Source organism: Carassius carassius, chromosome 34 (assembly GCF_963082965.1).
Source record: "Carassius carassius chromosome 34, fCarCar2.1, whole genome shotgun sequence".
In the NCBI taxonomy this organism is placed as follows: Eukaryota; Metazoa; Chordata; class Actinopteri; order Cypriniformes; family Cyprinidae; genus Carassius; species Carassius carassius.
Window position 1 is genome coordinate 18,571,214 of NC_081788.1, and position 243,531 is coordinate 18,814,744.

Genomic DNA, 243,531 nt, shown 5'->3' on the forward strand with positions numbered 1-243,531 from the left:
ACAAGAGCAAATGACAAGTTTGTTTTGATGAGAATTCTTATTTTTGTGGTTGGCAAATGTCCCATATGACATGTTCTGACATCTGATAAACCGCATTCTGATTTCCTCTGAAAGTCTGTCACTCAAAATCAACAGTCACATGATTTTATGTCATTTAAAATTTGTACAGATAAAGACTTCCACTGGAACGAGTGACAAACACTCTTTCTAATTATGGAAAGGAACTCTCACTTATCACAAATAAATCTCTTTCGAACCAGTGAGCAAATTCCATACATTTATAATTATATCAGTATATATATATAATTATATCAGTAATTAAAGACTATTCTATTATTTGCACTAGGCCTTGCATTGAACAGATGAACTGCATTATGGGTAAGGGATGGATGCTGATGAACACAAAGTGGAGGTTATTTAATTCTAAAGCTTTTAAATAATTTCTATAGACTATAAAACACATATAAATAAACAGTTTCAAGCCCGAACCGGCCTTTGATGTAGAACTCAGGGTGAAGAAATTGATAAGCACTGGAAAGTAAATATTAAGCATTCATTTGTGTTACAACCCGAATTCCGGAAAAGTTGGGACGTTTTTTAAATTTTAATAAAATGAAAACTAAAAGACTTTCAAATCACATGAGCCAATATTTTATTCACAATAGAACATAGATAACATAGCAAATGTTTAAACTGAGAAAGTTTACAATTTTATGCACAAAATGAGCTCATTTCAATTTTGATTTCTGCTACAGGTCTCAAAATAGTTGGTACGGGGCATGTTTACCATGGTGTAGCATCTCCTTTTCTTTTCAAAACAGTTTGAAGACGTCTGGGCATTGAGGCTATGAGTTTCTGGAGTTTTGCTGTTGGAATTTGGTCCCATTCTTGTCTTATATAGATTTCCAGCTGCTGAAGAGTTCGTGGTCGTCTTTGACGTATTTTTCGTTTAATGATGCGGCAAATGTTCTCTATAGGTGAAAGATCTGGACTGCAGGCAGGCCAGGTTAGCACCCGGACTCTTCTACGACGAAGCCATGCTGTTGTTATAGCTGCAGTATGTGGTTTTGCATTGTCCTGCTGAAATAAACAAGGCCTTCCCTGAAATAGACGTTGTTTGGAGGGAAGCATATGTTGCTCTAAAACCTTTATATACCTTTCAGCATTCACAGAACCTTCCAAAACATGCAAGCTGCCCAAACCGTATGCACTTATGCACCCCCATACCATCAGAGATGCTGGCTTTTGAACTGAACGCTGATAACATGCTGGAAGGTCTCCCTCCTCTTTAGCCTGGAGGACACGGCGTCCGTGTTTTCCAACGAGAATGTCAAATTTGGACTCGTCTGACCATAAAACACTATTCCACTTTGAAATAGTCCATTTTAAATGAGCCTTGGCCCACAGGACACGACGGCGCTTCTGGACCATGTTCACATATGGCTTCCTTTTTGCATGATAGAGCTTTAGTTGGCATCTGCTGATGGCACGGCGGATTGTGTTTACCGACAGTGGTTTCTGAAAGTATTCCTGGGCCCATTTAGTAATGTCATTGACACAATCATGCCGATGAGTGATGCAGTGTCGTCTGAGAGCCCGAAGACCACGGGCATCCAATAAAGGTCTCCGGCCTTGTCCCTTACGCACAGAGATTTCTCCAGTTTCTCTGAACCTTTTGATGATGTTATGCACTGTAGATGATGAGATTTGCAAAGCCTTTGCAATTTGACGTTGAGGAACATTGTTTTTAAAGTTTTCCACAATTTTTTTACGCAGTCTTTCACAGATTGGAGAGCCTCTGCCCATCTTTACTTCTGAGAGACTCTGCTTCTCTAAGACAAAGCTTTTATAGCTAATCATGTTACAGACCTGATATCAATTAACTTAATTAATCACTAGATGTTCTCCCAGCTGAATCTTTTCAAAACTGCTTGCTTTTTTAGCCATTTGTTGCCCCCGTGCCAACTTTTTTGAGACCTGTAGCAGGCATTAAATTTTAAATGAGCTAATTAAGTGGATAAAAGTGTAAAATTTCTCAGTTTAAACATTTGCTACGTTATCTATGTTCTATTGTGAATAAAATATTGGCTCATGTGATTTGAAATTCCTTTAGTTTTCATTTTATTAAAATTTAAAAAACGTCCCAACTTTTCCGGAATTCGGGTTGTAACAGACAGGAGAGGATTCAGGCATTGTGCTATTATAAAAACAATAATAAATAAATAAATAAATAAATAAATATTATAAAGGTTTATTGAATTCAGAAGTATGTCATGTGACAATATTATATATTATAAAATGAATGATATGTGGTCAATTTTTTATAGAAATTGATATTGTAGAAAAAAGTATTCTTATTATTATAGTATTATTTTAAATGTATTTCTATGTTTGTTATATTAGGCCATATTATTTTAAAAAAACACAAAACATTTATTGTATAAGTTTTATTTATTTATTCAGCCATAATTTTTTATACTTTGAGTTACGGTGATAAGACCACTACAGAAGACAAACTAAGTACAGTAGCGAGCTATCGTTCTGCCCACAAGAGGACGCTATTGCACACATATTGTCCTTATTCATTTAAAGTAATTGAGCTTTTTCTACTTGAGGTTAATGCTAAGTGATTTAAGCTACTGTAGTCCTAAGACTATTAATAAATATATATATATAACATTATTTTAAAAATCATAATAAAAGATGATGATGATCACATACTACCAGATTATATGGCAATGTAAAGGGTAGCCTATATTTAGCCTTATTCTGTGAGGTAATATGTTATACTATGTCCAATATATAATTTTAAAATATATTTATATTAATATTATAAAAATAGTACCAAATACGCTTTTTGTACTTTTATTCCTTTCAGGTGACTGATTATGTGTCCATAGGTCGGTTTTCCCTTTGTAGGGTAGGCCATCTGTTCCTGCGGCTTCCAGTGGTTCAGGCAGCTGTTTGGCCAGGCATGAGGGCATGCAGTGGATCACTGTGTCACGCAGAGACAAAACACCTTTTTTCCAGGAAGTTACATATAGATTAAACACTCGCACACCAAGGGCCTACTGAGTGAGCTGGCTTACAAGATTCCTCACTTCAATCAAAAATGTGCCAAAGACCCAGAAGCCATGCAGGAGAAATGGGAATGTTGTAATCACAAACCCTAAGAAAGCCTACAAAAGCCCTTAAATTATAGCCTACATATTGGTACATTAAACATTAGCTATAAGCACTTTAAAAGTATAGACTGTAAAGCACAACCAATTTATTATTATTATTATTATTATTAAAATAAAAAAATAACAATTACGGAATAGGTAGTCTATTTTTTGGACTTTTAATGAAATGTAGGCTACTTATTGTTGGGCTATGCCCATATCCCATCCTCTTTCAAAAAGGTAAACAAACATGAAAATTTAATTGAAAATTATAAAATGACAGACCTACTAACATCTCTATAGAGGCCTATGCCTTTATTATTATTATTATTATTATTATATATTTTTAATGCTAATTTTATGTTTTTGAAAACACTGGCCATTTAAACGTTGTGGTTATCTGTGTGTCTTCAGTGCACCACTTTGGCTATGTTGGAGAGAACAGCATCAACGAGGTTGCCGAAAAATCCCGAGACTTTTCCGAAGGGATCCGATCCTGAGAAAACCAAGGTAGAGCGCAGAGACGGGAGCCGCTGTTTCCAATTCACCATCGCAGAAGAACCCATTTCATTTCGTTTGTTTTTTTCGTTACCATTCTTAATTTCCGCAATGGCACCGGGATACTGACATTAATGGCGAATTCCCGAGCAAAGAATCCGGTCACTGCCATGTGTGATACATCTTTTTTGCGCCTTACATCAGAGACCTTACCAGGCTTGTGCATTTGAAATATATAGGGCGCTTACATGTACTGTGTACATGTCTTCTCATAGAATGACTACAGTAGACAACGCTGATGCCAATGGATATACAGAGCGATGATGCGTGATAAAGCGGATTTATTCCCGTCGAAGATAAGATGTGTAACGTTATCGGTGTGACGTGGGAGAAAATGTCTATGGCTCCAGCCAGAAAATGAAGATGGGAAGAAGCGCCTTGTCCTGTAGCCCAGTAGCGAGAGCCAGTCGTTATTTACACATCTAAATCAGCGCAGAAGATAATGATACTGACGCTGTATCTCAGGATTAAACGGTACCACAAAACACATCAGAAATAGAGTAATTGTGCTATTAAACTCTGCTTGATTTAGTCACCGTGTGATGGGAATATACCGCTAAGGCTTGGCCTAGCTTTATGGAAAACCCGAAGACATGACATGCACACGAAAAAAGAGGAAACGATATTTTTTGTTTTTTAAAACCCGTATGTGTGTAATATTTCAGCTTCTGGCATAATATTGTTTAAACCGTTCAGCAAAATACTTCCCAGTGAAACAGATTTTCTTTCTGTTTTTCAGACTTGACCATCCCCTGTATTAATTAATTAATCAATTGTTATTATTATACTTTTTTTTAATTCTCTGTTTTTCATAAAGGACGTCGAGGTTCATCTTGGATTACAATTTGGATTCATGTGCGATTCCTTGAACGCGGTGTGTCGGGTCGAAAAAAAACGTATTTGCACATTTTTGTGTATGTTTTTGTTTTTTATTTATTTTTATTTTTTTATATATTTACAACAAGCTCCCGTTAAGGCCTACCACCGAGACAAGATCCATTGTCTGGATGAAGATCGAGAATTATAGGTAAGAGCTCCATCACATTATGACTCCTATTTGATGTTTATCATATTATTATCAGGCTACCTATAAAATGGGGGACACGAGTGCTCGAGTATTTAAATAATAATTAATAATATATTAATAAAAAAACAATGACTCTGGTCATGACGCATACTATGTATGCTACTGAAGTGAAATGCAGGCCTGTTTTATGCATTTATTTGTCTATTTATTTACAATGCATTTACACTGTCCCTCATGCAAATGCGCGCGCGCGGAACAAGACACACACAGAGAGAGAAAGAGTGAGAGGAAGATACGCTGTAGTTCTTCATGATATACAATGATAACCATGCAGGTCACAATGCTCAGCACTTCCAAGAAGACGTGTCTTGGGACTGTAGGCTATATGAGCGCTGACAGTGTCCTTACGGGTCATTTGCGTTTTTGCGTATTGGCTGTGCGGATCACGTCATTAGTTCTAGGTAATTCATTATTTTTATGTTCTTTCATATGTTTGAAGGAAAACAATCGACAACGCACGCGCTGTAAAAGAGGCTCCAGTTCAATAAACGATTCATGTATATTATAGCGTATCGCCAAGCGCACCGATAGCCCACATGAAGATGATGGAGATACGGAGAAAACGTATTTATAAGAGTTAACCATGAACGACGGGATCTTTCTTTGTCGTATTAAAACGATATGTGGGAGAGTCGAAATGATTCCGGCTCGTTTGGTTGGTGAATTCCGCGTCGCCTCCTCCCACCGAGACCCCGGTAACGATATTCACTGCTGTTGCTATCCAGCCTTCTACCTCCAACCAACTCCCTTTACATCTGACTCCTCCCAACGACATCGAAGGCCTTCTCACTATTAATGCGAGATAAGAGCACACCAAATCTCTGGAGGGAAATATCATAGACTCAGAATAAATAATAGAACATAATGATAACCCAAGGGTTGACAACCGTAATAAATGTAGTAGAGCTAAAGGCTTTCCCTAAGGAAAATGTTCCTAAGTGTGTGAAAAATATTTCTTTTTATTGAATATTTGTCTGACAAAAAGTCTATTTGGATTTTAAATCTTGTATTTATAAAATATTACTCAACCATTATGTAAAACGCCCTTAGGAGGACTGTACACATGGGGCAAAATGTATCACAATTGAATCAATTTCAGCATGTCATTAGCCCTACCTCTTTTTTTACTCTTATGATTTTGTTTTTATACAGTGACAGGTATCTTACAATATTAGTACAGGTAGGCCTACAATAATTTGAGAAGTAATATGCCTGAAAATATATGTGACAATAGCAATAAATATGTAACATTCATTAAAAAAAAAAACTTACTTTTTGGCATTGCACATAATAAACTTATGGGCTAAAGTAATGGCAATAAATGGGTGTTAAAGCAAGTACTGTGTTGCTAGATAGTGAGAAAACAAAATTAAAAGGGCCTTAATTTTAGTAGTACCATTCCACACATTTAAATTCATTAGATTATATAATGGCCAGCAGACCAGTTATCAAAATATATAGCTTACATTCCACACTCAATATCTGAGAGACTGTTTATCAAAGGACCTATCAAAGAATTGAGGAGAATAGGAGGGTAAATTCTCTTTCAATGAGCAAATTAAACTTTCAGCTTCCCTCTTTGGAATGTGAACATGTCTATTTTCTCTAGAACTGAGAAAATAGAGCTAGGTGAACATTCACTTATGTAGGCAACAGCTAACAGTACCAGCTCTGACACATCCAAATAAGCCACATTCTTGTTTAGCCCTTTACTTCACAGAACAAAACACGAGTGCATTAGCATTTACTGTGGGAAATGCAAATCGTCATCTTTGGACCATAAAGATGTAAACACTCCCCCCAGGTCACTTAACCATCTTTTATTTCAAGTGAAAAATATGACATTAAGCACTTGCGAAACAGTTGTTCAGGTATCATATTCCTTTTTCTTTGCATAAAGCTAAGGTTCAGTGACACGCATGTAATATGTTATATGGCTTAATATTAATCATATTTAAAATTACATTGTCGTCATTAGACTGTTTCTACCTAAATGATGCTACAATTGAAAACATCTTCTGAACAATAACAATGCTTAGACTACCTTTCTGAATCTGAATCACAGTGAAACTGCCAGGTCAATTAACGCCTGTAACTGACGTAAAGTGGTGCAATTTGTAAACTGGTTACAACAGGTTGTCATGATAAGGTTGTAACATTTTATCTTCTCTGTGACAGAAACATTCACTTCAGTCTCTGTTCTGGCTGATTATTCCTAATGAGTGACACTTTCCTTCTCAGCTCACCTCAATGCATACAATTCTGAGTTGCATTCAGGCTTACAAAGACACATACACAGCACAAGGCAGAAGGACCCTGTAGCCTAGCAACAAGCAGCTGTAATTGCTGTGACACAAATGAATTAGTGTTTCTGCTCTAAAACAATGGGTCGGCGCAGTTCTATCTCCTGTTGGACTAAGGTACTCAGTGGTTTTGTCATCAGCTGGCATCTACGTTTAGCTTTCTCTCTACCAGAGGCTGTTAGTTGGTGGGAGTTAGCACAAATGGCTCTTTAAATGCTGCCAATAGCACCACAGCAGGTGGAGGTATACACCTGAATTCATGGATCAATGCTCTTTCACACTGAGAGAGGGGGATAATGCTAGCTTGGCTGTTCTACGCCCCAGCAGGGGATGTATTTGTTTGGCAGGGGTATATGCCCTCATCTAAATACCATCAACCGGGCCGGAGTCTGCTCTTTCGGCATGTGGGTGCAAATGAGAAAGTCTGGGTTAGGTGGAACTTCCAGAAACATTTGGGCAAAGTGGGCCCAAATTATTCATTCTGTATCTATATAGTTAGATCTAGATTTCACTGTCACTATATATATGCTAAAGCTTTGTCTTGAAGCTCCGTTGCCGCCTGCAAATGCAGATTAACAAAGATTTCCAGTCCCCCTAACACATTTTTATAGCCCCCAGCTCCCCACACCCTTTGCCTCCGCATCCCCGGTCCACATGCCTATACTCAACGCATAAAAAGTGATCTGCTGTAGCCTAGCAACAAGGAGGTAATTACCATGAAAGACTAGTTGCTGGCATGCCATGTAGCATGTGGTGGAAACATCTGATCTGCTCGGCACTAAGGGGGAAGCAGAAGATGTTCCTCAGCATGTTACAGCAGATGCTTACCGGAGCCCTGATTATCACATTCAGCAAACTATTGATTGATCAGTTTACTGATGGCGGAAACAAAATACCTTCTTTGGTGTAAAGTGCTCTTTTTTCCATTCTTTCTGTAGCTCTTTTCTAGTATTTTACATTTGGTGTAAGCAGTCATGATTAGGAAGAAGATGATATTTATTGTTTAAAGAATTGTTTTGTGTGCATTACTTTAGAGATAACTTTTTAATTGATGTGACATACTCCGTTTGATGTATTATTATTTAAGAATGGAAACATGAAAATTAGCTTTCTTTGATTTTCATTTATCATTGATATTTAATATTATATAAAAAAAATGAATGCATGTGCAATTAGTTAGAGATGTAAATTAATTAACATAATAGAATGATTATTTATTAAACATAAACTGTAGCTATTGCCTAACAGTTATTACAACAAGTGTCTTAAGAAATCACATCTGTTTCTGTATGTTTACATGGAAAGTTAAGAATCACGCTGCAGCAGATTTTTGCATATCTGAGGCGCATTCTTTATCATTTTGACACAATGTGAAACCAAATCAGTATGCAAACGCTCTTTAGTAGCATACGCAGATTGTGCACACCGCTGTGCAACACAACCACATTATCTATGTCAAATTTGGACTTTCCGCTGAATCAAAGCTTTTTTTCTTTGTTTTAAACATGGGCTACATATTAGTCTAGTGACTGTTGCACTATGTCTTGCTTCGGTTTCAGCGTCTCAGGCAAGTGCGTGATGTTGTGTTGAAATTTTAAAATATGTTTAATATGTTATGTTACAAATTTCTCCACTCTGCGTTATTTTCCATTCCGCTTTTTGTGTTCACAACCCATTATTATTTATTTTTGACTGGAATGCAGGCCTTTAAAGTGCTTGTAAACATACTGACAGTCCTGTGAACAGCAATAAATCAGCTATTTATTAATAAATTGCTATTTGTCTCATCTTTTACTTTGGGGATAATAAACTAGCATTAGTGTAGTTTGAAATCTAAACATTTCTGGTACAAATAACATAACTTTAACGTGATTAATAGGTTTTCCTGGATTTTTTTATTTTCCAGTATTTTTCCTATACATTTGACCAATAGTGTGTTTCCACACATTGTAAATAAACCCAGATTATCCTTATTGACTGTTATGCTTTTTAAAGTCTTATTTGCAGTTTTTGCCTAATTAGAGTAGATTAGATTCAACTTTATTGTCATTGCACATGTAAGGTACAAGGCAATGAATTGCCATAGTAGTTCGAGAAAAATCTCTCTCTTTCCAGCATCAATATTACTTTATGCTATTTCACTTTTCTTGACCTAAAAATCTTTCTCTCAGGAAATACCAAAATGCTATACTTTTGCCAAAAGTCCGTAGAGTCTGTGGCCTTTAAAGACAAGCAATTGTTTGTGTGTGAAAACAAGAGTTACAAATGTTTTGTTTTCTATCCATAGGTGTGGAGGCCAGAAGAGGTGGCACATTTGAAGGGAGGCTCCAAAGAGAACTGGACAAAAATGGGGCAATGCAGATCAAGTTTCTCTCCTTCCATTTGAGACACCAACGAAAGGCAACCACGAGGACGGACGACAGCTCAGCCGGAGGAGGCGGAGGTGGAGGAGGGAGTGGAGGAAGCGGGTGTAAAGGGGGCGTTGAAGGAGGAGGTGTGCGATTTGAGCAGAAAAAGGTATGGCCAACGGAAATGCAAGCAGCGATGGGCTTGGGAACCCCCTGGCGGCCGTGGTGTCCACTACAGGTGGCGTGATGGGTGGAGCATCTTCTTCGGCCGTGTCTACCTATGTGAAACTTGTCCTTCTGGGGTTGATCATCTGCATCAGCCTGGTGGGCAACTTAGTGGTATCCCTGCTGGTGTTAAGGGACAGAGCCCTACATAAGGCACCCTACTACTTTCTTCTGGACCTCTGTCTTGCTGACACCATCCGCTCTGCAGTCTGCTTTCCCTTTGTCCTGGTGTCTATCAAGAACGGCTCGGCCTGGACTTACAATGTGCTCAGCTGCAAGGTGGTGGCCTTCATGGCCGTCCTTTTTTGCTTCCATGCTGCCTTCATGCTGTTCTGCATTAGTGTCACACGCTACATGGCCATCGCCCACCACCGCTTCTACTCCAAGCGAATGACCTTCTGGACCTGTGTGGCAGTGGTATGTATGGTCTGGACGCTGTCAGTCGCCATGGCGTTCCCACCCGTCTTTGACGTTGGCACCTACAAGTTTATCCGTGAGGAGGACCAGTGCATCTTTGAACATCGCTACTTCAAGGCTAATGACACTCTAGGCTTCATGCTGATGCTGGCCGTGCTAATACTGGCTACACACGTGGTCTACATGAAGCTCCTGCTGTTTGAATACAAGCACCGAAAGATGAAGCCGGTCCAGATGGTTCCAGCCATCAGCCAAAACTGGACATTTCATGGACCTGGAGCCACAGGACAGGCGGCCGCAAACTGGATAGCAGGGTTCGGCCGTGGCCCAATGCCTCCTACTTTATTGGGCATTAGGCAGAACTTGCACAACCAGAACAGACGCCTGTTAGGCATGGAGGAGTTTAAGGCAGAGAAGCAGCTTGGCAGGATGTTCTATGTCATCACCTTGTTTTTTCTGGTGCTCTGGTCCCCGTACATTGTGGCCTGTTACTGGCGGGTCTTTGTGAAGGCGTGCACCATCCCACACCGGTATCTTTCCACCACCGTGTGGATGAGTTTCGCCCAAGCGGGCGTGAACCCCATCATCTGCTTTTTCCTCAACAAGGACCTGAAAAAGGGCCTTCTGGCCCACCTGCCTCCCTGCTGTAGAACTCCACCTCAACTACCCCGTGAGCCTTACTGTGTCATGTGAAGATGAGTGTTTATTCATAATGTTTTTTTGCTCTTTCTCTCTTCTGGATGGTCAGAGAGTTGACAGCCAGGGGGAGGGAAAAAGAAGTCTTTAAAGATGGAGACGTGGATGAACTTTAAGAGCTGTTGTGGCCTTTGATTCAGTATTAAGATGCTTTAAAAGGGTGGATGTCATGGAATAAGCATCTACTGTCACTTTAATGATTTTAAGGGGGAGATAGGCTCTACTCTAATACGTGGTTTGGTAAATAAATTCTGAACAGGTTTGAGGAACCGTATGTTTTGCTTTAGGGTGGTACAAATCAACCAAACTGGTCTATTTTATGGTGAATGTATGAAGGCTATATCAAATGGCTTCTCATGATCGATCTCAACAAACATTACCATTTGATTTGGCTCAAAATCTGTATCCCTTTACCAGGATCCTGAGGGCCTTGAATTAAAGATTTACAAAAATATTGTTCATGCCTTGTGAACAGCTGCGCTCCTGGCAGAATAATTTATATTATTTGAACTACTGATTCATAAATACTCCACGTGCATGTGTTTTACCTTAACTTTAAGGCAAAAAACTTGAGATTAAACTACTTTTAAGAACGAGTGCCAAGCATAAGCCTCTAGGACTGAATGAGGCTGACAAAAAAAAAGGAAAAAAGGGAGGGAGTTTCTAAAATTTATGCTAATTTGTTGGGCTGAATCCTTCCCGTGTCTCCATCAGGCAGGAATTAAGATGCTCATAAAACAGTGTGTATACAAAAGCAACTTCCAGAACAAATAATGTTTTTCCTCCCAAGTTGATTCAAAGGGATTGTATATGAAAGGAGCTGAATGAAAATATGAATCTTTGTGAAATATGGCCTATTCAGGTTTGTAGGTGCTCTTTCCCTGAGTAACATTTTCAATGAAATGTATTGTTTTTTATTTTTCTCTTTATCTCTTTCAATTCTGTTTACTCATTAATTTTTAAAATATTTTCTAGCATTGCACAAAATAACTCGTGCCCTTATCATTTCCATAATAGATCTGAACATATGACTAGTCTTACAATATTCAGACCAAGAAAAAGTGAAGTATTTTACTGAAAGTGGTCTCACTTTGTGAAGAGACAGTTCAGGATTGAGAGAAAATACTGATCTGTTAATAGTGTATTACGGTTAAACCAACTGATCATTCATTCTTCCAAACGAGTGCACAGAAGGTGCTGTAGAGGAGAAGTTACTTAGTCTTTTGCGTCTTGAATTACTTATATGAAAGTTTACTAGCTTATTGGATCTAGACAAAATCTAAATGTTTTTAATATGGATTTTCATACATGTATCTTGGACGTTAATTAATTTAGCCTTTACATTTTCAATCATACGTCAGTGAAAGTTGGTTGCATTAGAGGTGTTTTAGTCTAAACATATTGTTGGATTCCTGAAAAGAAGAAGTTGGTCAGGTAGTAAGGAGGAACCTTAAGTTGAAAGTTTGTGCTGGACTGAAGTCAGACGACAGTGTGATTCGGCCTCATGTTTAGCCGAATTTTTTTTTTTAAATCTAATTTTAATCTTGCAATAAAAATATGAATGTGTTTGAGATAAGAAAAAAAATATGTAAGCTGGTAATGGAATGTTAAGATTTATTCTTTCAAGTATTCCATTTCATTAGGAGCTAACAAGTGGGTGAACTAAATTCCGGAATCCGTTTGATGTCGAATTAATTTCCATTAATATTTTGCACACAACTCAAGAAATCATTGATCAGCCATATGATTTCTCTGGAATATTTTGACTTGAATCAGAATGCTGACCAATGCAGACAGGACAGATTGTAATATTTCTTTGAATGTTCAATGAGATCTCTCTGTAGGGTAGGCATGGAATTGGTCGGCGTGATCAGACTTTCTTTTTCTAAAACCTGTCTTTGCTAGAACACAGAAAAACAGCAGAAGAACATCTATGATGAACAGAAGAAGAGGAATAATTCTTTCTGTTATCTGCATTTTATGCCTTACTCCATTACCAAGGTTTAATGTTACCAATGCAAGAATGATCTGAAAGCTGTATGCATATATAGACAACAATAAATCTTACAAAAACATATGCTGGGGAAAACACAACACTGTGTATTTGTGGATTATCAGAGGACACATCTTGCTGCCCATCACAAACCTACGGGTTGTGGGTAAGAAGACAGCTGCTTCGGCTGTGTTATTGAATTTGTGAACTGAGACACGCGGGAGTGTACAATTTTGCTCAGTTCTCTGGAGAGACTTGAATTTGCAAAAAAATAAAAAAATCACAAAGAGACGCTGATTTTCCGTGGAATTAAAAGGAACTTCTTGGATTCTTAAGGATTTCTTTGAGACTTTTTTTCTTCTTCTTGTCTTTGGGTGGGATCGGGGTGGGGGACAGTATGTGAATGACCGTTTGGGCTATTGTTGTATTCACCTGTGAATAGGAAATTGCTTGGGTCGGTGTTGGGTGAAAAGGATGTGATTTTGTAACGAGCAAAAATGCCTGGTAGAACATTTTTAGTTGCTTCAGGCATCTTATCTTTTGTAAAATAACTGTGAACCTCTGTGTAATTTCATGTGTATTATATGGACAACGCACTAACTTCAAGTGGGGGGTGGAGAGAAGGGTGGGGTTATGGCCCTTGGTCATCATCATTTTACCACGCATGAGTATGAGTGTGTGGACGGAACTGGGTACTCATGAGGAACAAAGCAAAGGCGAAAGGTCAGACATACAGCGTCTGATATCAACCACTCCTGTAGCTGATCCACTAAAACTTCACATTTTCAATGTGACAACACAACTGTAAAGATTACGAAGAGCTGAGCCTTAAATAAGACATTATGTTGATTCAAATCAACAGGGAATATGGATCATAACCAACACTCAAAAAGGAATACTTTTTTTTTTTTTTACCACATTTTGACACCTACATTAAAACAGACATCAGTCATTGTTTGGCTGTTACAGTGATTGTTAAATATAAATGAATCAATTTTGTAAAAAAAAAAAATGAATTAGAAATAAGTGGCTAATGAATGTTGATATTCAAGTTGCTCCTTTGATTTTAAACACCAATCGTCTAATTTAGTGTTAACAATTTAGTTAATCTGTAATTATTTGTATCTGCAATTCTATAACACTACAGCAAAACTTTTGTGCACAAAGAATTGCATACTTTTAGTTAAACAAATAACATTGCATAAAGAAAGAACCCCAAATGTATTAAGGTAAATCCATGACATCCATTTTGAAAAGCTGTACAAAAATGAGTTTGAGTTTAATTATTCAAAACAATGCACCTAATTTAGCAGGAAAAAACATATCCTTTTTTTCAGTGTATGGAAAGATGTATTAATACCTGTGTCTTAATTTTTTGCCTTTTATAGTAAATATCAATAGTGCCTGATTTGATCATAAAGTCATATGTCTGTTTAATCTCTAGTAATTGCCCAATTATAATATATGAACATGAATGAGTGTGTGATTTTATCCTATCATCTCACTGAAATGCTGAAAGAATGGAAAAAAACCCCTATAAAACAGCTTCAGGATATAAAAAGCCACTCATTCAGCTAACTATTACAAGAGCAATAGACTGCAACTATCCATCATGGAATGAAATTCATGGGAGTGAAATTTTAGTTGAGCAACTCGGGAGTCGTTTATTTGTGAATGCATGATGAATGAAGGGGCTAAAGGAAAAACTGCGGGAGGGGGGACGTGAGTCAGCTTTCAGATATCTTGATCTGTAAATCAACAGGTTTTTTTTTCTCAAAATGATAATAAAAGTTTACTTTTGTTGCATTTTTGACTAATGTTGTGTGACCTTTACTCAGTGCAGTAAGAAACTATCCTGCCCTTTCACTGACACCTCAGGTTCACACGCTTGGATTATGAGTTGACCTTTGACCTTAATCTGCCTGATATTTATGGTTCATGGTCCACACTGCAGACGGACCAGAGTGAGTCAGTAAAATGTGCCAGAGTAAAACTAAACTAAATGGACATTTCCCCTTGATAGGCCAACAATTTAGATAAACTTCACATCAGACCTTCAAGTGAAAACAAATATGTTCATTCAGATCCTCACACTGTTCCTCTGATATTTCCAATTACAGAATATTTGCATGAGCATCTAATAACATCATATTGTAGCAGGCTGGTCGATGTCTCAGTAATATTGTAATCTAAAGTTGACAGAGAGGTTCCACGGGAGTTCAACTGTGCAGTGATGAGCAGCATGCGGTGGATGAACATTGGTCCACTCGGCGTAAGATTGGCCACGGTTAGATGCTCAGACCATATGTGTGAGGTCAACTGATTAATGTTTGCCAGTCTGCACTTATTGAGGTTTGATCCACAGCAAATCCAATAAAGGCAACCACTCGATCGCAGACTCATGGTAGACTGAAAGAAGAGAATATCATAGTTTATTTAGGTTCTACAGAGGAGAAGATAGCTGTGAAAAGAGGTATGAATATATACGTGAACAGAATGATAGCAGGAAGGAAGACTTAAACAACAGAAAGAGAGGCGGGGACAAGAAAAAGTGCTGGCCTGGAGGAATCTCACCTCCTCATGGGAGGTTAAAACTGAGCTGACTGTCTCTCTCTGGCCCAAGCTGGGGATTCGGGCCCCAGATCACGCAAGGCCAGATGACTCTATCTGTAAGGTTCTACTGCAGCCTTTCTCATATTCACTAGAACTTTAAAAGAAATTGAAGTACAATCTGTTTTGACCCATATTTCTAATAAAAACATTAAAAAACAAAAAATTTCTAATTTTCACAACCTTTAGACCTGATGATTTTTATTGTGTGTAACTCCCTTGTTGCCATTTCATCTGTAAAAATTTGGTTTACGGTAAACCAAAGGCGTTATGAATACAATAGCACCATCTGGTGGCAAATATAGACATTTGCCGGTAAACAACATTCGTGAAAAAAGACATATTACTCCACAGTCCATACACTATCAAATGTAAAATTGTATTTGCTTAAAGGGTTACTCCACCCCAAATTTAAAATTTTGTCAGTAATCACTTACACCCATGTCGTTCCAAACCCGTAAAAGCGTTGTTAGTCTTCGAAACACAATTTAAGGTATTTTGGATGAAAACTGGGAGGTTTGTGACTGTCCAATAGATTGTCCCAAAGCATAAATACACGTTGAAAACCTATCCTTGTGTGTGTTATTGTAATAGACATTGTGCATTTAATAAGTCCACAACCATTAATCAATCCACTAATATGACAAAAAAATTGCCTGTAGTGTTCCTAATTTTTAAAATACTTTGAAAAAAGCTTGTGCTAAATGAATAAATGTACATATTTTGTGATTTAATTTTAGGTAAACCCCTCTCTACATAGAATCTCAGAACAGCTGTGGTAATAACAGGAGCCCCATTTGATGAGACTCTCCTGATGGTGAGGAGCTACTTGCTGATGAACCTACCGACATGAGTTCACCTTACTATGAGTGCCTATATTCTGTTCAACATAACATAGAAAAGCAAGTAATGGTATACTAAAGTGCACTGTTTATATCTGTTGGTCATTCAGGAGATCATGGACCATTTTCACAATGTTTTTCGGTGATCATCAGCATCATAAATCCTTGCAATTTTTGTATATTTTGATTTAAAAAAATATACATTTATAACACAATACTATTTATTATATCAGATTTGTATCCAATTACAAAAGACTTAACGCTAACACGAGGGTAAATTTGACATTGTTCTCTCTTCTGACTGCTGTTATCGGTCTCTGTCAATTTTTTTCCATGGATGGTATAGTGATTATTTATTTGAAACTATGGATATTGTTATTGTTTATCAATAAACAGTGTTTTATAGGCATTTGTTTTAGTTTTTCAGTTGTTTTTTTTAATGATTAAAAATGGCAATAGCAGAGGCTCTACAAAGGGCTCTGCCGATGTGGGAAAGTGAAGAACCCCAAAAGGTGCCTCCAGGAACCTTTAGGGTTTTTACAGTGTAGAGTACTCAAAAGGATATCTGAGGCACCTTTAGTTTTTACAGTGTTTTGATCAAATAATGCAACCTTGGTGAACATAAGAGACTCATATCCCCATAGTTGTATTGTTCATCAGTCCAGAGGACAAGAGCGAGGAAGAACCGAATTGTTCTGACCACAGAGAACTGAAGAACAGCCACCATTATCCAGCCCACACTGCTCCTAAAGGAAGACAAAAGTTAAGATTTCTCTGTTAAAATGAAACAGACCAAAGAAGAAGAATGTTTTAGCAATCTAAAGAACCTATTTCCATTACAATGAAACATTTAGTACAATGGAAATGTTTACAGATGTTCTCAAACAGACATCATTTCCCATCCTCGTACCCATTCATGCATCTGAAGGTAAGTTTAGCCAAGGGTCACACTTTTGGGGTAATAAGAAACAAGTGAAAATGGTAAAAAGTAAATGTTTGGAAACAATATAACTGACTCAAATAGCTCTGTGGATATTGTTTACTGATGAGCAGTTTCATCTGCGATGTCTTTTACACTGCATATACAAATTGTACAGCATTTAATCATCCATGTTTTACATTACAATGTACTGTCATTATCCAGGAAAAATTATTTTCAGCATTGTATCACAGGCTCCATAAGCAGCTAACAGTAGGCATCGTTTGGTTGATTTCTGCACCTTTCATCACAGTGTGTTAAATTTTTTACCTTTAAAGAACTCCGATGACAGAGGGATCTCACCTCCCATGAACATGCAGTTGTCTGCCTTCCCCATTGTCCAGTGAAGTCAGAAAGACAAACGAAAACACAATCAGTTTTTATTAAGACCCCTATGTCAGGATCAAAAGAAGTTAATACCCACTTATCTGTTGTCAGTTTAGGTGCAATCACCGTTGCTTAGATAGGCAACTGTATATAAATAGTTATGCCAAATCTATACCAATGTGGATTCCTATTGCCTAAATGATGAATTTCTGAGCTCACTTTTTAATAATTGACTTAAACATAGGGTGACAGGTAATCTGTACTATCTCAGACAACCTCATCTTTTATGCTCGCAAATACATGGGAAATGTGTAAACATTTCTAATACAGTTCTTTAAAAAACTGTTTGAAGAACTGATAAAATATGTAGATAGCAAACCGTTATCTGCCTATAAAAATTTATTTTACAATTTACCAGTTAGCATATTGTTTGATGTTGCATACTTGACTGGTAACAAATTAGCCTACTACATTTCTTTAGGAATTATACTAGAAATTAAATATGAATTCAATATGACGCATATTTAAAGGCTGATACAGTTGGAGTCATCCTTTAGATTTTAAGCCAGACAAGGAATCTGACAAAAAGTGCATGAAGCTATAAGTGCATTGAACTTTAGTAGTAATATTTAAAATATGTGTGTGCAAAGTACAAAAAATGTGTATATAATAATAAATTTTTGCAGTAAATTATTTTAATACATTGTAAATGTAACAAAAAAAAAACTGTCTCATTTTTAACATCAACAACTACCTGACGGTGGTGGTATTTGCAGCTCAACAACTTTTGCCAGTTAAGACAAAGTGTCATGACTATCAAGTGGTTCCTCATGGTCTTGTGTGCTTGTAAAAGGGAAATGCAAAAGGTTGACACACATCCTGCTTCAGAGCTTATTAGAGGAAGTGAACTTCACTCACAATGGTTCAGTTAGCAGTCAAAGGTATAGATCAGAAACTAAATAACAGCAAAAGGATACCTGATGGCTGTATTGTTTTTTGTTTGTTACAGAATGAATGGATCAGAATGGCTTGCTCAGGTTTGAATACAATACCTTGGGTTTGTTAAGTCATTGGCAAGTCAGACCTCATTGGACTGCTTTATACAAACAGCCTTTGATAAGTACTTTATTTTCCATTCACAAAAATAATTTTTGATGGTCAGTAAAAAAAAAAAAAAAAACAGCTGAAAATTCAAGGTATAGAACTTCCCTGAATAAAAAGACATTCAAAAGTCAAAGTCCAAAATGATGGACCAAAAGCAAGTTCAGCAGAACAGCAGGAATCAGCCATCAGTATGTACATTTGTGTGCATCCAGCAGGGTACTTTTCTTTTTTTTTTTTTAAAACGGTCACCCCTGTATTGGTCAAAACTCTTCTGGTTCGCCCACCTCATCCTCGGGGATTACAAAACCATCCTGTTTAAAGACAGAAAACCACAGAACTCAGCGGGCTGAAGACAGTTTAGCATGAGACTTTCTTTAAAAACACTGATTTACACTTACATCTGTGGCGTACAGAATATCCACAATCTTTTGCAGTGAAGGATCACCCTCACCCTCTTTCTCTTGGCAGATGAGCTCAATGTTTCGCAGTTTGCCAAAGTAGAAATCCCGTTCCTTTTCCATGTCAGCAATAGTAGCCTTCAGGTCATTTATCTGCTCAGATGAGCGCAAGCAAAGAATTACATACATTTTTATTTAACAACAATAAACTATTATGATTATAATCATTAATAAAATAATATCTATAAAAATATTTTGTAAAAATATTTTTTAAAAGATTTTAAATAAGAACAATTAAAAAAAACTATAATTAATTACAAATAATTTAAAACTACATACAATTAAAAAAAAGAATTTACCCTTCATTTACCCACATTTCTTGTAAAGTCTTACCATCTGAGTAAGTGCTCCTTTCTCTTCATCGCCACTGCCTGATCCTGCGCCTCGCGGTGCAGCTGGAGCTGCCTTTGGTGCAGATTTAGGTGCTGTGGCTGAACGCTGTGGAGCTGAACATCAAGACCACATCCATCATCTTGCTATACATGCTTATCAACCTGCCTTAAGAATAAGGATCTATTCTAGCTTCAAACTGACTAATTGAATAAATTAAATGGTTTCATTTCATATATATTGAAGCTGAAATAAAAAAAGAAACTTAAAAATAACACCAGCAAATGCCATAGACCCAAAATTGAACTCCATGACTGTTCTTTTAAAAATGTGCAGCACTTAGAAATGTAGGAATCACCATAATGTGAGAAAAATGCCCAGAGGTGAAGCAACATTGTAGACAATGTGCTTGAACTAAAACTCACAGTTCTCAATTTCTTACCAACAGGGGCCATTGGCTTGACTGCAGGTGTGATGCCAGTGTCTGAAGCGAAGAGAAAAATCCATGCACAGGCAACGTAAGGCTCCAGTTATTCTCACACTTGTGGTGTGTGACTGGGTCACACCCACATATTTTGGGGTCATAATCCATAACAGCTGCAGCTGTCATGCACCTGTTAGCATTAGGACAGCTAGCTTCCGACAATAACGCAAGTCTCCATATAAACTATATAACTTTATAAACCCAAAAATACTGATATGTTGATAATTATTTATTAAAATTATTAACCATTATATAAACATTAGTAGTAGATTTATATGGTTTTTTTTCTATTAGGATAAACCTTAGAAAGGCTGCAATGATACTGAGAACTTCCTGTTGGTTTTTTCTCTTTACCTGAGCTGGGTTTCTTTGGCTTGCTAGCTGTAGCTGTTGCTGGACTCTGACTGGAGGGCATTTCATGTCCCTGCCGAGCTGCCACTGGATCATATTCCTTTCCATCATAATTTGCATCAAAGAACTTCTTAAACCATTGCACAAACTCAAAGTTATCCTGGAACTTGCCCTTCACAAGCTTGTCAACAGGAATAATCTGCACGGAGACATAGAATGTTTTAAAATAGCAAGTAAAAAAAGTAGTTGCACTTCACATTATAATTATAAATATATTTTGTCTATCAAAATGGATGATTGTGATTTGTGTGCTAATGAATTTAACAGGTTGACATACTTTGCTAACACCCATCTTCTTGAAGCTGCCTTGAAGGAGTTTGAAGTTATGGATGTATTCGTGCTCAAGTTTGGCCTGGAATTTGACTTTCTTCATCGGAATACATGACGGGAACAGCATGTCCATGAATTGACAGTAAGCAGCACCTTAAAACACATTAATAAAGAGACAATAAAATAAAATAACATAAAATAAGTAGTAGAAAAAAAAAGTCACGCTGGTCCCAACCTACACAAAAACAGTTTTCACTCATCTTTTTCTATTCTCTCACTTAATTGTGATAACCGCTGACCCAGATATTATTGAAAAATTCAGCATGCAAATGGAAGTCATTATACAAGCCACTATTATTATATATAATCTTTATGGTCAAAATTCAAATTAAGCTTTATGTTTATCTTTTAAAACCCTGTCAGCAATTTAATGGTGCTCAAGTTGGCAGTGTGAAGTGAAGAGGACAGACAGCTGGTCACTGACCTGAGCACAGTTGCTCGATCTTGGCATGGCTCATCTGTAAAGACTCGTTTATCCATGTGAGCATGTCATGGCGGCTGAGGTTTTCACTTGTCACCGATGTGGAGAACACGTTCACAGCCATGGCTGGGACAAAAACGATGATTTAAAGACTACGATACTATTCCTCTGAAGCTGCTTGAGAAAGAAAAAAAAAAAAAGGATCTTAGTTAAAGCCTCATTTCCTTAAAAACATTTACACCCTTCAGTCCATCTACATCATCTTTACTTCCTACTTAATTTCAAATTTAATGTGTGGCTGTATATTTATATCCATCTAAGAGTTTAAGCTCTAAATCTATTACATTAATTTACTTACGGGATAAAAATATATTTATTTAAATAAAATAAAAAAAGTTCGGTTTCCGATTGAACGTTTCCTCTTTAACGTCAGTTAAAGTTTTCAACTAAGTTAATCTTTAAGAATTTGTAATAGTACTTAATGTTCTAGTTATGTTTTATCCGTTGTGTTTTTAAATGTAGAACATTTAAATGATAACATTAGATATATAGGTATAGTTCGAAACTAAATGTAATAATAAATTATTGTTTTTCTTTACAGTAAAGTGTTTGTGTTGTGCGTGTCACAGATCAAATCAACGCCTTTATCTTACATTTTGTTCTGAAAGTCCAAACTATGATGGTTTGCAAGGGAACCGGGCAGCAGATTCACCGGCGTGCCGCTCGTAGATTGCCGCTTCTGCAGCAGGCTGGAAAATGGGCTGTAAGCCTGCAACCACAGCAGCTTACAAACTATTCACAGATGTCAAAATAAAAGTCACCATTCGCATGTGAAATAATAAATAACTACTTCAATCGGTCAAAATAAAAGTAATAAACAACAAAATAAAAGTCACGATTAAACGCATAAAACAAAAATGTAAGTTTAAAGAAATCAAGTTTTGGTAAACGTTTTAAAATAAAAAAATATGCAAATTCTAAACATTACATTTATGTTATGTATATTTTTTCTAATCTAACTTAATCTACTTTGCGTGTGTGATACTCTGAAAGTCACTTTAAACTATTAAAAAAATATTTCTAATTCCCAGGACTCTTCTAAGTCTGAGCATCACAGTTTAAAAGGGTTTCCACTGCAGTTATTTTCCATTTTCTATTACGGTTATGTTTCTGTAAACATCTAGTGAGATACTTATTCTATAACCTTATCTCATCTATTAAATATTATTTTTTATTAAGATACATTTTAAAGCATTTGTGTAATTCATCTCTCGCTTCTTAGCACAGTATTAAACCAGCAATCTATTAGAAAATATTAAGTCAAAGCAAAGAGAACTTTCACACATTAGTCTGAAGGACAGAAAGTTTAGTTTTGTGGGTTGAGAAAATAAACTAAAAGACATTAAAAAAAAAGGTTGGTGCAATTTATTTTTCATCACTGATATTAGTACAAGCATGGAATATTAAAGCTAGGTAAACAGACCATGTAAAATAACATGTAAAAGATATTAAAATAAAACCTGTCTTGAAATCATCGGTTCAGGAAAACATTCTACAGCTAAATACATCATTAGCTTTTTTTATTTAGCACCAAAAGACATCAGGGTTTTTTAAAACCCTTTCAACAGGAGAATAAAAAGAGGTATTAAGGGCAATTTCAAGGGTACAAATATATAGTATATTCTATTCACAAAGAATTGAATAAAAATAATCAAGTGTGACCTTATAGATCAGGGTCCTATGAGGTCTGCTGGTGTTGAGAAGACCTGAGGGAGTTATTTCTTATGACACAATACTGCACCTTTGAATTACAAATGGCCCATCATTTTACATCAATTACATGTAACACAGCACCAACACAGGTCTTACTTGGAATTTCTAAAGCTTTGCTACAAGACATACACATCCAAAAGGCATCAAGACTTAGGTGATCCAGTTATCGACCTTTTACCAAAGCACACACACCTCAAGCTGGCCCATGCCTAACTAAAATGTAAAAAAAAAGCTTAGTTTAAGTCTCTTGGTGTCATGTGAAAATCAGCTTTAACTAGGGTGACTGTATTTCAATAAGCATGTCCTGGCCGGGATTTCTAAATTGCCTTAAATGTCCAAACAAAGCCAAACCTCGGACAATTTAGGCAATTTAGAAACCCAGCGAGAATATGTCCAGGAATAGAAAGAGGATGTATGGTCACCCTAGATTTGACCTGTGACAAAGTCAGAACCACAAATCACCATGATATGCATAATGCTGAAAACACACATGCTAAACAACTACAATGAAAACAGTATTTATACACACATTATGAAGCACCTAATTTTACACTGACAGTGGAACACAATTGATAACGAAATGTATTCGGAGACATTTCAAAAGTAAGATAAAATTTGGCCACTTGCACTAGACAAATGCAAAGTAGCCAAAATTCTTCCCTTTAAAAGGTCATGCCAGTCACAATCAGTTCAACTATTTTTTTTTCTTCTACATAACAATATAGCCTATCAATGTGTAGGCACTTATTCCGTTTAAGCCCTTGATCACATTGCACCATGTTGTACAAAAAGGCTTCAAAGTTAACACAGTGACTTCGATATTGTGGTATGCTAAATCCTCACCAAAAAAAAAAAGCACAAATCAATGCTGCAGTGACCAGGTTGAACCAACAGTTTCAAATCAGAAGTGCGTACAGGTTAGAAATGGGGCAAAATGTGATTAAATCATTAATCCCACAAGTTGATGACTTGTCTGTTGTCAAATTATTACAGTATGGTATAAAATGCTAGCTCAAGGCAAAAAAGTAGTCTTAAAATGGCAACGCCGCTCTATAAATTGATCAAAAATAATCAAGATTACTTTTTCTTTTTAAGGGTAAAGCTTTAGAAGGTTACTGTCAGCTCACATCTATCAATTATTAAAATATAATGGCACAGACAACATTTGTGCTTCTAAATACATAGAGCACTACAAGATTGCATGTATTCCTACAAAATGCTGTTTAAAACCCAAGTCATCTCCAGTGTGTATTAACACACTTCCATTAAAAAAATGTTGCTAAATAAGAAAATATTTAAGTGTTGGCTTAGTACAGTTATCATGATGGTCAACAATTCTGCATTACAAAACAGCACCGTGGGATGACAACAATACCAATCATCATTTTAAAAATGATGAAACTATGTAATATTTAACAACAGGACATGTTTATTCCTAAACAGGGAAACGATCTAGTGTAAAAATGTGATATAAAAAGCTGACAAAAGGTTAAAACTGATAAACTAAACCAAACTAACTTTAACTTATTCATTAAATTATAAATAGGCATAAAGCGGCATTCCTCCAGACAATGAACCAATCACAGAATGGCACTGAGGTAGTGGATTGAGTATTGTGTGGCTCTCTCCAGCATAAAATCACTTTAAAAGTAAACAAGTTAAAAACGACAGTACTTAAGATGTTCAAAATCCAATCCAAAAGTGTCTGTGCATTCCAAGGATAAATCGTCAGGAAAACATGCTTACTGAACGTTTAGAACAAATGTAAGATTAAAATTGGAAGATATTCTGTGAGGTCAGAATCTGCAGAAAAAAAAAAATATCATCAATTTCATATATCTGAGAGACTCGATTTGGACCACCAGTGCCAGTGCTGTCTGGACCAGACACTGGTTTTACTCGCAAGCGAAGTAATCTTTCAGAGGGGCAAAGAGGTGTCGGATCACGGGAACACTCCAGGACCGCCCAAGCAACTTCTGCCTCTGTCCCCGCCCCATATTATTCACATCTGTGTAATGCTTTGGGAACCCAAATATTCTGAGTGCAGGAAAAAAAAGGAAAGAAAAAAAATCAGTCATTTTGTTAAGATCCACATGTATGCCGCTTTTTAAACAAACCCTCTGAAACTTTGAGTAAAATTCAATTAATATAAACATATCTGACCTCTCCATTTCAGTGCACCAAAGATAGTCCTCTTTTCCGTTCATGGTGACTGGCAGAGGTCCCATCTTCCCTTGTTTGATGGAATTGGACTTGGTGGTGATAGTGCGAACTTTGTTGAACTGAGGATACAGTAATGATACAGTTGTGGAGTAAATTGTTTTTTTAAAATAAGACGTGATTGGTTTTGACCTGCTAATATCTAACTTAGTTGAGCCTAGACTCCTGGCACTAATATGTATACTTTGTAGGACTAATGCATACTAAAACTACAAATGAAAATTTGTATTTGTGGATTTCTTTGATTTGATGCAAAAAATTTCAAAATTTTTCAGTTAGAAGACATAATAAAAGTGTTTACCATTGCAGTTCGTCCAACCTCCAGGCAGTCCTGCAGATCTGCTTTATCAGCGAGTGAAGTAGCAAGTGGTCTACAAACACAAAATCAAGTTTTCAGTCACATTCATTTGTGAATGCAACCATCTATTACTGAACATGCATACATTTCCATAAAGGTGCGCTTTATTTTTAAAGATAAAGTGTGTGTGTGCCTGCATTTATACCGGTTCATTCCAGGTAAATTTCCCCAGAAGTAACGGGCTCTGTGGGCTGGGCTTACTTTCACAGCATCAATCATCACAGGATTACACTGGAAACAGATAAATGCATGATAATTCATAACCATCTTTAACAACGACAACAATAACATGCTCATGAGAGTAAGATAGAATGTCTAAAGGTGCGTTCACATTTAGTGTTGTTTGGCCATTCATTGCTGACAAAGTCCAGCTTTTTTAATAAGAATCCAAGCAAAATGGAATATCTTGTGAGGGCAATAGATTTTTCCATGCAAATTTTGCATCAGGTTCAAGTTCAACCAGAGTTTTGATTGGTTTGAACGTGACTTCTGCTGTGCTTCATACATCACTACAGTGGACATTTTTGCCCATTAATATCTGCAAAATTTCACTTATGGTGACCACATTTCTAGCTGGCCTGATGGAAAAAAAGGAAAAAGTCTTTTTTACCTCCAGGAAACGACAGATATCAGCCTTGTCATGGGCACTCATGGCTACTACATTCTCAAAGAGCCAGAAAAAGGGGCGATCATCATCCTCTCTAGGCCTCATCATGGTTAACATGCGGTAATATTCAAAGAACAGTCGACCTGTACCTTCTGAAAGGAGATGACAAATTGATCCTTTTTAAAAATGGTTATATAAATAACTTCTAATACTAAAGACTATGCTCAGAAGTTTCACATCAGCATAAAATAGAAGAAGAAAAAATATCTTACCAAAAAGACCTTTTCTGGCTGGATTCACCATGGACAGGTCATTACAAGGACTTCCACCAATCAGGAGGTCAAATGGCCCCCACTCAGCCAGCTACAAAATGGTACGACAAAAGAGATCTTTTAGACTTCCCCTCATTCTTATGGATATGAGGAAGACCATATAAAAATAGCAATGTTTAGCTATTAAATCTGGTTAGCTGTTAAAATCCTTATGCTACTTGAAGAATGTGAGTGATGCTATTCTATAAAAACATTTTTTCTGCTATAATGCTCTATACGTACATGTTTCCTTGTGATGGTGCGCACATCTTTTACATATTCAACCTGGCCCTCATGTTTGATCATCCCAACAGCGATGGAGTCTTCACAGATCTCAGACGCAATGTAGCGTCCCAATTTAAAACCCAGGTCTTTTAAAACCAGATAGCCTGGAGAGACAAGTATATAAAAACGGAATTATTGGTATAATATACATTTAATTGTTTTGGTCTTCAACTCCCATAATTCATTGCTACTGCACAAACTTTAAGGTAAACAAAGACAAAAATAGTTATTGCCAAAACTGTTTCAGTATTTCTTTTGATTCAAACAGATTTAAATGTAATAGTTCAGCCAAAATCTCCTTGTCATCTTATTCCATATCTGTTTGACTTACTTTCTTTTGCAGAACACAAAAATGAAATGTTGAAGGCTATCCTTACATCATGAAACAATTTTTTTGGTGGAAATATTATTTTAATATTAAAGCAAAACAAGCAAGCAGACCTGTTGCAATCCCATCAAACAGGGAGAGGACTCTGATTGGACGACGCTTATGAGCTGGAATTGAAGGATACACTCGATGTGGCTCCTAAAATAAGGACAAAAAAACAGGGTTCTTCATATTAAAACATCATTCTGGTTTTTCCAGTTTTCCTTAATCAGCATATAATGATTTTTGAAAGATCATGGGACACTGATAAGTAAACTAATGGCTGATTAAAATACAGATTTTGTCATAAAAGGAATTACATTTTAAAATATATTCAAATAGAAAAGTTATTTTGAACTACAATAGCATTATTTCACAATATTATTGTTTTTACTGTATTTTTGATTCAATAAATGCATCCTGAGACTCTAATTTTTAAAAAGTCCTAGAAAGGCCAAACTTTTGAATACCAATGTATATTAAAATGCTGATGCAAATAGCAAAATATGAATATGGCTAGTTGGATACTTAAAACAAGGAGGATAAGAATGACACTCACAAATTCAAAGGCACTGTTATTGGCGAAATACTCCTGGACACGAACACTCCAGTCAGGCCTGAGCTTGAGCACGCCGTAGCACTTAGAGGGCTGGCAAATGTAACAGCTCCATGGGTCAACCTCCTTTAGCTTATCGAATGTCTCTGGTCCCACCAACACATTCAAACAGTCTTTACAGAAACACCTGAACAGAGTGAAAAAAGAGAAAGATGGTCACACAATCTGTTTGGTTAACATGCCATTAAGGTTTAAGTTCACGTAAGTTTGAGTTTAAACCTGCAGCAGCTGGCGTTTCCACAAAGTATGACTTCTAGTCCAGCACAGCAGATGGTGCAGTACGACTGATAGCCATCCTCATCATACCTGTACAGCGTCTCTGTAAAGTTCTCCTACACAAACACAGAAAATGGAAAAAAATAAATAAAATGACACTTCGGCCAGCAAATAGTAAGTAGCTTGTTAATTTTATGATTCCGCACTAAAAAAGACACTAGAATCGATTCATACCTTGCACTTTAAACAAAGGCTTCCCTTAAAAAGAGGATGGAAAATTTCAACGTTGTCATTTCCACAGGCCAGGCAGAAATCTGGAGAAAGAACAATGAAAACAGACATTCAGTTAAAATACATGATAATGTATTGGTGAAATACAAGCAATACGAGTATAATAAGAATGTCCTAAAGGCAAAAATAAGCTGTTAAAAATAAAATGATAAAATAAAAGCTATGAAAATGCTGACAGTCCAAGTATAAATTTAATCTGAAGTGTTTCCACATCTTTTTGACCAATGAATCTGCACACCCTTACCAAATTTTTTATATTTTAATTTTATGAAGAAAATTACATTTTATTTAAATATTTTAGAGCTGAGTATAACTTTATTTCCACAATTTTACTACAGCCTTTAATTAAGTTGTATTAATGTCCATATTTTTTTCATACAGGGATTTCAGGCCATAATTATACAATTTCTTAATTTCACCAAGTTTTCTGGTGAATGTAAATTATAGTTGAGCCCTAGAATAGCTTCATTAATAAAATCAAATTATGAACTTGAGAAATTTCAGGGTGATTTACCTTCAATGTTTCTGCCTTTAACGGTTACCTCCTTGACCATTTGATCTGAGAAGAAAACAAAACATAGGTATGTTTTCTCACCAAAATTATGTACATGCCTAAAAACACACTAATAATCTGCAGTTCATTGTTTTATGAAATAAAAACATGATTTGTTCTCTTTATGGCAAAGTTCTGGCCTATACACAGATTGGTCTATAATTCACCTCTGTTGTAATCCTGAGTTGACTGTCTGTTCTTGGTGACATACTTCCTCTTGGCTGGAGGCTGACAATCAGACACAGAGGAATCCGACTCCGTTTTATTACTGGTAGAGCTGTCTGTGAAATGGAAAAAGCAGAAGTGACTGTTGTTGATCAACCTAGATCAAGATTTTGCTTATTAGATCACTTTCATGCAATTCAATCACACAACTGTGTTGTCACTCTTGTAGTCTTTGTAATTTTTAGCTTTCAATACTAATGTCATTCACCAACTGTTTTTGCAATAACACATTCTTTGTTGTTTTTTTACATACCCACAAGAGGCAAAAAGCCATCAGGACCTGTGGGCTGGAAGCCTCCAAATGCCCAATCCAGCATAGCCTTCACCTCTTCCCCTTTCTTCTCAGAAGGGGGGAAAGTCTTCCCACAGCGCACCGCTGCCAACTACACAAGAACACAACAATATAACGCAACACTAGAATAAGAATAAACATAAGAACTGGTTCTCAATCCCCAATCCTAGTTTTTAAAAGAATGGCTAATAATTATCTTTCCACTGTACCTCTAGGATTTGATAGATGGCATTCTTGTAGGTAGGCAGACCTTCATAGGATTTACTATAAAAGCACTTTGTAAATTCAGCGAAAGACAGCAGTCCCTCTGTATGAATCTAAGATCAACAAGAGAAACATGCTTCAACATGAAAGGGATACTTTAAGGAGTAAGAGGAAGTATCTATCAGATGAGAATCAGGAAAAGGCAGGCAAACAAACACTCCTAACCTCTGAAAACATGCCATCTCCAAACCACTCTACACGCCTCATAGACACAGGAAGCACCCTGCCCTTCCACGCCACCACCAGTCCAGGCCACCAGGAGAAGCCCTTTACTTTTCCCCACACAAGCTCTCCAATGGCATATCCTTTTCCATCCTGCACAGAGAGAAACAGAAAGTCAATACTACATGTTACATTCATAACATGGTTGTCTTATTCGATCAACAGCGGAGTGACTATAAGCAAGGTGATTATAACTTTTTTAATCTAAGAGCAATCTAAAGTAAACCAAAATAATATCACTCAAATGTATAATATTCATAATATTCACCCCAAAATGAAAACATGCTGAAAATGTACACACCCTCAGGCCAAGGGAGTACATTTTTTTTAGCAGTTTTTCATTTTGGGGTCAAATATTACTTCAAGTCTTCACATTACAGAAATACTTCAGAGCATGTTCAGCATGCTGTATGCAATGACATGCAATTGAGATAATAATGTCTGCTAAATTAATCAATGCAAATCATATAAAACACAACTGAAGTTTACTTGGCATGGGTACTAGACTAAAGTAACAGTCATGTTTGCAGTGAGATTAAAGAGATATTTAGAAACCTTCATGACTTACATTGTACGTTTGTTCTCTCTTTCCAGGTCTGGGGCTCAGGGACGAACTTGTTGAGGATGAACGAGCATTGTTCTTAACCTTCAATTAGTAGATCAGATACATCAGTGAGAAATCTACATGTATTAAATCCACACACATAAGTAAACACTGAGCAGCATAATAAAAAAAACATAATGGAGAAGATGATGTTATAAATGTTAGCAAGGCAATTACAGAGGAAAAACAGACACAAACACATAGCTACAGGAGGCACGTGAGATGAAAATGAAGACGAAGACTCCAGAGACTAATCTACCATCCGGAAAGAAAACCAGCAGACTCATTCATAAAGCAGCATCCACCGCTTATGAAAACAGCTCAATGTAATAAAGAGAGCCTAAATGGAAAAAAAATGAAGCGGACCCCCTATACACTGAATCTTAACCTGGGCAGGTACATACCACCTCTGGTTTGGTGTTCTTGTCAGGGTTCACCGGTTTGCTCCAGGTGCCTGTACCAGCCTGAAAGACTGTACGTTCCTGTGGTTTCTGCCGTAAGCTGCTGTCCCAACCGTATATTCCCCTAACTGAGCCCTATAGACCCATACATATGCACACAAATTACACACATGTACGCTGTCAATCAGGTCACATGACTACCATTATGAAGTACTTAGTATCTGGGTGCTAAAGTACAGATATGTAGAAAAGGAAAGAAAGATGTTAAATCGAGATGTTGGTGTGGTGATACAGTTGGTTTGTGTGTGTGTTCCGGTGATTTTTTTCCTGTCATAATCCGTCTTAGTCTACTTCATCTCTATACAATGTGAAATAGAATTCAGCAAAAGTATTCACTGCCAGACGCATGACAATTAGACTGCTATAATAAGTGATAGACTGATATGTTGAAAAGGCCAAATTATCAGTATTGCCAATAACCATTTGTTACTTTTATTCAAATGGATCAAAAGTGTAATATGTTAAAAAAACATTTCAATTTACAATAATGATTTTATTTTAAGGTTTCTATCAAAGAGTCCGAAAAGAAGAAAAAAATTATTGGGCAGCACAACCGTTTACCTATTAGGAAAGAAGAAGGAGAGGAAGAAGAAATGTTTCTTGAGCACCAAATCAGCATATTAGAATGATTTCTGGAGGATCGTGTGACATTGAAGAATAAAATTCATTTTTGCCAACACAGAAATAAAAGACATTTTAAAAGTTATAAAAATAGAAAAACAGTTGAAAGTTATTTCTCAGCCACAGCTGTTCTCCAGTTATAATACCTCATGTAATGTGCTACTAGTCCAGTTACCATCATTGGCTCCATCTTTCCTTAAGTCCATTTCTGCGGGGAAATAACATATTTTAAACAGTTAAATTGAACAGTCAAGTATAAATGTATATATTTTGAGGTGGATAAACAAAGCAACAATTAACATTACTTTGAGCACAGACAGACAGAGCATTTACATTTGCAATTTCAATGCAATGGATCAACTTTCTTGAGCATTTAGGGTGGAAGCAATGGAAGAAAGTTTAGACCAACAGAAGTTTGCCACCAGAAGCATTTGAGATCGTAAAGCATTATTCTGTAGCTGCTCTAGAACCTCTTAAACATTTCATTCACACCTCTCTGACTGGTGATCTTCTCCAGTTGCACCACACACGGCTTCACTGTGTTTGAGTGTTGAACCATGTCTGGAAAACAGCACATTGTTTACATCAATCTAACCAGCCTCTGCTGGATCTGACTGAATAGAACTTTAACTGCACTATACAGCTATACAAAAAAATTCATATAATTACAATTTGATAGTTCCTATTATGTAAATTACATGATAACACTAAATTAATCCATGACAATTCACTGGGAAAGTAACATTGTAATATGAGAAGAACCATTTTTTAGAGCCTGTGTTAATAACATGCAAGCCAGAAGATGTTTCAACATCTTCATACTTTAATCAAGATATTAGTCTTGCAGAGCTAGACATCTGGCTGGCGGCATAAGGCTGGCTTCACTTTATAGCCTTTTCTGGCTAAGAACCACCCACTTAGCCGTAAGTTTAGTTATAAATCATTAATACACCCAGAATTTTTTATTATATTGGAGCCGCTAATGATCTTGGCAGTGTCCAATGACTGCTTCCCACAATAAAAGAAAAAGCCATTGTCAGCCTGCTCTGACATAATCTGATCTGATCCAAACTTTTTCCTTAGCAACGCAACTTTTAATTTCTTTCAAAATGAATGCCATGAACCTCACAAAGGCCAATGATTAGTCCAATGATTAGAACGTTTTTAATTCTTCCTCACCAGTGCTCATCATAGTAGCACATACTTACCTTGAAAGCACAATGTAGCATTCAGATGAATTAATAAAAAACCTGTACGCCCTAAATTCCAGAACTTATATATTTATTAAAGGGTCTGTGAGCATTTTATTTTTTTGCTTTGAAGGCAGATTTTTTTTCAGGTTTCTCAAATATTGCTGGAGACTGAGGATACATTTCATTGAGTACGTTTACACGGACATCAGGAATCAAATTATTTACCTTATTCTGTATAAGACAATATTATGATTAAGGTGTTTACATGCTTAACATTGCTTTTAGAATATTCCTTTCATGTTCCCGTTTTACATGTATCAACATTAAGTTAAGTCTTCAGTGCTATACAGTTTTGGGTGTTTTATTTTTAATTTTACGAAAGCTTCAAGTGAAGTTAATTATATGTCATGGTATACGTGTAACAGCCAACAATGGATCAAAATGTGCCTTCTTGCTTGAAGCCATGCTCTTTTGTTTGCCGTCAAATGGCTGACCACTGTTGTGTGTGTATCCTGTCGCAAAATGCTGCAAAAAGTCCTACATGATGGTAATAGTGTGACTAAGGTGTGTATATGTCTATATTGCCCCTCAATAAGGCGATCAAGAATACTCCGCATATCTTAATTCGATTTGTGTTTACTTCGAGTACAACTTTAGCCGGACTAAGCTAATCAAAAATCTCTGTGTACATGGTAGATTCTTAATCAGAGTATTGTCTTAATCGTGTTAATATTGGAATATTGTTGTTATTGTAAACCTACTCATTGTCAATGTAAATTGTTTTTGGTGCATTTCTTTTTTTTTTTACCAGTGATTGTTGCTGCCTTGCTTAATAAAAAAAGGAAGGTGTTTAGGACAAATTACCTGATGTGCTGCTTCTTTTTTTTTCTATTCTCCCATTTCTGGTAGGAGAAATCTTGCCTTCAGTGTGCTCTAAAGAAGAGTCATCATTGGAATCCAGATCTTTCGCCATTTCTGAGTCACTTTCACTTGAACTATCATCCCAATTAGCAGCATCCCCATTTTCAACAGCCTGTGTGTAAGTAAACCTGTTTTAAACACATTACAAAATTGAGATACATAGATAAAATGGTAGAATGACAGATAGATACCTGTGCAAAGATCTTTTCTGCTTCAAGAGATGGACAGGGCAAAACCAAAAAAGAGTGGACAAGTCTCTTGAAGATAGATTCTGGTGGTAAAGACTTGAGCACATGACACCAGTATCGTTCCAGAGTAATGGTTGAAGATGTGTCTTCTTCATCCTCTACAAGCTGGTATTCCAAGAACTCATCTTTGAGCTTAGCAGAATCCTCAGGTTTGGAGCAGATGCCAAATTGTACTGCAAGGTCAACTATACTATTTCCTGTGACCTTTAATCTTCCTGCCGGGCTGAGGAGTTGTGAAATGCCCCTCAGGACACTATCGCTCAGAGGTAGACTGTTAGCAATGGAGGTTGTAAGAGTTTTGTAGAAAGCTAAACACTCATCATGAAACACGTTCAGGTAATCTGCTAGTTCTTCTTCTCTGGTGGAGATGAAGTCTTCCACCGCACCACCTAGACTGAGCTCAGTAGCAGGAAGGCAGAATGTTGAGTTCTCCAGGAGGGCTGGGTCTCGTTCCTTCAGGTAGCGTATAACCGCTTGAGGGCGAAGAAAACTACAAGCATAAGAACGTAGGAGCACACTTGCTTCTCGAAGGATCTGGACAAGATCAGCACGGACAGAGCCTTTGCTTTGTTGCAGGTGCTGGTCGAAGGCACGGAGTGGTCTAAGAGCATGATCCAGAAACATCAAGGTGATCCTAATTTTAGGATTCTCCAACTGCGAACAAATCTGCTTAACTTTATCATTATTTTCATCACAGGAACTAAAGTATGATACCAAATCACTCCACATTCCAAGCATCCTTTGAACAAGCACACAAAACTCCTCACAACTGTCTGAGAGAGGAGTGCTGGTGTCTTTTAGTTCATCAATGCCCGCAAACAGCATCTTGAAGTTGTCGTTGCTGGTGGAGCAAGTTGAGAAGTGCTCATATATGTCTGCAATAAGTTCCTGAACCTGACTGTAGTGCGCCTTTAGGCCAGCACGGCAGGCAGATTCAGGTACGTGGTAAAGTCCACCAAGATCAATCACCTGTGGGTTGAGCTCCTGAATCTGCGACACAACACTTCTTGAGGTCTGTTCTTGGTCATTAACATAGAGAGCTACCATGTTGTTAGCAGGAAGCTCAAACTTCCGAAGGACATTGAGTAAACATCCAGATACAGAGCTACCATCTTCAGCCTGAAAGACATCAAGCAGACGGATACAATATTTTGATAGCTTTTCCTCAAAAAAGCCGACTAGAACTGCATGGCAGGAGCTCCTTTCTATGTTCTCTGCGTCAAGTGGCACCTGTCCGTATATGTAGATACAGTATGAATTGATCTTACAAGCAGAAACAATATCATTTGGATAATTTAGGCCGAGGATGTAGCTTGCAGTACGTTGGGAGACCTTGTTGATCTTTGAGGGTAAATTGGAAAGGCAATGGTTTTGAATAAAAAGCAGCATGGTTTTACTATAGGAAATAGAGTTTTCAATCAACTTTCTACCAGATGAATTTAATCCTCCCATCTCATGCTTCATATGCTTCCGAGTCTGCTGGTGTCGTTTAAGATCAAAAGGTCGCCTCCTTCCATTCAATTCCATGTCTTTGTCAGATTCGTCTCTTACTCTGCCTGTATAAAATGGAAAACAAGTTACATCAGTGTTGTGATGGAATAGTATATTGATTGATTTTGATTTCCCAGTCCTATTGATGTTTCTATAGATATTGGGGCATATTTTAACATTTTCCATGATTGTGGGAAAACTGAATCAAATACAAGTCATAATCTCCATACTAAAAAAGATAATAATATATAAAAATATAAAAATAAATAATAAAATTAAAACTGAACTGGAGGCTCACCAGATTCACGTTGGTTTTTCCAGGATTTTGGAGACTTAACAGGGTCATCTACTTGTACAATATCCAGACCATTACGAGCTTCAACTGGGTTGTACTCTCTCCCTTGCCTCTCATTGGCAAAGAAAAATTTCTTGAACCATTTCAGAAAAGTGAAATTGGGTCTAAACTTTCCTGTGAGAAGCGGTTTCACAGGGACTGGCTGAAAGAGGCATCCAAAAAAATGGAGAAAGTCAACATTCTGAAAAGAGTTTGGAAGATAACCTACTCCGCAAAAATTATACAAGATTCATATTTAAATATCCAGCGTGTAGTTTCTGTACCATTTACGGGACTAAACAGAATAACAACAATATAACAAATACAACCAAATTTACACATATCAACTTAAACATTCACAATTTTATATGCAGGATGATTACTGGGAGTAAAAGAATAGATTAAGGTTAATCTGACCTCTTTTACACCTGATTTTTGGAAAGCTGTCTGCAGAAGACAGTAGTTCTGTATAAAATCAGACCTCTTTTGGGATTCAAACTTTACTTTACTCATGTCGATGGATCCTGGAAAGAGCAAGTCCATAAGCTGGCAAAAACACGCACCTATTAAAAAAAAAAAAGAATAACAACCCATGGCAAAGAAAAATAAAGAATGACGTTTAGTTTAAAGGTGTTGGCAATGTGTAGATATTAACTAAATATAATGTAAACAGTACCTGAACGACATTGCTCCACTTGAGTAAAATTAATCTGTAATGTTTTGTTGATCCAGGACAAAACTTCATTGCGACTGCACTTGTCATCAGGGTTATTGGGGTCCAGACTTACATTCGTAGCCATCTTATGCTTTCATAAGAAAAAAAAAAATATGCATGTGAGACAGCAATTAGCAACAATAAATCATAACCACAGGTAATTAAATTGCACATTTGAAATCATAGCAGCGTTTGTGGTTTCAAGATTACATTTAAGGTATGACACTAAACGAGCAACCAGGTAACTTTGAACACCTATATATAATATTGTGAAAAAAAGAAATTGCTTCAAATATAATGCTGGGCGAAGATTATGCATATGGGTAATTGACGTTACTCTTCTTAGATTCATATAAAATGTGTAATGTGAATCTAATCTCAGAAGCATATCAATTATATCATGTAAAGTTGCATGTGAGATACATGTTTTGAGGTTAATCTAAAAGGCATGATGACTAATAAATGTTTTGTATAGTGATGTTACGTTCAACACAGAAGCTTTGAAGCTTGTAGAAAAAAAAAACACATTTCACACTGAAGCATTGAGCACGTTTACATGCACTTCAGTAACCTGCCAAAGCAAGTAAACTGTTCCTGTCACGTATCACACATGCACACTTCGATAAGCCGACAGAAAGCGGGTTATTGCGTTTACATGCCGCGCAAAAATCGGAGTAAGAGGCAAAAAACTACTATGCTTACGCCGTTTATAACCTTACTCCAATAAAAGAAAACGGGTTGCCGCGTTTACATGACCAAGTGCGTTCTCTCGGCTTATTAATCATAATCGGTTTAAGAACTTTCATGTAAACCATGATGTAAACGCGCTCACTGTATCGGAGCTTGATTCGTTTTGAGAAAGGCATGTGATCTATGACGTCAATTTTCATTCACCTGAAAACCACGTGACAGCTTCAGAATCCGATTCAATAGGTGTGTTCGACACATTAGGTGTTTCTCAATGTCAAGGAAGGATCCTCGGAAGCCAGTATTTCGAGGATGCTACATCATCGAAATCCGTCGAAGGACTGTTCCAATGTCAAGGATCCTCGGAATTTCAACCAAGGACTGAGTCCTTCGTTCGAAGAATATCCCATACACAGGAAAGGATGCATATGTGTATCCTTCGCGCTCTCAAATCACCCACAATCCTATGCGCGCAGCTTTGCTATCTTGTTCAAAAATTCAAAAATGTCGAACGTTAGCGGAGTCTGAGCGTTAACGGTTTTTATTTACGTTACCAAACATTTGTTATAACTGTAGTAAATATAAGTAAAGTTTAACGTTTAAATGCCAGTACAAATTACTACCATATTGATATTGTAAATTATACAAATACAAATGGTTAACTGAACCTGACCTGTCATTTAACAATTGGTTGCGTCATCTGCATTTCTTTTATAAATAACTAGTTAAGTTGTCCAAAGTAATTTAACGATACAGCGTTATTCAAACGGACCTTTTCACTGATGTAATGACGCAATTACGTGTATTTGCTAGCCTGTTCCATTTACGTGTTCTCCGAATGCTTAAGAGGAGTCTCGCCTAGCCTCTGAAGGAAGTGACTTGGAAGGACACGTCCTGCCAAGGAAGGATCCTTGACATTGAGAAACACCTATTGACTGTATAAAAATATGGACGTAGTGTCCGTGACGTCACCCGTAGACTACTGAAGAGAGTTTTTGAAGCCTAAAGTGTGTAGAGCGGGCCGTCGCCATCTTGGCAGCGCGTCACCGCGCGACTCCTCCGGACAATCAAAAATGGGCAAAAAGGCGGGAGCTAGTTGCTGTAGCCACGCCCACCTAGCGCGACGGTCAGTCAGCAGCGGCAATCTCCCTGTCACTCAAGTGGCCACGCCCTTAATTATGCAGAACTTTAAGTCTTAATATAATTTAAACGCAGAGGTGGGTAGAGTACCCAAAAACTGTACTCAAGTAAAAGTAAAAGTAATTCTAGAAATATTTACTCAAGTAAAAGTAAAAGTGCTAGTCTTGAATAGTTACTAGAGTAAGAGTAAAAGAGTATCGGATAAAAAATCTACTCAAGTAGTTAGTTACTAGTTACTTTGGGTCATATATACTGAGCCTATTTTTATTTAGATATATAGATAAAATGTATGTAATGTATGTGTGTGAGTATAAATGTATATATTTCATCAGCCTTTACTCCAATTTATGTAATTTATTATAAAACCCTGTCTGTTTAAGTAACAGATATAGGTTTCATGCCATAACATATTTTTAATACGACCGACTTTATATTAAATGTGAATTTAACATTGAAAGTTAATGTGATATAAATATTGCTACTAATCTTTCATTGTTCAGAAAGAGAACAAATAACATTTACATTATTAAAGATCATTTTCACTGACAAGTCCAGATTTCAATCACTCTCAGAAACTCCCATTAAAATCACTGAAACTGTTAACACTGTGAAATCAATATCTTAATTAAAGATTCGTACACACATCTGCACTTTGTTGTTTCTGACGAGAGAATTCGCCAGAAAGAGGTATTCAGTCAGCGAGCGAGTGAAGGAGGAACTGGCATTTCAGCGATGACTCATCTGAACACCTCTGATTGGCCAATGCTTTAATAAGCTCAAAAGAATCATGTTTGATTGGTTATAATGCGCAGTGCTGTAAAACACATCTATCTCTGGCTCAGCGCCAGCAAGCAATCACAGAACTGAATTTAGCAGCTGATGATATGTCTTGCTGAACGTAGCCTACTTGCACCAGTGTGATTGTATTAAAATTAATTAATAAAAACTTAATCGGCTATTTTTTGTCTTTTGGAAGCTGCATTCAACTTGACGGGAAGTCTTATAAGCCACACACGAACAACAAATTCACAGTGGTATAGTGTAGCTACTCTAATCGAATGTAGCCCAAGTTATTACCTGTTAAACAGTAGACAGCACACGCGGTGTTCATCTAATAAGGATCTCCATCGCTAGCAAATAATAGCCTTTGCAGATTTGCTTTCAATTCAGTGCAGTTCCATAGCCACGTTTTCAATGCTGCTGATGTTAAACGTTACAACTCTCAGTGAACCGCTTCAGATGCTCAGCGCGTGCGGCAGGGAACTGAACGACTCATTCAAACTGATTCATGAACCAATTCACTCGTTTGCCAATTGGTTTGATCAAGCCTTTGAACAGGATTGACTCAAAAGAATAAATCATTTGCGAATGGGCATCGCTCATTGTCCAGAGAAAAGTAGACGGCGCGTTTGGAATAAACTGAAGCATTTATAACACTTATTGCATTAAGATAAAGTAACGAGAGGAGCGTCGCCCACAGTAACGAAGTAAAAGTACAGATTTCCCCCCCAAAATTTACTCAAGTAAGAGTATAAAGTACCCATCTTTAAATATACTCCGAAAAGTATTAGTTACCCCAAAAAATTACTCAAGTAAATGTAACGAAGTAAATGTTTAAACGGATGAGTTATAAAAAAATCCACCCCCCTCGCAGTTGTCATGGAGAGCAAAATGAGCTATTTAGACCAAAATCATTTTTGAACCAGGCTGTAAACATGTTTTTTCCTGCTGTAAAGTTGGCCATTTTAACATGGGGAGTCTATGGGACTGACTCCCTTTTGCAGCCAGCCTCAAGCGGCCAGTCGATGAATTGCAGTTTTAGTCACTTCCTTATTGGCCTCACGAGAGAGAGCGGGAGGTTGGCGCTCGGTTCGACATCGGCTGCGGCTGGATGCAACCGATCGGCGAGAATAGCCGCGTGCAGGTGGGGAGGAGTTGCAAACGGAGATATGAAGCCGGACACGTTGTGGATCCCGTAGTTTGCTGCAGTTACGTCAGTCATGGCAGATCACGTGGCGTTTGCTTACTTGATCGCGTTTAAGATGTGTGTATAAGTGTTGTTTTGGAAGGGTGTCTTCCAAAACAAGATAACATATTGGATATATACTTTAGCAGTATGACATGGGTGTTTCTGCTAATACAAAATGATAAAAGTAACCTATAAAAAAATTCCCTGGTGGGTATGTGTTTTTTAAGAAGGTTTCAGCAACAAGATTTACAGTACCCTCCTGCTGAGCTCTTTTTAACATCTTAAACATAACACCACTGCTTTTCATATACAGAAAAGCACAATTCTGTTTGGATTTATATTGTGATTTAGACCAACTATTTGAAAGTGGACAGAATGTTGTCAAGTTGTTAAGTTGAAGTTACAGCAAGTTGTTAGCAGTTTGCTAACCACATGCAGGTGAAACACAGCAAAATAAACTAGACAATATGAAGAAACCAAACAAATGGAGGAACATAATGTATTATATATCATTTGTATAGGAGCATACATTTATGACCACATTAGATTGTATGTTTTTAAGATTAACATTTTAGTTATTAAAAATGCTCATTTGAATAGGTTATGCTGCTGAATACTGTAAAAGGTCTGTATAAAAAAAGAAAGTCATGCAAAATAAACATACACAAACTTTATATTAACAATAAAGTAAATACAGTAAAACAATATTTAATAAATATGATTTATAAGATGAAGACGACATAAAAACGTATTGAACTGTTTTAAAAGTCCATATGAGAATTTCTGAAACTGAAGTCGACTCGCAATAAACTTGAAACGCTGAATCGGTGTCATCAGTGAATCCAGCCAATCGTGGATCAGTTGTGTCGTCATCAGAACCTGTGCAGCCGCTCTTCAGAAGCTGCGCTGGCTGAGTTCTCCGGCTACTCTCGAATCGCTCTCGCGGTACTTTGACGGCACACGTCACAGTCACGTGGCGTCAGCGCTGTATCAAGTCGGACAAAATTTCTAACCGGCATGCACTGCTTCACGTCAGCCGACGATCGGTCTGCGCAGAGCTGCATGAAGTCGAACAAGCCTAAAGAGAAGCACTCGGCTGCAGCCTGCAGATCGAGGCGGGGATGCACCTAGGGCGAGGTTGCACGTGCAGCACTGCCCCATACCTACTCTGATTGGTTCAATCGTCTTTCATAGACTTACATGATAGGAAATGTGTGCATTACTTGGTGTAGGACGGAGAATGCTGTTTAAAAAGCTAAAAACGCTGTACAGTTTTATAAAGCCTTCATAATGCACAAAAGAAGAAGAAAAAAACATTAGCCTGTAACTCGCAATGTCCCTGAAATGATTGTTTTGTTAAATTAAGCTGATCTTTAGGCTAACATACGAATATAGTAAATTAATTGGGTTGATTATCCACAGTAAGACGATCAGGTCTTCAGATAGAAGAATGATTTATGAATTAAATAATTTTAGAAAATGTGATTATTTCATATCATCAGAGTATGAGAAAGGAAAATGAAAGGGGTGTATCATTACTGTTTTAATTTATATAGCATGACAAGACAATTATTGTTACATATAATTATCCATCATGCAGTTGATAAATGACACTGCAATAGTCTAATATGTCTGCAAATTCAATTTTTATGAAACTTTTAATTTTCTTTACTACAATGCAAAACATAGACTTTTTCTCCCCTTTATTTCAGGAAAATATGCTGCTCCTTTTTATTTGAAAGTGAAGAAATCGATAAACTTTTATTTCTATCGGCCAGTGATGATTCTGAAAGGACATACCTGTAAACCGTTGCTATAGTAACGAACACAATTTCATGATAATTGTGCTCTTATGTTAGTGCAGTCTCACAGCCACTGTCAAATATTGAGATAAACTTTATAAAGTATCATCTATTTATTTTAATAAGTATCTTCTCCGATATCCATTTTGTGACCATTGAGCCGATTCTTTTCAATCAGCTGGAATGATTCGGGACATTCTACGTTTAATGTGGCTTAATGCATTAAAACAGTGTTTTTAAAAGACCAAAGTCAGTAAACAAATTAATAATAAAGCATTCTATTCACTGACAGGCAGATGAGTCCAGAAAAAGAATGCAATGTGTTTAATTACGTGTTAAGCGTTTTCCTCCCATAGAAAACCATTAGACTAAAAGGAAAATGCGTAACGTGGCGTAATGCATTAAAACGTGTTTTAAAAAGACCAAACTCAGTAAACATTTTTAATAGCACATTTTATTTACAGACAAGCAGGTTATGGGTGGAAATTAAACGCTTTATGTTCGTATTCTGTGCTCATATCTGCTTGTCTGTGAATAGAATATTTTATTTATTTGTTTACTGAGTTTGGTCTTTTTAAAACACTGTTTTAATGCATAAAGCCACGTACTTTCACGTTAAGCGTGCTTTTAGAATGTCCCAATTATTCATTTGTGAATTAATCTGGTCAAGAAGAGTAAACTTGCAGCAGCTAACATATCTTGATTCAATAAATCAGACAAAGTGAGTCAAGTTAACAATAAAAAACTGCAATATAGTAAAGTCTTTGTAAAACTGTACAGCGTTTTTAGCTTTTTAAACAGCATTCTCCATCCTACACCAACTACGCACACATTTCCTATCATGTGTCTTTGAAAGACGATCCAACCAATCAGAGTAGGTGTGGGGCGGGGCTGCATGTGCAACCCCGCCCCAGGTGCAGCCCCGCTTCGATCTGCAGGCTGCAGCCGGGTTTACTTGGATTCAAACGAAACGAACCTCAACGCCGTTTCATTTACATTATAATGCTTTAGGATTGCTTTTTCATCGTAATTTATATATTCAGCTTAAATTAACTTTGGCAATAAAATATCAGTCTAAGGGCTGAAGTTAAAATAAACAGATCATAGATTTAATGTATGAATTAATGTTTTATTTTACTTATTTTAGTGCCAGTACACATACACAAATGAATGACTCTGACAATAAACATTATTTATATAAAATATAATAAAACCAAAAAATGAGTTGTACAACCAGATGTGAACCACTGGTTGTAAGGAACATAACACTTTGGAATGTGTTATTTATTTGTATGACCACTAGATGGCCACGGCATAAACAGTTTTAAAAAAGCATGAACCTTTTTCCGATACAATTGTGAAAGCTTCATTCACTTCGCTATCACTAGTTCTCTATTCTAAAGTCTAGTGAGCCTAGGATCTGGCTCATGTTGGACTTCCTCAAAACTAAAAAGCCTACCGCTTCTCTTGCGTAAATGTGTCGAGTATTGAGTAAAGGAACTCCTCCTCGGTTCTCGCGGGGTAATTTTTGCCCGCGAATGCTGCACACTTAAAAAGTAGCTTTCACTTTTACAGGTTTAACCGGTGACAACAACATCGTGAATCGCAAACAACGAGCGCACGGAATCTAATCATAGTAATGAAATAAACACGCGATATAATAACAACCCGGTAGACTGCATTTAGATATTTACCGGTTGATTTACTGGTGGGATGACATGATCGAATTGTAGTGCTTTAAAGCTTTCGAATCTTTTATAATCCTGTCAGTGACCCTTACTGTATTTTTTAACCATTTCAAAACAATTGGATTAATGCTAACGAAGCTGAAATGCATTTTCATTTGTGTGATTTTAACTTTAAAAGTTGCTTTAACCCAGACGTAAACTGCTAACATGCAGCGCGTTACATGTTTGCAAAGAACGACAATCTAGGAAACGCTTTTATGTTTATAGACCATAACCGTGTTCTCATTGTATTGAGGCCGTTTGCCTTTGTGTGTCTTTGTGTTGCTGTAATGGTCGCTCAGATACAGCGAAACTGTATGGGATCGTGAACCATAAGAATGGTTTCTGTTTCAGTAGCACAGACACAAAATCTGACAAAACGTTATTTAAAAAAAACATCAAATATGTCCTACCTTATTTGTACCTTAGTTCCGGAGACCTCACTACTCCCCAGTCCAGAAGATTATCGCCAATCTACCCAGTGCCTTCCCCCAGCATATGCATTGTGCTTCCAAGGATTGGCCTGTAGAAACTAAAGTAGGAGGTCCTATTCTGGATTAGCTAGCTATCTAAGATTTCCAAGCGTCTACGTCTGCAGACTGCAAGACGGGGCGTAACTTGAAGTGGGCGTAACTTGAAGTAGGAGGCGTAACTTGAAGTTGTCCAAATCACACATAACCACGCGAGATCTCAAAACGATAAGTTGTTGGCAATATGGTGGCTTTAATTAGGGCACAGAGTAGAATATTTATTACGTTTTAAGGGATGCAGGGGTTTTAGGCAGGATTTGATGAATGATGTGTGTGTAGATATTAATGTTAGGGGACAATTTGAGAGATGTGTAGGTTTTAGTAGGAAAACCTATCATCTGATCTGCACTCCGGAACAGAAGAGGGCGTTAATGCACCAATAAACTGGATGCCAACCGCCGTTAAACTGGAAAGACGACGAATTTGACAGCTTGCTGTGAGAGACAATGGTGAGAATATTTTTTTCCCGAACTAATTATTTACATTGAAGTGTATAAGTTTTTTTTCATACAGTGGTATTTTTTTGGAGTTAATAATTTATTAAAACTAAGGCGTAAAGTAAGCAACATATAAGCAAAAGTTCTAAAGACGCTATCCCCAGGTTTCACAGGCTTAATCTAAAACCCTGTCTGTGACCTACATAATATAGCATATTTGTGATTTTGCTGTAAACATGTTTTATAATGCATAACTAACAGGGGAGCTTCATTAAGTACACGACTCAATAGTGGATTTACATAAACCATATATACTTCTTGACGATTATTGCTAAAATGTCTATTTATCATCTGACTGGATAATGTTTGATAAATTATTGTAGATGAGCACATCTAACAGACATGAAACAGGTGTCTAAGTGATGTGTGTGTGATATTGTGTAGAATTCACTTTTGTCAACACCGCTTTAGATGAGTGTAAGTCATGTAAACAAACAAATGTACGTAAAGTAACTAAACATAAGTTATCTATTTTATTTGTCCATTTGCAATATTGATAATTTAAGGAACATTTGTGTTGGATAAAAAGTGAGTTACATCAGTTTTTAGCTCAACATGTAAATGCAGCATATCACATATGAATGACAGAGGAGACTCTTGTCTGGATGTTACAGGGACAGATGAGACACACGTGTGTTTATCTGCTGCAGAGACACTGATGAAGGAATGCTGCCATCAAAGGATTTGTGTAAGTACACTACAAAAATAAATGAAACATTTTAAATCTTAAGTTGTATTTTATTTTAATGTAATTTTAAACAACTATTACACCTCTTTTCTTTTCTTGATTTCTGTGCATTTGCTGCAGATCTTTTGTGGTGGAGCAGGACCTGCTAGGAAAGGTGAAAAAAAAGGGAAAACCTGAAACAAAATAATAATGTAATGACTTTTTGTATTGTGTATGTGTATTTTTGTAGGACATGAAAATGTCTGTAGACTGGTGTGTGCACTGAGGATGGAAAAGACCAAAGCATCATCCTGGAAATGATCGAGAGTCACAGATGAGACGCTCCCTCACTCCACCTGCCCTTTACTGTCTCATCAGGACCAGATGCTGCTGTGGTGTCTTCATCCTCAGTTCGAATACCAGGGAACACATGTTAGGTAAAAACTGTTAGTCTGAATGCACTGTAAGTGGCTTTGGAAAAATTTATATAATTTATTTATAAATTTGAACCACTTCAGTGGTTTAGACCACTACAAAAGTAATAAATCAATGCATGTACTTGTAAACTCTGTGTAAATGTTTTTCAGGTAGTCGTGCTCATGGGGTGCAGGCACACGATTGTTTGGAGCAGACACAGCAGTCAGATTGTCCTGCACGTGTTCTTCTGCTCTAGCTTCAAGCTTGTGTGGTTCAGAGAGCTGTCATCAAGGTCTTCCTCATCCTGTTGCTCAACGACATCCCCGTTGAGAAGAGTGAGATTGCAGCAGCAGAACTGTGTCAGCTGTGTTCAGATGGCAGGAGGATGTTGGGTTCACCATCTGCTAACATTTATACATTATTTTAATCATTTAGACATGTTTTTTGCTGTCAGTAAATAAAATATAAATATTTTATCTATTCATGTATTAATTGCTTGACTGAAAATTGATGTATTCACATCGACTGCATTCATTTCACTAGTATATAGTCATGTATAGCTATGTCACAAAAAAAATTTAATGTCTGGAACACGTCACGGAACTGCCAAAAAATGGCGTCAGGTGCTTGCGGAGCACTGGCTGCAATTTTAGTTTTTATGTTGTTATGTTGTCTCTTAATGTTGTAGGTTTTAGATTTGAACAGATCTACAAGCATAATGGAAATAACGCATATATACGGGAGCCCGTTTATAAAGTCTGTGGATTCTCTGTGAACGCAGATAACAAACTTTTTGGATATGGCAGTTCTGCTTTGATCACCACGCAGACCCATTTTGCTGTCAGGAACAGAGCTCGTGGAAGGCAGCAGGCTGACGCTTTTGGCACAATATTATCTATCTGTCTGCTGCTCGCCGGAGATATTCACCAGTGTCCGGGGCCAAACGGCTTGCAAATGAAACACCGGCCAAAGACGAGTTGCAACAGTGACTGTCCTAACTGCGGTAAGGCTGTGAGGATTAACGCTAAAGCGGTCGCTTGTGACTTTTGCGATGCTTTTGTTCACATAAAGTGTGGAAATATTGCACCTAAAATCTATGATCTGGCCGTAAGGAGTAATTCTGACATTCCGTTAGCATGTAACAGGTGTTGCATGAATGAAATGTGTCACGTGAACGTCATTGATTGCTTGGAGGAGTTGGATATGCAGTGTTCTGATGATATTTTGGTTGATGCAAGGAATGACTGTGAGGCTGTCTTTAATCGGAAAGGGCTTCACTTTATTCATGTTAATGCAAGGAGCTTGCTGTCTAAACTTGAGGAGATCAGTCAACTTGCAAGAACCTCTAAGGCTGCTGTGATTGCCGTGTCAGAAACCTGGCTTGATGGATCAATACAGGATGTTGAAGTCGAGCTTGTGGATTACTCCATTTACAGGCACGATCGGAACAGAAACGGAGGAGGAGTGTGCCTATTTATAAGGAATGATTTGTCATATAACCCGCGGGCTGATCTACAGGTGGAAGGTTTGGAGACTGCATGGATTGAGCTATTGCTTCCTAAAACTAAACCCATTATCATTTGTGTTTGTTATAGACCCCCTAAGCAAACAGATTTTTATGAACTTCTCGAAATGGTCTGTTATAAGAGTAATGTATGTATGGAGAACGAATGTATTCTTATGGGGGATTTTAACACAAATGTATTGCAGCCTAGTAAGAGCAGCCTGAAAGAATCTCTTCTAACTTTTTGCAAGGTGTCGGGCCTAAAACAGTTAATCGCTGAACCTACTAGAGTGTCTGCTAACAGTCAGTCCCTATTAGACTTAATATTAGTTTCAGAACATAAAAATATTTCACAATCAGGCATCCTTGATATTGCTTTGAGTGATCATAGTGTCACCTATTGTACTCGTAAAATATCTAAATCACTATTGAAGACTGGCAGCCATAGTTCAATTAGATATAGATGTACAAAACATTATACAGCTGAGGAATTTAAAGAAATGCTTTCTAGAAGGAATTGGTCAGATGTTTTCGGAAGCAATGATGTTGATGGGGCCTGGTCTTTGTTTAAACAGCACTTTTTAGAAACTCTTGATAATGTTGCACCAATGAAGGAAACCAGAATTAAACAGAGAAGTGCAATTTGGATGACTTCTGACATTCTGGATCTTATTAGACAACGGGATAAATGGTTCAGAAAGTTTAAGAGGTCAACTTTGTCTTGTGACTATGATAAATATATATATTTTCGTAATCAGGCTAGTTACAAGGTACAGAAAACAAAGTCTGAATTTTATGTTGATGCTATTACGTCAAATTTACATCAGCCTAAAAAGCTGTGGAAAGTTTTTACTGATATGGCTGTTAAAGGAAAATCAAAATCTAAGTCTGGCAATATTGGGTTAGTTATTGAGGATAAAATGATTTCTGACAAACAGCAGGTTGCTTGCGTTTTTAATACTTTTTTTACAACTGTTGCTGCCAGTCTGGTCGATAAGCTGCCGAAGGTGTCAGGTAGATATGGCCCATCATTTGTAAACTCCTTTTATAAAACCAAACATGTCACTTCTGATGTTTTTGAAATTGATCCTGTCTCAGAGGAAAGGGTGAGATTGTGTCTATCCACTTTGTCAATTAACAAAGCTACTGGACATGACCTTATTCCGTCCAGATTTTTGCGCGATAGTGCCAATGTAATTTCTAGGGTGCTCACCCATATAATAAATTTGTCTTTAAGTCAGGGTATTTTTCCATGTGATATGAAAAGGGCCCGGGTAGTCCCCCTTTTTAAGAAAAATAGTAGATTAGATGTTGGTAATTATAGGCCTGTATCAATTCTGACAGCAATATCAAAGGTGTTTGAGCGTCTTGTGTATGAGCAGGTGGAAGAGTACCTTGTTAAACATAATCTGCTATATGAACTGCAGTCTGGATTTAGAGCAGCATATTCGACTGAAACCTGTCTTATTCATTTATGTGATTATATTCGACAAAACTTTGATGAAGGAAAGTATGTGGGTATGATTCTTCTTGATTTACAAAAAGCCTTTGATACTGTAAATCATGCAATTTTATTATCAAAGCTGCAAAGTATAGGCTTCAGAAATTCTGCGGTGAAATGGTTCACCTCTTACCTCACTGGAAGAACTCAATTTTGTGATGTTGCGGGGGCCATATCAGATTCTCGAGATATTACTTGTGGGGTGCCTCAAGGTTCAATCCTTGGCCCCCTTTTATTTTTAGTTTATATTAATGATATGCCAGCTGCTGTGAAATGTAAGCTGCTTTTATATGCTGATGATTCTGCATTGTTGGTCTCTGGGGATGACATCAGCGAGATTGAGAAGACTCTGGGTAACGAATTAAATAGTGTCAGAAAGTGGCTTATAGACAACAGGCTTTCAATACATCTGGGAAAAACTGAGTCCATTTTATTTGGAACAAAAAAAAAGTTGTCTAAAATAAAATTGCTTAAGATCAAATGTAATGGCACTGAAATAGTGTCTCAGAAAAGTGTTACATACTTGGGGTTAACATTAGACCAGTCATTAACCTGTTCATCTATTGCTGACAAAATACTATCCAAGTGTGCAGGTAAATTGAAATTTTTGTATCGCAGAACAAGGCTTTTAGATTTTTCTATCAAGAAATTACTGGTTGTATCGTTGATTCAATGTCATTTCGATTATGCATGCTCAGCTTGGTACTGTGGATTATCAGTTAAACTTAAAAACAGACTGCAAGTGATGCAAAATAATGTTATCCGCTACCTGTTAAATGCACCCCCTAGGACTCATATTGGCAGAGATGCTTTTAAAAGAGTAGGTCTGTTGCCAGTACAGGTTAGAGTGGAGCAGTTAAAGCTGAATCATATGTATAATGTTATAAATGGTTCTGCTCCCAAATATTTACTGTCCAATATAAAAATGGTTCATACACAGCATTACCATAATACTAGGGCCAGTATCCGTTCTTGTAAAGTGCCCAGAGTCAACAATGCAGCTGGAAGTTCTTTTTTTTATACAGGTATCATGTTGTGGAATAATTTGCCAATTTCCCTCAAAATGGTAAATACCAGAGGGACTTTTAGATACCAGGTTAAGGCCCTTTTATGGAATAGAGTAGCTGATCTTTTTAACTAGCACTGAGTGATTTATGATTGCCTGTTTTTAGGATGTTGTTGAAATCCGGATGATTTGTGTAAATGTTTTTGTCTTTGACTTATAATAGGTCTTTGTTTGTGTGAATTGTTTTACCACCAAGGACCATGTTGGAAATAAGTGTTTACACTTTTACATGTTATCCTTTGGATTATGTATGTCTTTCAATCCATAAATAAAAAAAAAAAAAAAAAAAAAATGTAATTTTAAGAAATTATTTTTTATAGAATTATTGGTTGCCATTTATTGTTATTATTGCATGGTAAGTGTTGGGGTGGGCAAACGATGCAATTCATTATGGGGTAATGTTAATTTTCGAGTAGTAAAACTTACATTTTTAGAGTATAAAATCAACAATCTTCTCCAAAGGTGAGATCTTCGAGCAGCTGATCGAAGTAACCTTTGTGCACATATTGCAGAGTCGCTGTGAGGTGTTTGTGCACCTGACCCTCTTTTTTATTATTATTGCCAAATAATTACATAAAAGATCATGGTAAGAGGTTGTATCTAACAATAAACAATCATATTGCCATAAAACAGTAAATAAAAAATGTATGTGTTCATCATAGTATGAGATACTATACAAGAAAAACATTTTTCACGTAAAATTATAAAAAAAATATTCAAGAGATAACGATTTTGGGTTTTCTAATAATAATAAAAAATGCTTTAAGGATAACACTTGATCACATTAGTCGAGTTAAAAATGTAAATCAACAGTAGCCTGCTGGCTATACTACAATCACAAAATAAAAAGGCAGCCGTTTCTGCAACAAGCCCACAACATTATCAGGCAATGTTCTTCATTATCAAGATACTTACAAATACATTAATTAAACCTGTCACTTATATCTTTTAAGTTTTTGTGCTTGTTTTAACTTTGAAGGTTACATGATCAACATAGCGGATGATGATATACAAATTGCACACATACTTCATACATAAGCATTTAGGCTGTAGAGTATATGTACTCTTTTAGCGCTCGTTAAGTTAGTACTTATTGTAATCAAGTGCCTAATTAAAGGGTATGCGGTTTCGAACGCATCCCGACAAAATCTCGTTTTGACATCTCGCGTGGTTCTGTGTGATTTGAACAACTTCAAGTTACGCCTCCTACTTCAAGTTACGCCCCTGTCTTGCAGTCTGCAGACAGACCCTTCTCAAGATTTCTCACGTACGAAAGAGCGTGGTTATTTTCGGTGACAACAGTATTTTCACGTTAGATACAGATGTGAAATAAATTTTAAATAGCCTACTTAAGGTGTGTCCAGCTGTTTAATTCGTAACTTAACCATTATAGCGACGCTCTGAGGCCAATGAGCTCTCGGCGGTTTTTATCGCCCAGTTTGAAAACATCCCTATCGGTTATAATACATTTGTTAGTGTTTAAACCCATAAAAACCTATTTTGAATATTTCTATAAAATTATATTGGTGAAATAATGAAAATGTAAAAAAAACTGGAACTTGCAAAGTTATACATATCGACCATGCTCGTCTGGACATTGTTTTAAGCAGAACATAATGATTCACGTTTTAGGCTACTTAATCTTTTAAAATGAACTGTCAATCATATCTGATACATTAAATGATACAGTGATGCATATTTGAGCAGGCTACACGCGAAAGCCACGTGACGGGCACGCGCAAAAATGTTTGAGCTCAGTAGTAAATAAATGGATTTACATTCGTAAATTTTCAATACCATCGGTGATCAAACATACATTTGAGCAATTGTTGTTGTTTTTATTGTCAAAGGCAAATAAAGCTTGCGGTTAAAGTCTTTAAATGCCGTCGCATATGGCTCCAATATATTCTACACGGTAGCTAAACAAGGAAAGGTTAGTGACGCTGAAATGGCGGGCGACGATCCGTGAGTTGAACACGAGTTGATATGGCGCTAGAGAAAGCCTCGGGAAAAAGGTCTTTCTTTTTCACCGCCTAAAATGGCGGGCCGGTTTGTATTGGGTCTTCTACAGCCTATCACTAATATGACTGGATTTGTATAGCCTACTTTAAGACCGCAATTTGGTTCCACATTTACTATACAAAAGCAAGACGACTGTCTAAGTTTGTAAATCCAATTCTGACAACTGTTTACATTCAGCCAGACATCAACACGTTTTCCATTCTACTCTGGAAGACAGTTCAGACGATTTTGGGCAAACTCGTTTTTTTATCATAAAACTTATGTAATGAAAGTATAGCTTCAAAAGAAATAAATGTTGCAGAAGTGATAAAAGCACAAACCCCTTTGTTTAACACAACGTGACAAAGACATTAGCATGTTATTACTTAAAATATGTAAATTTAAAAAAGAAAGAAAAAGTGAGAGAGAAAAAAAGTTTTGTCAGAATTGGAAGTTAGGTTTGGAGGAAGTTAGGTTTGGAGGAAGTCCCTTTCAATCTACAAATGCACATTTGTTTTAACATTGGTAATTTGTTTAAAGGCAAAGCAGATGGACAAACAGGACTGGTGACAAGCCAACCGTGAATTGTTTTTATTTAATTTTTCTCTCCCACTCTCTCTTTCTTTCACTCACTCATCATCCTTTTTAATTTATTTATTAATTAATGTATTTCTTTTTTTACTTTTGATTTCATGTATAAATATTTGAAGCCATTTTGTGTAATTGTGTTTCCCTTATCCCTTCTGCTGATACAGCTATAGGAAAGACATGTTTGGATAATTTCCAAGTGATGCTTCTTGGAAATATCAAACTATTACTCTGAGCATTAGAGTCAACCTAAAAGAATTATATTGACACAGTCAACACTTTGAGTTTAACTAATGGTGTTGGGAAACCTGTTTGAAAACAACTATTTTTGCAGTTCTGTTTGGTGATTATAGCTGAGGTGTGAATTAACTCACGAGATAGGAATTCAGATAGGAATTGCAATGATTGGAGGAAATTGTCAGAGGGTTAAGAAAATGGCTAAGTTTTACAGACCAGTTCTTTCTAAATAGCCTGAAGAGAATCTGCAGCTATAACCCACACACTCTCGGAAAGAAAAGGTACCAAACTTTTGTACCTTTTACGAAATAATGTGTACACTTTAGGTACTAATATGGACTGTTTAGGTACAAAGTTGTGCCTTTTGAAAAGAAACCGCCCAAGTGCCAGCTTTCGTACCTTTTTTTCTGAGAGTGCAGGGTAAAACAACGGATTGGAAATGGGAGCAAATTTCAAAGAAATTCAAAAAGAGAGAACAGGACGTATAGGTCCAAGAGTAGGCTATGTGTTTTAATGTTTATGTTGAATTATTGATGCTGACTGTCCAGTGGAATACGGAAACTTAAACTGAAGTGAGTTCCTTATCAGAAGTGAAAGAGGTAGTCAGCGATCCCTATCACTCTCGCTGCTTGACAAAACAACAGTGGTCTTTATCTTCTCACCTTCCTGTCCCCTCCAGATGTGTGCCGTTTGAAACTGAAAATAACAGTTTCACTACGGTGTACCTTAAACCCACACATAAATCTTTCAAATGCATATTTCACAATGTCTCTTTTTGCACTCCAGAGAAAGTCACGATTTAACTTATGTTTGAGGCACACTGTTTCACTTGTAATTATATGTAGCTGTTTGCAGTTTGTCAGCAACAACTTTTCTAAGAATTGAAAACACTTGGGATACCTGGGTCTTTCACAAGCTAAAGCAATAGTGAAATGAAAGTTGTCATTTACTCAACCTCAGTGCAGATGTCAAAACTTTAAGTGAACATCAAGTGCATATCAAATGAATGGTTAAGGTTAAGAGTTTTATTTTTATTTTTTTTCAAGTGTTTTATATTTATATTTTTATTTTTTTTCAAGTACTTTATATTTAGTACTTAATTTAAATAGTGGAATCACAAGTGTATTTTTTTAAGGTGGTACAACTGTTTCATAGTCTCTCTGTTAAAATTAGCTTATGTTTTTTTGTGGTTTTTTTAGTCATTTTAGAAGGAGCATCTCACACTACACAATACAGATTCACTTAAAAAATAGCAGCAAACCCAAAAGTGCTTTCTGACAGGAATGCTCCACTCTCCCCTTCAGCCATAAATGAACCTAACATCTCAGACAGCTCATCACATCACTGATCTCGCTGTTGACATGGCAAATCCTATCTTACTCAGTGCTAGTCAAGCCTGGTCTAGACCACAGCCGGGTCACAGGGGTCAAGGTAGGCATTGTGTTATCAAGAAGCAACGCCCTGTGAGTGACAGGAAAGAGAGATTGTGGTTCTAACCTACTTCAGGAAAGAGAAGTTTTGCTTGAAAAATATAGCTACAACAATCAATGAATTTAAGAGAAAATAAATATGACTGAGGTTTGTTGATTTTGGTCACGTTAGTGAAATTCCACAGGCAAAAGTCAGCTGTTTATTGTCAATAGTGTAGAGATCTATGAAGCACAGATACACCAAAGTCACTTTCAAACCAAACAACTGTCTCTTGGTCAATGCGGTAAATGCAAGTGACAAACTTGAACCCTCACACTCAAAATTCCCCACATTGATTTCAAACATGAAAATTTGAACAACGGTAATATGACATCTTGCATCTTGCAAAAGTCTTAAACATTCTGGCATGGAGCGTGAACACAAGTCAGGATGGGGGTATTTTCATAAGAGATTTATTTTTTAGGGCAGAGAGCTATTTGGGTTGCTTGAAGCTGCATTAGCAGTTAACTAATGAGTCTGTCATCTTGTAGGTTGTACTTTGCTGAGCATTATTTGGTACTGAAGCTTTCGTGTCAGTTAAGAAAGTGTATGTTCTTTAGGGAAATGTGCTTGTTTTTAAAGGGAAACATTAGGATAAAAATCCCTACAAGAAAGACCAAGGACGGTGAATGAGAATGGTAAGCAGTGGCGTAGCCACGGGTGTGCCAGGTACCCACAGTGGCAGCTGGCACACCTAAAAATAGATGCAGAATTATTTTTTATAGTCTCAATAAAAAATGTTTACTAAACTTGGGCTATTGTTGTTTATTTAGAAAATATATATATTTTTAAATCAACCCTTTAACGCGTAAGTTACAAATATTTTAACTGACCCCTTGTTTCCATGGCGACGCGTCGTGATTGTCACGTGACACACCGCAGCCACTAACAGATGTATCGGTATTCGTTTTATTTAGTTTTTCATTTTTTATTAAAAAATATACACAAACTTGCTTATCATGTCAACTATCTGATATTCCGATTCTTCGTTTAAAAACCTTTATAAATTATCTTGATCTATAACGAGATGAGCGCTGCAGTTCAGAGTCAGCCCGATTTTACGTACAGCATTCGAATTCCCCAGTTTCTCCCGAAATACATGAAAGTAAGTGGCTGTTGAACTGGACGAAGAATAGAGTAAACTTTATTGTTCTGCTATGTGTGTCTGATATATGAATAAAACACTTTGGCAAATTACATTTGATTAGATCGTTTTTGCTGCTGAACATTCTAAATCATACTCTCAGGGGCACAGAAATAAGAATCCAATATATGGTGCAATAATGCTAAAAATGTTAAAATGTAATTTACTTTTATAATTATTTTTGTTAAAATATATCTGCCGACATTCGGACTGCCAACCAATCAGCAAACAGCAGCAGATTTTCATATGCACACCCAGTCTCTTTTCTGGCTACACTACTGATGGTAAGCAATTGAGACGGGGAAAAGACAGAAAACAATACTAGAGGTCAGGTCCTGACAGGTGCGATCAAACTCATCACAAGCTCCCAGGATGAGGGAACTCACAGCCAACACAGGGGGTCATGCTGCACTTGTCACAGCCAATCAAACACATCCACAGCATGAGCGCTGCCTGTGTTTGTGTCTCCTCACTGTGAGACTTTTCTATCCAATCATCTTGATTGATTTTGGGTTTGACTGACAGGGATGAAGGAAGAAATTGCAAAGCATGTAATAAAGGTCAGTGGAGCTAGAAGTGTTGTAAATGGTGTAAAATTTAAAAGCTAAACACTCATATATGTGAGGGTGCTGTGTCAGAAATGATCCAGGATTAAGGGCAAAAATGCCACGAAAGGAACAAAAATGCCCCAGGTAGCCTATTTAAATGCAGGAAAAGTGCAATAAATGTCCATATAGTGAATTCCACTTAATTTCAGAGGGCAAATATTGCCACTTAATAAAGTTAATTTCTAACATTGTGAGTGTTTGTGTGTGTGTGTGTGTGTGTGTGTGTGTGTGTGTGTGTGTGTGTGTGTGTGTGTGTGTGTGTGTGTGTGTGTGTGTTTTCAGTACTAGTGCAGCTTCTAGTTAAAGCAGACATGAATATTGTTAATGTGTGACTGAGTTGGTTCATGTGTGAGGGCTTAATTAAGCTGGGGCCAAGAGGGTCATAAACACATTGGCTTTGGAGTCATTGTATTATTCTTCCATGGGGTCACCACAAGGTTTTGGGCATTGCTCACAGTAACACATAGAGTCTCTTTAGAGATACAGACTATACTGTCTACATTTCAGAGGTGTTGTCTCTTTCTTACTGTTCATTTTAGACCATGTGCTGTTTTATTATTATATTATTTGAAATAAAGGCATACATTTATTTTTCTCTAAAACCATGTGGCAAACAAATGGCCATTGTGTAGCCAGATACTTCCCCTCACAGAACTACTCCACCTGCTTAAAAAATGTGCTCCAAAAGCACAATGTACTGTATAGAATTCCTGGATAAAATATAAACAGAGCGACCTCTATGGGACATGTAATGCCATTACAACATCTGTTATTAGAGTCTACTTCACATGCAGCCACGTTTCCTAAATGACATGTGCTGTTGACTTTTATACGCTCTTAAAAATAAAGGTTCTTTGTTTTCTTTGATAGTTCCATTAAGAATCTTTAACATTCACGGAACCTTTCCATTGCACAAAAGGTTACTCATGGAAAAAGGGTCTTAATGATCGAATTAATAATAATAATTGTTATATATGGCAATTGTCATTAACAATGATAATAACAATAATTTGCATTATTATAATTGCTGTCGTTGTCTATAAATCATTACAAATCGAAACTGTCAGCAGTAATTTAGAACATTTCTTCTGCAGGATCCCTCTTGAGCTCCGGCCACCATACTCTGCTGTACCCCCAGCCAGGAATCAAACACATGCACACATACACACATCGTCAAGGCACTGACCTTGAGTTGCCATGGCAACCTCTCTGCTCCACTTGAAACTTTACTTAAGTAAACACAGCGCTGAATCCTGTGTGTTAAATACACTTTACACGTGCTATAAGTCTGTGTATGCATGCCTGTTTGGGCGTAGGAACTCCAATTATAGTAATCCTATGGCACAAAGAGAATAATATTATATTTATGGAAGGTAGAAAACTGTGAATTTTTGTGAATAGATGGGATATTTGAAGTGACCCTTTAACTGATCATTTCAAAGGCACACAGGATTATTGATACACGCATACATCAATAATTCTGCTGCATCACAAAGCTTTGTAAGCTGATGAGTGATGTGATGCTGCTATTCATGAAGAAATGAAACATGTTACAGTCTGTTGGATTTCATTCATTTATTGTATTCATTTATTGTATTATCTGGTATGGGGAAATTGTGAGACAGAGGACCTTGTTAGTCCTGCAGAGGAAGTCCTTTTTGTTCTATTTCTGTCCTAATAAACAAACATCTTTGTAAACTATGATTCATGTATTGCTAAGCGAATGGTTGTTCAGAACTATATTTGCATCTAAAACCCATTTGAGCATGTTGTAAAGATGACAATGTTATCTATCTATCTATCTATCTATCTATCTATCTATCTATCTATCTATCTATCTATCTATCTATCTATCTATCTATCTATCTATCTATCTATCTATCTATCTATCTATTCTTATTGCCTGTGGAATTTACACCTTTCTCTGTTTTTCATAGTTGTCACAGTTGGTTATAATGGTGTCAGGAACTGTAGGTGCTGTAGTCCATAGACTGTCAGTCATCCAGTCATCACATATGGTGCTCCCCACACACTTACACACACGCAGGTCGAAGCTGCTGTGGCTTTAGGATGCACACAGATTTGTAAACATACATATTTACCAAAGTACAAACATGTTGCTTTGTCAATTAACATCATTGTCCAACAAGAGTTCAAGCCTGTCCCATTAGCAAAAACCTCCCTTCTTCTTGATCTTCTGTCTCTGCTTCTCCCCCTTTCACTGCTCATTTCCTGTTACTTGGTTACCGGCTGCCTCGAACTGCTTGGGCCAATTGCGTTACCATGGTGACCATGCCCATTGTGTCATATCCCAAGAGCCTCTTGGCTCTCTTGTCCTGATATTCCCCACTGCCCCCCAGCCTGCGCGCCAAGGCCCTGGCCCACCCTGCGCTGATGTCCCATGAGGCTGTCTGTGTGTGTTTGCTTGCGTGCATTCATGTGCTCACTCCCTCCCCCTCAGTTCTTCCTCAAACAGACCGATCACCTCCCAGTACAAGCAATTTAACACCTGCTGAAGAATTCATGGCTTATCTGCATAGAAAGACAGAGGCAGAGAGACAAAGACTGAATAAGATACATAACTGGAAACAGCTATTCATAGTCATTTAGAACAGTTTATCCCAATTATGATCCTGGAGGCCCCCAAACACTGAACAAAATATCCTAGATGTGCCATTTTGGGGGTTATCCGCGACCCCTAACTGAATAAATCACTGATTTAAAATCATGTTATGGTACTGAGTTTGATTTTGTTGTTGGTGATGTTGTAAACTATTCAAAATAGAGCACAGGAGAGTCATTCTGTGTTTTTCTGATGGACTAAAAAAACACAGAATTTTCTGCACATTTTAATAAAAAAAATAAAAAAATAAAAAATGTGTCAGCTTGGTCATTATTCTGAAATCGTTGCCACTGGAAGTACATTTATAGTATAAACTCTTTGTTTCTCTCTAGTTCAGCAGCTTTTAGACAAAAAACACACCGCATTATGTGTGAAGTTCCATGGCTGTACGTTAGGTGGCAGCAGCGAATAGCTCATCAGTCAACTCCTCATCGGTGATAAAGTAAGAAATATTAATGTTCGTCGTCAGCATTTAAACTTCATCTGATTCAGCACTTCCCATTCTTTCTCAACCTCTCTCCTTTCATTTCTTAATCTTTCATTCTTGTAGATCCCCTTAGACTGGTAAAATGCCCTTTTTTTGTTTTTGCGAAAGAACCATATCAGACCAGGCATATGATGAATGGAACAAGGACTTCAAGTTATATTAAAGGCATCGTTCACCCAAAATTTAAAATTCTATCATGTTGTTCCAAACTTTCTTTCTTCTGTGGAGCACAAATAAATATGTTCTAAGGAATTATTCAGCTGTGATTGTCCATACAGTCAAAGTCAGTGGGGTCCAACACAACCATCATCTTCCCACAGGTAGCCTATGTTCGGACTGGAACATCCGGCTGAGTAAATGATGACAGAAGTCTTTAAGGCTTCCCTTTAATTTAAACACAAAGTCAAAATGCATCCAGCTAAACATCTCAAAACCAGGATGAGACTACATCTCCTGCTTGATACTAATCACCACAGTTAGAGAACAAGGCTGAGATGAGTCGTGTGACCCTTTAAGGGACCTGAAAGGAGGAGTGATTGCTTCTCCCCAGCCTCCTTCCCTCCTCCAGTTCTAAATGACAGGGTAATGGAGACGATTGCTGAAAATTCATCATTGTCCTCCTGTGAAGGGGGAAGGGGAGAGTATTAAGGGGAGTTTAATTATGAAGCAAGGGGCTTTTTAACAATGTATAATGATAAACCCCCTCCCTACGCAAATACACACACTCCCTCCCCCTTTTCATCCCACCAGCTGATCCTGATGTAATTCAGGCTGCAGGGTGTTCCGGCACCAATCTAAAGGGGCAAAGGTCAAAGAAGTCAAAAGGTCTTAAAAAGGACAGAAGATTTTGGGCTGCTCACGTGCAGTCATAATTATAACCACATGACACATAAGTCATGTATCCCTTGTTAATATCTTCTTGCTGTTTCTATAGCTTTTTAATTTATTATGTGCAGAAGGATGTTGTGGAAATAAAGAGAGAAAATTGAAGCAATCAACAGCAAGGAAGAGAAAGATGTGAAGGAGGGCAAATAGATAGAAATAGAGAGAAATAAAGGGAGAGATAAAAAGAAAAAAATTCTAAGCTAATATGCAGCTTTAGTTACATCCACCCTGAGCCGGCAAATATAAGCAGCAGAGTGTACACACATATCCATACAAAACCGCTGCCTCCTCTGCACTGGCACCGTAATCCTTTCTCTCCCATTCACTTCTGCACACACACACACGCTCTCAATGGGAGTGAGATACACCCTTTGTTGCTGTAACAGAAACCTGGCATGCTGAAACCAAAAGCTGGTGGTACGAAGAGAGAAACATAGAAAAGGAATGACACAGGAACATAAACAAATAGAAACACATGCAAAATGACAAAAATAAGAGTGTTCATTTTAGTGCCAGTATACATTTAATCATAGCCAGAATGCATGATGCAAAAAATATTAGGATAAGCTCTGCTTTTAACCACCCTGCCTCTCAGCGATTACTTATTTGAACTGATCTTCAAACTCAGAAAGAATAATCAGGCCCAAAACAGACCAATCATGGGCCGGACCTGGAGTTTGCAAATCTCTGTCTAGAGTTTGGTCAAAATGATGTAACTAAGAGAAATTTTACACCTTAATTTTGTCTTATTATAAAATAATCTGAATCATCATCAACTTTACATTTTTAATTGTCTTATAATAAAAATGTAATAAAATGAAAAAGTATATGTTCGACATTGACTTCATTCTTAAGCTCAAACTTTCCAATAATGCTTTAGGAAAGCCTGTAAATAAATTTAATGGAACTTAAGTCCACATACCTGTGGAATAACTATATGTATATCCCTAAAGTCAGATATTTTTGGCCAAGATGATCAGAAAATCTTTTGGTTGTCCCTCATTCCTTCAGTTTTACCTGCAAAAAGTTTACCTAAATATTTTCTTTCTAGGTTTATAATATTTCCATAAAAAGCCATGCCCTATGATCATTAAATAATAATGGTAATTGATATTATTTTAGAAAAAATGTATTATGTAAAATTCCTTCCCTATTATTTACTAATGATTATAATACACATTATCAGATAAAAATGCTTGAATACATTTTTGCAAATAAGCACCTAATTTCAAAGGCCACTGGCCACTCTAACTAGCTATCTTGTTCATTGATATAGTTACTAATTAACTAACTTTAAATAATGTCTTTTTTATGGCACTTGAATGTGTTTGAAAGATCAAGTATTAGTTTAAAACGTGCCCACACATTCCTATATTCCAACACTGTTCCTTTTACACAGGTTAACGCAATAATGTTGCAAAACCAATGAAAAAAAAATCTCAAAAACCTCTGCAAAAATTTCTCTTTATTATCAAGCCATTTAAAGCATCAAAAAATTATGTATTTTGATAACACTAAGATAGTATGATTAGTCTCACTAAGATAACAAAATAAAAAATAAAAAGTTTGATTTCAATATATTTTCCACAAAAATCTATTTCATCTAAATATAGCCTTGCCTTGTGGTGTTAACTGGTTTGTTAATATCTTTTCTTATAAAGGGGTGAACATCTGGGACAGATATGCAAGGCTGTGCCAATCAAAAAGAGGATTTAGTGCTGTCAGTCAAACATTTTATTGGAACTGACTAGTCAGTACTAGCTGTTGGGCAAAATGAACATGGTATTTAAACAAGGTGCAATACCCCTTTAAGAATTGGAGAACATCAAAGGGACACATTCCTGACAGCTTCATCCATCAAATCCCACACCTTTCGACAGAATTCCAGAGCTCAGGGAGCATTGTAATATGCTGCAAGTGATTCCATACCCAGGGAAACCTTTTTTAACTCTAAACAGGTACCAGGACTGAGAGAAGATTCTGGAGTGAGACAATGCAGTCCGGATGGGGCAGATACAGGCGGCCTGTTCTGCTTCTTCAGCTGCTGGAGCTGAGCTGCTGTCATAGCAACAGCAGCCGACATCACCAGCAGTCCCAGCATGGTCCTCGACACAGCCCCGGAGCACTCACACTACACAGAGAAAGAGAGGATGCTCACATACCAGCACTCGCAAATGGGGACACACACTAACACAATGCAACTTATAAGTGCACATACGTGACCAAACATGAGCACACTATATGGTGTATTAGAAATTAACAGACCAAATACACACACAAAACCTGACATTAGAAGACACTTTAAACACACTGGACCACACACACATCACAAGCAGTCAAAAACAACATAATAACCTAAACAATGCCAAGAATGACATATTAGCTAACTTTACAAACATACCCACAAACATATGCGTATATATATATATATATATATATATATATGTGTGTGTGATCATCTATAATAATTCTGAAAATGACAAACTTGGTTGTTAACAGTGATTATTTTCATTAATTTTATTGTTATCACAAATCAATACATATAATAATCTATAATAATAATTCTGAAAATGACAAACTTGGTTATTAACAGTAATTATTTTCATTAATTTTATTTCTTATCACAAATCAATACACATTCAAATTTACGGGTGGACAAAGTACTGCTGGGTGTCTGAGCTAATCACAATGTTACTGAGTGTTCTATAACAACAACAGAGAACAGCTCAATTTACCTGAACCCTTAAGAGTTGGATCAGCAGAATCCCTCTGCATGTAAGTTAATAAATCATCAAATAAATAAGTAAACAAATTGTTTTAAACAGTTTACTCAACACATTTTTAAACAGAAAACAAATCCTTTGTAATGGACAGTCTATAGTTTTCCGTACTGGTAATGTTTCACTGTACATTCCCTGCATTTATCAAGTGCATGATTATAAATGGGGAAAAAATATTGGATTTTATTTAAATATTGCTAAATGGGTTTTATTTGAACGTTTTGTATATTATTGTAAAATTGTTATATTGAGAAGAATAGGCTACTTTAATGTTAAAAATACCGCCAGATCGCCATAGTGGTCAAAGATAACCAGAGAAGTTAATTCCCATTTATAATCATTGCTATTGATGTTTTGTAATGTTATTTTACAAGAGAACAGAAACATCTGAACCATATTGGTGTATGCGGTTTTTTAAGCTCAGTTTCCATAAATAGTGTACGCAATAGGGATATTTTCGCTAGTCTTTATTAGAAACATAAAGTCATTTTCCCCTTTTGTCTGAATCGGAATTTTCTCTTTATTGCGACACCAGACACTGCCTACCAGATTTGAAACCACTGCGTCCACGCGCTGCACAGGCTACTTCCTGAAAGAAAGGAAAAAGACTAAGATATAAAGAAAACATAGTATAGGCTTCTTTGTCACGGCTGCTTTTTGTTTCATTGTACGCCACGGAAGACGTTTTTGTCACAGAACTACCAGTAGCTATTAAATATCGAGGATTCTAAATGAGAAATGTCAATTTGGGACGGTCTCTAGCGTGGCGGCAGCAGTGCACGCGCAGGTCCGATTCAAACAGGTGGAAAGAGTAGGACAGTAGCTTACTATCGCGTGTCGGCGGCTTGCGAAGGAGGTCTATCTTAATCCGCATAGCGTTTTTATTTTAAACATCAATATTAAAATAATTCGAATCGTTTTTGCTAAACATTATCGCGCCCGTATGACATCAACTTGCTTGTGCCACACATCCCATAATAGAACGCTGTCTCGAGCCGGTCGTTTGAAAAGTGGGCCGTTAAAGTCTGTTACGCTGAGCTCTTTTTTTACCCCTTTCTGGAGCAAGGAAGGTTTGTGCGTGTGTGTGGTTTTTTACATTTTTGGTATTGACCCTCGCGGCTTTTCCCCACTTGCCTCGAGCCGTTTACGCACAGGTGGGAGATACCGAGATACCCGCTTGGTAGGACGGCCCCCTCTCTCAGTTCCTCAGCGGATGATGTGTGCAAGTGACATTTGTCGTTGCGGTTTGGGACAGTAGGCGAGGCTGCTCTGCAAACAGGTGTGTGACTGCCCGAAACCTTGTTTAGCGGAGGTGGACCTCCAGCAACGGTGTCGAAGCGATTATCCTCGTAGCGGGACAGGGAGAGGAGGGGGAGTCAGCTATCATTTTCAGGCTTTGTAGTTGCATTTGATCGTTTCGAAAGGTGCTCTCGGCTCACAAAGAGGAAGGGATGGCAACTAAGAAACCATGCGCGGATTTAACAAAAAGGAGCCGAAGTCCCGTCGTGCTGGAGGCAGAGATGTTCAGCGAATTTCAGGACTGGTGTCTCCGGACTTACGGAGACTCTGGTAAAACAAAGACCGTCACGCGCCGAAAATACAACAAAATCATGCAGACCCTGCTACAGAACGAGGAGTCAGACGGTGTCTATGTCGACAACAGCCACATCAACGCCAAATTCAAATTCTGGGTGAAGTCCAAAGGCTTTCAGGTCGGCAGCATCATCTTGGGCGAGCACAATAAGAAAGAGCCATCGGGGAAGCCCGTCCTGTACGTCCCTGTCAAGTCTACGGTAAAGAGCTTTTTTCCAGTTGACTAGATATGAGTAAATTCTGTCTGTGTGTTTGTGATTGTGATACTTCAACTCTTAATATGGTTCTGCTGATGCTGTAGCCCTTTCTCGATATGCTTCGGGACAGCGCTCGTTAGATTCCACCTACGCGCAACCCACATTGCTGTGCGCAACTTTTCAATCTTACACCTCGGGTTGACAGAGCATATTCAACCCTCACTCCAAACGGGCGGAACAGTCTTACTCTGAGAGCTGGCTACCATAGCAACGTGATGGTAATGGTATCTGACGAATTGGCATGACGTTGTCCTGCAGACGGGATTGGGATGTCACAGAAAATCACAACGTGGCCCGTTTTTTTATCCCAGCAAATCATGATAATGTTGATTGAGAGAACGTTATTAGCGCGCGTGTGGTGAGCTCGTGTACCCAGTTGTTGGGCATGCCGGAGCGCAATGGGGCGCGCGCCGATAGTTTCGCTTAGGGGCTAATCATTTATGGTGGACGTTAAAGTACATCTATATTGCTCTAAATGAATCAGTATATTTTGAGAAATTAGTGTTTGAGAGACTTCAGATGCTCTCGTGGGCCACTTGAGGGTCTCGCGCACCATCCTCCTCCTCCTGTGGTAATCTCAGGCACGGACCCTTGCGCGCTCGGCGATCAATGTATCATTTAGGGCGACATTTAATATGGAATAAAACAGCGTTTGAGCAAGTGTAATGCGAAATTCTCTACTATTTCAACATCGTGCCTCGTACGTTTTTATTCGGGAGAGGGAAAGCAAGCTCTTGCATTGTTCTGTACCGGATGAGGGCGAAGCGGACGGTTGGCACCCGTTGCTCTGTTAACCTACCTGTTCTGCTTTACAATGCTCGGGTTTTTTTTCACACATCCCAGGACTGTGACTGAATCAATCATTAGAAAGACACCCAAAGCAAGGGTTAATTTAGAATCAGTTTGATGACCAAGGAATGGACAAAAATTCTACACCCCGTGGGTGCGCGATGTTTAATTAGTTCGATGCATAAAGGCATTTGGTCACGAAGCTTATTTAAAGACACGGTCTGGCCAGTAATAGTTTGAATAATAGTTTAATAGACACACATATGTATCAATATCTATTATTACAGTTGGGGTTTATCCTTTAAATATAAAGAAAAATAAAATGTCCAAATTGAATGTACTGTAAAGACATGTATACGATGTATATATAGAGAGATGTATACGATATGTATGACTGTTTTCTTGAACACTAGGAGGTCCTCGACTACCACTGGTGCATTATGCCATTCAGGGCGTCATGAACAGACACCATTTTGAGTATTGCCCTCAAGGGGTCCCACCAACAGACCTTTGTCTGGCATCCAGGAGGGACCGACTCCCCTGAGACTGGCACACCTCAGCCTGAGAAAAATAAGCACTTAAATTAGAAACAAGACTGGTGACAAGACTGTTTTTTTTTAAATTAGTATTTTAATGGCTGTTCATATTTGTTTCACTGTTCACATGAAATCCCAGGGGTTTGACTATGCATTTAAAAAAAATACAACAAAGATCAGTAATCATGCCAAATGAGAGCCACCAAGTGAGCACTTTCTACAGAAAAAAAAGTATCATTTCACTTTTTTTTAAATAACCAAAGCTAAATTAGTGTAGATTAATCCTCGTTAGCAAGATAATTGCTATTCAACCATTTGACAGCTCCTAACAGGCAGTTCCCAGTGTGCTTTTCATTTATAAGACTGCAGAAGAAATGAGGCAGAACTCTGAACATTGTAACATCTTCTGCCACAGTTAACCCTTCATACTGATGTGTCGGTTTAACTATCCAAAAGACGTCCAGTGAGCCTGTGGCAATTACAGATTCTCTATCCATAAATTGCTCCTGTAATGGAATTAATGTATTACATGTTGAGAAATACGTCCCTCCCCCACCAGCATACACGCACATTTCTCCACCCACTGCTTTCTCTCTCTGAGGACATGTGGCTGATCTGTGGTCTGTGTACGGTGTACGCTGGCATTCACTATCATTATTTAACAGCTCCCTAATGTTTTGTTTGTTTTACCCTTCATCAGTCATTCTGTCCCTCTGTGGAGACTCCGTGCATCCCAATACAGCCTCCTGTCACTGCATGACACAAACACATACACTACATCTCACAAACAATCTGTCAGTCACACAGATGACCAGTTCTGTCATATGGAAGAGGTTATCTGATCTATGGCCATATGGAAGAGCATAGAAAATCACTGAATGGCCCATCATTGCTCAGTCACTTTTTAGCATTTTTGTCAAAATTTTATTTAATCAGTATTTTAAACACTCCGCCATCTACAATTGGTTGTGACTAAAAAGTATCCCCACCAGACATGTCATGGTTTGAGGCATTTATTGGTTTATTATTTAATAAATTAATTAAACTGTTAATGAAATTAAATTCCATGTAATAATTCAGTTATTAAATCATAAATTATTCATTTTAATATGTATATTTTTTACATTTGTTGTATATATATATATATATATATATATATATATATATATATGTGTGTGTGTGTGTATTTTACACTATGGCCTCACAAGTTACAGTAACCAAAATATAAAACATGATAGTTTTCCCGTGCAGGGTAATGAATTCAAGTAGCTGAGGTCACTTCCTTTCATACCCACCCTGCCATGATCTAAACCAACCAGCATGCCACAAAGAACAAGAACAAGGAAGCGCAACCATCCACATGCTTACACACTAAGCGAGTTAGAAGTTCACATCAGCATTATTATCTCATTAAGGACTGAAACAGTAGGGGATCCTTTTCAAATTGTTCTATGTACGCAAATTAGACAACAAACAAAGAAAGAAGAACAAACAAAACAGAGCCGAATAAGAAGAGGAACAGAATCAACCGGGGACCTTTTTGCAGTGATTGGATACAGAGAAAGTGTGGCATAATATCTTTGTGCTTCCACATTCCACAATACATGTAGCTAACGGTTTTCATAATGTAAAAGTTAGTTTCATGTTGGGTTTGTGTAGGTACACTTCTTTTACATGTTTAATTTCTGGTTCTACTTATACTTCCTGCTTCTATTTTTGAGTCAAGACAAGAGACAGTTAGTGTATGCTGTCGATTATAAGTCATCACTCTCTCCCAGGCTTTTCTCTTTATCATGCGCAATAAACTCAAAATTGACTTCACCCAGGGTGCGCCCTGCCAGCTTCCATCTGAACCCCCACCCCCCCATGTGAGCAGTGTCATCCCTTTCACCTTCCCCTGGGTGGCAGGGCTGCAGGGTGCCATGGAGTGGGGTTGGAGCCCCAGTGCAGTGTGGTATGCAGAAGAGTGGCAGAGGGCCTCTCTGATGCAGGTGCACCTTGGGTGTGCCATGTTTCAGTGTGTGGGGGCGAGAAGGAGGAGGATCTGATAGTGCAGGGGCTCTTTATCCTGTGTGGTTTTAAAAGAGCTACACTGTCACCATGGACGAAAAAGAGAGAAAGAGAAGCAAAAAAGCCACTAAAAGCATATGAGTCAAGCAGCCCATGCTATTCTGTCAGTGCTGACTGGGCCCACAGTGCACATATCATTAATAAAGCTATTAAATATGTATCTGTTGTGTCACAGGCCCACTGTAGACTTTGTTTCATGAGAGTGATGCTCGATTCAGCTGCAGGGCATCACAAGCTCACTCTGCTCTCTGTCTGTCATGTCTTTCTCTATACCGCTTTAATATTCTTTCTCTCCCTCTCTTTTGATCTACTTCTGCTCTTTCTCTTTGTTGCTCTCTTTCTAGTGAGGGGGAGTAACTTCATTTATCACCTGTTATGTCCTGTGGCTAACACTGGGAGCAAAAACACCGTCGCACGCAGTCAAACACGTCATATTTAGTTGTGACCACAAGTTCACAGGTGTTTAAAATTAAATATTTTTCTGCTGCCTCAAATCCGGTCAGTCATTCAGGGTTTTACTTGCCCTGCCAACAGTTTCACTGGCCCAATCTAAAAAATTTATACATTTTTTTATAAGTAACATATTTTATACCCTACCATTTGAAAGTTTAGGGTCAGTAAGATTGTTTTTTAAAAGAAATTAATACTTCAGCAAGAATACTGTAAGGATATTTGTTGTTACAAATAAGTTATATTTCAAATAAATGCTGTTGTTTTGAACTTTTTATTCATAAAAGAATCCTGAAAAAATATTAGCAAAATATTATTTAAAATATTAAAAAAGTCTTTTTAATATTGATAATAAGAAAATATCTGAGCAACATATCAGCATATCTGAATGAATTTGAAAGGATCACGTGACACTGAATTTCAGCTGTGCCATCACAGGATTTTTTTTTTTTTTAATATATGTAAATAGAAAACAGCTGTTTTTAATTAGAATAATATTTCACAATATTTATTTATTTACTTTGATCAAATAAATTCAACCTTGGTGAGAATGAAAGACTTAAAAACATATAAAAAATCTGACCAACCCCAAACAGTATGCTTATGCTCACCAAGTTTTTTTATTTTTTATTAATGCATTTTTATTTAAATATATGTTTAGCCAATCACTGATTTTTATATAAAAATACAATTCAAATAATTCATTACTACAATTTTTTTTATTTATATCAATAGTCAGCCTAAAACCTAATACATAATCAGGGGGAAAATGTAACATATAGTTATATAAAATATTTAACATTTTATATTATAGAGATTATAAATTATACTAAATATAAACTATACTAAATTCAACCTATAAATACAAATCATACATGCTTTTGACATCAATTTCATAATATACAAAACATTACTGATTTATTTGATGGTTCATGTTCATTCTTGTAATTTTAAAGCTTCATATAGTCACCAACTGATTAATGGCCCATCAACAGTTTAAAAACTATCTCACACTAGCCCTAGTTTATTAGTAAGCGATTATTGTAAAAAAAAAAAGAAAATAAATAAATAAAAATAAATAAATAAACATGTGCCACAGTCTACTGCATTTGCACCAAATGCTGACCATGACATATATACTACAGCTTACTGTAAAACTTCACACTGCTTTCCTAACACTCGCACACTCTCGTTTTCCCTCTCATCTATGTCTCTGCTGATTTTCAAAAACTGATGAAGAGTCCAGGGAGAAGGAGAATTTTTAAAGATTTATCTTATTAAGGGGGCAAAGGAGAAGAAAGGATGTTGCAAGATTTTAAGTGAGGGAAATGATTGCTTTCTGTTGCTATGACAACAGAAACAGAAATATCCTCATTGCTGTGTATGTGTGTGTGGCAGAGGGAAGGTTTAGTCAGTGTTCTGCAGTATGGGCCTATGGCAAGACAACCGTGAGCATATACTGACTCTCTGAGCTGGGGGAAATCTCCTGGTCAAATGTTTGAGACTCGCTTATTCCCTCATATCTACTGAAGGATGATAGAGGTTCTACAAAAGCAGGTGTTTCAAACACATACAGGTGTTTCAGAAAATCATCATGTTTGTAACTTACATAATGTGATTTATCTGTTGAGTGAATTTTAGGACAAGTTTAAATAGAAAGAAAAAGAGAAATTTTGCCCTTTCAAGATGAAATGTTTGAAGTAAATGATTTTGCACCCATTGTAATATGAAAATGAGGTACTAATTTAAAAAAAGCAAGGCAGTAGATACATTATAGATATGTTGTAAAAACTAGCTGTTACAACCTGTAAATACGCTCTAAAGCTTTTCTCAAATAATATTTTTGCATCAGAGAGACTGAGGGGGAAAAAGCTTAAGAACTGACAGCTTGTCCAATGCAACTTTGTGGTCAACTGTTTTCATCACAGTGTGTGTGTTTGTGTGTGTTTTTAAGTGTCTACCCTCTCTTGCTCAGAATTCCAGGTCAGCAAAAGGCTGATCTGTGCAGAGAAACACTCTCAAAAGACGCTGTTGTCCAGCCTGCAGGGATCAGGAGACACTGTCCTCTGTCCTGGAGGAGTTGCTTCTCTTGGCGACTGAGCTCAAAAATGCACGCATATCCACCCAAATTGCTGTTGACAACAGGACACGTGTCCACCCTCAAACGCTTGAAGAAGAGACAGACTTGTAGCAACTGTAGCAAACTGCTTTTCGATTTCATTATTAGCATATCACTGAGGACAAAAATCATGAAAAATCTCATTATGATAAGTGATTAATTAGTGAGCATATCTGCAGAGAGCCTTGGAGAGAAAGGATCTAAACAAACCTTCCCTCAGCTCCCCTCCCCACCCCTTCAAACCCAAAGACACTCTCTGCCTCAACAGTGTCCTTTTATCTACCAGTCATTTGCATGAATGCTAACAGTTTTGCATGATGCATTTGCAATAGCAGGTTACGACATGAAAAGCCCACAGAGCACACTGTGCTGTCCACACGCAACATACAAGACAGCCGTAATATACACTGACACAAAGACTCTCTTTATCTCATATACTTCATTGCACTGTCCTAAAAGTCCTTAAATCAGTTATTTACTTTAAAGTCTAGCATGCAAAAACTGAATAACTCAAAAAAACGTTTTTATTAAACTTAAAAGTCTCATGCTAACTGCATTTATTAACCAAGAATAATAGCCCCTATAAAACAGTAATGTTGTGATTTATTATTACAATTTAAAATAACTTTTTTCTATTTGTAATATATTTTAAAATGTAATTTATTCCTGTGATGGCAAATCTGAATGTTTAAGAAAAATAAGAAGAAAAGAAAAATAAGAAAAAAGAAGCTCAAGAAACATTTCTTATTGTTATCAATTTTGAAAATAGTTGTGCTGCTTATTTATTTTTATTTTTTGTGGAATCCATGGTTTTTCATGATTATTCGATGTATAGAAAGCTCAAAAGAACAGCATTTATTTGAAACAATTTTTTTAACATTATCAATTTAATGCATACTTGCTGAGTAAAATTTAAGAAAAAATAAACTTACATGGTATTAAAAGTTGCTTAATCAAACCTGCTTAATGAAGCCCATCTGCTGCATTTAAATAAACCAGTGTCACCTCTTTTTTGTTTGATTTAACTAAAAGTTTTAATTGTTAGCTGCAAGCTATCATATCAGATTACAAAAAATACAAATAACACTTTTTAACTGAACAGAGATGACATCACTAAATTCAATGATGAACTGCCTTTAACTATCATTTTGCATTATTGACACACTGTCTTCCTAATGAATGTTGTTCAGTTGCTTTGACGCAATGTATTTTGTTTAAAGCACTATATAAATAAAGGTGACTTGACTTGACTTGACAAAAATGGTACCATGTTACTGTCTAGATTTACTAAGAACTGTTCTGATTGTGCTAGCACACACACATTAACACACCACTTGACTGACCCACTTCAATCTATGTCTTAGAAGTGAGAAGCCTTCTACTTAAAAAGGAATGTTGGTGATTCAAAAGTAGGTGATCTGATCCAGTATCCTCTTTCCCATCTTTTACACTGTTGCCTTTTTGTGCTTTTGGGATTCACATAACCCTTTCCATCTGAAACTATAGGAATGTAGGAGTAATGTATAAATGCAATATGCAAAGTTATGTACATTTATATGTAGATGTACATTGTCATTGTGTGCATGTGATGAGAGAGGGTCGCGGATGGTGCTACTCTGGTGTTCCTCCCCTCGGCTCCTTCTCTCTGTTGCCATGGAGAGACTGTTCTCCTCTCCCATAGGAGAAGAAATTAACACCATTTTTAACTGGCTCCAGGGCCTCCCCCCTACCAGAGAGAGAAAGAGAGAGAGCTCCTACAAACACACACTCACACACCTACACAGATAACACTACACAGACACAGTCCTGGTATACGGTGCCACCCTGAGCAGATCAGGGAGGATGTGTGCATCTGTGTGCTTGGGAATAAAGGCTTTCTCCATCTCTGTTCTGGAAGAATGCAGCTTTGGGACAAAAGAGTGTCTCACTCCATCTCCCTCTCCTCATATTCACCCTTCCTATCCTCTGTGGCACTCTCTCGCTCGCTCTCTCTCCTTTGTAATTAACTGTGGCAGTCTCTCATTAGCATTGTGATCCTGTCCAGTTGTCTCACTGTCTGCACCCCCTTCCCCACCACACAATTATACCATGACACCTGGGTCATGTGACATGACCCAGCAGACACCTCAGAGCATGAACAGAACCCATTTATACCCACATGCAAACAAGTGTTTTATTTCTTGTGGTTTGGGCTTATGCAGGGCCCTAACCTCTGTAATACTTGAGGTCTTCCGATTTGTGGTCAGTCGATATGGATTTTGAAATTACCTATTTATCTTTTCTTTATTTTTTAAAAGGTTTAAATTTGGCATTCGTGGCTATAGTACAGTGAGCAGACAGGAAGGAAAGTGTGAGAGGGGGGGACCGGATTGGAAAGGACCACGAGCCAGGACTCAAACTCCCCAGAAATGCAACCATGCTATGTGTCAGAGTGCTGCCCACAGGCTATCGGATATGATGGTGCCCACCAGTCTTGAATTATTGCTAAGATCTCTGAAGATTAAAAATTTTGTCCAATGCTGAACAGGACACAATGGGCCAAAAACGATACTGAAAATAATAATTTTAAAATAGACCCTTTGGAATAAACAAAACATGTTTTAAATATTATAATACTTTTGTATTTATTAGTATTTATTAGTATTTATTATTTATTATTATTATTTATTAGTATTTATTTGTATTCATATTTGTATATTATATTTTCTGTGATATTATTTCTTCATGTGGTATTGCTACTATAACATCCTTGCTACAACATTTTTTTTTAATATTGCTTAATTTTTCTAATAAATGTAAATATACTGGATAGCTTTTCTAGCTTTTCATATCAGATCTTTAGTCAACTTGAATTACAGCTCATAAACCCATTTTACTTTGTAATGTAACTTATCTTGGAGTAAAATTTTATGTTAAATGAGAAAAAGAGATGTGAATCGATTGGATTGGATTGTGAAGAGTGACTATTACAGAATGGAGCAAGAATGAATGCAAGCGGTAAAATAGTGCATAATACTGTAGCTTATTATGATCCAATAGCAGAAAAGGAAACTCCTTTTAGATAAAGTTTAAAGATTAAGAAGACATATTTTCTTCTGAAATAATGAGCACTGGAAATGTGCATTAAGATAATACATTGGGTTCATTTTTGATTGAATGTTGACTTTAGCTGTTACACAAAGATGTTCAATATCCTGCTTTACTACCACACTTACAAAAATGCACATTAGACATGCAAAAATACTTTTAGGGGAGCAGATTGAGGCCAGAGCTTTATAGTGAAAGACTAATGCAGATGATCAGTTTTGTCTGGGTAATGTAGGTGCAGGGAGTCAGATAGAGCTCAGGGAAGAACTGCGCCCATATGAGGATCTGAAAGCGTCCGTCACACCATGTCAGAGAGAGAGGAGGGGAGGAAAAAACGAGCGGCTGAATGAGAGGGAGGGATAGGAATGAGGAAAGAGTGAAGGGAGGGAGAGAGAAAAATGTAATATGGATTTAATGGAAGAGCATCGTGAACTTACAGTGGCAGGAAGGAAGGTGGAGAGAGAGGGTCTGAACAGAGGAGAAGAGAGTAGTGGAAAGGGTCGGAGGCAGTGGCGGACTGGGACAGTAAATCAGGCCGGGAATTTGAACATATATCATTATATACATTTTTAATATATATATATATAATTTTTTTTAAAATAGATTTTATCTATTGTAAGTCGCTTTGAATGAAAGCGTCTGTCTGCCAAATGATTATGTAAATATTAGGGTGGAACAGTTCAACTTTTTCACAGTTCGGTTTGTTTCACGGTTTTAGAGTCACGGTTTCGGTACCGTTGTATGTGCTATGTTTATGGAAAAACTATACTTTCAACTATACTTTTATATATATATTATTAAGAATATTCTAACTACAAGAAAAGCACAAATAAATACAATAGAGTAAAGATACAAATAAAATAAACTGACTTTCAGGTTTTTTATGTAGGTCTTGCATTTTTATTTACAGAAATTGAATAAAGTAATCAAATGTAAAACAGCATTGCATTTTGGACTATAAACGAAATATTATTCTTTATTAAAGTTACAAAAGCTTTTCAATCAAGAACAGTGAGTGATTTCTTTGTTGTTGCTGTTCGATTAATATAAAGACTGTCCCTTTAAAAGAATGCACTGATCCAGTGTTCGTATTTCGTTTTTAAAATTTTTTTTTTTTTATCGCTGTTGTTGTAATGTCTGGGAATCCAGAATACGCATGCATCAACAGAAACATATATTTTCTGAACCCTGTTTGTTTTACGTGTTATTTATTTAAACCATATTACAGATGCTTTGTCAAATTTAAGTTGAACAGTGGTCCCAGCGCGTGCCAAACCGTGTGTGGAGAACCAAGAGGTTCGGTTTTTTTCAGAGAACCGTCCCATCCCTAGTAAATATAAATGTAATTCTGACCGACCTTCTCCCTTACTGGCGAATATGGCTGGGATTTTGTAGCAACTTGCTGCGTCTGTGTCCAGGACTTTTCTCATTTTTATACGTTCCGTCTCTGCTCCTCCCTTGCGTTTAGGCTACGCTCCATTTTTTGCGCGATTTTCTAAGATAAAGCCTGCCTCCGGATTAGCCAATTAGGCAGTGCTTCGCTGATGTTTGGTCATGTGGTAGGTCTACTGTCATTTTCACTCCGATATCGCCTGATTCGTAGATTCATAAGTCTGTCAATTAATTCGCAGTTGCATACCAGCCTATTGCACGTCAGCCTGATCGACTGCACAGCGGCAGCCGGCAGGCCAGAATGACCGCCAGGCCACCGGGAAATGTCCCGGTGCTCTCGATGGCCAGTCCGCCCCTGGTCGGAGGGATTACACTTCAGCTTTCCTTGACCTTCATGCACAAAGATTCACACCCAGCTCCCCTGCCCCGTAACTCTCTTCTAAATCCCCCACCTCCTGCTGAGAGAACGGGTTTCAACGATTTGTAGGTCTATACATTCCGCTGGTCTCACAGAGTTGACATGGGACTTTAAAAGGTGACCTGTTATCAGATTTGCAGCAGGCTGATCTGAATCGCCTGCATTGTTGAAACAGTTCCTCTCTCACACACATGCACACACACATTTCTGCCTCTTCCACTGTAATACAAATACCCCCCCCCCCCCCATTTTCCCTCAAGCACTATATCACTGTAATGTGTCATGGCAGATTTAAACAAAGCAATTCATAAATATAATGCTTAATATTAAGTGTCTAGGTGTCTGATAGTAGACAACACTCAATTCACTCTCACTATTGTAAATTTAGCGATGCTTGCAAAGGCTAGCATCACTGTATCTATGCATATGGGCGGTTTAGAATTAAACTTTGGTGTATAAGTCGTGCTGTGATATTGCAAAATGTGCGGTTTTTGAGGTAGAGGTGCAATATTACTTTTTTAAGCAATCTAACACTATTTTTCCCTGGCGGAGGATAAAAAGGGTGAGAAACAAATCCAATAAACGTACATCTAAGGCATTCTCCTTGCAATAGCATTTACTAATGCACTAAACATCACTCAGAATACCCCAGCAACCTCCTAACAATGCACTAAAACAATCAGAATGCCCTAGCAACACACTATACACCACTCAGAACAACTTAAAGGGGTCATATGATGCTTTTTTCAAGATCCTTATTTTGTATATTTGGTTTAACAGAATATGTTGACATGCTTTAATGTTCAAAAAACACATTCTTTTTCAAATACTGTACATGATTGTAGGTCCTCTATGCCCCACCTCTCTCAAACATGTAGTTTTCTACAAATTCCCTCCTTACATCAAGCGCAGTCTTGTATGTGTTTGCAGTACACAAGCCACGGACGGATAAGACAGCTTGCTCCACTGTGTGACCGTCTCTCTCTTTCTCTCTCTATCTCTCTCTCTCACACACACACACACACACACACACACACACGCGACATGCAGATACTCTTGGCAAGACTCGGCATTTGAACATTCAATAGCAAATACGTAAACTAATAACAAAACATACTTACAGTAGCTGATTCAGAAGCACCAGATTGTCGTAGAAAAGTCAGAGTTATCTGCTCTCCTAGGTTGGTTGCTGTGATTTTTCTAAGTTAGACATATTCCTGGATCAACATCTTCTGATGATCCTGGATCAACATTATTGTCCAAAAATATACACTTCCCCTACCTCTACTTCCCCAATCCCTACCTGTAAACCTAACCCTACATATCATTTATTCCTAAAATCTGTGGGAAATGATAGCTGATTAACAAGAGTCTAAAAGCACCTAACCCTTGCTGCAAGCCTATAACAGATATTTTCTGAAAAGTTCACCTGTTGTACTTGGTGAAATCGCGCTCGCCCTCCTAGGTTCACGAAATGGTTGTCCATAAAATGCATTGCTGTTCTGTTGTAAGTAATCTTAAAGATTCCTAAATGCATCTACATTCAGAAGGCCAAATAAAGTGCTTTTGCTTTCAGTCAGATACACACAGAATAAAATAATATCTCTTTGGATTTGAGACTTTAGTCTTTGCAATTTTACAGATCTACTTTATGCACCAAGTGCTTTTAACACTCCAAAGAGAAATGAAAAATTAAAATCGCCAAATGATCCACCTAAAACATTTTTCTTTACCACCATGGTGGTGAGTTTGGAAAGGCAAGGACCACTCCTTTACTTTAGAAAATATACAAATAAAAATGATTCTTAACCCCACAAGATACTGTGTTGCAAAGACTATTGTACTATCTATGTTTGTTCATCCACATTGCTTTATTTTATTTATACTGATTATGAGCTTATGTATTTGGCTGCAGTGAAGCAAAGGTTACTGACCACTCAAGCTATATCATTCAAGCTATTTAGTATTTTAAATTGTCAAAAAGCATCTTGGATGTATATGTATTTAATGTGTCCTGTTTGGTGCCATATCGGTCATGTTTGGTTATGTTGCTCTAGTCTATCAGGTCTTCTTTACCTTTTTCACTGTAAATATTTGCTAGGGTTCCTTTTCTCTTTCGGCCCATGCATACGCGTGTGTGTATGAGTGTGACCCAGCTGCCTCCTTTATCTTATCCCCTCCCTTCACTACCCCTGTGTGTGTATGACTGTTCAGAGACTCTCTGTCTGTGTGCGTTTGTGTGTGTGTGTGCGACTGCCAGAGGGGGTGGGGGGTCGGGGTGGCCGCTTGCCGAATCAGCCCCTCCAGTCTCCTAGCAACAGAGCTGTTTGGAGTGGGACGGGTGAGAGAGGGAAAGAAAGAGAAAGAGAAAAGCACAGAGAAAGAGAATAGGAGAGATAGAGAAGAGGAGAGGGGGACTGAAAAATATGCCACATCTGGAAAAAGCCAAGGCTTGCAGGGTCTCAAGAAACGAGAGGCAGATAGAGTTTAGAAGGGGAAATGCTGATTGCTGCTGCTGACAATTCACAGCGCTTCTTTAAAATGATGAAAGGATGATGAAACCCTGCACTTTCAGGCCCAGAAAGAAGTATCTCACACACACCAGTACAGCTCGGTTTAATGATTAAACACACACACTGTTGCTCCTCTTCGGGAACAAACAGTCAGCTCTACCTATGATTCTTAACACTGTGCTTTTGTGCTTTGAGGAAGAGTGAGAGAAGAGTGTGTTCACCTGATCAGGGTAAACTGAAGCTAAAACACTCACTGTGTGAATCATACTTTTAGCTGTCACAGTTAGTAATGCTCACTTTCAAATTTAGATTTTTTACATTTAAATCAAACAAGCATTTCATTGTTTATTTTTATTTGATTTGATTTTACAGTTCTATGCGCTCTGGTATGCTTGATTTTGATTGGTCAGCTGTTGCATTCTGGAAATATTTTTGACCACTAAACTGTTATTCACCATTGTCCCAGTCAACTAATTTCCTAAATAGCCAAAAGTAAAACTTGTGTTATTATTTACTCATGTTTAGGTTATACCATATGATTGCTTTAGCGGAAGCGTTTTTGTACAAAATAAATTTTTATGGTAGTGCATTAAAACAGTAGAAGAAGCAGGTAACCAGTTCAACCACCTAGTGGGCTGGAGTTATATTATTTGGAAATTACATGAGGCTATAAACATGAGTAATATGAGTACATCAGTAAATCAACTTTTTGGGGAAGAACTGTTTCTGTAAGTAAATACAGTTAATACTCTACAGGCCCTTTTCCCATATAATAAAATTTCAATTCAAATTACAGTATTCATCTTTATTGTTATAGTGTGAGTACAGAGTCGTTGAAATACAATATTTAATATCCACTTATTAATTTATTTGCAAAGTCGCGATGTAATAAATAGGATAATGTACAGATAGCCACTCATTATTGCAAAACAAACCACTTTAGGGTGATATTAGATCCTATGCTTTGCAGTGGGATTTATTTTGGGATTACCATCTGATTTAAATGTGACATAGGCCATGTGACATACACACTGCACGTATCAGGAGTGACAACCGCATTTAAATGCGTGAGTGAGTCTCGTAAATTATCGTTCCATGTGAGTACAGAACACAACTCACTCCCAAAACTGCCATGAATGGCAACATGGTAACCATAGCAATGTTGTGGAGTCTCGGAGAGAATGAAGTCCTGCAGATTAGATAGTTTCGTGTAAGCTGCTGAGAAAAAAAAAATTAGACTGCAAAGACCTCCGAAAATCTGCTAAACGTTATTAAATCGCCGGAGTGGCATCGTAAAATGCCAGGCTCCAGAATCCAATCACTGAGGGTGCTTCTTAAAATAATGGGAGTGCTCTCTCTCTCTCTCTCACTGTATATATATATATATATATATATATATATATATATATATATATATATATATATATATATATATATATATATATATATATGTATGTACACACACTATATAAATAATATATTTATGTTGTTCCATCTATCATCACTAAAATTTGTCACTCATCTTAGTTGCGATCTCACATTTACGTTATAGTTAATCAAACAGCTAATCACTGTCAAAGAAGTTCTCTATGCTGTACAATCAATCTCTTATTTACATGTGTCTACACTGTGTTATAATGAAATGATAATGAAATCATTTGCACTGAATGCAACATAAAATGTGGTGATTTAAACTGTGAGTGGATTCTAAATGCCTCTGATTGGCTGTTGGGTTTAAGAAATCAACAGATATGTCTGCTCAACGCGTCATAAGATGTTGAAATAGAAACAGATCTCCAGAGCACAAACCATAATCTACTGGATAGTTTGCCATATCTGCAATGAAATGCCATTAACTTAAGGTGCTTAGCACCCTCTAGCACTCCCATAGAATTGGGCCTGTGTCGTAATCTAGTTTTGTTGTTATTGAACAGCTTTTCTTTCTTGACCGGAACTGGTCAGTCAAAAATACACCTCTCTCTGCCATCCTATCAGATCTGAGGTAAACACTTGACGTCTGACAATACACACACATTGGCATCTTTCTCATGACATCATCATTAATATCTAGTTGTTCAGTTCGGTTCCATACACACTGATTATTATTATTTCTGTAAATGCGGTTGTCACTACCTGTATTTTTTGGGAGTTAATGTGGTTGTCAAATGTGGTTGTCACTCTCGTATTTTAGTGAATTACGTGTGTACTACAACGCTATTAAGGAGTAAAAGGTGAACTGACAACTGAATTTAGCTGCAGTGTGTAGGCTACGTGGCCATATTGTTTCTATTGCACACACTGTGATTCAGTAAACGTTACACTGAACTGGCCCATATTTGGATCTATATGAGTGCAGTACGGTGTTGCTTTGTGTCAGGTTTGGCCCAAGTTAGGCCTTGGGTAGAACTGAACAGATCACCCTGATCCTGCTGGCCTACTTTAGACACCCACACACTTGTGTCCCAGACTGTGATGTGCCCTCAGATTGGGGAAGTGGGTGAGGGTAGAGGAAATGTTTGTGTCTGTGAGCGAATGTGTGAAAGCAACCAGAATGAAGCATTCGAGCTGAGATGGAGATGTTTGTAGGACAGACAGTCAAACACACACAGTCCTCCCCCCCATGGCTATGGCTGAGTCTTTCTTCTCAAAGGTATTTCAGGAGCCTGCGTCTGGTGTCCTAGAGGGACCATTTCTAGAATATTCTCTGGTAGACAGAGAGGAAGAGTGTTTCTGCATAGGTGTGGCATGGTCACCTCGTGACCGAGATCATGAAAACCAGGTTGGTACATGTTTGACTGATCATGGCATAATAAGAGTGGTAATTATGATGAGAGGAGGGAACGCATGCACGAGCCGGACGGCTGGAGAGGGCCAGATTAAAGCGAGACTGCTCTGTGCGCTGGTTTTAGTTGCCATGGCAACCTTCATTACCTGGCACTTGGGAAAGGGGGAATAAGAGATAGAGGGAAGATAGAGCGGGACAGGAGAAAAAAGGAATGGAAAAGAGCAGAAAGAGAGATAGAGAAGCCAAAACAAGTGGAGAATAGAGTTAGGCCCACTGGGAATCAAAGTAGAAAATTGCATTAAAAGAATTAGGGAGATATTAATACTATATGAAGAGGAAGGAGAATGACTGCTGCTTCCTTCTTTTACACCACAACTGTGTGTGTAAAAAATTAAAACAGGCAATACAAGCTATTTTAATTTATGCCAGTTGTAGAATCTACACAACAAAAGGAAGCAATACTGAAGTCTTGAAAAGATTTTTGTGATACATTTTGAGTGTAATTTTTCAATGTTAAAATAAATAACATTGTTTAATATTACAATAATCAAGTTTATTATTCAGAAACAAGCTATTAGTAAATACATTCCCCCCAAAAAGTGTACTGTAGCTCTGTGGGACTTCAAGAATAGCTCGGCATAGCAAGAGCAGCTGAACCGATTGGGGTGATTTTGGGGAAGGGCTACCTGCTTGTTTGATCAATGAAAGTGTTCTGGAAACCTGTTTGAAAACAGTAACTTTATTCAGTTCCATTTTGTTGATGCTAGTGGCACAACAATTACACATTTCACATTTAAAAGAAGTTAAAGAAGTAAAGTGCAGAAAGATATAATGAGAGAGCAACAAAGAACAGGTGATGGTTGAGCCTGTGTGGGACTGGGGGAATAAGAAGGTTGTTTTAGCGATCAGAGTTCCTGTAGGTGTCACATGACCCGCTGCCCTGCACACCTGCCCGAGAGCGCTGCCAGTTGCCATAGCGACAGGGTCAGCTTTATGGAAAGCAGGGTTGAAGGTGGTGATGGTGGGAGGTGGGGCTGGTTGTGTGTGTGTCTGTGGTGAAGAAGCAGTTATTTTTAAAATGCTGCAGGAAAGTGTTCAAAAACCACACTATTTTCTCTTACACACACATCTAAACAGTGGAGATATTTTGTAAGAAACCCTTTGAACTGTAGAGGACTTAATGTTAGATTCAGATCAATGAACGTCTGAATAATAGCCTTATACATTACATAGCCACCATAACCTCAGGCGGGACTCATAAAGCCCTGTAGCACAGCACTCAACCAGGCACTGTTTTAAGTGACTGAGATCAGCATGAATGTGGAAAACGCAACTTAGAAACTCAAATAATGTATGAGCTGTAAAGAATTGTGCCCATAAAGATGCCAGTCTGACTGGTGCAGAGTTCAGCTCGTTGCTGTGTCATTACTGCTATCAGAGGCATTTGAGACTCTTACTCCTGAAGTCTCATTCTGCCAAACAAGACTACAGTTTACTGGTCTAAAACATAGACAGAATTGCTTTACAGCTGTCTGAAACAAACCTGGAATGATGTAATGGGTTTCATCTAGGGTTTTTTGGGGGCAAATTTATGGTTTAAGACTTTCAGGTTTTTACATTTATTGTCATTTTACTTCAGGGCTAATATTGCGAGCTGTTTCACGAGAGGCAAACAATCATAAATTAAACAGCGCTTACCTCATTAAATATTCATGAGCTTTGTACAGTTGCTAAAACTTCATATGCTGTTTAGTGGCATTTTTTGAGAGAAAATTAAAATGTCGAACAAATGCAACTGAAGTGAAGATGAGAATGTGTTATTTGTTTTTGTACAGAGCTGTTACTTGACCAATCAATGTTACTGACCCCATGAATATGCAAATGATAACGTTAACCCAAGGTTTACAAATGTACAGTGGGAAATTTAGAAACCTGAATTGAAACCCAGTACCATTGGGGTTTCTGTGAAAAGCAAAATAAAGTACGAGTGATGGGCCATGTTCATACTGCAAGCCTTGGGGGCCGTTCACACAGAATGTGTTTTTCCATTTCACTATGCTACTTTTCCATTGCGTTTCTATGTAAACACAATAGACAAATGTGTTTGACCATTGCACTCATGTCACGATCCTCAAGTTAAAGTAAGATCAACTTTTAAAAAATGCTTCTCGAGACCTTGAATTTGTCTCCCGATTCCACTGCTCTCATCTCATGTTTTTCAAAACAAAAACAGGATCAAATGTGTGAATGGCCCTGAAATAATCTGCATGCGTAAAAGAACAGTAACAAAGATGGTACACAGAAAGTCATCATACAAAAAAATCTTTGTAAAGACTCCAGACATCACAGAATGAATGTCAATCTAAAGTGACATATTCCAATGATATGACTGTTCAGACTTCATTGCAAAACATCGGACCTGTATGTGAATCAGGAACACATAGAAGTGGCCAAATCAGAACTGGAAAGATAAGATTCCATGTGGTTTCTGCTGTTCACACAATGAAAAAAAACAGATGATAGTTAGATGTGAACAAATAAATTTGGTAATTTGGGACACTTTTACCTGTAGTCTAAAACAGCCATAGTTTTTGAATGATAATGTTTCTTCTCTTTTTCATAATCACATTTTCTCTCTGTCTCTCTACAGTGTTCAGATGGAGGGGCGGCCCAGGACAGCTCTTTGAAGCGGGTTGCTGTGGTGGAGGATTTTTTTGATATCATCTATGCCATGCACGTCGAGATGGGGGCAGATCCCGGACGAGCACCCAAACACGCCGGCCAGAAAAAGACATATAAGGCGGTGAGTTGCAATCATTCAGTGCATAAAAAATAGTCAAGACACACTTCAGCGTAACTCTTTACTCTTGCTATAAAAGTACATGCATCATAGGCTTCATGTGCAGCAATGTGCAAAACTCCTATCTATTTATTATTACGACCACACAAGCAACTCTAAAATAAAACATCTGAGTACCGTAAATAAGATGAGTGGAGGCTGTTACTGGGGCAACAGCAGACATTTTGAAACACCTGTCATAATGTTGAGCCATTATAGTCTATAAAGCAACAATGAGTCCAAACTTTAGATAAAAGAACACATTTTGTGGATTTACCAACTCACACCCACCCACGCATGTGAAAAACAAACAATGTAATCTAAAATCTTTTTAAACCTGAACCCGTCTGCCCCACCGATGTAAGTCAACATCACTACCTCTCAAGCTGTCAAACATGACAAGACCCAAGTGACAAGTATTGCATCATGGGACTTATATAAGGCTGCCTGGTTTGCCAAGCCCAGAAGAAAATTGTTTGTTTGCCCTTTCATGAACCAGGACTTCTGTAGTTCTCACTAGGGCTTCACAATTAATTCAAATAAAGCCAAAATTGTACATGGCTTAGCGTGTTAATCAAATTGCAATGGCTGTGATTCAGTTAAATATATGCAGTGTGTGTTTCAGAGTGAAGTGCTATTTTGTTCTTCTACATGTGCAGCTCATGATTTTGTATTTTTGGTTCACAGTAAATGCAGCTCCACACAAACCCATCTGAATGTGCTGAACATGGACCAGCCATCTTTCCAAACTTCCAATGAAAATAGCATATAAACTGGCTGGTCAACAAAAGAACATTTAAGGTGTCCCTGCAGTTTTCCACCAAAATAAATAATTTTTAATTAATACTTTTAATTTAGTGATAATATTTGTAAAGCCATATTGGAAAAAAATCTCAGCATTTGGGGCAATCCTACAAATACTGAGCAGTCCTACAAATAAGCACAGCAAACATGGAATTTATTTTTATTTTTATCGCAATCACAGTTTTTATCAGGAAACAAAATCAATATTAAGTATAAATTTATATTAATAAATTTAAATAAATGTATACTGAATTCTCTGACTTTGATAGCAGACTTGGGAAATCTGTGCACAGTTTGTGTCTTTGCTGAGATATTTTCTGAAACTCAGCAATACATGTAATATTACTGGATATTTTTCAGGAGAATAATCTAGGAAGCATAAGATCCTTAATTTACTGTATAGGAAAAGCAATTACTGAGATCTTGTTTGTGATTTTTCTTCCCTGTGGCATAGGACAAAAAAAAAAAATGTCCTACTGGACTGATATTTCCAGCTGAATTTTAAGTTGCCCAACTGCAGGTATGAGTCAACCTGTGCATTACCCTGGCAACCTTATGTCTCTAGTTTACAGCTTCATTTTCGGTCTTATTGTCTCTTTCTCTGACTGTCTGAGAAGTCAGAGAGGTCTCAGTAACTTAAGAGTGTCAGAGGAAAAACTTTACTGGTGCTCATAATAAGGAGGACTTTCTCAGCCACTATTCTTAGGGAGCTGTGTGTGTGCCTGTGTGAGAGAGCGAAAGAGAGAGAGAGAGAGACTTTCCTTTGCTTTATCTGAGACACTGGTGAATGAAGGAGGAACAAACATAACTAAGTTAGTGACTGAATCTGAGGGACCAAATACACTCATACTGAACTGTCGTGCAACATTGTGAGTGGGATTTTTATCACATACCTTTATTCACATACAGTACCTTAATACACATACCTTAATAATTATAAACAGGCTGTTATGTTTGGAGGGAATGGAGGGAGGGAAAAATTCGTTATGAAGTACAACCTAATGCAGCATCTAGCATCTGCTCCAATTAAATCAGAAACACAGAGTTATATTCTTCTAGTGGTAGGTAGGGGTGTAAGTGTGTATCGAGTATGCTTGATTGTCGTCTCCTGTGCTGTGATTCCTTGGTGTGTGAAAGCAGGTGTTGGGTAACAGCCCCCACTAAGCTCTGTGCTAATCACCTAATTAAAGCAATTAACTGCCTGATAGCCATGTTTTTGACATTTGGCACACACTGAGCCACTCTAAAACCGCTGGACTATCAGACATGCAAAGATCAGTTTGATTGATTGGCTTGATTTGCTCTGGTTGAACCTACTTTCACTGGCTGTAATCAGCTGCAATTCGGCTTGGTGGTGTCCAAAATCCTTCGGTTTTACATCCATGGCCCTGTCCTAAATGCCACCCGAGACTTTCAGGTCCTGATCAGAGTCCATACTTTTGAGACGATGGCACCTGTGATGCGATGGCACATATGGTGAAACGTGCCAGGTAGAAGACTATTAAGTCTGCACCAGTGCAGGAGAGTGGAACTTTCTGGAGAGTGACTGAAATAGATTATTATATTATATTCATTATTTTTATTGTATATTAATGTTACAGTATCACTTAAAATAATTATACAAATTATTGTTTATTATATTTATTGCAACATTATTTTTAGTGGTGATTGAAATAATAATAATAAATATTGAAAAATCATAATATCATTAATAATTCAAATTATTAATTAATATTATTTATTATATTTATTTTAATATTTTAAAAGGGGTGACTAATAATAAAAATTTTACTATTACTACTACTACTACTCCTACTAATAATACAAATAATACATATATTATGAATTACTGGAAATGAATATATTATTAATTAATTTGACTGTACATTGTAATACAATTTAAAGTCATAGTTCCAGTTAATAATAATAATAACCACCATCACCATATTAAATACGATGTAAATAACCACTTATGCATTTGCAGATGTACATATAAATCAGCTATGGATATAATTATTGTGACTAAAGAAAAAAAATCAAGATCACCCTTCCTGTCCTGACCTGCTATCCTTTCATACTGCTGCTGTTTGCATACTGCCCTCTAGTGGTGGAATAACAGGACTGCAGTGATGCTGTGTTGAGATTGAGACCACCGAAGGGGCACTTATTACACTACTACCTGAAATTCTATGCATTACTTTTTTGTATTCTTATTTTAAAATTAAATGCATGTCTGTATCTTTGAAAATTTCATTTTTGTGTATAAACCATTTTCGTTGTCATACTGGACCTCAGCCTGTTCAGCTCAGAAGAGAGATAGGGGCATTAATTGGTTTGCACAAAAAAAAGGAAAAGGAGCACCTCCAATACTGAAGTTCAAAAAGATGTTTGTGTGTGTGTGTTTTGGGTGTGTGCGGGGGTAGCATGGGGCTGCACAATGTCCTTGGGGCAATGTTCACCTCTTTTCCTCATCCAGTGCACTAGAGAGCCCTGCTGTCAGGTCTCATAGCATGAACAGCCCATAGAGACCAGGCATGCCAGACTGGGAGGAGAGGGCAGTCTGGGAGCATGGCATTCTGGGAGGTGCGGTTTTCCCTGTGTGGCCTTTTCCCTCTGTGCTGCCTAAGGGGGGTTGGAGGGCAGCCATTCCTACTGCTCCATCACCCTCTCTGTGTGAAGGTCGCACACAGAAAGCCTGCAGCAGAAGAAAGCAAGAGCAAAAGATAGAGGAGCAAGAAGAGACAGGGACAGAAACAGACCAGGAAAGCCTGCAAAAGAGAGGGAAGGGAAAACTAAAGGGAAGCGTTCCAAAGGAGACATTAATTTGTATACTTTTTGTGTAGCATTTATGTTGTCACTAGTATGAAAATTAATAGCTCTGTTCCTAAACCTTCTATGCTGCAAAAGCAGCTGCTTTATAAGTGAACAGCTTTCAGGTTGCAGGCACACTTATTATGCATTTAAACACATCCTCAGTAGGCATCTTAAAACACAATAAACTATTTTTGTCATTATGCTCCCTCGTTTCTGCTTCTCTTTTTGTTTAATCTCCCCCAAAATGTTTGCTGACTCCTTTCCACCCTCTCTTTTGGTTGTCAGATTGCAGAGACCTACGCATTTCTTCCACGTGAGGCGGTGACCCGTTTCTTGATGAGTTGTGGAGAATGCCAGAAAAGGATGCACATCAACCCCAGCACGGCAGAGTTCAAAGGTCAGACATCATCCTTGCACTTTCATGCCTAAATTTACAATTTTTAATGGTTTTGAACGGTACACATGAATAAGTACCGCTGAGTAAATTGCCTGTTTTTGTTTATTTTATCATTAATTGAAGTTTTGGGAGTGCATCACCCAAGACAAGATTTCTAAAATCTTCATTAAAGTCAAACTCTTTTTGATGAGCCACAGAGGCAAGACTGAAATTGTGCACTTCTACAGGCCCCTCATAATTAATGCATGATTAATCCGCTCCTCAAGCTTCCCACATTAAGCATCAGATTAAAAAAATATATATATTTAATGAAAAATAATGCTAAAGGAAAAATGCACACAATCCTTCAAGTCATGACATAGCAGATGCTGATGTGATGACCTTTAAATATGTCTTCTGTCTGAATATTTGCATCAATATTTAATTCAGAGACACTAGTACTTTTACAATCAAAACAGCTTTATTATCATCATGTATGACATATTAAATCAGCAGCACAGCAATAAACACCTTTACTTGAACATGAATCAGAAGGAATTTGTAGAGACTGTTTTCTACAGCTGAGATATTATGCTCTATGTGCTGTAAGTCAGCTATCTGCACAGACATGATGTCGGTCTGCCATTAGTCACAGACTGATGTGACTAATTCACACTGCCACAGATGAGCTTGATTTCTATGAAGCTGAAATAGTCTCAAAATTAAAAAAGAAAGAAGAAAGTTTTTATATTTGCAAACAGCAATTCACAAACTCATAACCTAATTCATATTTACAAAACATGATTTGCAAATGCAAAACCAAATTTGTGCGTTTGGAAAGAATGAATGCAAATCAAACTGTAAATAGTGAATTAGCTGATCAGCTCCTGCCTGCAGGGGTTTCTAAAGGGTTGTGTCATCTCTACTCTCCAAAGCAGTTCATACAATAGAAATTTGCTATTGAACTTTTCGCATTATATAGCAGCTAGGAACCCTGTAGAGTCAGAAGATCTGTGTTCAAACAAAAGCCTGCCTGCCTTTATTATGTTTGATTTTAACAAAGACCCAAGGGGGTTTCTGCAGGGTCTTTTGTAGCTTTGTCTCAAGAGTACCTTCTAGAGGACCAAACTGAGTCATGCACACTATAGGATTTAGTGAAACAATATTGGCCTTCAAATGAAACAATTACTTGTAGGACATGTATGAAAGGTGTCCTATGAATTAAAAAAAAATTGTTGAAGTAATGAATACTTCTCTCCAGCTAAAATGCATGAAATTGATCAGAAGAGACAGTAAATCAAATATTTATTTTTAAAATAAATGCTATTCTTTCGAACTTTCTATTCATCAAAAATTCTGAATTTTTTAAATCGATTTCCACAAAAATATGAAGCATTTTATATATATGAACATAAGAAGTAATGTTTCTTTAGCAATAAATCAGCATATAGAATGACTTCTGAAGGACAATGTGACACTGAACTCTTGAGAAATGGCAACTGTAAATGCAGTTTTGCATCACAGGAATACATTTAATTTTAAAATACTACTAACCGAAAATAGATCATACAAATTGTAATACTATTTTATAGTATTTCTGTTTTTACATGCATTTTTGATCAAATAAATGAAGCCTTATGATCATACGTCTTTCAAGCATACTGTACATCTTTCAAAACCATAAAATAATCTTACAGACCTCAAACTTTTGAACATTAGTATAATCAGTCAATCAATCAATAAATGTGAACTTTCCTTTGTTGTTTTTCACCCACAGAGAATGACCGGCCCACCTCTCTGGTCCCAGACCTCATTGATTACAACATGCCTCTCACTGCCACCTATCTAAAACAGATGAAACTACAGTGCATGAACACCAATGAGCAGGTAGGTAGAGCAAGAGAGTGAGATATACAAGAGAATGGAGTGAAAAAGAAATGCTTTGTTTTACAATACTTAGAAAAATGTCTGTTTGGTTTTGTAAGCAGATATATTGAAGTTAATATAATTTTGTATTGAAGTGATGTTTCCTGTCTGTGTGTTTGCTGGCAGCTCAGAAACCTGACTTCTAGAGACGATGTGTGATGCTAAATATGCCTCAGTATCTGGGCAAAGAATTTAATGTAAAAGTCACCTAGCTCAAAGAAACTGCGACAAGGCTTTATGGTGTGGTTATCAAGGTACACTCTTATAGACATGGTTGCCTCAGCAACAGTATACAGTATGTGATGCCTGGAATACCAAGAGCTGAATGTGTCTGTGGGTCACTGTGCTATATCAATGGGGTGATGGTAAATATAACTCCCATCCTTATAAAAGACAGTTCCTTATAGTACTGAAATAAAACCGTACGTAATTGTAAAGTAAAGAGCATGTATGTAGAATATTCACATTGTAGAATATGTTCATGATGCAAAGCTAAAGATACACCAAGGCATATCACTAGGTCAAATGCATTTACAGCTCCCTGAAAAGCTATCGAGATTCTTCTTTACCAAGATCACTTTAACTCCTGTCTGCATCTCATAAAACAACATAGTATAAATTACATTGTAGTTAAGAAAGCTTGATAAGATTGGATGCAACGCGTGAAATCTACAAAATTAATTTTACTTATTTTATTTTTAACATTAAGAAATATTTAACATGCTGTTTGGCATTTAAATGTGTTTGAATAGGCAGTTCTTATTTATTTCTTTATGAACCAAGCCTGAACCACAACCTAATTCTACACTACAAAACCAGAAGGAATAGGTGGGTAGGTATATACTAGTAGGTATCCTACAGGTTTCTGGGTAGGGGGCGCCACTGTACCACTCTCTATGAAATAAAAATAATCTGTACAATTTTTTGCATGGAGTCAGATGATTTTTTCCATAGCAGAAAAAGACAAGACATTTCTGGGAGGTTAGCTGAACAACACTTGACTTTATCTAGAATTGTTGTATTTGTTGAAAGCTATCTGTCCTCTGTGTTCAAAATAAGACACAATTTTATGTGCAATGTGTAAATAAGTAAAATAAGTATGTAAAATGAGATCTGAGAGAAACTGAGAGCAGTATTATTTCTCTGCATGTCACATGGCAAACAATCAGCCTGCACGGGTTGAAGATTGTTTAGAGTGTTTTTTCTATTGTATTGCTTCTTTCTTAATGTAATTTATCCTACTATATGATGTGTTCTGGGACCATAATTTCTATCAACCAATCATTTCAGGGTTAAAGTTATGATTAAGGCTGCAGCAGGGGCTCAGACAACATTCTTATCAACAAATAATTTCTCTCAGATTATAAGGCAGGCTATGGTTAGAGTGGTCTTACCTTCTGACAGCACACCAACGGGCCGTCTGTTGTTCAGTGACTGTCTGATGCATATTGCACTTACTCCATCTGGCATGCTCGGTTTTAATTGGCTGGATTTACACAACTTCTGGAGTGGGGGCACACATGATTTTTTTTGTTAGTCCGCCAGGAAACAAAGGTGCTGTGCTGATGCAATAAATGCTGTTGAGGATAAAATAATCACTGGATTTGTCAAGTTTGCAAGGTTAGTGACATAAAATCTTTAAAAGATACTCAGAGGTTTGTTTGTTTCAGAAAATGATAAAAACGTTAGGGTTTAGATTTAGGGTTTGCATTCTCATCTCGTGCAGCAGAAGTAGAAGTGGTTCAGACAAAACTCTGCAACTGTAACTGCTTGAGAGGATAATAAGTTTTTCCGCTTACATGTTGCAAGCTTTATTTAACATTTACGACTGACACCATGGGCTATGGAATACTCAGAGATACGCAAGTTACTTTGTTTTGACGTCACTACAGGTAAATAATCTGATTTATCATGTAAACGCGGTATACGTTGTTACTGATGTGCATGTAGACGGTGAAAACTGATAACTGTGAGTTATTAGCTTATTGGTTTGCATGTAAAAGTGCTCAGTGTAAAAGTATTTCCGTTACTTTTGATCAATTTAATGCGTCCTTGCTAAATACAAGTATTCATTTCTAATTTAAAAAATCTTACTGACCCCAAACGATTGAACATTAGTGTATGTCTTCCTCTTTTTTTTGCGTTATACCTGTTTTATACATTGATCTTTTATTGTCTGTCTTTTCCCCTCTCTTTCTCATTGCTTGTGTTACTGATGCTCCACTTGGTACCTAATGGAGTCAGCAGCGCACATATCAGCCCTCTAAACAAACCTCAGTGGGAACCCAATTTCTCACATGACTAAATCTATGAATCACATGTATCCATGTTTCCAGTATGCACACGTGTGTTTGTTTGCAGATGCATGTGTTTTGTTTCACAGCTGTACAGGACAGTGTCAGATCACATTCACAAATGAACACCTGTCATGTTTTCAATCTGTATTTTAGATGACTGTTGGGATCATGATGATAAGCGTTATAAAACCATATGGACCCAGCATTTCAGGTCTCAGGCTTTCTGCCGCAATACTGCAAGTTTCAGAACAACAGGGTTCTCAAGCTTAAGCTAATGCTTGATGAATCTGTTATGTTAAATCTGTTCATTTATGACCATTAGCTCCTCTGTGGGGTCCCAGGATGTTTTGTTTCAGACCTCTTTCCTGTTTGCAGTGCAGTGCTGAAGAGAGGAAGTGATCCTCTGAGTGTGTTACATGGAGAGACAATTCAAAGCGACAGTCTGGAAGTGAAATCATAGTGACTTTTTGGTCTCTCACACACATCTTCATCTACACACCTGCATTTCTCACCTTCTCTTGAGTCCCACTGATGATTACATTCTTCTAGCCTGCTCTACACTTCAGGCTGCCATGGTGACAATAAACATGGAGTCTAGATCTGTTTGTGTGTATGCAGGGAGAGAAAAAAATCTTGGTAATGTGATGCTAAATAAATTGAGCTTATTAGGAAGTAGAATGTACTTTTAATTGTCAGGGCAAGTTAAATTTTTTTAATAAATAAAGCTTCCTGCAGTGGCCTGCTGAGAATAGAGTAATTTGATGCCCAGGTGCTTGAGGGTCTTTCGGAGAAACAAGGAGTTTAGAGTGCATTTCTAAAGAGGGGGATGGTTGGATAGAGAAATGAGCGGTTTGTTTGTGATAAAAATGAGGAAGTGGCATCCACGGGTGGGGGTGGAAGCTAGTCTGCAGTGGCTACAAGATTAGCATTGGTATTGTGAGGGTTTGATCTGAGCAGATGGGTAGCACAGGGTATATTATGGGTTTTTCTGAGCCGGTGTGGGAGGGGTTGTGAGGGAAGGCGATGCAAAAAGCATTGATACTAACTTTACCAGAATCTCTCAAACCTACTCACAGCATGCATAGATGGTGGACATTATATTTAAAAACACTTTTATGCTGAAAAAATGGTATTTGATGATAATTTGATTTGATTTGATGATAGTTTTAATTAGAACACACTAATGAAAAAAGATGTCAGCAATGAGCTAACAATATTATTAGGAGAAAAAATATCCAGGAAAAATTTCACCTTTAAGAGCTGAATGCTGGAAAAATGTATTTTCCTGCTTTCAGATTTTTCAGTTGGTTAGTCAGAATGCAAAACACTGTGAATACGGTGTTGCTGTAACTGCGTGTTGTAATGAAACACTTTAGTTTCTAAAAAATAGCCAGTACTTCATCATTCTCTTTATATGCATATATTAAGAGTATGTTATATTAATTCACATTAATAAATATAACAGCCTGTTATGGTTTGACATGTTTTTGTCTCTTTGCATATTATTGTTAAAAAAATGAAATATACATATTAGCTATGTTTTGATAGCTTTAGTTTTAGTTAACAATAACAACACTGGTTTCACTGCTGTGAAAGCATAGATTATGTGGATTTTAACATTACATGAACTGTTTGTAGTACATGTAGCTCTACAATTCCCAACCATTGCATGATACCTGAACAAAATAATACATCTCTCATGCTCTTCTCATGCTGTGTGTGCATCTTTTGGGTTTTGGCTCCAACAGGGTTAAAAATAGCTCCCCTCGTAGTCACTCATTTTTTAAGAGTCTCCTCCTCCTGTCCCTTTCCACCACACACTTCCCATCCCTCATCCCAGGATGTGGAGTTTCCTCAAGAAAGGACACACTGGGATGATAAGAGACTGATGTAAAAAAGAAAGCAGTTTGCAAAGTGAGATGTTGCTTGGCAATTTTTCATTTACATCTTACATATAGCAGCATAGTTGAACCAAACAGGAAGTGCAAGAAAGAGAATGTTTATTTTGAGACAGGTTTGAGGACCCTGGCTGTGTCGAGATGCTGTGGAGGAGATATTGGAGAATCTAGTGATGTCTAGGCAGTAGTGGGGTGGGTCAGCTTTATTTCGTGCACAGAATATCCTGAGCTCTCTGACTCCCCCCCTTTCACACACACATACAGGATGAGAGTTCGGTAAGCAGTGAGGATTTGGTCATGGCTGAGCCCGCGTGGGTCTCTACTGAGCGTCCTGCAGCAGCAGAGCCTAGCAGCCCCACTGCCCCATACACAGAGAGGATGCCTACACCCCCACAGCCCAGCATTAAAGAGGAAGAAGGTATGATGTCTCTCTCTCACTCACACTGTGTTTATAGCTGTACATTTAATTGAAATAACAGCCACCTGTTACCGATGTTTGTCAGCATTTATCAGTGAAGACATTGTGCTGGTGAGAGTGTGATAACTGTCTAGTAAAGTTGATGATCAAGAGGTACTCCAGCCTCTCTCGCTCTCTTCCATTATGCTCTGACAGATGCCCATTAAATGGATGTCTGGGGTATGCCTAGCCATGCCAACACAGCCTTATTTTTTCATTTTGGCTTATATATGAAAATCTTCAGTGTGAAGTTCTATAATGTATGCCATTATCAATTGTCTGGGCTTTTAGATAGATAGATAGATAGATAGATAGATTCGGTATGGTTTTGGCATAGTAGGGGGAAAAACAGAACATTGCTTTTTTTATTATTAAACAGTGGTTTACTGAACAAATTACTCTTTCTTTAAATAAATTCAATTATAATTTTCTTAGGGAAAAAATCTACCTCAGCTTATGCTCTATACTATCGGGAGTCCTTTTACATTAATATAAGGTTACAATTAACAACACAGCCGAAACTTAAATTTAATTACCTTTTATTTTTTAAATATACTAATCAACACTCAACTTAAATATGTATGCGTACATGTAAATTGCACATTATGCAGTTTTTAAACTAACTTCTAAATTATACAATTTCTGTTTGTTGTTGAAATTTACACAGTGGCTGTCATAACTTGTTTCACAACAGATTTATTTTAACATACATTAAATAAATAAGACATCACTAACAGGTAAAATAAAATATAATACGTATATTGTCTCATATTTTCTGAAATGCTCTTATTTGGAATTAATTTATAGCGAACTAACAACCAGTGGAAACTGATGACTTGACTAAAGAAAATGAAATGCTACGTGACATTTTGATCACAAGCTGTTTTATTGACGTCTTTCTGCAGTTGACAGAGACAGATAGATAGATAGATAGATAGATAGATAGATAGATAGACAGACAGACAGACAGACAGACAGACAGACAGACAGACAGATAGATAGATAGATAGATAGATAGATAGATAGATAGATAGATAGATAGATAGATAGATAGATAGATAGATAGATAGATAGATAGATAGATAGATAGATAGATAGATAGATAGATAGATAGATAAGCTACAAAAAAACAAAGGGTAAACATCATAGACAAAAGTAGATATTCAATTATCAAACTGTGACAAATTTAAGAATCTATTCTATTCTCAATCTGAATCATATCTATGTAATATTATATCTACTTTATCATCAGTGTCATTGTTCATGTAACCAAAATAAGTCTGAAAATTCTAATCTATATCTGTAGATAATATATAGTTTTAAATAACAACAATCTCTAATGCAGAATGTACACAGTAATCTTTGGCCAAGGCTCCCATATTTCCAGATCAGGATAAACAACTGCAAGGCTTCAGGGTAGTTGACCCTGCCCCCTTTTTTAATTGAACACACTTCCTTCTTTTCACCAGCATTCGCTCCTTCTGTCTTGTCTCTAGTTCAGATGAGTGCAGGGGGGCTGGGGTGGCGTATGAATGGGGCAGGAGAGTAGAATATGAGGGCAGGGGGAGGGTTTTTTGATGTTTTTTAAAATGGCTGCTGGGACAGTCAAGGGTCTTATTGGGTGGTAGAGAGGGAGGAATCACTTCTCTTTTGGCTAATCCTGTGTAATCTTGCTCTGAGGGGACTGCAGGGAACAGCTTGGCTACACACACAGACGAGTGCCCGCTTGCTCCATCATAAGGAGAGAGAAAGTGACTAAAGGGCCGTGCACATGCTCAGTGCACCTTACCCTTGATGGACAGCTGTAGAGCCCCCTCTGGGAATTATCCTAAAGAGGGATAATAGTATTTTAGGAATGGTGGTCAAAGCTGTGATCATTAAGATTACCCTTCTACTTGACATTGTAAGCTTGTCTGGTTTAAGCATGTTCGACTTATCACTGTCTCAGAATCAAAGTAAAAAATACTGTTTGTGACTGCACTTTGTCCATATGTATTAGCTTTGAGTTAATCTACACTATGGGTCAGAAGTTTGGGGTCAGGAAGGTTTTTTTTTCTGAAAGAAATTACTACTTTTATTCAGCAAAGATGCATCAAAAGACACAGTAGAGACACTTATAATATATAAAATATATATAAAATTTTTTATTTTAAATAAATGCTGTTCTGAACTTTCTATGCATCAAATTTAGCCTGCTAATACAAAACTCTGCTACTTCGCTTTGCTTCATAGACAGAGTAAACTAACAAATTTTTGGGGGGTGTTATTAAGATTTTTAAATGTTGTTTCTGAAAGTCTTTCATGCTCACATTTATATAATGTTTAAATATATTTTAAATAGGAGTTTAGTGATGGCAAAGCTGAGTACAGAAGCGAACTGAAATTGAGCGGAAGTACGAAGTCTGACGTAGTCAGGCTACATCAAATTATCTTGAAAAAATAAATCACAGTTTCCACAAAAATATTAGGTCTCTCAAGCATTGTAATACAGTTGTTATATATATTAATGATTTCTGAAGGATCATGTGACAGTGAAGACAGGAGTAATGATTAAAGTCAGCTTTGCCATCACTAAACTCCTATTTAAAATATATTTAAACATTATATATATAAACGTGAGCATGAGAGACTTTCAGAAACAACATTTTAAAATCTTACTAACACCCCCAAAAATGTGTTAGTTTACTTATCCATTTTAATAAAACACAATTTTCACAGATTTACACTCATTCATTTGTACGTTTCTCTTCATGAAATGGGGAAAAAATAGTGCTGATTAATCCTTTACTACGCAGATTTTTGTCCAATCTGATACTTACAGGGTCATCCATGTTATTTTTTCCCTACTGTTTATCAATACTGTTCAGACAGTTAGAAGCAAAATTATGCATATTTGGATGCAGATGTGGGCCTGTGATATGTTTCTTACAAACTTCTTGTTTCAATAGGAAATGTAAACAGGTTAAAAAAGGTCATATTCAAGCAATGCCATGGGGTCTTTGCTAACAACAATTTATTTTCCCTATTTAATGAGTATTTGACCCATGAAAATACTATTTAGGTGGAGCAAACAGATCCAGACTGTCTGGGACTGGTTTATTAATTTGATATAGCTTTGATTCCTGCCGTTATGTGTTTTTCTCACAGATGCAGTTTTGTAGTTTTCCAGAACTGCCTTGTTTACTCAAATCTGCTGTACAATTTCAATATCTGCACTGTCTGGTGTGGTTGTTATGGAATGTGTTTATGATCCACTGCTTGTGTTTTGCAGAATAATGTACTTTAATAATGTACTTTAAATAAATGTACCCGTGCACTAATGGATCCCTCCCTTGACTCACGGCAGACTAGTATGCTGTTCAGAGCCACACAGGGCAAGAGGATGATGATTTAACCCACATTCCACCATCAGAGAGGAGCCATTCCTTTTGTTGTTTCATTAGTTTCTGACGTACTATAGCATTAATTTAGACCCATTTCTTTGTCCATACAGTGTCTGTCTATGTCTCATTAGATAGCTAATAAATAGCCTAAAATATGACTAAATTAAAATGGCTACATTAATGAAAGAAATTTAAAAGGCCATATAGAAATTGTTCCTTTAAGTAAAAATGGAATGCTTCTGCTTTTTACAAAGTCAATTTAAGAATCAAATTGCATAAAATATGATTTTTTTAGAGAATGAATGTTGAATTAAATATATTTTTATTCATTTACATTTAACATTTAAATTAGAAATTAATTTTCTTGTTTAAGCGTCTAACACAATTTAGTTTATGCTTATATATATATATATATATATATATATATATATATATATATATATGTGTGTGTGTGTGTGTGTGTGTGTGTATGTATAATAATTTATATATAATAATATATATATATATAATAATTTGCTTATTGCGTAAGAGAACTGAAATTATTATTAAAACATTATTTGACATATGTTGTTTCTTAAGTAAATTTACCTTGTTTAGGAATGTTTATACTACTATTCAAAAGTTTAGGGTTAGTAAGATTATTTAATAAATTAATACTTACATGTCGTGTAAAGACTTTATAATGACAAAAAAAAAACGTATCAGTTTCCACAAACATATGCAGCACATGAATTATTTTAAATCATAATAGTATTTATGGTTTACATTATTTATGTTTAAATAAATGCAGCCTTGGTGAGCATAAACAACCTATTTTTAAAAACATGAAAAAAATGTACCAACCCCAAACCTCTGAACAGTAGTGTACATATTTTTACTAGAAACAAGACTATAAAATTGCATTACATTTTATTTTTTTATTATTATAATATTATTATTGTTATATACAGTAGACACTCTAAAGGGTTTCGACATGTTTTACATCTGTGCTATAAAAGTGTGGACAAAAAGGGGTTTCTTTCTTTTTCTTCTTTCTCCTTCCCCCTCTAAGCTCTGTTTTTCTGTATACTACTTCTTGTCCAGTCAGACATTCTGGGAGAACCCCACACCCATCTCATTCCCCTCATCCTAGCTGTCTCTCTCTTCACCTCTGCCGCCTTCTACTGGTTTGACAGTTGACCCCAATGTTGCTCTACTGTTCACACAATCTCTTTCCTCCAATTGACACACATACAGCTAGACCCCACATCCACACAACTTTATGAAAATGCACTGAAACATCTCTCTCTCTCTCTCTCTCTCTCTCTCTCTCTCTCTCTCTCAGATGATTCCTCTTCAGAGAACGGCAGCACATCTAACGGTCTCCCTGCACTGACTCCGCCTAGTGGTGCTTCCATAGCGACAGGAGGAGTTCCTGCATCTGATGGGGTGGTTCCATACGGAGAGGTGAACGGTAATGGTGCTGCAGCGCCACTGGACTTCAGCACAAATTCATCGCCTTCTTCCTCACAGGAGGGACAGCAGCCTATCAACCTAAGCGACAGACTGTTGCCCGGGGTGACGCTCGGATCCTACGCAACTGACCTCAACAGAAAATTCCCTGTCAAAACTGAGTACGGTAACAAGGTATGAGATAAAAAAAATTTCCCATCATTCTAAGAATTTTTATATATTAAAATGTAAAGTAATAGTATGCATAATGCTGTTCAGATAGAATCAGATGAGGTTTTGACATACAGTATGTTGTACAGTCCCCTCAGTACAGCTCAGGAAGCTATGACTCTGTGAAGACGGAACTGAGCATGTGTGGGGAGGACGTGACCCCGGGTCGCTCTCAGGTCATAGATGATGACGACGATGATCACGATGACCATGATGACAGCGACAAGATAAATGATGCTGAGGGCCTGGACCCTGAACGACTTAAAGCTTTTAACGTGAGACTGACTCCCTTAACCACTTTATCTCTCATATTTCATATGGTGTATATTAGATTTTGTATTTTCTTGCTGTCAAGCTTCAATGACCTACATTGCTTATGTTGTTTACATCTTCCTGACACTTTTTTTCTCATTGAAAATGTTTTATTGAAACATCAGATAAAATTAAAGTGATTACAAATACTTTCCTTTTCTGATTCATTGGTACGTCATTCTTCATCCTTATCTGTTTCCTTTTTGGACTGCTCTAATATTTCTTTCTGTTTTCAGATGTTTGTGCGGTTGTTTGTGGATGAGAACTTAGACCGGATGGTTCCAATCTCAAAGCAGCCCAAAGAGAAAATCCAGGCCATCATTGAGTCCTGCAGCCGCCAGTTTCCAGAGTTCCAAGAACGTGCTCGCAAACGGATCCGAACCTACCTCAAATCCTGTCGCCGCATGAAGAAGGGTGGCTTTGAGGTAAGGAAACAGGCATTTGCACACTGACAAACAAACATGCACATATGCCATAATTATCTTTGCTATGACCATACCACAGACATTCCGAATTGTTTAACATGAAATTAAAGCTTGAACATTTGTGCCACACACCATTTGATAGCATACTACTGCCCTCTAGTGGCTGATAAGGTCACAGGTAGTCATTTTTAACCTTGGTACTTGAGGACCACATTACTGAACATTAGTAATAGCCAAATATGATTCAGCTCATGACCTAAACTAATAGCGCTAGATATAAGAAACATAAAAAATTTGGACTCTCAGAAAAAAGGCACAAAACTGTCAGTGGGGAGGAATCCTTTCAAAAGACTTTTGGTAATTGGTAATTTTACAGTATTAATATTTACCTTTATGCTACTAATTTGTACCATCTAGGGGTAAATTAGGTACAAAATGTAGCTAATAGTCTTTGTACTTAAGGTTGTTGCACCTGTAACAGTATTGTTCCTTTTTTCTGAGTGTGTAGTGGTGTCATGATTAAAACCCATTATTGAGAATCACTGCTCTTAAAGAACAGATTCAGTGTTTTGCCAATTTATATCTTATTTTCTGCATCTCAGTGGAATTAAGTGTAGTCAAACAGGCATTTCTAAAAACTATGCTGCTAGTGGAGCCGAAGACTTCGTACCAATAAATTGGATGTTTTTTAAACTTAAATGTATATGAGTGGTTGCAGCTAACTCCAAAAGTCGAATTTTGCAGTGGAGCTTTTCAGAACATGTTTTTAATATTCATAAACCAGGAGCATGAATGGTTATATTGTTATTTCCCTCTTTAAAATTGTATCTTGTTAATGCTTAAATAGAATATTCAATATATAATATTAATATATAAGAATATATAAGATTTTTTCATTTATATATATATATATATCTCACACCTACAGCAATTGGTAACAGTTTAAATAATAATATGGGTTTAATAACACAATCCTACAAGATTAGGACATTCATAAGGTGATGACATTTACCCTTTTCTGCCCTTTCTGATGGTGTCAGACACGGCCCACACCCCCTCACCTCACCTCCGCCATGGCTGAGAACATCCTTGCAGCAGCATGTGAGAGTGAAACACGTAATGCTGCTAAGAGGATGCGCCTTGACATCTGTCAGGTGAGTACATGAGCCATCTCTAGATCTTTAATCAGATCAAATTCAGTTTTTTAATTACTTGTGGAGATATCTGTGTCTTTCTTTGCCTTATCATATCCCTTCGTCCTTCCATTTGGTCCATACAGGATGAGTCAGCTGAAGTAGACAAGCCTAACTCCAGAGACCCGGCTGCTCTGGCTCACTCAGGCTTCACACTGGCCGCCTCGGCCTACTCCCAGGACCAACTCTACACCAATGGTGGACTTAATTTCAATTTCCGTGGATACGGGACCATTGGCAACAGCCTCCAAAACAGTGGTACATCACAAACCAATGGTGAGTGAAAATCAGAAATTCAAGATAATTTTTTAATACTTATTCGCAACAATGTTTACTAAAATGAGAAATAATTCATTTCTATTTCATTTGTTTATATTTATATTAAAAGCTCTATTAACAAGTACATTTTTAATTAGAAAAATGTGTCAAGAATCATTACATTTCACTGATATTGCTATTGAAACTGGTAATGTAGTCTTTTCTATAGATCTACTAGATGTTTATTTTATGTAAATGTCTCTTTCTTTTCCTTTTTTTTTTAGGTCCCACTGATCTCAGTATGAAATCTTTGGCATCCAACAGCACTTCCTCCTCCAATTCAAACAGTCATGGTCAGGGTGGAGGAGGCGGAGGGGCATCTGCCCAGCTCAGCCCGCCCGAGGTCACGGCGGTTCGGCAACTGATTGCAGGCTACCGTGAGTCTGCGGCCTTCCTGCTCCGCTCTGCTGACGAGCTCGAGAACCTCATACTGCAGCAGAACTGAGAACTGTCTGTCTTTCTCTCATTAACACACCTACACAAAATTGCACACTATGACAGGAAAGATACATGTAGCTATGTGCACTTCTGTACATATACACCTAAAGCCCATAGGCGGAGTTTGACTTCACTTGGGGGGAGTGAAATGGGGGGATCAGCAGAAGCTCTATCTGAAGCGCATGTACAGGGTACAAAATTGAGAGCATTAACCAGCCGTAATGATCTCAGGTCCAACGGCCATTAACCTGTATTTTGCATAATTATTATTTTTTTAAATAAAACTTCAGTTATTATTATTATTATTATTATATTTTCAGTAAACAGCATAGGTCATTGTTTCACTAACTGCACCATACATTGGCCAATTTCTATATAAAACGCTACCTCTCATAAAAAAATTAATAAATAAATAATACAAAAAACTTGGTTTTTATTTCAATATTTATTACAGTTTATTAATGTAATAAAATGTTACAAATAAAAACCATGTATTATGTTGCCATTCCAAATAAAGTTACCAGCCAAATTTTCCTTGGCAAATAGTTTTTTTCTTTTGGCTTATAGCTATGTAAAGTGCTTTACACAGACTTGTTAATGCACATAGAGGGAATAAACGTACTTAAACAGAAACTGCAGTCACTAGAATACATTTTTAAGGCACCTGACATATGTTAATTCTAATGCACAGCAAAGAGATTAGAACAATAGCCAAATTGATGACACAGACCTAGAAAAGGTGTTCACTAATTTAGCCCAGAACATCATTAATAAAAAGATCATATATTTATTAATATAATTTATTGAATAATTTAAAAGAATTTATTCACATATTTATTAATATCATTTTATTTGTAGATTTACACAAGGAGAGATAAAACCATTTCAGCTACAGACACTCGAATCCCCCGACACCCCTCAAGCTCTGCCTATGTTCTTTCTATAAACCTACCTATCACACATTGCTCACGACAGCTTTATGTCCATGATAGTGTCTTTATCAAATTTCCTAACCTTAGAGTCCAGCAATGCTTTTTCCTTTTTGGAGGGCTGAGATGACTTGTTAATTGTTGTTTTGTGATAAGATGATCAGAGAACACACAGCAAGAGGTGTCTGTTGCAAAGAGCACAATCACACAGGGAAAGCTATCAATCCACCAGAGATTCCAGACCTTTGAGACAAAAAAAAAATATATATATAGCTGTAAATTTAGGAGAGATGTCCAAAACATACACAAAATGATGCCTAAAGTTTACGCTATGGCACAAAATATTAGTATCAGATTAGATTCCTGTATGTCAGTGCCATCTTGTTTATTGTATTTGAAAAGCTCCTCAGATGTTTAAGTTGTTCAGTTACCATAGATATATCCATGCAGCAGCAGATTTAGCCATTTTAGATATAGAACAGATCCAAGAGAAAAAGGGGTTTTGCAAGATATCTCTTCTTCTGTTCAATTCTAATGAGGTTTGGGGAGAAGGTGCAATGTAGATGATAATCGTTATAGTGTGTCAGTGTCTGAAAATGTATAATTTTCAATCATAAACACATTATCAGATGTCTTTTGTACATATATATATATATATATTCCTCATTCATATATACGCTTTTTCATCCTAGCTTACACATGCACAAATAAAAAGAAACCGTGATTAGTGAGCGCAAAAAAAGAAGATGCTAAAATTCTATTGGCTGGGGATGTTGGACATTATGCAAATCAAGCTGTGCTGAGTGGAATGTTTCGAACCCTCTCCTACATGCTCAATTGTGTTGGCAAACCTCCATCCTCAGTACATCAATGCATTGTAGGAAAATGTCTCGCAGGAACATAAGTGACATCAACCTTCCAGAAGGGAGGGCCATAAATGAACTTGTTAAAAAGGGGGGGGGGGCATGGACATTTCCCATGCTGCATTATATCGCAACACATTTTTATTAAGTTGTGAATGCTGCTCTTTTTTTACTAACCTCATGACTGAGACACTTTCATCTTCCAAAACCAATCAAAACATAACATAATAACTTTTTTGACCAATCAAAACAGAGGGACTTAACATCCTGTTGGCACACATACTGTATATGCATAGTAAGTTTGAGAGAAGGGACCTAATATTAGCAAAAGAGAAATGATGGTGACATTATTTCCTTCAAGTCAGCAACACCTAAGAACTTGAGAGGCACTGACTGGTGGACTAAGGTAGCATTATCCACAGGGACTGAGTGTAGAACATTACTGATGTATTGCCCCTCAAACACCAGCCTCACTCTTCCTCCTGTTTGCATTTTCTCATGTTCACAAATGCCATTGTTAAAATAAAACTGTATTAGCAAAAGACAATCCTGAACAATTGAGACTTGATCCCTTGGAAAATGGCATAGTGATGTGTGAGATCTCACTCTGACTCTCTAGCCTTTAGTGGAGTGATGACGATACAGGGCCTTGTCAAGTCTTGTAGCCATAGCTTGAACTGTGTCCTCACTCTGCAACATGATTATGCCTGATTACATTTCCCTCTGTTTAGCTGCAAACATTCTTTTTTAATTATCTGGATTTATTTATTTATTTCTGTCCATTCCATCTGTGCTTTATTTGTTGTTTTGTGTTACTTTTTATTTAACAACTCTATAAAGACACTGACGGTCTGAAGGGGAATCATTGGTGCCAGTCTCAACATTCCAAATATAAAGCATGCATTTCAGATTGGTCTCCAAACGACTGACATCCAAATGATGCAACTTGTAAAGAAAAAAATAAAACTTAAGTTGTCTCCAACAGCTTAGTTTTGATACGTGGCTCAAAGCCAGCTTATTACCTCTTACTTGTTGCTCATTGAAATAGATTAATTGATGAACAGATAAAATGATATGTGCAGGATCATTAGTTTATTTATATTCAGTAATATTTATAAATTATTCAGTTGGTTAACATGGTAGCACTTTACCATCCGTGGAGGAAAAATGTGTATGGGATGGAGCCTTAAAACCGCCTAAATTATGAAATGCAGCTGACCATTCTCAAGCCATAATGTTCTATCTTTATTTGCTTTCCATTATAATTATTTGTTCTCTTACACCATGCAGGAAAATGTGAGCTCATCCAGCATTGGACTTTGAGCTGAGAAAAGAAAACTGTATCTTGGATTATTCTAATTATATGGTGATTGCAAGAAAACAAGCATTTGAATTTACCTACATCATGGTGTTGGTGTCTTGAGAGTCCAAAAGTTGTACTAGGCCATTGATATTTGTTTGCTCTTACATTTTTGTACCTTTTTGTTCCTAAATGACATTAGAAATGTTAGAGTTTTAGGAAGCTGTCTGGACATCTGAGGTTGGTGAACACAAGACATGAAAAGACAAGAAAATACATTTTTTAACAACTTTTTTTTTAAACCATGCAGCTAAACCCTGCATTCAAATGTGGTAACAACCATTGCCTGTGATATATTTTAATTTTGTGGTGCTTTGTAATATTATTATGATTATGGTATTTTATTTGTTTTTACTCCTGTACCTACTAGAAACTGTAAGCTGAAGCTCAGTTTCTCTTTGTATACCAATGTGAAGCTTTGTATAATTTCTTTCTGGTTTTTTGACTCAGTGGAAATGTGTGATGTTTACATGTACAGAATTGAAGATTTTTTTGTTGTTGTTGGTTTTGTTTGTCATATTAAAGCCCTGCCTATTGTCCTGTTGTGACCCCATAATGTGCTTTTTACTTTAAATCAAATCTGAATGGAGGACAACATGGACATGCTGAACTTAAACCACAGAAAAGGCCTTTGCACACTTCTGTGCATCAATCTCTGTATCTTTATTTTCTCACAAGTTGTTACTTTAATCCATGCAAATGTTTTTTAAAGACAATTAAGAATATAGTGTGAGTTGTAAGTTATTAGCTATGCTTTTGTTTTTCCTTTATCAAACTTTAGTTTCACATTCAGTGCAAAATGTTATCTGTGTAAGGGCCTTTAGACATGTGCTTGTCACTACTGATGGTAGATGTCGAGGTAAGAGAGAGGAGGGACTTATCATCAGCTCAAAGGGCCCCACTAATATTCTTCTCCACAAATGTGGGAGTAAAATGCCCCTTTACAGTAGTTCCCTTAGTTATGCTTGTTCTAGAGAAAAAGCAAAAGATAAAACTCTTGATTTCATGTCATTTTTATAATTGGGAATATAGAATGGGGCATTGTGTTTGGGACAGGGCAGATCCACCCGACTCATAAACCAACTGACCTGTGCTCTTTGACCTCAGTAAGAAGCCTCTCAGCAAGTGAGAAAGCCATTCCCTTTACACTGTTCTTATGTATGGGACACATGCAAACCTCAGGAACCCTTTGGATCTGTTACTTTTTTTAAACAGGTCTGCACGTCTTGGTTGACGAGTCCTCCCTCTCTCCAATATCAACCCAGTTATATTGGATTTGCTTGTGTTTTGTTTGTTTATATATATATATATATATATATATATATATATATATTGTGATTTTAAAGTGAATCCAGTACATGTGGCAGAATATTTAAATTCTTTAGAAAAGTGTTGATAAACATAAATATATATATGAAAATATATGTGAAGCACCTAAAAGATGGAGAATATGGCAGGTAAAATTTATTTCTGTTTGTATTAAAAAAAGAAAAGAAAGAAAAAGCACAGGTGGGTGATTTTCCTGCCTTATACATATCACTTTGCTGAGAGACTCATTCTCAAAAAGGCATTTTAAATTTTTCGGTGTGGTGTCATTGCTGTGGTCAGAGAAAGCACCTGCAACCCGAGTTGCTCTTTCCTCGGGAGCTGTCTAAATAAAATCTGTGGACTGGAGTCACATTGCATTCTGCCTTTCTTTCAGTGGCCTTGATCACTAATTTCTTGTCCTAAGTCAGTGGCATAATGTGCGGGTGTTACTCTGATGTTTTCTCTGAGCATTATGCACTGTAGAAATTAAGATACTTGAAGCACTATTTGGAGTTCTTCAGCTCACAGTGGTCTTACCGTTTGGAGGATCTCTAGACTGTTTTGGTTTGTGCCTAAAACCTTTTACTTTTATGATGGCATTCTTGGAAGAACTGTGGACAATCCTTGGAGTTCTTACAGGAACTTTCATGGGTTTGAAAACTGCCCTTTTTGCATAGAATTTCTCCAAAGTGTTAGGTAGTGTTGCAAATCTAAATAAATCCATATTTTGCCACGTGTTAAAATCTGCTGCATTTAATATGATGCAATGAACCTCATACGTCATTCAAGACTTATCAAAAGAGGCCTCTGTTAAAGTTTATAAAATACAAACAAGACGAAGAAGTGATGCTGTCATCTCAAAAGCAAATTGGGACATTTTTCCCCAGTCATCTCAATGGCAAAATGTGTCCCAATTGACCCAAATTCACTCTACATTCTATAGAATATAAAATCTACAAAACCTGCAAATATCTGTCTAATGTTGCTCTCTTTTTTATTAATTTAGGAAATGAATTGTCATATATGCCATATTAGTCATATATGCATTATACATGACTACTGCTCTGGATTTGAACTGTTAAGCAGCTTTCCGAGTTTCACCAGAAGCCCCTCACTGCAGAATAAAACTATGCTCGTGTATCAAATCTCACTGTGCTCAACCTGTGTGTGCTCCTCCCAGCTCTTTCACTCCAGTTTAGTTACCGGTATTACGAGATTTTCGGTTTCATGGGCGGTGCACACATAAATATTCATGAGTTCCCCGGACATGCGCGTGAAACAATTTCAGTTCACGCTCCTTGTATCTCAGCAGATTAAACGATTAATACTTCAAACAAGGTAATTATATTTTCAGTGTTGCACAAACTTAAGCCTAAACTACATTTGTTCATAATTTCGTAACACTTTATAATGTTTTATAATATTTATTTGCAGGTTTTGTGCAGCCGTCACTGACTGAATGATTGCAAGCATTCTTTGTGTAATGTTGGAATAAAGCACAGCAAACTATGATTTCAGTTCGTTGTGCTGTAGCTTATTAGTTGTTATCATTTGAGTGCACCAACTGAAATAAACTTGTATCTATGGACTAATAAATTTTTCATCTATCCTGGTGTGATTGTTCTTAAACTTTTTGGAATATTTACAAAATGAACAGGAATCAAACCACACACAAACATGAAAGTATTCCTTTAATAGGCCTACATGCATACAATTTCGGATAAATCAAAATAGTTTGGACAGGTGTAAAAAGTAGTAAAAAGTAGCTACGTCTCAGTAGACTGTAAATGAGAAAAAAAAATACTTTACAGCATGTTATGGACTGGAATAAACAACTAATTTGATATTAACAAAATAATTGTATTTTACAAATGTTCATAAGTGTGCTTATTCTTGTTTTGATAATATGATTATTAATTACTGTTTAAAGGTTTTCATATTAGTAAGGTTCTTTGTTCACCATTTGCATTTATCTAATTAAAAATATAGGCAAAAACAGTAATGTTGTGCAGTTTAAAATGACTGTTTTCAGTTTTTTTCCTGTGATGTCAGATCTTGACTTCTTCAGTCTTCAATGTGACAAGATCCTTCAGAGATCATTCTAATATGTTGATTTGCTGCTCAAGAAACATTTTTTATTATCACAGTTAGAAATGATTGTACTGCTTAATGAAGCATGGAAACGATTATCCAATCTTTAGTTTGTAACAAGAATTCAACAGTGGATCATACTCAAAATTCAATAAAAATTTAATGTAGGCCTATTAATCGCATCCTCCGTGCCTGGATTTTTAGTGTAAATCACTATTGAATTTTAATTAGCAAAAGCTAATCACGACCACGATTCAATCTTTATTCCACTTTGATAAAAGTGCTTCTAATTAAAGCCAAATTAAGAATATATATGTTTAAGAAACTTTATGACTTCGAAATTGCTGAATGAGTGTCTGTTCTGCATCAAAATAGATCACGCATTTGTATCAATGATCACCATGTATCATGCAGGTACAGAGCAACACATCAAAGAAAAGAGATGACAGATCAACATCAGTGCAAAATTTTTATTAGGCCAGTGATATGGTAGTGACAAAGGTTTTTCAATTCAGTGCAAGTTTTGGCCATTTGTAATCCATATTATGCACCCGCGCCAATTCAATCATTAAACAGTGTGACAAAAGTTGTAAAAAACACTTAAAAGTGCCTTAATATATTTAAAACCGTAATATTAAAATATCAAATTCAATAATCACTATATTAATAATGCACAGTTTACACAGGCAAGCAGATGGGGTCGGAATATGAACGCAGTCCGTTTAATAGTTCACAAAAATGTGCACTGCAAACTAATAAAAACATTAGGGCTATAAGCTGATATGAAATGTTTAGGCTTAAGTTTCAGCAACGCTGAAAATATATTTACCTTTTTTTAAATATTCCATCAAATCTGTCGAGACTCAAGGAGCGTTAACTAAAATTATCAGTTCCACGCGCAAATGCGGGATACTCATGAATATTCATGTATGCTCCACCCATTGAAACCGAAAATCTCGTAACACAGGTGGAGGATTCAGCCTTCACGTCTCATCAGTCAAGAATTCAAATGAAATGTCCAAGTACGGATGCTGCTCGTGCCCCTATTTGCGGGCCCTGTATGAGAGACATACTATCAAGTCGTCTAAGACCGAATTTGAAAAAACTGCGAATACCGGTAAACTTACACAAAATGTCTCAAATCCGGCTCCTGCATCCGCGTCTGAGCCCGCCGGTGAGATCTACACGGCGCTGTGGCCCTTTCAGGCTCGCGCGGACGAGGAATTGACCTTCCAGGAGGGAGACCAGTTCCGAATCTGCGGGCGTGAGGGTGACTGGTGGACTGCTGTTAAACTGGATAGAAACGGAATGGAGACAGCCAAGGGCTTCGTTCCTCAAAATTACCTAGCGAGAAGGGAGACGGTGAAAGAGCAACCGTAAGTAGGCTACAGTCATTGAGTAACTTGTGTGTGTGTGTGTGTGTGTGTGTGTGTGTGTGTGTGTGTGTGTGTTTCTTCCCGCTTTAAGTATTCCACTCCTGGTTTATTTCACTAGGCTATTTAATTTTCCAGTTCCCCTCACAATGGTGATAGAAACCACCGACATTCTGGATTAAAAAAAAACACATCTGATAAATGATTAAATGTAATAATAATAATAATAAACACGTTTTCTCAGTACACAGAACAATTATGAACACCTTTATGACTAAAACAATATTAGTTCTGAGTACAGAGTGCAAATACGTTTCAATAAGTGTCAAATGATTGTCCTTTATTTTATATATGCATATGCATGTATCAAAGTTTAGGCAAATACAGTCCTGTCACAACTCTGCTGCACATGAATGTAGTTTGAGATGCGTGTACAACACCTGAACCACTGTGCTCTTCTTTAGGTGGTATTTTGGGACACTGAACCGCTTTGAGACCCAGAATTTGCTCTTGGCTCCAGGAAATGGAGTGGGTGCTTTCCTGTTGCGACAGAGTGAAAAAGATGACATAGGGTGTGTATTATCAGGTATGTCAAAGTAATTGTGTTTATTGAAATATTTTTAAACTCAAATTGCGTTGTACATCCAGTTCCGCCTATGCTATTGGTCTATACCAGTAACACGGCATAGTGTCATTGTTATAATGTAGTAGATTCATCTCGGATTATATATTTTTTTTTAAACTGCAAAGTCAATCAGGTCATAATTAGATCTGCTTATAGTGCAAACACGTTCTTCTCCTCTATTCAGTCTATTAATGGTTTTCCAACTCTGTTTCTGGAGGCACACCAACAGTACATAACAGTCTCCATTATCTGACTCATCTATTTTAGATATTGGAGTTTCTACTACTGATGAGTTGATTCAAGTGTGTTTGATTAGGAAAACATTCAAAAATGTGTAGCATGGTGGTGTGCGTCCAGGAACAGGGTTGGGAACCACTGGGTTAATTCATGATAGATGCAGATTATCAAATAATCTCTTATCATTGCTCTTCTACTATTTGCAACCTTTCTCTGTGTGTGTCATTCTGTCAGTGGTGATCAGTGACAGGGAAGTGAAACATATTAAAGTCCATCAGAATCAGGATGGAAGCTTCTATTTGGAACAGAGTCAAATGTTTCAGAGCCTGGAGAAGCTGGTGCAGCACTACAAGAGGAACATCCTGAGCTGTGGTATCTGTCTCACACGGCCCTGTGCACAGGTGAGTGAAAGAAACGGGAGAGAAAAGTAAAATGCAGAAAGTCATTATAAGTAAAACTTAACATTATTTAAATCATGTCATTTCAAAACTGACTGACTTCTGTGGAACACAAAAGGTGAATTTTTGAAGAATATCCTGGCCACTCTTGAATATAACACAAATTAGGACTGAGGCTGTCAAGATTCAAGATTACAATAAATAAATAAAGTATAAAAGTGAGCCACATGACCTGTGCACTATATTGCAAATGTCTAAAGTCACACAATATAGTATAACTTAAATTGTCTTTTGAGTGAGGACATTTAAGTTATTCACTGAAAGTCTTGACATCCACAGCCGTCCTGTCTTCAGCCGCTTTTCCACTGAAATTAACTGGAACAATTCATCCCAGGAAGTTTTTCTTTTCCCAAGACCTGTTTCTGTCTGCGTTTCCATCACAGCCTAAAGTACCGTGAAGATTAGGCAAATAGGTGATGTAGGACTGCGCGTGACTGCTCCTCCCAGTCCAGGACGGGGAGCTAATGTCGAACAACGATAACATCATACAAAGCCACGGACAATCTTTTTTTTTTTTGGTCAACGACCCCAGTTAATGCCAGATTTCATCCTTGGCAATGCACAAGCACCGCACAGCAACACATTCAGAAATGTTTTGTAACTGGTTAAATGTTGATTATTAGTAACTCAAAACCCCATTATCTAAACCTCTCTACTTAACCATCTGTCGTGCATTCAGCTATGTTTGTAGTTTTTTTAACGTTTTTATTTGTGTTTGTAGTTCTGAACCAAATAATTTGTCAAAGCTCAATGGATTGTGGGTAAAATTAGCCATCAGAGTGTGCAGGGTTCCACACTTCAAAAATCTACCTGAAATAGCAAACCATCCGGGGACTTCTGGCATACTCCTTCCAACATACTATGCTTTGGGACACACTTATTTTAATCTCACATACTATTTAGGATGGATAATATGAGCATTGGGGAGCAGGGTGTTACCTCGTGAACAGGGGCAACTATTTACCTGGAACTTTATTTAGATCCTGGTTCCTGTGGTGGAAACACAGAGTACCGACAAAAATCCCTACTAGCTCCACTGTGGTGACACCAGGCTTTCTGGCATGTTAATGAGAGAAGCTGTTCTGTTTAATGCATGAACGATTCCCTCTTTTGAGTCTGATCTTTTCAATGAATCACCCAATTCACAAAACTGGTTTAAATGATGCTTTTGCATTCATTTTCAAGCTTCAATGCTCCTATTTCCTAATTTGGAATGACATGAGGTTGTGTAAAATCAGTTTTGGGTGAACGTTTTCTTTAATTAAATAGTGAGGGTGGCTGGTTTGTACTTTTCATTGTGATGCTAAATGCGTTCTTTTTAAGAGTACCCAAGATTATACGAGACTTACCACAAGAAAACGTGTAACGTGAGGAAACAGACTGTCTGAAGAAAGTCAGTTAACATACTAATATGAGGCAAATTGTCCACTGAAATAGAAGAGTCAGTTTATATAAAAATTAAACAACACACATTGCTATTGTCTTGTTTATCTCTTCCTTGTCTATAATCTCTAGTTTGTATTTCAGTGTAATATTGTAGCAAGTGTTTAGCAGTGTTTAATACAAGCTATGGATGGGATGGGTGTCTTGTCAGAAATCCAAAAAGGACAAATCTTGGAAGCCCGTTTAGCAGGAGCATCTGTAACCTTTACAGTTGTTTGGTGTGCCAATGCTGAACTGCAAAAAATATGGTGTTGTGATCATAAAAACTGGACAGTTGGAGCAGCAAGGTGAACTTTAACATCTGTCCTGGCCAGAAAAATCACCTGTCTTCAATATTATCAAAGCACTGTGGGCAGTTTTGGAGAGAAGCAACATGGCAGAAAGTCTAAAGCAACTGGCAGATGTTTTTATAGACAACATTCAACTGGAGATTATTCAGAAGTATGAATCTATTTGTATGAGAAGGTTGTAGGATATTTTTAAGGCAAATGGTGGTAAAACACCACAATAATAAAATAGTCTCAGATGTTCACATTTTGTCCAGCCACTGTAAATCATGCCTGTATACAGCGATTCCTGTTGATCAAGTTAATAGTAGATTACCACAAACTTAATGTACAATATTTATATGTAAAAAAATCGCATTTGTTTGTATTACTGCATAACTCCCCAATAAGAGGTTCTCTCTGCTCTGTCTTATGCTAACAGCCAGCACCAAAACCACAGGATCTTTCCCACCAAACCGTAGATGAATGGGAGTTACCCAAGGAAGAGTTCACTCTGGAAGAGGAGCTCGGTAAAGGATACTTTGCTGATGTTTACCGTGGAAAATGGAAAGGCATGGTCAATGTGGCCATCAAGATCCTCAAAAACAACGGTACGGTTGTTTCATGTAAATAGGAAAGAAACATCTGAAGGCTAAATGAAGGAACGAGTCTGGTGGATCTTTTAAGTGGAATGGACTACTTCCTCATTGCCCACTTGTTTTCTGTTCCTGATACTGTGTGAATGTGAGAAATGTTGTGTTTCTTGTTCTGTGACTGTGAGAGCTGAAGGAATGACATCTCAGGCTACTGCACTCATAACCTAAAGCTAATAGAGCACATAGCAGACTGAGAACTCTTGAAGAACAGTTCTAAAACACTGTTAAGGCTTCTGTGTTTCAGACTATACTTGAAAAATTCCCCTAATGGAGTAAATTCCATATCTTGACAGTTGTATTAAATAAATACCACACTGTTCCAACACTCTGATGCTTATCTGAAGGTCTCTACTGTGTTTCCTACTCCTCCTCTAGAGTCTCTCAATCACAGGGAGTTCCTGATGGAGACACAAATATTGAAAAAGCTAAGACACAGACATCTTATCACACTCTTTGCCGTATGCACAAGCTCTACCCCCTACTACATCATCACCGAGCTTATGGAAAATGGCAACCTGCTCAATTTCCTCCGAGGTTAGTCAAGTCAACAAAGAAAACCTCTTTTTTTTTACATCTTTAAATGTTTACCGTAACCTGTCAGAAATGTTGATTATATGTGACCTAGTCCATGTTTTGACCACAAACACATTTTTGAGTTTTACGAACTGAATGAGAAAGTGAAATCTAAAGCCCCCGCTCAGTCACACCAAGAACAATAACCATAACGATAACCATAATGATAACTATATTAGTATCCAAACCAATGCATGACAATGCTCTTGTTTATTGTAAGTATGCACTGCTGTTATGTCACCTTCTTTTTTTTATTGTTCATCGATCTGAACGTGATTCCAATTATATCGTTCTAGCAATGAGGTGGACTTCCCTTTTCTGACAGAATTAAAACAGTTGTTAAAACATTATAGTTGACGATCATCTTTGGTGCTAATAGCCATCAAGTTTTTATTTTCTAATCATATCATTGTTTCCACTCTCAACTGTTGTTGAGATATAATCATATAAATCTCAGATGGCATAAACGCTTGTTTTTGAGGTAAGGGCCTCAAACAATCTTCAGAATTGAGATTTATTCAAACATACATTAAAAGACCTCAATAATAAGTTAGGTAAAAAAAAATAATTCTTTTAGTGGACATATTTAAAAATATATTTAAGATTTTATCGATATGCTCTTCTACAAAGTTCTTTTTTTCTTGCTTTTTCTAGAAGTATTTCTAATGACTTAAACGCATGAATGACTCTGCTGAGGTTAATGTTTCTTTACCTGATGTTCACAAGTGGTTTTATTGACGTTTTAAGTGAATAAGTGTAAAACACTGATTTACTGAGCCATAATATGAGAGATTACATTTTTTGTTTGTTTGTTTTTTCCTGCTAGTATCATAAACCAATTCACTGCAACTCATATACACTAATACCTCGCCTTAGAAAGAGTCTTGTTTTTTGTGGAAAACCAAAGTCTTAAAGCATACAGACATGATTCCTTCAGTTCTCCCTTCACAGGTGAGGAGGGGCAGAAACTGGAACCGCAGGAACTGATAGAGATGGCAAGTCAAGTGGCTGATGGGATGGCATACCTTGAGGAGCAGAACAGCATCCACAGAGACCTGGCAGCCCGCAATGTTCTAGTGGGACCCAACTACATCTGTAAACTAGCTGACTTTGGCCTAGCTCGAATCGTCAAGGTGAGGATTACCTTCGGGTTAAATAAAAACAGGATATTCATTTTTTAAATTAGCTTTTAAAACTCGTGGGGTACTTGTTTCACAGGAGCCAATTTACTCATCTGAAGATAAAAAAATACCATATAAGTGGTGCGCTCCTGAAGCCATCAGCCATGGAAGGTTCTCCAACAAATCTGATGTTTGGTCATTTGGAGTCCTCCTGTATGAAATGTTCACTTATGGCGGAGTCCCATATCCAGGTATGTACACCACTTATGTATATTTTCCATGCAGTTCTAAAAAGGTTCAAGTACATACATTTTTGTGTATATTTTGCCAGCTTTCTCAAATCAAGAGGTGTACAACATGATCACCTCGGGGTACAGATTGCCTTCACCCCCTAAGTGCCCATCGCACATCTATGACATAATGCTGATGTGTTGGAGAGAATCAGCTGACGAAAGGCCAGATTTCAATGAACTTAAAATGCTCCTGGAGATCTCTGGTACTGGATACATGGAGTGGAACAGTGGAGCGCTGCAGTGACCCCTCAGATCCAGCAGAAGGCATCAGTTAACAGTGCCATGGAGAGACAAATGAGTGGGAGTGTCCCAACAACATGCATCTAAACGCCTTTCCACTCATTTTCACCCCTTTTTACAGTATTTACATGTACTTATTTTCTAATTTCATGAGGAATTATTCATATTTAATGCAATCAAGTTTTTCCTCTTGGATCATACTAGTTGATACTGAAGATTATTTTCCTACTACCTTTTTTCCCATCCTGATGTGAAGACCGATACGTTTCTGAATGGATCACTTGGACTTATACATAAAACCAGTTTAATGTTCATTATTAACAAGTTTACATACTACAAAATGACTTCCCCTCACCAGATCTGCACTTTGTATTTTAAATTAATGTTATATAATTGAAGAACCCTAACTTGAAACATTTGAAGGGTTTATTTTGAAAGTAGTGTTTTTATATAACAGTGAAATCAAGGATTTCTCATGATATGACCCATTTAAATCATGCTGCTGCTAATAAGACTTTAAAGGTGTGTGTGAGAGAGAGAGAGTACACAACATCCGGAACAGAACAAGTCTGGCCAGTTCCTGTGCACTCGGGTCATTTCACAATCTCTGAAAACTTTCCACTGCAGTTTTCAGTTGGTACAGTGCTGTCAGTTCACGAGTAGAAGATAACTGATCCTCCAAATGCTTTAAAAATGTAGAAATATACTACACTTGATACCAGACAGAAACAAATAAAGTAATTATTTGATTGAACAACATTCATTGGTTAGATAGGACTATGGACTATTTATACTGTATGTACTGTACACACACACACACACACACACACACACACACAGGTACACGTACTGCAGATGTAACACGTCCTGCTGGATGTTGCTACTGCTGAAACATTCAAACTCTGTAACATGAGTGTTGCCACAACGTGTTCATGTTGTGGGTGCGTGGTAAGCAGAAATAGAATCGAGGACACTCTGGACTTGCCTGGCCAGACTAAAGGGAAAAATGACAGGATGTTCAGGAAGGTGACATATGCATGATGACTTGCATCTGCAATCAGACACCCAATAATTCAGACTTCAGCGGTAGGGCTACAAATCAGAAACGAGAAAAAATGTATCAAAAGACTTTTATAGCATAACCCTTGTATACTTTCACGTGGTCTATTTTCTTTTAAATAGTTCATCTGCATCTCAGTTTTCATCTTAGCTTTGAAATACCATTGCAGCCGTTTCACAAAGCAGTATCACAATAGGAAGGGCTGTTTGGTTGCCTGTCACTGCCTGTAGAACTTGCATTTAGCCCAAGAGATATTTCTTCGAACAACTTGCATTGTGTTATTTATTTAACTTTGCTTCATAAGTCTGTAGTACAAAATACTGTGTTAATAAGTAGGTTTGTAGTACATTTTTACCATAATTCTGATTTTAGTCCAATATGTAAGGTAAGTATGCAACACAAAAGTCCTTTTCTCAACAAAAAACACAGCTGCATAGCCATAGTAATGTCAGAAAGTGCTCTGAAAATAAGTATCATGGTCCTATGTTTAGAGGTTCTTCGAGAACTGGGTCAGCTTACTAGAACTAGTGGGCCTAATCATACAGAGACTGTTTAAAGTACAGACACTCAAAATATTTGCATGGTGATATTTATCCAAACAAACAGAACAGCTTGAAAAACTTCCAAGAACGAGTCTGAACACAAAGTCACAAACTTGTCAGTGTGCACGTGTTCACCTTTGTGCAGAGTAACCTTGACGAGCGGGTGAGACCGAGCAACGCTCGTGAGCAGACTGACTGCGCTGTTTTTAGTTCGTCTCAGTTTAGAAACAACTGTAGGATCAGTGAGAAAAGTCTGCGACCCGAGCATATTCATATAGGCGAATGCTGATAATGGAAACATTAAATCATTCTCCCAAATAAAAACATTCATTAAACAGCCGAAAGGCAACACCATGTGTGGCGTGCCACGTTATTCCGCGTATTTTCTCTAAAATATCTCGTACTTTTACGCATTAGTTGCATTTACGTCAGTGAAGTTGACCAGATTTCTGAAATAGAAAATAGAAATTACTGTTCAAGATATCATTAAAATCTCACTTGTTACAAGCCCTTACAGAAAAAGCACATCAAATTCACATGTAGCTATAATCACATGTTAAAATCAGATGTAAAATATGTAAAACTCACATGAAACGTGGATTTGGAACATTTTCATAGTGTAACTGTCGAAAACGTGAACAAATTTGGACTGGACAAGTGTGGACAATACGTGATCACATGGGTTTCACACATTTACACCATGAACATGCTCCAAAACCATGTTTCACATATTTCACATCTGATTTTAACGTGATTGCACATGTGAAGTTCATATGTTTTTTTCTGTGGGGACAATTTTTGTATGTTTTTGTTTTTTAATGACTCCAATTTCAACTTTTCAAATGTTATTTTATGTTTGTGTTTTTGGAAATGGATATTAACTACACCTAATTGGGCTTGCATTTGAGGCTTGCATTTCTGAGCACAAATATACTTTCTGCAAATGTAATTGTTGCAAAAGTAAGTGGGAGAGTTAAATGGATGCTCAACCAAAAAGGAAAAATCTCTCATCATTTACACACCCTCATGCTGTACCAGATATATGTGAATTTCTTTCTTCAGATGAAACATTTAATACAATGCAAGTGATACGTTGCCCAGAAGTTCACGCTTCATATATCCCCAGTGGATGAATCAGGGTCTTCTAGTGAAATGACATGTATATGTTAGAAAAATAAACTATCACTTCCAGCCAATTGTCATGTGTGGATTCTAAAAACTGATTCAGTTTCTTGTTGCTCCATACAATAGATGCATCCAACTGGTGTAATGTTATATAAATGGTATTAGTGTGTCTTATCTTAGCACGTGTTTTAATCGCACCAAAGCCTGCTTAATTCCAAACATCTCGCACACAGGCTGTTGATTAGCAGCTCGTTCTCTGTAAAACAGCAGTCACTGAACAGAGACTGTTAAGTGCTAATCCCTGTATGAAAGTACATTGATAGCCTAATACTGATTCACCATAACCCATGCTAATGGAACTGAATAAGATAATTTCCAATCACATATTGTGTAATGCAGGAGGATATAGAAACTCTCAAATCCATACTTTTGGCTGCAGTAAGTAATTTATTTATAGCAAATATAATACAATTGCAAAGTGCACCCAGTGATACACTCAAGTCATATGGAAAGCATTTTTTTGCTATTAAGTTTTACAATGTTGGTCATAGGTATATAAAAAAGTGCACTATGAAGCATGACATAAAAAGCAGCCGATTTTTACAAAAAAAAAAAAAAAATGGAGCCTCCGTCGCCTGCTTCTGCCCACGGTGACTCCTGGATGAGAGGTACAGGTGTGGAATTGGATTGGGGTTGTTTATGGGGGGAGCGGGGATCCTGGTTCCTTCCCGGAGTCACTACTTTCACTCAAGTGTCTCTTCATCACAATCTCTCGGGCAATGCAGGACACCTGACCATTTGTCACTGTGTAGATGCCAGCCCTGCCAATCAATATCAAGAACACCTTGCATGAAAACCAGACCTCAGGAGCGGAGTCAAAACAAACACAAAAGCTTTCTTAAACTCACTTCTGCTGGGATTCAAATTCATTGAGTGTCCCCATTTGATTCTGCTTCCCAAAGAAGAAACTGGACCACCAGTGACCAGAGTCCTGTCGTGCCAGACCTGCCACGGAATTGGACATTGAACTTTTCTATTGCTTTACAAGCTGACTCTATTTAATTAAATTTTTATGTGGATTTTTGGGTACTGACTGAGATGATAAACATCTTCAGATGATATACCTGGTGGGTGTGGAATGACCTCCCCAGAGTACTCCGAACTGCCACAGGAACTGTTGCTAGATGTAGATCCTATGCGCCCTGCAACATGAAGAAAAACTGATCACTAATACTGCATTTTATGGATCTTAAATTCAAGAAGAATATTTAATTCACAGATTGATTATACTGTGAATGAAAAACATTTACTTACTTCGGTAGTAATCATGGGTGGCAACAAGGGAACCGCTGGATGGAATTGCTGCCATTTTCCCGTCCTCAAAGGTCAGCTGTGTGGAAGATGGAAAGACCTGTTTAACAAAAGATTTACAGCAATAATGAGGACTAATGTGTCTGAGGATGACAGCTGCATGACATGATAACATCATGGCCTTTAAAATACTAGGGCAACTTGGAAAACATCTCAGGTAGGCAGATGCACCAACAATCTGTGCTGCAAGCCCTCAGAGATTTAAAGAGGTTTTTACCATGTCTGGATCACAGGCAAGGTGTCGGCTACATTTTCCCAACGGGTTAAGATGTGAACATTAATCAGTGCATTCAGAGAAGAACAGAACCCTTTTGACATTTGAGACAAGAAGGATGAAGAGAATGTTCCACTGAAACTGCTCATGCATCCCTTCCTATTCTGTAGAGTGTGATGTGATGATACTTAACAGCTGATACTTCAAGAATCATATAACCATATTCAGCGACCCACTTCCTTAGAACAGCCATGACGCCACTGGAACATGCAGAATAGCTCATATTTCATGACACATGGCTATGAAAGTACCTGGGCTTCTAAGCTTGTCTGCTTGCAGTTGCTTTAAGCATTTAAAAAATAGGAAAACCAATATATATATGTGTGTGTGTGTGTGTGTGTGTGTGTGTGTGTGTGTGTGTGTGTGTGTGTGTGTGTGTGTGTGTGTGTGTGCCCTTCCTGATATGTCCAGGCTATAGATTATACAAAAATCTAAAAGTCATGTAAACAAAAAAGTGCATCTACTTTCAACTGCACATAATAAAAAAATACAAAAAAAAAAAAAAAAAAATGAAAGGTAAGATACGAATGTACACCAATAATAAACAATATTGGCAAACAGTGACTAAGTGAGAGCACAATAATTAGTGTTTTAGTGTAACTTTAGTTTCACATTAAGGACCTGCAAAAATTAATGTCAGGTTCCAGATGGGAAGAGGGATTTACCACGTGACCTGGTTAATACCCTTCTGTGCTACATATAACAGACGATACGTTTAAGTCACACAAGTGCTTTAAAAAGCTGGCATACGCTAAATAAAAAAATTACTGAGAAAAAAAATGTGCTAAAATACTAAGATACGCTGCCTTGAAGTCCATGTCAAAATGTATGCTGAATCAGTTGCAATTTTATTTAACTAGTGACTTCAAATTATTATTATTTTTTGGTTTATTCATTTGCATGACCTCAGAATTACTGATATTAAAAATTTAATTGTAAATAAAACGTAAACAATGGTTTTCCTTTCTAAACCGCCTGTCCAAAAAAAAAAAAAAAAAAAAAACATAATAATGAACTGTTTCTTTATTTCCTTACCTTTTATTTTTGGTGAGTGCTGATGTTGGTAATACACCAAAAGCAAGGTTTGGTCGGCTAAAAGCTAGGCGACGAGGCCCATTTGTGTTGTGGCTCTTGGTTGAGACCCTCCAAGATCTTTCGCTCCAAATTTTACAACACGCTGGGCGCATGGACTATTTATTACCTGAGTGACGATAAAACCTCTCCACCCCCCCCCCCCCCCAGAGGGCGTGGCTTGGCAGCCGACTCAAAGTTAGGGGGCGTTCCTTGTCTGTGACACACGCTGAGGCGTGGTTTGTTCGCTGGCACGAGATTGCCAAAACAATGTTGTTTCACTAAAGTGAAGTGGGGACGGGGTGTCCACAGATAAACGCTGTTAACAACTCATATCCACGTTAACCATACCATCAATCCAAACAAGGTCACATGACTTGGAAGTTTGTTTTCTAAATAAAATTGTGACGGCAAATCTAACATCCAGATGGATAAATAAAATCAAACCATTACGTCTAGGTCTAGCTTAATAAAAATTTAATAGACAACCCAACTGAATATGAATGTTTGTCGCCACCTGCTTTCTTTTATAATTATTGACCATTTATTTGAAAGGTCACATCCAAATGCTGCATAACGGTTTTTTTTTCTTAAAGTATATGTGCACGGAGAGATCAAACCACAACATTCTCGTTAATTTCCTTGCCTTTAATGAACCCTGATCGGTGTAGTACATTACAGCCTCAAAACATTAAACATGTATACAGTAGTTAGGTCAGTATGGGAACATTATCTTCCAGATCACTGCATGGACAGTACTCCCCACAAACACAAGTAATCAAAAGAAAAATAATAAACTGACCGAAAAAAAAAAAAAACGTATTTTCCATCACCTTACAGTGAAAATTTCCTTTTGCCCACCACAATTTTTGATTAACTATTACAATCATTACATTTAATCTTACTCCAAAATATTAGTCTTGCATCTGATTAGTAATTAAATCTTTCGTAAACACAATGTTGGGTGCTCAATCAATGCCAGACACTGCAATGTAACATATAGGTAACCAAGGGGGAAATATCAAGACAGAAGTTTTTCTTATTTACTGAGAGAAAGAAAAACTACAAAGATATTCATTATGTGCCAGAAGAATAAGAATACTAATTAAACTAATTCTAAACTTTTTAAAGGTAATGAGAAGAAACAGTAGCATAGGTTTTATTATTACCTGGAAAACTGGGGGAAACTCAAAACATACAACACAATAAAATACATGTGAATAATTTAGTACACATCTTTAGAGATGATACACATCTGGGGCTAAAGTCAGGTCACAAGGAAAGCTTTAGCACCTTTTGCCCTGAGTAACAAGCAGGGTAATAACCAGTGCAATATTCACTTTAGGAGGCATGTAACATTAATGGACATAAAGCAGGCCGAGGAAGCCTGACATGTTTTAGGACATTCTTTAGTGTGTTATGCAAACATTTCACCTCTTCATGCAGATCCTAACAGACCAATTACTACTACTGAAGTGTCAGAGAAGCCCTGTTGTTTGAAAAAATAAAATATTACAATACATGTAAAGGTACTTTGATGCACAGAAGTACACCTAACAGTCCCAAAAAGGGTTATCCAGTTTTTAACATTCTAATTTAAGAGGTTTAGTTTGGGTACAATGCATTTGCAAGGGTGACAGTCTTCAGCTGTTAAAGTAATAATTATATCTTTGCATGTTGGTATCTGAGTTTCTTAAAGCATCATTTTCTGTCTGTACATTCATCTGAAGTTAACATAGCAGTGGAGAGACTGGAGTGTATTTGGGTACAGCGTTATAGAGAAATCACAGAGGTCAGTTCTTGGTCACGAGGTTGTGCTTCCTGCTCAGGGTGCGTTGTTGCTGGTTGGTGAACGGTCGCTCTCTTCATTTGATTGCCCCATTACTTTGTACTTTGGGAGTCCAAATACACAATGGATGGAGTAATTAAAGCATGAAAAAACATGAACATATATTATTGTCATTATCTGCAACAGAAATATCAGTTGTGCTAGAAGAAAAGGATCAACGAAATAAAATGGAAACCAATTAATGGAGAGAAAAAGCTAAAAGCTCTAACCTTCATATTCTCCACCTTGTCCTCAAAGGTTTTAAAGCTTGGTGAGTTCCTAAGATATATATAAAAAAAAAAATAAAAAAAGCTAGATTTCCAAAATAGCTTGAGTTGAGTTTACAAGCAACCTAAAATGTGAAGGGAAACGTTGAGACGAACAGACACCATTAAATCATACAAAAGAAAAAAATAAAGGCCTTTTCTCCCCATTTAGGTGAAGCAGAGCTGACAGGGCTTAAACAGACACACACAGAGAAAAAGCATTTGCTTTCCATGCTGAAAAATAAAGCTGTACATGAAATAAATGTACCTACTATTAAACTGCTGAGGTCAAAATGATGACCATGTCTTTGGTTCTACCTGATTCTATCTGTCTTTTTGTTCCTGTTGTACCTACATATTGCTTCTTGAGTAAATATGACGTTATAACCTATTTTCTTTAAAAGGTGTATACAGATTAGACGCAAATGGTTGAATATTCCATTAAAATCACAGCAATATTACATGTAACCCTTTACAAGAGTTACAATTTTTCTCAGCAAAGTTGAAAAATTAAAAAAAGATTTGTACATCAGGTGAAAGGCAGTGTTCAGACAGATACTAATGAGCGAGAGAATGGGGCTGGTACTTTACCTCATAGCTGGCATACTTAAAGAGTGACGCATGGAAAAGTTGCTACTGCGGAGAGTAGTTTGGAGACAGAGTGAGCAGGGAGAGTTAGTCGAGCAGACAGCGTTAGCCGAGCACAGAGCAGAGAAAGAGAGATTGTAGAGCACAATGAAACACTCATTAAAGCAAACTTTAGACAGGATATTATATCTAACGTCTCTATCATAGCTGTAGTAATTTAAGGTCATATCAATGACAGCTTTAAAGGTAGATTCAGATACATCAATCCCTTCACAGGTACCATAGAATGCTCTAGAAATCGTCATAGGTACAGGAGACCTCAAAAAGTAGATGGCTGCCATCAGTGCAGGCTCTCGTATAGCTCTTACCCAGAGTTAGAGTATGGCAGAGCCCTGAGCAGCCCGAACGCAGCGGTGTGGAGAAAAACACAGCAATAAACATAACCTCATAATATTGACATGATATATATGCAGTGCAGGAGAAAGTAGAATAAAAAATAGAAACAAGCAGTGTGCAAATACAGGTTGTAAAATAGGATGTTAGTTGACAAGTAAGATTTTCTTTTAAAAGAAATGTGACACTTATTCGGCATAGATGCATGCAGCTCAACCGTTTTCAACACTGACAATAAAAAAAGTTTATCAAATTTTCATATTAAAATAATTTTTTAAGGCACACGTGACACTCATTGTGAACTTTAAAACAGAAATTGAAAACTGAAGTATTTCACAATTTTAAGACTTTTAAAAATCTTACATACCCTAAACATTTGAACTGTGTACGTGTCAGGTTAGTTAGTTAGAAAAGCAAAAACAAGGGTATACATGGGAAGCATAATCACGATTTGAGAAGCTATGCAAATTTACAACCTGTTTGCTTGTTGTCAAATCGGAGCAGAATGTGTCATTTTGATAAGCTCTGTTCTTTGAAAACACCACAGAACTCATGCTACTCCAGCCATCTGGAGATTTCCCACAATACAGATACCTCATTTTTACCGCTCCTGAAACTGTCGGCTATTAGGCTAGGTCTGAAGACAGATTCCTCGCTAATATATGTATTGACTCTGAATGTCTTTTTCACATTTAAATTAGTACCACTGGTCCATTTCAATTTAATATTAAATCAAAACTGACCACAATTTCTTTTTAATGGTCTTATTGTGCATGATCCATCAGTGCACATGATTTCAAATAATTTTTAAAAGTCTTATCCTACATTTCTCCTGAATATCCTTTTCAGTTAAATTTCACATTACAACAGAATAGTATTCAAAAACTGAGAAGTGATCAATTTGATCCTAATAGGACCGGACCAAAGACTGTATCTGGACTCTGTTTGCTTTAGGATACAACTTTGAACATGAAGTCACAAAATCAGCTTCAAACATACAGTGCATAGGAAAAACAACCAAAGTTAGTTATAAAAAGTAGAATAAAAGTTTATGAGATGGGAGAAGAAGATTGGAGGTTGAAATAACTAGGAGAAAAAAAAAACAGTGAGAGAAGTTATACAGAGGAGGAATATAGTTCACCTCATCTCTCCAAATTGGTTTCTGATGGCGGAGCCCATTGAGGAGAATGCAGCTGATGTCATCTGACCTGCCTGAGACAGAGTCTCCTGAGTCCTCTTATAGCTAAAGAGTAGAGAGCGAGAGAGAGAGAGAAGTATTTCTCCTTTAGCAGTTGTCAGTTATATTTTGAACACACCAGTTGGCATCAAACTACAGTAGCTGACAATTCAGAGAGAGCAACTAAGAACCAAGACAGGAACATAAAACATCACTTTAAAGGTGAATGCATCAAGAACATGTCAACCTCAAATCTGCAATTGCCTGCTAACCTCTGAAAGCTATGGAATTAATGTTATGGAAAAAACACAACAATATAAAAGTAGTCTGTAGAATTAGTTCACTGTATACACTACACACCATACAAAAGGCTGGGGTCAGTAAAATGTTTTTAAAAGATGTCTCTAATGCTCAGCAGGACTATTACAGTAAAAAAATAAACATTGTGAAAAATGCAATTTATTTATCCAGTCTTCATGTGATATTTAAAAAATAAATATATATATAGCTAATGTATGGGATTAGAAGGCTTGATATTGCATACATCTTTTTTTATAACCACAGAAAACAATGCATATGGGTTTGGAATGACATAAGGCTGAATACACAATGACAGAATCATCATATCTGTGTGAATTATTGATTTAACCCTCTGGGCTTCTTCGCCCGAAAACGGGCGAAAACTTGAACGTTTTGAAATGTTTAATTTTTTTGCTTCATCGGATGGGTATGAAACTTGGTGACTTTTGTTGTATTACCTATATGAACACACAAAAAAATCAAGGAGATGATTCTGATATGTTAAAGGGTCGTAAAAAAAAAAGTCACACTTAGCTTCCTCCCGCCTGAAAACGGGCGACATAGGAAATGAATGGGAAATACGAAAAAATAGGAAAACTCAGAGAAACTTTTGGTGGTACAAGCTACAGATCAGCAACTGTGCTGAAAAAAAGTGTACAGCAATGAAGGGGTGACACTCTAGAACATCAAGAGTGCAAATAAGACCCCCCCCCCCCCCCACACACACACACACCCACGCACACAAACACACACACACATACACAGATAAACTGGCGACTGCAACAGCAAATTTGTAGAATATTCCACATAAAATCAATAAATGAAAAAAAAAAACTTGCTCAAATGCACACACACACACACACACACACACACACACACACAGAGAGAGAGAGAGAGAGAGAGAGAGAGAGAGAGAGAGAGAGAAAGAGAGAGACTGGTAAGACTGCAACAGCAAATTTTGAGAATATGCAAAAATAAATAAATAAAAAATACAAAAAGAGACTCTCGCTCAAATGCAACACACACACACACACACACACACACACACACACACATTCACTCACACATACACACACACACACACACACATTGTGTTCCCTTTCTAACCAAATGCTATAGTTTGATTGTAATCATAATGCAAAACCTGATACTTATCTAAACATTTTTGTTAAGAAAATAAAGTAATCATCTTTTAGAATATCTAAATGTATATCTAAATAAAAAAAACGAATAAGATAGAGAAATCATGTCTAAAACAACAAAAGGAATCAAATAGCCTTTCTACATAGGATATATAGGAAGCTATAGACAGCCTACAGGCTGGTACAGGACATTACACAAAAGTGGCTATTTTTTAAAGCCACTAGATGAAGTTCTTCTCCTGGAACAATTTTTTTTTAGGCTGGCACTCTATTTTGATGTGAAATGCTGCATTTATTGAATTTTTTTTTTTAAATAAATATAAAAAAAAAAATTATATATTAATTCTAATGGAAAAAATAGCTCATAAAAATTATATAATTAATGCAAAGTATCATAAAAAAATCTAAAAATTCTAAATAATAATCAGAAAACATTATAGAACAAAAATATATTTGATTGGTTATCCTGGGAAAAAGTAAAGTACAATTTTAAGGCTTCGCCCGTTTTCGGGCGGGAGGAAGCTAAGTGTGACCCATTTACGAAGAAGCCCAGAGGGTTAAGAGATGTAAAAGCTAAAAGGATTAACTATCTAGACACTTGTCTGTTAATATTGCTGCTGTCTGAATCTTATTGTACAGAATCTGGACCTGGATTCAACAAACATCATTGCCCTCGATTACACACACACACTAAATACAACTGCACACTATTCATAAACACACAAACAGATGCACAAGCATGTAGATAAGCACCCGTCCTTTTATAAAAAAAAATAAAAAAAAGAAGTCTACCACAAAATATTTACGCAAACAAGCACACAGCCACAGAGAAACGCTCACACAGTCCTCTAATGACCTTAGGTAAGGCTAAGCCACTTTGCTTTGGGAAAATCTCATCAAGTGTTTTCCAAGTCAGCTTTCTTAGCACATGCCCCGAGCACAAACATTACACCCTTCCCAAACCGCACAACCTGCCCTTTCTGTGTAGTCTCAAGGTCTAAGATCAAACGATATTACAGGACACTGATATCTAATGAGACATATCTGACAATGGGGTTAAGTGTATAGTGGCTATAGATCTGGGTTGCTAACACCATTTATTTAGATTACTATGCCCATAAGGAAGATGCCTCCCTAAAAGATTCCTTATTAAAATGATTCTTTATTACATTAAATCACCCAGATACTTTGTATCAGAGTAGGGCTGCACGATTAATCGAATGTGATTAATTGCGATTATCATGCACATTTAGTCAGTAAAGCCAGTTCTGTGATTTAGCAGTAAATCTCCATCACCTTCTTTCAGGTGGAGTAGCATCTACTACACAGAGCCGTAGTTCTCTGACAAGCTATGCAAAATCGTGTTCATAAAATCGACAAAATCGTTCGCGATAATGACAGCTGTTTGCATATCTTCTCAGTGAACTACGGCTCTGTGTTAATGCTGCTCCATCTGAGAGCACGTGGAAAATACCACATTTAATGACGTTTTTACTCCAAATTAAATTCATAACGTCAGTCGAGTGTTTGAAATAAATCCTTCTGTGAGATGATGTGGCTTCTTAAACAGAAATATTAAGGAACACAATATTTCATTGTATTTTAGCGGTGATAAAGTCTATGTCGGTTAGCATTTAATTATAGATATACTTTATTATGATGAAAATTATAAGAAGAACTCAGATAAACCATATATTGCCATAGTCGTGCATTTATTAGTCACGTTGAATCAATGAAAGCAGTTAAATCTTCTGTTTATACAGCTGCAGGATTTCTTCTTCGGGGCATATTTGCTGCTTCTGCCTAATTGCGATTTATTGCCTTTGCAATTTAATTTCGATTAATTGTGCTGCCTTATATCAGAGTAAAGTCCTTAACGTCCTTCCATTCTTTCTGATTTATGATCTGATCGGTTCAACATCAGAGGAGTCTAATGGGTCACACTATGACGCTTAGGAAACTTTGTGCTAGTGTCACTGAGAAGCTTGTTGTTTGCTTTCTTAAACCATAGTGACATCAGTGCTTTAACAAGATTAAAGTCTCTCAAACACGTGCTGAGTGCTACTTTAAAAGCCTTTAATGGCCATGAGTAAATTCATTTTAAATTTGACTCATATATTAGGAAACACTTTATTTTTCAGTGTTCTTGTCACATATGTTACATGTACTTAGTATAGTAATAACAGTAAATTATACATAATTACAAGCAACCAACCCTAAACCAAAGAGCCATAATACTAAACCCTGAACCTATAGTAAGTGCACGTTGTTAATTAATATTACTTACTACTTAATTTTAGAATTACTCTGTTACAAGGACACCTTACATCATTAATATTTTGATATGGCAGTTTTAAATATTTAACAAAAGAAAAAATAAAATCCACATAAAAATAAAACCCATATTCCAGGCACATTTTGAACATTTAAAAAATAAAATGTATTTAAAAATAAATAACAAATGACAACAAAATCAAACTCACGCATCAGAACGCTCAATTTCTTCAAGTGTGGAAGAAGCTGTAAGGTATCTACAAACACACATTTCCACAGTATTAACGTATAATAATATACAAAAGATCTGTTTAATGCTGTGAACTTTGCACACTTAAACTTTTGCATGTCAAAATATTTTGACAGTCGACCTCTAATTTATCATTTTTTTTTAAAAGCTGAGAAAGGGATGATTCCTGACCACAAGTCTAAACTTTAAAGATGACATTACCAGAGTTAAGACACATTGATCTGAATGCAAATTCCTTCAAACACAACCACCTATGGATGTTGAAAAACTCCTAAAACAGGTTTTACTTCTCTTTCAAGTACTTTGGCCTAGCGGTTTAAAGCCCTGCCTCAAACTATTTGTGAGTTCTTTTTGTATACGCATCAATTTCACATTACTGAGCAATAATCTTAAAATATTCTGCTAAAGAGAAGTAAAAACCCTCCATTCCTTTATTCATGCACTGAGGTCTGATAATTTTGGGGAGCTGTAGGGAAATTTCATATCAAGGTGGAAGGGAAGGTCTGTCCATTCAAACAGTTATCAAATGTTCACATCTGCCCCTATAGGAGCCAAAGAGCCAACAGCACATGTGTCTTTAACCACAGAGGCTGAAACCAGACAAAATGGCCAGCTGAGCTTAACATCAACAAGGTTATTTTATAATGTTACAAGCAAAAAGGACAAAATAGCATTGAATTCTTATTTCCTCTAATTTTGTTCTATTTTTCACTCACTTCACAGAGCATTTGAAGTTAGCCAGCTTCATTGTTCAAGTAATATAACCAGCACCGATAAAACATATAGCTTGATTTGTGAACTTCATTATATTTCTTAATTATTAATGATGTCATACTAAATTGTATTTTGTTTTATTTTATTTTGATTGATCGATTGATTGATTGAAAGCTGGCAAACTCCCGTTTATAGAAAGGAAACACAGAAACATTCATTTACTCAGGAAAGGATCATGGGAAGGGTTTTCAAAGAAAACAAATGAAATTGAAACAAGAGGGAAGCAGGTCCACACCTAGCAAACAGAATCACAAGACCCAGGCAAAAGAGAGAAAACTCACAAATTAGATGAGGTAACTCTACGATTCAAGTCTCCAAGAGTTTTTGACGTTCTCATATAACTACAAGCAGAAATATAGATATATTAACAGAAAAGGTCATTTTTTTAAAAAAGGGTTTAGCTGAGATGCTAAAGTGAAAGAACCCCATAATTAGCTTCAAGAAATATTAATAGAGATATTAATTTGGTATGTATATACATGTATACAATGTATATTTATATGTACATACATTCCATATTCAAAAAAAAAACAATGTCCCATCAGCGGGCACTGTTAAGAGATTCAAACAGTCCATGTATAAAAATGCAGCATGAGATTAGAAAAGACAGATGTAGGTTAATGTGATTTTCAGTCAGAGTGGACAGGTTTAACAGACAGGAAATACTCACGCATTGGAGCACTGAACTTCATGCCAGCCTTTGGTGAGGTTCTGTTTGATTTCAGAGAGGGGACCGATACCAAGCCTACGCTTGAGCTCAGCAGCATGCCTCTCCTTCGCCACGAGAACCTGTCTCAGTGTCTCAATCTCATCCTCCACCTAACAGAGAAAAACAAGATAAAACAAACAAATTCATAAAAATTTGATTCATTATTAATTAGATCTTCCAGGGCTCAACGACCGGCCTCACCATAAAATAAAAATATTTTGTTAGTGATGCAATTTTTTTTTATAGAAACCAAAAAAATTAATTTACCTGAAAACTAAAACAGAGTCCTAGTAATTTTTAGACATCAGAAAGAAATTTAAAAAAAAAAACTTCAAATCCAAAACATGAATATATTTCATATATAAACTTATTTGTCATCTTTTCATATTTTTCTGAATTTCCAAAGCCACTTTCTTCTATTCACAAAAGCGGAGAACGTGCGGCTGTCAAGTTCCAAAAAGAAAATAATCAAAACATCTTTTATTGTGTTCCACAGGCTTTGAAACTAAATAAGGGTGAATAAACAATGACATCAGTTGAATTTTTGGGTGAACTATCCCAGTATACCTTTCACACCTCATCTGACTTTAAGATAATCTTTTATATAATCTTGGCAGCAAATTGTTCTGAAAGTGTGTGAGTCAGGCCAAACCAATCTTTACTGGACCTTTGTATTTTGTATAATAAAAAAAATATTGAAATAATTACCTAATAATGACTGTAAAACTTAAATTAAGCAAAACCAAGAAAAACGACTTTTAATTTTAAGATGAATTCTAGAAAAAGAGTTCAGTTTTAATGCTTAAAAGATGAGATGCAAGTAAGTTGCTTAGCAATTTATATTTCACAACTTTGTTAAGATACAAATTGTTAATCTTCAGGGAGGTAAACAATTCAGCCAAAGCCATTTTCAGCACATTACAGTTAAGACTGAAAGTGTGCATGTTCCAAATGAATATTTCCTTTCCTGATAGTCTTTTAGTAAATTCACATTTCATCTTCGGACCTAAAAATTGTATAGTTCACCTAAAAATACTAAATTCTACCATCATTCTGTTATCATTTACCTATTCAAATTTGTATCATTTCAAACCCAGATGCTATTTTTCATGACCATGTGTTCATGTTTTTTGTTTTTTTTCATTGAAACAGAAAAAAAAAAAAAAAGCAAAAACCCCTGTGTATGGTCCTGGATGTGAAGGTTAACTGTCGGAGTTCAGGGTGGAGGACGAACTCTGTGATACCTTGATGAGCTCCACCTGCATCTCTTCTGCCTCCTCTTCTGTCAGGCCTGGCGGTGGATTCCAGCCACTGGCTACACCTGTAGATGACATTGAAGGGCCTATAGACAAATAAAAAAATATATATAAATAAATAAATAATGAAGGATTCAGGGCACAGGATCGGGGTGTACATGAAGGATCTTGTCTAGACAGTGACGCCAAGAAGAACTATAGCTGTGTTTCTTTTGTTTAAAACTGTGAAACCGTGAAGGACTGTATGCTGGCCGTCGTGGATGAGGTGATAAATGATGATAAAATTAAAACGAGCGTGCAATCTGCTGTAAAAAACGTACCCGTCAGATACTTCCAACATTCGTAGGGTAGAAATTCTTGCTGCAGATGTGTATGAAACGCTGTTAGGAGACCTGATGAAAGCTGATACTATGTCAATAGCAGTAGATGAGTCCACAGACAAAACTGATACTGCTCAGTTGTGCATATATGTCCGTTTTTTTGACAGCAAATGCTTCCGAGAGGAGCTGCTCTGCCTACTGCCGTTAGAAGGACACACAACTGGCGTCATTGAGAAAACTTCCGCTTTTTTTTTTAAAGACAATTGTCTGGATATGAAGCGTGTGTGCATGCTTGTGACAGATGGGGCTCCATCCATGACAGGGAAAGTGAATGGTTTGGCAGCACGTTGGTCCGCTGTTGTACCTCAGTTGATCTCCTTACACTGCATTGTGCATCAGGCAGTGTTGTGCGCTAAACTATGCGGGGCGCTCAAAACGACAACGGACAGCGTGATGGCTACAATTAATTTTATTCGCTCCACATCAAGCCTCCAACACCGCTTGTTCCGCATGCTGCTGTCAGAAATGTCTGCTGAGCACCACGACCTGCTTTTGCATAATGACGTGAGGTGGCTGTCCAAAGGCAAAGCACTGGAGCGTTTCTGTGGTCTCAGAGAGGAGATCGTAACTTTCCTCCACAGCAGCAAGCAAAAAAGGCAGAAACGCATTTGAGTCGCATACTGGACGACAACTTCATGGCCGATGCCTGCTTTCTGAGCGACATATTCAAACACCTGAATGATCTCAATTTGGGACTACAAGGCAGAGACAAAACTGTCATCGACCTTGTGGAACAGATGCGCGCATTTCAAGTTAAACTGGACCTTTTCGCAACTGATTTGAGCACAGGCCGAATGCTGCATTTTCCGACACTCCGCAAATGCATCTCATCCCCCGCACAAATCAAGGATATGATGACAGATTTCGTTGCGAGGTTGAAAAAGAACTTTGCTGATCGATTGGATGGACTTGTTCTGCCCACAGAGGTGGCCGTTTTTGTCAGAAACCCGTTCACTGTTGCAATAGAAGGGGACTTATCCGCCAGAGCAAAGAAAGTAGTACCTTCCATTGACGAGGGGAAATTCACACTCGAACTTGTTGACATGCAGTCATCTGTAACCATAGGACAGGAGCTTTGCACTAAGTTGGCTGCAATGTTTTGGACTGATGTCAACGTACATCAGTTCCCTAACATTAAGAAAGTAGCGATCGTCATGCTCAGTATGTTTGGATCAACATACACATGTGAGTCAAGTTTTTCACACATGAACTCCATAAAAAGCAACTCTCGTTGCTCCCTGACTGACCGTACTCTCCACCAATGCCTTCGGATTGCATTGACAACTTACGAGCCAAAAGTCACTGCTCTCGTTCAAAACAAAAAATGTCACTTCTCCCACTAAGTTAGCAGGGTAACTGTAGCCTACATCAATACAATGTGGTATGTGTAACATAGTTATGCCTAATCACACGTGGGGATTTAAAAAATTTTCCCTCAGTGTGCAGTAGAACACCTTGTATTCATGTGTTGTGAATACTGTGCACTTTTTATTTTATGCACTTTGAGATGTTCCTGGGTCAAATGTGAGCAATATGTTTATTTTGTTTCAAAAGAAAACTTAATGTTATTGCTAATAGCCTACTACTGCGCACTATTTTGTTTTATGCACTTTGTGATCAGATTTGTGATCAGACCTAGGCAAGAGGTGCCTAGGTTAGTTTTTTTTTTTCTTTTGTAAGTAGAAAAAGTAGGGGCTACCACAGATTCTGTTCAGTTAGCTCTTTTATTGTTATTTTTATGTTAAGTTAAAAGAGAACCAATGAATAAACCTTACATGTTTTTCAATAAATTTGTTTGTGTTGGTTTTAAAATTTGTCATTATGAGCTGCTTCGCCGCTGAAATTACTGGCCCAGCTAACCACCTTGGTTTGAAAATCGGGCCCAATTGAATTTGTAATTAAAAAGACCTGCTATAGGTCATTCTCTTGATAACCCTTTAAAGTTGTTTTGCACCGTTTAATAGCGCCACCCACTATACACGCTTCTTCGCTTCACCTGCTCGAAGCTCAGAAAACTCACCCACAGACGACACTTACCGTGCTCAGAGGAGTCCATTTCGGATAAAATACGTTCTTCGACTACGTTTACCTATGTGTAAAAAAATGTCACCGAGTATATTTTGGGATGAATGGAAAAAGAAAGTAGACCCTTCCGGACTTCAGCAACATACACAAGAAGCTTTCAGGTTTAACCAGCGACGAGCTTGAGCTTCCGGGGCGCGGATATGACGTCACCACGCCCTGAGAGCTCGCTTCAATGCACTGTGAAGATTAGTAAAATGTTCTTCTTCTTCTTCTTCTTCCTTGGGTTTTTAAGGCAGTTGGTATCCAATATGTTACATTACTGCCATCTGTTGTCTATTATCATGTCACTTTTTTATTATATTCTTTTTTCCAGTCCAGTCCTCTTTAAAAAATAAAACAAATATTTCTTTCCTTGCTCACTCTTTCCACATCCTAATATACTTTTTAAATTGTACTGTCCTATACCAATTTCTTGTAAGCTATATTTCAACTCTTGTCTTTCTTTTATAAATTTCCTGCATGACATAAAAATGTGACTAACTGTTTCTTCCTCTTGGCATTCATCGCATTGGCCTGTGGGATGTTTTCCTAACATATGAAGAGTTCCACTTAACTTACAATGCCCAATCCTAAGTCTTGTTATTACCACTTGTTCTGTCCTTCTATTTGACATCTCTCTTATACTGCCTACTTTATTTTGAATCATGTATAGTTGTCTTCCTTTACTTTCATGATCCCATTGATGTTGCCATATTTCCATTATCTTTTTCCACACTAGACTCTTCCCTTCTGATTTTGACAATTTAATTTCCATGTCAACATGTTCTTTTTTTGTTGCCTTTTTTGCCAATTTATCAACTTTCTCATTTCCCTGTATGCCCACATGTGCTGGTATCCACATATATGTTATATTTTTCCCTTGTCTACATACCCTTGAATTTAAAAACAAGATTTCATATAATATTTCTTGATGACTACTAGCTTTTCCAGTCTTCATACTCATAAGAGCTGATACTGAGTCACTGCATACTAGAATGTTAATATCCCTGCATTGTTCAATCCATTCTAATGCAACAAGTATAGCACATAATTCAACTGCATAAACATTTATGCTGTCAGATGTTCTTTTGCTAATTCCTATCTCATATTTAGGGATGTATACCGCAGACCCTGTCGCATCTGTTTGTAGGTCCTTTGACCCATCTGTATAAATCTCCGTATTGTCCTTATACTTGTTCTTATATTTAAAATATTCATTGATTATATCTATATTTCTGTTACAACCTTTAATTACTAAAAGCTCTAGATCAACCTTCGGAATTTCCAATGTCCAAAATGGCTTAACAGGCCATAACACAGTATTAGCAAATCTTTTATTATACACTTCCATTTCTTTTGCAATTAAATCAGCTGTCCAGCCAAAACTTTCTTTCTTTCTTCTCTCCTTTTCCCAACACTTTTGTAATACCTTTTTTGTTGGATGACTATCCTCATGCCCTCGAAGATTTATCCAATAGTTTGCAGTCAGTTGTTTCCGTCGAAGCCACAATGGCATTTCACCTCCCTCCACCTGAAGTGCACATACTGGAGAAGTTTTAATTGCCCCTAAACATATTCTTAAGGCACACGCTTGCACAATATCCAATTCAGCTAATGTTGTCTTTGCTGCTGACCCATACGCAATACTCCCATAGTCTAATTTAGATCTTATTAAAGCAATGTATATATATTTTAAAGCTGAAACACTTGCACCCCACTCCAACCCAGCAAGACATCTCATCACATTTAGCACTTTCTTACATTTATTAACTGTATACTTTATATGTTCTCTCCATGTTAGTTTTGTGTCAAAGTATATTCCCAAGAAACGAAAACATTCTACTTTCTCTAACATACTTCCATACATTTTCAGCTTAATTTCCTTATTCTTCTTTTTATTTGTAAAAACCATTACTTTTGATTTTTCCACTGAAAACTTAAATCCCCATTTTAATCCCCAATTTTCAACTTGATCAATTCCTTCCTGCATCTTCTTTAAAATATACTCAACATTTCTACCTTTCTTCCATATAGCACCATCATCTGCGAATAAAGACCTCCCTATATCCCCTGGAAGATTTAAATAAATATCATTAATCATAATGGAGAATAAAGTTGGACTAACCACACTTCCCTGTGGTGTTCCATTTTCTACAACATATTGCTTTGATAAATCTACCCCAATTTTCACCTGTATATTCCTTCTATTTAAGAAATCCATAATCCAATTAAACATTTTCCCTCCAACTCCCATTAAATGTAATTTGATTAAAAGACCCTCTTTCCACAGCATATCGTATGCTTTCTCCACATCAAAGAATACTGCTACTACAGTTTCTTTATTCACTTGTGCCTTCCTTATTTCCTCCTCCAAAATGATCACAGGATCCATTGTATTTCTTCCTTTTCTAAAACCACTTTGACATCTAGCCATTTTATTTCTACTCTCTAAAAGATATATTAGTCTTTCATTTATCATACGTTCCATTATCTTACATATATGCGATGTTAATGCAATTGGTCTGTAACTACCAGGATTACTTGGATCCTTTCCAGGCTTCCTTATTGGAATAATTATTGCCTCTTTCCAGCTTTGTGGAAGTCTCCCTTCCTCCCACACCTTGTTGTATAAATTTAATAATTTCCCCAAACCCTCTATACTTAAATGATTTAACATACTGTAGCACACTTCATCTTTCCCTGGAGCCGTTTTCCCTGACCTATCCAGCGCTCTCTGCAACTCTCCCATGCTAAAAGGAGCATCTTGCTCCTCATCCCCATTATCTTTCCTGCATATCACATCCTTATACTGCGCTTTTGTTCTTTCTATTGCTACTCTTCCTTCCTCTGACAAGTTATTAGAACTGTTTATACTAACAAAACGTTTTGCCATCATCTCTACCTTTTCTTTATTTGTTATCGCCTTCTCATTTCCTTCAGTCAGAACTGGATAATTCCATTCTCTTTTATCCCCCCCCATCTTTTTAATCATTCCCCATATTTCACCTATTTGAGTTGTATTTCCTATTGTGTCACAATAAGATTTCCAGAATGTTCTTTTTGTCTGTCTGATTATCCTCCTAACTATTGCCTGTGCTTGTTTATACTGAATCAAATGATCATAATTATGTGTTCTTTTAACTAATCTAAATGCTTTGTTTCTATTTTTCACTGCTTCTTTACATTTTCCATCCCACCATGGCACTACTTTCTTTTTACATCTTCCTTTACTCTTGGGAATGGATTCTGCTGCTGCTGATATTATACCTTGCTTAATTTGATTATCTAATATTTCAACACTAACTTCATCTTTAGTTTGCCTAAACAACCTATCACTTTCCTCCTGGAATTTTCCCCAATCAGCTTTCTCAAAAATCCATTTTCCACTTGCTTCCCCAATACTACATACTACCTCTATATTTATTTTACACCACACCGGATAATGATCACTGCCTATTGTGCCATCCTTATGCACTGTCCAATCACATCTTGCTGCAATTTTATTTGAAACTAATGTGAGATCTAATACTGATTCTTTTCCAGTGTTAACATCAATTCTTGTACCTACACCATTATTTAAGCACACTAAATTCTTCTCATCTATCATTTCTTCTATTATTTGACCATTGTAATCACTTTTTTTACTCCCCCACAAAGTATTATGTCCATTAAAATCCCCACACCATATAATATTCTTACAATTTTGTCCCTCTATCTTTTCTAGCTTATTTTTCTCTAGTCTTTTACAAGGATTATAATAATTACAAATCACCAACTCTCTCTTTCCTGCCCATACTTTCACTACTACATATTCTTGTTCATTTCCCACTCCTAAGATTTTATACGGTATTCCTTGCTTTATAAATGTAACACACCCTCCTCCTCCCCCCTCCCTTCTATCATACCTTACCGCCACATAATCATATAAAACAAAATCCAATTGAGGTCTTAACCAAGTTTCTTGAATGCACACTATCTCTGGTTTTTCTACCCTACTACCAACAAATTGCTTAAAATCCTGCCCATTAGCTAAGAGACTTCTCGCATTCCATTGTAAAATCAGCATTATTAGGATTAAAAACCTAATCATGATGCCTCCTGACTTGCTTGCATCCTGAGTTCATCATTTATTTCCTCCCACTTCAGCCCTATCATGTCCAAATGGTGTTCTGCCGCTTTCACAATTACTTGAATTCTTTCTGTTTTTGACTTAATCTCATGTGTTGCATTAATTACTCCTGCAATGAATGTGACCAGTTTCTTTTTTTCTATCCATGCTTTCCTCATCCCTTGCTGATCATCCATTTCCTCTTGTCCTTTATTCACTCTTCCCTCTATATTCTGATTCCTCTGTCCATTCATCTTAACTGCTTCAGCATATGACACCTTCTCTTTTAGTCTTATCTTCTGTACCTCCACCTCTTTTTTAAGTGCTTCACATCCCCAGTATGCTACACTATGATTTCCTCCGCAGTTACAACACTTAGGTTTTGTTCCCTCACCACACATCCCATATTCATGTTCACCTCCACATCTAGCACACCTTCTTTTCCCCTTACACATTTTAGCAGTGTGCCCAAACTCCTGACAGTTGTAGCATCTCATTGGTTTCTGTACATATTCTCTCACATTATATCTTACATATCCAAAGTATACCTCTTTAGGTAACTCTTTCTCCTCAAATTCAATCAGTATTGACTCAGTGTCCTTTTTCTCTATTCCTTTGGTCAATCTTTTGACACTTTTCACTGTGAATTTATTCACTCATGTTTTCCAGTATTTCTTTATTATTGATATTAATGGGAATCCCATAAATCACTCCTTTACCTCCGTTATCTCTCTTTTCTCCAACTTTTACAACCCTCTGAACCTTAACTTTACCAATATATGTCATCCTTTTAGCTTTGTCTAACTGGGTCCCATTTTCACATCCAATTAGCAAATTCCCATCTCCTAAAATCCTTGCATATTTCACTTCCCCAATCTGATTCTTGATGATTTTTGTTAATTTAATCGGGTCCATTTTCTTAACTCCGCCTTCTTCTTCAAATCTGACAACAACATTCAATATTCCTTCCTTTACTGTTTTTTCCCCTTTTCCACTTTCATCACTTTCTGATTCTCCAATGCTAGATGCATGATTTTTCTTTCTTTTCCGACTCTCTCCCTTCTTTCCCTTACCAGCACTTTCCCATTCATTTAGCTTCCTCTCATCTTCCTCACTACAAGCCATGTTATTACTCTCACTGTCAGAGTCATTTCCTACCATCTCCTACGGATTGCAAGGAACTCCGTGAGACCACCGTTCCGGACCTATACAGGCCGTCGGTCGATAATCCCACTGCAAATTCCTCACACAACCCTTTTCCCTTCTTTTTATTTATTTATTTAAACTGTATTTATATTACCTTTACTTCTCAGTCCTAGTCTTTCCTCCTAGTTATTTGTCACAATGTTTGCCTCCGTGTCAGTCAAAATACTTCCGCTACCCGAATGTTCTTCCGCCAACCACCCACTTTCCCGGCCTTAGTAAAATGTTAGCACTGTGATTATCATTTAAACTGGGATTTTATATACATACATATATGGTTAATATTCAGTGTTGTACCACTTATATGTCTTTTTAAATATACAGAACATATACTATTTTTATGTGGCACTTTTTGGATATTTATTTGTTAAATATTTGTAAAAGGATTTGGTTGGTGGTACTGTCCCCTGAAGATAAAATATGGTAGCCTTGCTATAAATTATGGTTTTTCATTGCACTATATATATATATATTCAAATTTGGGTAAATAGGCTACTTAATTCATAAATGGTCGTAATATTAAGGAATACATTAAAACAAGGGTTTAAACGTTTTTTTTTTTAAATATAGTCTATTTTGTTAATTATTTGTTTGTTATCATCATTCTTTTTAATTAATTTTATATACTGCCTACATAGAGAGAATGGGACTCTCTCCCACTCGACTCATCCATCATATTTTTTCCACTTGTTCTCATCTCACCTTCCTAGTATTATTTCCCTGAAAATGAATGTTGTTGTTTTTATTTTAAGAAGACTACATTCACATCAAATGTTCAGAAACATTTATTTTACACCGGGAAATAAGTTTTTTTTTCTTATAGTCATACAATAACCATGCTACAACATAAAGGTCTAATATTATTATTTTTAATAATTCAGTGTATGTACAAGAGACCTTAACTATAGAACTGAGTAGCATAGTTTCAGAGTCAAATTCATGTAACATACCATTTGAAACAAGGACAATTCATTATAAACCAGAGAAAATAAGATCATAAATAAAAAAAGCATAAAATTACCATTTCACTATAATTACACTAAACATTTTCTCTCCTTTCTGAAGACATACTATGCAGCAATTTCCTGACCATTTTTCTCCAGCATGTTTTGTTTTTTCTCCTTTAGGCAAGGTATTCATTCAAATTAAAATCCAACATTTTACTGACTAAGCCATACTCTTTATACGAGTGTAGTTCTGATACAGATAAATGCACAGGGAAAAAAAGACCACAGAGGCTAACATCCATTAAAAACCATCTAGAGCATTGAACAAGGGAATGAGAAAGAGAGTAAAAGAGAGGAGAAAGAAAGCAGATAGTGACCGGATACCATTGTACTCAATAACAAAATGTAAACAATTCAATGAAAAATGATTACCGATTGAAAAGTAACAAAAAAATAAATAAAAAAAGCGAATGAACATGGCTGGTGACATTTGTATTTGGCTCAAGCTAGAGCTAAGATGGAAAATGTAAACGGACAGATGACAGACAACATTCAGACCTGCCCATGTCAGCAGGCAGTTTGGGATGTCGGAGTAAAAAGCATGAGTTTATATGGCATTGATGGTCATCTTAGTGTTTGTAATCACAGATTCAGGAAATCAGGTTTGGTATGAGAAGGTTATTAAAGCACTTTCAGTTATACTTGACGAGAGAACTGACCATGTGTGACTCAGATCCGTTTAGCTGTTGACGTCGCCACACACACATGCCATCTAATTCACAATTTCACCAAAATCAAAGCATAAACATAATCAACAGCAACACAATGCAGCTTCAGGATAGATATTACATTACTAGGCTTTATGAAACAAAAATAGTTTAACAGTTTAACCTCAAGAGGAGGAGGAACTATCAAATAAATGCTTTTGTTTGCAGGTAGAATCAAACCTTAGCTGCTCAAATAATCTTCAGGACATCAAGGATTTCAAGTTTGGTGACGAACTTGCAGTTTAACAAAATGAAGGAAAGCACAACTGCCAAGAAACAAAATCTCTTACATAGTCTTCTATTTGCTTCATTGTGAAAAAGCCTATTTTTAAGACAATTACGATTTTAGCATTATTTTCATGCCAATTCAGAATATTTCTCTCTATCCTTATACTGCAGAGAACAATCCCATGACCACTGCTGTAATGTAAACACATTACAGAAAAGTCCTAAAAACAGGCTTCACTCTTTTAGGGCTAATATACATATTTTGTCCTTGGACTTGAAGCATGTATCAAGATGCTAGTAGTGTTAACAAAAAAACTTTGCCACTTCAATAAATAAATTGTAAGAACAAACATCATACATGGCTACCGCTTAGGAATTAAATTCTTTAAAATACAAGCGTTTATCTCACAATAGACAGCATATCTTGGCATAGGGAGTCTCAAGTGGCCCCAAGAGGCCATTACCACAGACACCAAGCATAGTTATCTTAATAACTATATGCGGCAACAACTAAAATATAAAAATGACCAAAATATACATATATTGTACATACACATGATGTGTATAGATTGTATATCTATATAAAAATGTCTCATCTGTTATAGTTTCCACCTTACGTACACACTCACCGTGATATGACACTATGGGAGTCTATGTCAGATTGTGTTCACAATTCTCTTTTGATGAGAGAATAGAGACACAACTGGGCCAAACTGAGCTTAACACTAAGACCAAAGCCAAGAGCCCAACATGTTATCGCACATCAACGAACAACTACACTACACAGAGATGACAGTTAAATCCATTCCATATATAGAGAAGAGTCCTAAGTTTGGCTCAGCTTGTTACAAATGGTTCTCAGAATAAGACAGGAACACCAACACCCAGATGTAAATGAGCAAAATACTAGGAAGGAATGAAATATTAGAATTTGCATCATTTGTATCTCTCTCTCAGAAAAAAAGCTCTAATAAAACAAAAAACAACACTACTTATGGATAAACAAAGCAAAGCGATCCAAAGAATCCAATTAACGTTGAATGTTGCGGTTAATTTCAAAACTGAACTCAATTACATGACACAAAGCAGATAAAATTTACTACAGGGACACAAAAGATTCAAACTCTGCAGTGAACCAGGAATAAGAGGTATGCAGCAGAATATTGGAGATTTTAAAAATGAATTATATTCCTGTTGTTTCTCAGCACAGTCGCACTAGTCTTCGAACACCTATGGCAAGTTCACGGAGTCAACTTTAAACCACACTCAAGTACTTATAAATGGGAACAAACATTTCATGTCAATAAATATACCAAAAAACGAAGTCAAGGAACAGTGCATGCCACAGGACGACGAGCAAATCTGGCTGGAGGAGGAGCGACGGAACGAGTGGAAGGCAAGATCGGATGTTGAAGGCAACAAAGAGATCAGGGTCAACAACAGGATCTTTTTTTATCTTTTTTCTTAAGCTCGATTTATAAGCTACGGTACGGTGAGGCGAATGTGAGCCACTCTTGTGTGGGTGAAGGAAGTGGTGTGTGAATAAGAGACGGGATATGGTAAAGAATTCAGCTCCATCGCTGGCTTTCCTCCTCTCAGAAACAGGCTTTTTTAATTGTAGTTGAAGGATTCTTTCCATTTTTTTTCCTCTTGGAGAGATGGCGCAGAATGGTGAGAGACAATCCACAGGGTGGAGGTGAAGAGAGTGGAGCATTTAATTGAAGCCGGTGTCAGTGTGGTAAGTAGTATGGTAACCGTCAGACGTTAGCTGGGTGGTTTCTGTGGCAGACGAGGGCTGCATCACGATGGGCTCACCTCCACCTGCCTCTGTAGAAAGATTTCGACAGGACAGAATGGTTTAAACATAAAGGTTCTGGAGGACAATGGGGATAGCTGTTAAAAAAGTGGCATGTTGAGGGCTTATAACACACATCTAACCTCTCTCATCGGACTGCAGTTGGGCCTCTAAGTCTTCGGGGGAGACATAGAATTCCTGTTCCTGTCCCTCAGGTGGCCGCGGTTTACACTTCCCACAGCAGCAGTTACAACAACAGCACAGGCAACAGCAGAAGTAGCAGCCTGTAGCCAGGCCACAGAAAATAAACAGAGCCTGTAGGGGGAGACAGAGAGCAACACAACAAATAGATTCAAAAATAAATAAATTACAGTTTAAAAGTTAGGGGTAAGGTTTTTTTCTTTTAAGAAATAATTATACTTTTATTTAGGAAGAATGCATTAATTAATCAATAATAATTGATAAAAAGTAAAGACATTTCTATTTCAAATAAATGTTATTTTGAACTGTCTATTCATCAATGAATCCTGAAAAACAAAGTTTCAAAGTTTTTACAAAAATATTAAGCACCACAATTGTTTTAAACATTGATAAGAAGAAATATTTCTTCAGTACCAAATCAGCATATGACTTGCATTATCATTATCACTGGAGTAAAGGCTGTTGAAAATTCTGCAATAACATTTTTTTTAACCATTTATCAGGCCAGGTCAGGAATTGTTTTAAAGTCCAGCCAGAAACACATTCTTACCTTGGCCCACCAGCTGGACAGGACAAAATAAGTGTTGACGTTCTCTTCACCAAACTGTTCAGCCACATAAAGTCCAAGAGAGCCATACTTATCATAGATGTTTCTCTTTGTTGAGTCGTTAAGAATGGCATGGGCATTGTTGATCTCTTTAAACTTATCAGCTGCCTCAGGGTTGTCGGGATTCTTGTCAGGGTGATATTTCAATGCCAATTTCCTTTAAAAGACAAAAAGGGCACATCAATTACATTAAATACTTTCAGAGTTTGGTCTTTGGACATAATAAAGGCTAAAACTGTGCATGGCAAATGGTCCCTGAATGCACTTAGTTTTATTGAGCTGCAGGGTTCTATATTGCTGTGCACTGCATTTAGCTTATAAACATCTGATGAAAACTCCAGCCAGCAAAAGTGAAGAGAAGCAGAGCAGAACGCTGAACGGGGATGCAGAGGAAAGGACGGAGCTTCTCAGACTCACCTGTATGACTTCTTGATGTCATCGACAGTGGCCAGTTTGTCGACACCCAGCACATGATAGAGAGATTCTCCAGAGGTGGAGAGAGTTCGCTGCCTCTGCTGCTCAGCCATGTCAAATCAGGTCCTCAACAATCTGAACACACACAAACACACAACATGCTGCATGGCAATAAAAAAATAAATGAAGTATGAATACTGAAGCATTTAATTTGAACAACAGGGAACGTCATGACACTGGCCTAATGACAGATAACGTTCATCATAATCTTAATCACTATTAATTAGAAGTAATCATGGATCTTTATTTGCTAAGGTCATCTATTGCAGTGGTTCCCAAACTTTTCCATTCCACGACCCACCTAGACAAGTGTAATATATTTCACGACCCACCAAAATATAAAAAAAAAAAAAAAACAACGAGTGAAATTACTTTAAACCTAATCTTACTTAAAATTTTTATGACAGAAATTAAGTATTTAAGAAAAATAACCATTTTATTTTAGAGTACAACTGAAAATTTCACTACAAATTTACAAGTTTTAATTTTTGTTTACTGGCGTTAAAATATGTAGTGTCCATAAAAACGTGAAGCAGGCTCACTCCAGTGAAGTGTAATCTGCGCTGCTGTGTTTTGTTGCATTCATGATCCTTCCGTGTGTGTCGGCGAGAACGGAGCACAATCCAACACTTTTTTAGAAAAGCATAAGAAGCAAAGCAGAACTATCTAAAACAGTTTGGAGATTAAAATAATTGTGAAATAGGTAAAAAAAGACCGATTGAACCTTTTAATGACATTGCTCTGAGACCTTCAAAACACGCAACGCACACGGACTTAATTGCAATTTGAAAATCACACTAAGGATATTGCAGTTCATTATTAATGTTGGTGGGCTATATCGTTGTGATGAGTGGGTTCCCAGTTCCCGCCTCCTTCTTCCTGTGATTGTGAAGATTTTAATGTTTTACACTGGTGCCGAAGCCAGGGAGGAAGGAGGGGCGCGCTGCCGAAGATCCTTCGCCGCTGGGGTGAATCCGCAGTGCCATCGAGCAGGGCGAAGGAGTCTGCCGCCGAGGGTGCTCGATGTGGTGGGCTGGAGTGAGTTGCCGGGGGGACGGACGAACTCACTCCAGCCCACCGCCTCGATGACTCCTTCGTGGAAAGAGGTGGGAACCGGCGGACAATCAAACAAAGTTTTAATAACCAAATAAACACAAAACAGCGCGACAGCCCCTCACGGATGACTGCCGTGCACAAATAAAAAACAAACACAAAATAAAACCCAGGCCTGGTCCTCTCTCGTCCTTCACTGTCATCGCTCCTCTTTTGTATCCTTCCGATCTCCTCCGTGGTTCTTGAGACCGGTGAGTGTTGCTCATTTCCCAATCACTCCACCGGCCTAGCTCTGTTCCCATGGCACTAGGCCCCGCCCCACTCGTCACATTCGTGCAGCCCTAGACTGAACTGTGTTAGTGTCTGTGTGTCATTGAAACGCAAAATTAGCTGCAGCCAAGTGACTTTGTGCGACCCACCTTGTTCCATTCCGTGACCCACGAGTGGGTCGCGACCCACAGTTTGAAAACCCCTGATCTATTGATCTCTTTGTATCAGGCTTTGGTTTAGTCACCATAAGTTAATTAAGTTTTCTTTATTTTTTATATAATCCATATTCTACAATGTGACTAATTTACCATTCAGTTTTGCGTGCAGTTTTGTTTCATGTAGTTTCATCAATCTTGGGTCTAAATGAAATCAAAGGGCATGGCATATGTAGAAAGTCTCTCCGTGCACTGCAAAAAGTCCTTTGTTCAAAATATTAGAAAGCAATTTAGCTTTAGTTAAGATGCTGCCGTCAAATCTCAGTAATGATAGCAGACTGCTTCAACTATACGACTAACATGTCTACTCTTCAACACAGATAATGGCTTTTCACATAAGGCAACGCTGAAAATGTTCAATCTGGGATGTCACTGTGGCAATTAGGATGAAAATGAATGCTTTAAGTTATTTTTTGAACATTATATCTATAATATTATTTAATATAAATGTATTTAATTTTTTTTTATAAAATTGGAATATTCTCAAACTGAAGTAATTTCATTAAACATTTAAGTAAACATATCACAGCTTAAACTGAGTTTCACAGATCTATGATTTGATCAGAAAACAGATATTCCAAAGCGCTGATCTTCTCCTACTTCAAAGTAATTTGCTGTTCTGATTAAAACTAACCAACAAAATCTCATTTCAGATGTCTGCTCTCATCAACGTTTATCGACTGTTTATGAACCTTTGGAGTTGCTAAATATGTACTGATTATAAATTTGCCCCTCAAACCCTGGGGACACAGAAAACGCATTATCAGATGAACAGCAGACATGCAGAGTGAACATGTCCGGTATTCTCCAGATCATAATTTGGGGTTTAAACACTAAAAGCACTCAAGATAATTAGTAGTTTAATTGGATTTCAGATCAATACTTCAACTTAAGAGACTAAACAGATCAACTGGATCTTTTAAAAGATGGCATAAAGGTTTTAATAGGGCCCAAACATCAATAAATATAATGCTGCTTCTGTTCATGTCAAAGCATAATGTTCAGGCAGTTGACACATCCCAAAGATGTTTTCTAATGACAACTAATGCAGTCATTTTCAACAAATCCTTTACTACTGTAATGATGACATAAGCAGTACTCATGATTCACCAGCTGACTCACACTTTTTCTATCAGCTTATTCTTTCGTGTTGATCCCCAGAAAGAGAAATCAATACCACAGGATATCACAGGTTTCAGTTTCCAGCAGGTGACATATTCATATCCTAACAGGGTGATGACAGATTTTTACAAGTATGGATCAATCAAATGCATACCGTTATGTTTACTGTAGACCCGAGATTTCAGCCCTACTATTATGTACTAGAGGACATGAAATACAAAGACTGACACGGTTTCATAAAAGTAGAAGAATAAAGCAAGTGGTAAGCTGTCTCTCCATGTGCTTGCATGTCTCATCATGTCTATGAGAGGCCTGGGTTTGTCAAATCAATCTTGTGCACCACAATAAGCTTTCCTCAGCTGACTGTAGTCCCTCAGATAGTTTACTCAGCACTGCTAGAGCCCAATAATTCAGACAAGCATTCAGGGCTTCTGAGGAAGAGTGTGACTCCTCAAAGAAGATATTAGGTTAATTGTGCTCTTGTTTTTGTGACATATCAGGACACAATACCTGTGTCATACATGCGTATCAATAACATAAAAAATATAATTGATCCCTAAACACCAAATTCTGTTGTGAACTTGGGGTTTTTATGTTATTGATACGTGTTAATGATAAGCATCTATATAGGATAAAATTATCATAAAAAATCATTAGTATTACAAATGTGACATGTTATGGCAGCATCGTGAGGATTCAGGAGCTGAAGAAATGGTCTGGCTGCTTTCAGCTTCACGTCGTTCCATGACACTTTCAAACAGACCCACCCATGATCCCCCACATGGTGTCTGGGTTGACGGCTCACAAGATTTTGCGACAAAGCCAATAAGCAGGAATTATAGGTAGTGTTACATTAGTGGTTCGTGAATGCACATTGTTAGGGATTATTTAAAAGAACCGACTCAATAGATTCCTGAACGAATGACTCTTTATGTTGGTTCTTTATTCACTCCAAAACATATAGTGAGACCAGTATAGTGTGAATCCCAAAACGAAGGACTGAAACTTACATCTGAATAACTTGTTTAAATGGAAAGGTGTTGCTAAGATTTAAAGGATTGTATCATTACTTGTTTATAACTGTTTTTACAAATATTTTCATTGTTATAGCAAATACATGTTTGTGCAAATGAACATCATTCAGTCATGCTTTTAACATAAAAAATGTATTTAAAAAATAATCTCATTTGTTGCATTATGATTCTTTTTATGTAACTCTGACTACATGTGCTGAAAAAAAGAGAAAAATGCGGTCTTTAAATAAATATACAAAAATATTTTAAAAATCATTAAGCTGTCATTATGTGTATTCATAAAGTCAAAAGGTAATCTAATAATGTGGTAAAGGTAAAGTTTAAATGTTACAAAAATAAATAATTTTTGCCATAATCTTGCCATACAAAAGTGGACGTTTCTGTAAAATGATCCAAATAGTATTTTATAAAATTAATTAATTGTTACCAATGAAAAAATATATATAAGGCCAATAATTTTACTGCATTTATTTAAGTCTGTGAATTCATTCCACTGCATGAAAGTCTGTGATATGTTATTTCTGAACTATGTCTGTTCTATTGAAAATATTAAATTATTTGGCAACAGAACTCCCGGGTAAGGACCCGGAATCGAAATCGTTAAATTCCGCACGATTCCCATCCCTACCGTTTACAGATCGACACGCAACTGCGCTATTCGGTCTGCATCAAAGAGCGCTCATTTTTATAACACGAAATGACGCACTGTGTGTTCATAAGACGGCGACTTTATATGTGAACATGAAAAAATACACGATTAATTCATTCATATAATAAAGCTGAGGAGGGCGATTTGCTGATGTGAATCAGAGCAACAAACGGATTTTTCCCTGCCCTTTAAATTGCAGACTGTGATCTACTGTCAGTAGATTACTGCAGTAGACGGAAAGTCCGTTTTAGTTCACCAAATGGAAAGGATTTACAGTTAATCTCTGAGGTGCGTCGCTCCTGCATCACCAGGAAGGGCCCGGTGTTCCCGTTTGCTTTGCGCTCCAGCATCCATAGTATCTGGCCTTTTCGCTCGCGCTCCCGTTACACCACATAAGACCAATCACCCAAGCCTATGATAAATCAGGAGAGTGGATCCAACGCATGCACCGCTTACCCTTTCGTCGGCCCCGACGTCGTGATATAATTTCAGTGCGTTAAAGGAACCGATGTTAAATTTGTGGTTGCATCCCCGGGAACCGCTCGATCAAGTGTACCAGATGCAGCAGATATCACTCGGCTCCGCCCACCCGTGACATCACCATAAGGACGTGCGCTTCACCCCCTGCTTTAGAACTACTGAAGGCCCGTTTCACTGGATAAAAGGGGTCTTACACTGTCATCGAGGGGATATGACCAAGGAAACATAATAGTAACCATTATATTACCTAATGTCACATGTGTTTAAAGAATGGTAATTAACACTTTTTCTGATTTTCTGTTTCTAACGCCACAGTGAGTTGTGATTTTTCATGCGGCTCCAACTGTCCTCTGTCGCCACCTTCTGGTGAGTGATAGCATTAGCATCTAATCATTTGTAGGCTACACAAGGGCTCATCGATCACTCAAGACTGAGACCGTTTTATTATTCTAATCATATAAGTGGAATGACAATTGTCCTGCTGTTTCATATAATTTACATTTTATATAAATATTTGTTATATAAAACATGTTTTATTACATAATTTCAACCAGCCCAGTTAATACACTTAAATCAATGAGGTTGATGAGTTTAAATCCATTTGTTATAAATGACAAATAAAGAAACCCCCCCAATGTGTCTCTGAAAGGAATAATTTGTTGGCAACATGATGCTGAGATGATCTGAGGCTGATCAACTCACTTTGCTTCAGCCAGCGCTATGAATACGGTGGCACCAATGACGTTCACCAGGGCAGGATTGAGTCAACATTTTCAGATTAAAAACAGTTCACCTTCACTATTCACATTTTTTCTAATTGTCAAATAGAATTCAGAATGTGTACACTGACCTATCAAAAAGTACTGTGTGCTTCTTCTACAAGTGTATGAGGACACTAATGTAAAGGTGGACTATATAGTCTGCATACATGTAACTGGCTACATTACAGAAAAAGGATTGTAAACCCACCAGTAAAAGCAGTAAAAGCAGAACATGTGTTCATAACCCCTGCAAGAAAAATATTTAGAACAATACTTTTTGCATTTTAATGAAATAAATAAAATAACATAACATTTAATTTAATTTATAATGAATAATGAATAATTAATTATTCATTAAATAATGAATAATTAATTTTTACAAGCAAGAGGTGGACTGACAAAACAGGGCTCCTGCACATTCACAGACACCCCACTGAAAACACACACACACACACACACACACACACACACAGTAAAGCAATTCTGCAATAATACTCACACTTCTTTATAAAAAATTGAAGGTTTAAGTTTCTATAAGAGAATGAATGTCCTAAAAATGACAAAACTCAAAATGGAAAACTAAACATGACAATGAAACAAGTGTAAGTAGAGAGTAAAATGAGGGACATGGAAATGTTTTGAACCTCACCAGACACTAGGCTCTCTGAGGAGATACAGCCAACCAATTCTAGAAGATTCAGAAGCAGAGTCGAGGGAGAAAACTGGACCTGTGACAAACTAACAAACTCTGTACGGACACATTCAAAACTCTGAGATATAAACACAATTTCTGAATACCAGCATGAGATGATAAAGATATAGCAGGGACCTCAGTACAGGAATCTCTTATTCCATGGTGCTGCATGCTGAGTCAGATTTAAAAAATAATAATAATTCCAATTATTCTATCCACGCAGTTGCTATGGCAAACACAAATAATGAAGCCAACTCATTGTTTCTGATTCACTGCGACTTCTCTAGGAGACTTCATTATACAAATTCTGGCCTTTAGAGCAATAAAACAGCACTCAATCAAAAAAGAGCACAAAACCTCAAGAACAATGCTACTTAAATTAAACATGTAAAAGATCATAAAAATAAGTACATTTGAAGTACCTTGAAGACGACATTTCCTTACACAACAGGTCCAGCAAACACCAAGGAGACCTGCTCCATAAAACACACTCCCCCATCCAAACCAGTCCATCATCAGGGAACCCACACCTCCAACCAGCAGCATCCTAAGAGAGATAAAGACAGCTTACTTATAAAATCATGAATAGTGTGGAACACTACATTAAGGTATGAAATTCCAGAGGTGCATGCATAAAAGAGTGAATCAGTTTTATTTCATACTTAAATAAAAAAAAAATATGAGGGAAAAAATTTGGGAAAACTTGGTATTATTCTTAGCTGGGTATTATTCTTACCCTATGTAGCACCCACAGGCCAGTGTGCTCATCAAAAAACCTCTCTCTCCCTCCATCACACGCTGAGCACAGACACTGAAAAGAGAAGGGTAGTCAACCCCTAAAATACAAACTCACAATCATGTCCTTCTGAGAATTACTCTGTGATGTACAATACAAATTATGCTTACTTTGAAATACTTATATAATAATTATTTAATAATAATCATGTACCAAAGAATGATTTTTTTTTTCCTCATGTGGTGGAAATAGGCTTTCGTAATGGGCAGAAAAAATATAAGTAAATGCAAAAAACGTGTACTACTGAAATCAGTCGGGGAGAGCTGATTCTGATTAAACTACCAAACTAACTTAGACCCCTGGTAATTACAGCCAATGCCCCCCAGCATCTAATTTCACAAGACTTGCTGAAGGAAAATTCCACTTCAGACATGTAGACAGATTTCTAAGGCTCTTTAATGCATTTTTTCTGTTCCCTTTTCGAGGTAAAGAACATTTCTAATTTCCTCTCATTCTTTTGACAGTTTTCTCCCTCTACTCCTCAACCTCCCAATGCTCTCACCCTGCATTACCCCCAGTAGGAACCTGGTCATTGTCATGATGACAAGAGGTCGGAGTCCAATGTTGGCCAAAAGCGGTGTAATAGCTGTCATCACGGCTCAGGTGGAGGTGGACAGCGGCAGTACTCTCTCTCCTCCTATCTTGTAAAAACAAGGTTCATCAGCATCAGCATCTACCACTTTCTATAACTGATCTACAACATGTACACTTAAAAAACACACTCACCTATCGCTGGCATGGCCCCCTAGTACCTGAGTAAAACAGCAACCCCAGAAAAAAGCACCCAGCACTATGCCAGTCTGGGTTTTTCTCCATTCAAAATTCTTTGGCCATGGTGACAGCACAGATTGGCATGGCCATCCGTGACCAGTAGAGAAGACATGTGGCTAACAGAAGCATTAGGGTCCACGTCCGGGCCAGTGACCTGCAGCAGGTGGGACATTACAATTACAACAATTCAATCTGGTGGTCCAGAGCACAGAACACTTTAGGTGCCTCACTCTGTGGGCAACGACTTACAAATGGTAAATAAATTAGGAAGATATACAATTGATTGCATGGGATACTTACACAATTTTCAGACATTTCTGAAATTCAAAGCTTTCAAAAGACCTGTAAAACATCCAGTCTATCGGATTAACAAAAATGAACACGAATTCTTACTTCTGTAAAATGTCTTCAAAATACCTCACACTGTTCATTCACTGCTCATTCATAATTTATTTTTTCATGTTTTGAATATAAAATTCTTTTATATGAACAGTGTTTTCAAACAACCATTATGTAACTTCAGAATTTGATGTCTCATTGCACTTGTAATGCCATGGTCGTTTTTATTTATTTCTCTTTAAAGTTAGGACTCATCCACCAGAAACTTGTCAGGGGACTGCAGAGACGAAGTAGATGATTTACATGCATCTCTTGCCGGTATTTATGAACCATTGTTTTGGAGCACAGTGTTTTTAAACAACCATTCTAGAACCTCAGAATTTGATTACAGTCAATGGACCGTAATCACACAGTCAGTAGATACAGTCACACGGAGGCATCAATAACCAATTACCAGTGCAGTGGTGTGCATGTATGTATGTGTAACTATTAAGAAACTAAAATACAAAGTAGACGATTTCTAGTCTACCGGTGGTTTGAAGCAGTCCGATTCTTGCTCAGCAGCCATTAAATCCAAATGAGTAAAAACCAGACACAGAAGAAAGTTTACTTCTGCATTTATAGTGCGAGCAGTAACACATAGGAGGCGGAAACACACCTACAGTAAACGTTTGAAGCGCAACTCATCCTGGTCTGCATTTTTATTTTAAGGACTGAAGGTGATAAATAGGTAGGAATGTAGTGATTTTTGTACAACTGGTGACGCAAGACCACAGTTGGAAAATGTGTAATTTTGCAACATCATTCTGTATTAAATCTCTGTGATCTCGGATATCGGTAGAAGCGACCTTATATATAAAATAATAATAATAATAATAAGAAACAGTAAACAAAACCTACTATAAAATCAACTTTATCCCAAACAAGCAATACAAAATGTAAGCAAAAAATTAGACAAAAATCATAAACATAAAGCAGGTCTGTAATGACAATATAGGTTTTGTAATTAAAATAGCTCTTATAAGAAAGGGCTAAACATTGTTTACTCCACATTATCAGCATCTATAAATAATAAATGAAGTTGTTGGAACCATGATAAAGGTAGTTATAATATATCAGTATTTTTCTTTCCATCCAAGAGCTGATATTTCCCTAAAAACAGCCTAATATAAGCATGAGGACATACTACTGTATGTGAAATCAGTGAAGTTGGAATAAAATAAAATCACAAAACACATGATATGACAGACTGAAAATGAGCAAAAACAGTACCATAGTAATATTTCATGTTCTTCCGAAAATAGGATACCAGCATAGTAAATGGTAGATTAAAGTAAAAATTTAGGTTTAAGGGTTTCAATCTGTATAGTTTTGAAAAACTCATATACTGTTGATCAATTTCCTTTTTTTCCATAGAGGCATCAAGAAAAAACATCATATATAGATTTATATTTGCTATTCAGTCACTGACTGTTCATAAATAAGACAAACAAATTAAAATGTGTCCATGTGGATTACAGTCTCTACTTGGGGTCCTCAATGGTGCCTTTGCTGAGGTCTGTCATTCTGGAGTATTTCACTTTTTTCTGGTCCAGTTCGTTTTGAGCCCACAGTAAAAGCTTTAGCACCTTTGCTATTTTTGGGGTAGATTCCCTGTTCTCATAGTCTAGAACAGCCTGGTTCACCTCGCTCCACACCTATAGAGCCAGACAGAACCAGGAATTAAGGAGGGCGGAACAAGTGCAGAATTCAGAACAGGTACAGTCATGCCCCCTACTGTGTATAAAAAGGAGAGTCAACTGTCATGGAAACAAAGATCACTAATGTTTTATTATGGTTTTGTCCTAAGGGCTTGCGATATAACGATTTTTGTTCATGGACGATTAAAATGTCTGCACAATCTGCTTTTGAAGAAATATCATGGTATCGCGCTACAGCTTACACAGCTTACAGCTGCAGTTCTGGTGCCTCCATCTCAATATAATGTACAACATGACATACATTCACTTCAAATACTAACTCGGCTTTAGTGTTACACTTACACTGCACCTATTTACAATCACAAAATGACATTATTTGCATGTGCTTTAAAGCCTTGTCGGTTAAAGGAGTGGCTGATTTGTGTTTTATGCAGCATAACATGTTCATGCTTCATTCAAAAAAAACAAAAAACAACAACATTATTTTCACATATTTTACCTTTATTTTACACCGCTGTTTCCATTCTCATCAAAACGGTCTGTTGAGTTATTGGTTCTATGAAGCCCCTCTCACAGAACTATGCAATTGGTCTCAGATTGGTTAGCTGGCCCAGTGTGTTGTAATTTGCTAACCGTCTTTAGTGCACGTTGTCCGGAAACGTCACACCCCCTTACCATTACGAATAGTTGTGTGTTCCCGGGGGCAGGGTCTATGTAAACATCTGGATTGGAAGAAGCTCGTTGTAGTCCCTTTTTGTAGTCTTTAAACAGTGATTTCTTTAAAAGAAAAGATCTCCCTTTGCATTGAACTTTGAGCTAAAAATTTTTAAAGGTAAAAAAACTAAAACATAAACAACCCCCACTTTAAACATTTAATTTGTGTGCTGTTCTGGCGTGCGTTTTTTCTGAGCATATACACCTGAGGCACGAACACTCTGAAAAGCATGTCAAACAGCGCCTGATTACTGGACAAACTTCTCTTTCACATCTGATTGTGCTAATACTGTGGGAGAGAACTGAACCGAGCTGGACAATGGATCACTGAATCAAAAAACCCATTATAAACGTGATATAAACATGATTTCTAGTTGTGTCCTCTTTTGGAAGCCCAAACAAAGTAGTTTCCCTTTCTCAACGAAACAGCATCACACACCGCGGCCTTGAGTGAGTGGAGGCCAGAGGCCTAAAGTGAGCCTCGGCCAGCTTGAGTGAGCAGAGGTGGGGGGGCTTGAGACCGACACGGCTGGCCAATCACAAAGCACTGGATAGCTGGCCAATCAGAGCACACCTCGCTTTCAGACCAATGAGCCTTGTAAAAATTGACGTGTTTCAGAAGGCAAGGCATAGAGGAGAAACAATAATGTACAGTACATGGAAAATAATGTGTTTTTTTAACCTTGAACCGCATAAACATTTCATTGAACCAAATAATGTTCTTTTTAGCAGCATCACATGACCCCTTTAAAGTAGTGTTCATAAGTACAGCTCTGCTTTGTTTACAGCGGTAACCCTGTATCATTGCTGTTCTTAAGTGCCACCTGCTGTCAGAGTAAATCTGCGTTTCATTCAGCTCATCTGCTGTTTTGTTCAGATATGTTTTATTTAGTATAGTTTCACAAAACTAAAGTTAGATCATTCTGTTTTTGCTTCAAATTTCAAAGTTATATAGTCTAATTTAGATTAAAAACTACTCGTGCTGCATGTATGCTGCATCTTTGTTTGGATCATGATGAAAATCCAGTGGTTGTCTCTAATTTTAAATGGAAAGAGCGAAAGGAAAACCTTAGTTTGTTCATATTAAGAGATTTATTTTATTTGTGTAACTTTTTTGATTTGGGGTTTGTTTTAAAATATAAATTTTATTTCCAGAACTCAAATTTTGTTATATTTCAACTTCAAAAAGAAACGTGCAGCAATAGTCTAATGAAACAACACATATTAATTTACCTGAATGTCTTCAATCTCATTTTGTAAAAAGAAATTGTGGAAAACCGAATCGTGAAATCAAATTCGTGAATCAAATCGTGAGTTGAATGAATCGTTACATCCTTAAGGCTGGTTCACACGGCAGGATAATTAGGCCGATTTTAGCCTCGATTGACACCTTCCGACATCTTAAGGATGCTCCGATTATTGTAAAATAATCTGATCAGATATTCCTGCCGTGTGTGGTGCGTTAAGACTGCTCTCCTCTGATCGGAAGGACGTTGGGACCGCTCCGATCTCAAATCGGGGATATCCAACATGTTGGATTTATTTGGCCCGATTTCTTCTCGTGTGTGGTGTCCCCCGAGGACAAACGATCACGCAGCCTGTGGACTGTGGCGTGTAGCCAATCAGAAAGCGAGGTGACGAGGCGGCGAGGAAGTACCGGGAAACAAAATTAAAACAGCCGGCGGCATGGCGCACCAGAAAGTCCGGTGGACGTCGGAGATGGAGGACTTTGTCTCCCTCTTCTTTGACAATCGCCTTTTCTTTTTTTTTCTTATGTTTTTTTTTTCGGTTACAAACAAAGGACAAACTATGGCCACTGCATCCTCTTCGTCCGCCATGATTGTTTACTCTGAAGTCACGTTAGATCTCGAGGGATTTTGCGAGATTTCCCGTCTGACCTGGGAATGCTCGGGAGTCAAATCGGTTCGTGTGTGATGTGTTGATTTTGCCGTGTGGCTGCACACCACACACTGTATGACCAACACTGTTAGACCCGTGATTTTTTATCGCCGTGTGTGGGGTCTCTCGGTTTGGAAAATCGGCCGACAATTTTAAAATCGTCCCGTGTGAACCAGGCATTACTCTTGAATGAAGAACTTTAATAAAGTTGCTTTAATAAGAATAAATTTATAATTTATAAAGTGGTGTTTAAATAGTGTTTTATTTTTATATTTGTTCATTAAGTTTCTTGAATGCTACTGCTAAATACACCTGCTCTACCCAAACAATAAAGCACTAGGGCTGTCACTTTTAGTTCGAAAATCGATTGTACAATCGATCGGACCAACCAAAAAAAGTTTCGAAAATGAAAATAAGAATTGATTTTAACCAAATATGTACACTATTCATTTTGACATAATAAAAAAATATAGATGTAACAAAACTCACAAACAAGCAGAAAAAGAAAATAAAGAATTCCGAAAGTGCAGTATGCCTTGCGAAAGCTAGACAGAAAATACCAGCAATTTTACGCGCCTATAAGACCCAGTGACGTCGAAAGCGACCTCTCTGCGTTCACACCAAACGCGAATAGAGCGTCTGGCGCGAATAATTTCAACGTTAAGTCAATGTAAAGACGCGTTTACGCGCGTCTGGAGGTCTCGCGGCGCGGTAGACGTGAATTCGCGCATCTAGTTACAGGAGATTCTGAGTTATGAAAAGGACCATTGCAAGCTGACAGCGACCGGCTTTTGTGGTGGAAAATTGGCAGTAATACCCCCACCTTGCGCAGCTGTACCTGAGTGTCCCGGGACATCAGTGCGGTGGGAGCGCGTCTTCTTTTTGAACAGTTGTTTGAAATGGATTGAATCATTATTTAAAATAATCTTGGAGATTTTTGAATTACCTAAATCATAAATGCAGCCGGGTTGAAGCCTGCAGTGATGTTTTTCTTTTGTTATGGCAGCCATCCCCTCTGCATATATATTTTTTCGAGAATGTTGCACTCCTGTTGCTGTTTGTTATTCTGCACGAAACTTCATGCCAATAAATAAGAAATATTGCTGACTTGTGCGTTTCCAGCACTCTCTTTACGTTCGTCCGTTATTTGACATTGAAAAAGGAAACGTCTTTTTTTTTTTTGACATGGAAAATCGATTTTACAATCGATTCAATGAACACTTATGTCTTAAAAATTGAAAATGATTTTTTTCACAAAAGTGACAGCTAGGGGTGTCACGATATACCGGTATTGGCGATAACCATGATATTCAAAGCAACAATTATACATATCGTGTTAATTTAGTGTGTGATGATATACCGGCATTAGCAATAACCGCAATATTTAAAATGAACAGTTCTCTTATGATAACACCACCTGTAAATACTCCAGTGCCAGTACCCGGTTGAGCTCCCAGGTGGCAGTACTGTGCCTTAACGCTGACACTGTCACACAATAAGGAGACACAGCGCTCGCAGCCACTCAGAGGAGAGCCGTGTTCATCAGAGTAATTTGCCATTATTTTACTGGTCATAGAATGGGAAACGTTATATTAACCTGTTACAGCAGTTTTCTGTGTTCATATATTTGATTAAAGGGTGATTATTTTAATAAGGAACGCGTTTTCTTTACTCGTCTAGTTTTTGTATTTGCAATCAATACGGCCTGTGCATAGTCACACTTTATTTCTTTGTTCAAATCTATTAACAGTTACACGATTAAAACTGATCTTGCTGCATTAAACTCTATAAAATGTTAAGTTGGTCGCAGTGCCATGCACTGAATGCCTCATCTGCGGTCATTCTTCAATTAGGTTCATTAGTTAACATTAGTTAATTACATTAGTTAACATATATAACATTAAATAACATTAATAATAAACAATATTTCCAACAGCATTTATTAATCTTAATTCATGTTAATTTCAGCATTTACTAATGAACTATTAAAATTGCAAGTTGTGTTTGTAAACATGAATGCACTGTGAACTTACATGAACAATTACTCCATTTTTATTAACATTAACAAAGATTAATAAATTGTGTAATGTATTGTTCGTTGTTCATTCATGTTAATACATTATTGTTAATAAATGACATCTTATTGTAAAGTGTTACCATTAATATTTATTCATCATACTGTTGAACTTGACAGTATTTTCTCTCTTGTTATTTTATAGGAGCTGCAAAGAAGACAGAGAAAGCCAGTCTTGTGCCCTGCATTTATCAGTATCAATATTATGTGCGTTGGGTGAAAAAGATAAACTCAATAAACAAAGTAAAAAAATCATTTGACTTATCTTTTCCCCTCCAAGTTTTCTATAGATATCATGATATATCGATATCGTGAATTCTTATGGCCACAATAACCGTGATATGAAAAATCGAATATCGTGACAGCCCTATAAAGCACTGTTTGTTTGATTTGTATAGACAAATCCGGCGAAACACGGAAGTAAAGCAGCGCCGCCATTACTGCGTGCCTTTGCTGCTAAGGAAGTAGCAGAAGTAGCGTGTTGGTCCCGTAGGCAGCTGTAGCAGATGTTAGCTCAAGCTGTACGAAAAGTTATTTTTATTTTTTAGTACGTATGCTGTCCAGTGATGCCGGGAAGAGCGTGCTGTGTGGTTGGCTGTTTTAACAACAGCACAAAACTACAGGCCTGGAATAAAACCGTTTGTGAAATTCACGAGCCTTTGTTGCACATTGACTGCCCATGTTTACGGCCATACGGATTACACAGTTCCTGGTCGAGCGGAGGAGTATTTATTGTTTGAATTTCAAAATAAAATTGACAGAATATGAGAGCTGAGTTTTTTTCCCTATCATAAGTAACCTGCTCTGTCTGGTCTGTCGGTCTCCGTGTCCTCTTTGCTTCGCGATTTTTCTGTGCGTAAAAAAAAATCAGTGTAACGCAATTACAGTCGGCAAGTCGGTTGGAGTAAAGGGGAAAAAATTATTAATTGGGTCGGTCGGGTTATTGGCAAACAAGAATATTTTTTAAGGATGGCCTTATAGTTATTTGAAACTTGTGAAGCTTGTGAACATATATGCAACACAGCTTGTAATGACAGCGTTCGGTTTTATTGTTGTCATAAATCAATAGACTTCTTACAACCCGAATTCCGGAAAAGTTGGGACGTTTTTTAAATTTTAATAAAATGAAAACTAAAAGACTTTCAAATCACAAGAGCCAATATTTTATTCACAATAGAACATAGATAACATAGCAAATGTTTAAACTGAGAAAGTTTACAATTTTATGCACAAAATGAGCTCATTTCAATTTTGATTTCTGCTACAGGTCTCAAAATAGTTGGGACGGGGCATGTTTACCATGGTGTAGCATCTCCTTTTCTTTTCAAAACAGTTTGCAGACGTCTGGGCATTGAGGCTATGAGTTGCTGGAGTTTTGCTGTTGGAATTTGGTCCCATTCTTGCCTTATATAGATTTCCAGCTGCTGAAGAGTTCGTGGTCGTCTTTGACGTATTTTTCGTTTAATGATGCGCCAAATGTTCTCTATAGGTGAAAGATCTGGACTGCAGGCAGGCCAGGTTAGCACCCGGACTCTTCTACGACGAAGCCATGCTGTTGTTATAGCTGCAGTATGTGGTTTTGCATTGTCCTGCTGAAATAAACAAGGCCTTCCCTGAAATAGACGTTGTTTGGAGGGAAGCATATGTTGCTCTAAAACCTTTATATACCTTTCAGCATTCACAGAGCCTTCCAAAACATGCAAGCTGCCCATACCGTATGCACTTATGCACCCCCATACCATCAGAGATGCTGGCTTTTGAACTGAACGCTGATAACATGCTGGAAGGTCTCCCTCCTCTTTAGCCCGTAGGACACGGCGTCCGTGATTTCCAACAAGAATGTCAAATTTGGACTCGTCTGACCATAAAACACTATTCCACTTTGAAATAGTCCATTTTAAATGAGCCTTGGCCCACAGGACACGACGGCGCTTCTGGACCATGTTCACATATGGCTTCCTTTTTGCATGATAGAGCTTTAGTTGGCATCTGCTGATGGCACGGCGGATTGTGTTTACCGACAGTGGTTTCTGAAAGTATTCCTGGGCCCATTTAGTAATGTCATTGACACAATCATGCCGATGAGTGATGCAGTGTCGTCTGAGAGCCCGAAGACCACGGGCATCCAATAAAGGTCTCCGGCCTTGTCCCTTACGCACAGAGATTTCTCCAGTTTCTCTGAATCTTTTGATGATGTTATGCACTGTAGATGATGAGATTTGCAAAGCCTTTGCAATTTGACGTTGAGGAACATTGTTTTTAAAGTTTTCCAAAAAAATTTTACGCAGTCTTTCACAGATTGGAGAGCCTCTGCCCATCTTTACTTCTGAGAGACTCTGCTTCTCTAAGACAAAGCTTTTATAGCTAATCATGTTACAGACCTGATATCAATTAACTTAATCACTAGATGTTCTCCCAGCTGAATCTTTTCAAAACTGCTTGCTTTTTTAGCCATTTGTTGCCCCCGTGCCAACTTTTTTGAGACCTGTAGCAGGCATTAAATTTTAAATGAGCTAATTAAGTGGATAAAAGTGTAAAATTTCTCAGTTTAAACATTTGCTACGTTATCTATGTTCTATTGTGAATAAAATATTGGCTCATGTGATTTGAAATTCCTTTAGTTTTCATTTTATTAAAATTTAAAAAACGTCCCAACTTTTCCGGAATTCGGGTTGTAATTACATTACATATTTTTAAATTATTACATTATGTTGTCAATAAATTACCTTTATCAGTAAGTTTTGGCCACTGCCTGACATCATCTACCCAATGTTCCCTTTCACCAGACATTTTCTTTAATGAGCAGGATCCGCTTTCATTGAAATGTCATTAGAGGGCACCGGCAAGTGTCACACCGTCACACTTCGCAGGCACGCAGTAATGGCGGTTATGTGTATTTGTAAGGGTATATCTTTGTTCTTATTTTTTAATGAAAAAGATTTTTTAAAAAAAGATGACCAAGATATTTATCTTTGCCCGCTTTGGCCTTAACGTCTGCCATTATTTTTTAATTTTTTAAGGCTTAAATAGGGAAATTCGTTAGGCTGAACTGCTCAGACAACTTGCAAAATAGTAAAACTATTGATAAAATCATGTGATTTTCCAAAAGAAAAAAAAAAAAAATCATGATTTATTTTTTTCCATATTGCCCATCCTTATGTCCTACAAAAAAAAAAAACAAAAAAAAAAACGCCTACCTTCTGCCTCTGCATCATGTTGAGCAGGTCTCCAAATGGCGATTCTTCAGGGTTGTCAAAGGCGAGCAGTGCCAGGGTTCGCTCCATCTCAGTAAGACATTCTCTGCTCTCCTCTCCCTGTTCAGCCAGCTGTGACTGTGCAAACTCCAGCGCTGCCTCAGTCTCCCGCAGACGGATGAGCTCAATCAGATGCTGCTGCTACAACAGTTTACAAGAAGAGTTAACAACAGTTTCACAGTGAAGAACAGATCAAGTTTTATTAGAAAGATTGTTTTCTTTACAGTGCTTTTCAATTTTTTGTCATCTGGGGTGGAACAAGAAGCCTTCATTTCTATGTTTGTTTGTGCATTGTAAATAAACGCAACATGCCCATGGATTCTGTCACTGTTTACACTTGCTCTCTAAAATGCTCTCTTAGGCCTGGTTTATACCTGCTATTTAGATGTATTTTTGATGATCCGATCACAACTGAATGACACTAAATACAGGTGTAAACAAGGTCTAAAACAAGCTAGCCCAATTTCAAAGACTTCCAGAGGTAGTTAAAAATGGATTGCTTTTATAGTTTAGATGCCCATGTGGTGATTTTTCAAGATTTTATTGTTTGTTTTTACATTTTTAAATGGGTTGGCGCCTGCGCATTTATCAGAGCTTTTACATGTCCACACTCCTGTTAAAGCACTGAGGTCAGGTGCTCCTCAATGTACCGAGAACTAGGTTAAAAAAAAATAAAGGTGACCAAGCTTTTTCATTTGTGGCACCTAATTTGTGTAATAGTTTACCTGTACACATAAGAACTGCTCAGACTGTTGGAATTTTTAAGTCATTACTTAAAACACCCAATATTCCTTGGCTTTTATATCGAGCTGAGCTGTGACACTGTGATGTTTTTACTGTATTTGTCTTATTTGTGTGTGACTTTTTATTTTTTGGACACTTTGGTCAACCATGGTTGTTTTTAAATGTGCTATATAAATAAATTGAACTGAATGGAACCTTATGCCGGGTTCACATTGCATGATTTTAACCCAATCTTCACTCACTGACAGTTTTGTGGAAATTGCTGATTAATGCCCCAAATCAGTGCTCATTCTCACGAGTGACAACCACGTAGTGTGCATAAGGCTCTGTTGGCGATCATCTGTAATTCTTTCTACTGAAAAGTTATGTACAGTGTGACCCCTTGTCACTAATCTCTCATTTAGTGTGCACACAACAGGAACTAGATGGCACTCCAGCCAGCCATGCAGAGTGAGCAGCAATCCGAAGAACTGAAAGTCGATTTCGAAGTCGTCAGATTGCTGCTCACTCTGCATGACTGGTTGGGGTACCATCTAGTGCCTGTTGGCTTAAGGTGGTCATATGTCCTCTTTTTCCTGGCCAGAATTTTTTCTCAATTGCCTAGATCAGTGGTTCTCAATTCCAGTCCTTGCGTACCACCGCTCTGCATATTTTGCATGTCTCTCTTATTTAACACACCTGATTCAGATAACCAGCTCATTAGAAGAGAGCTCCATGCAAGAACTGTGTTCTGATTGACATGGTCCCTACACAGTGTTCTTGCTCACTACTCCCCAGGCATAGGAAATTGGTTTAAGTTTAATTCACTTCGGAACATTTATTCATGGTTTTGTGTTACACCATGTCGTGCAGCATCTTCACACACTAGAAATTTTCCTATTTACATTGCTTCTAACATTCTCATACATTATATGTATGTGTATTTGCATTGTTTTGACCTTTCTCCTTGCACACCACAATTCGTTGATTGTCTGTACAAAGTCTGCACACTATTAATCGTTTTAGAAATTATCTTTAGCAAGTATAAAAACAACTGGAAAACAAATCCGAAACCCGGATATTTGAGTTAATTTAGAGATCCAGGGCAGGACATGTCCAGTAAAAAAAAAAAGGATGAATGGTCACCCTTTTCACCATTCATATTCTTTTCTTTGCATGTAAGCAGTGTAATGACTTAATTTTCAGATTTGTATTCATGTGCTGCATTCAGGCCTGCTGCAGAAGTGATTGAAAGTGTGACGAAATAAGAGGGGTTAGTCTGGATGAAACTGAAGCAGGAAACACATTTAAAACGTAACTTAATACCAGGTGTGTACAGTACTTTAGGCATCTCCCTCTCTCCAAGCATGTCCATATGAGGTCAGATGTTTACCTGAAGGTGAAAGTATAGGTATCAATTGGAGTCGAGGAGGTCTGGGTGGAGATTGTTAATGAGAGCAATGGCTTCCTGGATCTGACCTTTAAAAACCATTTCCCTGATCTTTATCCTCTCATCCAGAGAGTCCAGATCCACATTCGGCTCAATTCCAGATTCCAAACGAAACTTCTCTGCAGCCTCTTTAAATCCCTCTGTGGAATATGATCATGATCAGTGGGGAAGTTTATGTATTTGATATTGCATTAACATAATGTAAATCATGTAATGAGAAAAAGCTACACGTCAGTGCAAGTATACTTGTATTTATTTTAATTTATACATATCTGTGCATTTGACTTCAAATCAAGCACTATGATATAATATAAAATAATACTGACATACCTGTTACTAGATAGTTCATTATAAGCCTGTTCATATCTGCCCTCTGAAAGTGCACATTATTCAGTTTATCCATCCATTCCTCCTTGGTAATATCCACAGGCTTTTCTGAATAACTCATCATGGATGTACTGTGGTAAACATGACTTGTATTAAAAAATTAAAAAACATTTTGCACACATCCAACATAAAAATACACGTCGTGCACTCACTTTTAAATGGTATTAACAGATAAGTAGTTTGACTCACTTTTAGTGTACACTGTGCTGTCTATGTTATCAAAAAAGAGAAAGCTATTTTCACTTTTAAATAGTCTAAGATTGGGATGTTGGTGTTTGACGGTAATTAATTAACTGCACTGTGCATGTTCATATTTTCGCGGTGTTTCTTCTCATAGACAGCACAACAGAGCAGCCACTGGCCAGTCAACAGTTTACGCGACGTCAAAGGATTATGGAATGGTGACACTGATGCACTTGACAGGTTTAAAATTATTAAAGACCAGTCATTAAGTTTTGAAATTTCACATTAATTATTTTTCGCTTTTATCGATGCATGAAAATTAACACGCCATGATGCATGAACCTCAGCAACGCGTGAGACTTGCAGACGGGCTTGTTCAGCTGTTTTCTAACAATAACATTTGCAAATGACCACGCATGAAAACAAAATAATAGTCAATTATATTGATTTTAGTTGGGGTTTTTTATTCATGTTATTTGTTTTCTTCTCAAAATATAAAGAATGATGATAAAATACTTACTGTTTACGTTTGTGTTGGTGGGCCTCATCGAAGATCACGCGATAACAGACGAGAGCTCTTAATGAGACTTGAGGAGACGTCAGTGATTGGTCAGAATACTGACGTCACGGTTGCTGTGGCAAAGCTGGTAAGGTTGCCAGATCGTGCGGACAATGTTATAATGATCATACTGATTTGTTTTATTTACGGAACATTAATATCTGGAACAATTATTATTTTTATTATTATTTGTTTTTATTTGCTTTAAAGCTATTTAAGAAAAAATTATAAACGTTTGAAATACATTTTTATAAATTGCATATTGACTTCATACATAAAAGTCTGACAATCGAATTATTATTATTTATTTATTTATTAAATATAGGCCTATGTTATAGATCTTAATTGATAAACTGATAAATCAGTCAAATTTCAATAACCAACCTCGTGATGACTAATCAAATTGTCATAACTGGACCTTAGCAATAATGACCAAATATATTTTTAGTATTGTCTTTAACTTCTCCAGCAATTTCAGTGGATGATCATGAAGAGACCTTGATCATAAAATATAGCCTGCCCTAATATAAACAATAACCTTGGATGGCTTACCTTGTTACTCTAAAACCTTCCCAAAACAAGCATGAATTTGCCTGATCCTCTTATGCAACACACTGCTGTTCTTGCAAAGCAGGCATTAAAACATATTGTGTAGGGCGAGAAAGATAATTGATTATGTCTCAGAGATCAGATGAGACTCATCTTTATCATGTGGACCTGACTGGACCAGATGAGAAATCCATCTAGTGGAGGGGGAGATTTTGGTTGTAACATGTTAGATAATACAGTAGATTAAAATAAATGTTGTTTATTTCCATTCCTCAGCAACAGCGAGTAAGTTCTACTGCTGATGATGGTATAAACCAATGAAATGTGTTTGTGAACGTGTTTTTGTTCTTTCAGGTTGAGCCACACCATATGTTATTTCCCATACAAAACAGGTGATGCAATAAAACATGTTTGTGTGACATTTGTATTAATACTTTTCAAAATGAAACCTCTTCGTTCCTTATTCCTTCCAGAACTCAAGACAAATTTGACAGAAACTTCTAGGCTATATTTATTTTGATGACTTCATTCCACAATAGCTAGCATAGTCTACTATGTCAAAGATTACAGAAAATGAAAATATAAGGGTTCCGATTTCATATAGGCTAGCCTGCTCTTCAACATATTTTTTTTTTCACAGTGTTCATGTTATAGCCTAATATTTGCTTAAGCAAGAACTTCCTAGTGTGTTTAATTGAAACAGAATCTATTTCATTGTGTAGTTATAGGTAATGTTATCCATAATTACATATTGAAAATAATCAACACGCTGACATAAAGACTTCATGTGACAGTAGGCTATATGTGGTGTCATAATAGTCGATCTCATGTTCAGCTGCTCAACAATCCTCCGCATCTCTGTCAAGTCCCGAGCTTGCATCAGGATGTGGTTTTTGACCAGGAGCAGCGTCGCTATTTTGGACATTTTTTTCTCTCGTTTTGATTCGGATTGTACAATCACCAAGCGCGTCGTTTAGATCGTGCATGCGCCTCCGTTCACGCGCACTGCTAAGTAGCAGCAGCGTTCTCAGCGCCGAATTTCTGTGAAATCCATTTTACAGACACTGAAAACGTTTTCTGTCCATCTCCGAAGCGGTCTCTTCGATTATGCTGTGGTCTGCGGTTAATTCATGGGAGGGCTGCGTGGAAACTCCTTCAGCGAGGCTCTGACCGTAGGGCGTGCAGCTCAAGTGGAAAAGCAGTTTACAGTCATTGTCACCATTCCGCGTTGGATTCATTCCCCTGACGTTCATTCTGTCAGCAAATATGAATGTATTATTCGTCTATGTGCAACGTCTCTTGTCGTTTGAGTTTGCTGCATTAAACTCATTTGACCTGTCACAACTTTTGAAGGACTAACAGACTGTCCAATCAAATATGCGTCCATCAACACACACATAAACAAACAGGTGCTGTTTTACCTAATAAGAAGCATATTGTTTTACAATCATAATAACAATGATATAAAAAAAAATGTTTACTTGATGTAATGACGTTTTGCTTTTGTAAACGTTTAGTCGACATTAAAAACTTCATAATTTAGGAGGTGAATATTTTGGGTTTAAATGACAAATGTCAGTAAAGAATTTTAGCCTAGATTAAAGCAAATAATTAAAGCTATTATATAGCCTAGGCTATTTAATTTTATATATATATATATATATATATATATATATATATATATATACCAACTCAGAATTTGATATTTGATTTGATACAGTTGATATTCTGTCATATAAACTGACTGTGTGAGAGATGGAAAAGACTGGCTTTGCTTTTGGAAACTGGGTCATCACGCCAAATTAAGACGTATTAGCCAAATTAAGGTGTAAATCTAACCTGTGTTGACATTTTCAAAAAATCTCCCTCAAAAAGTGAGAAGGAAACTGGGCTGCACAAAAACACTGTTCTTGAATGTCAGTAATAGTAAATGCTAAATAAAACATAAATGTAATACAATTATATTTAGAAAAACAGTTTGCTCCCATTATTAACAGATTTTATGTTAGACAAATTATATAATAAATGACAACATTACTCCTACACCCGAGAAATGCCCAAAACAAGTCTGATTAATTAGGCATCATTTACTAATGCAAATGAGCATGATTAGACTTGCTGGAGGAATCCTGTGCATGGAGGGGGTTGACTGAAGGCACTCAGATATTCTGTGATAAAGAGAAACACAACTGTTTCATCAAGAGGCATTTATTTGTCATTTGCATAGTTAACACTGGGGAAAACTGGGCATTGAAATGCTTGTGACGAGGCTCAGACATACAGTGACAATAACAAGACATAAGACATAGACGTACATGGAGAGCACTGAGGTTCTTGAGTGACTACAGTGCCCATAGACAGAAAGACATGGACAGAGCATTATATGCCCAAGTGGAAGTAACAGGTACAATAATGGTAATCAGTGTTTAGAGTTATAGTGTACATAAGAAGTCCTGAGGTAATATGATTACTGGGGGAACGGTGTCTAAAATGTCATTGTAGAGTGACGTAGAGCTACATGGAGGAAAATTAAAGTGGCAGTGCAGATGCAATAAATAAACTTAAGAGCAGCACACATTCAGATGTATTTCTGAGTAGAGCAATGTCCAAAAGTCATTATAGAGTGTCACAGAGTAACATGAAGGAATATTTAAAAAAAAAGTGGCAGTGCAAGTACAATGAAAGTAAACATAAGATCAGCATGTATTTTTTTTTTTAGATGGAGGACAGCTGATTGTTAAGTAGTCTGATGGCTTGAAGTTCTTCAGTCTGGTTGTCCGTGATTGGATGGATCGGAAACGTCTGCCAGATGGCAGTGTGGCACACAGGTGATGAGCAGGATGAGTGCCGTCCTTGATGATGCTGCGAGCCTTTCTCAAGCAGCGAGTCTGATAGATGTCCTGTAAAGCTGGGAGTTTATGTCCAATGATGAGCTCTGCTGTTCTCACCACTCGCTCTCACATCATAAGTGAGAGTCGATGGCCTAATTTGTTTATTCTAAATGCAAACATGATTGCATTAGCCATAAACATAAAATAATGACAGACTCAGAGAAATTATACATAAAAAAATGTTTTTTGATCATATTGGCAGTGCTGGATAAACTAATTATACTAATTATACTTTTCAGATTATACCAAAAAAATAAAAATAAATATATATATATTCTTAATATGTTTTCTGAGTGAAAATAAAGCTGACATTTTATGGAGCCCAGTGAATAAATAAATACAATTAAATAAGACTATGTTTTACATGGAAATATTTTAGTCTTTCTACTTCAAAATGTTATGTTTAATTCAATGTGTTACCTGCTATTTTTCAATTCCCATAAAATTATATTGAATTTATCATATATATATGTATTATTTTACATGCTATAAAAAATGTTAAACAAAATGCAATCACAAAATCACATCATCAGAATCACAAATAAATCAAACACACACACAAATAATGTTTTTTAGTTTCTGTCTGATGTGGAATACAGCTCTCCCCAAATGGATCTCAGCTACCCAATGCTGTGATCAACCCTGTGAAACTGCATATTCCAGTAAGAGAGTAACACTTTATCACTTATCAACAGATTCATCCACTGGACGGTTGGCTGTGGGGAGATGGGGGTCCCTGAGTAGGAAGTGGGGTGAAAGTAAAATCCGTTGCTGGGCGACTGAATCATAGTTGCTATGGTGAACTTGAGTTGAGCGGCTGGTCCAATCAGCTGAGACATGAAGGGCAGAGTGGATCTCATACTGAAGAGAGTAATGTAGAAACACGTGGGAGGAAGAGAGAAGGATGGTGGGAAGAAGACAGAGGGAGACTGGAAGTCAAAGAGAAGACTGGCACAGTAAGAGAGGGAAGTTGTAGAAATGATCAAACATGATGAAAATAGGACAGCAACGAGGAAGATAGTGAGGAGATTAAAGAGCTAAATAAATAAAAAGAAAAGAAAATGATCTAGTCCAGAATATTCATATACTAAATTGAATGTTTTATGCTAATTTATTTTTTCCAAATTTTTATTAAAAATAATTTAAAGCCCAAATGTAAACATCTTTTAATAGCTAATCCCTTAAAGAATATTAGGCTTCTTTGACCTCGACAGCAGGGTTAGAAATACATGACAGTAGAAGCAGGTGCAGGCAGTTACTTAAACTCAAAGGGCTTTCTCAGCTCTTATTCATCTACATTATCTTGACTCCTCGTCAGTGACAAAGCAGCTAAATCGCGCCTCTGCATTACCAAAGCCTCCCTCCTGCACTGACTTGCATTTGTGGGGACGTCTTGTGATGGAGAGGCCCCGGTCGCGCGGTGGGGAGGACAGGCCGCTGAAGAGCAGGAACGCACAGGATGAATGCTCCGGCTGCTATTGTAATGCAAAGACAAAACTCCTCCCTTGCGCAGTGGAGAAGGAAGTAGGCCCAAGCTATGCTCCAGGGGAATAATAAATAACCGTTTTCCTGGTTAAGCATTTATCCTGGGATTTTACACATTTACAGTCGAACTGAGGGGGATTGGAAATGAGGTGAATTCAAGATGGTGGATGGAATTTAGCCTACTGCAGCAGAATAGACCATTGCACGTGGGTTTCTAAGGTTCCTAAATATTCAAATCCATTTTCACTTCCTATACTCCCACTATATTTGCCCTATATATATATATATATATTTTTTTTACGATTTTATGGCAACTCGCGCGACCAAAGTGCGCATCAAATGTAGCCTAACTAGTGGACTCTGCAAGCAAAGTAGCCTACATGCACATTACGGATTTTCTAATTAAGTTTTGGACCTCCAATTAATATGTAGAGTATGTATTAGCTTATACTTTTAAGAACCAATTTCAAACGTTAACTACGAAAATAAGATTACAAGGTGCAAAGTCGAAAAATGCTCGCGAAATCATTTCACCGGTTACTATAGCAACAGAGCCACTAGCGCAATTTGCAGCAATAAGTAGCTAACTTTAGCATAAAATCGATGAAAGCGGTCAGTTTTAACTGCTGTAGATGAAAACTTTTTTTTTTTAATATTAGGCAGTTATGACTATAGGCATGACACAAAACTGTTGCGAGAGATGTAGGCTAGCTATTCCCCGAAAATTATTGAATTCAATAATTGAACAATTCGCACATAGACTACAGCAACTGTAATGTAATGTAAAGGGCGCGAATGGCTCTCAGTCCTCCGAATGTCAGCCTCACTGGTTTTCAAGGGCATCGTCCTGATGGGGATTTGGATAACGGTAGGGGAGGAGGCCTTCGGTGCGGGTCATGACGTCACCGTGTCCCGATGTAATCCTCTCGCGCTTGAGTCCTATCAGCAGAGGAGGGCGACCGCGCGGGGACGCGAGGAAGCACTAATCTCTCCAGAAGGGATCAGCGCAACCAAGACGCAAACGAGGCCATTAAACACTACAGCAGAAGACGATTACGATTAAAATCGACATACAGACGGTGTGTTTCATCGGTAAGAGGCAGCGTGACCTCGTTGCGGGATGCAGGAGGGATACGGCGGCAGCTCAAAAGATGCTCGACGGAGAAAATAAATGGAGCATCGTGTTTACGGGGGACAGTGGTGGTGTTTCGGTCATTTTGCATGTTTTGGCGGTGATATAGCCTCATTTTGACCGACGCTGGTTGGCAGCTTTTTGTAAAATAGTTGATTGTGTATTTTGAGATTTTAAAAGTGTTTTGTTTACACTTCATGTAGTCTAAGGAATGCACTACTGCAGAGGTCAGCAAAATGAGCGAGAATCATAACAATGCGCGCCCTTCGGACGGATGCTACCTTCTTCGTTGCTTTCATTCTGTTGCTTGCAAAGTAATCCCTCTGTTTATTCGACAACGATTCATTCATGATATGCTATATTTGGACATTGACATTTTTTTTTTGAATTCCTAAATGTGCTGCCACTGAGACACACAAATTCCAGAGACTCGAAAGGAAGAGGACAATAGCCATGGCTGCTTGAATTGAGGCTGCAGAATCATATAGAGAGCAACTCTTAAAGGGATTGAATATAGGCCACTGGTTGGCCCGCTCTGCGCAATATATGCTTTGAGATTTGACTGTGTTTCACGCGAAATTGAAATAGGAAACAATGTAGAAACACTATTGTGATGATTATTTTGACGGTTTGTCGTCGGTGTGTTGTCAAAACGCATTACGACATCCCTCTTTGCGGTACTCTTTGAAGAGCAGCCTGCTCTTGCGTGCGCGCGTCATGGAGGGTGGTGACATGGGCCCGCCACTCTGCGTGTTCACGGCGGACCTTGATTTAATATCCATACAATTAAGGCACGCGGTGAATGCCAAGAGAGGGGCCTTAAAACGGCCAACCTGTATCGTTAAGCAAAATGAGCAGCAGCATGAGGAATGCACGCACCCCGAGTGAAGTCTGCGCGGTGATTCTCGTAAAGGCAGAGCTGTACAGGAACCGAGGCCGCTTGGGTTGCAGGTGCATGATAAGAATATTAATTTCGGGAGCTCACAGGAATGTGAAATTCTACTGTCTAATTCAAAGTATATTATTGTTTTATTTTGAACATCACTAAGTCTGGTTCTACTAGTTTATGAGGTAATTTTCATATAATAATAATACAGTTGATTTAAGACTATTTAATAGATGACTATTTAACAGAGTCCCATGATTTAATCAAGCCATGCAGTGTAAATAACATGAAGAATGATGGGATTTGCTAATATAGACATGTTTGAAGGAACCTTGAGCACAGACATTTATAATGTTAAAATTCTGTGTACAAAAGAAATCTGGTTCCCATTGCAACAGAAAACCCCCAAGACAGTGCATGATGGAGGTTAGATAGTCTATCCTGAAAAGAATGGTTAATGACATTACCCGCATCATCATGTTTTGTGAACACTGTTTGGTCATGTATTGGTAATTGTCATTGATTTCTAAAGGTGTGTATACTTATATAAATGCTGCATTCAACTGAAATATATGGATCTGTTTAGATTAAAAAAAATAGAAAAATACTGGCAAACAAATGGCAAGTTAAAGTCAGGAGGACATTATTGTACAACATTTAGAATAGGGCTTACTTTTTTTAAAATATTGTGTTCAATCTTTTAATGGCCAGAGAACATCTTCTACCAAGACCTGTCTCTTTCTTCCACACTTTCTTGGTTTACCTGCCAATAAACCCTTATTTCTTGCAAATCCGTTTCATGTCTAGAAATCTTGCTTCAAGGATTCTTTTTTTTTTCCTGGCCAGAACTCTTCTTTCTGTTAACTAGATGTGCTAGATGAGTAGAACAAGATGGCAGCCAGTCAATTTAGATGGCGCTGTACGCAGAGATTCGACTCCCATACAAGAGTGATAGCATTTTATTTTGAGCTGTTTCAGTAATAAATTCAACATCCATTTTAATATTATTTATATGATCTTTAGGAAATCATATTGCTCTTTATATGTGCCAAAATACCAAAACCCTCTGCTTTTGATCACCATTTGCTGATGTTACTACTTTCATAGGCACAATGCTTGTTTTCTCAACAATAAATATTTAGAAGTTGGAGTGCATAAAATATTCTTTGCTCTATCTGCATGTCTAAAAATGACAGTAGAAATTTGATTATGGACTATTTAACCTTTTTCAAAATATAGGCAAATTGAGCATTTATGAAGCACTGGAGATTATATTGAGATGATTATTGAATTACAGTATTTACACATTTGTTATAATTAGCTCTATTTTAAAGCTTATTTTACAATTTTCAGAAGTGACAGTGCCATAAATACATATCCTGTATTATTTTGAGAAACAAATAACAAATATACGTCCATCATGTCTGAAAATTAAGCATGTATATGTGCTCATCAAAGGTGATTTCTTAAAATCAAAACCTTTCAGGTGGGTTAAAAAGTGATACAAAACTCTGTTTTGGGCACCTCTGTGTAAAAACAATTAGTAGAGTAACAACACAGACAATATGCCCAAAAAAAACAAGGCAGCAAAAAGAACACCTTCAAACAGCAATTACACCATATAGTATTATTTTAATAATGAGCATGATCAAATCTAAGAGTGTGATAGATAGTGACCTTCCAATACAATGCAATTTCATTTCAGGGGTGACTTAAATGTTTGTCTTGTAACTTTTTTTATTTTTAGTATTTCATATATTTTCATGAATCTTCTGTTATATGACTATAGAAATCTGAAACCCTCGCATGGTTCAATTTCGCTCTCCCACACACAAACACACAAAACAGCAAGCAGGTCCTAAAAATCACGCACAGAAACCATATACTCTTTTTTTTTTGTTTGTTTGTTTTTCTTACTTTTAACAGTAATTTAGTAACATTAATTTTCAGGTTACACATTTGAGGCGTTCTTCGTTATTGTTATAATTATATGATCCTACGTTAAAGCTTAGCAATATACTGAGGACATGGGGAGGAAAAGAGCAAAAAAATGAAATCTGTTAAGAAAGGACAAAGAAAAAAAAAAGTGATGCATCTAAAGTGATTTCAAATAAAAAGCAATGAATTGCTACATCTCTCAGATTGGCTTAAAGAAACAGTGACCTCTGCTGGGCGGGGTTTGAACAGTAAGAAGTTACATTTCTGCTCTTTAAACATTAAGTGTGTATGTGAACGGAGTCTGAGCACTAGGTTTGGAACCGCAATGAAAACATAACTTTTACTTTGCTTTTTTTTGTTTTGTTTATAGTCCAGCCAGTGACAATGTTGACTTCCCGTAGTTAAGGATGCATGGGATGTCGTCTCCCTGATAACTCTGTTTCAATTGAGGTATAGAACAGCCATTATTAAACTGTTTCCGTAGCTTTAAAATGTTAAGGCTCCAAGCAGTCAAAACAGAAAATAAAGAACAAAACCTGTAACATAAGCGGCTCGTCACTGAACAAAAAAAAAGTCAAGTGTTACATAATTCAAAAATGTTTTTTTTTTTAACATCATCTCATGTCAAGACATGTCATTGTCCCTTCTATGCAGTTGCACGATTCTCCACGAATGGGATTCAAACCACTCTGGATCTAAAGAACATAAAACTGGCCCATTACAGTCACTGATGCTGGAGATGCTGGAGATGCACCCCCCCCCCCCCACTCAACCAAAGCGGAGTCTGACCACCCCCCATTCCCTTACCTCTGCCATATCACATGACTAACATACACTCCACCATCATTCCTGATACACACGCATACATACATACACAGAATTAACTACCCACTCATTTAACCAACTCTGAAGGGCATGATGTGGAGCAGTGGGGCTGAAGAAAAACAAAAATACAGGATGAAATAAAAGACATGTGCAGATATCAGTTGGTCAAAGGGGGGAGGGAGGTGTATGAAAACAATACCAAACAACAGAACACAGAAAAAAAATGATGACGCGACGTTGAGAGGTGCTAATCGACTTCAGCCCCCACAGGTGAAGCCGGAGGCGCAGAGGCTCGAGTCTGATGCTGGCTGAAGTCACCAGAATTAAATAGAAAAACATAATGATTGTTTATTTTTTTGAAATTTCATCTTGTGTCCTCTTTAAATGTAATTTTCAAACGGTCAGTCCTAAAACAACTGCTCATCATATGTAGGGGGCAGCCTTCTATTGTTTATTTCGGTTCTGGCGTTCCTGTGAGAAAGAGAAATGGAGGGAAAGTTACTTTGATGTACACAAAAACTTGGTTTACTTATTTAAAATTACTTTTAAATTCTCACACACAAGTCAGGGTTTCCACAACTTTTCACCAATGAATTTCCTTTACTTTAAAAACATTTGCACTCATAAGGAGTAATTGTTTCATATCACGCCAGATTCTAATGCAATTTTCATGCCAAGAACAGGGCAGTACATTGTAAAAATGATTTTTCAAAGTTGAGCGTTTAACAAGAAAATATTCAGTCTACTTCAATGTGTTACTTGCGGGTTCTTTGTAATTATTTAATTTACTAGCAATTTCTGAGTGAAAATTGGTCACTATAATTGTTTTCAGTGTATCAGTGAACTAAAAATCGTAAAACCATTAATAAACCTATGGATAATTTACAGACAGAAAGATAAAATCTATATTAGATTTTAGGTGCACGGTCAAGCAAAATTCTAGTAGATTTCCTCTACACATTTTAATAAACAGTCTTTAGGGAGTTTTCTAAGACTATTGTATGTGATTAAAAAATAGTTTAAAAATATATTTTAAAGTCAAATGATTGTTTCAGAAGCAGCAAGATGAAAGTTATCAATAAAAGGTGCGATGCATAGCCAGTGAAATTTGAAATTTGTGCATAAACACAAAACATTCCAATCCTATCTAGAAAACACAATTTTAAATTCCTCTGACACTTCCAAATCTTCCATGTTTACCCTGGAAAACAATAAAACAAAGAAAAGCTTACTTGATCAAGTCGGGATCGGTTCTGGAGAGGAGCAGGCTCTAGGTGCTGTCAGTGGAGATGAAAGAAAGAGATAAAAATCAATGATCCTTTGACACAAATCAAAAACATCAGCATTCTCTTAAGTTCTTGTTGAAATGCCAATAACTAGGCTAAATACTCAACATAAAACAATTCCAAATTCTGAATAAAAAACAGTGAATAAAACCAAATTTAAAAGTGGAGCCACGTTTTTGCTTGCTGTCAGTAGAAATCTTACTGATGAAATACAATTTTATTAGCAGCTTGATACCGCCACTGGATGAAATATCAAAGACAGAACCATGAAATAACTGAAGCATCAACAGCAAAAGCAAAGAGCATCAACCATTCCAAAAACAACTAGGTATCTATTAGGGATTTGACAATTCTCAAAATAATATTGAACTGTTTGGTACCTCATCCACGGTTCAATGCATGCTATAAATCGGTTTTGCGTTTATATAATTTCTGTGCTGAGATGAGGAAACCCCTCCATGCTTATAACGTGCATTTTTAAAAATCAACACGCCAAACACCTTCCCTTGTAATGGCTTGCAATGAGAAGTGTTTCTAAACCGGTTGTCCAACAAAAAAAAAGAGAATATATTATAACTTGTTTGTACTTCACAACATCAGTCGTGTGTTTGAAATAACTTCGTTTTGCGATCTGATGTGGCTTCTTAGCACAGAATGAGGCAGAAAATATATTCTATACTGTAAAATAGAAGCTGTGTCGATTAGCAAAAGATTACAAATATACATAATCATTACGAAAATACCCGAGATTGCTTGAAGAACACAGATAAATTAAATATTGTTGAAGGCAAGTGTTTATTGTCCTTATGTTTCATCATTCAGAATGTTTGTATCTTCTTTTTTATTTCATTACAGCGATAGCCATGTCTTTGTCCATTGGGGATTTATTGGAACGTCACGTCATGAATTACATTACTTTTGTGATGCATATGTGGCAAGCAGTATGAATGAAATTAGGGCTGCACGATTAACCTTTATCGCATCGATATTGAGGTTTTAACTCCCGCAATAACCTAACCTCAGGAGTCTGAGGTTTTTTCCCCCGCCTCTGACATTTGAGTGACAAACCTATTAGCCAATCAAAATGGTCGAATCTCGCGTTCCTGGCTTGCTGGCCAATTAGAAATGGCAATGGAAAAACAAGGTTGTATGCAGTGCATCGGCTTTCTGTCAGCAGAAAAGCAGCAAACACACAACGTTTTCCTCGAATTGTGCCAGAAAAAGCTTGTGTAACTGCGCAGAAATGGCCGAAGGCACTTCTTCGGTGACGGGAGAGGAAGCGGGGGAGCACTTGGTTAACAAGAAGGGTGGTACTTCAGCTGTTTGGACTTATTTTGGATTCGCGAAGAACGACGTGGAGCAAAAGAGTGCTAAATGTAAAATATGTCGACGTGCCGTGGCCAGATCCAGATCCGGTTTTATGCACTTAAAAGTATTGAACGCAAAAATCGAAAATCGCATCGCAATATTTGTCAGAAAAACCGCAATTAGGTTTTTTCTCAAAATCGTGCACCCCTAAATGAAATTATGAAGTACATTACATGTGTTTGCAGTGCTCAATGATGGCCAATCCATCCTATTTTGGGAACAAAATAGGAAAATAATACCTCTTTGAAAATACATTTTATGTAGACATAATAATCCACATCTTTTTCCATTATACAGATGTTCACAGGAAGGTTTTGTGGTTAAATTACTTTAAAAATCACATTTTAAACTAAACAATAAACACTCTAATGTGCCAAGCCATCAGAACCGAACAAAAAACAGTGGTTAAAAAACAAGCTATGTATTGAACCATGGGCTAACTGTATTGTTGCATCACTAGTATCTATGATCTATGGCATTTTTAATCAGCTGTAACGTCTACACTGGCAGTTTCAGTGACATGAACAGTAACCTGGAACCTTCACATGCTGGTCAAAGTTCTTTGGTTAATCACTACTTATGGTCATCCACCCCTAAACGGAAATATTTTCCTTCAGAATATGCATCTCTAAACCTTAATCTCGTATAAAAAACACAATATCCACAATCATTAGCTAACATATACACATATCCCAATCATTAGCTTAAAAAATTACCTTTCTTACCACCTCTTCCTCTTCCTGCCGTTTCTCGTAGTGTGAGAAGTCATCGAAGATGGAGGTGGTGTGTTTGTAGGTGGCGATGATCTTCAGCACCTGCTTGGCCTTCTCCAGAGGCACCTCCTGCGTGTCACGGGAGTTGGTCACGGGCTTGTTGTCATTGTTCTCTAGACGGATGTGCCTGAGCTGGCTGTTGGGCACGTCTTTAACAAACAGCCAGTCCACATCAAATTTGCCCTTCCATTTGTCCTGTGCCCAAACGCCGGCACTGGTGCCGTAGTCTACAGGTGAGCGCATCTCTGCCACGCCGCAGAAGTGTCCGCTGCCGTTGACACTGAACAGCAGATAGACAGGACCCTTGCCGTTGATGCCGCGAAATGCAGAATCCAGCCGCTTGTTACCGTGTTCCGTGCTGCACCAGATGGAGTACTTGATGGAGCGGTGGATGTCGTCCTCAGAGTAGCTCTTAATGATGAAAACCCGCCCATTTTTCAGGTTCCAATCAAAGTCCTTGGGATTGTAGCTGTGTGCCGCACGCAACTTTTCAAGGACCGGGTGGGATTCAATAGCACCGGAACCTGGAGGTCCGCCGCCACCACCATTGCCGACTCCTCCACCGCTTGATGAGCCACTACTGTCCATGCTGCCACCCCCACCATAACCAGGGTTACGGTTACGTGGGGCGATCCACCGGGTTTGAAGGGGAGGAGCAGGGGTGTGGTTCTGGTAAGGCTGTGGAGGGGGCGGACCCTGCATCACCATCTGCTGAGCAAGTGATTGGGCAGACGGCATAGGGGGGTGAGGTGGGGGAGGGAGCCCATGATGGTGAGATGGTAGGTGACCCTGGGAGTGGAGCGGAGGCTGCTGCTGTTGGTGGGGCGGCAGTGGTGAGGCTACTTTAGTCACAGGCCCCTTATTATCCCAGGTGCCAATGTCCATGTTGTGTTTGATGGGTGGTGGGGGCAGGGTGCCTCCAGCCAAGGGCATCCCCGGCTTGCTCTTCACTTTCAGTTGCTGGGGCTTGGCCGGTTTGCTCGCAATGGCTGCCCAAGATGTGGGTTTGGGAGGCGGCATCCCGATTGGAGTCCCGCCGTTGCCCGTGGCCACAGCTGCCGCCACCGGCCCTCCACCAATCACCGAGCCCACCGTCTTCACTCCAGAACCACCTCCAGTCACATCACCACCAATCTTCAACCCTACCATGCCCTGCTCTAAGCTATTCATACCTGGGGCCTTATTCAGGGTGTCGCTTGGGAAGCCCGTTTGACCATCGGGTACCAGGGTGCCACCTAATGAACTGGGCGGGTAACTGTAACTGCCCCCGTATGCAGAACTCGGAGTCTGCTGGCCCTGGGAGCCGCTTGTACCCCAGGCAGAAAATGCTGGGTTTTCAGGGAAAAAGTTAAAGCGGTGTGGATAGATGCTACTTCCCAGACCCCCTGGCTGTCCGAACACAGTGTCATGCATGAAGTGATGATCCCCATTGCTGAGGGGGGCATATGGAGTGAGGTACGGGATTGGCGGATCTCCACCGGTGGACCAGGGCGCCTCGCTGAGGGGGTACGGGAACCCAATCGAGGGGGCATAGTAGCTAGACAGGTAGGGGTCGGTCATTGATTGGTAACTGTTATTCTGAGGGAAAAGAACAGAATCAGAGTTGTTAGAATTAATAATGCCAACTAATTTCAAACCTCATAAAAACAGAACAGACTTGAATTTTAGCAAACACTATATAGTTAATTTTAACTCCAGAACAAATTTAAAAACAATGACGTAGTATATTGTACAACTAGTTCCTTTTAGTAATGTACTGTGGTTGAGGTAATGTATTAAAAAAATTAAGTTATTTCCTTTTTATATATACAGACAAATTTCTCAGTGTAAAACTTGAGTTGGTTATTATTCCTCACTTCCTCAGTAAAAACAGCATAAAAGTTATTTCAGAGACAGATAAAGTACTACTTTAAAAAATACTGTTTTTACATGCACAAGCCTACAAGGACAACACACTTGAAAAAAATATTTTTTCTTAAAAATATCAAAAACATGCTTAAACTGAGAAGAACATTTTTAAAAACATAAGATGTTTTTAGAAAATACGTTTAATTAATGTTTTTCCCTTCATTTCACACCTTAAGACAAATACAAAAACCCATTTCTCACCGGATTAGACTGGCCAGTGAGGTATGGTTCAAAGTCATTGTCGTGGACCGTTTCCTTCTGATGAAGAGAGCCATTTTGCACTGAAATAAAGAATGACGTTAAACATCAGGGCTACTGTTCAGACCTGTACATCTGATAACAAACTCAAAGCACATGCGAAGTCCAACAGTCTTCTCGGTCTCTTGGAATATATCACTTTACCCATACATACTATTCACATTTTAGATCTTCAACAAATGTTAAACGACAACAGTAATGTGTATTTCACCACACTGACTAGTGATTCATTCACCACATGTTCTGTCCAACTACCACAATACTACAGACAGAGTCATAGATGAAGAGGAGCATCTAAAAATTGTGCAAAGCCAAAGGACAAATTTTTTTTAATAAAATCACAACTACAGTAGTTAATGCTACAGAATTATGAAGCATGATCTATTTAATGTGCTCAATAGCCAAGCTCCCATTGCCAATTGATGTGTCAGAGTGGTGTTAATACAACAGGAGCAGTTCTGGACTCCAAGAGGAGGTATATGGCTCCATCAGGTGATTGATTGAGCTCTCAGACAACATTATTTGAATGATATGAGAGCAACACAGCTACCAGGCCGTGATATAAGTCACAGAGAATGAATGCCCAAATTAGACTCAACAGCCACAGCCAAGGCATTAATAATGGTAAAATTGGACTTAATGTGAATTGAAGAGAATATCCTGGACGTTTAATTTCTAAACCTGTATAGACATCTATATTATAAATCAAACTCACCTTTAGCGTCTTGCCCTTTGGATGTCTTCCCATCATCCAGTAGGTGATCAGAGGTGGATAAAAACAACAAGACAAAAACATTAACACCTTTGAATTGTTGTTTTAAACACAAGCTCTTCGTGTTTAACATGTAAATGATGCACAACGTTTCATGCTCTTTATCCACATCGACTCCATTAGAGCATCACCAATAAATCAATGCACTATCAGCAGTCGCTCATCATTCGTTATTAAATAGAAACGAGGGCTTAAGTTGATATTTATTAAGTCAATCGAGGAATTGACGTTCACACGGAAAGCTAAACATTTCGTCGGCCACGCAGATCAGCCCAAGTCCAGAGAATATTGGTGAGAACTCTCGAAAGCTGATGAGAGAGATTGTGTAACGTTACTAACGTTATTAAGTTTTATCCTGATGGTACACTGGAGCAGAACGCATTTTGCGATGTGTCGAACGGAAACCGAAGGACCGAAGAAATGCGATGTAATATTCAATTACACGAGTGGAAAAAAATGCTAACTCGTTAGCCACCGCGCTTGTGTGAAGCAAGCAGAGACAGATGCCCGTAACATCTCCGCAGAAGCGGCGGAGGCTGCACGCGCATTCCCTGCTCCTCCTAAAGGCCTTAGCGACGCCGTGCCACTCCAACCTACCTGTGGGTCAATACTGCTGGTAGACATAATTCATCAAGAGGGCCTCTTTAGATTCAGCAATAGTCTTGCAAAGAAAAAAGAAGCAGCAGCGAGAGTGCTCGGCGTAACCCGAAGCCTGTGGGTTCCTCTCGGCTCCGTGCAGGCTGAACTGCGCTTTTTTCACCAAGTTCCACGACTTGACTCCGGCGATCCGGTCCTCTCGAGTGCACTAGAAGTCCAGCCTGAGGATGTTTCCGAGAGTATCAGAGGGTCTGCGGTTTTGGGGTTTAATCCAATGCTGTCATACGCCGAGTGTAAATTTATTTCAAAGTTTATATATATATATTTTTCCTCCTCCTAGCCCGCAGTTATTGTGCACCTCTGTTCACTTCCGCCCAATGGCCGCTCCATCCGGGATCTGCGCGCAGGGACTGACGCTACATGGACCGGGTGGCCACGCGGAGGTGACCAACCTGAGAAAATTGAAAAAAAAAAGTTATCACTGCGTAAATTTCTTGTTTATCTTAGTAAATAAACAATTTCATATTTGTTCTTCCTTCTAACAATTGCCTAAATAATTTCAACGTGTAGTATATTAAGTTTCTAAATGAGAGGGCTGTATATTTTGCCATTGTAATTTTACGTATAATTATATTTGTCTTTATGAACAATTATTTTAAAAAGTAATAAAAACATGTAATGAAAACTAGCTGATTCTTCTTCTTGATCTTAGAAATAGCCCAATCCAACTTTATTCATTCATCATTTACCATCTGTCAGAGGAACTGTCACATTAGTTTATTAGCCTATATTGAATGGGTTTGTGTTTAATTTAGACAAAAAGAAGTGACTATCACAAACCATCCCGTAGGCTATAGATAATAAAATATTAAAAACTTATACTTATACTTATTAATTAATACTATAATAGATTTTCAGCTGGTTCTTTCCTTTGGTTTCATTTCATTTATTCATAAGGCTATGTGCAAAATTTCCTAAAAACTACTGACAAATATATACATTTCACACCAGAGCTTGATGAAAAATTACTTATTTTTTTAAAGCTTGTAGTCCTAATTTAGTTTCATTATAAGTCATGCCAGCACATACTTTTATCATTTATATTTTCACTGTTAAAAGAATGTCATTAACAACCACTGAGAACTCTTGTGTCAGCCAAACCTCATGCTGATAAAGGGCATTCAGGGTAGCTAATTGATATTTAGATCTAGCTATTGATTTTAGTCAGAGATGAGGGTCTCTCTGTTTAATAAGTTTGAACCCTGCAGGTAGCAGCTCTGTTTCAACATAACACCAATTTCACAGATAATGTAAGATAATACAAGAGCTTTCCTGATGATATGCTTTTGCTGAATTTCCTAAATTTTAAATAGCCTATATGTTCAGTTTGAAATTTATTCAAAATGAGAAGAAAAATGTTGGATTTGGATTCTGATGGCTTATGTTGTCCACAGGATAATGAAATATTGTATCACATAGCACATTGTGATGCCATACATAATAATCTGGGTGTGACTGCTTATCAAGATCATTAGCAGGCAGACTGATGAGGCTACCTTTCATAGTTAAAATTTGGTAGCCGTAGTCGGCTACAACGAACCGTTCGTTGCATTTACAGATTCAACGTGCGTTTTTCTAATTTAAACCACTAGGTGTCAGTGTAATGTAAATCAATTGGGGAAATTCCTCACAAACCTCATTGACACAGAGATAAAGTGTATTTTTCCTATAAGCTATATCTGTTTCCCGAATCAAATATTTATATGCAAATAATATTTTGCATAAGATATGCACTACAGGTTTAATTTAACAAAATAAAAGACGACATGACTCGCTACAGTCAGCATTTCAGAATCATTATTCTGAATCAATAAAGCATTATTTTTTTTATAATACAGTGTTAAGTAAATGCTTTTTTATTTAAATTTACAAAATTAGGTTTGATTTTCCATATGTGTTACAACATTTCTGTTTTCTAGGCCATTAAGACACAGACCAGCACAGGCAGGTATTATATACAGGTACTATATCCTATATACACTCACACAAATATGGCTTGTGTTACTGATAGTAAAATAGACAGATGTTGATCTTTAACATTTAACCACATTTTGTGACACGAGTGCATGTTAAGCAATTCTTCATTTAATCTCCACTATTAAACCATTGAACTAAAAAGAGATATTTACAATGTTTAAATTACACAAAATATTTGAACTGTAAAATTAGAATGGTAAGTAAAACTGTTTTGCAGAAGAATCATATCTCCTGAAAATAAAATAAATATGTATTCATAAAAGCAAGGTTCATTGCTGTGTCCTTTTGGCTTTGGATGAATATATATACAGATGCCTTGTGACTTGCTTCTTGTTCATCTGTTGAGTTCAATGTGTCATTAGGCAAAATAATAATAATAAAACACATACGCATACCTTTGAATTTTCATGTTCATATTCACATCACTCTTATTTTTTTTTTACATTTTGTGTACTGTTATGTTTAATATGCAAAATTGGGATTCCATCCAATCTGGTCCATTCTGAGAATGGTTAATGTCCCTTTCTTCCATCTATTTCCATTTTCAATGTTTCTTTTCTCTCTCTGGAGATGTTGATGAGATCTGGACACTGTCACTTATACAAATCTGAAAAGTAACAAAAGGCAGATACAAAATTAGACATGAAGCAACAATATCAGTTGTTTATGAAGATAAATAAGAGCCAGCTAAACAGACAAAAATTACTTGGTGCACTTTTAAAGGTGAAAAATAAAAATTATTTTACAAACATGTGTCTTCCTCTTCATTGAAGATGTTGACAACATAACAGGCAAATACAAATCCCAGGGCCTACATACAAACAAACAAAGCAACAGATTCAGTAAAGTCACGTACAAGTACATTTTTATGAATGAATCTGAATTAGTGTATTAGTGTATGGGAATGTATCACAGAAAATTTTAAGCAGATGTGTAAAATGTTCATATTAAAAATTGAAGAACATTATTTTTCAACATTATTACAATCGCCTACTTATTGATAGGTAACAAAAACCTATGCCTGACAGTAGCATATGAAAGACATGTTCAGGAAACCTGTTTGAAAACAATCATTATTTCTGCACACTTCAGTGTTAACAGATAATGTCTTACAGAAATGAACAGTTGCAGGAAGCTGTGCATAACTTCGATGTACTGATACTCTAATACACAGCCCAGCTCGGAGACCAGAGCAGGACTTTCCAGATGCTGCCATCTAGTGGTTGGGAGGTTTCTGCTCTCACAGCCTGGACCGTTGTCCTTCCACCATGAGCGATGAGACGAAAGTCCCAGTGACAGATAATCACTGTCCTAAAAGAGCACAGCACAAAAATGCCTAAATATTCTTAATTTCAATAACATTATTTATTTTAAAATACACTTGACACTTTACCTTTGAAAGCCCTCCAAGATCCAGATAAAGGCAACAGATGAAGACATTCCAAGTCACCCAAAACACAGTCCAGACTATATACTAAGAGAAAAGGAAAGAACATAATTATAATGGTCATCAGAGACTTTAAAAAAATTATGTTGGAACCACATCTACTTAACTATGTAAGATAAAACTCCATATCTGTGTAAACAAACAAATTACTGCATTAGGCACGCACGCACGCACGCACACACACACGCACACACACACACACACACACACACACACACACACACACACACTTTGAAATAACTGTTTTCTATCTGAATATATATATACAAATTGTATTTATTCCTTAAAGGGACAGTTCACTTTCAAATTAAATTTTGGTATATTTTAGCTTACCTCAAGGACATCCAAGATATAGGTTTCTTTGTTTCCGCAGTATTTCCCATTTTGATATTATTAGGTCAAACCGTTCTTGTCTGTGACTCATATAATTGAGGTCTATGGTCACCGCCTCAAAGAGCATGCACAGAGGAGTCCAAATTAAACTATTCCCCAGCGTAAGTACACATTGAGGAGCTAAGACACGAAACGAGTGGTTTGTGTAAGAAAACGAACAGTATTTATATTGTTTTTACCTCTTGTACACAACCACGTCCAACTGATCTGAGGGCGCGAGTGCTGGCTTAGTCTGCGCAAGCGCGGGAAGCGCCATAAGTGATCTCTCGCGCGTGTACGTCACTCATTGTTTACTGTTTACCACACGATACGCCACCAATCTGCACTGAAATATAATGCAGTAATTGTAATTAATTAATTTGTTTATAATTCACCCTATAATCGTTGCGATTATAATAAACACAACACATTACTCACTCTATTGACAGCGCGCGATTGGGTCCCTCTGGCATTGGACGTCGCCTCCAGTTTATACGTGGCAAACAAAACACAACATGCAAAACGCTTTGGCTCAACAGCAGAGAAAACTCAGGATCTTCAGTCAGGCAGGTGTGTGATGCGATACTGTCATTGTCCTCGTTGTCGTCTTGTAGTTGTGGCATTGCTATGTTCCATTCGTGACAACATATGCTCTCCACTTCTGTTGGCATCTCACAACACTTGCTACTAAAACACCACCAATTTTGAAGAGATCTCTGTCTCTCTGAGGCTTGAAGACATGTTGCTTGCAGCGGATGCTTTCTCCATCGCTCTGAATACTTGATCTGTGTATTCTGGTTCAAATAAATATGGTTGTGAAAAAAATGTCAACGTTGTCTGTTGATATATTGAAATCGTCTTCCATTGCAATTTCCTGTACGTCTAAATATGTTTAGATCTTCACAGTGAAAGGTAACACTTCCGAAATCTCTGTGTAAACCATAGACAGCAAAGCCCCTTTTACACTGCAAGTCGGACCCGGCAAATTGCCGGAACATTGCCGGGTCGCCTTCTGTGTGAAAGCAAACACGTCCCGGGATTGATTCCGGCATTGAACCCGGGTCGGGGACCTAGTAACATTGCCGAGTTCAACCCGGGACGAGCGCTGTGTGAACAAAAGCCAGATCTATTGCCGCGTCGAAGTGATGACGCGCCTTATCGCGTGACTCTTTTACCGGCTGTTTTGAAGGAAGATCAACGTTCGCGACGAAAAAATATGTGCAAACTGTAATGAAGCAGAGATCAGTTAGTTCCTCAATTTCCACGCTGACGCCGAGATCGTTCGCTTGCTTCAGTGAAAGTATAACGTGCCTTAACGTTTTCGACTCGTACATTACACGTCACGCCCTGATGTCACTTGTCGTTACAGTATCTTTACGGGTTGTGCGTGAAAGCATGCACATATCCCTGGTAATCACTGGCAGTGTGAAAGTGCAAAATCTAGCGACCCGGCAACAATTGCCGGAACACTTACACTTTTGTATTTGCCGGAATGGCAGTGTGAAAGGGGCTTAAGTGTAAACAATGAGTGACGTACACGCGCAAGAGATAACTTCTGGGGCTTTCCGCGCTTGCGCTGACTAAGCCAGAGCACGCGCAAACGTCACACGAGTCACGACATCAGGAAGCACTCGCGCCCTCAGATCAGTTAGACGTGGATATGTACAAGAGGTAAAAACAATATAAATACTGTTCATTCCCTTTCATAGGTTCACTTCGATGCTGCGATGGCGTCATCGCCTTGGGAACACCTGTGGTGTGACGAATGTCTGAAGCCCTTATACCATCACGCCGATTTATTGGCCAATAGCGCTTAGCACTGCCCATACGATTTTTTTCATCAGATTTTAATTCCTTCAGGAAGCGAATCATCTGTTGCCCATCGGAAAGTGATTGTTGTGTTCTAAGCCATCTATTTATATAGAGCAGTTTACTCCTCTAAGGCAGACACAATGAGTTTTCCGGTATGTATGGATCACATTACACGGACTCACGAGAAAACAGGTAGGAAGATCGCTTTGCGGCCTTTATCTATTGTTGTATCCGTGATATCTGTGTTTGAAAATAAGTAAGTTGCACTCTGGGCTCGCTCTCTTTCTGAGGAAGGAGAGATGTTCGTTCAACCCCCGCTGTTCTAGTTCTGGGTTTGCCGAGGCGCCGCACGAGCTCGACGCTTGGGGTGACGGCGATGAGCCCGAGTGTTCAGTGAGTGAGAGAACAGATTTAATCCCCCTTTTCTCTCGCTCTATTCCCCGGACCGCGCGCGCTCAGCAGAGGAGCGCCTCGTGAGTCAGGTGGTTAGTCATATCTGTTTCCCGCTCCGGAAGCTCGTAATCGATTCTGTCAGCTGCGGATTGGATGACGCATACTCTACAGCAGCCCCTGGCTCATGAGCTTGCAGGCGACACAAGCTGTAGATATAAGATATGGGTTAAGGGGTGAGCTTACTATATAATATCCACCATTGCTCTACTTCCTCCCTGGATAAAGTGTTTTCTCAAATTTATAAAAACTATATATATATGAGAGGCACTGATTTGAGGACGTTAAGTCGTGCACAATGGTCTTGGTGCTTAGAGCTACCAAGCATTATTTTGCCCGACTAATTACTATTTATTTCAGCTCCGCTGCTGCATTGAGCTGAAACAAATAAGTGGAAGAGCTCATGTGTTTTAGAGTATTTCTTATAGCAAGCTATAACAGTGAGCAGGCGTTTTTCCTCTTTCTCTCTGTTATCTGCTTAGCTGAACTAATGCAGACACGTTCATTTGATTTGGCGCTTATGCTTCCAACTCTTGTTCGTGTACTGTTTTTAAATGCAGACTCTAAGGAGTCCTTCAGGATCAGCAGGTGTTTGTGCATTATGATTTTGGCGCTTCAAGCTACCAAACATTATTTTGCCCGACTAATTGCTATTTATTTCAGCTCCGCTGCTGCATTGAGCTGAAACAAATAAGTGAAAAAATTCACGTGCTTCAGAATATTTCTTATAGCAAGCTATAACAGTGAGTAGGTGGCTAAATTCCCCTTTCTCCCTTACGTTACCTGCTGCACTGTACTAATGCAGACACGTTCATTTGATTTGGCGCTTACGCTTCCAACTCTTGTTCGTGTACAGTTTTTAGACGCAGACTCTGAGGAGTTCCTGCAGCAGATATTTTATTGTGCACCATGGTCTTGGAGCTTCATGCTATCGTATCGAGCGTTGGTCTGCCGGAGTAATTTAAAATTTGTTCAGCTCTGCTGCTGTATTGAGCTGAAATATTAAGTAGCAAGCTGTTGTAACATTAATGTTATAATGGCTCAGGTTGTAAAGTTGAGCAGACGGGTTTTCCTCTCTCTCTCTCTCTCTACTTCTGCGCTGCACTGATGCAGGCATGTGCATTGAATTGGTGCTACACTTCCAGCACTTATTTCATGTACTGCTTCTAGGCGCAGACTCTAAGAATTCTGCAGCCAATGTTTGTCTTGCATTATGGTCTTGGCGCCTCGTGCTACCAAGCATAAGTCGACCCGGCTATTAATTTGTCTTTCAGCTCCTCTGATGCTTGAGCTGGAACAAATCAGTGGGGGAGCTCACATCTGAGTAGACTATTATGGCAAGCTGTTTTTACGAAAAACCTAATGCCATAGTGACTGGAGCTGCAGAGTGAGCAGGGGTTTCTTGTCTCCATTCCTGCACTGCATGAATGCATGTACTGTACATTGATTGGCATTTATGCTTCCAACTCTAGTTACATGTGACCCGTTTTTATCATGGATTCCACAGCTGACATTGCAGTGCGCATTGGTTTTTGGCGCTCCATGCTACCAAACACTAGACTGTCCAGCTAGTAATAATTTTTCAGCTCCACTGCTGTTTGAGCTGGAACAAATAGTAGACTCTGTGCTATGAGCTGGATCTGTGGAGTTTTGCAACACACATTGTCATGCAACATGGTTTTTGGCACTTTAGGCTACCAAAACTATTTGCATAACTGGCCTATCATTATTCTTCTCATTCCAACTGAGTTTCTCTGAGCTGAGCTAATTTGTGAACAAGTTCACGTGTAAGAGTGTCTTTTATGACAAGCTATTAATGCTCACAATGGTCAGCCTACTTCATGTGATTGATGCGGCGCTTTGCTACCAACACTCGCTTCACATGAATAGCCACATTATGTACTACAGCATGCATTATTGTGCACTAGAGATGTTGGGTGCTTCATTTTACCAAGCAGTGGTTTGCATGATTAATTACTCTGTTCTTTTCAGCTCCGCTGTTGCTTTGAACTGGAAATGTGTATAAATGTGGGCAACCTACAAGTTTGTTGCCTTTATCAGTTTTTCCTGCCGCATGTTGCGTTTCGGACTGATTTTACCGTTCTCCGCACTTTATCTTGAAGATGGAGAGGATAGCCCTAAAGCCATTAGTGCAGGGCCTATATGTTGACATCCAAGTCCCCACTCTGTGGTTGGTGCTGGCATGCCTGATTTACTATCCATTCCTGTTTCCTGTTTCCCGCAACTCAGGTGTCTCTGGGCCTCATGAGGGAGGATCAGGCTGTCATATGGTTACACCATCTAGCTTATTGGGTTGATTGGATTTGCGTCATAACCTTGTGCTTGGAGTAAGCAATGTCAAGGACACAGATGCTCATCCTGTCTCTATCTGAACCAGAGATTGGTTTGTGACCATCAGTCTAAGGATGCGTACTTCTGCATCCAGATCATCAGGAGACACAAGAAGTTCCTCAGGTTTGCTTTTTGAATGAAGTTTGCCAATACTTTATTCCATTGAACTGGTCTTTAACGCCACATTAGGTCAAGGCCTGACAACATGGCTATGGTCTCATACATTGGTCAGAGAGGATTACACTCTCGCCCCCTGTCAGGTTGGTGTTCTTCTTTGGACGCAGACCAGGTTCCTGTCGATCAGTGCAGTTCATGTCCCGGGTCACCTGACCTCAGGAGTGGACTTACTCTTGCACCCTCAGTTGGGTGAGTCTCATATGGCAAGGTTCGACTGAGTGGAAGTGGATTGTTTGCTTCGAGCATGCGCATTGCCCACTCTGGTTTCCTTGTCCCCTCCGTCGCCTCTGGGTGGGGACGCTCTAGCCAAGAATGGCCCAGGACCAGTCTTCTGCCTTCCAGTCGACCTGTTTGCTTCCAAACGATTCTGTTCAGAGTAAGGTTGGTCTGAGTGAACATCTCCATTACCCTTAAGGACCTGCCACAGGTTAATGTGGCTACCATATCTGCTGAGCGTTACCCATAGAGGTGTTTCAGAAGGAGGTCACCCTCTGGTTTTCCATTATGCAGGGACGAGACAGCTTAGGCCTTTCCACCCAGCACAGATTCATTTTGAGGCTTCTTTCGATTGGAAGGACTGGCAGGCCATCCATTTGAGCCGTTTAGGTTTGTCAGATAACTTTGAAGTCATCTATTCTCAATTAGAGGAATAGGATCTGCTGGCTCTGTCAGCTCCTCTTGTATGTATTTTTCCCCAAGGTCGGTTAAGTCTTACTGCTTCCTAGGCCTAGTATATCCTAAGGCTGCTTCAACACTGTTAATTTCAGCAAGTGGTTGAGGCTTTATCCCTTGCTATGCGGGGTCAGATAGTACTATATCTTTAGCCTATGAGGCTCGTGCTGTGACTTCGCCTCCTAAGGTGCGTGCTCGTTTTACAAGAGCAATGGCTTCTTTTCAGGCTCTCTTTTAAGAGCTTTGTATCAGATGTCTGTGCTGTGGCAGGTTAGTCCTCTCCTAGCACTTTCATCAAGTTCTACTTATCTGGATTTGAGGATGGCTCTTGGCTCCCAGGTCTCTTCCGCTTGAGCAGATTCTTTCCTTGGTCCTCCAGCTATCTTAGGTACGTCAGGCATTATGGTATATCGTTCCCAAGGTGATGACGTCATCGCAGCATTGAAGTGAACCTATGAAAGGGAACATCTCGGTTACGTATGTAACCTTGGTTCCCTGAGTAGGGAACGAGATGCTGCGATGCTTGGCCGTTCCGTACCTTCGATAGCGCTTCCTTCGACATAGTGTAAATCTGATGAAATGGCGCTCAACACGCATATATAGCATACGTACGTATGGGGGGGGTGCTAAGCGATATTGGCCAATAAATTGTCGTGATGGTATAAGGGCTTCAGACATTCGTCACACCACAGGTGTTCCCAAGACGATGACGTCATCGCAGCATCTCGTTCCCTACTCAGGGAACCAAGGTTACATACGTAACCGAGATGTTTTCTTACACAAACCGCTCGTTTCGTGTCTTAGGTCATCAATGTGTACTTACGATGGGGAATTGTTTAATTTGGACTCCTCTGTGCATGCTCTTTGAGGTGGTGAGCATAGACCTCCATTATATGAGTCACAGACAAGAACGGTTTGACCTAAAAATATCAAAATGGGAACTACTGCGGAAACAAAGAAACCTACATCTTGGATGTCCTTGAGGTAAGCTAAAACATATCAAAATTTAATTTGAAAGTGAACCATCCCTTTAAGAAACATAATAATAATAATAAAATTATCAACTTTGAAAACTTTGTTCCGCTCAATATTTTTGTGGAAACTGAGATAAATGTTTTAATTTTTCAGGATTTTTTTGATGAACAGTGAGTTCAGAAGAACAGTATTTGTAACAATCTGTTGAAACACAACTGTCATTTTTGATCAGTTTAGCGCATTTTTGCAAAAAAAAAAAAAAAAAAAAAAGAATTCATAAACAATTATAATAATTAAACCCTTTTAGGCTTTTTAACATTATCTTTTTTATAAAGAAATCAATACATTTAATCATAATAACCAATAAAAAAATGTATTATTTAATTTAATACATTTATTTTAATAAAAAACATTTTTATTTTAAAACATTTATGTTTTTTTGTCTTTTCATCTTTTTATATTTAATACCAGTATTTTATAAATTAAGTATAAATAATGTATTTTTATTGTGATGTATTTTTAGTTAAATTTTTGATTTAACAAAACAAATTTTATTAAATGTTATATTATTTAACATACCTATCAAAGTTCAACAGTTATTTAAAAAAATGCAGTGACATAAATACAGTACACACCAAAACGACATAGCGGGGCTTATACTGGACTGTCCCAAACAAGCCCAATATCACCACAATGACGTGCAGGAAGTTGACAAGGATGGGCGCCCACTGGTAACCTAGAAAGTCAAACACCTGTCTCTCCACAGCAGTGATCTAGAGAAATAAAAGACAGAGAGTATAATATGATCTAGATCTCTACACATTGTTAAAACAATAAAACCACCAGCTACTTTGCATATACACAACCAAAAAACACCCTCATGCTGCCCCAAACACAATAATGATGGAGACCCCATCTCTCTTTCCCAGAGACACACAATCAAAACCCCCACCTCTGTCTTTCCACATGCTGGTTTTTTACTCAGGGGTTGCCAGGGTAACAGAACCAGTGGGGTACAAAGCTTGTGACAGAGAAATAGAGAGTGAGAGGCGCAGAAAGAGAAAAGGAGGGCAGGAGGGAGAAAGGGTGAGTGATAGGAGATGAGGGCTCTCCATGGAGGTCAGAGGCTCAGTGAGGGGAGATGTATGACTCAGATGGGAGTTGCTGGGTGTGGGGGATGCTGCTCCTCTCATAAAGCTTCACTGCTTCACTGCAGAAGTCATAAACCCTCTCTCTCCCACTAAGCACCCATTGTCACAGTGTCTGGGTTGTGTTCCCTGGGTTTCCACTAGGTATCCTCAGTTCCCACAGTGTTTATCATTTATCACTTCCTGTCTCCTTATTTGGTCACCTTCCTCCTTGTCTAGTTAATTGATTGTTCCCCACCTGTCTCCTGTTTCCCCATTATCCTTTTGTGTATTTATACCTGGTCTGTCTGAGTCTTAGTCACGGAGTCCTTGTTTAAATGTAATGTTAATTCATGTCCGTCAGTTCTTGCCCTTGCCTTGTCTTCTTGTTTGGTTTATGTTTGGATGGATGTTTTTGGTTTCGACTCATGCCTGGACTGTTTACCCTTTGGATTTGCCCTTTAATAAAGTCACATACCTGCACTTGGTTCTCTCTCCTGTGTTCTCTGTAACACCGATCGTGACAGAAGGACTCCGTCACACTGAGATCCAGCGGTATGTCTTTTTCCCGTTCCCCAGCCAAGATGGCGGAGCGGAGAGCTCAGTATCTCCGGCTGATCGCCCTCCGTCAAGAGGGCAATGAGGTGGGTGCCCTGGCACAGGTGTTCTGGTCCCTGGCCGAGGGTATGGGATACAACGATGCCGCCCTAAAGGACTATTTTAATGGCGGGCTGGATGATCCAGTGTCTCAGGAGGAGATGGCGCAGTTGGAGACACTGGAATTCTGGGAATTTGTGCGCTACCTGCAACATCGGCTTCGGTGGGATGCCCCAGCCACTTCTGTCTCTTCCGGCGGGGTGGTCGTCAGCCCAGCACCACTGCCCAGGATGGCAACCAGCCAAGCGCTACAACCCAAGATGGCCGCCAGTCCAGCACCACTGCCCAAACTGGCCGCCAGCCCAGAGCCACAGCACAAGATGGCCGACTCAACGCCTGAGTCTCCAGACAAGGTGTCACCGACTCGCCAACATAGAGGGCGGAGGAGGAGGAGACAGGCGTCTACCGTTCCTCAAGGCCCAGAGGACGTTCCCGAGGCGGTGCCCGATGCTGTTCCGGAGACCGAGGCGGTGCCCGATGCTGTTCCGGAGACCGAGGCGGTGCCCGATGCTGTTCCGGAGGCCGAGGCGGTGCCCGATGCGGAGGCGGTGCCCGATGCCGAGGCGGTGCCCGATGCCGATGCTGTTCCGGAGGCCGAGGCGGTGCCCGATGCCGAGGCGGTGCCCGATGCCGAGGCGGTGCCCGATGCCGTTCCGGAGGCCGAGGCGGTGCCCGATGCCGTTCCGGAGGCCGAGGCGGTGCCCGATGCCGAGGCGGTGCCCGATGCTGTTCCGGAGGCCGAGGCGGTGCCCGATGCCGAGGCGGTGCCCGATGCCGAGGCGGTGCCCGATGCCGTTCCCGAGGCCGAGGCGGTGCCCGATGCCATTCCCGAGGCCGAGGCGGTGCCCGATGCCGTTCCCGAGGCCGAGGCGGTGCCCGATGCCGTTCCCGAGGCGGTGCCCGATGCCGTTCCCGAGGCGGTGCCCGATGCCGTTCCCGAGGCCGAGGCGGTGCCCGATGCCGTTCCCGAGGCCGAGGCGGTGCCCGATGCCGTTCCCGAGGCCGAGGCGGTGCCCGATGCCGAGGCGGTGCCCGATGCTGTTCCGGAGGCCGAGGCGGTGCCCGATGCTGTTCCGGAGGCCGAGGCGGTGCCCGATGCTGTTCCGGAGGCCGAGGCGGTGCCCGATGCCGTTCCCGAGGCCGAGGCGGTGCCCGATGCCGTTCCCGAGGCCGAGGCGGTGCCCGATGCCGTTCCGGAGGCCGAGGCGGTGCCCGATGCCGTTCCGGAGGCCGAGGCGGTGCCCGATGCCGTTCCCGAGGCCGAGGCGGTGCCCGATGCCGTTCCGGAGGCCGAGGCGGTGCCCGATGCCGTTCCGGAGGCCGAGGCGGTGCCCGATGCCGTTCCCGAGGCCGAGGCGGTGCCCGATGCCGTTCCGGAGGCCGAGGCGGTGCCCGATGCTGTTCCGGAGGCCGAGGCGGTGCCCGATGCCGTTCCCGAGGCGGTGCCCGATGCCGTTCCCGATTCGGTGCCCAAGACCGGTCTAGAGTCAGGGCTAGTTCCTGTTGACCTTCCAGGGTCGAGTCAGGTCCCAGTGGACTCTCCAGGGTCGAGTCAGGTCCCAGTGGACTCTCCAGGGTCGAGTCAGGTCCCAGTGGACTCTCCAGAGTCAGGGCCAGTCACTGATGACCTTCCAGAGTCAGGGCGGGTCACCGTTGAACGTTCAGAGTCAAATCAAGTCACTGGGTGGGCTGCTGCTCGGCCCTGTTGGACTCCGGCATCGACCACAGGGGGGTGGTGGTCATCCGCTCCGCCCTGGGGGACCCTGGCGTCGACCACGAGGACATGGTGGTCCTCTGCTCCGCCCTGGGGGGCTTCCGCTCTGACCACACGGTTGTGGTGGTCTTCTGCTCCGCCCTGGGGGGCTTCCGCTCTGACCACACGGACGTGGTGGTCTTCTGCTCCGCCCTGGGGGGCTTCCGCTCTGACCACACGGTTGTGGTGGTCTTCTGCTCCGCCCTGGGGGGCTTCCGCTCTGACCACACGGACGTGGTGGTCTTCTGCTCCGCCCTGGGGGGCTTCCGCTCTGACCACATGGACGTGGTGGTCTTCCGCTCCGCCCTGGGGGGCGCCTGCCCTGACTACACGGTTGTGGTGGTCTTCCGCTCCGCCCTGGAGGGCTCTGGCCTTGACCACAAGGGTGTGGTGGTCTTCGGCTCCGCCCTGGGGGGCTTCATGTTGTTTTTTCCTTTTGTTTTTGTGTTAATGTCTGTCTCCTCCCTCCTGGTCTTTCTGTGTTGTGTTACATTCTGGTGCCTGTTCCCCATGTTTTTCTTTTCTGGCCCTCCGTCCCTCCCCCTGAGCCTCCACCGGTCCGCCTCCCTCCTGGTCTCTGTTTTGTGTCTGTCTTGGAGCGTCTGGGAGCCGCTCCGTAGAAGGGGGGTACTGTCACAGTGTCTGGGTTGTGTTCCCTGGGTTTCCACTAGGTGTCCTCAGTTCCCACAGTGTTTATCATTTATCACTTCCTGTCTCCTTATTTGGTCACCTTCCTCCTTGTCTAGTTAATTGATTGTTCCCCACCTGTCTCCTGTTTCCCCATTATCCTTTTGTGTATTTATACCTGGTCTGTCTGAGTCTTAGTCACGGAGTCCTTGTTTAAATGTAATGTTAATTCATGTCCGTCAGTTCTTGCCCTTGCCTTGTCTTCTTGTTTGGTTTATGTTTGGATGGATGTTTTTGGTTTCGACTCATGCCTGGACTGTTTACCCTTTGGATTTGCCCTTTAATAAAGTCACATACCTGCACTTGGTTCTCTCTCCTGTGTTCTCTGTAACACCGATCGTGACACCCATCCCCCATACAATCTCTCTCTGTAAGCCATAATGCTGCTGTGTACCAGCTGTTCCCAGAGGTTCCACCTCAAATCAACCACTCGTAGCATGTCTTCACCACAGTCCCCATCCGCTGTGTTCCAACATGAAGTGAGCTGACTTTAACAAGCCAAACATAAAAACATAAAACAGTGAGATTTTTCACAGTACCTGTCAAGGAGAGTCATTGCGTATCACAGTTTCATGTTTTATTTCGGTCTGTTTCTCATACAAAAACTATATAGCTTAAGAAGAATATATTTTCAACACTGAAAGCATTAGTTTCTTTATAATTGGTCAGAAAAGAGCATGGAAACCATGATGAGCTTTCCGATCATGCAACAAATATCCAAATTGGTAAATCTAATCCATAGAAGTGAACAGTCTCCAACTCTTTTGAATTACTTCAAGGAAAAACGAAACCACAATTATAGACCGCAACAGTGGCTGAACCTATTGATATAGTCGACATGAAGGATGAAGGTTCAGCCAGGACTTAGAGGTGCCAAAATGTTACACAAAATCAGACATGGTATGGCAGACATGCAGCAGACCTCTCTTCTTCTATTCATTGGTAGAAAAAGATGTGAAATACTGAATTGAATTAGCTAAACTGATTAAACCATACAGCTATATTTCCTTTCTGAGCCACCCTGCGAACAAATATACAAAACTGTAAATATTAATATCTGCATGCTTCTGTTCTGCGCTGTCCCACTGAATCTTCATCATTTATTTAGTAGGTGACAGTATTTTTTTAAAGGTCAATGCTGAGTTAATCTACTGAAATTATAGTCCAAATGTCATGTCATGCCAGAAAAATAATATATATTTACATTCACAGTCGATAGGAAAGAAAGGAAAGGTTAGGAAAGACAGAAAAGCTAAGGTTAGACCAAAGTTAAAAGCCATAAATGTTAAGCAGAAAAACAACAGGGATGTATGTCACTGTCTCTCAACACAAGTGCAACTACTTAACTGGGATGACAAGATGAAGATGAATCCAATATATCACTTTGTGAGAGGAAAAAAGGATCTCACACACCAAGGGCTATAATGAGCTGAACATGCATTAAACACATTAAATTGCACACTCACAAACATTGCTATCGTTTTATGGTCTATCTCTTATGTCTGCAGTTTAAATAAATAGATTATATTCTATGCTGAAAAAATGTAGCCTGTAATAATAAAATGTAGCAGTAGCATTGATGGGTTATGGATATTTTAAAAAATTATTTGAGAGAAATTATGCGCAAAACAATTCAGAACTGAGACATATGACAGAGTAACAAAGAGAAAAGAACAACAATTTTTTTTCAAACAAGCAAACCATACATTATGTGCACAATAAACAGTAGAAATACAAGATATACTATAGGCCTACACTAATGTATTATTTGCACTTCAGTTCTCATTTTACTCTTAAATGATTTACTATTAAAAGTAAATGGTCTAATTTTGAGTAGCCTATCTTTCACAGTAATTAGCCTACTTTTTATAATAGTCCCATAACCTTCAAAAGTGTTTATGAGCCATATTCTAACGAGGTATGCAAAAAACTGTGTGCACAATTATTGCCTATGTTATAAATGAAAAACTACGGTTATTCTGCCACAAAACTTCACTTCTTTCAAACAATGAACTATTTAGAAGACTGCAGGGTTTAACTTGAGATGTTCAGAAACGCGTCTCGAAGTTCATATTACAAAGTAAAATTTCATAAACAGTTTTTTTTTATAAGACAGATTAATAAATGCGATACAAAAGACGCTTGTTTTTCTATGACGCACTTACCAGCTGAAGAGCGCAGAAAAACATCAACATACTCCTCCCCGAGCAGCAGCCCATCTTCACCAGCTCTCCGGTACAGACGTAAAACTCAAAATGGTAAATACAACATATTCATTTTTGATGTAGCCAGTTTATTAGCGTTTTTTTTATTAGGCTATGGTTCCTTCACAATGGGCTGTGATCATAGATGTACATAGCGCAGAGGGTTAAAAACAATATGAAGCGGTAGGCGGGTGTAAAGAGGGTGCGATGGGGGGCGGCGGGGGGTTGGGTCCTATATAACAGCCATCTATAAATCTATATAAGAGATTTACCTTCCATAGAAATCCAGATCTGACTACCATTAACGCTCCTGGGTTGTTTTGTTTAAAATGCTCAGTTATGCCGTACTAGCATGTTTTATTGCATCTATGGGTGCTGAAACTTTTACCAGTCCTGTTAAAAAAACTTGTTCTGTATGGACCCAGAATTAACCAGCTGAGAACGTGCTGGCAAAACTGGAAGACCAGCTCTGACCTGATAAGACCAGCAAACCAGTAGCTGGTTTAAAGTCAGGTCACCTTTATTTATATAACACAGATTGTAACAAAGCATTTGAACAGCATTAAATAGGAAAATAGTGTGTCAAAAAAAAAGTTAGTTCATCATATAATTCAATGATGTCATCATCCAGCTCAGTTCAGTTTAAATAGTATCTGTGCAACCAAGTTAGCGAAATCGCTGGAAATTAAGTGTCCCCAACTAATCAAGCCAGAGGTGAGAGTGGCAAGGAACCAAAACTCCATCGGTGACAGAATGGAGAAAAAACCTTGGGAGAAACCAGGCTTGGTCAGGGGCCAGTTCTTCTCTGACCAGACGAACCATCAGTTCAATTCCAGGCTGCAGTGAAGTCAGATTGTGCAGAAGAATCATCTGTTTCCTGTGGTCTTGTCCTGGTGCTCCTCTGAGACAAGGTCTTTACAGGAGATCTGTATCTGGGGCTCTAGTTGTCCTGGTCTCCGCTGACATTCAGGGCTGTAGAGGTCCTCAGGTGCCGATCCACCATCTGGTTTGGATACGTACTGGATCCGGGTGACTGCAGTGACTCTCTGATCTGGATACAGACTGGATCTGGTGGCTATGGTGACCTTGGAATAAGAGATAAACAGACTAATATTAGTGTATAATGACATTCTTCTAATAATGTAGCAAGTACATCGGGTATTATGGGAAGTGTTCCCGGTTCCGGTTTTCCTAAATAATGCAGCGTAAAAATCCTTTAATGGATTTGAATATTAGAAGCATATTAGTGTGTTATGGGTAAACCAGGTTAAAGAGATTGGTCTTTAATCTAGATTTAAACTGACAGAGTGTGTCTGCCTCCCGAACAATGTTGTTATTCCAGAGTTTGGGAGCTAAGTAGGAAAAGGATCTGCCTCTTGCTGTTGTTTTGATATTCAAGGAATTATCAAATTGCCAAAATTATCAAAACTGAGTTTGAGAACCCAGCGGACATGGAGGACTAGTGCAATAAGAGCTCGTTCAAATACTGAAGTGCTAAGCCATTCAGGGCTTTATAAGTAATAAGCAAGATTTTAAAATCTATATGATGTTTAATAGGGAGCCAGTGCAGTGTTGACAAAACAGGGCTAATACGGTCATACTTCCTGGTTCTAGTAAGAACTCTGTAGCATTTTGGACTAACTGGAGTTTATTAAGCATGCAGAACAACCACGCAATAAAGCATTACAATAATCTAACCTTGAGGTCATGAACGCATGAATGAATGTTTCTGCATTTGACAATGAGAGCATAGGTCATAATTTAGATATATTTCTGAGATGGAAAAATGCAGTTTTACAAATGCTAGAAATGTGGCTTTCTAAGGAAAGATTGCTATCAACACACCTAGGTTCCTAACTGATGACGAAGAACTGACAGACCAGCCATCAAGTCTTACACAGGGTTCTAGGTTATTACATGCAGGTCCTATATTTAACACCTCTGTTTAAAGCAGTTTTAAAGCAGGGGGCAACTAATATTGAAGATTCAGCTTTTACATATAGCCTACACTTTGCTGGTTATTTTTCAGAGGCAAGTTTAAGGTGAATGATTTTGTAGAAACCCAAGCTTACCGCATAGTAATTAATTACAATGGGGTAAAACTCAGGAAGGTTATGGTTATTTTTTTTTCTTTTCTTGTGATGTGTAGCCAAGTATGGTGTCCCATACTCTGAATTTGTGCTCTGCATTTCACTCAGTGAACACACGCACCATGAACACACGCCTGAAGCAGTGGGCAGCCATTTTTGCTGTGTTACATGGGGAGCAGTTGAGGGTTCTTTGCCTTGCTCAAGAGTCTCACCTCAGTTGTGGTATTGCGGAAGAGAGCACTGGTCATTCACTTCCCCTACAATCCCTGCCAGTACAATTAATCGAACCTGCAACCTTTGGGTTACCATTAGGCCATGACTGCCCATTAATAATTCAAATTCAAAAGACCTATAATGAACAAATCTTGTTCCTTGGTGCCTTTTTTGAGTTTCCCAACAATTTCCATTGTATGGAAGAAAGTAACTTGGACATTCTGCTTCTGGACATCATCTTATGTATTCCACAGAACAAAATAATAAAGTCACAAGGGTTTGGAACAACAGCGATGAAAAAATTTCTTTGTAATCCCTTTACGTACCTGAACAAACACTGAAAACTCAGCACACACAAACACTGGAACATCATATATGCAGAGCTGTACATGTTATTACTGGGTTTCCATAGGATTTGTGTGTAAATGGCTCCTAAGCATTTGAGTGTGTGTGTTTTCTACATTTAGAGTGATTAAGATATCAGCCCTGAGGTTGCATTTTTCATCATTTGGATGCCCCCCTACTTGACCAGCACATATCAACCACCTGAACACAGCTGCTTGCTGCAGTGAGTATACACTCGCTGGCACGGTCCATAGTCCCACAGATAGGTGAGTAACAGTAGGGTGCAGGGGTTTAGGTCTGTGAGGCTCAGTATGTGCTGATAAACAAATTTACTGTCTTTAGAGAGAGCTGTAGGTTTGATTCGTGGGTTGGCATCCAGAACATGTTTGTGAATCTCCTTTTGAGCCTATATGTCTCTGTGCATTTGTGTATAGATTCTTGTTATCTAGTTTATAACATTAAGATTTTTTAAGTTGATTAAATGCTCAAAATCATGCACAACTTACTTTCTGACATGAAATGAACTGTTCCTGTTGTGCAAATTAAACGATCTAACATTTTAATTAACAATTTCTACAGCACGATGGGAAGACACAAACTACTTAATATAGATATTATTTATATTGGCATAGTTCTTCACACTTCTCTAAATGGTTCTTAAAATTATTTTAATGGTTCTTAAATGGTTCTTTTAAGAACTGTTCACTGAAAGGCTTTTTGGGGAACACAAAAATGTGTTCTGGCTGCAAAAACCCTCTTTTGGAACCTTTAATTTTAAGAGTGTAATTGTTGATTATATTGGTCAAACATTGTTAAAGCTCAACCAATAAACCGTTACCCAAATTATTGTAGTAAGAAAAAAAAACTCTAATTAATAAAACATGTTTTTAAATACCTATAAATTACATTTTTATATTTCAGTATAAATGTTGTCTAGAAACTAATTTTTATTTTTTGTATAGTTCATTTTATAATGTCATCCATAAACACCATGGACATTATTTGTATAATTCAAATTATATTAAAGTGTCAATAATCCAGATTTTTAAAAATGTTATTAGAGAAGTTTATTATGCTTATTATTTGATCAAAAATACAAAAATACAGTATAAACAGTAATATTGTGAAATATGTGTTTTTGATATTACTGTTTTTATAGTATTTTTAATTAGATAAATGTAGCCTTGGTGAGCAAGTGAGACTTCACATCATTGAATTAACTTTCAAAAGCATTAAAAATCTTAAAATTATTCCAAACTTTTGGCCGCCAGGGTAGACATATATATAATCAAAGTAGAATGATACTACAATTACTTTCTGTAGTGAGAAGGGTTTTCCCTTAGACAGTAAGGATATTCCTGCACAACCGGAGGGTGCAGTTTCAGGACCGCAACTCTTGGACCGCAGCTTTAGGACCCTAGTTTTTTTTGTGACAGCGCCACCTACCGTACTGGATCAACACTAATTAAAGATGGACGACGTGGACAGCGATCAGACGGTGAGTACCGATATTTAATTAAGTTATATTTTATAACGTTTAAACGGTGCGAAGATTACATAGTGAGAACTGCTAACTATGAATTAATGATTAATTCCCACCAAATTAAGAATTTGTGTGCTAGTTTTATTAATTACTACGACGTTAATTCGTGGCCATTATTTCATAAATCCTTGTTGAGTTTTAATGACGAAGTATTATAAGTGAATCTAGCTTGCACGTTAATTAAATTTATCAGATGACAAGAGCATGGTTGATGTAAGGTTTGTAAGATTTACCTGCAGCTTAATGTATTAGTGTGAATACTGGCTTAATAGTCGTTGTTTTACCATATTTATGTATAAAATATCTTTCATAATTAAACTGCACTGACTGCCTAGTTGCAGTATGTGTTAGCCTGTTTTGGCATTGTTTTGCAATGATGAATGAGGCGTTTGGCAATTTTAATAGCTTGTTACAATTTGGCCTAATCTGCAGGTCTACTCCACACATACAGTCCATTGTTATCATGTGTTAGTTTCTGTCATGTTCTGCATGGCCAATATGAAGTGATTTTATGGATTTGGTTAGGCTCATTGTAGGACAGATGATTAAAAAAGGCACTAGGGATATTTTTATGATCTTTTTCAAGATACATATAACAATCCAAAAAGGGAGATCCCTGCCCGAATTGAAGAGATGCACCACATGCTGCAAGGACTTTCACTTTTCATATATATATATTCCAGTTGAATATGTTAAACAAATGTTTTTTTATTTATCTCTTTCTGTCTCTCGCTCTCTCTTTCTCTTAAGTTCAAGCCTACAGCCATTCTATCCATGCAGCAACTGATGGAAAAGGGGTTCACTTTGGTGCTGTTGTGATGTTGTCGCAAAAATGACACACACATATATATATATATATATATATATATATATATATATATTTATAAATAAACATCCTTGAATCATTCTTGTGTCTTGTCTTGCCTCTCAACAACTTTTAAAAAATTGGCTGTAATTTAGTGACTCCATACGCTGTTTCCAACTTTAACTTACCTGATAATGAGCTAATTCACCTTAAGGAGGTTAATCGATATACTGTATAATTCAATAGACTAAGACTTTTAAGGTTATTCATTTTTTACAATTGTTTTAAAATTGATATACATCAATTTTACAAAATAGATATTTCATTTATATATTTGTGTAAATTCATGTTTAAATTTAAAATTGTGACTCAAAGCACACTTAGTAATTAACCTCTGCTGCATTTTGAATCAAAAATCACATTTAAAAACAAATACTACTGAGATTAATATATTGATGCTATATACAAAGTTACGTGACTGCAAACTAAACCAACAGGGTACTAGAACTGCGGTCCTGAAACTGCAGCCATTGTTATATAGTCCAGTACGATAGGTGGCGCTGTCACGAAAAAATAGGGTCCTAGAACTGCGGTCCTGAATCTGCAGCCTCCGGTTGTGCAGGAACATACTATTGTCTGTAGTTCACTATGGTTCACACACTGGCCGTCATTCCCAAACTGTCCACGCGGTGGCGCAAAAAATGCGAGCTCCAGATGCAAAGTGGGAACCGCGCTGTCATTTGGGACTGTCGCCGATGCTCGATACAGGATTGAGGCTTGAGGAGGCTCCGAGGCTCAACGTAGGCAGTTGTGACGTGCTCTTGATATCACAACCGACCATAGACTTGGAATAACCCAGCTGTGCGTTTGCACCTTTCACCTTGTGAGCGACGCGGCATGCACAGGAACAATGGGGATGGTCAGAGGTTGCGCTGAGGACGCCAGATGCCATTCCTCACACATGTCCTCCCTAACATACGAATCCAGGCTCAACGCAGGTTATTGATTATGCTTGCGGGGTTCGAACCGGAGCCAGACGTTTCAGCAGCAGCAGCCGAGAGAGTGCAGCGAGTTGGATGCTGCGTGGCGACGCGCCCCCTGAATCCCTAAACTGAGTGAGTATTTTTAGCAGCATCTGTATACGGGTCTCATTGACATGCAATTCTGCCTCCGTGTTGACCACACAACGGAATCCTGTATTAAACGCATATCATAATGTATAGCACGATAGTTTGCTGTTGGATGTTGGAGTAAGACACGTCTGGTTTGTATGAGAATAATGACTCGCATTATTGAAGTCAGACGACACGTGTGCAACAGCTTCATTGTAGCCGCATTACCCTTTGTGATTCGACGCTTAATTAAACGATTTATAAGCAGGTTGTAACACACTCTCTCACTCAGCGGAAACCAGCACTGCTCGATAACACATTTAATACCGTGAATTATGGAATCAATTAAGAGAACAGCGACATGGCCGCTCGTTTATTTGTTTCCCATCAATTAAAAGGGATTTCGATGGAAACCTCTTGCCCGTCTGCTGTGGGAGCTGGCCTCGAGGACGCGCCTGCACTGCGCGTGAATTTCCACGTTGATCTTGCCAGATTATTTCCTGAGTGCATCGATGATTGGCGGGACAATACCCATAGGAGCAACGAATCACTCATGCTGAATAAGAGGTCGACCGCTGCGGGCCATAACATATCATGCATTCGCCCTACACATCACAAATGCGAGCCGGGGAAACAATGGTGTTGCATAGTCTTATACCTGATAAATACAATATTATTTCAGTTCTAACAGCTCACGTTTTAAAATACTGGTCAGGCCGAATCAAAATAGTGTTTATTCAGCTAACCTGTTGTGTGTCCGAGCAAAAGCTGACTGAGCTCCTGTCTGCAGAAAAAGGCGTAGTACTTCAATGATGATGTATAATTTGAGCACGAGACGAGTCAATAAACGATCTGAATAGGTCAGGGCGACGCGCTGGTTTAATGTCGCCCATGTCAGATAAAAATACAAAAGTCTTAACAGAGCATAATGATTTTGAATTATGCCGTGTAGTCAGTATTCCTTAAGGGGATATTTTAAGTGAATGAACTGTTTACCCTTACATTCATCCATTGACTTATTTCGTTAACTTAGTTTCTTAGTGCGTGACTGCTTTCCTGACTAAAATACTAGCCAATAGCATTCGAGTGTGGCTTGTGAAGGAGAATATCATTGGTCGAATTTACTGAACAAACGCGCCTCAAAAAATGAACACTAGCCGTTTTGAATCGTAAATACTCGAATAATTTCATATGAGTTATTGAGTCACTCTCGTTCAGATAACGCATACAATGATTCAAATCACTCTCTGGAATATTTAAGTAAATATTTAGACGCAAATTATAGCCTAATAAAGCAGGCTGATAAGATTTATTTCAGTCATAAATATATATATATATATATGTGTGTGTGTGTGTGTGTGTGTGTGTGTGTGTGTGTTTTCCAAATTAAATGGTTCATTGACTCACTCATAACACAAGGCACTAGTTGAATGAATCTTTTTTTGAACAGATTCAGAATAATTATTTCACTGAAATGAATTAAATCACCAACACTAGATGGAAGGCTTGTCAATGTACATGCCATACAACAGACAGATGAAGGTTCTGAGTGTGTCAAGTATGTGAGTTTGTGAAAGTGGCTCCAGTGAATCAGACCAATGGGGCCAAACTGCTCAGTCATATAAGCTTCCTGTTGATTGGTGGAGAATGGAATAGATACGATGTCCCCAACCATAAGCATCAGAGAGTGCAAGCAGAATGTTCTGTCATGTCCAATCAATGAAAGAGAAATCCCACATTGGCTCACATGTGATTCAGTGTACTGTATGTCTGGAGTCAGGTGGGGTAAAGAACTGTTTTCTATTTAAAATAGAAAATAGCTGCACTGGTCGGAATACCTTTTATAACAGGTTATAATATATAAGTTCATCTTCAAATTGACAGCTGTCAAATTTAATCTTTTAGAAAAGCCTAACTTTCAGTTGTTCTGTTCTGGATACCTCTTACATGAATCACACACCTTGTTTTGTCACATCTGAAATGTGTTTCCGCTGAACCTCGTGTTTATCCTGGGGTGGCCTACTAAGTGAACAGAGCCTTCAGATTTTGAGAGAACTGTCAGAGATTTGCAGAAGGTCTGTGACGGTGTGATAAGGCCGCGCAGGCAGACATCCTTTAAACTTGAGGCTCTACTGTGAACTGTGAACTGTAGAGGAGTTCCCTCTCTCAGCCTTATCATGGAGCAGATGAGTGTTCATAGCTCCTCACAGGAGGAAACATACAGCCTATATCTGTCCTTGAACATGTGTGTGTGTGTGTGTGTGTGTGTGTGCTTGCATGTGTGCATGCGTGTGTTTGTGTCTGTGGGGTTTTTATACATGCAATATCTGCCAAATCCAAATCTTAATTATTTTCCCCAATTAAATTACCAATAATTACAGATTGTTACGGTGAATGTTTTCTGACTTAGCTTTACAATTATATCCTATGGAAGGTACCCTTTCTGATCAAACCAGAATGATTCAGCTACTAGCAAAACATTTGATCATTTTCTTAACAAGAGGTCAAGAGGTCCTTGTCTACTCCAAACAAAAGTTGTGAGGCCAGGAATCTTTGGTGACCTTAAAATGTGGTATTTTGAGTCTTTGGGTTTTGGTTTTCTCACAGTTCAGAGGCTGTTAATGACAGCAGTCATTTGTCCACATTGTTATTTTCTAATTAACTGAACAGGTTTTTAAAATGACAAAAGAAAATCTAATTATAAAAATCATAAATGGTTTAGTATATACATAATACCATTATCCAAATAATGCTAAAAAACACTGATGGCTCTTTCCACAATTAATATAATTTGGTAACCATTTATATTTTTAAAGCATGGATGAAGAGTAAATTTTTTAGATTTTAGTGATTTATTGCTAAAAAATGGCAAAATCACACAAATCAGGGTTTTCAGTACATTTCAGTAGCAGTATTTTCTATAACAGGGTATAAAATGACTAAATAAATCTCAAGGTCACACACATCCTTTCATCAATCGTTTGCTTAAAACGAAAGAAAGAGTTTCAGACCTTATTTTTTACCCGTTCATGGAAAGTGTCAGATACACAAGTGAATTCACTCCAGCAGCGTAATTGAGCCGAGACAGTCGTTTCCTGTAACCCATTTAGGGAAATTTTGTGAGTAGAGTTACAGTATGTTGCTCTAAGCTACAGTTAATGGGTGTTTTGTTTACGTTTTTTACAGTGATGAATTTACATTACATTTTCTGAATAAAATCTGAGTGATGTTTGCTAGTGCAAAACCTTCCCTCACTATCAAGATGACAGATGAAGTAGGTGTTGCTAATGTGTTATGAGTGTTTTTATTGGATTGCTATTTGGTTGTTAGGTTGTACTGGGTGGTTGCTAGGTCATCTTTAGATGGTGGCTTACTGCTCCAGGTCAAAAGAGCTGACCCTCAAGTTTGATCATTTTAGATGGTGCCTTCAATAGGATATTTTTTCATATTTTTTTATTATTTACTAAGCAAAGGTAAGTCAAAAGTTTATTGCTATTTCTCTTCCACTTGGTAGGAGATGAAACAAAATACAGTGAACCCTGGAGTCACAGTGCAGAAGAGATAACAGAACATGTAACAGACAAATAAATCCACAGGCAGTACAGTAGACACTGTAGCTTTAAATATGAACACACAGTGCAGCTGTTCTCTGAAGTGAGTTTAGGAGCATTAGCTGTTAGTGCTATAGGATGCAAATAGTAGCAGCAATACAATACAGTAACTAATACTTTCAACAGTCAATTATTCTTAGTTCTGGAACAAGTTATAATCTTAGAACAAAGCAGTTATGTAAAGGTGGCACTGAGGAGTTTGGCTTGAAGGATGTGTTTTTTTGTTTCGAACCCAAGATGAGATGATAGAGGTCACCCTGTTTTACCGCTTGCTCACAAATAAATCATTTAACATCCCTCATGCTCAGGGGCGAAAATCTCATCTAAATGTTGGGGGGGGGGGCAATAAACATAACATTTCTCACGAGCAAGTTTTGAAGGGGACATCAATAAAACAGGCAAGATTGTACTTGTGTACAGAGAGGAAAACCTTACTATTGCATGGAGAACGTTCCATTATCCTTCTTCTCAAAGTTTCTTTCTGGTTCAATGAAAAAGCTGACTAAATTGACCAAAACATTCTGCAAAACATTTTTTTTTTGCAATGTTTTTGAAGTTGTTTACAAAATCAAGCCCCCAAAATACAATGGAATTTGAACTTAACTTCAACTTTTATTTATTTGTATAGCACATTTAATAGCAATGTTGTTGCTTCACAGTTATAATTAAAACATGCATATATAAAAACATTTGCCATGCCTAGCAAAATGAAGGCATACACACTCTTAGACATACATCCTCACACAACTGTATAGTGAGATCGGTATAGACGTGAAAGAGGGGAAAAAACAAAAAATAATTATTTATTACGTCAATGACTGATTTGTTCAAAAAGTGGATTCATTCAGTAAGGAAACACCTCCTCATTGTGTTTCTCAAAATTAGTGCTGTTACTGCTGTAGATTAGTTTTCAACTTTTTTCGTTGGTGAAATAGAGCTAAAACAGGCAATATGGTGCCTAAAATGCACTTAATATTAACTTATTGTTTATTCAATTTTTATAAAAATCTAAATCACATTTGTTATGCTAATATCTGGAGAACAACTGCACTCTTATTGTGATGTTATATTAGATTGACTATATTAAATGAAGTAAACCGACTAAATCATAGTGAACGCGGGAAAATCTAAATGCGCACCCGCGCTAATCTAATCTAACGTACAAGACTGTGTGTATGTCGGTGGTGAGGTGAGATGAAAATGGGAGCAGGCAGTGGACCAAAGCAATGTGAGGCAAAGCAGGGAGAACTCGAGATGTTTAAAACTTTTTTTGTTGTTGTTGCTCCGTTTGCATTTGTATTGTTTTACTACTTACACAATTAGTTTAACTATATTTATATTATTTACAATACACATATTTCAATTATATTTTAGAGGGGGACTACCCTCAAATAGGGGGGGTCCGGACCCCCCCGACCCCCCCACGATTTCCGCCTATGCTCATGCTAACATGCTGCTCAGAGGAGACTTCAGGGCTGTTCACACATACAGAGATTTACAGCAACAAAGCAGCAGGAAGTCATTTATTTTCAATGAGAGTTGGTGATGAATGAACATCCGCGACAGAAGTTGTTCCTGCTACAGCTACGGATACAGCATGGGAACACCTACTAAAACATGTTTTTGTTTCATATATAAATTTGTCATTATAATTTTTATAGTTTACTTCTCCTTATATTATCTTACACCCGTGATGTAGAACTGGCAGAAAGAGAAGGAAAGAATAAAAACTAGAGGGGGAGGAGGCGAGAGAGTCATGTCTTGGGGGTTCGGGGGGACGTGCCAGTTTCGCTCTGACTGAAATCTAGGGCTTCACAGTAATTAAAACATGCCATTCCCCAATCTCTCTCTGTTCCTCTTTCTTCTTCCCTTTTCCCGAGCTCCTTACAAACTGACACACTCTTTCTCTTTATTTCTCTGGGGAAGTAATTGACTGGAAAATAAAAGCTGGTGTCTGATATATAGATGGAGACCTGCCATTGTTATCTGATATGATTTCTGACAATTTTGTTAAAGAAACAAGATTCATTTTACACACATGCAACCTATAATGGTAAAGAAATTAAATACAATGAACCCTCAAATAAAAAAAATAATAATTATGTGCTTTTGACCTGGAGTTACTGGAGTTTGGATATGCTGAGGCTTCATGGAGGACTCAAGGGACCTATACACTTTTGCTGTTTGACTTTTCTGCAATTGCAGACAACAACTACTAGGGAGCAGTAGTCTAACCATTGAATATGTAGAGTTGTATTAAAGGTACAATTTGTAAGATATTTTCAGTAAAATATCCAAAAACCACTAGGTTAGTGTTATATATTTTGTCCAGCTGATTACTAACAATATCTCTAATGTTTTCAACTACTTGTAAATCATGAGAAAATTCCCATTCTAAACTGTGACATGGGGCAGTGCAGTCGCCTGTCAATGACGTTAGTTACCCTTTGTTACCGCCTTTACTGATGTAGAAACCACGTGACAACAGTGTTGTGGACAAATGCGGAAGTAGCTTTGCGACAAACTTCAACCAGAAAGAGATGCCGATCTTGCTTGTGTTTTACTCGACAGGTGAGTTGTTTTGATTCGTATCTTTACAGAAAACATATGCTATTATTATAACGATCAACAAGATTAGTATTATGGGACATACACGCCAAACGCGGTGCATCGCATCTCTAGACCCGCGAGAGGACGTGTCTAATCCATAGGCTGATCGCGTCTTTGCGTTGACTTTGTATGTAATCTACTCGCGCAAATCGTTGAACTCGCATTAAAGCCATGATTTATCTTTCTGTCTGATTGATGGCCGTCAGAGGTTGGGTAGAAGACAACAAATCCCATCATTCCATGCTCCTTCTTAGCGTCATCAAACCACGCGATTGTTATTGTTTTGGTAGTGCGCCCTCTATTGGCAGGTCCTACAAACTGTACCATTAAGTATGCTGGATGGATTTGGCTAATTAGCATAGTTATCGGAGGGTGCATATACATTTTTTTTAGTTATCACATAGTTTTTGATGTTTATTTTTTACGTTTTTTTGGGCAAAATAATATAGAATTGCAGTATACAAAGTTCAGATGAAGTTCAGACTTTATTTAATAAACCCTGCTCACTTTGTATTATCATTTTATCTCCTGCATTCTGTGACTATAGCAGCTTCCTCTGTCAACCTCTCAGACTGATAGAAGACTTTTAGTCTGCTGGGTTTGGTCTGAGACAAAACTCTGCCGGCTGGCTTTGGATACCAGACAAAACCTATATCTTCTGATAGAATCTAGTTAGAAGACTAGAACCAATTTTCTGGCATGGAGGCACAATCCAACATTGTATATTCAGTGGTTATCTGCCATATAATGAAAACCATTATTGGCTTAACAGTAACAATGTGATTTTTAAAGTGCCCCTGTTATGGATTTTGGAAAATGACCTTTCATGCAGTGTGTAATGCAGCTGTATGTGAATGTAAACAGTCTGCAAAGTTGTAAAGCTGAAAGTGCATCATGAAGTTATTGTCCCTTAAAAGAAAGAGTCGACTCTGAACTTCTGAAACGAGTTGTTTGTAATTAGAATCCCACTTCTGTGAAGTTTACACCTACACAAGTTAACACTTTTGATAATGCCTGCCTACGTTCAACGTGGACATCCCGCGGAAACTTGAACCAGTCTCGAATGCTGTAATCAATTTGTCATGATAAAGGATGTAGCAATACCTTGGTTTTACAAACTGCAGTGCTTCATCAGTACTCTGTGTTTGGCTAACACATATACCATTATTTTTGGGGTCTTTACTACCAAGCTGTGAGTCCGGTTCACTCACATAAGTGTAAATCAGCTTTTCCCCCTCAGATTCTTTATAAACACAGAGTGGAGGTAGAGCTGAAGATCTTTGCCCAAACCCGACGGGTTCGGTCGGGTTCGGGCTTAATTTATATCATCTTATGCGGGCTCGGGCTTGCGCTCCAGTTTGCGAGGTAAACGAGTGGTCATGTGATGTGTTTCAATTAGCGCGAGAAAGATGCGAAAATGGATGCTGAGTGGGTGTAACGGAGGCTTGCCTCTGGCGATTACGTTTTGGTTGCACCAGCAACTAAAGCAAAGTCTGAGGTGTGGAAAAGTTTTGAACATGTTTATAATGAGAATAATGAGTGAATAATGACACACCATCAGTGAGCGCAGGAACGCGCTGAAGCCATCTACAGTGGATTCAATCATTTTCCTCCACAAAAACATGTCCAGTCGTGGCCAAAAGTTTTGAGAATTACATAAATATTGGAAATTGGAAAAGTTGCTGCTTAAGTTTTTATAATAGCAATTTGCATATACTCCAGAATGTTATGAAGAGTGATCAGATGAATTGCATAGTCCTTCTTTGCCAATGAAAATTAACTTAATCCCAAAAAAACCTTTCCACTGCATTTCATTGCTATCATTAAAGGACCTGCTGAGATCATTTCAGTAATCGTTTTGTTAACTCAGGTGAGAATGTTGACGAGCACAAGGCTGGAGATCATTATGTCAGGCTGATTTTGTTAGAATGGCAGACTTGACATGTTAAAAGGAGGGTGATGCTTGAAATCATTGTTCTTCCATTGTTAACCATGGTGACCTGCAAAGAAACACGTGCAGCCATCATTGCGTTGCATAAAAATGGCTTCACAGGCAAGGATATTGTGGCTACTAAGATTGCACCTAAATCAACAATTTATAGGATCATCAAGAAATTCAAGGAAAGAGGTTCAATTCTTGTAAAGAAGGCTTCAGGGCGTCCAAGAAAGTCCAGCAAGTGCCAGGATCGTCTCCTAAAGAGGATTCAGCTGCGGGATCGGAGTGCCACCAGTGCATAGCTTGCTCAGGAAAGGCTGGAGGCAGGTGTGAGCGCATCTGCACGCACAGTGAGGCCAAGACTTTTGGAAGATGGCCTGGTGTCAAGAAGGGCAGCAAAGAAGCCACTTCTCTCCAAAAAAAACATCAGGCACAGATTGATCTTCTGCAGAAAGTATAGTGAATGGACTGCTGAGGACTGGGGCAAAGTCATATTCTCCGATGAAGCCCCTTTCCGATTGTTTGGGGCATTTGGAAAAAGGCTTGTCTAGAGAAGAAAAGGTGAGCGCTACCATCAGTCCTGTGTCATGCCAACAGTAAAGCATCCTGACACCATTCATGTGTGGGGTTGCTTCTCATCCAAGGGAGTGGGATCACTCACAATTCTGCCCAAAAACACAGCCATGAATAAAGAATGGTACCAAAACACCCTCCAACAGCAACTTCTTCCAACAATCCAACAACAGTTTGGTGAAGAACAATGCATTTTCCAGCACGATGGAGCACCGTGCCATAAGGCAAAAGTGATAATTAAGTGGCTCGGGGACCAGAATGTTGACATTTTGGGTCCATGGCCTGGAAACTCCCCAGATCTTAATTACATTGAGAACTTGTGGTCAATCCTCAAGAGGCGGGTGGACAAACAAAAACACACTAATTCTGACAAACTCCAAGAAGTGATTATGAAAGAATGGGTTGCTATCAGTCAGGATTTGGACCAGAAGTTGATTGAGAGCATGCCCAGTCGAATTGCAGAGGTCCTGAAAAAGAAGGGCCAACACTGCAAATACTGACTCTTTGCATAAATGTCATGTAATGGTCGATAAAAGCCTTTGAAACGTATGAATTGCTTGTAATTAAATTTCAGTACATCACAGAAACAACTGAAACAAAGATCTAAAAGCAGTTTAGCAGCAAACATTTTGAAAACTAATATTTATGTAATTCTCAAAACTTTTGGCCACGACTGTAGGCTTAGCCTAATCTCTGTGAGTAAAGGTTTTTCAAATGATAACTAAATATTCATTGAGTCTTAAATGCATAATGTGGACAGAGTATACGCTAATATTAAATATCAACTGCTAGTGGCGAAGCAAATCCGGTGGAGCCTTTATCTTAATTTCGTTATTGCTAGGGATGCACGATCATGATTTTTCATGGCCGATTCCGATACCGTTTTTTTTTTTTACAAGAAAACTGGCCGATTCCGATACCGATTTCCGATTTTTTTTATCTTTAAGCAACAAACAAGAAAGAAGGAACGTATGCATAACAAGATGTTTATTTGGTATTTAATAGGTCAAACTGGCTTTCGGCTATTGAAAACAATAACCTTAACCATCTGAAATTAACGGCAGTAACAGCACAGTAAGTAGCCTACATTCAATACAAACATAGATGGTACAGACATCAGCATTTAGCTTTTGTTTTTGAATTGGGTTGAAACTACATAGAACTGGCCTTAAATTAAAAGATTAACTGTAACCATGTGAAATTAAAGGCAATAACTGCATAGTTCTACAATCCAACAACACAATCAACACACATTCAATAAGATGTATCTTAATCAGCATTCAGTATTTTAGTTTTTAAATTTGGTTTTGAATTTAAAAAAAGATCTTTACCAGTGAGACTAAATAAAATTATGCTATATAAATACATTATTCCAAAATGTTAAAATCAAATAATGTTGGTGCGATTAAAACAAAGATGCAAAAAGTTTCATTCATCCAATTAAAAAAAAAAAAATGTAATGATTCACATCTATATTTTTTTACTTGAGCTAATGAAAAATAAATAAATTATTGTCTCAAGTAAAAAAAAATATAGATGTGAATCATTACCCTAATTTTTTTTAATTGGATGAATGAAACACTTTTTTTCAGTGTGCTACAGCAGGTGATTTTTAAATCAAATTAAGTCTATGTAATTTTAAGGTAAAATAAAAATAATCATTCTAATGCAGAACGGACGTTTACTTCTGACTTTTCAAACGTGTATGCAAGTTCTGATTTACAAAAAAAAAAAATTCAGTTTTGTCACAGTTTAGTCCGTTTCGTTTCTCATTCAACACGTGAGAAGTTGAGCTGAAAATCTCTTCACGGTCTACTCGTGTTTAGGGCGCGGACCGGTACAGCTTTAGTGTGCGCAGAAAAGGGGCTCTTATTTGTGCGCCAGTACACCAACGGCTGATCGCTTCCTGCTATCTGTGCCTCAGACATGAAGCTCTGCATTTCCAGTGCTGAACGGCAGCCCGTGTCCTGCGCACAGATTTCGAAATACTTCCACACAAATGACATGATAGCGAATGATTACAATATAGTCTGTGCACGCGGGCGCACTTCCGGAAAAATCGGCAAGAAAAACACCAAAAACCGGTCGGTTCCGATTTATGGCCGGTCAACTGGTGCATCCCTAGTTATTGCCAAATACCCATCTTAATTTAAAATGTATCTTAATTTAATTTGTTAAAAAAGACTCGTTTTTATTCGTGCGTTGGTCTATTTATAGGCTATATGACTGTTTAGAGTGCTGAGATGTTACGATGTTAAAGAGGACTTATTTTATTTCTTTATTCCAACTTCCAAGTGGTTAGTTATGAATAAATTATGTTAAAACACGTATAAATGACTCATTCTTGACAAAAGGCAAAAGAGCTGTGTGTGTGTGCACATTTGAATAATGTCGGGCTGTAAACGGGTTCGGGCTTTAAAAAAGCTGTCAATCAAAATGTACTTGTCGGGTTCGGGCCGAAACCTTTCAGGCTCGGGTCCTTTCGGGCCTAACTTTTAAGGCCCGATTACAGCTCTAAGTGGAGCATGGTTATTATTATAATAATATTATTATAATTCCGTTTCTGACTTCCACTGTACACAGTAGATCAATCACAACAGACTGGATCTTCTGACCAATTAGAGCAGAGTAGCCTCACTAAAAGGCGGGGTTTCATATGACAGTCATTGAGAAATAACCTTTCAAACTGTATAATAGATGCACTTTAAGTATTATTTATGTACTAGAAATAATAAATACTTAATTTGAATTAGATTTTATTTTTATGTCATTTTAATTTTACTTTTAGTAATTTTACTACTTCAACTTAATGTGGAACCTTTAACACCTTATAACAACATGTTAGACATTTTTACTGGATAAATGAAGTTATATTGTAGTCCTGAAGTAGTATTTAATCAAGTCTGGAGGGTTTGTTTCATTTGTGTTTCATTTAAAATTGTGTGGTGGACTTAAAGTCTCCAATTAAGAGTGAACAGGGTGTTTTCGTTTTGCTTGGTCACATTAATCAAATATGAAGTGGTTATAAAGATTGTCCTGGGTATCCTAAATAATAGAGCAGTATTAGCTGATTTTACCAATTAAATAGGATTTTGTCTTGCTCTAATGAGTTGGTTTTCAGAAAGGCAAATTAATCAGTCTGAGAATAAAGACAGGGACTCAGTATCAGAGACAGGCTCTGCTTCTTCCCAAACAGTATCTGTGTAATTACACAGGAAACAAGCTCTTTACTGTTTAATTAGCCCAGCAAAGACAAGATGTAGATTTAGCCACAAACTCCTAACACTTGCCAAGTTTGACTCGGTCCAAAAAGTGTGATGGGAGTTTAACTGTGCTATTTTTGAGGGATAGTTGAATTTGAACTTTGACAGAGCACATATGTGTGTGTGTGTGTGTGTGTGTGTGTGTGTGTGTGCATATATATGTGTGTGTGATGACTAAAAGAGCCCTATTCTCATAAACAACATAAGGTCCGGTCCACATTGCAGCTTATTCTTGCCAGGAACTGCCCACTTCGACAGGAACAGGAATGCTGTCTTAGATTCAGACAAGAAAATAATAACAGTTTTATAATTTATGGCTGTTATTAAAAGAAAGACTCAATATAGTAAGCCATAAATCATACTGACATGCTGTTTATGTTCTGTAGATGCAAAATATGTCAGAAAGTTCAACATCTAAAATACCTTTAATTGGGGTAACAGTCTAGTTTTGTCACATATTCATATGAGCCAAAATAGTATCTGCACCTATTGAGAGTGAGGAGTTGTCGTCATAGCACAGAGCCCCTGCCCTCGATATCACAGTCTCCGCCATGTTGGCAGGACACCGGCGGCGAAACAGGATTGTTTACATGTGTTGTTAACTCGTAGTAGAGTTATTACTTAAAGTAGAGTTGCAATTCCGCACTGTTCTACCATGCCTGTACGTTACTGCTGCGTTAAAAACTGCTCCGGTACCTCACATGATACATATGAAAACATAGGAACAATGGAATAATTTTTTTTTAGGTTACACCAAGCGCAAAACAGCGGTATTTGGAGAAGCTCTCAGGCATCCAAAATATCGACCCATACGAGCTCCCTGCAGCGGAATGGCACAGAGACCTGGACCATTTACCTCCATGCACATATATGGACATTGTGAATTATCTTGTTTTTGGTGTAAGTTACTACACAATACAGAAGTTTAAAAGCCACAAGTCTTTGGAAAAGTTACGAGGCTTTCTGCTGTGGCTGGGTCCATCTACAAGCCTCCAGGTGGTGAAAACAGCGTTGTACTGGCCAAAGTAAGTTTATTCACATGCGTTTTAGCATGTTGTAATTACACATTGCATTAAGCAGACACTTCTTTACCAAAATGACAAAGTAACTTAAATAACTGCGACTGTTTCGTAAACACTAGATTGTAACGAGATGTTCAATGTACACAAATGTTTACAACATGTTTTGATGTAGACTAAAGCTGTGTATGTTTAGTTATAATTAGATTTTAGCCCAATGACACATACTGTACCAGGTTTTTGTGTTGGGGGCTGCAAAGTGGACAAACCAGTTCTAGGTTGGCTAGGGTAGTTAAATATGTGATTGCAAGATGTAAATGTCCTGGTTAGATTAAAGCCATTAACAGCGTGAATGCAAGGTAACTTACATCTTAAACAATATAATTCACAAGGTCCATATGTGTGCACTGAGGTAAATGGTCCAGGTCTCTGTGCGAGCTCGCATGGGTCGATATTTTGGATGCCTGAGAGCTTCTCCAAACACCGCTGTTTTGCGCTTGGTGTGAGCTTGTTCCTGTAAGGTCCCCTTTCTTTCCCCTCATCTTTTTGCATTGCTTTACTTTATTGCTTTTCTTTCTCGTATTCATAGATCCGTCTCTGTTCCGCCGACATAATAAATGCGCAAAAATTATAGTGCTCTGAAATGTTTAGTCGCGCCTCTGTGAAGTTCTGAAGGCGTTGCCCCTGGCAACCGATAGCGTGTCCTACCATCATGGCCGACCGGCTCAGACCCCGCCCAAAACAACCCAAATCGGCACGTGACTCCTCACTCTCAATTGACAGTGACTGGGAAAATATTATTCACCCAGCTTATGCTTGCCTAGGTCTCTGCATGAAAACATCATTATAGGGAATGGCTTCACAAATCAACAGGACTAATATGTGATTCGGCCATTCGGTGGAGTTGAAACACAGTTACAGCCAGCTCCATCTGGCCTCAGACTAATGATGCTCATGGCAGAACAATTCCTGATGGATCACTTGGTTTCAGCATTGTCTTCGCCCCTTTCTTTCCAGATACACACAAGACAACAGAGTACATGTTTGCCAGAGGTGGAAAGAGTACAAAAATATTCTACTCAAGTAAAAGTACCATTACATTAATGAAATTTTACTTAAGTACAGGTAAAAGTACCAGTCTAAAAATCTACTCAAGTAAAAGTAAAAAGTAGCTCATTTAAACTTTACTCAGAGTAAAAAATACATTTTAACAGTGGGAGGGAGTCAAAATGGGGCAGGCCAAGGGTGTCAAACTCAGTTCCTGGAGGGCCACAGTCCTGCACAGTTTAGATTTAACCCTAATTAAACACACCTGATCCAGCTAATCTAATCATTTAGGTTTATTTGAAAACTATATGATATGTGTGCTGGAGCAGGGTTAGAACTAAACTCTGCAGGGCTACGGCCCTCCAGGAACTGAGTTTGTCACCCCTGGGATAAGTCTATTAATCTCAAACTAGTTGTTTTTAATTAAAGGAATCAGTTATTTAGAATAATAAAACATTTGGGCTGTTACCAGGCAAATCAGTATCAACAGTATTTAATGCAGAGGAAATGCAGAAGATTCATTGGAAGTGGCATTTAGATGTATTACACTGTTTAGTGCAGGACAAGAATGCATTTAACCTGCAGTTACCAATGCATGAATAATGTTTTGATATACAAGACATAAAATGTTGAATACTCATTTGAAATGATAAGAAATTAATTATTTAAAAAAATCAAAAGATACTTTAAATGTGAAATTAAAATGGCCAGTATGTGTCAGCAAGTCACTGTTAATAAGTGAGTCATTGCGATTGAACCGAATCATTTAAACGGTTGATTCATTCAGGAACGAAACACTGTCACGTTGCTCAGAGACGCAAAACTGTGCTTTGGTGGCTGTGTTTGGAATTATTTTCTGTTGTAGAATTAGAGCTAAAAAGGCAATATGGTGTCTAAAACGCAAGTCTCTTAATTAACTTGTTTACTGAACTGTTATATATATGTATGTATGTATATATTCATGATGATATTTGGAGGAAAAGACGGCATTCTTTGTGTGATTTTGATTTAATATATGAAATTATATAAATATGTGAATTTTCTGCCCCTATATCTTCAATTTTGTGATCATTCTAAATGCATTTAGGAGACTGAATCACACAGTGAAAGAACGCACTATAAATGCGCGCGCATATCATTAAAACAAAAATAGCACACTCCTCACCACGGTCTTTTTAGCTAATTTGTGCAAAACCTCTTGCTAAAATGTCAAAGCTTCATTTTAACCACCATTTCAACGATGCAATTATTTAGCTTACCTCTACATTCTTGCACAGGGTTGATGTTTTGTCGAGATTTTATAAGCTGCTAGTTTGGTCTTCCTAGGCAAGTACAGCTTACACTGCATAATAGAGCATTCATATGACCAGGGGTTCACTTCATTTCCTTCGAGTTCAACTGCAGAATATGACGGGGTTTCGTTTTCAGCGGTGTCTGCACCACTAACGCCTGTTTTGTCCGTCTGCATCTTTCTTGTGATTTTAGCGCCAGTTTGCCCTCCTGCCCATTATTTACTGACGTAGTTTCCAGGGAGCGTTTTTTTTTTCTTTCTTTTTTTTTTCTTTTTTTTTTTTTACTCAGTAATTAATGTGTTTCAAAATGTAGCGAAGTACAATACTTCAAACAAAATATACTTAAGTAAAAGTAAAATTACAGATTAAAAAATTACTTTAAAAAGTATTAGTACACAAAAAAGCTACTCAATTACAGTAACGCGAGTAAATGTAATTCGTTACTTTCCACCTCTGATGTTTGCAATATGAAGGATTGTACTGTTTTTGTTTATTAGTTGTGATTTAGAAAATAATTTATATCTAAATCATTACAAAACTTTTTAATGTTAATCTTTTATTAAATCCTAGCTACAAACATGTTGTGACAGGATATTCTGATGAGTGTTTGGTGTCTAGTTTTGCTGCATCAAGTTGGGAAGCCCCGCCCACTGTGACATCTCATTGGTCAAATTCTTCTAGCTTATTCCAAGTTATTTAGTGCCAGCACACTTTTAAGCGGTGTTGGTTCTAGAACAATTTTTTTTTTCCATTCAATTAAATGTTACAGCATATTCTTTCTGGTTTCGCCATAGTAGAGAGACTATAGAAATGGGAGAAAGTGTAAAGTGCAATGTGGCGGAATAGTTCCGCCTTCTAAATGAAAGAGCCAATCGCTGATTGGTGAAGTCATTGCGTCACAGCATCAGCCTTTAAAAGCTCCGGTTCCCTTAGAAACCTGAGGCTAGACCAGCCACTGCACATTAGGGCTGTCAAAAAAATGTGATTTAAAATATTCGTCGACTTAAAAAAAACAAATCCACATTCAAATGCGATCAAATTTTAGGTCTGCATCAGTTGTCAGACAGCCTTATCAGTGACGCATGAAATGCGACAACGATGTAAGTGTCATTATATTTTAATGCTTTTGATAGCCTATCCAGCTGAAGCCACTAGCCGCAGCGCTGCTATGTTGTTCAATCTATATATTGCGTGTTGTTTACATCAAAACTGAAACCAAGCCGTTCACACAAAATGCATATTTATCACATTTTCAAGAGGGACATCTATCAGCATTGTACTAGCAGCATGTTTAGAAAACCATGTAAAATAAATGTAAGTACAACTTTAAAAAAAAACATGTCTCAAGACTTTATGGTGGTTTTTCCCCATCCCACTGTATCTCATGTTTTTAAACGAAGAAAGTAGCCTACTTTTGTGATTGGTTTTCGGTCCTTTGTATTAAACTATACATACGTTCATGGTGGTGTTTTTTTCCAATTGTTTAAGCAACTTTATTATATATATTATTTTATAATTATATATATAATTAAATATTATAAACATTATTTTAATAATTGTTCAATTTTTTTCTAAGATAGTCATGCTATTTTATTACGCTTTGAAGTAACGTGCATAATATTATGCTAAATGCGCCTTCTTGTGGCCTCAGTAGATTCCCTTCAGAAATTAATTAACATAAAAACACCTGTTTTTACATGCAGCACTAATATTTAGGCCTATTCAATGAGTGATACATTTTGGTATCCTGACTGGAAAACACAATAGTCCTGTGGGACATTGGCTAGCGATTTTGCAATCCCTGAATTATGTTCAGATTGATTATGATTGTCTCACAATGCACAGCAGTTTCATGTTCAATGTGGACAGATAAAATTGCATCAGATCTAGTTAGGAAACTGCTCTATGGCTGATGGGCATTATGGAGATGATGGTTTTTTTTATTTTGTAAATCTGCAGTTCATCAGGTACTCTCAAATGAGGTTGGGAAACCAGAAACCAAGAAAGCTCAGTTCATAAGCCATTAGGCTGCCACTAGCAAATTCTGTCATACCACTTCAACCTAAGCAGCTCATGAGCAAAATATAGAATCACCTCCAATTAAAATCACAATGGCTTTTATTATAGTCAGTGTTTCAGTATCCTGAGTGTCTGTTTATTTGGAGTAACTCAAATGGATCTGGAGAAAGAGAAGCTTTCAGTCATTTTGCATTTAATTTGATTAGGCATTAAAGATAAAAGGTATTTAAGATGTCATTTGCAATAAATCAGTGAGATTTGAAATATGCCATGGGCACTCTAGACATATTTTGAGTAGAACATCACTTATAGGGTACTATGATTAAATATTAGCAATAGATATGTTGCTTGAAAACTGCATTTAGTCAGAATACCTATTGTTAATTTTGAATGCTGTTAACTACTCAAATTTTGACCCCTTGAACTAATCAACCAACTCATCAGTTAAAGTGAAGTCCCATTAGCGAAGTTTAAGCAGAAGTGTGCTGGCAAAAAAAATCCATTATCTATTGTCAATAGTGTAGTGATGTATGAAACACAGCTCTCACAAAGTCGCTTTCAATCCAAGCAGATTTCTGCTGGTCAATAGCCCAACACTGCAATTTTTGGAAATCTGCATTGGTAAAACTTTGTCCTCACAAGAAATTGCAGACTGTGTACATTCTTACAGACATAAAATCAGGGAAGGCGCCATATTTGATTGAAAATGGATGAAAACAAGGCTGTGTGGGATAGACCTTCAGTTTTTACAGTGGCATGCACTCTGTAAAGGTCCTAGATCATGTAATTTTCAAAAAACATTTTCTATACTGTTTATTCTGAAAGCCCTTTGGAAAGCTGCTTCATCAGTTGAACAACTGGCATGTTATTAAACAACAGTACAATCCACTGAACACACTGTACTTCTATCCTGTCAAAAATTCAATATGGCACTACCCTCACTAAGGTCTACTGAAAAGACTGAATTAAGTCACTGAATGGTAAATGTGATCACACCTTTAGTTGGTTATAATATGCGTGAGATTTAAAAAGGAACCATATAAAGGACTCGAGCTGTTCAGAAACCAAGCTGCTAACACCTAATACTGACTGTCCCTGCTCACACACTGAGGAGATCCTGTTAAAACAGATCATTAAAACCGTGATGCACCGCAAGAGTTGGGATGGAAAGATTGAGAAAGTGAAGGTGAGAGACAGCGAGAGCTTCATTAACACAAAACACACACAGTGTGATGTAGTGTTGTTGGTACTAGTCCCATATTTCCCAACATCTCTATGTTACTCGCAGCATAGGTGCATATTTTTCGTGGTTGTGCTATCCACAGTGTATATATTCCTTTTTCCTTTTATAATTTATATAATTTTGATATAAAGGCCTACACACACACACACACACACACACACACACACACATATATACGTATGTGTGTGTTTCTATTAAGTAAAACTGATAATTAAAACAAAATGGTTAAAAACTTTTCTAAAATAAAATATAAATATTAGGTAAAAAATTTTCTCTTACATATTTATAACATATTCTCTTGCAGTGCCAGTCCTAATGCTGTTACTTACTGCCACCGTGGTTAGTTGTCGGTTTATATATTAGTTTATAGGAAATCTCATTAAGTGCAGATCACGACTAGGTTGTTCTGGTCATAGTGAGTAATTTAGGGTTTTATTTGGCTCCAGTGGTGATCCTATCGTTATATTCATAAATATCTGGAATGTGAGAGTCTGGATGCGTGCCTTAGCCTAGCACAGCAGTTTTTCCTACATTTAGCTGGCAGTCTTTGACAAACACAGTCTCTATTTTGTGTGTATAAACAGGGAGTCTGTGCATGATGGATGATGGACTAATCTTCAGGCATGTTCTTTCACTGAGGCATACTCAAGAGACCTGTGTACAGTTTAAAAAGTGTCACAATAATTCAGGTGCAACTCAGGACAAGTATGCTTGTGTACTACACTTCTGTCAACTGCATTATAGTAAAAATGCCTTTTCTTCAGGCGGACAAAGAGCAAGACACAATAAAAGAGAATTTTTTCCCCCCAGCATTGTACTAGTATTTCAACAAGCTGTTGTTTGCTTGTGCTTGTGAGGTATTTTTAGCTGTTATCATGACTCACCTCCCTTTGATAGTACTAAACCAAGAGCCAAAATAATTAAAATTGGGCTAATTCCTTATCTGATGAAATCCACACTTTAGCTCATGCATGATGCCTGTAAGGTGTAAGTCAGAAATAACCATAGAATTCCTTGTACCACCACCAGCAGTACAAGTCTTCACATTGAAAAATAGACTGGATTGTGCATACAAACAAAAGGTGATTGAATGATTCAGGCCTCTGAGCCATTCAGAAGATTTCTGTTTTAATGGAGAACATTGGACAATTGGAGAAGTGTACGCAAAAATGCAATCGAGTGTGTAGACTCTATATATGGTCATATACTTAATGTATTTATACTTAATATATTTATATACACGTGACTCTTTAGCACTGCCCATGGCACGCCTCCAGGAGCTCGACTGACGTTACAGCTTTATCTGTCTTTTATAAATCTGATAAAACTAAGACTCTTCAGAGTTATGAAGCATGCAGTACTACTCTATAGGTACTCAAGATTAACATGAGACTGGCAGAAACTGTGTTTTGTCTGCTTTAAGTAAAATTTAAGATGGTATATGCAATATGTGAAACTTGCATCATTTAATTGTAATGCATAATAGTTTATTGCAATACATCAGTGTGTGATTGTATTCACATCTGTGCAAATTCAAACTTTGCTCATTAATATGCATGGTAGCAGGTTGGATGTTGTTGCCGTTAGTTTCTATGTGTCGCTCATGGATTGCCAGGGGCCTCCAAAGCCTCAAGCTGTGTGTCCTGACACTGTCAAAGGAAGTTTAACACTTGGGCTCCTGGCAAATACAGCACAAGCTGACCACTTGGACCCCTGCCCCGCAACACTTTCTGTGTGAGCTTACTATGAGGGGAACCTGCTACTATTTTAGTCATCTAATATTAATCCACTAAATAAAGTGTTTTTAAAACCAATGTTGTTTAACAATTGGCAGAGCGAGGGAAAAGACAATGAGTGTACTGTCATATACATTAGAGCAAAATATAGTGCTTTTTTCAGTGCACTGTAACTGTTTAGAAAGAGGCTTTAAAGTGAAGTGTAAAAGCTCAGCCTTTCAGCAACTGCATTTAGTGTAACTTTGTTTGCAGCGAGAGACAGGTGAGGTACCTGATGCTCATAAATCTTTGCATGAAAAAATGCCCCCAGTCTGAGACAAATGATTCTACACAAATGCTGAGTGACAGTCAGTGGGCAGAAAATGACACACTGTGGGAGAGAAGAGAGAGAGACCTGCAGGAGACACAAAATAAAAGTACAAGAGTGAGACAGAGAGAGAACAAGAAAGTGTGGGGGATTCACTCTCTGTCATTCATTCACACTCTAGAGAAAGGCTGCAGGGAGGAATGAAAGAGTATGATTCCTTTTTGTTATCCCACAGATGGGTGAAAAAAGCTTGTTTTACAAAGCAAAGGAACTGAATCTAGCACCTTCCCTTTTCTCTTTCAGATCTTGTGGACAGTGTTTGAGAGTGTGTGTGCATATGTGTGTGCGTGTGTGAGGGGGAGCGTGAAAGTGTGTATGTTAGCACTTCCACATGGCCTCCATGCAGGACGGGGTGAACTTCTCTGCTCATCCCTATGGCAAAGTACTGCTGCTGGGGGCCATCGCCGCCTCCTCAGCCTTCGTTGTCACCATCCTCATCGTCGTGCTTTGTGTGGGCTGCCAGAGGTGAGTTGCACATATGCTCATATATAGAATGGTCTGACTGCTTGCCCTCTTTGGTTGGTTGGAGTTTCTTTGGTTTTTATTTGTTTAGATTCATATTCTGGACAGGTTGCTTGTTCAAACCCCAAACCTAAAGTGCTAACTCATCCTGCAGACATAATACCTCAAATCATGCTGCTCACTACTGATGAGAGGCTTATGATTTCTCCTGGTTTACACACACACACACACACACACACACACACAAAAAAAAGCCAAATAGGCGAAAGACTTCCATAGACTTACCCTGAAGGATTAACCCCAATCATAATAGCAATCATCTAGAAATGCCTTAGCAACCACCCAGAACATCAAAGAAAACACATACAGTAGCAAGAGGCTAACAACCACTCAGAACACCATAGCAACCACAAAAACACCCTGGTAAACTCAGAAAAGCCCCTAGCTGATATTGATAATTTGGCTCTTTTATACATTACTGTTCATAAATGTATGGTCTGTAAGTTGTCTTTATGTTTTTTAAAGAAGTCTCTTATGCTCAAAGTACAGTAAAATCACAGTAATATTATGAAATCTGTATGTATATATATATATATATATATATATATATATATACAATTATTTTTTGTTTCTATGGGGCATCCTACAGAAGCCATTCTAAAATACTTATTTTATCCTTAAGTAACATTTCTGCTTATTATTAGTATTTTAAAAAACGTTGTGGTTTGTTCTTAGTATTTTTTTGTGGAAACTGTGTTTTTAAAGGATTCTTTAATGAATAGAAAGTAAAAATTAATTTGGAAAAGTTGGAAAAATTTATATAATTTCTCAACAACAAAAAAAATCTTACTAACCTCAAACTTTTAAATAGTAGTGTACATAGACATACAGCACTCAAATTGAGTATAATACCCAGGAAAAAAAAGTTTAAATATATTTTAACATTATTTTGATCTTAATTCAATATACAAAGTAACAGTCTCTTTTATTAAGCATTCTCTCAGAACACTCTAGCAACTGCACAACAATGTGCTAAAAACTCTTAGAACACCATAGCACATGCATAGCAATGCCCTGGAAAAGTCCCATATCACTAGCATCATGGCGTTGAGCTTTGCACAGGCAAGCATGCCTTGAACTTCTGTATACAATTGACAATATTTTTTGTATTTTCATTCCATGCTAGAACCTATGTACGCAGCCCCTCACATGATGTGCAGGGGGAAAAAAGTAAATAGTGCACACAATTAATTAAATATTGTGCATAAAATACTAATTTGTTCCACTTCTGTGTATAACAGTGCTTTGTACTGTAAATCTTCATATTGTCTACATCACAGAAAATGGTCCTGTAATATGAAGCCACATGCAGTATCCCACTGCTGCTGTGTGTGTGTTCCAGGATGAAAGCCAGAGATCACCTGTCTTCACCCATCAATGTCACTAAGAGCTTAGAGCTTATTCAAAAATGTCATCAAAAATGACGTTCACCCACACCTCTTTCATGCTCACTGTGTAATGGCAGTGATGTTTCAACAGGAAGTAGCTGTTTTTTTTCTTTCTTTCTGTGTCTCTCTTGTTCCACTGATGATAGCACAGAGCACACTGTGTGAATGCTAATATCTCATTTTATCAAAGCACATGATGCATCTGGTAGTGGGAGGACAAAGAAAAAGTATTAGAGGAATGAGAGATGGAGATGTACAAGAAATACAAGAACAAGGGCTGAAGGAAACTGCGGGGGAAAAGTAAATGAGAAAATTAGAGATGTTGCAGGTAGTTCAGGTTTTCTATGAGATACTACTGATAAAGATCATCTCTTTAGGTCAAGCTTGTTGGACAAAATACTATTTAAAGCTTGCAAATGAATACTGAATACTACAGTCAAAGGTAAACATAAAATACTGGTATACATTTAGCAGATGCATCATGCTTTTATCCAAAGCAACTTACAGTGCATTCAAGCTAACATTTTTTTACCTAACATGTGCTCCTTGGGAATCAAACCCACAACCTTGCATTGCTAACGCAATGCTCAACCAACTGAGCTACAGGAACACTACGTACTATGTACACTTGAACATCAAAGTGTGGCTCTTAAAGAATTAAAAAAAAAAAAAAAAAACATAATACCGTTCACAAAAACTGTTGGAATGATTATCTGACGAATCAGGCTGATCTAGTTCTCAATCAATCACGTATTCAGTGATTCTTTTGTAGAAGTCAAAGGGAAGCAAGTCTCTACATCATTTATCACATGAATTAGATCTGAAATAATCAGCATATATTTACAAATGGGTTTAAGAACCTGTACTTGTATACAACATATTCATTTCAAAAAGTTTTTGAGAAGGTTAGATGTTCTTGCGTTATATTATACTAATGTTTTTTTTTATTCTGTTATGTCTTAAAAACAAATATCAGTGATTCATGGGAATCTCAGTAATAGCTTTAGTACTTTACAAAATCCACTTTGTATCCATTTTGCTCTGCTGGTAGGCAGATTTCAGATACCTACACTGTTCCTGTAATCTTATCAAAGCAATGCAAGCAATCAGAAGGGACCGACTGACATGGTTTTTTCAAGAATAAACAGATGTCTGATGATTCTGGGCAATGGGTCTGGATCAGGGCCCTGTGTATGTGTGAGAGAGGAAAGTTTAGATTCTCGGGTCACTGACAGGACTGTGCGCTTTTTGTCTTTTCATGAAGAAAATAATCTGCAGCATCAATTTAGCTATGTTAGTGATTTTTCAATTGTATTATGTTGATTGTTTGATTGAATTTCTTTGTGGCTGAGTTTTGGCCTGCACACCACTGCACCGCAGTTACTCAGAGACCTGTTGATCATCCAGTGAAAGCCTTGTTGTTTCAAATGCCGATCTGGGCTCATTTCGAGGATAGTGCAGCTTGAAAGCACTTGCACAGTTACTTCTGATCAAAAGACTTCACTCAAAGTTTATAAAAACAACTGGCCTAATTGAATTGAAATGTGCATTTTTATTCTGCACAAGATAAACAGTTGGAGTTACTAAAGTAAATTGAATCAGGGGCTCAAATGAGTCAGCACATTCTGTCTCCATAAATCAGTGGATAAACAGTGTTTGAAGTTTGAACCTAACATTCAAAAATGTTGGAATTTGGAAAAGCATGATTTACATCTTGCCGACTGTGTCTTGCAGGAAGGGAAAGACACACAATGGCCCTGGAGAGGAAAGAAAGCACAGGCTCATGGACATGGTGAGCATTTCTAAGTCTCTTCTCTCCTGCTGCATTTAGTTTTTTCCCATTGGGTGTCATTCACTAATAATTGCACACAAATTGTACAGCCATTTATCAAACATAACCTTATCCATTACGTTAAGTTATCAATTAGTATACACACAGTCACACACACACACACACTATATATATAGCCATTTTTTGTTGAGTTTGGGGTCAGTTTGTCTTTCGTGCTTTACAAGGCAGCTTGTTCTGATTTATTTAAATCCAAATTATCAGCAGCCATTACTCCAGTCTTTAGTATCACACGATCCTTCAAAAATCATTCTAACATGCTGATTTGGTGCTCAGGAAACACTTCTTATTGTCAATGTTGAAAACAGTTTTTGTAATAATATTTTAGTGATAGGATTTTAATTTTTTTATTTAGAAATTACAACATTTATTTGAAATAGAACTCGTCTATAACATTATACATTTCTTTACTGTCACTTTAACATGTCCTTGCTGACTAAAAGTATTAAAAAGAAAATCTTACTTAACCCAAACTTTTGTATTTATTTAAGCAGAGAGAGATGGTCATCTTTAAAAAGTAACCTTATTGATTAATTATGATTTCTGTATTATAACAATCACATATTTTTTTTTTTTTTTTTGCACAATTACATGTGTACGCATTGCTAGTGAATGAAACCCATTCTCCTTCCTATAAATCAATTCCCTCTTTTTTCTGTATTTTCTAAGGAACCCAGGTCTGGGCTCAGTTCCATGTCAGTTCAAGCAGTTCATGGTTTTGTTTCAGGATTTAAATTCTTCCCTCACACTACATTTTAAGCAGTTTATCTGTGCATCTGTTTTCAGAGTATACTGCGACAGTCCAAGCTGACCTCCATCAGTAAGTCAGACACCAAGCTTCATGAGATGAACAGACTCAACTGCAATGGCAAGAGTATGTACTGTACAATCACATCTCTTGATAGTCAAAGCTTGATAGTCTCTAGTTCTTCACACATACCCGCAGCTCGGGGGGGAAGGTCTGAGAAGGTTCCAAGGGTTTCCATAGGTGCTTTTAGTAGATGTAGATGACTTTTACTCTATAGTGATTGGCATGTGTCTGCTGCCCTTTGCCTCTGCAGTTTCGAGCAAATCTTTTTATATTGTCTTTGAAAAAAAAACATGGTTTTGCTTCTCAGATGTTAAGCTCTTCAGTTAATATCATGCTGCTCTCTGTAGAATCTTCTAAGAAGAACCGTCCCGCCAGCATGGATCTGCTCTTACTTCCTAGCCGTCGCTCAAACTCCGACCTGCGTTCTCAGGGCCGCCAGCTGCCTCAGATCCCCCCTGGTGAGGACGGGGAACACACGTACGCTGAGGTGGGCCGCCGCTCTTCTCCCACACGCGGTACTGAGGATGCCCGGTATGGCGTTGGAGGTCGAGCTGGAGAGACGGATACACCTGCCCCACCGGCGGTCCCTGCTAATACCCCTGCTCCACCTGACCCGGATGGGGACTGCTTGGAAGGTGGGATTCCGGAAACAGAGACCCTCCCCCAAGTGGTAAACATGCCCCCTCAACCGCAGGAAACAGTGGAGTACGCCTGCATCAGAAAGGTCCGGAGAGTAGACAAAGCAGCACAGAAGAGAGACAATGGGACCGAGACCGAAGAGGGGCTTGGACAACAACAACGACACAGCAGTGGGGAAATTCGGCCTGCTCCGCCCACTCACCCAGCCCCGCCTCTAACTCACCCACACAGTCAGAAAATTCCTCGGAAAAACATGGATGCCTTCAATCTTCCGTCTTTCCCCAAGGTATTTTCTATCTATCTATCTATCTATCTATCTATCTATCTATCTATCTATCTATCTATCTATCTATCTATCTATCTTCTGTAAGACTGTAAGACCTATAAAGCTTTATGTTTTTTCCAAAACCTTCAAACAAGATTTAAAAAAATGTAAAAATGTAAATTAGTAAGTAAAAGCACTACTACAGTACATGAGAGCATTGTTTCTGATGGAAATTGTAACTTAAAATGGAAAATATTTTAAATAGAAACATGCTGGGAATGGCTTCCACTGTTTTTTTGTGCCTTAGCGCTAATGTAGACTTACAACTAAAGTGGGTCTGCAATTAAGTACACTGCAAGTGTACTTCATTATTTTCTCTGTGAGAACAGTCCAAATCAATGATACTTGCGAGCGTTTAGTGGTCTGTCCACAGCATTCGGGGTGTTGCACACTCACAGCCACTTTACTATGAGGATGATGCAACCAACGGAAATGCAGAGTGAAACCTCTCAATCACCGTAATCCAGGCAAACAGCCAGACCCAGAAAATGGGCCAGTGCTAATGGGAGACAAAGGAAATTGCTATGGTGAACGAAAGAACCTACAACAACATGCTAATCCATGCCTTAAAAATGGCAATGTGACACACCCCATTGCCCACCTTCCGTTTCTCCTGCATAACAATGAGGAGAACATGCACAGCAAGCATCAGCCTGTTCCCTTAAAGCCCGAGTACAGGAAACACATCAAGCCCAATATCATTAAATACAGAAAATGGTTAGACATGAGGACATGGATCAAGAGGGGGACCATAGCCTGATTAGTCTACATAGGCTTATTTTCATGGAGAAGAGTCTGATCTAATGTTCTGTTATTCTATCCAACATTCTTTCAATCTATCATCAAAGATAAAAAATTGGCAACTCTTTTGTAGTATAATGGAAGTAAATGAGTGAATCTCTTCTGGTTTGGTTCAGAAAACCACATGCTTTGTTCACAAATTGGACTCATCCACTTCTTGAGCTTAGCTCACTGGAGGTGACTATTATGAGTGACTAATGACAGGTTGTATGGACAATTTTATGGTATTTTCATGCTGCTTTTGCACCTTTTGGAGCTCCCCTTTTGAAAGCTCCTTTTAGTCTTCCACAGAAGAAATAAAGACATTCTAGATTTGAAACAACACAAGGGTGAGTAAATAATGAGAGAATGCATTTTATGGGTAAACTATTCCTTTAAAACTCCTGCTTTAAACACATGAACTGTCCTTGGATTGTTGATGCTGTTTCATGATGCTGTTCTACTCAGCTCTGTTCTTCACTGTATATTGTTTAAGACGGCCCCTTACATTGTATTGTAATATTTATTCTAGTCAATTGTTTTTAATAAATCAGGAGGCAGTGTTTATGGGAAATGGAGAACAGTACATATGGAAACCTCCGGAAGACGATGACATCATCTTCCAGCAGAAACAGATGTGTATTCTGAGCTCTCATGCTGGTGAGAATATGGCAGCATCTGCAGCAGGGGTGAGTATGCATTTAGTTTCCCACAGTCCTGAGACACATCCTCCATTTCTCATTCTATGCAGTCACAATGTCTTGTAGGCATTATACATTCTTGAAACATTGTCTGTGAATGATCCCAGAGTACTTCCTTAACCCTAAACACTATTTCAGTGTTAACCAGAAGCAGCTGTAAACCCCAAATTATTTTTAAAAGGCTAGATTGTTTTTGTTGCCTATCAGACAGCGGGAACTGGAAAAACGAACTTTTGGAGTCAAAGATATATACACAGATTTTCCACTTATGAATATGTTACAGATGGTTTGTCTCTCTGTTATCATGTAGATCACAGAGATGTATTCAAAAGTTTGCAAACCAGGCAAAAAGAAGCGAGGAATGCCTGGCTCACCCACCGCCACGAGGGACATCAGCGGCTATAGGACCTTGGCTCGAGGTGACCGCGGTGAGCGTGACGGGGGTTTCAGCGTGGTAGTTAAACCCCAAACATGGGCCCCGCAGGAGGGCAAAGGGACAAGAGCTCCAACCAGCGCCATGGAGGACCACTGCTACGAAGCCATCAGCACTGAGGAAACAGAACTGGCTTACGAGACCATGGAGAGTGGTGGAGGCTGGAGGCGTGACAGGCCTCCACCCAATGCCAGTGCCACCTTGCGTCCCAAGCGGAAGCGGCCCCAGCAACCTTTGCAACAACCACCGCCACCCCCTCCACCCCCCCAGCAGACCCCCAAACTGCAGCATCTCCCAGCCAAAACAATGCTGATTCCCGGGGAGAGCTTGTACGAAAGCATCCCTGACCTGAAGCAAGGCTCGGCCACCTCCAGCACAACCACCATCTTTACTTTTAATGATGGCATGGAGATGTATGTCACTGGCCTGTAGGGGGTGCTCTGGGGAAGGGAACTTTCATCTCTGGGGCTTGAATCTTGAATTGGGACACTTATGTGTGTTGTAACCCAATGGGATACACGCATTGCGCCACTGCTATATATTTTAGATGGGTTTCAAGTATTAGTTGAGCATTAATTGAGTTTTGTAAGTCTAGTAAAAGGTCAGTATTCTTGCAGCACAAAATGACAGAATGCTTACGTGAAAATCCAAACAAAATGATTTCGATTATTCTCACGCCTCCATTACAAAGAAGAAAAATAGTCACCAGCCACAACATATCATAACGGACACAACATATCATAACCGACAGTAGCATTCCTGTAGAGAAAAATCTTATTTATTTTGTCATTACATGCTGTAGTTAAAAACAAAGTGACCATTGGAATTGAGGGTCAAACTTGTATTTGATGCCTAAAAAATCCCAAAGTAGAAAAAAATGTCTATAACAAAAGTAACTTGATAAGAAGCACAGTTTTATTGTGTTCCCGTGGTCTTCTGAGAAGGAAAACAAATAATTTGGTTAGATGGCAAAGTATCATCAAAAGTTATTGCCAAGCAAAATATCATATATTGACAAAAATGCTTTATTTAATCTGTTCATAGAAGAGTCTTATTTAAAAATTGCAAGCGCTATTTCCTGAAAACTTTAGGAAACACGTGGTCCTATTTTTGTAATGTCACAGCCTCTATTTATGTAAAATAATTTACTTTAGAGCTAAAATGAAGATTCTAATTCAATTGGTCAAACAGATCCTGTATGCCAAAAAAGTATTTTCTTAAGCACAAATATCTCAGGCTTAGCATGTCATCTGTCTGAGACAGTGCCCTTATAAAACTGAAGAGTAGATTTAAAATCTGTTAAAAGTAATAGATTGTAAATTGCAATTGTCAATAAAGCAAGATCATGGAGAGAATAAGCAAAAGCTCAGGGACAGTGAACAAAAATATTAAATAATTGCACACAAAATGGTATGACATGTCTCACAAGAGACCCCCGATGTCTTTATGTTATTTTCTTGTTTTGGTCATACATCAATTCAAACTGTCACATAAGTCACCACAGCACTTCAATGCGGTAAAGTAAGTGTTTTTCTTTGTCGATACTGTTAATGCACTTTGCCTGATTAAAAAGATGCATGCTTTCAAGAAAAAAATACCCTTGTAAAAGGATAAAAAAAAGGAAAGAAAGAAAAGTGAAACTAGCACTGTCCTGTGGTGTCAGAGAATGGTTTATTTCTTGCTGTTGTTGGTGGATTGTTTGATTTATATGCCAAATTCATCTGAGAAAGAGCACAAAGTGAATTGCTTCAGGACTGGGGCGACCAATGAAGACTCGAGGAGGACTCTCTAAATAAAAAAACTGGACAGTTAGGAATATAACACAGTTGGTCAGAAGAAATGTATCATAGACAATCCCTTTCCCCCATCATTTCAGAAACAGTCAGGATGTCCATGTATGTCCAGATCAGATTGAATGGAATCACATACATTAGATTGTTGCAAAAATCTCCTGTATGTTATATGAAAATAATGGGAGATTAAAAAGATACAATGACTAAGTGATTTAAAATGAGTGTATGTTGCCCTGTAAGTCTATTGGAGTTGGCAGTTAATGGCCAGATAGTGACAAGTTTCACCAGTGGACAATGTTAAACTATCTGTGACATGTGGACTTTAGCCGCTGTCTCTTGATGTCTCTGAATCGGATTCTAATGTGATCTGGATTAAATTATCCCAAATGACTGGAGCGCACATAAAGGGGCTCAGGTCAGCCAAATATAATCAAACTGCTTGTCGAAGCCCTTGTTGCTATCAAACATTGGTGCAATGTTGTAAATATAATACAAGAAGAATTACAGAAGAACATGCATAAAAGGGGGGAGGGAATTTGAACTTGGTGTTCCTGAAAGTATTTGTTTCTTTCCCGTTGTCCTTTTGGAATGATTTTTCTCTGGTGAAAAATTATCTCAGCAGTATCTCTGTGAGTTTTGATTATGTGCTTTGGGATTTTTTTGTTTTCCACATCATTTTAGCTATACTGTGTATCTCAAAGACCAGTTGAGTTTAGTGTGGCAGCTAATGTTGTGCGTTTGCTTATCAAACAACAGGGTGGTGTGTGTATTAAAGCTGTGTAATTAAGTACTAATGTGCAAAAGATTGTAATGTTTTTATATCAAAATGACTATTCATGAAATGTCGGGTCAAGTTTATACTTTTTTAAATAAAGTAGCACTTCCAAAAACACAAAGCATATAGCATTTACATAATGTTTTCTCACAATAAGCCATCTATTAATTTTCTAAAGGGACAATACTAAGTGCTCAGCCAATCTGATCCCACTGAAATATTTAACAATTTTACACGGTGCTGATTATGTATGAATTTGTATAATGTGAATTGTATAAAAAAGGAACACTTTTGAAAAAGTAAGCATTAAGATTCACTTAAACCCTACCTCTAAACCTAACTATCAATGGGATTTAAGCAGATCTTATAAAAACTAATGAATGAGATTGTATGAATTCATATGAATTATAGTTTGAAATACTTATGAATTGCCATTAGATGGTGGTGGACACTTACCGGAACAATTCATTTTTTGGTAAACACAAATGTAGTAATGGGTGTTTCTCTACGGTTTTTCATCCTCATCTGAAAACATTTGTTGCAGACAATAGCATTAAAAATCAGAAAGGGTGGAATATGCAATATTTATTTACAACTACCACAGTTAAGTTTAACCTTGTGATCTGCTATGATCACTCAGCATTACAGTCTCATTTTAATTAGATTTCTGGTGTTTTGCTTGTTCAGAAAAATTTAAATAATTAGATTTAAAAAATAAAGTTTTTCTGTCATCTGTAAGAACTTTCAAATTTGTTTACAGTAAATATTTCTGTCTCTGGGGACAAATGAATGGCAAAAGAGGAACTAAACCTGAATTAAATATTTCTTAGTTCAGTATTAATAAGGATATTTAAAAAGAACTATGGATTTTAACAGCAACAAAGACACGAGATCTCACATCTGCAAAATTCTTGCTTCTCTGGCTTACTTAGAAAAGAAACAGATGTGTGCCTGCGTTTGATTTGCATTTTGTGATGTCTGTAGGCATTGCAAAAGGTACACCAAATATTCCAGAGGACATTTCTCAATCTAAATCTGGATGTGATTAGGCTCTGATTAAAATGGTTTTGATTATTTTATACACTCAGGTAGATGAGGGATTGCATTAAAGTTCTTTGTTCACCCTAATTAGCCATTGAAGCTGCAGTCTTTCACTGTGGTACATGCTGTTCCTATGACAACTGCATCACAAGACATGGTATTTAAGAATTCCCCTCTATTGAGACAAAATCTCATTGCATTTCACAGTAAGATTACATTACAAACAGATGGAGCAGGTCATAGGATTTTTTTTTATTTCATTCAAATCCTCCACTAGAACATAAGAACTTGTGTTTGTAAAAGTGTAACCTGTTTTCCTACCTCTCTTACTGTGTACCCTGCATGTGTTTATCTGTTAGAGTGTCACAAGCTTGCATTTGACTTGCTCTGGAAAAAAAAATAGGTCATCCTTAAAACAAAAAGGGGTGCAGTCAACATAGCAACCGTCTGCTGTTTTTTTATTGGCTGACTTGTTTCCATAGTAACAGGTTAACCTTGAGGCTGCAGTTGGAGACCAGTTTGTTGTCTAGGCGAATCCAGCATTTATTAAGAGCTCTGCTAAGTCAAGATGTCACCCATGTTTTAGATCTCCAGCAACACTGAAGAAAGGGTCTGCATGTTGTAGCAACCTAGTGAGAGTACAACACAGTCTCTACAGAAAAGTATTTACCCTCTTTAAATTATTAAACATATTATAATATTTTTGGGGGAATGGTACACAAGGTTCTCATATTGTACTGCCATCTCAAAATGTGGAGAGAAGTGAAATTTTTAATGCAGTGTTTCCAAACTTTTTAGTCATAGGTTTAGTCACACATTTCGTATACATTGAGAAATTATTTGCCGATATGCCATTTCTGTCCTTAAACGCTTGTGTGTTAAATGTCTTGTGAATTCTCAGCCCGAGTCTCAGCCCGAGTTAACAGCGGCTTCAACTATTGATAATATATATATATATATATATATACACACAGTATAGAGTATATATATATATATATATATATATATATATATTTAACTACATTAAATTTGTCAGCAGAGTAGTAGTAATACCAATGTATATATATATATATATATATATATATATATATATATATATATACATTGGTATTACTACTACTCTGCTGACAAATTTAATGTAGTTTTCCAGTTGCTAGCTATTTTATCCAAAAAGCTATGAATTCTGTGAGAAGAAGCCACTGGCAGCGGAAGAAGCTTGATGCCTTCATCTGCAGCAATCTGGCTTTTTTTTTTTTTAAATCTGAATTTCCACTGCAAAGTTGTTGCAAATGTCACGCCGTGAGTGTGGCTCAATGCAGATGGGCATGGTGAGTGCATCTCTTGTCTGGGCAGCAGCCACGCAGAGGGTGCTTTCACCAAGCCGTAATGATCTCACTGCAAGAACATGAGTCTCATCCTTCTCTGCTTGCAGATCGCCTTTATCCATGAAGGTGATCCTCCCCTGCCTGTGACCAGCAAGCTAATCCACATTCTAACCCAGGCTGTAGAGGATCTCAGCCTAGTATGGTCAGCTCTGCAAAAGTCTGCCCATGGCCTCCTTGATGAGTGGTTCCTGAAAGGATGCCATCAACCATCCTCCCACCAGCAGGCCACCCCTTTCCTTATGGCAGTTCACGAGGAACTCACCAGGATGTGATGTGGCAGGCAATGCAGCTGTTTCAAGATGCCAGAAGGCTCTAAGGATCTGCTAAGCCAGTGACACCTCAGCCTAAGTCTGAGCCTAAACTTCAGCAAAGCCCCTGGATAGCGAAACACTAGCCATTTCCTAGGCGTCAAGGTCCCCGCCACAGAGTGATGCTGGACCCTGAGCCTCAGAAGCTGTCCTGATCCAAAGGCACAGATGAAGACAAGAAGGTCAGTTCTTGCTGAGGCCCTTACTCCCTTGAAGAGATCTTGTGCCCACTCTCTATCCCTCTGTTCAACACAGAGCGATGGAAGCTACATTCAAGTTTGGCTCATCCTCCCAATTCAGAGCATGCCCAAACAAACTATTGCTGTGATAGCAGATCCACATACTTATAAGAGCATTTCTCCTCTTTTCATTACCACGAATGTCAGTTCCCCACCCTTGTGTAGCAAACTGCCACTCGAAAAATTCAGACCACTTATCATCCAACCAAATGTCGGCTGCGTCCTCTGTGATTCCTCTGGACATGCTTCACATGCGGCCCTTCAAGTATTGGCTCAAAGCCCATGTCCCTTCCCACGCTTGGTGTCTTAGATGTTTTCATCTCAAGGTAACCCACTGCTGCATCAGAGTTAGTGGCCCCTTAGAAAAGTCCTTGCCTGTTTCAATCAGGCGTCCCGTTGGAACTGACCTCCAGAAGGAAGGTAGTCACAACAGATGCCTCCAACTCAGGTTGGGGAGCTCTGTACAAGGGCAACCAGCGTTCATCTCTTGGTCAAACCTGGGGATATGCTTACACATTAACTGCATCGAGATGATGGCAGTTTTTCTAGCCCTAAACCCTTTCTGTCGGCCTTAAAAGGGCACCACATCCTGGTCCGCTCGGACAACATGACAGTGGTTGCCTTTATAAATTGCCAAGGTGGTCTCAAGTCATGCTACCTTTACAGGTTGGCTTGATGCCTCCTTTTATAGGCACAGGGCAAACTCCTCTCGCTGAGAGCAGTTCATGTGCCGGGCAGACTGAACCAGGGTGCAGACATGCTGTCCAGGGGCAATGTAGCTCTACGAGAATGGAGACTACATCCCCAAATGGTTCAAATGATCTGGTCTATCTTTGGGAGGGCAGAGGTGGACCCCTTTGCCTCAGAAGACAACTTTCACTGCCCGTTTTTTTCAAAGCAGCAAGATGCCCTGGCATCTTGGCCACAATTTGCCAAGTGCTCGCCTGCATTCCTTCCCCCTGGTTGCCCTGCTTCCTCAGGTCATCAGACAGGTCAGTGAAGTCAAATGTTAGGTACTCTTGGCAGTCCCACTCTGTAGGAATCAGACGTAGTTCCCCAAGTTGATTCAGCCCATGGACAGGAGTCTTTGAAGCTCCTCGTGAGTGTAGCTAGAGCTCTTTCTAAAAGATGGCTCTATGCCCTTAAATTGTCAGTGTTTTCTCACTGGTGTGCAGCATAAAATGAAGACCCATCCTCCTGTTATGTGACTTGTCCTATATCTTAACTTTTCTACAAGATCTGTTGGACAAGCTTAAAGTATATGTGGAGGCTATCGAGGCAAATCATTCTCTCTTGGCTGGCCAATCAGCATTAACAACGTTGTCTTCCTAGGGGCCAATGGCCTGGGTTTTTTGCTGGGGCTAGAGGAGTGATTATGAACAAATGCGGAGTTTCTCTGCGTCTAGATGTTTTTTGTTTGGGAACTTATATAGAAATGATCATTATTTCTAAATGTGATGTGTATATAGGCTACTGTGACTACAAATAAACAGAAACAGAATCGACTGAATAAGCAGGCTATGTTCATTACACTTTATTATTGTGTGACTAATTTTCAATCCTTATAAATTTATTCATTATGATCAATGTATCACTTACTATAATAAAACATTGATGCAAATGTTGCAAACAAACGGCCGCTTTAATCATGTTCAGTTTGTGATTGCGCTAGTTCCAGTGACTTATTTCTTATTAGTTTTCTTTTAACTTCTCTTTGTTGGTGAAATTATGGGGTTCATATAGTTGTTCCTAAGAGGCTTGTAAAAGCCAGGTGTTAGTGAAGTGCAGCGGAACTTCTGGCCTGACGGTGGAAATGCAGCGCCATTTTTTTTCCTCAGTGCTACAGGTCCGAGGCTATTAGCCTGACCCGGCCCATTTGAAGCACTGGCTCGCACTGGCCAGACAATGGAAAAGTGGCTATTGAATCTGCCTCGCCCTTATACTATTCCAACTTGGGATTTATTTATAGTCCTCAGGCCCCTATGGGGCCCTCACTTTGAGCTACTCCAGTCAGCCGACTTGTGGCCCCTATTTGCCCCTGGCTTTAGTGTCAGTCAAGTGATTGGGTGACCTGCAAGCACTGTCAGTAAGTGCTTCATATCTTGAGTTTGGTCATAACAACTTCTACATGCTAAAATTGCTCTCCACTCCATTTAGAGCACAAGTCATCACCCATTTAGCACTCTCTAGCACCAATTAAGAAGGTTAACAGGGTCCTAATCCACTCTGCCTAGTTTGGGTCCTTATAGTGTATGTTGAGCACTCTGGCCTGTTTCGGCACTCAGAGCTGCTCTTTGTATGCTTCGGAGGCCACTCTAAAGAGCTGCCAGTCACCAAGAATATCTCACTGGATAGTGGATGCTAGGGGTGTCCCCGAATAAAGATTTTCATAATCTTATTGGAATTCTCGAATCTTGCCAATATTCGGCATAGTCTCTCTTGGCTGTTTGGGGGCGGGAGATGTTTTTTGGGGGCGGGAAAAAATACACTGAGTCAAGTCTGACATTCGACAGCCATAATTAACTGACGTTAATACACAGGGAGCCTCTTAGATACAAATGGGGTAAATAATGTTTTATGTTTTGATTAAAAGATAGTTAACACAAAACGTCAGTGAAAATTTTTTTTTTTTACAATAGTGCTCTCATTATAACGTTAGCCTATGACAGTATTTAATGTTCTGCATTTCTGTTTTGAGCTGCGTGCGCTGAAGATGACCAGTAGAGTGACGCATTTGATATCAATTTTTTTTCAATGGGATTAAACTCATAATTTCATATAGAATACACAACATAACGTTAATATTAGGACTTATCCTAATATTACGCTATCTGCAAAAAGGGCCTGAATGCACATGAATGTATCTGCGTGGCTCTGAATGAACTCATTTTGTGGAGGCATTCTTCAAGCAACAACATGCAGAAACACGGCAGCTAAACTCTACAAACTCTACATATTTTATTATAATGTGTTATATTATAAGTGTTCTCAATATAATGATAAGTCTATGACAGTCCCAGTCATAGTTGTTAATATTCTAAGAGATAATCACCATAGTACAACAATGAAGCGCTTGACTCAACCAAATGCATCTTATATATATTTATCAGGTTAATAATATATCCACAATATATTAAACCAGCTGATATGTTTTAAAATCACTTGTACCCTATCTGATTGAAAAAATCCAGTCTCTGCCTGTGTCAGTTTGAGTCTTGTTAAAGTTGTAAATCCCTGCCTCCAAAATGCTTCTCTGTCGGTCACAAATTATGGAAAGTGAAACATAAATCTATTGGGGTGGTTGGATTTATTCATGCACTTTAAAATATTTATTTGAAGCTTCTTTCCTTTCAGATTCTTATTTACGGTTTTATCATAATAGGCTGTATATTAACTTATTGGGAGAAAACCGGTAGTTCTATGTGAAATTAGACATTTGAGCTCCCCCAAAGAGTTAAAATGGCAAAATCATTAACACCCTGCGAATATTCGACTGTGAGATTGGTAGATGAATCAGGCTCCTTGAATCGAAGCATTCTGGTGGCTTGGGTCTCATTATTAGCTCATGCTTTTGGCGTGTTGAAGCGCTATTATGCTTAAGAGATTGATGATGTTTGGTTAATTTCAGCTAAAGATTCAAGGTTAATGCTATAGCTGCCCTTTGATTCTAGTTGCCTTATTTGGTAAAACAGACTAATCTTCAAAAAAAAAAAAAAAAAAAAAAAAGAAATAGTTTCCTCCATTTTGTTGAAATAGATGTCACATCTATCTTTTCTAACTATTTTCTAATATTCTATGGCTTTTTGCTTTAACAACTAACTTCTAACTATCTCTGCACTTTTCCTGTACTTGGTCATTCATTATTCAATTCCAACAATTTTTTTTAAAGATTCTATTAAGATTGTAAAAAAAAAAAAAATAAAAAAAACAGCTAAGGTCCACTGTCTCTAAACTCTTACGTGAACAACAAATGTTTCCCAAATTTATCTTAGTTCCATAGTTGGTTTTTGAGTGTCCTTACTGAACCAGCAAAATCACGATAAGACAGGTTCTGCCCCCTGGTGTTAATGCTGCAGCAGCACATATGAAAAACAACATCCACCCTGTTCCTTTGGAGCTACCTCAAGAATGATCAAATAGACATTTCTCTTGAAATTGTAGAATTAATGTTAAATTGAGGGAAATAAACAATGTATTGTTTATGATTGTGGCATTATCAAGTGTTTAAAAAAAAATATATTATGTTTTATGTGTAAAGCCAATAAACAGCCATATGGATCCAGCCATTCATTCATTTGTATATTTATATAAATACACAAATTAATTCTTATTAATGTATAAAAGTGTAGAGTTTGAACATTTCGAAACTATTGTTACAGTGTTTAAGGAACAAACAGTCTTCTAAAATAAGATATCAAAACATAGATATATTTAC

At 38.0% G+C, this 243,531-nt stretch overlaps 11 protein-coding genes and 2 pseudogenes across 34 annotated transcripts; 4 read left to right on the top strand and 9 right to left on the bottom strand.

Moving 5' to 3' along the window:
* The first annotated feature begins 3,650 nt into the window (after positions 1 to 3,650).
* LOC132114622 (probable G-protein coupled receptor 173) lies at positions 3,651 to 11,466 on the top strand. Of its 2 annotated transcripts, none has more exons than XM_059522838.1 (3): positions 3,651 to 4,596; positions 4,688 to 4,749; positions 9,400 to 11,466. In XM_059522838.1, the coding sequence occupies exon 3, from the start codon at positions 9,632 to 9,634 to the stop codon at positions 10,793 to 10,795; it is 1,164 nt and encodes a 387-aa protein (XP_059378821.1). In that variant the 5' UTR covers positions 3,651 to 4,596; positions 4,688 to 4,749; positions 9,400 to 9,631; the 3' UTR covers positions 10,796 to 11,466. The 2 variants fall into 2 exon arrangements, with proteins under 2 accessions (XP_059378821.1, XP_059378822.1); XM_059522839.1 differs by having other exon boundaries at positions 3,651 to 4,196.
* Positions 11,467 to 18,634: 7,168 nt separating this feature from the next.
* On the bottom strand, positions 18,635 to 21,899 carry LOC132114625 (microtubule-associated protein RP/EB family member 1-like). 3 transcript variants are annotated; one of them, XM_059522841.1, is made up of 8 exons: positions 21,741 to 21,899; positions 21,091 to 21,261; positions 20,614 to 20,759; positions 20,280 to 20,475; positions 19,884 to 19,925; positions 19,445 to 19,557; positions 19,052 to 19,204; positions 18,635 to 18,964 (listed from the first exon to the last, which is right to left on the bottom strand). In XM_059522841.1, exons 2-8 carry the CDS (start codon positions 21,209 to 21,211, stop codon positions 18,914 to 18,916), a joined length of 822 nt encoding a protein of 273 aa, XP_059378824.1. In that variant the 5' UTR covers positions 21,212 to 21,261; positions 21,741 to 21,899; the 3' UTR covers positions 18,635 to 18,913. The 3 variants fall into 3 exon arrangements, with proteins under 3 accessions (XP_059378824.1, XP_059378825.1, XP_059378826.1); XM_059522842.1 differs by having other exon boundaries at positions 21,091 to 21,264; positions 21,741 to 21,896; XM_059522843.1 differs by lacking the exon at positions 19,884 to 19,925.
* A 598-nt stretch (positions 21,900 to 22,497) lies between these two features.
* LOC132114626 (DNA (cytosine-5)-methyltransferase 3B-like) lies at positions 22,498 to 44,154 on the bottom strand. Of its 3 annotated transcripts, none has more exons than XM_059522845.1 (26): positions 44,014 to 44,154; positions 36,237 to 36,366; positions 35,978 to 36,123; positions 35,525 to 35,723; positions 33,679 to 35,291; positions 33,431 to 33,599; positions 31,866 to 31,934; positions 31,520 to 31,581; positions 30,696 to 30,827; positions 30,256 to 30,333; positions 29,631 to 29,780; positions 29,411 to 29,518; positions 29,163 to 29,292; positions 28,852 to 28,965; positions 28,646 to 28,690; positions 28,075 to 28,154; positions 27,844 to 27,956; positions 27,568 to 27,751; positions 27,083 to 27,167; positions 26,600 to 26,745; positions 26,318 to 26,408; positions 26,049 to 26,197; positions 25,584 to 25,669; positions 25,382 to 25,451; positions 25,024 to 25,142; positions 22,498 to 24,897 (listed from the first exon to the last, which is right to left on the bottom strand). In XM_059522845.1, exons 2-26 carry the CDS (start codon positions 36,358 to 36,360, stop codon positions 24,756 to 24,758), a joined length of 4,404 nt encoding a protein of 1,467 aa, XP_059378828.1. In that variant the 5' UTR covers positions 36,361 to 36,366; positions 44,014 to 44,154; the 3' UTR covers positions 22,498 to 24,755. The 3 variants fall into 3 exon arrangements, with proteins under 3 accessions (XP_059378828.1, XP_059378827.1, XP_059378829.1); XM_059522844.1 differs by having other exon boundaries at positions 44,025 to 44,131; XM_059522846.1 differs by lacking the exon at positions 31,866 to 31,934 and having other exon boundaries at positions 44,025 to 44,131.
* Positions 44,155 to 63,908: 19,754 nt separating this feature from the next.
* On the top strand, positions 63,909 to 102,981 carry LOC132114627 (nucleolar protein 4-like). Its single transcript, XM_059522847.1, has 11 exons — positions 63,909 to 64,398; positions 83,265 to 83,417; positions 87,357 to 87,468; positions 89,225 to 89,334; positions 93,833 to 93,986; positions 98,733 to 99,034; positions 99,160 to 99,345; positions 99,619 to 99,807; positions 100,848 to 100,961; positions 101,087 to 101,276; positions 101,543 to 102,981. The coding sequence occupies exons 1-11, from the start codon at positions 64,057 to 64,059 to the stop codon at positions 101,761 to 101,763; spliced, it is 2,073 nt and encodes a 690-aa protein (XP_059378830.1). The 5' UTR covers positions 63,909 to 64,056; the 3' UTR covers positions 101,764 to 102,981.
* Positions 102,982 to 109,259: 6,278 nt separating this feature from the next.
* LOC132114628 (protein-tyrosine kinase 6-like) lies at positions 109,260 to 116,314 on the top strand. The gene is made up of 8 exons (XM_059522848.1): positions 109,260 to 109,683; positions 110,145 to 110,266; positions 110,777 to 110,943; positions 113,152 to 113,320; positions 113,741 to 113,899; positions 114,890 to 115,071; positions 115,157 to 115,310; positions 115,391 to 116,314. Exons 1-8 carry the CDS (start codon positions 109,322 to 109,324, stop codon positions 115,594 to 115,596), a joined length of 1,521 nt encoding a protein of 506 aa, XP_059378831.1. The 5' UTR covers positions 109,260 to 109,321; the 3' UTR covers positions 115,597 to 116,314.
* Positions 116,315 to 118,746: 2,432 nt separating this feature from the next.
* On the bottom strand, positions 118,747 to 121,146 carry LOC132114629 (pancreatic progenitor cell differentiation and proliferation factor A). Of its 2 annotated transcripts, none has more exons than XM_059522849.1 (5): positions 121,000 to 121,146; positions 119,634 to 119,730; positions 119,444 to 119,521; positions 119,228 to 119,324; positions 118,747 to 119,140 (listed from the first exon to the last, which is right to left on the bottom strand). In XM_059522849.1, the coding sequence occupies exons 2-5, from the start codon at positions 119,686 to 119,688 to the stop codon at positions 119,017 to 119,019; spliced, it is 354 nt and encodes a 117-aa protein (XP_059378832.1). In that variant the 5' UTR covers positions 119,689 to 119,730; positions 121,000 to 121,146; the 3' UTR covers positions 118,747 to 119,016. The 2 variants fall into 2 exon arrangements, with proteins under 2 accessions (XP_059378832.1, XP_059378833.1); XM_059522850.1 differs by having other exon boundaries at positions 119,634 to 119,709; positions 121,000 to 121,144.
* A 522-nt stretch (positions 121,147 to 121,668) lies between these two features.
* LOC132114630 (tumor protein D54-like) lies at positions 121,669 to 134,622 on the bottom strand. 12 transcript variants are annotated; one of them, XM_059522852.1, is made up of 10 exons: positions 134,410 to 134,622; positions 131,981 to 132,057; positions 130,698 to 130,846; positions 130,309 to 130,368; positions 129,213 to 129,260; positions 125,252 to 125,353; positions 124,086 to 124,109; positions 123,721 to 123,765; positions 123,094 to 123,142; positions 121,669 to 122,926 (listed from the first exon to the last, which is right to left on the bottom strand). In XM_059522852.1, the coding sequence occupies exons 1-10, from the start codon at positions 134,426 to 134,428 to the stop codon at positions 122,861 to 122,863; spliced, it is 639 nt and encodes a 212-aa protein (XP_059378835.1). In that variant the 5' UTR covers positions 134,429 to 134,622; the 3' UTR covers positions 121,669 to 122,860. The 12 variants fall into 12 exon arrangements, 11 of the variants coding, with proteins under 11 accessions (XP_059378835.1, XP_059378834.1, XP_059378836.1 ...); XM_059522851.1 differs by having other exon boundaries at positions 131,981 to 132,078; positions 134,410 to 134,620; XM_059522853.1 differs by lacking the exon at positions 124,086 to 124,109 and having other exon boundaries at positions 131,981 to 132,078; positions 134,410 to 134,620.
* A 6,969-nt stretch (positions 134,623 to 141,591) lies between these two features.
* Positions 141,592 to 149,714, bottom strand: LOC132114631 (dnaJ homolog subfamily C member 5-like). Its single transcript, XM_059522862.1, has 5 exons — positions 149,566 to 149,714; positions 144,710 to 144,841; positions 144,236 to 144,449; positions 143,628 to 143,799; positions 141,592 to 143,516 (listed from the first exon to the last, which is right to left on the bottom strand). The coding sequence occupies exons 2-5, from the start codon at positions 144,817 to 144,819 to the stop codon at positions 143,404 to 143,406; spliced, it is 609 nt and encodes a 202-aa protein (XP_059378845.1). The 5' UTR covers positions 144,820 to 144,841; positions 149,566 to 149,714; the 3' UTR covers positions 141,592 to 143,403.
* A 1,281-nt stretch (positions 149,715 to 150,995) lies between these two features.
* Positions 150,996 to 153,042, bottom strand: LOC132114958 (voltage-gated purine nucleotide uniporter SLC17A9-like; annotated as a pseudogene).
* A 1,122-nt stretch (positions 153,043 to 154,164) lies between these two features.
* Positions 154,165 to 165,967, bottom strand: LOC132115193 (glucose-induced degradation protein 8-A homolog; annotated as a pseudogene).
* Positions 165,968 to 174,259: 8,292 nt separating this feature from the next.
* LOC132114632 (YTH domain-containing family protein 1-like) lies at positions 174,260 to 182,986 on the bottom strand. 6 transcript variants are annotated; one of them, XM_059522867.1, is made up of 7 exons: positions 182,562 to 182,985; positions 181,908 to 181,932; positions 181,136 to 181,215; positions 178,979 to 180,604; positions 178,427 to 178,461; positions 176,832 to 176,876; positions 174,260 to 176,070 (listed from the first exon to the last, which is right to left on the bottom strand). In XM_059522867.1, exons 1-6 carry the CDS (start codon positions 182,586 to 182,588, stop codon positions 176,870 to 176,872), a joined length of 1,800 nt encoding a protein of 599 aa, XP_059378850.1. In that variant the 5' UTR covers positions 182,589 to 182,985; the 3' UTR covers positions 174,260 to 176,070; positions 176,832 to 176,869. The 6 variants fall into 6 exon arrangements, with proteins under 6 accessions (XP_059378850.1, XP_059378851.1, XP_059378848.1 ...); XM_059522868.1 differs by having other exon boundaries at positions 178,422 to 178,461; XM_059522865.1 differs by having other exon boundaries at positions 178,970 to 180,604.
* A 2,008-nt stretch (positions 182,987 to 184,994) lies between these two features.
* Positions 184,995 to 199,456, bottom strand: LOC132114635 (sodium/potassium-transporting ATPase subunit beta-1-interacting protein 3-like). Its single transcript, XM_059522871.1, has 6 exons — positions 199,245 to 199,456; positions 193,491 to 193,628; positions 185,992 to 186,072; positions 185,712 to 185,909; positions 185,349 to 185,409; positions 184,995 to 185,205 (listed from the first exon to the last, which is right to left on the bottom strand). The coding sequence occupies exons 1-6, from the start codon at positions 199,296 to 199,298 to the stop codon at positions 185,192 to 185,194; spliced, it is 546 nt and encodes a 181-aa protein (XP_059378854.1). The 5' UTR covers positions 199,299 to 199,456; the 3' UTR covers positions 184,995 to 185,191.
* Positions 199,457 to 204,981: 5,525 nt separating this feature from the next.
* Positions 204,982 to 236,138, top strand: LOC132114634 (uncharacterized). 2 transcript variants are annotated; one of them, XM_059522869.1, is made up of 7 exons: positions 204,982 to 205,394; positions 226,351 to 226,572; positions 229,752 to 229,809; positions 230,653 to 230,740; positions 231,025 to 231,602; positions 232,976 to 233,110; positions 233,433 to 236,138. In XM_059522869.1, exons 2-7 carry the CDS (start codon positions 226,439 to 226,441, stop codon positions 233,985 to 233,987), a joined length of 1,548 nt encoding a protein of 515 aa, XP_059378852.1. In that variant the 5' UTR covers positions 204,982 to 205,394; positions 226,351 to 226,438; the 3' UTR covers positions 233,988 to 236,138. The 2 variants fall into 2 exon arrangements, with proteins under 2 accessions (XP_059378852.1, XP_059378853.1); XM_059522870.1 differs by having other exon boundaries at positions 230,653 to 230,686.
* The last annotated feature ends 7,393 nt before the right edge of the window (positions 236,139 to 243,531 follow it).

What these genes read in the sequence shown, in the direction of transcription:
- LOC132114631 (XM_059522862.1), bottom strand. Translation starts at nt 144,819, where the DNA reads ATGGCTGAGCAGCAGAGGCAGCGAACTCTCTCCACCTCTGGAGAATCT. An exon ending in GACATCAAGAAGTCATACAG is followed by an intron (nt 144,450 to 144,709) that starts GTGAGTCTGAGA and finishes TGTCTTTTAAAG; the next exon opens with GAAATTGGCATTGAAATATC. An exon ending in ACTGCAGTCCGATGAGAGAG is followed by an intron (nt 143,517 to 143,627) that starts GTTAGATGTGTG and finishes ATCTTTCTACAG; the next exon opens with AGGCAGGTGGAGGTGAGCCC.
- LOC132114625 (XM_059522841.1), bottom strand. Translation starts at nt 21,211, where the DNA reads ATGGCTGTGAACGTGTTCTCCACATCGGTGACAAGTGAAAACCTCAGC. An exon ending in AGAAGATGGGTGTTAGCAAA is followed by an intron (nt 20,476 to 20,613) that starts GTATGTCAACCT and finishes GTCTCCGTGCAG; the next exon opens with ATTATTCCTGTTGACAAGCT. An exon ending in CAAGCCAATGGCCCCTGTTG is followed by an intron (nt 19,558 to 19,883) that starts GTAAGAAATTGA and finishes CTTGATGTTCAG; the next exon opens with CTCCACAGCGTTCAGCCACA.
- LOC132114634 (XM_059522869.1), top strand. Translation starts at nt 226,439, where the DNA reads ATGGCCTCCATGCAGGACGGGGTGAACTTCTCTGCTCATCCCTATGGC. An exon ending in ACTCAACTGCAATGGCAAGA is followed by an intron (nt 230,741 to 231,024) that starts GTATGTACTGTA and finishes TGCTCTCTGTAG; the next exon opens with AATCTTCTAAGAAGAACCGT. An exon ending in ATCTTCCGTCTTTCCCCAAG is followed by an intron (nt 231,603 to 232,975) that starts GTATTTTCTATC and finishes TTAATAAATCAG; the next exon opens with GAGGCAGTGTTTATGGGAAA.
- LOC132114630 (XM_059522851.1), bottom strand. An exon ending in GAAATTGAGCGTTCTGATGC is followed by an intron (nt 125,354 to 129,212) that starts GTGAGTTTGATT and finishes TCTACTCTTTAG; the next exon opens with CTATAAGAGGACTCAGGAGA. An exon ending in TTAAGTATGCCAGCTATGAG is followed by an intron (nt 123,143 to 123,720) that starts GTAAAGTACCAG and finishes TATATATCTTAG; the next exon opens with GAACTCACCAAGCTTTAAAA.
- LOC132114635 (XM_059522871.1), bottom strand. Translation starts at nt 199,298, where the DNA reads ATGGGCTGCTGCTCGGGGAGGAGTATGTTGATGTTTTTCTGCGCTCTT. An exon ending in AGCCCCGCTATGTCGTTTTG is followed by an intron (nt 186,073 to 193,490) that starts GTGTGTACTGTA and finishes CTTTTCTCTTAG; the next exon opens with TATATAGTCTGGACTGTGTT. An exon ending in ATCTTGGAGGGCTTTCAAAG is followed by an intron (nt 185,910 to 185,991) that starts GTAAAGTGTCAA and finishes GTGCTCTTTTAG; the next exon opens with GACAGTGATTATCTGTCACT.
- LOC132114626 (XM_059522845.1), bottom strand. Translation starts at nt 36,360, where the DNA reads ATGGCTACGAATGTAAGTCTGGACCCCAATAACCCTGATGACAAGTGC. An exon ending in CCATCTATCAAATCCTAGAG is followed by an intron (nt 29,293 to 29,410) that starts GTACAGTGGAAA and finishes GTTCTTGTGTAG; the next exon opens with TTGGCAGCGGTGCGCTGTGG. An exon ending in GTTTGATGGGATTGCAACAG is followed by an intron (nt 26,746 to 27,082) that starts GTCTGCTTGCTT and finishes TTGTCTCTCCAG; the next exon opens with GCTATCTGGTTTTAAAAGAC.
- LOC132114627 (XM_059522847.1), top strand. Translation starts at nt 64,057, where the DNA reads ATGGCAACTAAGAAACCATGCGCGGATTTAACAAAAAGGAGCCGAAGT. An exon ending in CAGCACGGCAGAGTTCAAAG is followed by an intron (nt 87,469 to 89,224) that starts GTCAGACATCAT and finishes TTTCACCCACAG; the next exon opens with AGAATGACCGGCCCACCTCT. An exon ending in AAACTGAGTACGGTAACAAG is followed by an intron (nt 99,035 to 99,159) that starts GTATGAGATAAA and finishes TATGTTGTACAG; the next exon opens with TCCCCTCAGTACAGCTCAGG.
- LOC132114629 (XM_059522849.1), bottom strand. Translation starts at nt 119,688, where the DNA reads ATGGCAGCAATTCCATCCAGCGGTTCCCTTGTTGCCACCCATGATTAC. An exon ending in CACCCATGATTACTACCGAA is followed by an intron (nt 119,522 to 119,633) that starts GTAAGTAAATGT and finishes TTCATGTTGCAG; the next exon opens with GGCGCATAGGATCTACATCT. An exon ending in GGTCATTCCACACCCACCAG is followed by an intron (nt 119,325 to 119,443) that starts GTATATCATCTG and finishes ATTCCGTGGCAG; the next exon opens with GTCTGGCACGACAGGACTCT.
- LOC132114632 (XM_059522863.1), bottom strand. Translation starts at nt 182,588, where the DNA reads ATGTCTACCAGCAGTATTGACCCACAG. An exon ending in CAAAGGGCAAGACGCTAAAG is followed by an intron (nt 181,216 to 181,907) that starts GTGAGTTTGATT and finishes TCTTTATTTCAG; the next exon opens with TGCAAAATGGCTCTCTTCAT. An exon ending in ACCGATCCCGACTTGATCAA is followed by an intron (nt 176,071 to 176,831) that starts GTAAGCTTTTCT and finishes TCTTTCTCACAG; the next exon opens with GAACGCCAGAACCGAAATAA.
- LOC132114628 (XM_059522848.1), top strand. Translation starts at nt 109,322, where the DNA reads ATGTCCAAGTACGGATGCTGCTCGTGCCCCTATTTGCGGGCCCTGTAT. An exon ending in CATAGGGTGTGTATTATCAG is followed by an intron (nt 110,267 to 110,776) that starts GTATGTCAAAGT and finishes TCATTCTGTCAG; the next exon opens with TGGTGATCAGTGACAGGGAA. An exon ending in GCCTAGCTCGAATCGTCAAG is followed by an intron (nt 115,072 to 115,156) that starts GTGAGGATTACC and finishes CTTGTTTCACAG; the next exon opens with GAGCCAATTTACTCATCTGA.
- LOC132114622 (XM_059522838.1), top strand. Translation starts at nt 9,632, where the DNA reads ATGGCCAACGGAAATGCAAGCAGCGATGGGCTTGGGAACCCCCTGGCG.